This window comes from Plasmodium gonderi, assembly GCF_002157705.1.
Source record: "Plasmodium gonderi DNA, contig: Chr05, whole genome shotgun sequence".
In the NCBI taxonomy this organism is placed as follows: domain Eukaryota; phylum Apicomplexa; class Aconoidasida; order Haemosporida; family Plasmodiidae; genus Plasmodium; species Plasmodium gonderi.
In genome coordinates, this window is record NW_021628930.1 from 521,279 (window position 1) to 763,460 (window position 242,182).

Below are 242,182 nucleotides of genomic sequence, written 5' to 3' on the forward strand. Positions count from 1 at the left end.
AAACTCCATCGTCTGATTTGGAAAAACTATGATACTTACAACGAGTCACCAATAAAGTGAGATTGGCTCGATGAAAGTCCACATGGGTGGGTTAAAAAAAAAGAAAAAAATACATACATACATACATACATACATACTCACATACATATATACATACATATACACAATATCGAATATCACCACTGTAAGGAAAACACACAATTATTTAATCACGTACCATGGGAGAAAAATGTGCGAATTTTATTTTCTCATAATCTGCAAGAACGCGCAGGAGGTGTTACACAAAAGTACATTTATATTATTTGTTCAAAACGAACTTGTCCATTTTAGCAAATGTGTTACATCCATATTGATATATATTCTTGTATTTATATATTTGCACATATACCTGTGTAGAGAAAATTTTAAGAATTTTTTAAAACCCAATAATTATATCATAGGGAAGAAATTATCCTTTTTTTTTTTTGGGGTAATGGTAGATAAAAATTGAATATCATTCAGATTGACACGATTCGATTTTATCAAAACCGAAATGCTGAGATAGACAGTTGTGGAAAAAAAGGGAAAAAAAGAGTGACTTGCTTTTTTTTTTTTTTTTTTTTTTGGAACGCATTTATTACACTAACTGGAATAACATAAATGAAATTTAATTTATTTTCTCACTAAATATTCAATTCATTAGGTTGTCTTTTTCATCATCCTTCTCCAAACAAGGACAAATGTGCGTTTTAATTAAGACTAATTCAGTACCTTTTATTCACACTGTTTTATATTTTTCAGATAATGTACAAGGGAAAAAATAAAATGTGATGAGAAAAAAAAAAAAAAAATGCCACGAAAAAAAAAATAAAATGAAACCAAAACATGACACACATATTTATTATTTAAAACTTTCCCTTGCCATGTTTTACGGTGGGGAAGGTCCCTTATTAGTTTTATTTCATTACTTTTAAGTCACTATATATTTTTTTCTTCATATCTCATAAAGGGTTACTTGAAAGCATTTATTTAGACGGAAAATGCAAGTTGTATTTTTTTGTTCATATGAATTGAATGCTTATAAATTTTAAGCATAAAGTAACTTCAGTAACTCGGTTTTTATAGGCGTGCATATGTATATATTTATACACATATATATGCACATATATATGTACACTATTTAAGCATTTAACACCCCATTTGATTTCTTATGCGCTTTGCGTTAAACGCGCATAAATTTTGCATAATTTGGCATATTCACTCACATGTACATATATGCACATGTAACATAGTAACACTGTTTTCTTACACTGCCTGAAGCGTCCCCTTTAAGCATTTTTTAAAACATGTTAAAAGTGCGTGGAGAAAAAAAAAAAAAAAAAAAAAAAAAAAGAGAATAAGAAAATAGAGGACTAGGAGAAAATTATATATGAACGAATATCTGAATGGATTGAGAACAGATACATATTGAAATGGTTTGAAAAAGACCCGTTGTAGGGAAAATATATGCAGAAAAAAAAAAAAAAAAAAAAAAAAAAAACAAGACTTCATCATAGTGTACAAGTAACAAAATTTATAAAACCTCATTTATGCACATTATTTTTCTCTTCTTTTTTTTTTTTTTTTTTTCACTCGTTTATGCAAGTAAATAAGGGGATACAAAAATATATGCTCATATATGTGCGCATATATATGTGAACAGAACGAAAGAAGACTTTTTTTTATTTTCCCTGCCCCATCCGAGGTCTGAATTTTTAAATATCACTTTATTTTTATTCATCTTTATTCATTTTATTCATCTTTATTCATTTTATTCATCTTTATTCATTTTTATCCATTTTTGTTCTTTTTTATACATTTTTATTCTTTTTTATCCATTTTATTCTTTTTATTCATTTCCTTTTTTTTTTTTTTTCTTTTTTTCTTTTTTTCTTTTCCCCGTAGCATTTCTCCTTTTAACTATAAACGGCGATTCTTATCTTTTTGATTTTATTAATGTCTCATACTAATTTAAGCATATGCTTCATTATATTCCCAATCCACATGAATGATTGTAGATTAGAGTTTGTATACGTACGTACATATGTTTGTATACACATACGCATTATATGCCTTATACATGTGATTAGCATGCAACAAATAAAAATAATTTCCTAGTCCTTAATACTTCTCATCAGTGTTTCCTTTTTATGTTAGTTTGTAACCAAATGTGGTTTATCGAATGGTTCCCTAATTACACACACACACACAAAAAAAAAAATCACACTTCTGATTTTACCCTTATTTATAAATGCATTTATCATTTCATTTATTACTGCACATTTTTTAGTAAATAGTTTTTTTTTTTTTTTTTTTTTTTTTTTTTTCGGTTACATTTTTGATTTCACACTTTTCCCGTCTCCTTTTTAAATTTGGAATGTTTTATTTTATTTTTTTTTTTTGATGAAAAATTTCATCCTTTCTTTAATTTTGGCATTATACATTTTTTCGTATCCACATTTAAGTATTCCTTTTTTAAATGTTGAAAAAAAAAATAAAATAAAATAAAATAAGAAATAGGAAGAAATAAGAAGTAAGAAAAAATAAGAAGAAAAAATAAGAAGTAAGAAAAAATAAGAAGTAAGAAAAAATAAGAAGTAAGAAAAAATAAGAAGCAAGAAGAAATAAGAAGTTATAATACCAAATGATCCTTGCATTTTTTTTTTCCTTTTTTTATGCCAGATTAGAAAAATGATATAAATGATGTATTGTGTTTGGAATATTCGTTTTCGGCTTTTAACCCCCTTTTTTTTTTTTTTTTTTTTAATATTTTTTTTATTAAAATATTTTTACGTATACCCACTGTTTCTTTTTCTGTTTTTGTTTATTTATTTTTTTTTTATTTGTATGATATTATTATTCGCATATAAAATAAGCGTTGTAATGTGACTCCTGAGATATGCCATTACGCAAGCGATTGCTAAGAAAATTAGTACCCAGTTTATCGATATATATATATATTTATGCATGAACATTTTCCTTTTTTTTACGTGTAACAGTAACATGGAATAAGTAGTTTCCTCGTTTTGCTTTTTTCTTTTGAAACTGGAATCCCTTGGAAATGCCAGTAACATCGTCCATGCGAGTTGGCATGTATGTAGTACATATATGCAGTTTCAGCATAGTTTGCATATGCATTTCTATGAAGTTTGAATGTAATTTTCATAAAATTTTTATCTATTTTTGATATAGTTCTTTTTTTTTTTTTTTTTTTTTTTCCCCATTCTTTTGCTCTCGCGTGCAAATTTTTGATGCTTTCACATTTTGAATAAGAAGAACAATCGAGTAAGCCGAACTGGATAAGCGAATTCGATAAGATTATCGCATAAAGTGAGCTGATAAAACTGATCCAATAATATGCTTGGATGATACAATCCTAGACAGAAATTCTTCCAGACGTGTGACAATTTTGTAGCATTAACCAAGCTAGAGAGAGAGTTATCATCCCTGATCATCCACCCTCGGAGCTTGTCGCTCGTAAGGAGAAAGGAAACAAAAAGAAAAGAACATACAGGTATAGCTACCGATTTGTAAGGCTGCACATTTGTATTGCCACTCATCTGTATAGTTACACATCTGTCTAGCTACACATCTGTATGGTTACACATCATTATAGCTACAACTCGAAACCTTAAACCGAAGCAAACGCACCACATAGGCACACTGTCAAAGTAAGAAAAAGGGAGACCAAACGGGGGAAAGACAAAAATGGATGTGTTCGAATTTGTAGATCCATTAAGGAAGAGAAAAATCACAAACAATATATTTGACTTCGACAAGTATGTGTACAAAGAAAAGGTAGATGAATCAGAGGAAAAGAAAAGCGACGAATATGTCATAAAAAAGAAAAAGAAAAAAAAATTGAGAAGAGTGTTAGACAGCTCGAATAGTGAGGGAGAGGATAAAAACTCGAATGAAGAGAATTTTCAAAATAAGAAGGGTAATAATGAAACTAAAAAACGAGAAAAAAATGAATTTAGTGCAGGAGATGATGCAAGTCCAAAAAAGGAATATGAACAGGAATATGAACAAGAATATGAACAGAAACATGGACAGAAACAGAAACTCGAACCCGAAGATGAGAACGAAAATGGAAAGGAGGGAGATTACGCACATTCACCAGATGCTCACTCGGATAATAATAATTATATTAGCTACGATAGTAAATATAATTTATCAGAGGAAAGAGAGGAATATGAAAAGAATTTAAAGGACCTTTTCGAATGTCTACTAGTATCAATAAAAGTAAAAAATAAAATTATCGAATACTTCACTTCTGGTGTGAAAGAAAAGAGACATGAAATTATAAAAGAATTTGTGAAAGGTTCCTTTAGAGTAAGTGATTTTGATGCAAATTTTGAAAATTTTGAAAAGAATGTTGAAACTTTTTATAAATTAAAGAAGTATCAAAAATGTGGCGTGTTCTGGTTATATGTATTATACAAAGAAAGAAAAAATGGAATTCTAGCAGATGAAATGGGTTTAGGTAAAACAGCTCAAACTTGTGTTTTTCTAGATTACATGTATAAAACAAAAGAATTGCAAAATAAAACAATTATTGTTGCACCGACAAGTTTATTAAAAAATTGGGATAATGAAATTAATATGTGGTGTCCATACTTGAGAAATCATAAAATTATTTATTATGGAAATCAAAATGAGAGAAAATATTTGGCCTACGATATTTTTACAAATAAATCGAATAATATTCACTTAATTGTTACAAGTATTAATATGCTGATAGGAAAAAATGACGTATCATATTTTAGACAAATTAAAAAATATGATTATCTCATTTTTGATGAAGCACATTTTTTAAAAAATAAAAATTCATTGATATACAAAAAATTGCAAAAAAAAATCGTTTTTAATAATAAAATTTTATTAACAGGATCTCCAATACAAAACAAAACACAAGAACTCATGAACCTTCTTTTATTTCTAATGCCTGATATATTCACGGAAAAAAATGTTAATAATGCTATGAATGCATTTGTAAAAATGTATCAAGATGTTCTGAACAGCAAGGAAAACGATGAAAATTTTAATTTAGACAGCAATAATATCGATGGGAATTATAGCACTCCATTGAAGAGCACAAAAATGATGGAAATATATGACATAAAATCCGTGGAGAAGAAAGAGTCAAATAGGTTGAGCGGGTTGAGCGGTTCAAACGAAACAAACTTAATGAATAACCCGAATTTGATGGAAGAAACCAACAATATCATAAAAAATTATCTCATAGAAACGATAAAGAATGACGTAAAATACATAAAATTGAAGAATATGGAAATTATTTTATTGCAACTTATTATAGAACCATATATATTGAGGAGATCCAAAAAACATGTCTTTATTGATATGCCCAAAAAGCACAGTATTATAGTTAAGTTACCGCTGAACACGACTCAATTGAATCTTTATAAAGACGAAATATTATCTAAATTACAACACACGCATAAGCATTTGGAATTCTTACAAAAACATTCAAATGAAAAAGAGTTACAGAAATTAGCAAGTATCTTTGAAAAGAAGGATTTAAAACAGGACAAAAATTTCAAAGAATGTAATAACAGCAGAGACGAGGAGCAGGTAGAACCTTTAAGTGGTTTCAACCTCCATAGCTTCAGCAAAGAAGATGACATATGCAATGATGGAGATGTTTTAAAGAGTGGAGGTTGTTTAAAGATTAGTATCCAGGACAGTGGAAGTACCACGAATACAAGCGAAAGTCATGTAAATTCCATAAATATTCGAGACGAAGGAGTTGATTATGATGATGATGAAGATGATGATGATAAAATAGATGAAGAAACTATTAATATAGAAAAGGTAGAAGAGAATAAAGATAGTGACATAATAATAAACAAAAGAGATGATGATGTATTATTGGATAAGGAAAGCATAAGTAATAGTAGTAAAGAAGTTAGAGGAAGAATGATAAATGCATCTATCTTTATACTTCGAAGAATATGTAACCATCCATTGTTACATAAATATTATTATTCAGTTGAAGATATAAAAAAAATTTCTAAATATTTTTATGTCAACACAGATCAGTATCTTGATTTAGATTTAAAGACTGTAGAAAATGAATTTATGAAAATTTCTGATTTTGACATACACCTATCAATTAAGCATTTAATTTCACAAGGGGATGACAATCTAAATAAGTATTTAATTTCCAAAGATCACATACTTAACAGTAGTAAAATTCATCACATGATTTCTCTAATCAAAGAAATCAGAAAAAAAAAAGAAAAAGTTCTTATATTTTCACAATTTACTACCTTTCTTGATATTATCGAGGAGGCATTGTTATACGAGTTTGTGTACGAGCAGGAGAAGGAGCAGGAGAAGGAGCACTCGGATAGTCCGCACCGGGCTAGCCGCTCCCCTCCCAGGAGCAGCAGTGGGAATGCCCAATTGGATGAGGCGGTCGAAGTGGACGCAACAGTAGATGCAGACGGAACGGTAGAAGAAACAGAAGTGGGGGACGAATTGGGAGACAATTGTAATAGGGAGGACGAACCCAGTATCGATTTGAACAAAAATGAGAATGATTCTTACCACTCTTCATCGAGCACGTCGACAGCTTCATATACGAATGACAGCCAAGGGAATCATCAAATATATGTTAGATTAGATGGATCTACTAACACTATAGAGAGGCAGAAAATTATTAAAAGATTTTCTAAAAATGAAAATGTTTTTATATTTCTTTTGTCCACCAAAGCTGGAGGGGTTGGCTTAAATTTGATTGCAGCTAATCACGTCATTCTCATGGATCAGGTATGCACATGGGAGAAATGGAAAAGAAAATGCTGGTCTCCTTCCCTCCTGCAGATATATACATATACATGCACACTTCTAAACATACGAACTGCATATTTTGTTGCACACCTTCCTGTTCCATCTTCCCCTCCTTCCCACTACAAATCTATGTTAACATGTTCTCCCCTACAGGATTGGAACCCCCATAACGATCGACAAGCAGAGGATAGAGTGCACCGATTAGGTAAAGCACACGGGGAACACGTCGAAATTACCCGTTGCCACATTTTGCACTAGACCCCTGACCTGTGCATGTATCAACGCATATATGATGTCTGCTAATTATGCACCTCTCTAACATTACATCTTTTTTTTTTCGCCCCCTCTTTCCCTCAAATACAGGACAAAAGAATGAAGTGTACATTTACCGACTTTGCTGCAAAAACACTATTGAAGAGACTATACTAAGGGTAAGTTTGGAAGCCATCACGGTTATTAGTTCTGCCAACAAGCGTTACTAACGCAATGATTAGTGCTTTACTCTTGATTACGACATTTTGTAAACAGAATGGCCATTTCAGAGGATGGAAAATTTTATATTTAAGGTCCCACAATATTGTGTTGCGTTTACAAAATGTGTTATATTTTTTTATACATAGTGTTTCCTTCCAGTGAATAATTTATTGTCCTATAAATTTGCTCAATTCATTAAATGCCCATTGTTTTGACGTTACACAGTTTTGCCTCACACGCACTATGCGTACACTACATACATACACTGCATATATGTACACTATATATACTTGCACTACATATATGTATATATATATATATACTTGCACTACATATATGTACACTATATATACTTGCACTACATATATGTACACTATATATACTTGCACTACATATATATGTCTCTCTTATTCACGCTCCCCACCCCCGGTAGTGTTGTAAAGCGAAGCTGCATTTGGATCAGGCCTTCGGAGGCAACAGTGATTTGTTGCAAACGGCCCTTATAAAGGTATAGCACAAAGCAATCAGTGTCAATTTATTTTTTTATTTTTTTTCACAGCTATGAGTGTTTTTTTGTGCATTTTTTGAATTTTTTTTCTTTTATTTGTTACTTTCATATATGGAAAAAAATTCACGCACATATATATATATATATATATATATATATATATAAACATACTTACTTGGGCATATATTTTTTTCTCTTCATTTTAAAATTGTGAGTGATTAGCACAGATCCGACCTCTTTCCCTCCCCCTCTTCTATACATTTCGTGCACATGTTACACATAATAGTGACAGCAGTAGTAGGTGGTCGTCGTCCGAATCATCAATTCTGTTATTCCCCTTGTGTTTTTATTTATATTGAATATATATATGTACATGTACATATGTAATAATAGAGAATTAAAATCTAGTCCATATTATGCGAACATGTAAATATGTGAAAATATTCACGTATACATCATGAGAGAAAAAGCTGTGGATGATAAATATAAATTACAAACCCCAATCCCGAGAAAAAAAAAAATAGAACAAATCCAAGCCCAAAAGAGAAAGCCCGTTGCATTTTTACACCTAATTTGTTTATTTTTTATTTATCTACTTTTATTTTATCTTACCTATTTTTAATTTATTTTATCTTACCTATTTTTACTTTATCTACCTTATCTATTTTTACTTTATCTACCTTATCTATTTTTATTTTATTTATCAATTTTTACTTTATTTTATTTATCAATTTTTATTTTATTTCTCATTATTGTTATTATATTTTTCTCTCTACTTCAGGATGCACTGAGCGCAATTGAGATGAATTAAAATTGGCTTTTTTGAACACCCCCAATTTTCTTCTCATTTTCGCGATCATTTCGCGATCATTTTTTTTTTTTTTGAAGTCATAAAAATCTTTTAAATTATTTCTTTTTTCTCTCCCCTGCGTTTTTTTTTTTTATTTTAACTTTTGAAAAACATTAACATATGGTGTACCTATAGTTATACACAACCCATTATAAATATATATGTTGTGCTTACTATATATATATATATATATACATACCTGTACATGTAAATATATATAATTATTGTATGTACCATGTACTGCATATAAGACGTTCAAGCTGCACAAGATGTAATTATAAAAACAACTAATTTTTTCTTTTAAAACTTTTATCACCCCTTTTTAATTTTTTATGCTCTCGCAATATTTTTTACGGCTGTGTTTTCATAAAAGAAAATTTTCCTGTTTTTTTTTTTTTTTTTCAAACTGTTCACAAATCTTGCTACAAGATTTTCGTTGCGTATCGCATATAAAAGTATTCACTCCTGTATGTGGCCACTCCATGTACCACCTACTCGAGTATGTATACACCTCACCTGTGTTATGTGCGTGATAAATTCCTACCGGGGTTATATGGGAGTGCATGTTTATGATAGTGCAGCAAAAATATCAGCAGGCATGGGAAAATATAAGCGTGAGAAATAAATACCACTCATATGAAAACTTGCACATGTGAACTGCATATATTTCTTGTCGCCCCCTCTGTAAGTATTAACACCCAACACAGTTCGCGAAAACCCGAACGTTTTTTTATCACTAGGAATATTCTCACCAAGAACTTGATCTTCAACTTGATCTTTAACTTGATCTTCAACTTGATCTTCAACTTGGTCTTTAACTAGGTCCTTAACTTGGTCTTTAATTTGCTCTTCAACTTGATCTTTTTCTTCCTTTTTTGCCCTTTCTCCTTTTCTTCCTTTTCTGCTTTTTTTTTTTTTTTTTTTTTCCGAGTTAGTGAACTGAACTGATCTGAAAAAGCTGAAAAAAAAAAAAAAAAAAAAAAAAAAAATGACCACGCGCCAAATATGTACATATACAAATATATAATTTTTTTTGTGTTTATAATTTCCATTTGTTGTTTACTTGTAATTTTTTGTAAATTAATTTGTATGCCTTGCGACATCTCAGTTTTTTGTTCGTGTAAATATAAATACATATATATATATATATATATATATAAGCGCTTACATAAGTACGCATATAATTATTTGCACATACACAAATACGTATGAATGAATATATACTTATGAATATAAAAATATTTATGTAATCATTTGTACATATATAAGTACTTGAGAATATATAAATACTTGTGAATATATATAAATACTTATGAATATGTAAAAACTTGTACATATATATATATATATATATATATATATATATATAATACATATACAGTTATACATACCTACATAAGCGTTTATGCTATTGGAAAATATACATACTTAAAACGAATAACATGCTTAATATGCATGACACTCATAACATATTTTCTACATATGCATAAATTTACATTACCTCTCAAATTCATAAAAATTAATTCACGCTGTGCTTGCTCCTAATTAAGCGCAGGAAGGAAGGAAAATAACCTCCTCTTCCATTTTCATAAGTATACACCCATTTGTAAACATACTGCCCACACTCACAACCCCATAGAAGCCCTTATTTTTTCAAAATCATATCACTTTTTTTTTTTACACGCACAGAAGAACTATTTCTTCAAAATCGAAACATCTACAAAGAAGCAGCTATTCCATATCGACTCATATTTATACACCAATTTTTTTTTTCAAACTCCTGTGTCTTTGTTTTTGATAATAAAATGATGAGCTTCAAATTTATATGGATACCTGCGCTTATGGTTCTGCTTTTCCTGGTCATATTGAACAGTGAGTCTTTCTTGAGGAACGAAAATGGCAGAGAAAAAAAAAAAAAAAAAAAAAAAACCGAAAGTGCAAAAAGGAATAGAAGCAATAAAGCAATAGAACAAAAAAATAAAGAGTTTTTTCCAATTGACGAGTCACCCAACCGAACGAATAAACTGCTTTAATCCTACATGCAGCAAAAAAAGCTACACGCAGGAGAAGTAAACTCAAATCACGGTTCAACGTGAACGTACGAGAGTGCTGATAATGAATCCAGATTTCCAGCAGCATATTAATCAAAAATTGTGTCGACACATTTTTGCATTTTTTTTTTTTTTTTTTTTTTTTTCTTTTAATTTTTAGGCTATATATACATTAACCAAGATAATTTTATCTTTCTAAAACAAGGTAATACTAAAAAAAATGAAATAAAAAAATGAAATAAAAAAATGAAATAAAAAAAATGAAATAAAAAAATGAAATAAAAAAAATGAAATAAAAAAAATGAAATAAAAAAAATGAAATAAAAAAAATGAAATAAAAAAAATGAAATAGAACAAAAAATGAAATAGAAAAACAAAATGAAAGCAAAACGGCGTCGTCAGACTGTATGTTAACCTTTGAGAGTATGAGCTACCACATAAACAAATTTGTTAGCTATGCATCATTAGAACATATCAGGAAAAGGGAATTTTTCTCTGTTTTTTTTTTTTTTTTTTTTTTTTTTCTTATCACACATTTCCCGTTCCTATTTTTCTTCTTTTATTTACACTTCTCCACAGATATCAATCCCAATAAAATTCGTCCTCATGGTAAACACATTTTACCTGTCTTTTATCACAAGACTTTGCAAAGAATATGATTCAGAATTGTCGCATTCATGAATCCTCTTCGTTGAGTGCTATATATATTCATCATAAATCTGATTTTCTGTGATTTTTCCAATTTTTTTTTTTTTTTTTTTACTCTCTAGGCAGTAACTTCGAAGATGTATATCTAAATATGGATGATGGTAGTTTATTTAAATGGTACGTTGAGAAGAATACAAAAAAATGGAAAAGTGAAAAAGTGGAAAAGTGGAAAAATATGAACATACATGATTACACCCACTTCAGCATAATTGCGTTCCTCCATGTGAAGAAATATCTGTGGGTGTGTTTGTTGACTTATGTTTACCTCATTTTTACATTTGCAATTGGATAAAATTTTTCATTTTCACTTGATCACTTTAATCCCGTTTTTTAGTTGGTTTGTGAAAACAGAAGATTATAAAAATAAGCCAGTTCTGTTATACTATCTTGGAAAGGGTGGATGTAAGTATTTCCACATTTATGTTAAAAAAAAATTGTGAATTTTTACAAATCTTGCAAAATATATGCATTTCCAAAATGTTGCAATTCCAATGTTTTACATCTCCTCGATGCCTTAAAACCCTGTATTCTCTTAATAATGGATGAATTCTATTTCCTCAGTTCTGTTAAGTTATCCCATTTGTTCTTGATTTTATTTATCCCTTTTTTTTTTTTTTTTTTATTTTTTTTTAAAAAAATTTCCCTTTTTCTGCAGACATCGAGAAATATGTCACATTATTTAATACGATTGTGAAAAAAGTAGATGTGAGCATTTTTTCCTGTTCAAATAGAGGGTAAATAAAATAAAGCGAAAAAAATAAAATGATAAAATATTAAAATAATTCAACAAAACAATCTGCAGAGAACATGTACAATGGCCAATACCACACACCACATCATTGTCTTGCAAGAAAAATTTGTACCGACTATCACCACCACCCCCATTAGCGCACTATCCACATATATATGCAAACAATCATCGCGTTTGTTATTCTGCTTTTTTACACTTTATTTTTATATATATATATATATTTTTTTTTTTTTTTTTTTCCTCCCCTTTACAATTTATTTAGATGTGGTACGAATAAAGGAAACCCATCCGAAGAACAATTATACAAGGATGCTCTTGTCCCATTAAATTATTTGAAGAAAATACAGACAAAGCAGTTATTCATCTTTGGAAAGTAAAATTTCGATATGCAACTATATTTTAATTTTTGTATCCATTTGATTATGAGTATTACACGTTTTTATGTATGGAGGATATGTGTAGCAACATGTTATTTAAAGCTTTTTGATCCCATGTTTGCATTTCCTAACATTTAACTGCATTGTGAACAAATTCGCACCTTTCCTCCTCCCATCCTCCCCTCTTATTGTTCAGTTCTATGGGATGTGCCATTGCTCTCGAAACAGCTTCTAAGAACCAGGAAAACGTAAGTTTATTTCGTATGTGTATTTCTTCACCATTTAAGAAAAAATATAGCATAATATATTTGTCTGCTGTCTATTAATAAATGTAGTTCACTCGTACATATGTATATATTTTTATGGCCCTCCTCCCTTTTTAGATGTCTCTATTTTTTTTATGCTACTTATACAAATTACATTTACGTGAAAGAAATGTTTTTCTTTTCTTATTTTTTCCGTTTCCAATCGTACCCCTCGTGTACCTTTTTTTATAAGTATTGCTATAAATACATTATTTTTTTTTTTCCTTTTTTATTCATTTCATTTTTTCTTTTTCTCCTCTCTTCCCCTGTATCCACAGATACATGGAATAATCCTGGAAAATCCTTTTCTTAGTATTAAGGATATGTCAAATAAGAACCATCCGTTTCTGAACTTTTTTCTCATCAGCTTTGACATTCTAATAAGAACAAAAATGGAGAATAATAAAAAAATTAAAAAAATACATATCCCGATATTGTTCAACATTTCAGAAAAGGTTACTACCTCCACGGAAAAGCGAGAAAAAGAGAGAGGATAATGGAAAAATGAGAAATAAATGAGAGATAAATAAAATACTTCGCTTCAACATGAAGCAGATATGCAACATTTGCAAATACCACCATAAAAAAAAAAAAAAAAAAAAACACATATAATACTCAATAATAATGAGAGAGTAAAATCACAGCTTTTTAAATATAAATATATATATTATTGTGTTACATAAATTAAACAATATGTCGACAGGGAGGAGAATGATTTTTTTTTATAACGGATATTCAAAATTATATTAAACGCTACTTTTTATACACACTTTTATATATATATCCTGTCTCATTTTTTTTTTTTTTTCTCTATTTTTTCAGGATGAAGTTATCCCACCAGAACATTCGAAGATTTTGTTTGAGGTAATTTTTTTTTTTTTTTGTTGTTGTTATTAATATATAACTATGTTTTTTTTTTTTTTTTTTTTTATTTATTTCTTCTCTTTTTATTATACTATCTATGTGTAAGGGGAAGAATTTTCATTTTATTACTGACTTTAGGAATTTATTATTTATTTCTCTATTTCTGAGTTTTGTAAAACATATTATGTTTACATATGAGATCTATCATTTTGGATCTTGTCATTATGTTTTGTGAGATTCCCCTGTACACACTTATAATACCATTTACATATTCCACTTTTAACACTTGTTCCATTGCTCAGCTTTGTCCAAGCAAAAATAAATTCAGATATTTTTCAAAAAACGGAACACATAATAATATTATAAAAGATGATGATGGTTCATATCACAAGTTTATGAAATTATTTATAGAAACTGCAACTAGCCTCCACGATAATCAAAATAAGAAAAACATAGACGACCTACTACCTGAACCTCAAGTCTAACAACATCACGACAACAATAGTGAAAGTTACGACCAGCACAGAAGCTAACAAAAAAGGACAACCACAACTATAATCATAACCAAATGGATAACCACAGCAGTTACCTACCATCGAAGTCATCGAAGTTATGAAATCATCGAAGTCATTGCATCCATAAAATTAATTACAGAACAGTGTTAAAACACATATGTTTTTTTTCTGTTTGTTCCAAGTGAAATGCTATTAAAAAAAAAAAAAAAAAAAAAAAAAAAAAAAAAAATATCCATTTCTTTTGAGGTTAAGTTTTCCCCTCAGCAGAAAAACAGCCAAAATCATATAGACACATTTTTATAACATTGCAAAAAATGTATGTCATAAATTCCAAATGCACAGCTAAATATATACACGTTACAGTTTTATCATAATGACTTATCTCTATTCACATATCGAGAACATAATTTATATATATGGGGTTGTGTCTTTTATTCATTTATCACGAAATCCACGAGAAAAGGAAAAAAAAAAAAAAAAAAAAAAAAGAGAGAGAGAGAAAAAACGGAAAAATTCTAGTGAATAAAAATTATTTGTCTTAGATTTTTTCTTTTCCTTTTCTTATTCTCCTTTTTTTTTTTTTTTTTCTGAGTACTTCTCAATGTCATAGTTTATTTGTTTTATTATATATAACATACAGATAGACATTGTTTATGTTTGTGCATAATTTGAGGCATTCCTAAAAAGTGCGATTTTGTATAATATGTAAATATGTCTCATGTCATAAGGCAACTTCTTGAAGACATATACACGTTTATGCATATGATTGTTTCGGTATTTGTGTCTACATACTTTTTCCTCTATGGATATTTGTGTACCAAGTACTGTCTTCTCTCTGTGTATGCTTGTGTACATATAATAGGGCTACCTAAGTTTTGTATATATACATGTTAGTAGACCCAAATAAATGATATAACAAATGAGTAATTAAGTGAATTAATAATGCATTCACAATTTTAAAAGAGAGGATTATTTGTTTTTTTCCTTTTTTTTTTTTTTTTTTTTTTTTTATTTACATGCTTTTTCATTTGCCTTCTCATGTACATTTTTCGTGTACATTTTACTTGTTCATTTTCTTATTTTTTCACTTTTCATTTATACCACTCCCTCCCCCCACCCATGTCAATCATCATATGTTCCTTCATTAATAAAGTATGTCCTTTATTTTGTCATAGTTAATATGAATAAAAAAAAATATAATTTTATATTGTAATTAATCTTAATTTTTAATTATGAATGTTTTTGTTTAATTCTCTTAATTCGTTTAGTTATTTATCTCACAAAATGTTTTCGTTATTAATTTTTTCATTTTGCCTCATTTTGCTTCATTTTTCCCCATTTTCTCACGCGTCCCTTTTTTTTTTTTTTTTTTTAATTATTCATTTGGGGTACCCAATTTACACACCATTTCTAATGAACCCAATAAACCTAATGAAAGTTGTCTATCTGTCGTTTGGGCTTAATTTACACATATATATATATATATATATATATATAATCGACAATTCTGATACTTATATGTGCATGTTTTCTTACTGTCAAAAGTGGATATGGATAGGGATATGTTACGCTTCCACGAGGTGTTAACAACTGAATTGTTAAACGATAATATTACATTACCAGTTAAGGGAAACATTAATTTCTTTTTTTTTTTTCTTTTTACATACATTCCACAAGTAGGGAAAAATTAATATAAAATGAAAAAAATAATAAAGTGATAATTTTTCAGTTTGATTATGTGTACACAACATAAGTTTCTTTCTTGAGTTCTCTTCTTATTATTATACACACACACAAAAAAAAAAAAAAAAAAAAAGTTATTTGAGAAATCTCCTTCATATAGGGTGTAAAACAAATGAATACGTATAGACACATATATTATGTGTAGACAATAGGAATGTGTATCAACCTTTCTACAATACTTTAAGATCTCCGAACACATGTACATATATATATATATATATATATATACATATACATATGTGACAACACCCTGATATAACTATTTTTCTCTGTCTGCATATGAGAAGCTTGGCAGCAACATTGAAACCTTTAATAAAAACAAAAACAAAAAAAAAAAAAGTGGCGAAAAACAAAAATATTAACAAGTTCCTCATATTTCTTCAGTCGAAAGTTGCACTTAATACTTAAAAATTCCATCCAAGAAGGCCACGAACAATCGCGTATTATTTCCAATATGTAAGGAGATATGTATAGATATAGACACACTTATATATATATATATATATATATATATATATATATATATATATATACATATATATATGATATACTTATGTTGAAAAAATAAAAAGGTTAATAAAAATGACAGAAAGAGAGGGAGAAATGATATGCTATATGCTAGGAAGTGCTACCTTGTTATAATTATATTTTACATGGAACATTCTTTTCCCCTTTTTTATTTCCTCATTTCCTTTTATTTCAAAAATTAATTATCAAAAATGTGCTTAAATAGGTTATTACTTGTATATTCTTATACACATGGATATATAAATGTATATATACTATGTGCATGTGTGTATATGTTACGTATAAATATATATATATATGTATACGTAGTACGCATAAACATGTACACAAAATACTTCTCACTCACACGCACACATACACACATGTATATCTAACGAATAAGACCTATTGAGGAACAGCAAAAAGGCGTAAAATACAAAACCAAAATGGTAAAAAAAAAAAATAAATAAATAAATAAAAATTCATAAAATGTAAACATATATAGTTATGTCATCGAGGAGTTAACGTGAGCGAACTACACGTGGAGTAAATATATATAGAAACATAAACACACGTTATAAGCACAAAATATGACACTGAGTCGATATAAATATGGATCGATATACATATGTGAATAAAACAAATAATGTAAATTGTATTGGCACGAAATGGATAAGTTTTCTATGAAAATAATGCAAAAAAAAAAGGGCGAGGAGGCAGGGGGGTAAACATATTTATATGTGCATACATACATGTACATATATATATGCTAAACTGTGCAGGTAAGGGGGGTGAGGTAAAAATATATACACATATAATAGGTATGTGTGCAATTAGAGGCTATTTACTTTTAAAAAAATTAATTTTAATACGACCATCCATACGAGAGAGTGTGTGTGTGTGTGGGGGGGGGGTATACATGGAGCATACATGCCGTTCTAAGTTTTTTTTAAGGCACGTGCGCGTTTGTTTGCACAGGTTCTAAATATATATATATATATATATATATATATATAAATATATAAATATACGTGTTTCACACACGTATTTGCATATTTGTGAATACACATAAGGGAATATACATAAAGAATAAAATGCACGCATGCAAGCATGCATAGAGGAAGGGTAGTGGGGTGACATATTTGGTAGATGCAATGATATGAGACGGGGAATATAAACGAATCAGGCTGGGAATATAATGTAAGGGTATTCAAGCATGTGTGACATATTGTTTTTTTTTTTTTTTTTTTCCAACTTCTTGGGTTTCATATTTTTTTAACTTTATCAGCAACAACCTTCACATTGTTTTTTATTAACTGTTGTTTGTGATAGTTTTTATAATCAAATGTACAATTATGAGCATCAGCATATCTGTGAAGTGAACAGAAGTAATGATTGCATCTGCATTTTATTCCTAGAAGCCCTATTCGTTTGCAACAAAAGAAACATTTTTTTTTTTCTTCGGATTCGTTTGTATTAACACCAGAATTCTGGTCTGTGCTTGTGCTACAGGAAACATTGTTATTATTATTATTATTATTATTATTATCGCTTACGCTTTGATTGTTCTCATTATGATTATTATTATTATCATCATTTTCATTATCATCATTATTATTATTACTCGTAGTAGTAGCAGTATCCGTAGCTGTAGTAGTGGTATTATTATTATTTTCATTATTCTCTGTCTCCACATTAATGTTAGCGATGGATAACCCTTGGTTTAACAATGAATTCTCACTTCTTATAAAATGAGCTTTTTCATTTTCTTTCGCTTCCTCGTTTCTGTAACTTGGTTCCATTATATTACTTGTTGTATTATAATTGTGTAAACTATCAGACACATTTTTCTCATTTATTTTTTCGACATTTGAAATTTCCTTTTTTTTTTTTTCTTGAAATTCTCGAAAGCATTTGGAACACAAATTGTTATTCGCTGGGTTTCCGTAGAACCCACAATTGTTTTCGCACAACACGGGGCTGGGCTATAAAGGTCAAAATAAAATAATTAAAAATGTGTGATAAAGTAAATGAAACGTGAGAAAAATAAAAACTAGGGTTCGTTCATTGGGGATGGTGGGCTATATGGAACTAAACCCCACCGGATTTCTAACAGGTGTATTGGCATTGTGTGTATAGTGTGCATAATTTGGGCTCTCAACTCCTTATAGATTCACATGATCTTCAGATATACTCTAATATTCATATGTACTGAAATTAATACAAACGCTTCGAAGGACATCTTACCGGGGTTGCGTTCTTCTCCGAACTCATTGTGGAATCGTCTCCTTTTTTTTTGAGGAATAAATTCTAAGTGGGGAAGTTCCAAAAAGCAAAAAATTATTAAAAAAAAGATTAAATATAGTTAATGATTTAAAATTTTTAATAAATGTTTTAAAATTATTGAGATATAATTACAAAATTATTACAAAATGTTTACAAAATGGATAAAAGATGATTAAAGAATGACCAATGCACGATTAAATTATATGGTTGATAATGGATTGAAAAAAGAAAAAAATAATCTCTACAGTTAAATAATTTTCTTTTTTTACATTTTCAAAGGGGTTAAGAGTATGGAAGAAGTTGCAGCGTACAGGGCTTGGTTGGGGTAGAACTTTAAATTATTTTCTTATGAATACCTAATGTAGTCTCCTTTATGGTTTATTGCGTATTCTTCTCTTTTCATATAAAATTCCAGCAGTACAATGTTGGTAATGTTTTGCACGTATATAAATAAACTGTGATTTGTGCATAAATGCTTTTACTAACTCTTGCTTTTTCTTAACAAATTCGTTCGATCATTTTTTTTTTTTTCAAGTTTCCTTCACAGATGTTTGGAAGTTTTTACAATTTTATATAAACTGTAATCTTCATAAAGTTAAATCTTCATAAAGTTAAATCTTCATAAAGTGGAATCTTCATAAAGTGGAATCTTCATAAAGTGGAATCTTCATAAAGTGGAATCTTCATAAAGTGGAATCTTCATATAATGAAATCTTCATAAAGTGGAAACTTCATAAAGTGGAAACTTCATAAAGTGGAAACTTCATAAAGTGGAAACTTCATAAAGTGGAAACTTCATAAAGTGGAAACTTCATAAAGTGGAAACTTCATAAAGTGGAAACTTCATAAAGTGGAAACTTCATATATTGTGCTTATTTCATTGTTATAAGCAGTCGAATGATATACGGGTAGTAAGATGTATACAATGGGGGTAGAGGTATGCTTGATGTAGTGTGTTATGTCCAAAGGCATAATTTTGGGGCCCCATGAACTTCTGTTAAGTTAGTAGGTGGATATGACTTCTAAATCAGTATCTTCATAATATTCGAAACATTAAAAAAAAGCTCCCAGTGGTTACCCAATCACGGTATTGTTAAAGTACGTCCGTTGATATCACGTGCTATTCTTCGTAAAATCTCTTTTCTTAATTCAAACAATAAATCTTGTATGTGTGCAAATATATATACATGCATATGTATATGTCTGCAGAGCTAAAGGTATACAAAGATATACACATATACAATGTGTGTATTGATATATGAGCAATGAATGTGTGTATATATTTGCGCGAGCATAATGAGGTATACAAGCATATATATATATATGTGTATATGTGCATATCTTATTATGTGTGTTAATTTTTTTTTTTTTTTTCCAGTTTGGCTGTTTTGTTCATAAAAAAAAGCGAAGTTTTTTGACTTTTTTTTTTTTTTTTTTTTTTCCATCAAATTAGCTATTTCATATATACATAACATGATCAATTGTACTAACTTCTCCTTCTTCTTTTTTTTTTTTTTTTTTTTTTTTTTTTACATTATTCGTTATATTATAGAGAATAAAACTCCTACACTTTTGTTTCATCACGATGTCACAATGGTACCATTGTGATGCTATTTCGAAATGTTTTCAATACAGCCTTAAAAGGGAGATACGTAAGTATATATGTATATAATACAAATACTCTGAGGGTACAAGAGTGCCAGGAAAGTTATGTAAGCACTCAACGTAAATATCTAGGGCCTTTGAACTAGACTATAATATACATACCATTATAACTATGGCGTCTATCCTTGTTACTGCGACTATGCTATGGATATACTCTTCCGCTACTATGGAGGCGCGATAATATAAATTAGTGATAATAAAAGAGACTGAGATAATTAAGATAATTAAAGATAAATCAAACCGTGTTAAGATGTATACTACATGAAAAGTATGTGCATTTATATAAAGCACATACATTTGAGTAACAAAAAGCAGATATACGTTAAAAAAAAAAAAAAAAAAAAAAAAAAAAAAGAACCCAAAGCACGTTTGAGATCTAATAAAGATGAATTATATATATTCATAAAATAAGCAAGTTAGGAAATCGCTTGTCGTTTTATCCTAATGTCCCCTAGTTGTAAACGGGCAGGCGTCTGGGTGTATCATCACGAATAAAAATGTATTACATATGTATATATAAAATATATATATGTGAAATAATGATCACAAGAATATGGGTAAACATAAAAAGCTAAGAAAAAGGTTTAAAAAAATAAAATAAAATAAAAAATATATAAAACTTGCATAGCTTGAGAAAACGTCAGAAAAATATTATGAAATGTGGGTAAATATATATATATATATATATATATATATATATATATATATATATATATGGTAAAAATTGATGGGTGGTTAAAATAAAGAAATAGATTAAATAATTATCAAAGTTAATAGGGGGAAAAAATAATTCTTTAAATATGCATTTATATATAAATGCATGTGCATTTTAACCTATTTTTGTATTACTAAAAATCTGTTCACAAAATGTAATTAGTATTTTTGCCTTTTTGTTTTTATTTTTTTTTAATACATATATAACTTCGCAGTATTTACGGAAAAAAAAAAAAAAAAATAAAATAAGTCGGGTAAAATATTTTGGACGTTCTCTTTATCACTGATTCAGTGGAATGGTGGATTGAGCAAGTACACGTACATATTTATATGCATATATGGGCACGTACCGTATGTATATGCATATTGAGGGGGTACGTGTATATATATGCACATACATATATATACGGGTACAATTTGTATTCATATGCGGGTTCTTATATAATGTTCAAATACATGTACTCGTACATATATATATATATATGAACATATTCAAGTACACGTCCTACGAATAAGCGAAATCGTTGCTTCGCTCGAGTGGAGGTTAGTATTATGTTCAGGTACAATATTAGGTAAGCATATTAGTATAGATATTTTGTGTGTAAAAAAAAGGAGGGATAGGGTAAAATATTCGCACAATGGGGGAGGGGCATATTTACGCTTCCTTATGCAATTTGCTAGTGCGTATATATATATATATATATATATATACATTATAATGTGTACATATTTTCATGCAAATTTGTATAAAATATGCGTACAGTGTGCATAAAATATGTGTAAATTATGTATAAAATGCGTATAAAATATGTATAAAGTATGTATACATATTTGTGAATTTATGTGTGTACATTTATATACATGTACACATTCTGTGAAATTTTGAATTGTTAGTGAGAAAAATCTTAATCTGTGTTGAAACATTGGCACTGCATAAATGCCTTTATTTTATTTTTTTTCTTTTTTCGTTTGTTTGTTTTTTTTTTTTTTTTTTCTTATTTTTTGTTTTTTTTCCTTCTTTTTCCGTTTTTGACCTTTCTTTTTTTTTTTTTTTTTTTTTTTTTTTTTTTTTTTTTTTTTTTTTTTTTTTTTTTTTTTTTTTTTTTTTTTTTTTTTTTTTTTTTTTTTTTTTTTTTTTTTTTTTTTTTTTTTTTTTTTTTTTTTTTTTTTTTTTTTTTTTTTTTTTCGCTTCTTTTTCGCCTTCTTCTCATTGTTTTCGTTTATATTTTTAAATTTTTTTAGTTGTACCGCTAACCAGTGAATGTGAAATAATTTCTTATACATTACCTTTGTATGTTCAAAGCTTTCACAATATATAATATACACAATATACATATAATTGTGCTCAGCGAACGTAGGGATAGAACACCACTATTTTAACCTTGCTTTTTTCCTTTTCTCACGTTTTTGCACGTGCCAGAATTTGATTCTATATGACGCATAATTACACTGCTTAAGAATTTTAGCAAGTACCCATCTCCGTGTAAAACTGTTTCCTATGTGTAATTAGGTTCATCATATACATACGAAGAGTTAAATTATTTTTTATCATATGAGAAATAATGATCTATCCATTTGTTACATATGACAAAATGGGGAGATGGAGAGGACATATATATATATAAACATTATTATTAGTTTGTACCTGTGCTTTCTATTACACACACACAAACCACAATACGTGAAACAAAAATGCTTTTGACCTCGTTTGTCCGGTTCCCCATGATTAATACGACTCCTGATTCCACCCTCTCGCCCTTTATGTCCGCTGATACATTTATTTCTTCCCCCTCCCCACCCCTCATTGTGTGTGTTCATAAATTGCACGAACAACTTTAAGATAATAAACGTTAATGATGATTTAACAGATCTGCAAAACATTTGTAAACATGCACAACAGGCAAATATGTACGCATGCATATATATATATATATATATGGAGTAAAGGTAAACATAATTTCCCGTGTATACATATACATTCTCACCACCTAGTACACAATTGTGAATTTGTGAATGCGCCTCTGCGACTTCCTCTTGAAAATTTTTTAATTTGAACAATTTTAAACGGCAAACAAGTTGTGGTAATTGTGCAGAACTAAATAAAAAAAAAAAAAAAAAAGGACACGTGTTCCGATATCCTTCAAACCCTTTTGAAAGTAATACTATACGCGCATGAGTGTGAAGATTTTTTCATATATTGTATACCCTTCTCCTTGACTTGGTCGTACGGAGTTTTTTTTTTTTTTTTTTTTTTTTTATTAACCAAAGTGTTCATATGTGAATACTAGATTTGATTATCCTTCATATCACTTCTCACTGTGTTGCTTTTTTTGCATGTGAATGTAAGAAAATCTGTAGTTTTTCTCCTATTATTCTGTTCACAATTTCTCAATTAAAGAAATCAGGATTTGGAGAAAAAAAAAAAAAAAAAAATACATTACTAAAATGGGGTTCCCGAAAAAGTTAATTTCCAATTTGTTAAAAAATTGGTCCCAATTGTTTCACCGTTTTGTATCTTCTAAAACCATTTTTGCACACACACACAAAAGTACATGTAAAAATAAATTTTATGCTTATCATATAGTTTGAGTAGAATAAAAATAATGCGAAAATGAACGTAGACAAATACTAATCACCCACTCTTCTTTTAATAAACAAATATTCCTTAAAAAGCCAAGTCGGCTGACATTTTTTACACCCACCATCGATTCTCCATTTGCATATATTTCATAAAGGTGTGCATATATATATATATATATATATATATATATGTATATACATGTACATTTATGTGCCCCGTGTGTAAGCAAATATGTAAAAGCCCCGTTATGAACAAATTCGGCGTGTCTCTATTTCGCCATGCTTTTCTTAAAAAACGAAATTTTAATTTATAACGTTACTTTTGTTAATTATTTATATATAAGATTTATTTAAATATTCTTACCCGGTGATTTTTACAAAAAAGAAATTTCTTTTCCATATATCTCATCCCACATAAAGTGTAAAAAAGTATCCCTCTTTTTTTTTTTTTTTTTTTTTTTTTCCACTAATTAATGTAAAAATTTGTAATATGTTCTTCCTATCCATTTACAATGAGGAAATTCATTCCCATTCGATAAGAAGTCATCCAGTTGGTTGTTAAGTCTATCGGGCAATCGGATTGCTAATCAGATCTATACCTCCCCCTCTAAAGCATTTACTTCCCCATGTCCAATTTCAACGCTTAAAAGACGTATATATGTAGTATAACCCTATTTCCCATTAAATCCTGATGTTCGAACAATTATTCTTTTATTTCGTTTTGAAGCATTTATATTAGAATTTTATTTAAAACAAAACAGAATGAACATTATATATATATCCATCCACTCCCTCGTAATTGGATAGGAGGAGTAAAAAAAATGAATTACTGAAACGAAAATATTTGCTCTTTAAGGAACGTAGAAAAGATTAGCATGAACATGTAGGTCAAAAAAGAAAAAAAATAAATAAACTTAGCTATGCTGAACTTAATTTATTTTATTCTATATCTATAACAAAATCGAACAGAATGTACATATTACATAACACATGTAAAAAAAAAAAAAAAAAAAAAAAAAAGCGTCACAGAGAGAATGGAAAACCGAATTTTCTTGTGTCCCGTTTTTTTTTTTTTTTTTTTTGTGTAAATATGTAAACATTGATAAGGTTAAAAAAAAAAAAAAAAAAAAAAAAATTATCACCATTTTATATTAAAATGTTACATTTGATCTATCAAAACTGAATAGCTTTTTTCACCTTTTCCCATCTGCAAGCTTCTTAATTTGATGAAGCATGTTTTTTTTTTTTTTCGGTGTTCTTCTCTTTCCCTGTTTTGTCAAAAAGATTTGTTGCCCACGAGCTTTCAGAATATAAGAAAGTTCTGCAATTAGGACCAAATGAAAATAAAAGATAGTTAATAGAGACCACATTTCAATCAAAGAGAAAAAAAAAAAAAAAAAAAAAAAAATGTAGATATGGTAAGTGAGAAGCATCTGAAATGACGGAACTAGTAGAGAAAAATACGCCATTATATATGGCAATAAGAAATGGGAACTCCATATAAAATGCCCCATTGTAAAAACCATTATTTGAACACATTTTGTTTCATATTTTTGTTATGCATGTGGACGCTAGCAATAGCTTGATGTACCCAACCAAGGCAACTTTATCACAATAAATAACATTGCTGATCGCTTCACATGCTAACTAACCTTAACATATTTCCACCATTACAGGGAAAGTTCAAGAAAACTCAAAAGATACTAAAATTGAAAAGGATAATAAACCCAAATGACAACAGAGTGAAGCAAAGTAACGGAAATGGAGTAAAAAAAAATATTAAGAAAAATGAAGAAAAAATAAAACAAGTTACTCCAATAGATAGTAATTTATTTTTTAACTATAATGAGAATTTATGTCCACCATATAATATAATACTGGATACAAATTTTATTAACACAAGTATACAATATAAACTTGATATAATAAAAGGCTGTTCAGAATTGTTACTAGCCAAATGCAATATTTACGTAACAGACTGTGTTGTGGCAGAAATGGAAAAACTGGGGCAGCGATATTCCCTTGCCCTCAAATTATTAAAAGACCCTAGATATATTAGACTGACGTGTACCCACAAAGGAACATATGCAGATGACTGTATAGTCAATCGTGTTACTGAAAGTCGATGTTACATCATTGCAACAAATGATAGGGATTTAAAAATACGGTTAAGAAAAATACCAGGAGTTCCTATTTTATATGCCAAAAATTTCAAGTACAAAATTGAGAGACTCCCGGACAATATTTTGATATAAAGAAGAAGCGCCTAAAATTGGGATGGCACAGTATGGAAGAATGGAAGTATGGCAGTGTGGAAGAATGGAAGAATGGTAGTATGGAAGTATGGTAGTATGGAAGTATGGTAGTATGGAAGTATGGAAGTATGGTAGTATGGAAGTATGGAAGTATGGAAGTATGGAAGTATGGAAATAATTTTCGCATTCCAACATTAAAACTTTTTGTTCCCATTTTGTTTCCGTTTTTTTTTTTTTTTTTTTCTTTACTTATTTCTGAAGCGTGTTACATAAAGATTGTGTGTAGATATATATATTCCCCGTGCATACCATACTAATGATTATATCCAATTTTCGAGGAAAAGGAAACGGTGGAAAGTAGGAGGCTAGGAGGATGGAAAAAAGAGCTTCTTCACCCATCCTGCTGTTATGAAAAATATTTATATGTATATATATATATTTCTTTACTTTTTTGGTTAATATAAATAATTTTTAACATTCGTTTGACCATTCACGCTATCTGTTCCCCATACCATCATTACATATATAAAATAACTAATTTGCACCCTTTTAAACAATCAATGTAAATTTACAATTTCTTTTTGAAATAGAAAAATTTTTGATTCGTCTTTTTGGAATAATTATACATACAGTGGTTTAAGAAAATCACACTGTGTAAAATCATTTACTCTTCTTCTTCATCTTTTTTTTTTTTGGTGCACATTCTGGGGTTATAAACCTATATTCCTCGGATATGACATATATATATAAAGCTGGTGGATGAATGGGGGTGACGTTCATGTGCAAATCAGTTGCAAATAAGGATTATGAAGAGGAAGTTCTTTCAGAAAAATAAGATCTAAGAAGGTACTACATTATGAAACAAGAACATAATAGGAACTTTCTTAATGACATATCACAGCTAGCTAAAAAAAAAAAAAAAAAAAAAAAAATATGAATGATCATACAAAAAGGTGGATAACATAAACCTGTTTTGTCAGAATAAAAAAAAAAAAAAAAAAATTAAATAAAATAAAATAAAATTAAAGTGAATTCAATTAATGGCTAGCTAGCTATTTTGAGCAAATACTAGCATGTGACTACCTCAACAAAAAAGAGGAAAAAGTGTTATCCTAAACCTTGCAAAATCTTTAAATCTTCTGGTATCATTGGGTAAAAAACATAGGGGGGAAAACTCTATAGGAATGTTCAAGATCTTTGCAAATTTGCAAATTAAAAGTAACAGAACCTATTTCATGTTAGTCATATGACCATATCTTAGCTTTATTTCGTTTTCGTTTTCCTGAAAAAAAAAAAGTTAATTTTTTTTTTTTTTTTTTTTTTTTTTTTGAAGTTACAAAATTACGACTTGTAACATTGGGAATTATAAAGCATTCTCCAGCTTTTTCTCTATTTCTATTGCATATCTTTTTGTTACATCAAGAAATGTCTGGGGCATATCCGTTACAGTGTTATGAATTTTCCTGTAATGATGTCTTTTGTCGTTCATATTGCCCCTAAACAGATTGGCCCGAATGTATGAACAACAACCAATGTTACTATTGGATATGGTGCCTAACGAGGTAAAGAAATGAGGATTGTTGTAGTGCTATCCGATATGAGGGAAATTCTTCATTCCTTATCTCTCTTCATATGCATATGGGCTTGTGAATGACCATGCATAGTTGACGAGACAGAATGAAAAGGTTGAGGAAGGAGGGTATGTAGAATGCAAATGCACTACAATTAAACAGATGACTTCTAATAAAATCATACGAAAAAAAGGACTTACATCAAAATAATGTAAAAATAGTTTAAAAATAATGTAAGGATAAAATAAAGATCCCATATAGGACGCACAATGAATAACCACGAACAACACTTACATTTATAGTCAAAGTAATTTTGATCTCCTATCGTACGGACATTTGTTATGTAAGTTCCAGAACGGAATATATTGTAATTTCCAATGTACATGTTATCATATGTACAGTTAATGATTGTTACATTATCCTCAAAGAGATTGTTGTCACCAATGTGTATATGTCCGTGCTTAGAAATGATGCGGCATCCAGGAAATAAAATATTACCATTTCCTAAAATTATGTTATTGTCTTGGTTGGCTAGAAGAGACGAAAATTTTTTGACTTTTTGTTCCTCCCTTTTTTTTTCATTTTCCACAAGGAGATCTTTTTCAACAATGGCTTTTTTTTTTTCATCTTTTTTCCTTTCATCCTTTTTCCTTTCATCCTTTTTCCTTTCATCCTTTTTCCTTTCATTCTCCTTCTTTTCATTCTCCTTCTTTTCATTCTCTTTCTTTTCATTCTCATTCTTTTCATCCCTTTTCCTTTCATTATTTTTCTTTCCATATTCAAATGTATTTCTACATGCCAGAAACATTTTGTTCCTACAGCTACAGCTTAACACAAATTGTGTAATGTACCTGTCCACATGTCGCTGTAATAGTTTCCTTTTTGATTTGAATGAATTTATATCTACCTCTGAACAAGAAGAAATAATATAATCCAAAAAAAATCTGAAGAGACAGTTTTTATTTTTTTTATTATATATATAGTTTTTATTTTCTCTTAAATTTTTCATTAATTTTTTATTTTCTTTATATGTTAGTTCTTTCCATATTTTTTTATTTTTTAGTTTATTCATTTGAATACTTACACATATCTTTTTATTCTTGTAATATATTTTTCTCACTTTCTTTTTATCATTTTGTGTATTTCCATTAATCGTTTCGTTGTATTCTCTAGCACGCTTTAAGAAATTTTTTATTGCAGTTTTGTTAATCCAGCAGGTTCTTTTTAAGTGTCCACCTTCTTGTTCAGATTTTTTTGCATCTTTGTCTGAAGGAATAGGATAGTAATGAATTATGACGACTAAACGGGGTGATGATTAGGACAGCATGGGAATAATAAAAAATAAAATAAAATAAAAAGGAAAAATACATCCTGGTCTACCCTGTTTTTCGTTGTATACACATCATTTTGAGAATAAGTAGAAAAAATCTTAGCACCTTTTGATGTATTCACAGGGATATATGAACAACAACTAATTAGGGTTTATTTCCCCTTGAAGAAATTTTACACTTTCATATTAACCCCTTTTTGTGTACTTTTTTTTTTTTTTGGGCTTACCGGGTTTGTACCACTTTCCATCAGTTCTGAGAAAGGGTGGAATATCGTCTGAAAAATTGCTCGAGAAATTACTCATCGATTCATATGTCTCATTAAATGCATTCTCATTTAAATGACAAATGGTGTTCAAGTAAGAGCTCAAGGGGGATGAATTTATAGTCATATGTGATTTGAATTTCTTATAATAACATAGAAGTTGGGGCTTAGGTGAAATGGCATTATCAATTTCGTTATCTAATGAAGAATCATGATCATTTCTCGAATGTCCCTCTTCTTGACAAATCGAGTTGCATGTTGCATCGTTATCACTAGTTCCGCTTGGTATCGATTTGAATTCAAAATGAGAATTTGAGCCTTCACGTGAGTTTGTCGTCGAAGTTGCTAGCAAATTGGCGTACGAATTCGAGCATGAATTGATGCAGGATTGAAAACATGAAGCGATGCAAGAATGGGAACCAGAATGAACCCTCGAGTGGTCACTTGAATATTTGCAGAAACCCCAGTTGCTTAATTGTCGTTGATTCGTATTAAACTTCCTAAATATGTTGTTTCCCTCAAGTGCTGTATTTTTTCCAGACGCCAATTTTTTAAATTTATAGACATACTCACTTAGAGAATTTACCCTTTTATACGGATTTAGCTGCTGTGTCTTTATGGAACTATACGAGTCTGATGTTGATGTTATAATTGAAAGCGAACCTAAGATGCTATTAGATTGCTTCTCTTCATTGCTCGAACTGTGAGACACATCAGATGCATTTTTTTGATCTCCTTTAGGCAAAATTCTTTTTTTTTTCTTTAAATCACTCGTGTTCAAATTTAGGGAAAACAGCTTCACTAATTTGTCACTCATTTTTTCCAGTTGTGGCAAAGGGCTTTGGTGAAAAAAAAATAAAATAAAATTAATAGAATGTGACAAAATATGAAAAAACTGATAAAGCATGTCAAAAATGACAAAATGTGATAAAGCATGTCAAAAATGACAAAATGTGATAAAGCATGACAAAAAGGGATATAACAAGACAACAAGTGATGTATCATTATAGTAAATTCAAAACAGCTGTGAATAACCGCTATGTAGGTCAAAACAAGAAATTAGAAAAAAAAGAATGTATATTTCGGAGGTAAGTCAAGTTAAATACTCCCTATACCCCACTAGCGATTTCAATATAGACGTCTAGATTAAGGTGATCCTTATTATATGAATTAAATTTTGTTGTACTAAACAAGGGGAAGAAAGAAAATAAAAAAATTCGGCTTCATGTTACACACACGCAAAGGAGCACGTTTATGAGGAACAAATTTGTTAATCCCAATTTCTGTGTGAGGATTAATCGCAAGGCAGTAGACAATTGCTTGGAAATGAGGAAAACATATTTATAACAATTTTCTCACAAATACACTTATATAAGTACGTGTATAATATACATGTTTTCATAACGAACACAAATCTCATTGCATCCTTTTTTTTTTTTTTTTTTTTTTTTTTTTTTTTTTTTTTTCTTTTTTACAAAAAAAAGTTTTTTCTAAAAAAAATTGCATCTTTTTTTTTTTTTTTTTTTTTTTTTTTTTTTTTTTTTTTCCTGTCTACATAAAGAACTTCTATGCTAAAGAAAATGGAACAAACACACACCAATGAAAAACATTATATCCCTTTCACCACCTTTTAAGTTATACTCGTTTAATGTAACAGAAAAATTCTTAAAGTGTACGAAAACCTTTTAGTAAAGCTAGCTGTATTCTAGTAAAAATTTCATCCATACTTTTAAGACATTTGTGCAGTAAATAAGTCAATATCCATGTTGTACCTAATAAAGCAGTTTTGGCTTTTTTTTTTTTTTTTTATTTTTGCATTTTTCTTATATTTACCCATATTGTCCATTTTGTCTGAATGTTCATATCTTTTTTTTTTTTTTTTTTTTGCTTTTTTCTTATATTTATCCACATTGTCCATTTTTGCCTGATCATTCATAATTTTCTTTTTTATTTCCTTTTTGTTGTCCGGAAGCAGAAAAATGGGAGCATGTATGATATACCAGAGTCTATACAGCTGTTACTCACAAATGAGTTCTAATACTTTTTTTTCTTTTTCTTTTTTATTTTCCCTTTTTCTATTTTTTCTTTTTAATTATTTATTCGTCCTTGTGAAGGAAAAAATTTCTTGTATATAGAGGGTTGGAAGAAAAAAATTAGAAAAACAGATTTTTCGTTAAATGTATATATATTAAGTTCTAGTGCATAAAAAATTAACATGGAATATAAAAAAAATGTAATGAATAAAAGGGCGTGTAAAAAAAAAAAAAAATATATATGTATATATATATATATATATAAAACTGAATGGATAATATGATATAATGTAATGGATAAAATACAATATAATAGAATGTAAAGGATAAAATATATTATATAAAAATATATAATGAATGAAATAAAATAACAGTATAATTGAAAGTTGAAAGGAATGTAAATGGGAAGGGTTCATGGAAATTTTACGATTTAAAATTTCTCTTCCCAATTATTCGATTCATTTTTTTTTTTTTTTTGGCACGTCTTTTTTTTTAACATACGTATGTATATATATATATATATATATATATATGTATATAAATATACATATGTATGCGCGTGTATGTACATAAATGTGGATACGAGCATTAATATATGTTGGTACATATACTCACATGTATACATGTTATGCATACACGCCCTCACACACACATATACACGTAACACTTAAACATAAAAATAAGCCCGAGGAGTAAACATATAAATATGTGTATATATGTGAACGTGTATATATTATATATACTCATTCATACAATATGTTACACCTTCTCAAGCAGATATACATTCTTAAAATGAGTGCTTCCCCTCATGCAGTTTAATGGAAAAAAAAAAAATATATATATATATATACACGAACTTATGTATATACGTATGCATGTGTACACACGTGAGTACATGCATATATCTGAACTTCGACTTATGGAGATATACATATATATATTCTTTAAACGCATTTTCAACTTTTAAGATTTGCTAAAATCTCATACGGCCCCATAGTTTTCCTTATATCGAAAAATAGTGCATTTTTTTGTACGATATAAAACATAAATACACATAATCCATGTTATTCTATATGCCTACATAATATATATATGATTATGCACACACGCACTTCAAATGGGGATGACTATTTTTATTCTAGACCTTCATCCTTGGATTTTTCTGAACGAACCATAAGGGGGGTATAGAGAGGAGGAAGGGGGGGGGGGGGGGTAAATTAATCAAAATGGTCAACATTGTATAATATAAAATATTTCAAAAGAATCAAAATTGGCATGTCATGCAAAAATATACATATATGTCAAAGAAATTCCATTAATATTCATAAATAATTCAGACATAATGGACACATGGGATGAGCCAAGTGGGCCACATTGCTTATGTATACATTCATTGCATTTACAAAAAGGTCATAATATATATGCAATGTGTGTAATATACCTTCGGTCTGATCTCCTTGTAAGTCTGATGTCCATAAGGTTAAGTTGTCTCGTAATAATTGCATGATCAACGTGGAATCCTTATAAGAATCTTCACTTACATTGTCAAATTCAGTGATGGCATCGTCGAAAGCACGCTTAGCCATTTCACAAGCTTGATGTGGTTGGTTTAATATTTCATAAAAGAAAACAGAATAGTTCAATGCAAGACCTAAACGTATTGGATGTGTTGATGGTAGTTCATTCTCTGCAATATCAGTTGCCTTCTGATAAGCTTCTTGTGCAAAATTAGATGCTTCTTTTTTTCCTTCGTCACATGAAAATTCGCTAATATAACGATAATAATCTCCTTTCATCTTGTAATAAAATACTTTACTTTCGCTTTCTGATGTGTTTGGTATTAATTTCTTCGTCAAAAGATTTAAAATATCTTGGCATATATTGTTTAATTCTTCTTCTACTTTTTTTCTATATGTTGCAGCAATATTTTTGTTATGAACATTTGCTTTGCTCATTTCTTTCTGTTCAACACTTGAAATTATTCTCCACGAGGCTCTTCTCGCTCCAACAGCGTTTTTGTATGCAACGGACTGGAATGAGAAATTCACAAAAAAAAAAAAAAAAAAAAAAAAAAAAGGGGGGTGAGGGAGAAAATCGTTAGTCATAAATAAAGCGAGAAAATGGTTAGAAAAGATACATTCATTGATGGTGATTTATCTCTCAAATGCATACTACCAGAGTTACGTTTTCATTTCGATGCATAGGAACAAAAATGTAACATGTTCTACAATTGTTTATACAAATATGGTCAAAATAAAAATATACACACATATGGAGAAATATTGAGAGAGTTCCAGGTTTATGTATCCTCTCTTGACATACCAATAAATTTCTCTCCTCGACAGTTAATTCATCCTTGTCATTATTTACGCATTGTTCAACTAGGGTTCTCATCGCATCGGCCATTTCTGTAAATAAGGTGAATACAAATGAGGGAATAAAAAAAAAAAGGAAATAAAAAAAAAAAAAACAAAAAAAGGAAATAAAAAAAAAAAACAAAAAAAGGAAATAAAAACCTTTTTTATATACACTATTTATGCTTCCTTATTACACTTGGAAGAGTTCTAATTGTGTACAATTTTAATGCAAAAAATAAAATGTATTATGAACAAGGGGAAAACAACAGATCCTTTAAAATTCAAAAGTAAAAAAAAAAAAAAATATTCCTTTACACAAATATATCGTTCATCATATGGGCAAACAAGAATATTTTTTCGCTTAATACACACATGAACTGTTACACAGAATGGATAATAATGCAAGACATATACTTTACACCATTTCGATAGGTGCACATGTAATGAAGGGGTAAACGGATGTGTGGGAAAAAAAGAAAAAAAGAAAAAAAAAAAAATGGAAGAATAAACGTAATTCCCCTTAACACATTACACATATTATAAAAGAATAATACGTGCTACTTTGTCGATTCGTGCGAATATGAATAATCGCTTTCATTAAAATAGGCGTGCTTGCGTGTGTGTGTGTGTGTGTGCGTGTATATATATAGGGAACGTTAATTGCATTCGTTTTCCCTCATTTTCATTGGTTTTCACTTTTTCATTTTCCCTCCTATTTTTTTAAGAGTAGTCATACCATCATATCTTTCAGCTTGTTCAGCTAACTTAGAGCGATAGGTACAATCAGACCTCAACTGCTTTAAGTCATCGGATGTTGCCATTGTTTGATTAAATATAGGTTATGTGAATATCTTTTTCACTAGAAATTGGGTTGGCTCACACAGGGAAGAACGTATATTTTTGTTTTATTTTTGTTTTATTTTTGTTTTATTTTTGTTTTATTTTTGTTTTATTTTTGTTTTATTTTTGTTTGATCTCGTTTGATTTTCGTTTTATGTTTGTTTACGGAAGTTTGCTTATGCAAAAATATGTGTATAAATACTCGTGTTTTCGAAATTGCGCGCAAATATTTGAATTTACTAAATTTAGAAAAGCACAGTAAAAATTAAATTCAGGTATACGTTAAGCAATGTATATGCAAAAACATTCATGTATGTATTGTTTCTTTTGGGGGGTAAGAGGAGTGAAGGGAAGGGGTGGGGGGTTTTCCTTTTTGTTCATATATTGCAATGTATATAGTATGTATAAATATATGTTTGTGTATATATGTTTGTGTATATACGTTTGTGTATATACGTTTGTGTATATATGTTTGTGTATATATATGCTTGTGTATATATTATATATATGTATATATATATGCTTTTTTTTTTTTTTTTTAAGTTCCTTTTTAAGAGTCAAAAATAATATGTAAACACAGCATTCAAATTTTTAGGTTTGTGATTTCGATTCTCAAGTCTGCGTGAAAAAAAAAAAAAAAAAAGTGACATAAAATTGTACATAAAGTAAATTTTTCACAAAAACATAAATATAGCATATGTGGTACAATACGTGGTGTATGTTTTTTGAAAAAGTGGAAGAGGGAAAGAAAAAAGAAAAAAAAAAAAAAAAAAAAAAAAAATTCAATCATGACGAGAAGAAGCTTAAAATAAAAAAAAAAAAAAAAAAGGAATGAAATGTATACATATGTGCATGTATATATATATATATATATATATATATATATTTTTTTTTTTTTTTTTTTTGTAAGTGTTTATGCAAATGAATATAACATATATATTTGTTCATATTACATATTACATGTATATGTACATTTGTATGTGTATGCATATATGTACACAATTGGTGGGGTAATAAAAGGGTTTAAAAATATAATTACGATAAAGCAGGTGTGGTATGAAAGACTGTTAAAGGAGGGACTGATAAAAATGAGCGTGATGTGATGACATAAGTGGGTAAGGGGCAAAGTGCCACACAAAGTATAAAAATGTACGCAATAAAATGTGAGCGCAAATATTATATATATACACTTTAAGTGTACGCGTAAATAAACCTTGGTCGCATAAAAAGCACGAAACTGTTCGGGTGAAAAATGTACGTATAAAAAAAAAAAATGGTCACGAGAAATATGATCATGAAAAAAAAGTGCGTGTAAAAAAATATTCGCCTGGGGTGTACGCATATGATTGGAGTATGCACTCCTCACATATATGTGAAAAGATGGACTTGCGAAATTCAAGCTATGCAAATTAAAATTTTTATTCTTGTCATACATTTCAAAGTGCCTTTACCTTTCATTCCATTCCACGTACATCACTCTGTTCATATTCATTCTGTTTCACATTTTCTATTTTATGTCTTCTACTTTACATCGTCCTATTTCATTTCATTTTATTATCAATTTTGTTATTCATTTTGTTATTCATTTTGTTATTCATTTTGTTATTCATTTTGTTATTCATTTTGTTATTCATTTTATTATTCATTTTATTATCCATTTTGTTATTCATTTTATTATCCATTTTGTTATCCATTTTATTTATTTATTTTTTTTTTTTTTTATTCACCTCTTTGCCTTTACCGTTTTTACACCCTTATCCTTATGCACCGCATACTATAAAAAATGTAATAATTTTTTTTTTTTTTTTTACTATTTTTGCTCGTTGGGATTACTACACATATGGGAACTTGTTACCTCCAAAACATTTTTTTTTTTTTTTATCAATAAATGTAATGTGTGTGAAAATGTTATATAAGGTTTAAAAGCGCAACTATTTTAATTTTTACATAAACTTTTTCATATAGTCTCACCAAATCCAAACGTGTATTAGGTACATTTAATATATACGCTCTATTACACTGTTGCACACGTGTTGCATACATGCACATTTTTTTGTTACTTTTAAATGACCCTCAAGATGGAATTTATAAATATTGTACCACATTATAACAGCACTCTAATACCATTTTGATAGCACTACAACCACTCCTCAACCGCGTTCCAACCACGTCTCAACCATGTTTAAGGTTTAAAAACTGATATTACTTTAGTGCTCTCTTATTTCCTAGTATTTAATTTTTTAATTTACTATATCCCCTTCCTTTCCATGTCCGTGTGTAAAACTGGTCTCACGCTTTTTACATACCCTCGGGACAGCTTTCTTTTTTTTTTTTTTTTGCATACCTGCTCGATTTTTTCCACGAACGAAACTGCACATGGTACAGGTGTTTCATAAACAAACATATATATGTTACATGTGTATAATACTTTGCTCTTTTCTGGTCATCAGAGGTAGTTCCTTTTTTTTTTTTTTTTTTCTTTTTCCTCTTTTACTTCGATCATACATGTTTGCAAAATTTTGAATATAAAAATTATTATTTCAGCACCGAAATGAGCAATATATAAGATGTAGCACGAATCAACATGACATCACTACTGAACCAGGGTCCATCATTGGGAAGGACAACCTTTTCGGACACCTTACACGTTCATATATATGTACATGTACCTTTGTATATTCATTGGTATGTATTCATAACAGGTACTTTTTTTTTTTTTTTTTTTTTTTTTTTTCTCCCTTTTTTACATTTGTTAGCCGTTAAGAACTACATTTCAGCAAAGAAAAACGTATTTCAAAAGTGCTGCTACCATTAGGTTTGAATTTTATTTTTTTTTATTTCTTATGCAGTTAGAGCATAGTTTTTTTTTTTTTTTTTTTCCTCGTTTGTTCATACGATATAGAAGTTTTGCCTATAAATTTCTGACCGTTCAGGTGAAAATACCTAAACACGCTTAGTTCAAGTTTGTGGGTTGGTAGAACAAAGATATTAAACTCAAATGTACCATAACGCATATACATAGTTACTGTGGTTTCACATTTTACATATCATTGTGCATTCCTAAATTTATATGCAAAATAGGGTTTAAAAATATATATTAATTTCCCCAAATCCCTTTTTTTCCTCTATAAGTGTACATATTTAAGTAATTCACTGGATATTTCATGTGGAGCTACGTTAACGTATACACATCACTCGTACACATATATATATGCGCACCAAAAAGGTGAAAATATGAAAGTATGGAATATCTTTTCATAAAAAACACACATACACATATGTAATATATATATATATATATATATTATATATGTGTATATGTGAACCACTGTAAACATAACCTTTCGGATTGCAACATTTTAATGGCGTGTGCATTCCACTACCGGAGCTATGTGATTCTTTCCAAAAATAAAAAATCTACAGCTCATCAAAAAAAAGAAAAAAAAAAAAAAAAAACTGGCAAGACGAAATTATGAGTTTTTTAACCTTCTCCTTCCATCATCATGCCACTGATTTGTCACTATTTGAAGATATTCATGAGGTCTGGCATTTTTCCCCTACTCCCCTTTTGCTAGTTAATAAAATAGGCAAATATTCGTGTCAATGATGAAAGGGGATATTATATCTGTTTTAGTCAGTGTGAATATAAAAATACGTTTGCACATGTACGCACAGGGTATAACACACGAACGATATATTTAAAAAGGTACCTATTCAAAATGAAAGACGCAAATTTTAATTGCCGTTTTATTTGAAAACTAGGATTAACAAAAACACCAAATAGGATGTGATATTTTTTTTTTGGGAAAGGCTTTTTTTTTTTTTTTTTTTTTTTCAAGGTACTAAAATGATACACTAAACAGTTTTCTTCAAAATATGAATTGAATCAGAGTAACTACTACATTTTTTTTTTTTTTTTCACGCGTGCTAAAACAATTTAATATCTTTAAAAAAATTGTTAAATGTGATTTTTTGTTAACAATATTACGAATTATTTTTATTTTTTCAAAAATATAAAAAATCAAGTTTGAGAAATGGATGCAATATCAGAGTGTTCCCATTAAAAACAGCTATGAAAAAAAACTTGGAAATTTAATGCATTGTAAATAATCAATTTGATCCATTTGAACGTAGAAAATATACATAAAAAAAAAAAAAAAAAAAAAAAAAATGGAAAAAGATATACATGAAAAAGCAACACAAAAGTGTGACAAACCAACATAAATACAAATACAATTAAAAAAGTTTTTTCACAGACAAAAAAACATGCAGCTAATTAGCAATCCTATTCCATAGGTCGAAGTTAAAATATTCACGAGCATTTAGTGTCAAAACTTTTGCTAGCTTCATAAGAAATGTATACCCCACTCCAATCTTATGAAAAAATGTGCGCAATCAGTGGGAATTCTCCCTCACCGGAAAAAAAGAAAAATATACATGAACAGAGAGGAGACAAATGATTGCACACAGAAACAATAGATCATGCATACACAAGTAAAAATTTTCATAAAAATATGTTAACCCCAATAGAGGGTAATAAGATAGGGTGTGTGTGCGTGTGTGTGTGTGTGTGTGTGTGGGGGGGGGGGGATATATAAAAAGCGCGATTTAGAAAAAGTACTAATGAATTGAATTGCCTATAGGGTTTTTATTAAATGGTAAGGATAATATGTCTTGCATTTACCATTCAGACGTGTAGCTTCTTCTCTGAAGCACTCTAATGTTAAACAAACCGAATGACACAATTTACTTATTGTTCCATGCATACACGTGTAGACAACAGAAGGTGGATAGACAAAATGAGATATTATCATTAACACTGTAATGAAAGACTATTGCTTGTTTCTGTACAGACATGTTTCATATATATTTCCTTCACCTTTTACACCACCTAAGCTCTTCACAAGTTCTGTTATATCATTTCCTTTAAGCTATTGGTTAGGTACTTTTCCATGCTAATGTTCCTCATTTTTTTACTTTCACAGTGCAACTGAAAAATGGAAAAAAAGGAAAAAAAAAAAAAAAAAAAAAAAAAAAAAAGGTTATATGAATACAGCTAAATAGGAATAACTTGCCCCATGCAATTTTTTCTGCTGCTAAATTTGCAATGAATGCGAATATTATTTTGTTTCATCTGGTTATACTTGCATTTATGTATCTATGTATATTCATTTATTTATTCATTTATTCGTTCATTTATTCGTTCATTTATTCGTTCATTCATTCGTTCATTTATTCGTTCATTTATTCGTTCATTTATTCGTTCATTTATTCGTTCATTTATTCGTTCATTTATTCGTTCATTTATTCGTTCATTTATTCGTTTATTTATTCGTTTATTTATTCATTCATTTATTCATTCGCTTATTCATTTATTTATACACATTTTGTGGTAGTTACCCGTTTGGCCAATTCGTGCGTATACAAATCAAAGGACCAGTGCGCTCTAGAATCAGTTGTGAAGTAAAGTAAACATAAGACATGACTGAGTAAATTTAAAAAGCTTTCATACGTTTCGTTGTTTCCTGCAGTATTAGTTCCTTCCTGGGTTGTGTGATTTTTGAAGAATGTTACAGGAAGAGTGTTATTATTACTTGAACTGTTTTTTTGCAAATTATCTGTTAATTCCATTTCTGTTGACTCATTTTCCACCTTAATCTTATTTTTTGTAATTTCCAGATTTTTTTTAAAAATATGATTTAGAATATCACAGTACTTATTGTTAAGGAATATATAGTCCATTTTTTCTTCAGACGATTTGTGTTTCATTTCAACTGGTTCATTAGTAGTTGATAAATCTGAATGATCAGAATTTTTTTGAACATTTCCCATATCTTTTGTTGAGAGTGAGGGAACGTTGTTTTTTGTAAGCATGTAACCACAGCTATCAGTTGTTTTTGCACTTGCAAAGGTTTTATTTGCATCCAAAAAATGATCACATACGTCTAACTCTCCATGTGAAGAATTTAATGAGGCCTTCGAGTTTATATCAGAGATGTCTAAATCGAATAGATATAAAAATTTTTTTAGAATGCGTAGATACAAAGTATATTTATCATCGTAATTATTTAAATAGGTAAAAATGGAATTTTTTTTTTTTTTTTTTATTAATGAATTTTCATAAGTCATAAAATTTCTGTCACAACAACATGTGCTATGCCTTTGGTCATTATTTGTACAATATTGGAAAGATAATTTTTTTTCATGACATGGGATATTTATAGAGTTATGTTTCAAATCAATATGTTTGTGCATCTTCTTCCCAATGGAAACGGGGTCGATATTTTTAAGATTCTGAATCTGTATCTGATTCTGATTTTGATTCTTATTTGATGTGGAATTGAAATAAAATGAGCATGAGTTGTTGAATCCTTGTTGAAGGGAATTTGTCTTCTTTGTATTATTTCTTATCTGATTTTGACCTTTGAATGATCCATACTGAATTTTTTTAACTATAGTGACATTAGGATAAGGAGGAATATCTATTTTGCTTGAAAATGGTATAAAATATTCTTTGATTTTTCTCTGTTCTGCTAATCCATGTAAGTTTGGACAGTAGTATCTATTACAATTAGCATTTTTAAAATATTCACATCTTTTCGTTTTATAGACTAGTGGATGATAATCTATTTCTTCTTTTGTATGTGCTAATGGGCATTCAACACCTAAAGGACATTTATTTATATTTTTTTCTTCAATATATTTGTAAAAATTATTGTTTACACTCCCATCTTTATTTGTTAAATGTATGGAATTTCTAAAAATATTTTTTATTTTTTCTTTATCTTCTTCGCTTTCGTTCTTTTCTCTTTTACCAAAAGGGCATGATACTGGTATATATCTCAAGTAAGATGGAAGTGAAATGTAATATGGACACCTCCTAATCCATTCTGCACTATGGCTGTACTGACATCTGTCTTGGCCAAATTCGCATGAACCCTTAACTATCCTTAGACACTGTTTTGTTCGAAATCGATAAAGGTCATCCTCGCTCAAAAGGGGTGTGCACGCCATTGGGACAGCCCGAGCAATTGGAGTGCAAAATGTCGATGCAGATGTCGGAGCGGATGTCGGAGCGGATGTCGGAGCGGATGTCGGAGCAGATACTGGAACAGAGCACGAAGCAAGATGTTACTGTGTATGTGTATGTTACTGGGTATGTGTATGTGTGTTGAGGGAGCAGGGAGTTCATAAAAACGTACGCTTGCAGTGCGATGTATGAGTTTTTTTCCCGTGGTAAGCTCTTAATTGGGTAGAACAGGGAAATTTCTCAAAATGGAGAAAACTCAAAATGCTGAGGTCATAAAAAAAAAATTAGGGAACAATACGCGCACCCGCTGAATGCCTACAACGCCCATTATTATCTTGAACGGGAATGGGGAATGAAAGAAAAAATTAAGAGGCATCATAAAATGTCATCAAGTTTCTTATGCTCCAGGTGTGCTAACCAAAAAGAAAAAAAAATAAATTAAATAAAATAAAAAAATTATCACATGTGTGTAAAATAGAACATGAGTAAGAAAAAAACCCAAAAAAAAAATAAATAACAAACAAACAAAAAAAAAAAAAAAGATTTTCGACTTGTAAAAGGTAGAAAATAAAATACAGTTGAATCAAACATAAGTTTATCCCTATAACTCTTGTTTTGTGCACGAGAAAAACGCAAAAGATGAAAAAAAATATGAAACAATTTTAAAAGAAGAAAAAGATGGAGAAGTTGGAAATCCCATTTTTAAAACAGTGTGGAATAAAAAAGGTGTTTAAATTTAAAAATAGTCACTTTCTTTCCTGTTATTTCACCAGTAAATGTGTGCAACTGATGTGACAGTTTCTGCGAGGTTGCTTAAGAACGAAAAAAAGGGGTTGTTTTGTATGGGATCTTTTAAGGAGGTTTCAGGTGTGTGACTAATTCCAGGAGCAAATATTTTCCTTCTTATTCTCGTAAAATTTTAGTTTAAATTGTTCCTTTTTATCAAATTTTTTTAATTTAATTTTTTTTTTTTTTTGTTCTATTTTGTTATACTTTTTTTTTTTTTTTTGGGCTCTTTCTGGGTTTCGTTTTTTCTTTGTTAAATTTTTTTTCCGGCAAAATTTCCCTTTTACTGCATAATTTTTTTAATTTTTTATTTTTTCTTCTTAATTTTTTCTTAATTTTTTCTTAATTTCTTGTTTTTTTTTATTTTTTTCTTTATGCCACTTGACAGTTGAGGTACAGCGGGGAAATTAAAAGGAACAAAACAGAAAAAAAAAAAAAAAATTGATGCTCTACGCACGCGATGATCCACGACAGTTGTAAGAACGTAAGGAACTAGTAGATATAGAATGGGGGAAATTGTGTAATTCATATATTTTCCCTAAAAAGGGAAAAATATTTTGAAATTTTTTTTTAGATTTATGTAATATTTTGTTAAAAAGCAAAGAAAGAGAAAATTTCTCACTTTTACGACAACATTTTTTCTTTTTATTTTTCAAAATCATTCGCCCAAATATCATCACGCATGAGGGTTTAAAGTTAAACACGTCCCTCCTCTCCTCTTCGTTCGGGATAGTGCCATTCGTAAAATAAAAGGAAATTAAAATGGGCCAATTTGGCCAAATTGGCCAAATGGACCAAATAGGCTAAATGAGCGAAATGGGTTAAATAAACCATGTGAACAAAAAATTAACCGTGTTTACATAAAATATATATAATAACATTTCCCTCCATTTGGGTCATCCCCTATTTGCTTTATTAGAATTGCGAGAAATTTTCAACACACATCATCTGTGGAAAAGATACACACCTAGGGGTGTGCAAATTCTCTCCACCCACGCTAGCTATTTAAAAAAAAAAAAAAAAAAAAAAAAATCTGACTCGTACATACAAAAAATGCATAAAACTAGCTAATTTATCATAATTTGAGAATAAGAAAAAAAAAAAAATAAATAAAATAATAAAAAATAAAATAAATAGTTCACAAGTTTTACCTTGCTCGAGAATAATTTTTTATTATATGTAAAAATAGCCAAACTTTTCATGATAAGTATAAGGCTAAAGGAAAATGTAAAAATGTTGAAGTGGTAAAAAATGAAACTATTATAGAACTGGCAACTTAAGTTTCCTATTTGCTACCGAGAATTAACAATTTTGTATTATGTTACTAATCTTATAAATTCCGTTATATATTCATGTTTATTTTTGATGCATTGTGTGAATTAGGATTAGAAAAAATAACTTCACTCCTTTTCCTTTTTTTTTTTTTTTTTTTTTAAGAAAACCTTTTTTTAACATTTTATTCTACTGTGAAAGAGATACAAAAGAAAAAATTTATTTACCCGCAGGATTATTACTTATACATCATCCGAGATTTTGAAAAGTAGCAATTGTTTACACATGTGGTTTGGTGCCGCTTCTGTTTTTTTTTTTTTTTTTTTACTGTGTAATACCAATTTTAAAATATGGCCATTTTTTCAAAGTTATTTTCTATCCTTTTCTAAATTCCTTAATTTTGAAATAGTTTGGTAAAAAAGACATAAATATGAATGAAATTATGAGAATATGTGTAGAATGATATATAAAATAAATAACATTTTTTTTTTTTTCAATCTGGGAATATATTTCAAAATAAACAAAACTGGAAAAATTGTGAATTATCAAATCATCGAGGGAACGAATAATCACGTGTGAAGTCACTTGGCTTTATACAATATTGTCTGTCGTAAGAATATACGTAGAAATTTACAAATTTAAAAAAAAAAAAAAAAAAAAACATGTACATAATAAAAATAGTGGCATACAGTGCTCGTGTGCAGCTAATATCATAAGGTTTCTTCCATGTCAATAAAGAGGAGTTATAATGTCCGTATGAATTCAATTTCCATATGGATAAAACACAAGAAAACGAAAGAGAACACATGAATGCAAACATGTAAAAATGTCAAATCATTAATTGCAAATGAAACGAAGAGGAAATCATGTTGTGAAATACTAAAATGCGGGTGATAGGGGCCTGTTAAAGCCACCCCGTCTGTTCATATACTGTCTATATTTCCTTTTTGTTCTTCTATTAATTCCTGATAAATCCGTTTGATTATGACATTTATTATCTGTTGTGCTGAATTCAGTTATACCCATAACTCTTTTTAGCATTTCACTTTCAGATAATTCTTCCTTTTCACTTTCATCTGAGGCGTCACTGTAATTTTTATTTTCATTCTCTCGTAATGCCGTATTACTATTTTTGTCCTTTTCTCTTAAATAAAAATTATCTTCATTACTACTGTTTTTTGTGGATTTATTTTTGCTATCTATATTTCCATATTGGTTAAGTGCATTGTCAAAGTTAGGTTCTCCAGTTTTCATCTGACCATGTGCATATTTTCCATTACTTGTGCCATCGTTGTATATTCCTTCGCTACCTACAGAATCATATTTTCTTCCTCTCTTTTCATGATTTCCATATTCCATAGAACTCCCAATGCTCTTCCTGTCGTATCTTCCACTTGACAACCTCCTTATGCTCCCCTCTCTTTCTCTATGTCTCTTCCTGCTTCGACTTCGATGTCTGTGTCTGTCTCGATCTCTGTGTCTGTGTCTGTCTCGATCCCGATCTTTGTGTCTATGTCTGTGCCTATGTCTATCTCTGCCCCTGTTCTTATCGCTACTCCTATCGCTGCTTCTATCTCTGCTTCTGTCCCTACTTCTGTCCCTACTTCTTTCTCTGCTTCTGTGCTTGTGTCTGTCCCTACTTCTATGTCTTCGTCTGTGTCTACTCCTGCTTCTGCTACTTCCGTCACTACTACCACCCCTTCTTCTAACCTTGCGTCTATGCCCATCTGAAGCCCTTTGCCTTTTCCTATACGAATCTGAACTTTCATCAGTATTCATTATTTCGTTAATACCATCAATAAACATTTTTGACTTGTCGTTTTTCCCTTGGTCTTTTTTCGAGGCGTGCATGTCAAGAAATTTCAAGTCAGTACTATTACGTTGAGCATCAATTGATGTCTGATTTAACATTCCATCGTTTCTATTTTTAAATACATCGGTTAACTCGTTTTGGATATATTCCCTATCAATGCTATTGTCCATTAGGGTTTCATTTTTTCTCCTACCCTTGGTGAATTCATCCTGAATTTCAGATTGTGCTTTATTACCATGATCGTTGTTTATTTCTGTCGAATTTTTTTCATCTGAATTTTCATTTTCTCGATCTACAGTTGAAGGTTCATTTGTTTTGTTTCTACTTTTGAAAAAGGAATTGAACATGATTAGAACATTGTATAGTTTTTCATGCACATCATTTGGTATGCGTTATGATGTTAATTTGGGGAAAACGGAAAAAAAAAAGGGACAAAAGTAAGAAAAAAAAAAAAAAAAAAAAAAAAAAAAACTGCTTTCTTTTTTTCTCTAATTAAAATGCTATTATATTTCCACATACAAATTTTTTTTTTCTTCTTTTCTTTTCTTTTCCTTTCTCTTTTTTTTTTTTTTTTTTTTTTTTTTCTTTTTTATATTTTATTTATCTCCTTTGTACGCCATTCTGTATTCATTAAATTTGCAAACTTGTGACCTTCATTTTGGCATGCTGATGTGCATCTGTTCAACTAGTCAGAACATTTGTTTATGCACAAGTTAATTGGACTTGCATTTAGAGAAGTTCAGAGTGTTTACTTTCTATGATTTTTTGGCCCCTCCAGCGTTGAATGTGATAAATGCTTATGCACGTGTGTTGCATCTAGGTCAATTTGGGTACATATATATATATGTATACTTATACTTTTTTACGGAGCAATTGAACAATAGGCTGATGGCAAAACCACTGAGGCAAAAAAAAAAGAACAGGGTAGGTTTAAGCTTTACTTTTTCTCCTCCTTTAATGCGATAAGAATGAAACAAAAAGAGTTTTCTTATACCCAATTAAACATTATAATAAATATTATATACCTAGAAATTACACTCTTATCAATATTTTGAGAACATGGCGAAAGAAGAACGTAGTAATTTTTTTTTTTTTTTTTTTTTTTTTTTTTTTCTTTTGTGTAAACATCTACATAATGCTGCTTTAGCGTTTTTTTTTTTTTTTTTTTTTTTTTTTTTTCTATGTTAATAACCTTTACAGGATTGAAACGAAATTACAACTGAAAAAAAAATTAAAAACACTTTATACATGATAGGAGATATTAATAATACGATTAAGATTCCTTTAAAATAGTAATATTTTTTTTGTAAAGCCCTTATTATAATTATTCTAACACGTTAAAAAGTATACACATTTGTGCTTATATATATGTGCACTTTTTAACTAATTTTTTGCACCTTTTCCTGCTGAGAATTCATTTGGACGCTTTCTACATCTGGGAGATGTTTTGTATGATCGCGTTAACTGATACAAATTGGAGACATATGAATAAAAGATGCATGTGCATACATTGTTAATGTGGATGTACTAGCATGGAGCGAAGGACAAATATACATCCATTGGTTGCACAAATGGGCGAAGCTGGAAAAACACTTGTTTGGTTTAATTTTTTCTTTTTCCCCGCATCTCTGTTAAACTGCAAATTCGTTTGATAATTTGTTTATAACTGGGTCTGTATATCCCCTTTTTGTTAATCGAGTTGAGGTGCACATATGCAAAAAGTTCCCAGTACATTTATGATCTTTTTATTCATATTCACTTCACTACTTTGAAGGTAACGAATTATATTTTTCCTTATAAGGCTTGTATATATCATGTCACATATACATGTGTACATTTGTATGCAAAAAAACTTCTGTGCATTGACGCTGTTTATGTCAAATCAGTGTTGTAAAAAAAAAAAAAAAAAAAGGAAAAGTATTTAACATGTAACTTTTAATTCTTTTATGGACATGTTAAAATTTAATTTGGCATTATTTTATATTCTTTCTTTGAAATAGCGAATGAGTGGTGGTCATATGTATATATTTGATATCATTTTATTATATTTTATTCTTTTAAACATTCATGTCTGGTAAAGCAGGCACAATCGATTATATATTTGTATAAATGTTATAATAGAGAAGAAGACGCGATGATGTTGTCTCTATGGGTTGATTCATAAGTTGATAATATCCGCCCCCTTGTCATAAGCGTGCAAAATGTTAAGAATATATTATTGATATCAATGTTTTTTTATTTTTTTTTTTTTACCACACTAAGTATCATACAATAATTCAAAAATTTATGCATATGCATATGCATATATGTATGTATGTACATATATTTTTTTTCGGTATGCGTCCATTTTAATGTTCCTCGTAATGGCCCTTGTCGGGATTATTCAACCAACTGTAGTTTGCAAAAAAATGTAACTCGCAGGGGGATGAATCTATATCCCTTTTCGTCTTGCAATTGTTACCACAAGGGTTAAAAAAGAAATGAAAAAAAAAAAAAATTATAAAGTAATATATGTCTTGGTATACAGTTTATAATGGGGAAAAATGTATGATCTGTTCAGAATTTTTTTTGAGAACAATCTTAAAAATGGCTAGTTTGTTCAGGCGAAATATGGTGATAAAAAAAATAAAATAAATAAGTATATAAATAAATAAAACAATAATTGTAGTTCATAACAATAATAATAAAGCAAAAGATCCAAGGATATAAAAAAAAAAAAAAAAAAAAAAAAAAATTACATGGTTGGGGTTTTCTCCATTTATTGTCTTTAACAAATTTGATATATGTCATAATAATAGAATATATTTTATATACCTCTTATATCTTTTTCAAGTCCTTAATGAATAATAAGTACGTAACTATGGTTGCAAGAAGAGCTCAATTTAATCAATAATATACCAAATAGGAGAGGCGAACGAAAAGGGTCATTTAAATTAGGGGTTAATATAATACTTCCCATGTGCCCAAAGGACTTTTAAAATTGTACGTGGGATTTGAGTAAACGCTACTTGCGTGGGAACATATATGCCGAATAAAAAAAATAAAATAAATAAAATTATGCATATATAAGAGTGTGCAAATACGATTATTATGTATTTATATGTATCACATAAGTTTTGTGTATTATATATATATACATATTATGTACTATATATGTATATAAATGCGTGCAGCAACTTGCGCATGCGCACACGAGGGGGGGGGTGGGGGAAAAAAAAAATATATCACATGTATGTACGCACGGTATTTTCCAAATCACAGGAATGTATAGGTACCTACTGCTCCCATGTCGCATAATAAACACATTCACATCGGGAAAAATAAAAAATTAAGGCCTGCAAAATAATTACTTATTCGATATATATACACCTATGCGACGTAATATACATATATATATATATATATATGCCTGAATAGCGTAAAAATTCCATATACTGATATATATACATATATATATGTGTATGTTCATATATTGACAACAAAAAAAAAAAAAAAAAAAAAAAAATATGCATATAATCATTATGCACATGTAGAGATATGTCGGCAGTCCTTTCATATCCCATTCACGCATAAAACGTTTTTGATATGTAAAAGGACATGTTTCATTTACAAAGTTACGTGGGAAAATATATATGCACACAATATGTATATAAAAAAAACTCGTACATGCGAACGTACGTACATTAACATGTACATATATATATACAAACATGCATCCAAGAGTGTTATATATGTGCATCCTTGAGCCCATAAGTCATTACTATATAAGATTTAATAAGCACTAATTTTCCTCCTGTGCTGCAAAATAACAGCATGCATGGGTAAATAAGAAAAAGCTTGCGTTCTCATTAATCTTCACAAATTATCTTTTTCCCTATGTCATGTTAAATTAAATAAAATTAAGTTTAAAATTAATTTGCTTCATTCGCGTCATTTGTTCCTTTATGTTTGTTTAATTCATTTATTTATTTTTTAACCAATAGTGTGTTATATTTATATATATATATATATATATATACATATTATGTATACATTTTCTTCTCTCACATGTTTTAAGAAATTTCCAACAAAAAATTACATATATATTGCAGCATAATAGCCTTAGGCACGCATAAAATAATACTTTTTTATTATATCATCCTATTAATTTTCCTTTTCCATACTACAAATTTTTAAAAAATTCACTTTGTAAATCCAAAAGGCAAAGGAACAAAAATTGTAATAAACATAAATATAGTCCCAAAAGAAAAGGTATAACAAGAAGGGGAATAAATAAACAAATAAAAAAAATTCATTATACAAATTGTTTGCTTGAAGAGCATCCCCCCTGTTATTTATGTTCATTTGCCTTTCCCCTTATTTGTTGTGAAATTTGCTTCCTTCATTATTTTGATTCATTCTTGATGAGCCTTTATATATATATATATATATATGAGTGCCTGACTTCATATGCATAAAAAGTATACCTTGGGAGTATATTTTCTTATGTAAAACCTGTTTCATTATGAATTCCATATGGAAAATTATATACATATATAGTTCATCTATATATACATAGGGATTTACATCACACTCCATATACTGTGATTGTCTTCATTTAGCATGCCCTTTCCTGATTCCCACAATCTGCTTGTGTCCCCCTTGTTACATTTCCAAATAGTCCCCTTTATCCCTTTCTTATGTTTATGTTCGCTTCATTCATCTTCAGTGTTCACTTTGTTTTTATTTTTCCCATGACCACACCTTGCGCCGTTGCTATTACCGCTCTGAATGAATTAATCACAATCGATTTATTCATTACATTAATTTGTCTACTATATCCATTTTTGCTCTTAAATCTGCTCACTTGCTTACAATATGTATATGTCTGGCCTCCATTGTATCCCCTTTTTTCTTTACAACCATACATATTTACAATAAACGTGTTAATAAAAATAATTATATAAAAAAAAAAAAAAAAAAAAACTCATATCTATATATCGTGTGCACTCAAATGGTCTGTCTTTTGTCAAAATGTGCTCCTCATGAACATTTGACATCCCATTTTATCGTTCCAGCTACTCGTAATTCTTCTCAAAAAAGTTTCCATAAATATGCTTTCCCTGTTTACTTTGCTTATATAATATACATATATATATATATATATATACATTATCGTCACTTTGAATTCCCCTTATTTTATTTTATTATTTTTTTTTTTTTTCTCCTTTTTTTCCCACCTTGCTGTTCATACGTTTTACTTAGATTGTGTTATGGGTGTACTTCCATCAATGTTAAATTGAGTTCATAAGATTAAGAAATATTGTTCTCTCAAAAAATATACACATTTCCCATTTTTTTTTTTCTTTTTAAGAAACATAACCTACATACGTGTTGTCACATTTTGTATCACTACAGAATTTGTAGTGCAAAATTTTTCACTTCTCCCTATTGCTTAAGGTGTTTACTGTTCCGTCTTATCACATCTTTTTTTACATGCACGTTCAGGCGAAATAGTATCAATGTTATATACACATGGAATTATGTTTTTTTTCCTTTTTTTAACATGCAACGTTGCGTTAGTTTTATTTTATTTTTTTTTTTTTTATATTTATTCCATGTTATACATATATGTTATATATATATATATTGTATGCATGCAACATTGCGTCAGCTATATTTATTTTTTATATTTTACTCCATGTTAAGCATATATATATATATATATATATATGTACACATGCATTTATGTAAATATATATTTTCCCCCCTTAATTCATTTACTTCCGACAGATAAACAAGATGGCCACCAAAACTCAAAAGAAAGTTATAAAAAAACAAAATAAAAAAAAGAAGAAGGATCCCTTAGCTCCAAAGAGAGCCTTATCAGCCTATATGTTCTATGTTAAAGACAAAAGACTCGAGATAATCAAGGAGAAACCAGAGCTAGCGAAAGATGTTGCACAAGTCGGTAAATTAGTTGGGGAAGCATGGGGAAAGTTAAGCGCAGCTCAGAAAACTCCATATGAAAAAAAAGCGCAATTGGACAAAGTTCGATACTCAAAGGAGATAGAAGAATATAGAAAAAATAAAAAAGACTAAAAACTGTTATGCGAATTGTGACGTTTCTGTATGTTTACATATGTATGTATATATATATATATATATATACATCCATATATACATTCGTATGTGCATTAACATGCAGAACTCGTATATATATGCTTGTGTATATAAGAAAAGGAATTAACTTCTTTTTTCGCAATTAGCGAAAGGTTATGTATGAATATGCACATGAAAGAATGTACACCTACACGTGTTCATAACCACACTTATATCGAAAGGGACAAATTTTTTTTTTCTTTTTACTTTTTATCATTTACTACTACTTCGTGAACAAGAAGCATAATAGAATAATTTTTATTTATGGCTATATATGCATATATATGGGCATATGTATGTACATATATCAATATATATGTGTTATGCATGTATGCGAGAGTATGCAAGTTACAACCCCCACACAAGCGTACAGTCAGACACACATCACATATGCCGTTATGTATGTAAACTACATGCACATGTGTTCAGCGGTACGTATATAAACATTACAATATGTCTATTATTGCTTTTATGAAGTTTTTTTTTTTTTTTTTTTTATACCATAATACACAATTGTAATAATATTCGCAACTCTCTTTTTTTTTTTTTTTTTTTTTATCTTCGTGAATGAAAAAAAAAAAAAAAAAAAAAAAATTAATCCACTAAAAAGTTAAAGCACTAAAAAGTTAATCCACTAAAAGGTTAATCCACTAAAAGGTTAATCCACTAAAAGGTTAAAGCAGTGAAGTTTTTTTTTAAAAGTTACATTAGGACAAGTGAAACCACGCATATAATGCACACAATATAACGGCATTTTTTTCGCAGAAAAGGTTGGTTTTGCTCTTTTTGTAAAAGTTTGTGGATTTATTTGTGTGTTTCAAAGGACAGCCATGATGTGTAAGTAAGCATGTAAAATGCAAGCGGCTTGGGGGACGAGTTATATATGCAAGTGTGTCCCCAAACCTTTACTCCTATGCAACGCTCTTTGGGCCAATAGGCCTAAATGTACATCTTTGTTTATGCGCGCAAGTAAAGGTATTTGCAAAGTTTCACATAATGCACAAAAATGATACAGAAAAGTGTAAAACTGTGCTTAAGGAATAAAACGGTTGCATTAACGGGTAAAGAAAAAATAATGATAAAGTTAAAATGAAAATATTAAAAAAAAAAATAAAATAACGAAATATGTTTCAGTGAAGAAGCAGAAAAATGTGATGCAAAATCAAATCACAAAAAATCTGAATGATATCCGAATATGAACTAAAAAAAACTGAATAAAAACAGAATACGAACTAAATAAAAACTGAATATGAACTAAAACTGAAAAAAAAAAAAAAAAAAAAAAAATTGAAAAATAAGTTTTAGCATAAAAAATAACTTAACATTACGAATAATAAAATGGGGAAGTTAATTGAGCTAACGAATTTAAAAAAAAAAAAAAAAAAAAAAAAAAAAGTTATGAACCTAGTCATTTTTTTTTTTTTTTTTTTTTTTCATATTCTTATGAATGTTAATAATAATTGAAAGCTATAATTTTGATGTTCGCCCATTTCACTTTCCCATCTCAAGTACCTTAGAAAAAAAAAAAAAAAGAAAAACAAGCTGCATTATAAATAGAACTTCCAACAGTTTGCTTGTGAGAGGAGAGTAATAATATATAATTACCTTTGCCTTAACAAATGTATATATATAACACATACGAGCAATTAATGCGTTCATTATTTTCGATATATGTTCACACATGCATACAGAATGTAAACTGTATATATAACATAATTTACATATAACTTATATGTACACCATGAGCAATTCAAACTTTTTCTTCCTCTTTGACGTGTGAAACATTTTCACAACGTTGCAAAAAAAAAAAAAAAAAAAAATATTCACATAGAAATACTCTTTTATGATAAAATAAAACTATTTGTATTTCATTTTGTGAAATGGGAATTTAAAAAAAACAACAACAAAAAAAAAAAAAAAAAATTTGACCAACTTATATAACTTTTCGAGAGTAGAAAACATTGCATATAAAAAGGTAAAGTAACTGCACCGAGTCAGTTATTCGTGAAAACTTAGCTTGTCATATGTAAAATGTATTACACACGATTAAGTAAATTCGCACACGGGTGGTGTGTGTGGCTTAGTGGATTAGCGACTTCTTTTTTTTTTTTTTTTTTTCCATAATACGTATTTATGTTTTTATTCTTTTTTATTATCTTTGATTGTATTTCAGGTTGTTTCACTTCACTGTTTACAATTTTGTATTTTAGTTAACCATTAAGAAGAACCCCTCTCATGGGTAGACTGGAAAAGAATGGCTCCTTGGGTTATATTCTTGTTGTGTAGAATGAAAGAAGATCATAACCAATTCATTTTCGATAAGTACTATACAAAATACTATGCACTCTCGAATATGGCACAATATTTTCTGTTCATTTAAAAATAAGATCGTTTGTAGTTTCTCCTTAAGCAAATGTATCTAAACTCGTCGTACATATTCTTCTTCCTCCACAAGTTTGTAGTGGTGTGTTTTGTATGTGAATACATGTACCAAAAATTGTGTATACAAAATATATTTAAAAAAAAAAAAAAAAAAAAAAAACTTCATTTTTATGAAGTACACACGATTTAATAAAACTTGAGATATTTTATTCTCCAACAGGAAAAAAAAAAAAAAAAACCTAGAAACACGGGGTCATATTCATGTACAAATGTGTAGATGTTAATATATGTATATGTACATATATGAGCGTGTCTGCACTACATGGAAAGCATTCCCAAAAAAAAATTTCCGTATGTTTCTTTTCTATTTGACATAGAGAGGATATTGCTAATGGGCTATTTTACTGTGTTCGAAAAAAAAAAAAAAATGGACGTTTTTCCCCTGTTGGTCTGTCTGGGACTGATTTTCTGTTTTTTTTTTTTTTTTTTTACTTTTTTTTATTTTTATTCCTCGTCCTTTCAATTATAACGTGAGGATAACAAAGTTACGTAGTTTTTTTCTTCATACATATATACATGCAAGTCCAAACAAGCATATGTATAATATACAAGAAGGTTTCAAAAGGTTAATTTTGCTGTAATCATTGGTTGCATGTTCCGTTTAAACTGCGAGTGAAATTTCCTTCGATTCACTTCTTTTCCTTGTTCATCTGTGGAGTGATGGGAAAAAAAAAAAAAGAATAAGTGACAAATGAATACGTAACAAATGAATACGTGACAAATGAATACGTGACAAATGAATACGTGACAAATGAATACGTAACAAATGAATACGTGACAAATGAATACGTAACAAATGAATACGTGACAAATGAATACGTAACAAATGAATACGTGACAAATGAATACGTAACAAATGAATACGTGACAAATGAATATGTAACAAATGAATACGTAACAAATGAATACGTAACAAATGAATACGTAACAAATTTACACACAAAAAGTTCGTGTGTAAGAAGTTCTCGTGTATGTTCGCGCGTGATAAAAGAAAAAAGGACAGGTAAACGTTGCATGCTCTTGTGTGGATATGATACACATGCACTCATATAAAAAGAGGGATAAAAACTTACCATGTCATTTATTCGATAATACATGAAGATGGCCCCGGGCTTGAGAAAAAGTTCGTATGTGGAATATGTTGCTTCTACAGCCATGAAGGTCAATAGGGCTCTTCTTATAAAAGGAAGGCATATGGTTCCACATCCGTAAGACATTTTGACAAAGTTCCTTAATGGAAGTATACAAGTATGCGTATGAGATGGTCAAAGTGCCTTTTCCTATATGTGTATACCGTGTTGTGTGCAGGTGGGAGGGTAAAGCGTCTGTTTCTTTTTTTTTTTTTTTTTTTTTTTGCACTTTTGATACTTGTTGCCAAAAGAGGGTAAGGCAGATAGAGAGTGTGTGTGTGTGTGTGTGTGGTCGTACACTTTAATTGGTCGTTAGGCTTTTTCAGTTTGAATTTCTTATGAACGAAGGGTAAATATATATAAAATTGCGTACAAACTTTGTTAGTCAAACGGGTGGTATTTTCGAATGACTGATTTTTCTTATGATACATATATGCGTAGTTAATTGTCATGTAAAAAATTCTTACGTTATAATTACATGGTTTTTATATACCTGTTAATTTACTTTGGAAAGATGACCTGTTTACAGTTTCTCCCCTCCCCCCAACATATACACTCTATAGATTGCAATATTTAAATTCGTTTATTTGGCCAATTTGATTATCTTGTCAGTTTGGTTATTTCGTCATTCGACTTGTTTGTTTTTCTGATTTCATTATTTTACTCAATTTTACTTTGTGCACATATGTATGCATATGCAAATAAATATATTTTTTTTTTTTTTTTTTTTTTTTTTTTTTACTAATATAGCTATATTAACAGCATTGCCGCAGTGACTATTTTTTTTTTTTTTTTTTTTTTTTTTTTTTTTTTTTTTTTTTTTTTTTTTTTTTCTTTTTCGCTTGTTTTTTTTTTTTTTTTTTTTTTTTTTTTTTTTTTTTTCTGGTACGTTCATGCGCTAGCTCACGAGTTCCAGTTCTTTCACTTTTCGGAATACATGATAAAAAAATGAAGCTTCAAAATTTTTCACCAAATGGAGTATCGACGATTTAGGGGAAGAAACAAAACAGATATATGTACGTATATACGTGCATACATATGTACGAATGCATATGTACAAGTACTATATGTGCACATGTACACATACACATGGATAATGCATACATATCAATATATGATGATCAAAACCCTTTGATTTTCTTTTTTATTTTTTAAAAAAAGCATAATTGGAGTCTGATTTATACAATTTCCTAAATATTTCCCGCTGCTTTCTATTTTAGCATGTTAAGAATGGGGAAGAGAAAATAATTATGAACAGCAAGGTGTGAAACAGATCATCCGATATTTCATCCAATCGGGTTGTTTATTTTTTAAGTTGAATGTACTCGTGTGTGAATTTTCATATCAAAAGAGGATAGTAGGATATAACCCCCCACCACCACCACCCCTCGTGGGAAATGTGGAGAACTCTGTAACCTCACAACACACAAACAGAAACACATTCTACCATGTCATGATGACGAAAAATATGCGATAAATTAGGATAGCATTTAGACCTTTTTGCGACCATATTGAGAATTTTGTTTTTTTTTTTTAAAAACAATTTCTTCACCATCTTAATGTGTGTTTATTAATGTTTATGTATGTTTATGTGTGTTTATTAATGTTTATGTGTGTTTATTAATGTTTATGTATGTTTATGTATGTTTATGTGTGTTTATTAATGTTTATGTATGTTTATGTATGTTTATGTATGTGTGTGGGTATCGTGTGAGTAGCAAACCATTTGAAGGGAAATAGTGGATACCTGTCTGACACATTCTCAGTGGAGAATACAACATATTCACTTTGCAATAAAAATTTCCTTGTACATGAAAGGCAAGGATTAATAATGTTTCTTTTCTTTACAAAAAAATGGGAAGTTTAGGTGCCCCCCAATGCATACCATTTTGGGCGATCTTTTTGGGTAATATTTTTGGGTAATATTTTTGGGTAATATTTTTGGGTAATATTTTTGGTAATATTTTTGGTAATATTTTTGGGTAATATTTTTGGGTAATATTTTTGGTAATATTTTTGGGTAATATTTTTGGGTAATATTTTTGGGTAATATTTTTGGGTAATTTTTTTATATTTTGTCATGGTTTCATCTATTTTGTTGTTACTTCATTTATTTGATTGTTCATTTTTTTTTTTTTTTTTTTTTTTTTTTTTGACTCCCATTTTTTTTAGTTAATATGTTAAAATAGAAAAAGAGTGAAAATGATTTGAAGGCATCCACTGCCATGTGTAGCATATACCATATACACTTATGTACACATTCAGTTCACATTATCAGACTATGAAATAAAAAGGTGACATGATCGGTTGTTCCATTTCTTTTGTTACTCTATCATTTGCACATTCTTTAGTTGCGAAAGTGTGTGCGTTTGTGTATATGTGTGCACCCTTGTCAGTGCAATAGTTGCAAATTTTTTGCAACCATATGTATTTAATTATTTCCATGCTGTTAAAATAGACAAATTCTGGGAGCACCAGGAAAAAGGAAAAAAAAAATAAAAAAATAAAAAAAAAAAAAAATACACATGTATGCCTATCATTTATCACTACTGAATAATTTCTCATCACATGGTAGTCGAACAAAGGGAAAAAAAAAAAAAAAAAAAAAAAAAGTCTGTCTTCTGTGCTATATGCACCTTTGTATAGAGAAAGGTGGAAAACATATATATTCAGAATTGAAAAGAAAAAAAAAAAAAAAGAGTCAAAAGAAAAGGGAAAAGTTTCAATGTATGAATAAATATACCAAAGTTTGCATATACATATGTGTATATGCGAATGAATAGCTACATAAGCATACATATTATATATACAAATGAACCAGTTCCACCTACAATTGTTCTTTAAACATATCACATAAACTGTCCTATCAATTTTATAAAAAGCTAAGTAATCATAAATCTGGCATATATATGCACATTCAGGTGTGCATATAATATCACGTGTAATCGTATGCACACTGAGCTAGCCAATATTTTACTTGCATGCCCATCATGCTGAAGTATATTTTTTTGTTCTTTTATGCAATTTTTGCATACGCCCCCTTGGAGGTAGAAAGTAAGCGATTAGATTACACGTCGTGTGGTTTGTCGTGGTGTGACATGGTGTTGTGTCTCTTAGGCTTCATATACACATGTGTAACTACTTAGATGCTCAGATTCTTTTTTGCAAAAAAAAAAAAAAAAAAAAAAAAAAAAAAAAAGTCTTAACAACGATGCATTTTCACAACACACATACATACCTACCTACATATATATACATGTATATACATTTATCGAATCGAGAAATGCCAATTCTATTCCGTGTTGCCAAATCAGAAATAAGGAAAAATAGCTGCCCAAATAATCATGCTAATGTGTCTCCATGTTTCTATCCATTTTTCATGAATATTTTCTAAGACTTTTCTCCCTCATTCTGACATATTTTGGTCATATGAAAAAAAACTGCTTTTAAAATCACATGCGTTATAAACACATATATAATTTTTCCTTCTTTTAATTTCCCTTTTCAGGTAAATTTTTCGAGAATCTTACCAGGCCAAAATTGAAAATTGGGAAACATCCGATAAAAAATAATTTAAAAAATGGAAAGAGCAACATAAGTAAGTTGTGTGCATGCGTAGGGAAGACAAACCGGTGTCACTTTCCCCATGTCTATTCAGTAGTGTCCTCTCAGTAGTGGCATTTCAGCAATCTACGCGATTCCCTTCTTTGCAGGCCTTGACAACATAGAGAAAAACATAATGAAAAATGTGGATTCAATCAATGTCATGTTCGACCCCAAGTATAAGAAATTCGTCCCATCCAAATCCACGAAGGCACATATAGTTGGTACGTTCAAAATGAAACAGACAAAAAAGGCAAATGTTGCCGACGCGGGCACGGACACCACACATGTGTGTAAAAATAAATTTATCATGTTGCATCTCTATTACTGTTTTGTTGAAAACTTCAAGTTTTTGAACTCTATCATAAGGTGATATTAAATGGGAATTGTATTAACACACACCCTTTTTTTATTTCTTCCCTTTTCAGGAGGTTTCAGTCAAAATACGTCTGACCCGTCAGGTAAGCAAAAAATAAAAAAAATAAAAATAAAAATAAAAAAGACTTAAACTAACGAAATATCCAAAATAGCAAAGTCAGACAAATGAATAAAGAAAACCATCAAGATGCAATTCAACCTATGCATATTTAAATCAAATGTGAAACCATTTCTCTCACTTGGGGTTTTATTTCTTTTTTTTTACCACCCTAACGACTTACACATGCACCCTGAATCACCACAGATGTTGAGAGAAGCAAATACGAAAAAGGTAAAACCAGATAGAAGCGGGAAAAGAATGAAACATAGAAGAAAAAAAATAAAATAATAATAAAAAAAAAAAAAAAAATATATATAAATAAACAAAACGGAGAGAAGCGAAACAGTACGCAGTGAAAAATGCATCACTTCAATCTGTAACATCCCACAAACTTAGCACAAACGTGTGCAAAAACAGAAGCAGAAGCAGATGCTTTTTTTGCATCTGTGTACATGCAAATCAAATACATCTTCCATGGATACATATACATTAATTGATATCTCCTCACGACACAACTTTCCACACGTAGCACTTCGATTTCTGGAAAAATTAAACAGTGAAATGAAAGTGTATTCAACAAAAATTATAAGAGAATTAGGAATGCAAGAGCACAGCACTTTAAGAAATTTTCGAAGAGCCTCAGATTTACTGAAGGAAAGTTTAGTTACTATGCACGCACTTGATGTTATAAAGAATGACAAAACTGTGGATTTTTCTAGTAAGTCATAGATTTCTGGTAGACAGAAAAGAAAAAAAAAGAGGTGATGTTTTGGTGACGTGGTGGAGAAGTGGAGGAGAAGTGGAGGTGAACTAGTGAAGAACTGGTGAAGAACTGGTGAAGAACTGGTGAAGAACTGGTGAAGAAGCATAAAGAAGCATTTCTGGAAGCGTTATAATCACAGGCCACCCAAAACCATCACCTCAAGCATACGTGTAGTCTACTTAATGTAAAGACAAATGTTCACATATTTCTGCACACGTCTGCGAGCCGAAATTTATAGAATGTATATGTATACATATATATTACCCCTCCTTAGAGTACAACCTCGAATGGTATGCCAAGGCATCCCTGCAGGAGAAGTACAAGACAGAAAAATGTAATCAAGAAGAACAAAATATATATATATATATACATACATATGTATGTACACTTCTGCATACACATGGATATGTATAATATAAGAAGCAAGATCCCTAATATGTTGTATGACACACCATGCAATGTGTGCCAAATGATGAGTCGAATTTTCCTGCACACGTCGTTCAATTATTTCTAAACCCCATGCCTTCAGACATCCAGAGAATTATGAATAAGATCTTTAAGACCACCTCGAAGAAGAAAAAAAATATAGAAAAGAAGAAAATAGGTACTTGATATATTTATTTTTATATATGTGTTTTTATTTTTGTCAATTGATTATTCGGTTATTTTTCTACATATTCACCTTGCAAGTCATATTATTTCATGAAATATATAACCACGCTTCTTTTACCCTATTAACAGATGAAAATATAGAACAACTGGAAAATGATCTATTAATGCAAAGATTCGTGAGCGAAAGCATGAACGGTATGTGCATCCAGGAAATTGCACAATCGGCAAAAGTGAAAGAAAAAAAAAAAAAAAAAAAAAAAAAAAAAAGCGCGATAATCTATGAGTGTATGTTGGGACTCCATATTAGGACTACATGCACTGATAGCAAAATGTAACTTTTTTTTTTTTTTTTTTTTTTTCCAACTCATATTCTCCTATCAGTGAGCAAATTACTAAAGGAACATGAAGGAACATCACCCAATTATATGTCTCCCTTACACTCGGATGTCTGTGGTCAATTAGGTTTGTAGGAATGTGGGAACTGAACATAGAAAGAACAACCTGATTGGTTATTCTCACCTTAACATGATCACAATGCATGGCATACCATTTGGTCAAGAAGAAGAAAAAAAATCATTGCAGCATCAGTCGACCCAATACTTCTTCCATTTATGTGTCTACTGTTACTACTACCAATGTTGATACTATTATTTCTATTTCTATTCCTATTATTTTTTCTTTTTTCAGGAAGCATATTCCTAAGTTTCATGTTTGAAAAGTCGTTCAAGAGCTCCATAAACAAAGAAATACCCTACTTCAAGAAGTATCTACCACGCCTCAAATACAGAATTCAAAATATGGTTCACAATGGTACGTTCATATTTTCCACCTTTTCCTCTTTCCATACATATATGAATATTTTCCAAGCGTGGAAAAGAAAAAAAAAAATATATATTATTTATTTCCCTGTGCATACACATAAAAGATAATCAAAATTCATGCGCTCTGCATTTCATGCAGCATAGAGTTCACCAAGTCTACGCTTCATTTGCATAAGCTTTACATGAAGAAAAAAAAAGAAAAATAAAAGTTGCTAGCTGAAAAAGAAATGTTATTTCCTTTTTTTTTTTTTTTTTTTTTTTTTTTTCATATCTCAGGAACGCTCATTCTGGTCGAGAAAGGTCTTGATGATGCACTATATACCTTCAAGCTCAAAGTTGCAGAGATTATGGAAAAAAGTAAGTAGACAAATTTGAACATTGAGAAAAATAGAATAAAATAGAAAAAAAAAGGAAAAAGACAGAAATGATGGATGTGAGAACTATAAAATGGAAAAGGGTGAATAACTGGAGAGCTCCAATTTTTACAACGTGCGACCTTCGTCATGAAAAAAAAAAAAAAAAAAAAAAAAAAAAAAAAAAAAAAAAAAACATGTACGCACAACTTCTTGTCTCCATTGCAGAATTCGGGTTCGTGGACATGTGTTCGGGAAAATGCATAGCTGAAACCATTAACGCTAATTATGATTTAGAAGATTACAAGAACGAGTTTAAGCCTACCAACACAGCTCAAAGGAGAGCGGACAGTAAGAAGCGGACTTAGAGATCCGACTTTTCAATAGCGTTCTTCTTCCTGCATTCGTAAAATATAATGATAGACATGGTGAAATTTTTTCTGTATGTGACACCTTTTTTACATACATTCGGGCTTATACATCTCCCCATCATCTCCTTTTCCTATCACAGTGCTTAAGATGCTGATGTACTACTATAGACACAATCTGAACAACATTGAAACGACAGCAGATTTCATCCTTATTATGTTACTTTATTTGAATTCGGCTACTGAACACACTGAAAAGGGGTTCATAGATGTGAGTTCAATCGGGACCAACGATAAGTTCAACTTACTTAACACGACCATTGATAAGAGGAAGAAGGTACGCGCGTTTGCATGTCACTTGTGGTGAAATTCTAGAAATTTTTGCATACGTATTTTTGCTCGAGGGAGGGGGCCCAAGCGTGTCCACAGCTACTGCACCTCCTTCCCCTACCTCTACTTCTAACAAAGCCACCACTTCTAACAAAGCCACCACTTCTAACACTTCTAACACCTCCACCACTTCTAACACTTCTAACACCTCCACCACTTCTAACACTTCTAACACCTCCACCACTTCTAACTCCATCTGTGTGGTCTTGACTGTGCTTGTGCAGGGGCCCCTCCCAGAACCATCAGCATCGATACAAACTATCCTGGTCCAACCCACAAACACATCATGCAGGTAAAGAAGAATAAAAAAAAAAGCTTTTTGAAGATAGCCCCATTCAATTTTTTCCGTGAAGAAGCAGATGAAAAATATGGAAACGAATCCATATTTGCAATTGATGATATTATCAAAACATGCTTACTGACAAAAAAATCTGAACATTTTAATTCTCTATATGAAACGACAAAAGATTTATGGAATAATATTCAGAGTATTTATTCAGCATCATACGGATTTGTTGTGTCTAAGAAACTGAAAACGAAAAGTTTTGTAACATCTAGGATTAGGAATGTTGGTTTCATTTTCAACTGGTTCAATTATAACAAGAATATCACTCCTCATGTGAATTTCCTGGTGCACAATTTCTCTCCCTTAATTTCCGTTAGTCTTCAACTTAGTAAGTTCAGGAGGGAAATCCGTGCCTGAATATGTACGAGCATACTTTTCAGCTTCTGACACTTGCTCATTTGGAACCATGCGTTCATAGTTTTTGCTTCTCCACTTGTTCACTTTGTCACCTTTCCACTTGTTCACTTTTTCACCTCTCCACTTCTTCACTTTTTCACCTCTCCACTTCTTCACTTTTTCACCTCTCCACTTCTTCACTTTTTCACCTCTCCACTTCTTCACTTTTTATTTATTTTTTCAACACCGTGTTGCAGCCTTTTTCATAAGCACCATGATCGAACAGTATGAGTCGACTTTTCTGAGCAACTTCTCTGCAGCCTTGAAAAAAATATTCACTCTCGGTGCAAGTTCAGCGCACCCAAAGAATTATGCAGATTTAGTGAATTTTTCAGAAATGGATTATTTATTGCGATATTCTAAAGCAGATAAGACACAAAGGATAATAACCCAAACTGTGAAAATGTTGAAAAAGAAATTTCTGTCTTTGCCATATACACCTACTCTTCTAGCACAGTATATTTCTCTTTTCCTTTCCTTATGGGTATTCGAAAATGAAAAAAACATTACTCTAGACAATCCAAATGTCAGTAGATTTAAGAAGTTGTTTTTCCTTTCTTATTTTGTTCACAGTAAGGAAGCTATTAATTAGAAACCCCATTAGTTTTTTTTTTTTTTTTTTTTCCTCCTCGAGAACTCTTGCATGTGTTCATTTTGAGTGTGTATTTTTTTTTTTTTTTTTTTTTTTTTCCCTGCTTATCCATTGTTAAGATGCCAAATGAATCGTTTATTTGTCTAATCAATATGATTCATTAAGTGGTTTCAAAAATGGAAAATATCATTTAATCTAATTTTGATTTCTTCATTTTATACACTGTATTCTTTATTCTCTCCACAATTTTGTAGACTCTGGACCAGTGGAAAAAGCAGTTGAAATTATCTATGACAGATGTAGAGGCAAAACGGACAAAATTGTTTTAGGTTGTATATATGACTATGGAGGTGCAAAAGAAAAGAAAATATTAGGGTTTATAAGTAAGAAATGTAAACCTACAAGAATACCTATAAGAAAAAGAAATATTAGAAAAATTCTAAAAACAGTTATGTCCTCTTTGGCTGATCCTCTGGATATTTTAAAAATCGCTGTCGACACGGCCACCAGATGTGATCATTTCGGACGTAGTTCTTCTATGGATAAGAATAAAAAGAGCAAAAACAAAATAAATTATGACCTTTTTGTGAAGTCAGAGTTGTCTCTCCGTTACATTTGTGCCGATGTCACAAGTAAGTTTCACCCATGAATTATGTTCCCTGCGCGTTTAAATGGGTTCAAGTGGGCTGAAGTAGGCTGAAGTGGGTTCAAGTGGGCTCAAGTGGGTTCAAGTGGGCTCAAGTAGACATCCCTGAATGGACCCCCCCGAATGGACCCCCCCGAATGACATATACGTCCATTTACCCATCCACCTACCCCCCTCCCCGTAGGAAAACTTGTAAAAAATACTATAAGAGACGTTTCAAGACTTAAAAATATCAGTGAGGCCCAAAGTATAATAGATCGCTCATTCAACAGTGTGCAATATCTGAAAATAAGAAATTATAGAGACAAGGAAAGTAGCATCAGTATTTTCTGTCCTTTTATGGAAGAAAATGATAAGCATATAAAGGATTTGGAAAGGAGTCAAATTTCGACCTTCGTCCACAGTAAGAGAACAGGAGAAAAAAAAAAAAAAAAAAAAAAAGAAGGAATACTTGATATATGTTAATGTGTATCATTGAAAGTGTATAACAGAAATGAGAACATAATAAATATGTCATCTATTGCACCTAATTTTCATCATATTCATGTATATATCAGAAGATGAAAAAAAAAAAAAATGTGTATTATGCTTTCTGATATGTAAAACGCAAGTCTAAATATGCACTTTCTCACAAATTCTCTTTCTCAGAAAATGTGGGATTGTTGAAAATTCTCAAAGGAAAAATTATCAATTTGTTCAAGAAATCAATTAACATTCGTGAAGGTAAGTTTCAAGACGTTTGTGCAGGAAAATACATGTGTCTATGCGTTTGTAGAACATAGCAAATATAAACACGCATATATGTGTGTACATGTATATACATATGTGTATTTGATATCCATTTGTATGAGCAAAAATACTGGCAGATGATTGTTTAAATCTTGGTAAATATATACATATATATGCAGTTTCATACCATTGCAAAAGTATAAATTATTACTCACCCCTACACCACTTCTTTCTTCCGTTATTCAACCTGCAGGAATTAAAACAGATAGTCCCATTTCCATAAAAGTTGGAAGTAATTTTTCCAAAAGGGAAAAAATGAACACATGCACAGTTAGATTTTTTTGTATACCATACTAATATCTTTTTTTTTTTTTTTTTTTTTTTTTTTTTTTTTTTTTTTCCCCTCTCCCATCGTCTCCCCTACGTTTAGCTCGAAAATTCAATGGATTTCTATTCACAGGAGGTAATACAATAGTGGACATATTTGGGAAACCGTTTAAGTTTGCATAGAGACATATAGACGCATAAACATAGAGACATATAGACACATAAACATATATACATCTTTTTTCCATTTTGTCATTTAATCGTTTTTTCCATATTTTTTTCTTTTCATTTCACTGCTCTGCAGGATACCATCTAAATATGGATAATTTTGAACGTATGGACAAAACATAACAATTTTGGAATTTCGTTAAATGAATCATTGTACTTGTGTGTAAAATTTAGGTGTGGATTTACCTGCACATGTTCATATTTTTTTTTTTTTTTTTTTTTTTTTTTTTACCCTTCTGTATCGCCCTCTATTCGAAGAAAATACACTTCATATTGGATTATCAAAATCAAGTAATTTTAAGGACACACATGAATATAATTTCCCTGCGTTGATAAATTTTTTACAACAGAACATTTTTCTTTTCACTCCTTGTTCCCTTATGCACAATAAATACACACGCATGTGTACGCGTGCACATGTATATATACATGGACATGTACATATGCGTGGATTTTGTTTTTTAAACGTCCGTAGGGAAAGTATATGATGGAGAACGATTTGTAGACGAGTTAGAGATACTGAAAATAGATGGTACGTATTTATTTCTTAGTGCAAAAAATCGATGGGATTGCCTTAATACAACAACACACGTTTTTCATTCGTTTTGCATACATAATGCGTTCATGTTATGCTTATGTTTGCGTTCATTTTTCTTCTTTTTTTTTGTTCACTCTGTCAGGCGTGAAGAAGATCGAAATGAAGGGAGTTGATGAAGACAATGAAAGTAATTGGGCGAATGCTGTCCTTTTTGACATAAACCATGAATGAGTCCCCTATTTGTGCATTTGCTCATTTGTTGATTTGCACACTTGCCCATTTGCTGATTTGTTCATTTGCTGATTTGCTGATTTGCTCATTTGCTCATTTTTTCCTCGTCTTGTAGGATTTTACGTGCTCGAGAATAACTCTAAAGTTTCCGAATTTGAATATGCCATCTTATATCCAAGCGGTAACCTTCCAACAATGCATATGTACTTTCGCAGAATTTTTTGACCAAACCCGGATGAGCTTTTTTTTTTTTTCTTTCCTGCAAATTTGCTGACACATGCGCATGTCTATAATTATATATATGCTGCTTATGTGTGTACATTTTTATTCTTTCGCTTTTTTTTTTTTTTTTTTTTTTTTCTTTCCGCAGCTAACATAATAATTTTCGATGGAAATAATTATATCTCTTCTTCCGCCCTTCGAAGCATGGGCCTGGAATATGAAAGTATAACATTCTACGAGAGTATTTTACTATTTAAGCCGTTTCAAAGGATTATATTTTCGCTATTGGTGTTTTTTTTTTTTTTTTTTTTACATTTTGTTTTTATTTTATTTTCCCGGTTGCTAACATTTCCCTGTTTTACATGATTATTCTCTTATTTCTCAATTATAGGAATTGTATGGGCAGGACATGCAGTGGGATGGACTGCAGAATTTGCCTTGGCCACCGTTTCAGAAAATCCACGTAAGATATATCGGACACTGTGATTAAATAAAACGTGAATAATGTACAGAGTGCACAAATTATAAAAACAATCATCAATCAATTCGCACTTTTAAAAAAAAAAATTTTTATTATTTTATTATTTTATTTTATTTTTTTTTTTTTTGGCAGTCCCCATTTTTGATGGGCATGCATGGGTACTTCTTGACAAATTAAGCGTCAAAAGTATTTTAGGTAAGAAAGGAAGCTCAGTTTACGAAAACTTTCGTTTTCATGTTCTCATTTTTGCATTCCCGTTGCTCATTCCATATTATATTTTTCTTCTTTCCTGCGGAACACATGTGCAACATGTACCACATGTATGTTTTATTTTGTCAGGCGAGTTCTTACCGAGGGATGTGCGTGGAAGTCTACTAGCCAGTACCGTCAATTTTGTTATTTTAAACAAGGATGGAAAACAGATACTGAAAAATACAACACGTAAGGAAGGAGGAAATATGCCATCTTTTGAGTGCCTCCTTCAATAAGCACAAAGTTGTGTTGTAACACAGTTGAGCTGTAAGACATGTAAACACACCTGGCTTTTTCCCCCTTCATAGCGGTTGTGAGTCTAAAGCACGCCACATTCACACTGAGTGGTATATTAAATTTCGTCATAAAGGCTGAAAAGGGAAAAGGAAATGAAATAATTGTTCACACGAGAATACCTTAAGGAGAAGAAAGTTTTTATTCCCCTTGATCTCAAGAATCCCACTATTTATGTATGTGTGATATATGTACTGTGCATGTATGCACAGAAGGGACATATATATATCCACAATTGATGATGGGAAAAAGTGTTTTACGTCCCAGCTACTAGACCATGAAATTCGAAAGAGACATAAGATTATTTTATCTATTTTTCGCAATTTACACTTGATAGAAACATTTGCCATATGTCCATGTAATAACATTCACACATATGCATATTGGTATTGTTAGTGTATATATGTAAACAGTTCTATGAACATGGGCACACGTTCAGACATTAGCCGAAGGTTTTATATCGTACTATCGTGGATCTGCTCTGCAGCGCATTTTTATTTTCCCATTTCTTCGTTTATTTTATTTTCCCGTTTCTTCGTTTATTTTATTTTCCCCCTTTTTTCTACATTTTCACCTTTTTCTTATTATTTTTTAATTTTTAGTTTTTGAACTTTGTTAGGGGATATATATTATCCCACTATTTTTTTTTTTTTTTAACCTCTCCCCTATAGTATCGCATTTTTGTTTGCTCATTCATTTTAATATTCTTTTTTTGTTTCTTTTTTTGTTTCTTTTTTTGCGTAAAGTATGTTCCTTATTTAATTTTTTGCGCAATTGGCATTTTTTTTTTTTTTTTTTTTTTTTTTTTTTACGTAAACATAACCTAACCCTCTGCCACTATCCGTCTTATTCGTTATAAAGCTACTTTTAATTTGCCCTACTTCTCCTATCACTACTTCTTTTACTTATCCTAGTTTTGTTTTTTCTGATCAAATTGATAAAAATGAAATTTCCCTTGTTTTATATCTTTTTCAGTTATGCGAATGTACATAAACATTTATTATATGTGTACACATACGTAAACTGGTTTATGTCATAGGAATTTTTATGAACACTCCAGAACAGAACAATTTGTGTTTTAAGTCTACCCTTTTTTGCTTTGTGTGTTGTAATTAGTTGTATAAGAACAGAAAAAGGAGAATTTACGACATCACATGCATGTTAGTTGGATTCCACATATCATTATATATACATGTGTACACTTACCTTTTTTTTTTTTTTTTTTAAGCATTGCATACACATATATTTATACTTATTTTATTCCGTATAACTTTTTTTATCTTATGCACTGTTCATAATTTTTTTTTTTTAAAGTCACTTGATGCATTTTTTTTTTTTTTTTTTCCCCCACATGTAATTATATTTAGCTAGCTCGTGCTACATTTTTTTGGTTTTATTTTATGAACAGTTCATAATTTATTTCATTTAGACATCGGCACTCCGAAGTGTATTGCACATTGAATTTTATTATTATTTTTTTTTTTTTTTTTCCACTTGTACTATGCTTTTATGTGCACATTTGGAAAACATGAAAAAAAAAAAATAAATAAAATAATAACACAGAATGAAGTACAAAAATATTGATAAAGTATAAAAAAAACGAGTAAAGTACAAAAAAACTGATAAAGTACAAAAAAACTGAGTAACGTACTACAAAACTGAGTAACGTACTACAAAACTGAGTAACGTACTACAAAACTGAGTAACGTACTACAAAACTGAGTAACGTACTACAAAACTGAGTAACGTACTACAAAACTGAGTAAAGCACTACAAAACTGAGTAAAGCACTACAAAGCAAAATAATCAGCAGGTTCAAAAAATTGCAAAATGTGCAACATGTATTAATTTTGTGAAAAGAGTTGTAAATCGCTTTTATCTACGCATGAATGAATGGGAACCATTCGGCCTGATTGTTTCCAACTTTGGTGACATACGCATGGACAAGTGCATGTGTATGTAGAACTGGCATGAAAAAGTGCTTTTATTTTATTATTATTTATTTATTTATTTTATTTTATGTTTTATCGTCTACCCGTCTATCCGTCTATCCTTCTATTCTTCCATTCTTCCATTCTTCCATTCTTCCATTCTTCCATTCTTCTATTCTTCTATTTTGTTATTTATGTTTCTTTCTCATTTACACTTTTTCACCCTCCTTGGTTGCGCTTAATTGTGAATTTCGCAAAGCCATCCCTTCCCTACGTGCTGGAATAGTCTATATTTCCCTTCCTCTTCAGACATTTCGCTTGTCAGAAGAACAGTGTTTCATTTGTGAAATTTTTTCTAATTTTGTCTTTTTTTTAACCCCCCACACCCCCGCTCCAGCTGTTCGAAAAACTAAGCACTTGGGAAAAAAAGACAAAATCAGAACGAAGGAAAGGTAAGCTGCAAAAACAAACCTATATGGCATCTGTGTGTACATGTTATCAAGCCGCGTGCTACCCAAAATGAGCGCGAAATTACCAGAACAGATTAATAAAAAGGGATGGCCTCTTCCCAAATCGACTAAACAATTTGTAAAACCTCCCATTCTTCTGAAAAGTAAAGGGAACTTACCAGGTATAAAACGTGTTCATAAATATGGATTAATCTGGTGCAGATAACATTGATCCAGAACCTCTTTTTTTTTTTTCATCCTTTTTCTTGCTTTTTTCAATAAATTGTGTCCATGAGAGTGCATTCCTTGTGTTGAATAATCCTGTTTGTTTCCGTTTGGGAAGCGCATTTATTTTGTTACATCTATTATCGTTACACATTTCATTTTAACGCATCGAAGGGGTGTTGCAAAAGAACAAAAGCGAGGAAAGGGCAGACAGTGATAAGAACAGCGAGTCCAATCTAGCCATTCCCCAAATGAAATCTGCAGAACCCAAAATTAAGGGGATGAAACCAAAAATAAAAATACCGGAGTCGAAGTTTAACTCATTCGGAGGGAAAGTACTAAAGGAACTACCTCCACTGAAAATTAAACCTCTGAGTCCTAAAATGAAATCGATGGGAGGGAAAGAATTGGTACATGAAAAAACAGAATCAAAAGGGGTAGAACCCAAACTGAAAGCTATAAAATCTCTTAAAGGGATAAAATTTGCAAAAGGGATGAAAGTACCAAAACCGAACATAAAAATACCCGAAACGAAATTGAAAAGCATGGGAATAAAGGAAAGGATAGAAGTAAAAGAGACACAAGAACAGAAATCTAAAAGGGAATCAGTACGAGAACCATCTTTGTATACATCAAATGGAAGTATGCAAATGGTTACTTTACAAAAAACTGAATCGAAGGATGTCTTTTCTCTAAGAGGGGGAGGACAAGACGAATTGAAGAGAAAACATTCATTATTAAATAAAAGTAAATATTTTGAAAAAATTAGCATCCTTGATAAATTAAAAAACCAATCAGTAAAACCAAAAGGTATAGGATCAGAAACAAATTCATTGCCTTCTCTACCTGGAAATTGGAAACTCTCCTCTGCTCCCCTTGGGAAGGAAAAGGTAAAACATTTCTCTTCTCCAAATAGTACAGTAGAAAAATATGGAGTGATAAAAACGAACGGTATATCCATATCAACTGAATTGACTAAAAGTGTAGTAAGCACGAAGAAGGAAATTTTGAAAAAGGGCATTTCCAAAAAAATGCCTCCCTCCCTTAATAACAGTGTTGTGAGAGGAAAAGAAAATAACGTGAAGGCAACAATAAATATACAAAGTCGGAAGGAAGAAGAGGACGAAAATGGGGAAGCAAAAAGGGAAGCGAAAGGGGAAGCAAAAAGGGAAGCGAAAGGGGAAGCAAAAAGGGAAGAAAAAGAGGAAACAAAAAGCAATAACATAATGGTTGGTGTACCAGATAGAAGTAACAGAGAAATGGTGGGTCCTTTATCCACTTTTATAAAAAGTAGCATAGTTAAAAATATGAATTATATAAATGCATTTTCCAGATGTAGTGGTAATTACATGGGGAAAGTTACAGGACCTGCAAATCCTATAGGAAATTTTGATAAAAAGCCACAACATCAAGGTGGAAAAAAGAATAATGAATACAATATACAACAATGTTTACATAACGGAGGAATGAATTCCAATGTAACATTGTCTCCATCAGTACCATTTAATGAATGTCCTTACATGTCAAATTATTCACCATATTACAGTTTTCATAATAGCATTTTTCAAAGCGCAACTGAAAAGGGAAGACCAATTTGTTTCCCACCTGGATGGTATTACTTGCCTATGTGTGAACACATCGATCCGTATGGAAAGATCGATCCGTTTGGAAACATCGACAAGCGTGGGCACAACTGCTCTGCATTTTTGAACCCCACAAAGGGATTGAAATTTATGGGTCAAGGGAACCAGCTGAGTGAAGAAATTACCACGAATGAGAGAAAAGTTAGAGGAAAAGGTAAAAAGGAAGAAATGGTAATGTCGAAGGGGGCAGATAAAGGAAAAATGAGTAGAGAGGAGGGGAGAAATGGAAAAGACATAATGGTAGGTGCTGGATATCTAAAACCTCTACAATTTAGAAACGGAGTTGAATGGACAAGTGAAGATGAAAAATATTTAAATGCAGATGTAAGTATGGAAGAGGAGAGACGGAAAAGGAAAAAGGAGAAGCAGGAGAAGCAGAAGGAGAGGACTGATAAATGTGGAAGTAAATACATTGGTGACACAAGGTGGTATGAGATTGAACAAAAGTTGAACAACTGCAGAGGGGTAGTGGTTGTGGATGAGGAAAGAACAGAATGTAGTGAGTCTCACCATAATATTAGAAGCGAAGATAGTGGAAACGAAGATGATAATGAGGAAGATACCTGGGGAAACTACATAGATGAAAGTGACGATGGGCAGATGTATGAATATAAGAGGGAAAGTGATTATGCAAGAGGTCCAATGTGTAAGGATCTGTGCTCAGAGAAACATATAGATGATAACTATGAGGAAGAGACAAAACACATAGATGAAGAAGCACGAAATGAATTCGATTATTATGATGATACTGAATGTGATGAGAGTGAAGGAGAGTGTATGACAAATAGGAGAAAACACATACTTGGAAAGATTAAATCAAAGGGGAAGAAAGAATTCAAAATGGAAAGAAAAAAAAGGGAAAATACACAAAACAGGTTAGAAGATAAGTACAATTTCGATTTTGACAATATATACAAGAATTACAAAATAGAATATTTAAAAGAAAGGTTGAAGTGGGCAAATGAATATTTACAAAAGCAAGAGAAAGCAGAAAATGGTAGTAATTGTAATGGGAATAAGAAGAAAAAGCATATGGAACGTCTAGATGATATTGCACATTTATTTTTACCAAAAAAGAAAAAACATGAAAACCTTTTTGATTTATCAATGAACTTTTGTAAAATTTCAGATAACGATAAAAATGACATAATAAATATGCTATTCTCATGTAGAGAATTGGAAAAATTAATTGAAGAACAACATTGTGTTTTGGATATGTTAGATAATGATTTGCGTCAAGTTAATGCATCCCTAAAATTACCAAGTACATGGAATAATTTCAATAACTTTGAAATATTACAAGAAGCTATATTAAATGCAGATGAAAATGAGCCATTGCCTCTAAACAATACGCCTCTTTTCATAAAAGGAAAAGTTGCTTTAATTCCTAAAAATTTAGACACCTTTTTTGACAAACCTGTTAATCTTCTAAAACAAGATGAAGAGAAAATAACTGATGATGTATCATCACATAATGTCTATTCGAAGCCAGTAGATACACCAACCAATCTTAAGTACATGCCAAAATTTGCAAAGGCTACTGTAAAACCGAAGGTATCCCTACTGTTGAAGGGTGGGATAACCACTTCTGATAAGAAGTAGAAAAGGTTGTAACACGTTTACAAAAAAGAGGAAAAAAAAAAAAAAAAAAAAAAAAAAAATCAAATATAGAGGGGAAATTATAACCATGCACGGTGTGTGTCTCCTCCTCCTCCTTTTTTTTTTTTTTTTTTTTTTTTTTTTTTTTTTTTTTTTTTTTTACAGTTTGGAAATGCCTTTTACGAGTGTAACATCGTTCATGTTGGTGCGCTCGGAGGTGTTTGCATTTTGTTAGATGGAAGAAAAAATGAAGACATGAAGATATGAAGAAATGAAGAAATGATGAAAAAACGCAATCGCTCTGATAATCATTTATTATTTGGTACATACACACGCGTGTGCAAAATGTGTAAATAAATTTTTAAACCCTCGTCATCACAGTTCGGGTCCATGCATGCTTTGATCTGCATCATAACGTGGGTAGCAATTTTTTTTTTTTTTTTTTTTTTTTTTTTTTTACACTTTTTCATGTTTGCAGTTAAAACTTGGGATAGTAATAGCTTTTCCCTACATACCTGTTTGTGTGAAAAAAAATAAAAAAATAAAATAAAATAAATAACAAAACGAAACAGTTAAAAATGTGTGCAGCCAGGTGAAAACGGGTTGTACTAGGTTGTGTTGAAATGAGATTTGTACAAGTGTATATGAATGTGTGTATGTGTGTGTTTACATTTTTTTCTCGAGGGATGATAGAACAGACGCGTGAGTACAAAACAGGTTACACGTTTGTTTTGTGGTTTGACTTAACTCTCCAAGGGACCTTTCGATCTTCACTTCAAGCGGCATTTACATTTTCTCACACACTTCCTGTTTCTAGCAAGGTCTTTTTTCTTCCTTTCCAGATCTCATCCTGGGGGCCATTTCATTTGTCTCTTCGCTAAGATATGCAAATGGAGATAATAGACAGATTGGCAAGCCTCGGGTCCATTGTTCACTACCAGACGAAAGTCACCCAATTCATTTTTCCTCACAATTTCAGAAACCTTTGGAAATGGGAAGGAGGAGAATGGAACATAAAGACATGTGATCTCTTGCATGCACAGTTTTGCATATACACGTAAAATATTGTGGTACTGTCGATATGGATGCTTGGAGGAAGAAATGCATCTCTTCTTAAGACTCGCACGAGTGTGTTCATGAATATATATGTGCAAAATTGTTTACCGCCCACATCATATGACCTAGAATATCTTTGTGTCTCTCCTCTGCTTTGCTCAGTCTAGTTAATCCATCTCTCATTTTTGGAATCACAAGGATGTGAACTGGGGCTTGTGGGTTAATGTCGTTAAAGGCAAGAACCTGATGAAGTGGGAAAAGTGAAAGAAAAAGAGGGAAACGTGAAAGAAAAAGAGGGAAAAATGAAAGAAAAAGAGGGAAACGTGAAAAAAAATGAAGGAAAAAAACACCTTATCGTCTTCGTACACAAGGTCTACTTTGACTTCCTTCCTTGCAATTTTTCCTGCAACAAGAATGGAGGGGAGTGTTACACTTTGGAGTAGCCACTAGTTTTATCTCTTCTCTTTTGTGTGAACTATGTATGGCTTTCAAGTGTTAGTTTAGGATGGGTTTTTTTGTTTCAATCGATTATATTTTTTTTTTTTTTTTTTTTCATCTCCTTCTCTTATGCATTCTTACTCTCCTCTTTTTTCTTTTTTTTTTTTTTTTTTTTTTTTCTGTCTCTCCCTTTACATGTTTACCAAAAATCGAATCACCATTCTCATCTTTTCCTGCAGCAGCAAGGGCTTTTTCTTCTTCATCCGACATTTTGGAAAAGTGTCTGTTTATTGCTCTTCTTCAAGGTAGTAACATAAATGTTGTATACAAAAAAAAAAAAAGGAATGCTGTCATTATATGCACTTCTTAGATTTTTTTTTTTTTTTTTTCTGTGTAACCTCATAGACGTTCGATTGGCTCTATACAGTTGTTACATTTTGCATACACACACATACACTGTTGTTTTTTATGTGTGTTGAAAAAAAAAAAAAGAAAAAAAAGTGAAAGTTCACTCTCACTTTGTATGCCTTACGTTAAGTACTTGTTGCTGTAAGCAAATTTTGTAAAACAATTAAATGCAAAATTCCTTATATTCTTCCCGATAATTGCTCCGGTTGATGACATCAAAAATAGGAATACTACACAATGTGAATGTGTGAGTGTATGTGTTTATGTGTGTATGTTTTGTGAAAGATTTTTTTTTTTTTTTTTTTGTATTCGGGTTGGGAGGAAATTATGTGAATGCAGTGTGAGAATTTTTAAAAAATTGCTTGTAGTAACATTTTTTTTTTGGAAGTTTTTTGCTAGCAGAATGGGAGATCTTTATAGGTTACAGTGGGAGTGGGCAGTTCTTTCATTTTTATTTTTCATTTTACGTTTTTTTTTTTTTTTTTTAAATCTCTCTCCACCTAAGGAATAAACTTATAGGGACTTACAAGAACATGCAAGTAGGAATCTGACCTTCATGTAGCTTGAGGATATCAAGGTTGGGTGCTTATTCTCATGTGTGTACCTTAATGTAGGGGATGCATAATGTTGCATATACACTATTGGTTACCAATCATTGCTTAGGGGTGGGGTGGAGAGTGTTACATTATGTTGTGCTTTTCTTAAAACTGCTATAGTCGTTCACATGCTCGTTGGGATAATTTTCACCTGTTAATATCTATTATTTTTTTATTTTTTTTTTTTTTTTTTTTGTAGAAAGATCTTACATTTCTGTATTTTTTTACCCTTGTTTTATGTCAACCCCAGGTACAATATTGCACAATAGAAAATATTCATCTCATATGAGCACAGGAGGGGTAAAGTAGTATGAAACTTTTTTTTTTTTTTTTTTTTTTTTATTTAAAGATGATAAGTGGAAGAAGTTATACATGAATGTATATGTATATGTACATATATAACCACGTCACACCACGCGTGGCATACACACATAAGATACATATTTTTATTTACCAAATTTAGTGCCTTTCTTCTCTAACCTACTTTGCATTCATTGAGTAGTAGCAAAGAGGAAGAAAGTGTTTTCTCATTTTTTTTTTTTTTTTTTTTTTTTACATTCGAGTGGGATTTTATTACTACAGGAGAAAAAGAGGTGTAACTAATTAGGGGGTTCAAAAAAAAAACAATGCTCTGTTTCGTGAGTGTAGGGTGGTAATAAGAACGACCATCTACCTATACCTCGCTACTTCTCTTCTTCGTTACTTCACCATTGTTCTATTTTTCTCCTTTTTCACATGCAGTAGGAAAGGCGGACGCGCGGAGAGGGATGAGACTTAAAGAGCACACGCAAGCACAAACGTTTGAATACATATGTACGCATCTACTAACTTAAACAGACATACATCTGCGAGGTTAGAGCGATCCTGTGCAAGAATTGGTTGTGACTCTGAATTAACCTGACCCCGGGGAGAAATGCCATTGACCATCACCCATCCTCTTACTTCTCAAGCCGTGTTATTGTACACGCTTGGGGTGGTGAGATAGGGGTTCAGGGTTATTTTGTTATACTTTATTTTGTTATACTATATTATGTTACACTTTATTTTGTTACACTTTATTTTGTTACACTTTATTTTGTTACACTTTATTATGTTATACTTTATTTTATTTTACTCTATTTTGTTATACTTTATTTTATTTCACTCTATTTTGTTTCACTCTATTTTGTTTCACTCTATTTTGTTTTACCCTATTTTGTTTTTCTCCTTTTTTTGCCCCTTTTTTTGCGCTTTTTTTTTTTTCATTTTCAACATGTCATCAGTAGTATCAGCGAGACATGTGCATCAGGACGTTCGCATTAAACGCTCCCTGTGCATAAAATATATAAATTTTTTAAGTTATTTGAAAAAGTGTAAATTAAAAAGACCATGGCATAGGTACTACTGTTGTGTGTTTCAGATGGCAGGGGTAGAAATGACAAGTGTGAAAGGGTTGACTTGTAAAAGCTTACAGAATTCAACAAAAGTGAGTAGAAATAAAGACACATTTTTCATAAAATGCATGAATCATTTGATTTCAAAACCAATAAACATAGCATCGTTCGATTTGGATGGGACACTAATGAACATACATGGATGTAAACACACCAACACTTTACTTTTCAGTAAGGAAGTCTTATTCAACATTTTTAATTTTAAGGAAAAACAAAAGTTCCAAATTGTTATTTTTTCAAATCAAACCAGTGTCTCTTCTCCCGTTCATGATTATCACTATCTCAAGCGATGCAAGTTGCCAATCCTCTTCAGAAAGCTCGTAAATTTAAGACGTGCCCTCTCTTATTTCTACGCACTCTACAGGCATCAGAACGGGGGAAAATTCAAAGCGGTTCCAACTAGCCAAAATCTGCAGAAATGCCAAGCGGTTCCAACTAGCCAAAATCTGCAGAAATGCCAAGCCCTTCCAACTAGCCAAAATCTGCAGAAATGCCAAGCCCTTCCAACTAGCCAGGCGTGTGAAAAGTGGAACTACCGCGTGCATGGTAAACATTGTGTTGTTGTTGTTCCAAATCAGAAATGCCATGGTGAACGTTGTTTCCAGAAGTTGAACTACAGACGGAGTGCAATGGGCTCTTCCAAAATGAGACGATCTAATGAGAATAGTGACAAAATCAAAAGTATAGAAAAAAGAGGAGGTAATGTTGTGAATACATTTTATGCAATTGGGAAAGGAAATATGGAACCAATTGACATTTATCCAAAACCATGTGGAGGACAATACTATTTATACATGTGTTTAGAAGGGATAAAATATATTATAATTTTGATTCGATATTTTGGAAATTTACATAAAGAATTATTAGAAAAAGAAATAAACAAGGGAGTAAATAAACCGTTGGAAGATTTTCTTCGACTCACAATTGAAATTTGTAACAATGAAGAAATATACAATATAGTAAAAAAAAATAGGAGGTGTTATTTTCATCTGAACACAATGAGCTTACAAATGATAGAGATTTATATAAACTCCTTGTTGAAGAAATCAAAATTTTATATATTTTTAAAAAATGGGTATCCACAGTACGTGGGATATGTGAACTATTTTTTAAATGATTTCGTGGAAGAATCACCACCGTGGGATGAAGAAGATTTGAAGCAACTACTCAAGGATGAATGTTTCCTAAAGCATCTAACTCTTTGTTTGGTGTACAAAAATAAAATTATGAAAAATCTTTCAGCTATCTTTTCCAATTTGTTATTTAATTTTGATCACAGTTTTTATGTAGGTGATAATATTGGCAGAGATTTTGACAAATCGAACATTGACTTGAAGGTAAGTATTTTTGTGCACATATATTCTCACACATTACTGTTTATATTTTCTCTTAATAAAGGTTTAATATCTCTTGTACTCCTAATATTTCCTTCTAATCATATTCACTTGAGTGTACGTCTTTTTTTTTTTTTTTTTTTTTTAAGCGAATCATTTTTGTTTATACTCTCTTAAATATCAGGAGACAAAAACAGAGAGAAAATATATATACAATGCGTGCCTCACCCCCACCCCTAACTGTACACTTGTGTTATGCTTGAATTTAGCTCATCTATTGACGTGCCATTCTACACCTGATTTGCAAATCTGATTCCATACCTGAGTATTTTGTCACTATTGTGGATTCACCCCTCAACCATTGGTGTCTTTGCATATTTTCATGACTCAACTGAATTGTAGAAAATTACATCCCCATGTGACGTGTACACAAAAATTTGTGTACACTTTCTCCAGCTGACGATCTCGTCTTCACATATGATTAACCATAAATATGCATATATGTAGAAAAATATGCGCACACATGCACGTTTTCTTTTCATTTTTTCTAATTTTTTTATCCCTTTCCATAGTTTGCACAGCGGGTTGGAATGAGAATATTCGATGATTCTTGGTTACACCAAATGAACGATTCCTAAATGTGAAACAAGAGAAGCAGATGAAATGTACAGATGTACACAAATATGAATTATGTGTATTTATTTATTTTTTCCCCTTTTTATTATAACTTTTAAATTATTATTTTTATCAGTTATGAAATACTTAATTTTGAACCTGCATCTTTGAACCTGCATCTTTGAACTTGCATCTTTGAACCTGCATCTTTGAACCTGCATCTTTGAACCTGCATCTTTGAACCTGCATCTTTGAACCTGCATCTTTGAACCTGCATCTTTGAACCTGCATCTTTGAAACTTCAATTTTGAAACTCCATTTTTGAATCCTCAATTTTGAATCCTCAATTTTGAATCCGCAGTTTTGAATCTTCAGTTTTTAATCCGCAGTTTTGAATCTTCAGTTTTTAATCCGCAGTTTTGAATACTCAACTTTGAAGTTCTTAAAATTCTCCACTTTTTTTCATCCATCATACATCCCAGATATATTTCCATAAAAAAAAAAAAAAAAAAAAAAAAAAACAGCATGTAAAAAAAGAAGAAACAACTTCTAAAACACTTTAAAACTTGCTTTTATTAACCTTTTGAAGAACAGTAAAAGAAGAATGCATTTAAAAAAAAAAAAAAAAAAAAAAAATCGTGACACATCACACACCTCTTGTTCAACTGTTTAGAATTTTTTTTTTTTTTTTTTTTTGTTTTTTTTACCTTGCCGTTAATGCACATCCTTGCTTATTTTTACTTCGCCATTTTTTTTTTTTTTTTTTTAATCTCTTACTACAATAATCGTTTATTACTGGTGTAGAAGGTCTCCAAGAGATTGCGCGTGATTTGTATGCACATGTTTCACTAACGAAGTATTCAAAGACAATTCGTTCTACTTGTCGATTCCACATTAACAGAACGACAAAAGTTCAATTGTAATAACGTTGCATCTTGTTACAACACCATCCATTTATATATATCATAATTACACACAGTTGTGCCTGGGCACACACACAAAACATATATATAAAAGGGTGCTTGTGAAGCCGACATTTTTACGCATGGAAAATTGAGAATTAGGAGTGAGACATAGATATAAACATAGAGAGAGTGCTTGTGCAGTGTTTTGTTCTTTTTTGCAATTCAACCCCCATCGTACCGTGGTGGTGTGAGCCGTGCATGTGAGCGGTGAATGTAACACGTCTTAACCAAGTAGTATCGTTTGCAGAATTCAAATGTATTACTTACCAGATCACTTTCGTGTAATTGTTTTTTTATTTAGTGAAAGTATTCCATGAATGCATGCAGCACATGTACACAAATTCACTTTTCCACATGTGATTCATCCAGAAGTTGATTCATTCCAAGCGTGCATGCGTGAGAATGTGAAAGATAGACAAATGTTCATAATTCTAACCTCCAAAAAGTTTTTTTTTTTTTCTTTCTTTTTTTTCTTTTTATGATAACATCCACATGTGTGCCATAAATTTCCCATTTGCGTATGATTTTATTTTTCACTAATCTGGAAGTAAAAACAAGTGCACGTACTTTTCCACTATAACATATTTCTTCTTTCTCGTGGAAAAAGCGTAGGTTGAATTTTTTCACCACGTAGAGAGTACATCCTCTTGTACCTTTTCCACACACAAGAGTTAGCTCGCAACCTGTATTTTTCTTTCACATGAGGAAGTGGTGATTTTGAAAACCATCGCCAGTTGCAAAAACTTTTTTCTTTTCATTGTTTATTTGTTTTTTTACTTTTTTATCTTTTTACATTTTTACTTCTTGTTTTTTTACTTATTTGTATATTTACTTATTTGTATTTTTACTTTATATTTTTACATTTTTTTATTTTTTGCCTAATTCTGCTCGTGTGTCGAGAAAGAGAACTAGCAAGAGAGACAAAAAAAAAAAAAAAAAAAAAAGTGCTCCAAGAGGTAGCAACCAGTAAAAGGGTGCATATATAAGTATTCTTTCAGAGATTTTTCAAGGCGTGAATGTGAAAAACGTGAGAGAAAAAGGGGAGTTTGTCCCTTCAAGTGCTCAACCTTCCGACACATATTTTCTCGAACCTCGCAAAGTTAGATCAATCTGTTACGCCCTGATTACATGTACTTGTTGTGCATTTACATATCTCGTCCGAGTGTGCACTTGACACTTGCACGAACAAGCTGAACCTCATGTGTGTGACGCAAAAGAAAAATAAATTTTGCGCTGCGTGAAAAGCAATTTCGTTCTTTCGTTCTTTTGTTCTTATTTCTTTCGTTCTTTTGTTTTTACTTCGTTCTGATTTTGTTTTGCTTCTCCTGATTTTGTTTTGCTTCTCCTGATTTTGTTTTTCTTCTCCTGATTTTGTTTTTCTTCTCCTGATTTTGTTTTTCTTCTCCTGATTTTGTTTTTCTTCTCCTGATTTTGTTTTGCTTCTTCTTATTTTTCCCTTGATTTCAGCCTTCTCACCATTCGTCTGCCACCCCTTTGTGGTAATCTGATCGATGCTTATTTCGTCACTATTTAACGAAATTTGCCACAAAGCAGAACCTTTGTGTTTTATGTGATTTCATTTTGAAATGATAATTTTTATCTCATAAAGTATCAACCTTCTTTCCATTCTTCTCCCTCTTTTTCTTTCAATTTTTTTTTCTTTTTTTTTAGTTTCATAAATTATTTTCATTTTTATGTTTTTTTTTTTTTTTTCCTTTGGTGTGTGGAATTCAGCTTTGTGAAAGTAGACCATGTAAGTGTGAACTTATGAACTGTGCTTCATTCGTTTGCATTTACAAACATATGCACTTACACACACACACACACACATAAACGCAGGGACTCATCTCCCAGCTCTTTGTCGAATTTGTTCCTTTTTTGATTATACACATATACATAAAAAAAACACACGAGTTTCATCTTCATGCAGCACAATCATACATGATATTGTCCACAAGATTGTGTGCTTAACTTTTATTTCACGTTCTGCTTACTTTTCGTGATTTTTTTTTTTTTTTTTTCTTTTAAACATTTCTTGTTCCCTTAGCTTTTTTTTTTTTTTCAACATCAATTTGATTCTTTTTTTTTATTATTTTATTTTATTATTTTTTTTTTTTTTTGTTGCACGAGTTGAATTAGAACTTCGTGGGAAATACTTTTTCTTTTTTTATTGTTCATTAACGTGTTGTATACATTTCGTATGAATTCACTTTCCAAGAGCAGACAAGAGAGAATAGACACGACCCAATGTGTGTCTTTTCTCAGACTTCAGCTTTCACCCATCTACCTTTACATCTGCATCGTCACTCTAGATACATGTACAAAGAACAACTGATTGAGTGCACATGCCCGTAGTAAATTTTGATGTCTTATGAAGTTTTGCCTTGAGGAAAAACACACGCCTTAGTGTGCATAAAAAAGTATTGATCTGATGAAAAAAATACCAAAAAAAATACCAAAAAAATAACAATAAAAATAATAATAAAAATAAAAGATAAATTCCATCCCCTCAAAATTATAAACATACCTGGAGGCGTGGTTTTATGTCCACCCTATAATCTTCCCCTTACTTTTTCGCCCTTTTATAGCTCATTATTTTTTTTCATTTCATTTATTTCATTTCATTTACTTCATTTATTTCATTTCATTTACTTCATTTCACTTCATTTCATTTACTTCATTTCACTTACTTCATTTCATTTACTTCATTTCACTTATTTCATTTCACTTACTTCATTTATTTCATTTCACTTACTTCATTTCACTTATTTCATTTCATTTACTTCATTTCACTTATTTCATTTCACTTACTTCATTTCATTTACTTCATTTCATTTATTTCATTTCACTTATTTCATTTCACTTCATTTCATTTATTTCATTTCACTTATTTCATTTCACTTCATTTCATTTATTTCATTTCACTTACTCCCTCCTTGTTGCATGCTTGATTTCGCTGCAACTTTTTAAACAATAATTAAATACAAAGACATAGAATGTCGTATGATTCTTCTAAATTCTTTTTCAGATGCATGATTCTATATATTTTTTTAGATATGTAATTCGACTTATATATGACATCGTCGCTAGCACTTACGCAAGTACGTGCATACAACTTTAAATTTTCGTGCTTTCTTTTTTGCACCCTCTACTCATTGTTCATGCAGTTTTTGCGAATTGAGTTATTCTGCATACTGCATCGACGTAGTTTATTTTGCATACTGCACCGACGTAGTTTATTTTGCATACTGCACCGACGTAGTTTATTTTGCATACTGCACCGGCGTAGTTTATTCTTCATACTGCACCGGCGTAGTTTATTCTTCATACTGCGCCGACGTAGTTTATTCTTCATACTGCACCGACGTAGTTTATTCTTCATACTGCACCGGCGTAGTTTATTTTTTAAAAAAGGCTAGTCTTCATAGGGGAAAACAATGTACCCGGCATCACAAGCCCATCGAAGTTACCCCTCCTTGTGCATGCTTTTTCGATATATTTTTTTTTTTTTTTTTTTTTTGTCTTTCACTAGTTCCATCTTTTGAATAATAATAATAATAACAGACTCAAGAGAAGGAAGAGTAGCGCAAAAATTCTCTCACAGAACATTATCTGTCGAAAACACTCGACTTCTCGTCTGAATAAATGTGCACATCCAATAACTTTCCCTTCTTGGCTAATGTTACAATCTTTTTACAAAAATTTTGTGCAGAAGGTGAATATCTAGACAGCTGATGTTAGCACCGTTAGCTATTTCAGTTTACTTTTGCTAATTCAATTCTGCGTATTAATTTTTTTTCTTTTTAAAGTATCTTTCTCTACCTTGTTTTAAACAACATCAGGCAGAGTCCCTTTAAATTTGTAGATAGAAAAGTAGTTGTCACGTTATTTTTTTTTTCTTTTTTTTCTTTTTTACACCCATTTCATGTTTTTCCTCTTATGAGGAATACATACGCATAGAATGTTCGTCTATACATATTATAAACACATCTTAATATATGCATATTTTACACATACCGATTGATACACACATTGAGATGCTCCATTCCATATTAGTTTTATTTTTTCTCATTTGAGGAATGTTTATCATATAGTGTAATTCTATCAAGTGTCTCTTTTTTTTTTTTTTTAAATTTCTCAATTTAGATGCAGTTTGTACATAGCCATTGATAGTACTCATCATTTTAGAAAATAAAAAAATAAAAAAAAAGAAAAGAAAAATACATAGTATAGAATAATAGCGAGTAACGTAGAAGTATAGCAGCTTAGAAGTGGACTAAGTAAAAGCATAGCAAGTAGACGCATAGCACTGTTTCATTTTTCCCTCAAGTGCTCCTACTACCTCATCCATCTCTCTTTGAAGTCTCTAAGTTACTGTTCTCCCCCCACCCCATCCCCTCTAGAGAAACAAAATTCTTGTCTTTGAATCCATTGCTTTGCATCTAAATTTGATTTTTCCATTTTGTTCATCTCTACCCAGTAGTTTGTAAAACCTCAAGGAAAGAAAAAAGAAAAACTCGTTCAGGTAATTGGCAAAACAAAAATGGATGACCACTTGGGGGATAGTCTCTTTAACAGTTACATTTTGAATACAAGTAGAAGCATAGATGGAATTAGAAATGTAAGAAGTGAAATAGATATGAGAAGTGTAGGAAGTGTAAGTAATGGATCCATAGAACTAAATAGAAGCAGCAGCTCGTGTACGAGCTACAGCAGTGGTAGTATGAGAAGCATGCTCTGTAGTGAATCTGGAGGGGAAATGAACGACAAACAGAATCACACGGTTAAAAGCGTAAATGAAATGGACAGCAAAAGTGCTACAGGAATTGAACCCGTACGCGAAAAGGATTCCTTAGATGTAGCAGGGGTTATGGGTAAAGAAGTTGTCAAAAAAATGGCATCTAAAGAGGGGAAAGTTGGAGGAGCAGCAGTTGGAGGAAGGGGTGCCGTGCAGAATGACACACCTGCCAAGAGACGCACCAATCTGTTGTGCTCAATCAATCCAGTGTTGGAAAACACAAGCGATATAGAGAGGTTTGTGAGGGAACAAAAAGAGTTTATGGCTTTTTTAAATTCAATGGATGCAGTTGCTCTTCGAGATTCTAAGAGTTGGTGTATGAACAAGAGCTTGAATGGCAATGATAGTGAAAAGGATACAACTGTCGATGAGGATAACAAAACGGACGATGAGTTGGAAGAAACGGGTTCTAAGTTGGAAGAAGAGGGTTCTAAGTTGGAAGAAGCGGGTTCTAAGTTGGAAGAAGCGGGTTCTAAGTTGGAAGAAGCGGGTTCTAAGTTGGAAGAAACGGGTTCTAAGTTGGAAGATACGGGTTCTAAGTTGGAAGAAGCGAGTGCTAAATTGGAAGAAGCATGTGCTGAGAAGGCTAGTCATACAGGAGATGCATTAAATGATGATAAGCATTTCGAAGTAGAATCATTTGATGGAATTAACTGGGAATATGAATCAATGGAAAAAATGGTTACTGCTAAGGATGAAGGGGTGAGTGTGATGGGTGACGGGGTGAGTGCGATGGGTGATCGGGTATGTGATAAAAAGGGAGAGAAAGACATGAACAATTTAGAGGTTACATCCAATCTGAACAGCAACATATTATTTTCGTGCAATGTGGATGAAAGCAAAATAGACGGAAAAAACGGAAAAAACGGAAAAAACGGAAAAAACGGCAAAAATAGCAAAAATAGCAAAAACAGCGAAAACAGCAAGAACAGCAAGAACAGCCACTGCAATGACAGTAATGAATTCAGTTCATGTGATGAATTCGGGGAAGTGTTCTCAAAGGAAGATGAGATAGAATTAAAAGAACTGTGTAATGGATCAGAACAGAAAGATTTGTTAAGCAGATTAGTGAATATGAAAAGAGCAGTTGATGAATTTGTATTAAAAAATCAAATAAGAAAATTCCCGGCAAATTGGGCTAGCATAAGGAGAAGAAAAAGAAAAGTAAAATACAGATTTGAAAAAGATAAAGCAGGAATTTTTGATTTCGTCATGGCATGTACTTCAGAGTATAATGGTTTTAAAAGATGCTGGAACGTTGGATTGACATTTATAAATATAACTGTGTTGGATATGAAGATGAGTTACCATTTTAAATGTGCAAAACATGATGAATGTGTAGGAGATGCGTATGTTGTTTTGGAAAAGGATACAGGTAATGTAGAAATAAGAATTAAAGGAGATATATGCATAGATTTTCACGAATTAATTGAAGAAAGAGAAAAAAGTAAATTGAATAGATATAAATGGGAGTTTTTAGATTTATGTAATAATGTAGACGCTGGTAAAGAGAGAGTTGTTGCAATGGGATACAAATATTTGAATAGTAGTATTACTGGTAGAAGATATGTACGAAATTTTATCTGCATCTTAAACTCGCATTGTAATAGTAGAATTCGTGTTGTTCGAGATCGGGATACAGGAAAAACTTGGCTAGAATTAACGGGTTCTAATCATGAAGAACATTGCCCATACTATGTCACAGCAGGTAATGGAAATCCTTTTAAAAATGATAAAACAAGAAGTCTTTATGATTGTATACAAATAGAAGCAAATGATAATGTTATGTCTAATGATCAAAATACTGTCAGCATTTATGATAATGCAAATTTAAAAAATAGCTATTTTGAAAATTTTGGAAAAAAATTGCGCAATCATGATCCATTTAGTGGTGTCAACTATGGCTTAGAAGATAATGACAAGAACGATGATAACAAGACGAATGCGAGAGAAGTTAGCATTTCTAATTCCTCCAAGGGAGATTCTTCCAGAGCCCCAAATGGAACTAATGGTGCAATCCAAAATAGAAAAGGTGATACAGACAAGAAAAATGCTACAATCAGTGGAAATCCATACGGAAGCATTGTGAAATACACACGCTCAAGAAGAGAGATAGCTAAGAAGATGCTAGAAGATAAAAAAAAAACTGAAATGGATCAGCGTTGTCAAAATATGCATATACTCACTGAAATAGGGAAATATAAAAATTCAGCTTATGCATCTGCACACGTTACTTTGAGGAGGGCCATGTGGTACAACAAAGAAAACATGACAGGGGAATACAGTGGAAAAGTTATTGCTGGTGATAGCGAGTTAGACTACACAGGAACTAGTTCACATCCGTTACCGCTGTCCGAAAGGGAGAGTATTAAGGATGATTTTTCTGTCACGAGCGATATGTTTCCCACTCGTCAGTACTCGAAGGCTGAGGAAGTGTCAGAAGATGAGTGGGGAAAGAAGAAAAAGAGATGTAACGATGGAGGTAGTGGTGGTTGTAGTGGTGGTTGTAGCGGTGGACGTAGCGATGGAGGAAATGACAGAGATCGTAAGAAAACAAGAGTAATTAATATAGGCCAAATCCCAGAAGAAGAAGCCGTAAATCTGTGTAAAGGAGTAGAAGGTTACAAGCACCCAGATGGTGCACCGACAAAGCTAATAAATGCTAATAATGCACCAAAAAAAGAGGAAAAAATGATGAACCAAGCTTTTGAAGGGTTAATACATAATGGAAATATGGAAGAGAAAGAAAATAAATTCGATAGACAGACAAGAGATGTACCTATTGGTGCACAGATGCATATGGATGGAGGCATGAGAATGCATATGAACAAAGGGATAGGAAATGTATCCCCTTTATATTTAGGACAAGATCATTCTGCCCATAATGAAGATCTGATAAGTATTCTTTCAAATTTACACAACAATTTAATAAGAAATGCATTGATCCCCAAAAATTCATGTGTTGATCAGAATATAAGAAGCATGAATAACTCGATCGGGGTTCCTGGTAAAGTAACTGTTGGTGGTACAGTTGGAATTGGAAATATGAATAATTATCAGTGGATGAATAATAAGGAGAAAAACAATCCCTCGTTTGGAACTAAGCAAGATAACTTGGATATTAACAGAATGGATGGATCTGCTGGATCTAATATGAATGTAGGAGACATCAACAGAGGAAATTTGGTAAACACTTCAAATTTGAACATGGTACCTTCTCACCATATGAATGAAATAAGCATGTATCAAAACGAGAATCAAAATGTCATGTACAATTTGGAGAGGAACGAACTGGTGACAAATCCGAATACACAAATGGGAATGTTCAATAATTTCAGCAATGTGAAAAACGTAGACATAGGTGCAGTGTTCCAAGGTGACACAAGTGCACCTCATACAGGTATACCTCATACAGGTACACATCATGCAGGCACACATCATGCAGGAACAGATCATAGTGGAATCATAAATAACAGAATGATCCAACCATGCAACATAGACATGCAAAAAAATCAATTTCAAAGCAGAACAAATGAAATGATATTTCAGAACACATTTTCTAAAAACGCACTTGCTTCTATGAATTATCTGAATAAACAAAATACAAATTTTAAAGAATTTCCACAAAGGAATGTAGTAAATGATTATTTCAGGAATAATTGTGGGTCTACAACTATGAGCAGAAGTAACACATGCGCAACTATATTGAATGGGTCTAATGCTGGAGAACGGATGAGCTATGTAGGTAGAAAATCCATAAGACATAATAGTACTTGTATTCCAGGGGAAAATTCCGTTTCCATTACTGCATCTCGTGAAAGATTGTACAGAAACAATTGCTTCCCCGTGAGCAGATGCAATGAAATTGGAAATGACTCTAACGCAGGTAGAAACATACCATGGAATGTGCACCGTTTAAGCAATTTACCCGCTGCATCTATTCAGGTTAAGGGGAGCGGGAGAATCAGCAAAAAGGGCAGCAACGATGAAAGAAATGAAGATAGAAACGGTGTCAGAAATGAAGATAGCAAAAAGGACAGCAACGTCAACAAGCATGATGGTCTCAACCATGCTGAGCAATCCAGGGATAACTACATTAACTCCAAGGAGTACAACAATATGATGCCCAAATATGAAAGAGAAAATTACCATCGACATGTGAACAATGCTAATATTAATGAAATGTATGAAAGGAATGATTCATGTACTGATTTGAGCGAACAAAAGGATGAAAACATGCATGATGATGAGGTGGTATATCAAAAGGGGCTAGAAAGGAAAAGAAAATACATCAATAATTACAATACACAAGGGGAAAATAATTTGATAAATACATTCTCTCATGATTATATAAGCATATCCAGTTTTTCGAGAAACAATGAAAATAATACAACATTCCCTTCTTCACCAGCTGTGAAATGTGCAAAGATGCATCATCCATTCAATAATGATGGTGATACTTCTTTAAATGTAGGTAATGTGGTAGCGAATGGAATGGGAATTGTACCAGAGATCAACATTTCCAATATGTCTGAAAATCCCATCAACTTTGCAGATTGTGAATCATATGAAAAACAGACCAATTTGTTAAACAGCTTCAACAATACGAGTATGCAAAATGTGAATGGTAACAATTGTCTCAACAACTTTATCCCTATTCCTCAGCACGACACAAATACATCGAGAGACCCGATATATAACAGTAGTTCAAATGATGCATTTGGAATGAGTCACAACGTGTCAAGTTCACAACAGGAGATGGGAGAGTATGAAATGAGCACTAATCAAATCATGGAAGACGGGAAATTTATGAACAACTTAAATATGATTCCGCACGAAGATCCCCCGTTGAATTGTATGGCAGTTCCCAACCGGGTAGAATTTCCCAACCGAGTGGAATTTCCCAACCGAGTGGAATTTCCCAACCGAGTGGAATTTCCCAACCGAATGGAATTTCCCAACCGAATGGAATTTCCCAACTTGATGATGGAACAGCAGGAAAATGCAAACAGAGAGACAAATGTATCAAACGAGTCTAACACCGATCAGATGAATTACTACAACTATGACTTCGAAACTGATGAATACACACAACAAACTGGTGGAATAGAATTTATGATGAGGAATTATAATGCACCTTTAAATAACAGTAGTGGAAATATGAATGTAAATAATGTTTCTAATGATATGAACAATTTTTACGTGGGAAATAATTGTACATATAATTATTCAAATGCAGTAGACAATAGGAATAATTGCACACAAAACAAATCATTTAACATGCCCATGCAGATTTTTAATGTAGAAAATCCCATGTCACAACAAAACAATATACTGAATAATCATCACAATTTAAACCCCAATGAAAATGATATTAACCCTAACAACACTGTCAACAGTGGCTTATGCAATAATGGAATAATCTTCCATGGAGATATGCGTAATGATTTTCAAAATGACATGACCTTTTCATACAATAATGCAAACAATAATAATCATTACTATGAGAACAATTATCACAGCAATGGTTTTCCTGTAAATGCGGCCAATGGCAATGTCATCCCATATGAAATGAACGATGGTATCAATGAGGATCAAAACGACCAAGGAGATTTTTACAATCAAAATTGTTAGATCGTTCTGCTTGTCTCATCGAGCTATTTTTTAGAACATACCTCGTTCGAAATGCAAAAAAGAAAAGAAAGCGCATGAAAGGAAATAAAGAACGAAGGAAAATACTGGAGCGGCAATAAAGAACGAAGGAAAACACTGGAGCGGCAATAAAGAACGAAGGAAAACACTGGAGCGGCAATAAAGAACGAAGGAAAACACTGGAGCGGCAATAAAGAACGAAGGAAAACACTGGAGCGGCAATAAAGAAAGAAGGAAAACACTGGAGTGGCAATAAAGAAAGAAGAAAAACACTTGAACGGCAATAAAGAAAGAAGGAAAAAGTGCAGAACATAACAATACACCTATGTATCAATTCTTAAGACATATATACATGTCCATAATTCGTGTAAACTTATTGCTATACCACATCATTTGCGTTTCTAAATATATACACATGAATATACACACGTATGCATAAAGGTACACCAAATTAACACGTCCCAGTTAGTGCACATAGCGCACAAATTGATATTCCCCCCAAATTAAAACCCTGAGTTCTTGACATTTTTGAAAAGGCGCTCTTAGGTGCGTGTGCACGTCCTTGATTACATCACGTTTGATTGTGTCACGTTTGATTACGTCACGTTTGATTACGTCACGTTTGATTGCGTCACGTTTGATTGTGTCACGTTTGATTGCGTCACGTTTGATTGCGTCACGTTTGATTGTGTCACGTTTTATTATATCATCTTTTATTACACTGAAGTTTCGCATGCACCTACATAAGACATTTACAATAATTCGATACATAAACGTGCATGTTTTTTTTTTTTTTTTTTTTTTTTTATATACCTCATTGTATACTGATGAAAACATTAATTAAATGTGTCTGATGATTTTAACTCGATTATGCCTTAAGATATATTTTATATTGCTAAGCAATTTTTCTCGTTTCATAATTTTTCTCATTTTGTAGTCTTTCTCACTTGGTAGCTTTTCTCCTTATCCGGATAAGCTCTCAGCACGCAACATTCCGCCTTGTTTACTTTTCCTTTTGTTCTTTTATGCGTAGCTTTTTGATTTCATACGTACATATGGTTTCGTCCCTTTACTTAAACATTGATGTTTTCATGTTTATAACTATTGCTGTGGAGAGAGTACATAACATAAATATAAACCCCTCAGTTGTAGTTAATACATTTCATTTTTTTATCGTCGTACACCTTTGCCAAGACACAGTTGAACCAAAATAAATATATGTACAAGTAGGTTTCACTTAGGAAAGCTTTGATTCATATCAAAACATCGCTTGCATTTAGCAAAGAAGTTTAAAGTGATCATTTTATTTTCCTCTTTTTTTTTTTTTTTTTTATATTTTTTTTTATAGAAGAAGGCTACCTTCATGCATGTATTTCTACTTGCCGTGTTCATATTGCTACACATTTAATTCATGTATTTATATAACACTTGTAAGCGCAGGATATGGAAGAAAATTTCCCACAATTGTTTCGACGTTGTTAGTACATAAGCAACCGATTTGGATCATTCTACTTGATAGTAGTTTTTTTTTTTTTTTTTTTTTTTTTTCAAGATTAGTACAAACCATATAACACCTTGCCGTTCAGGTAAAATACTATTTTCCATTAAAATAAGAAAAGATCGCTCGATGAAATACAATAACACGCCTGTACGTACATGTGTGCATTGTGTAAAATTACAAGATAGTAATATATGTCTACGTTTTAAATAAAACTTCTTTGAGGAACACATGAAGAAATTGTTCTTTGCATCATATCCTATAACAGGGAAACAAAATAAAATGAAATAAAATAATATAAAGAAAAATAGTTAATGGTCGTAGGTGGCACATTTGCAGCTGGGGCTGTGTGTGAAATGGCAAATGAAATACATGTCACACATTTACCAGTGCATTTTGGGGTAGCTCATGGATGATAGGACATATGAGTTGATTGACTGGGTTTGGGCAAAGTTTCATTTCATTCGTAATTGAAAGGGTGTTAATTTTTTTTGGTTCAGTAAAATATGATGTATTTTCTCTCAGTGCTTTTTTTTTTTTTTTTTTTTTTTTTTTTTTTCTTTTTCGCTATTTTCTCCTTATCTCGATTTCCACTAGTCGGTGCACGACCACGTGGTCATCACGTATGCTGTCATGGATATGTAAATATATTCACCTATGTATACACATGTATGTATGTATGTATATATATGTGTTAGTGTGTACTATGGTTATTACCATTGTTATGTGGTGAGTTTTATATAAATTTGGGATGACGAACCTCTTTTGATAAAGTACAGTGATTCGCAGAATATAAATTTTTTTTTTTTTTTTTTTTTTTTTTATGTACTTCTCCATATGAGGTAAGAGAAGTCTTGGGATCTAAGCATAACCACACGAAACAGATATATAATTTGTTCATTAAGAGAAAAAGCAGAATGATTGACTTTTAAGAAAAAAAAAAGAAAAAAAAAAAAAAAGAACATGATATAAATAAGCCTTGTTAAAATGATGACCTCATCATAGTAACAAGTTCTAGTCGTTCTGGTACCAAGAGAAAGGGAAAAAAAAAAAAAAAAAAAAAAAAAAAATTCGTTCCTTGTGTGAACAGCATAATATAAATTCTACTTTGTTACAACAATGAAGACGAAATAATGTTCGTCAATTTAGTGAAGTAAAACGTTTGAAAATTTTGAAAAAAAATAAAGAACCTTGGGTGCATATGTCATATGGAAGAGAAAAGTGGGCTGTTATTTTGACACCATAGGGTGGGTGGTAAGAACTCTCTCTCTCTCTCTCTCTCTCTCTATATATATATATATATATATATATATATATACATATACATGTACAGATGTAAATATATATCTATAAATGTAAGTATAAGTATGAGCATAATTATAAGCACATATATAAGCATAATTATAATAATAAGGAACTTTTTTTTTAGCTTTTCCCTTTCACGAGTTAATGCTTCTTATTCTTTTATATGTGGTGAGGCACAACACTTAAATCTATACATGCCGTTGTGGAATTTTTAGTGCCTTCTCGTCAAGTTGAAAAAAGAAAAAAAAAAAAAAAATCGAAATTGACTTTTCTTTCTCTTTTACCCAAAATAATTGCGATTTAATAAGAACAGAACACTTTTTTTTTTTTTTTTTTTTCATTCTTTTGCACTGGTTTTTCTGAACTCGTTCTCCTACATTGGTTCTTCTACTTTTCTACATTCGTTCTACTACATTGGTTCTTCTATATTCGTCCCTTTTTTTTTTTTTTTTTTTTTTTTTTATTTTGCCATGCGCATACCGCTCGTTTGATTACACCCATTTTATATGTATATTTATGTTTATTTTTTATACTTATTCCGTCCTCATGCTTCACGGGCTTTATTTTATTTTTTTTTATTTTTTTTTTTTTTTTTGGGCTTCTTCATTTTTTAGTTTTTAAAAATTTATGATTTTGTAGTAATGTAGCCCTTTTGTGGTAAAAATGGTAGGTACCATATTTTTTATGAAGCCACTTTTTTGTTTTTTTTTTTTAATACATATATATATATATATTTTCTCCCCTTTCCCTGGTGAGAGGTATTATTTATGGCCTTATATGAATATGGCACAGAAGGAACTTTTTAAAAAGTTTTGAAGTATAAGAAATAATAATAAGTCTTTGAACTTCTTTCTTTTTTTATCATGTAACGTGGAATATAATTGGCAGTGATATGTTTTCTCAATTTTTAAAAGTTTTAATTTTTTGCTATCCTTCCCAAGCATATACTTTTCTTCATATATATGTATATTCACGTATATATACATTTTTAAGACGTCTATGCGAAAAAAGAAAAAAAAAAAGAGGGATAATTTTAAGTAAATTTCTTTACCCTTTTTTTTACCCTTTTTTTTAAGCTTTTTTTTTTTTTTTTTTATAAAAGACCAGAAGATCATAATAGAATTTTGGGTAGGGGAGGAAAAAAAAAAAAAAAAAAAAAAAAAAAAAACAATCACACACATATTCATCCCTTCCATTTATGAAGAAATTTTAAGGGAGATTCAGCGAAAGAAAATAAAAACTTGCCATTTAGAGAATAGTTCTTAATGACTGTTAAATGAAAAAGTGTGTCATTACAACATCGTCTCGTGGAAGCATGCACAGACATGGTTGAAAAATTTGCACAAATTTTTGTAGCATTTTTGGAAGAATATTATATTCGCATGAAACCTTTGAAGAGAATGGGTTTGTCTTCCTGATTAACTACCTTTTATATGCATACTCCCGTGCACACTTTTCATACATGCATAAACAAACACACACACATAAACGAACACAAACCTCGTGTATGCATACACAACACATACACAAACACAAACCTCGTGCATGCATACACAACACATAAGCGTGGTGGAAAATAATCAAACGTAGGAGAAACACGGCTCATCCCCTGGGTAAGTACTTATTGAACATAAAATAATGAAACATGAATTTTTAAAAGTAAATTGGTACAGAAGGGGGAGGGATCTGCACACATTTCCATTGGAAAAATATAAAAGCATTGACATGAATGGATTAATATCAAAATCAATGTTCAGAAAAAAATTGGTTACGATATGCAGACCTTTGAAGACTCAACAAAAGAATGAAAATTCAACGACGACCATACCGAATGAAAGGAATTCATGTAGTGGGCCTCCATCCAACAGTAATCATATGCAAAGCATGTTTATGTATATGGAGAAAGTAGGAAAAGAGATAGATGAGCACATTCGTAGAAGGAAATACAAAAGTGCAGTTGGAGGGTTGAATATTCCAACAAAGGAGAATATTTATAATAAGAAAGAATTTATGGGAAGAGAGTATATATCTCAAAGAGGTATATATACACGGAATGGAATGAAATATGGATATAGAAGAAGACCATTTATCATACATTCACGAAATAGAAACAGGGAATCACAAATAAATGACATAATGTTTTTAGTACAAAAGAATGAAAGAGATATAATTTTTTTCAAATATCTATTTTTAATTAAGTTGATAATTTTATTAAGTGTAGTTTTTGGTTTTATGCATCTATTTTCAGGAGATTCCATAAATAAGTACATATCCAAAAGAATTGAAAAGGTACTAGATGAAATTAAGAATTCATCGAAGGCACAAAATAATATGAAAGATATTATAAATGAGTTGTTATACACTGTAGTTAATGAAGAAAAAAATAAAATGATAACTTCAAAATTTTTCATTGATGTAATGCAAAACTCAAAAAATGAAATGGGAAAGATATTCACAGAAATGTTAGAAACAGAATATGTAAAAAACAATTTAAGAAAAAATTTCGTAGATATAGCTAATTACTTATGTAATAATAAAGATGTACAAAAAAAAGTTTATCATCTCTTATCAGAATCCATACATTTACCTATAGCAATTAACACATCAGAAAAATGGATCAATGCTTTATTTAAATCTGAAAGTGTAACAAAGAATGTTAGAGATGTCATATACAAAGAAATTTTCAGCAATGATGAAATGATAAATAATTCCATTATATACATGCAGAATGTTCTTTTCAACACTTTGCAAGATAAAAATACAAAAGAATTGACAAAACTTTTTTTTGCGTCCGTCTTTTCAAATCCAGAATTTCAGCAACAAATTTCTGGAAATGTATGGAAAATTTTTAAATTAGCTCTATCTCCAAAATGGATGTCATATGAGGATGGTGATCAGCAGGAAGGGGTAAGAAAGGACAGACACCCTATCCACATCAAAATAGACAATAACGAGTCATGCAACTTAACACACACGAACACGGGTGACAAAAATTCCATTGAACATCTGCAGAACTTATCAGTAGACAATCCTTTAGATGTCAACAAAAAGCAGATCACCACTATTAGTTGTGATGTGTGTACAAGTGCTGGGCCGGCAGGAGGCATCCATCACCACGTGAGCGGTTACGATGTGAGCGGTTACGATGTGAGCGGTTACGATGTGAGCGGTTACGATGTGAGCGGTTATGACATGAACAGTTATGATGTGAGCAGTAATGACAGCTGTGATCTCGTGGAATCATCCAAACTGTACGAACATAAGGAACTAGATGGGGAAGTGGATGAGCAGGGATTCCTGCCTCTCAGGGTTAACAGGAAAAATGAGCAAAATGGAAGAAAATCTCGAATGCTGCAGATGGAGCTAACGATGCAAGGGGAGACTAGTGCAAGACCCCAGACGAGAGACCTTCCTGTAGAGAGAAACACAAATCAGACATATAGATCTCATGATGAAATGCAGAAAGAAATGAAACACGTTATTAATATGTTTGAGTGCATAGGCGAGGAAGAGAAAAAAAATGATTTTGCTTTAAATGAAAAGGGACAGCTTGGAACTGAACACTACTTTAGCATAAGTTCATATTCAAAAAAAAAGGAGAACGGTAATGACTATGATGATTCTTATGACATGGAAAAGTTGAAAAGTTTACTTTTCTATTATCATCCATACATTTGTGAAAGGGCAAGAACTAAGTTTATCATTCCTATGATTAAACTTCAAAATGTTAAAGATATGGCAAATAATATGGGAAGTTTTTATTTTATAAATATATTCCTACGGAACATTAACAATGATTTTGATAAAATTGCATCTCCCACGTCGATAGCACAGGAAAAACACAATGTACCAATCCAGAGGAAGAAATCATCACCATCATCACATCAACGTGGTATTGCTGTAAGATTAAAATTGTTCTTTATTGATGCTTATGTTTTTTATTATCAAAAATATTACTTTTACTATTATTATGTGGAAAAATTTAAGGACGTCCTTCGAAGGGCCTTGGGTGTCAAGTTCTTTTGATTCGCATCTGCCTTGCCCCCTCCACATGCCTGCGTACATGAGCAAAATACATGCATGTACCTACGTAAGTATCCACATAAGTATCCACATAAGTGTCCACATAAGTATCCACATAAGTGTCCACATAAGTACCCGCGTCACGTACCCATGTATGTTTTTTTTTTTTTTTTTTTTTTTGTTTTTCCCATGCTTACATCACGTGCACATGCAGAACGAACCTATTTCCCCACGCAAAAAGAATCCAAAATTTCGTTTAAAATTTGAGTCTTGTTGAACCCACCAATGATACCATTGAGCGATTTTACAGCTAGTTTTATTTCCTCCGCAATAATGTCAAAAGTTAAGAGACGTCTATTCTTTTTTATATAAAGCAAATGTTTCAGTGCCCGCTTCAAATATGTCTTATGTCGTTCAAATGGAAAAAACTGAGAATAGGTATTTTCTCCTCCTTCGCACTGATTCTCATCATAAATTCCACGTTCATTTCTGCATTTTGCATTTTCCACTGGATTTTCTCCCCCATGTGATGTCAGCACCACTTTGTTAACATATCTCAAAAGATTATCAATGTTATGTCCTTCCTTAGATGATATGAAAAAATATTTTGGACAAATATTTTCATGAATCTTTCTCAAACTGGGTTCTTCTTTCATATTCATGTAAAGTATCTTCCTAATTTTACTACTTATTTTTGGATATGTATAATCAGAGGTTAGATCGCACTTGTTAATGCATACGATAAAATGAGGTTCTGTCTTTTGCTTCCTCTTGTGATGTTTTTTTTCTCGCATTGTTTTATTCAAAATGGAGATAACACTTCGCAATTCGTCTTGGTATTTTCTTATATTCAGGATGATTAACACACATTTGCATTTCTTCAAATATTTGAGGGTTTTTTTTATGCCAATTCGTTCCAATTTTTTATGTGTGTTTTTATGATGCTTTGAATTTCGTTTTCCTTCGCGTCCCCCGGGGTCACGCTCCTCCATTTTCTGCCCTCTCTCACCACGTCTAATATCACGTCCTATATCACGTCCTATATCACTTCTGATGTCACGTCCTATATCACTTCCGACCCCACTTCCGACCCCACTTCCGACCCCACTTCCGACCCCACTTCCGACCCCACTTCCGACCCCACTTCCGACCCCACTTCCGACCCCACTTCCGATCCCACTTCCGATCCCACTTGTGAGCATCCCCGCTGAATCGCAGAAATTGTAGGCATTGCCCTCCACGTTCACGGTCTTCTGCACAACGTCGATAGTACTTCCTCTAATTTTTGTTACAATGGAAACATCCGTACCACAAATGTAATTCATAAGAGTACTTTTCCCAGAATTTACATGCCCAAAGAGAAGAATATTCACAGGGTTGTCTATATCTTCAACATTTGGTTTCTTTAGAATTGTCTTAATATTTGAAATTGATTGATTTACATTTTCTTTGATAAATCTGTTGATATCAGTTCTTTCCTCCTTTGACGTTATATGTTCATCTTCCAAATCAATCTTCACTTGTGTATATAATAAAAGTTTCCTTATATTATTTCGTAGTGTCAAGTAAACATTCTTTGCATATCCATTTAAATAATTCAATGCAATTTTTTTTTGTGTTTTTTTTTTGCACAAAAGTAATTCTTTTAGTCCTTCTATTTGTAATAAATTCATTTTATTATTTAGAAAGGCTCGTCTTGTAAATTCTCCTTTCTTACTCATTCTTATTTTAAAAAAATTATTTCTATCATGCAATTGGTCAAAAATTTCTTCTGAACGTGTGCAGGCAAATTTTTCCTTCTTATTCATTTCAGAGTAACATTTTTCTTTTTCTTTTTTTACTATATTGTTAAAAAGCTCATTTAAATTCTCAATTTCTTTCATAATTTCATTAACTATTAGAGGTGACCCATGGCAATAAATTTCCACAACATCTTCACCTGTGTATGATTTGGGACCTTTAAAAAATGTATACATAATCTTGTCAATCAATTCGTTACAACTGTTGTATAACTCCCCGTTATATAATTTCCTTTCCTCGAAATTTTTCCTTACCTTTATGACTTCACTTAAGCTATATTCTGTTTTTTTTTTTTTTTTTTTTTTTTTTTTTCTCTCCCTTTTTTTATTTGCTTCGCTTTCTTCTGACAGGGTGTATGATGTGCAGGTTCCTCTATTCTTTTCTGTCTTTCGGTGCTCATCTAAATTTATGTCTCCCTCGTCACACAAATTTATGTCGCCCTTCCATAAGAGAACCTCTAAAATTATTCTGCTCAGAGGACCTGACATTCTGATTACTGCTATCGCGCTGACATCTCTTCCAGAACTAAGTGCATAAATAGTTTCTCCTTCGCTAAGTATTTTTTTCAGATATTCCTCCTCCTCCTCCTCTTCCCTCATAGGGATAATTCCATTAACAGAGTCATGAGCCCGATGAATCATTTGGACCTGAACGTTGCCACAGGATTGACAATTATTGTTCTTATCATGATTTCCTCCTGCATTTTCTATAGTCCATTGTGAAGGAGAGTTCAAAAATATATTATCATTCCTTCCATGATGAGAAAAGTCTGTCAAATTATTAAAGAACAAATTTTTTATTTTTCTATAAACATGCTGATATTTTCTTTTTTCCCCTAGCCCAAGGTTGCCATTTTGATAACTGAAAAAATCCTTCTTCGAGATAATATAAAGAACAATTTTGTTTCGTTTTCTTTTTTTTACACTTTTATAACAAATGAAAAGATAAGCCATAAATATGCATTTTATGAGTATGGGGAGAATTTTACGCATGGGGATTTAGCTAGCACACATACATATACACATTCACAAAAAAAAAAAAAAAAAAAAAAAAGGAGAAAGAGGTCGTGGGGGAGGTTTCCCCGAGGTATTTTCTCTCTCACATCTCAGTGAGCTCTAGTGTCCCTATAGATCTTGTTGTTGTTGATTTGTTACAATGCTGAAACGTTCGTATATTGAAATGACTATGCAAGGGCTTAGGATAAGTTTTCTTCCCATACCTTTTTCCCGCTGTAAAACGTTGGTAAAAAGAGTCACAAAAAAAAAAAAAAAAAAAAAAAATTCAAAAATAGAATATATCGGTAAATAAAAAAAATTATTGCCGCTCAGGTGAAAAATGTTCCAAATTGGGAGAAAAAAAAAAAAAAAAATTCAAGATAAAATAAATGAGTGAACAAAATGAGTGAACAAAATGAGTGAACAAAATGAGTGAACAAAATGAGTGAACAAAATGAGTGAACAAAATGAATGAACAAAATGAATGAACAAAATAAATGAGTGAATAAAAAAAATTATTACCTACTGTTCAGGTGAAAAATATTCCAAATTGGGAAAAAAAAAAAAAATATATATATATACATATATATATTCTCACGCAGGCTATTAAAAAGTATCAACCCATTTCGGATAAAAAAAAAAAAAATTGCCTGCAAGGCTGAAACCATTTTCTATTTATACCATGCCACGATCTATCGCCATCGGCCCCAACACCTTGGTCGTTCTTAAATTAAGTCACTACAATCTGACAGAAAGTACATATGCATATGCAGACGTAGGAGTAGTGATGAGATGGAACTCAACTTAGTTGACATAAATTTATGAACGTGTAGCATGCTCTTATGGAATGGAGAGACTGTTGTTCTACTTGCACACCCCTAACTGGTTGCTGTTGTTGTGTTTTCCACAGATGCATATTTTTTTTTTTTTTTCACTGCAATTGAAGAAACAAGACAAAATTTTGATTCTCCATTTGGAGATTCAAGTAATCATGTTGCTTTACTTTCCCCATGTCCAGTAACTGCTGAAATGTTAAATTCAGTTTTTGTTCACAATTTGTTTTCTTAAGGCATTTGGATGAAGTAAAAAGAATCGAGGTGTCAGAAGATATGTTTATTCTTTCAAAATGGTAAATGTTTTTTATACATTTAATGAAATCACCTAATGTGCGTTTTTTGTCAAATGTAAAATGTATACGTTTTTTGCTACATATGATGCATCGTGGGTTTTTATAAACCTTGTAATGAAAAAAATAGAACCCGTTTTCTCCTGCATATAGAATATCACTATAATCGTTTAAATCGTTAGATGCACAATGTGTAAGTCTTCTACACGTTTTTGTAACATTATTGTGTACTTCATTTGTCATCAGTGAAGCTATTATCATTAATGTGCTGACTGTGGTTGGAATTGAATTTTGAATAACCTGTTTCGTTAAGGTGTACGACTCATTTTCGATATGAAATTGGCTAGCTCTTTCTTTTGCTTCTTCATATATCCATCTTATATGATTCTCATCGTTAAGATTGAATTTTTCTTTTCTCTTTCGTTCGAAGGAAATGTGCATAGCATAAAAAACACAATCTGTAAAATTTTGGGGTTTTCCAGAAATGGTACATAGAGGGATTGTCTCACTGTTGTGTCTACCTCTCTCGGTATGCATCCCCATGGCATAATTCGCGATGGTGCATTGAAAACAAGCGAAATTTTTATCACGGTTTACTATTTTTATGCTACCATGAAACCCTTCAACACCCCCATCTATGTATATAACTTTTTTTTTCAATGTGAAAATCAAGTTGTTCAGGTAAATTCTACTGCTTATATTATCAAGGCAGCCCATAACAAAATCGAAGTTTTCAAAAAAGGAGGTTTCAAAATATTCGATATGTTGCACAAAACTTGTAATGGAAACATTGCTATACTTTTCTTTTATTTTTTCTTGGATCACACTTGCTTTATTTCTTCCAATATCATAAACTGAAAAAAAAAATTGTCTATTTAAATTACTCATTTCAACTGTGTCGTAATCTACAATTGCTATGTTCTTTATATTTTCATAAATTAAATTTTTTATAACTTCATTTCCAAGGCCCCCGCAACCCACAACTAGTACTTTTGCTTTTTCAGGATCCATTCGAGAGAGTCTCTCCACACATCTACCTTTCTTCTCTGAATGTGGCACCAGTGAGATGTTCTTTTGAAAGCCTCTACCGATTTGGCTAGCCTACCGAATTGGCTGACTTTACCAATTTGGATCACTTGAATCGTTTTTCCCAACCTCTCCCCACATTCTTTCCAATTTTCCCTCTATTTTGACTTTGAAGATGGGTAAAATTGCGCAAAAAATTGTCACTTTTTGTTCTTTGATTTGAAGATGCGTAAAATTGCGCAAAAAATTGTCACTTTTTGTTCTTTACTTTGATTTGAAGATGCGTAAAATTGCGCAAAAAATTGTCACTTTTTGTTCTTTACTTTGATTTGAAGATGGGTAAAATTGCGCAAAAAATTGTCACTTTTTGTTCTTTACTTTGATTTGAAGATGCGTAAAATTGCGCACAAAATTGTCGCTTTTTTCTTCTCTACTTTGGCTTTTTTTTTGACAGCACATCTAACCCCTCATCAGCAGAATTGACAAACTAAGTTTCATAGCAGAACAGATGTAGGTACCTTATCTACATGTTCATTTCTCCTGGGACAATTAAAAAGTGTATATTTTATGATGATACAAAGTTATTTTCGTCTGATTAAAAAAAGATACTATATATGTTATATTTAGCTCCTTTTCGATATGTGAAATAAAAAAAAAACAAAAAAAAAAAAAAATTCTCCTTTTTTTTTTTTTTTTTTTTGCCAATTCAGTAGGTTCGTATAAATTCATACACAAACATTGTCATATGCCATTGGGGGAGAAATGTGTCAAAATGGAAAGTGTGTGCAAAAAGTGTATGAAACATAGAATGGTTGTTGGGAAAGGAAGGAATGATAAATCATTTTATTATATATCAACAGAGAGAAAGACAAAATTTACGGATTAAAACCGAGCAAAAAGAGGGGGAAAATGAAGAAGAAAAAGGAAACTTTTTTCTTTTTACAATTTACGGGTTCAAAGTGGGTATTGGTTCAGCGCTTAGTTTAGTGTTTGATATGTTAACCATTTTGCCATATCAAAAAGGACGAGCACTGATATGTTGGATTCCCGATTGTGATGTTTTTTTTTTTTTTTTTTTTTTTTTATGCACAAGCTTTGATTGGAAGGGAATCCCAACACGGAAAAGAAAAGAAAATGCAATACAGATGCAAATCCAAATTGAAGAAAGTGTGGGTAGGCAACATTTTTCATCGTGATGGTTAATAAGGCATTTTCAAAAAGGAGAAAATAAAAACGATCGAACGGATGAAATAGTAGGACATCGGGCATGCGAGTAACCTCTTTCTTTAATTTTAATCGAGGGATCTTCTCCCTGTTAGAAATTCTTATCACAATGCAAGGGGTCTTAGTCTATTGGCACTTTGGTAGTATACACCCCTTCCCTGAGGGATATAGTACACATTGTGCAGAATTGCTAAGTATGTTGCCAGCATTGATTCATCTTAACTTGGTAGATTTCCATACGACAGGCCAGGGCAGCGGTGTGCATATACAAGCACACACAAATGCATCGTATGCATGTATGAATGTACGTATGTATGCATGTACCTATGTATGTATATTTGCTCCTTATGTGGGAGGGTCTTGGGGTGCTGGTCCTATGATGGCACATATCTGTGCAAAGGTTTGGTCGATAGATCCATTCCCATCAACATCTCTGCACGCATTGAGAAAAAGCGACTCAATCTTGTGTTTATTTTTTTCATATACATCGAATCTCTTATTAAAGGTAGCCTCCTTGTCATCTGCTCGCCTTACCAACCTGTCTATAATTTCATCATTTAAATTTTGAAATTCTTTTCCTTGAGAAATTAGTAAGGATTCTTCTTCTGAAGTTAAAATTGCACCTTTTTTTTTCTTTAAAAAGAGTTCTATCCCTTCTGCACTATAATTTATGTTAGTTATCGGATCAGCCATTCGATTATTTATTCTTTTCAATAAAGTATCTTTTTTTACCTGTATGTTAATAAAATTTGTAATTTCAATGTCATTCTTTGCAAATAGTAAGGCCTGTTCGTATGTCCTTGGAAATCCATTAATTAATATACCAGAACACGTTTCCTTATTATTTAAATATTTTTCCAAACGATTCAAAAATATTCTCATAACTACATCGTCTGAAACTAGCGATCCATCATTCATGCATTTTTTTATATTTTCTAAATCTTCCTTTTTTCTTTTTTTTTTTTCATTTTCTTTTTCCCCTAAATCATAAGCATATTTGTCACACATGTTTGTATTTTCCTCTATCTGTTCATTTTCTTTAATATACTCTTTTAACAATGTACTTATTGTAATTATTGGAAAATAGTACTTTTCTGACACTAGTTTACATTGAGTATCTTTTCCCGATCCTGCTGCGCCGTTCAGAATGTAAATTTTCTTTTTTCTTTTATCATTCGATATCCTTCCTTTTTCCACTGTTTTTTCGCTATAACTGTGCATGTTTGGTCTGCTTTAAATGTTAATTTATATGTGGACATTCCTTACTTTTCCTCAAACAAGAAGGGGAAATGATTCCTCTCTATTAATCAAAAGGAAAAGAAAAAGAAAGAAGAAAAGAAAGAAGAAAAGAAAGAAGAAAAGAAAGAAGAAAAGAAAGAAGAAAAAAAAGAAGAAAAAAAAATAATTATCCCAAACCGCTCACACTTCTTACTCTCATAATTACCAACCTGTGACATTCCTCTGATGAGGTGAATAATCAGGTATGTCGTTTAGTGTTTCCTATTGTACTTTTTTTTTTTTTTTTTTTTTTTTTTTTTCCCGAATGTGCTCCTTTTTTTATTCGGACAAAATAGCACATTTCTAAAAAGAGAGGAGTAGGTTTCAATTGTTTCTTTCTTTTTTTTTTTTTTTAGCAGCGTTTCTCATTTCTTATTTGTGACAGCTTTTCTCAATTTTTTATTTTATTTTTTAATTGCTCACATTTCTTGCGGCCTCATTTTTTCCCGTCTCTAGTCTTCGACACTTTGACACTTCTGCATTTCTGTATTAATATAAGAACTTATATATTTGACGAATAAGGAATGAAGTTTCCTTTCGAAGAACTGCACAATTGACACATTCGTCACTGTAAATATAGCGTGTATCTTTTTTTTTTTTTTTTTTTTTTTTCTTGTAGATTGTAGATAGAAAGACGACTGATTATAGAGAGAGAGGACGATAAGGAATAGCACACGTATAAATAATTCTGCGTGACTTTTTTTTTTTTTTTTTTTGTTAAATTACTTTAGGTTCGAACAAGAGTAATTATTTTATTACTTTAATTTTATTTTTTTTAATGATTCACTTTGCATGTGTTGTGACATTTTTTACTTAGCTATTTTTTTTTTTTTTTTTGGATGTCTCTTTTTAAACACTTTTTTCATTTTTTTTTTTTTTTTTTTTTTTTTTTTTTTAAATTTTTTTAGTTTTGAACAAGAGTAATTTTTTTTTTTTTTTAATTTTTTTTTTTTTAATTTTTTTTTTTTTTTGTTTTTTGATTTTTTTTTTTTTTTTTTTTTTTTTTTTTTTTTGGATGTCTCTTTTTAAACACTTTTTTCATTTTTTTTTTTTTTTTGAATTTTCTTTTAATAAAATTTTTCTGAATTTAGCTTAGGAATAATCTTTCAACTTCTAAAAAAAAAAAAAAAAGAAACAAAATAATGGAGAGATACATAACTAAACCCATGTTATTTATATTCGTTGACAGATAACTATGATAAATTCATAGAACAGTGTGATTTGCTCCCCTTTGTAATGGTGTCTAATCGGTTAAGTCTATTCACACGATACTCACAAAAATGGCACAGCTCTTTCCACACCACACTTGTGTAAAATCTATATAAGAAAAACGAAAAAAAAAAAAAAAGAAAAAGAAGAAAAAAGAGAGAAAAAAAAAAAAGAAAAAAAAGAAATACAATATCTCACCCAATTTGTGGAAAAATTTCCTAGACATATATGTATCATTCCATTCGACACAGAGCAAGTGATCTGATGTCACTGTAAAATGAGGAAAAAAAAAAAAAAATCATCCTCCTTCCTTTTGTAATTCTTCTCGTTTGTTTCAAAAGTCCCAATTATACATAACATCAGTATGCTAATAAAAAGGTAGATCACAGCCTCGGAGTGCTACACACGAATGTGCCATTTATGACTCGTAATGCGTCAGATTTTTTTTTTTTTTTTTTTTTTTTTTTTTTTTTTTCGATCCTCTAGTGAACATACACTCTACTATTGCTCATACGTCAAAACAAAGGAAAAAAATATTTTACGAAAAGGTAAAGGATTTGCAAAAGTAATTACTTCATCCATCAAAATGATAAAAATGTGCAATTTTGTAGCGTTTATCTACTATTTTAGTGCGCTACCACACACATGCAAATGGACTTGCAGATATACATGCAAATACACTTGCAGATACACACACATGCAAATGCACTTGCAGATATACATACAAATCCACTTGCAGATACACACACATGCAAATGCACTTGCAGATATACATACAAATCCACTTGCAGATATACATACAAATCCACTTGCAGATATACATACAAATCCACTTGCAGATATACATACAAATCCACTTGCAGATACGCAGACACACACAATGCTGAGACACTAAATCAACTCCGTGACGATTCACTAATATAACTTTTTCAAAACCCATGAAACAGTTAAGTGAAAAGTTTTAGTTTGGCTTTGTTTTTCCATTTGTCTTTCCTGAGTTTGTATAAACATTTCGAAATTGCCACACTTATTCTCGAATAATTTGTACAGATACATATATGTGCATACTTATGTGTACGTAATCTTTATACATTTGTGGATATAGATTTACTCCCCCTCTTTATCATTTTTGTGTGTTTTTTTTTTTTTTTTTTGTTTAAGTTTTTAAAATGATACTTGCTTGTCTAGCCGCTTTTTGTTCGATCTCCTTTTGATTTTAACTAACACGAGAATTTTTCATTTGTGTGTTCAAAAGTACACATCCTTTGTTTTCACCTGACTTTTCTATAGCAAGTTCATTTTTACCTTGCCTGTTCAGAATTTTTTCCCCTTTTTTGGGAATCTTTTTTTTTTTTTTTTTTTTTTTTTTTTCATGCTTGGAGCAAAGATGGCTACTACACTACCGTCGAGCAAATCAACCAGCAAGGTTGCCATGACAAATGAAGTGGAGAAAGAAATCACAAAAGATCAGCAGTTTCAGGAAATTGTAACGAAGAATCTATCTCGTTTACTTATTCAATGTTTCCTTGTTTACTTATTCAATGCTTACTCGTTTACTTATTCAGTGTTTACTTGTTTACTTATTCAGTGTTTACTTGTTTACTTATTCAGTGTTTACTTGTTTACTTATTCAGTGTTTACTTGTTTACTTATTCAATGTTTCCTTTTTTAAGAGATTACATATGGAGCTAGCTGCTTATCTGCTGCACCAAATTTGTTCTGCTTTTTTAGGAGAAATTGCAGGACTCGGGCATTAATGCAGCAGATATAAATAAACTAAAGGGAAGTGGTTACTGCACCATATTATCTTTAATTCAGGCGACAAAAAAAGAATTGTGTAATGTTAAGGGAATATCCGAAGCAAAGGTTGATAAAATATTGGAGGTGGCATCAAAAATAGAAAACTGTTCAAGTTTCATTACTGCTAATCAGTTAGTTCAGAAAAGAAGTAAATTGTTAAAAATAACAACTGGAAGTACTACACTCGATCGAACTCTGGGTGGAGGAATTGAAAGTATGTCTATCACAGAACTTTTTGGCGAAAATCGATGTGGGAAAACTCAAATTTGTCATACATTAGCAGTTACTGCGCAGCTTCCTAAAGATGTTAGTGGTGGAAATGGAAAGGTACGCACACGTTCACTCTTGCACATGTTCACATGTGCACCTCTCTACATTCCTAGTTAGGTATACTTTTTTAATTCAAATGATTGCTTCCTTTTCTCGAACCGCTTAATCTTTGTCAAAAAAAAAACATTTGTAAACACGTAGCGTCTGCATTTATATTTACATACCATCCTTATCGATATATTATAATGTCCACAAAAAAAAAAAAAAAAGTATTCATTTTTTACATTCCCATCTCCATAGGTATGTTATATAGACACCGAAGGCACATTTAGACCAGAAAAAATTTGCAAAATAGCACAAAGGTATGGTATTAATGGAGAGGACGTCTTAGATAACATTTTATATGCAAGAGCATTTACCCATGAGCATTTGTTTCAGTTACTTGCAATATCAGCTGCAAAGGTAAAACTAGTGTTTGTATGATACATATATACACCCTTTTGCTGTATTTCGTGTATGTTGTGTATGTCTGTCCAAAGAGGAGAAAAAGAAGCACAACAAAATACACCAAAAAAAAAAACAGTCCATTTTGTGGGCAATATTTGTCAAAAAAATAATAATAAAATAAAGTAATCTCTTTCAGTCTCTCCCTTAGATGTATAAAAAAAATGTAATTATTCCATGATACATTCGAAAAAGTATAACAAAGTTCATTATTCTTATCACCATGGATTTGTACCTTTTTTTTTTTTTTTTTTTTTCTGTATATATCTTTCTATTGTCTGCTCTATTTTGAAGATGTGTGAAGAGCCCTTCGCATTGTTGGTGGTGGATTCCATCATTTCTCTTTTTCGTGTTGATTTCAGTGGACGAGGTAACTTCCTCATCATTTTGAGTGAAAAGTTTCGACACAAAAAAAAAAAAAAAAAAAAAAAAAAAAAAAAAAAAAAACATTAGACTCCCACTTCTACTTTATGAATATAGATTTTCATGCTTACATATTCCCTCCATTTATGCTAATTTATGAAAAACAACTTGTGTTAACATCTGAGCATGATATAATTTTCCTTAATCAGTTTATTTGTCGTGACATATTTTCCGTCCCGTATTTTCCATCCCATATTTTCCATCCCATATTTTCCGTCCCATATTTTCCGTCCCATATTTTCCGTCCCGTATTTTCCATCCCATATTTTCCGTCCCATATTTTCCGTCCCATATTTTCCGTCCGATGCTAGGTGAACTTTCTGAACGCCAACAAAAGTTAAACAAAACCATGTCCATTTTATCGAAACTTGGAGAACAGTTTAACATAGCAATCGTGATAACTAACCAAGTGATGTCTGATCCAGGAGCAACAATGACATTCATAGCCAACCCGATGAAACCAGGTTTTCTTGCTTCTAGAGAAGTGCACAAAAAATGATGGAGTGGTATCTCAAATGAGGGAAAACCATAAAAAAAAAGAGGGGTGGGGGGCTCTGGTGTAACATTGAAATGAAGTACCTTGATGATCCTGCTCTTTTCAGCACAGAAGATATTTCTCCCGTTTTGTTAATGCACTTGTTTATGTGTTTATTTGGACATATATATATATATATATATATATATATATATATATATTCTCTTCTACCTCTTGCCATACCATGGAATATCATACCCTTTTTTTTTTTTTTTTTTTTTTTTTTTCCCCCAGTGGGTGGGCACGTCATTGGTCATGCATCCACCACAAGACTTTCTCTGAGAAAAGGAAAAGGAGACCAAAGGGTTTGCAAAGTTTATGATGCCCCAAATCTGCCCGAAGTGGAGTGCATTTTTCAACTGTTAGCAAAGGGGGAAAAAAAAAAAAAAAAAAAAAAAAAAAAGAAAACCGAACCGAAGCGAAGCAAGAAAAAGGCAAAGAAAGAAGGGATCTAAAATAATGCTCGATGAACAATAAAAAAGCTGCAAAAAATTGACTGAGCCAAGAAGAAAAAGAAAGCAAGAGCGTTTATATGAACGTTAAGTGTGTTTCCCTCGTTTGTGACGTCCACAAAAGAATGCTTTTTTACTGCATCTTTACTGCATCTTTACTGCATCTTTACTGCATCTTTACTGCATCTTTACTGCATCTTTTTTACTGCTTTAATTTTTATTTTTTTCTGAACCGTGCAGGTCCGACGGAGGAGTTATCGACGCAACTGAGTAGAGTTCATGTTTTCGGGGGGGCGAGGAAAAAAGGATTCAAAAAAAAACAGGAAAAAGGGTAAGACAATAAAACGATAGGAAAGTAAAACGATAGGAAAGTAAAGCGATAGGAAAGCGACTCAAAAGTAAAGCTATTGTAAAGCGATAAATTTATAAGGACAAATTTAAAACGAGGAAAAACAAAGAAGAATATAAAATCAGAGGGGTACGTAAGCGCCACCAATCATGATGAATCCAACAAATGAATGACCATTAGATTGCCTCATGATGTCTCTATTAACTTTTCTGAAAAAAAAAAAAAAAAAAAACTTATAATGTATCACAACATTACACACACCATATGGTGTGGTGCCTTAACAGTTCTACTCCCGTAGGCACAATTTTGTTGGTAAGAATTATATTCACAAATAGAAACTTCACAATTTTTTTTTTTTTTTTCTTTTTTTAATAAAAATGGATGAATTACTAATTTTTTTTTCCAATGAATCCTTTTCTAAACGATCTGTGTAAAATGGGTTACAAACAGCATCCGCATATATTTTGTGTAGCTTTATGAAAATCTAAGAAGGGTTATTGATGCAGAAAGTGAGTGAGTGCGTGAGTAAGCAAGTAAGTATGTGAATGAATGGTTGACTCACTTAAGGGGTAGACACATGTCTATGTAATTACTTTTGTGTTATCACATTAGACGTATACGTAAATATATGTCCAATTTCACATATGGGAATAATAATCCACAAGGCGTTCATATAGCAATTGATTAAAATGGAAAATTGTATACACATATCTGTGCATATATATATATATATATATATATATATATATATACATGTTCGTGCATGTGCATGTACATATGCACACGCAGATGCATGCACGAATGCTCGTGGCACGTCTAAATGGCACTAACAGATCTAATGATATCATCCGTATATTTATTTCTGCTGTCGTCAATGGTGAGAATAATTTTCAAGTTTATTAATTTAATTACATATGCATAATTTTTGTTTGCGCTGAAAAGGGAGAGATTCACGCCAACATATCCGAGGTAAGGGTCCTGTTTCTTTTCACTGGATTCGACTAAGAGAAGTGGTTATGCATTTCATACGAGTAGGAGAGTGAATGATCGAGAGAGTGCGAAGATGGGGACACAGAATCTGACGATCTCATGGTGCACATCTTCATGATCATGTTTTTTTTTTTTTTTTTTTTGCAGCGAGCTGGTGGGGAGAAGAGGTGTAGAAAAGTAACAAAGATTTTTTCCGCTTCAAAAACATGAACACTCTTATATTTCATTTTATGCTTTTTGCTTCATTATATGTTATTCATCTCACTTCACTTCATCTGATACGGTACAAATATTTCACAATGTAGTATAATCTAAAATCACCTCATTTTAGCTCGTTTCACTTGTTTATTTTGTTCACTTACCTAATTTGTTTACATTGTTCAAAGCAGCAAATATAGAAAATCGGGAACTTATTTCATCACTTTCTTCCGTTGAATAGAAAAATAAAATTTCATCCTCTTTTCCCAAGTAGCATATACTTTTTATGGCCATTTTTTTTTTTTTTTTTTTTCTTCTGAGTTTGAACTGCTAATTGTGCACAATGATGTATACTTTTGTCTACAAAAGTATAACTTGGGGATAAGGTAAGAGACTAAAAGGAATATTCATCTGAAACATGAATTTTTTTCATAGGGATGCATGGAGGTTCATATAAAATGGTTCGACCCAGGAAATAAACAGAATTGGCTTCTAGGAATATGGTGTGTCTTAGCACACGAATACATGAAAGTGATTCGGTTTTTGCTTGTTTCGTGCGTTCCAAGGGAAGTTTAAGGATTCTTGATCTTAGAGGGGAAGGGGGAGGGGAAAAAACTGAAGGCACGATTAGAAGTTGCATCGGCAATCACATTGCAATCGCATTAATAGTCGTGGAATAACCACATAGACGTAAACACATACAAATTTTTGGAACATAGGAATACACACACGTGTACATAAAGATTTAACATATATCCCAATTGCACACGAATTTATTTTTCAAATGGATTGGGATCTCTTCGAAAGGAGGTCAAGGTAAGCGGGAAGAAAAAAAAAAAAAAAAAAAGAAAAAATGATAAAAAAAACGTGTGGCACATAAAGAGGAGAAAATAAATAAAAAAATAAAATAAAGTAATAATAATGGAGAGAATAACGAGAATGTGCTGTAGGGGCTTTTGTGTAGAAAAATATGTAAAAATTTACAGATTAGAAAAAGTGTAATAATTCCACTCTCCCAACTACCACACTGTAATGAAAAAAAAAAATATATATATCACCTTTGTGTATAGATACCTAAAATTATGACACATTTAAGAAAATATCAAAAAATAAAATCCTTTTGTGTAAAAAAAAAAAAGAGGGATGAAAATGAAGCAGATTTGTTAATATGCGGACAATGGTAAAGAGGAGAAAACAACAACAACAAAAAAAAAAAAAAAAAAAAAAAAAAAAAAAAAAAAAAAAAAAAACAAATATTTTTTTTTTTTTTTTTTTTTTTTTTTTTTTTTTTTTTTTTTTTTAAAATTAGTGCATCATTTTTAAGTGCTTTTTTTTTTTTTTTTTTTTTTTTTTCATGTCGTAGATGAAAAGAAGAAAAAGGCAAATTACATTAGGAAGAGAACTATATGTATGTATATATAAGTGTCCATAAATAAAGATGTTTTTTTTCTCACATTTTATTATGTGGCTTGGGTAAGCTTTTTAAAAAAGGGGAAAAAAAAAAAAAAAAAAAAGAAAAGCGTGCGGTTGCGCCCCTACTTGTGCAGAACAGCAAGGAAGAACACATGTACTTACATACGAGTTCATACATATGTACATGTACAAATACATATGCTCATACATACACTTGTACATGTCCCCATACATACACTTGTATATATGTACCCGTGTAAAAATAAATACAAAAAGGAATAACCGAAGCAATATGGCTGAATTTCACCATTTCTCCATTTAGAGTGAACCATAAGTGAAAAGAGGGGAAAAAATAAAAAAAAAATAAAAATTCACAAGCAGAGCTATTTGTGCCTGTAGATTCACACTCTCGCTAGGAAAGTGGGGGATGTAACCATAACTTTTTTTCTTTTCTTTTTTTCCATATTTTTGTGAGTAAGTGGTAGAAGAAGTGACAGCAAACGTGGCAGCAGAAGTGGAAGCAGAAGTGGAAGCAGACGTGGCAGCAGACGTGACAACAGACGTGGAAGCAGACGTGGCAGCAGACGTGACAACAGACGTGGAAGCAGACGTGGAAGCAGAAGTGGAAGCAGAAGGTGGCAACAGAAGCTTAACGTTTCATATGCACATACTTATGCATAGTCACGCCTGTGCATGTGCAAGAGTCGTGCATCCCGGATAAGGAAAACAAAAATGGGCCGAGAGAGGAAGAAAGCTAACATTTTTTTCCTTTTTCTGTGTCTGCTGAAGAGTTTTTTTTTATGGGACACGTTAAGTGGAAAACGAATAAACTCGTTCTTGAATGGACGTTCGATTGGAGGTAGGAGGAATGCGACTGTGCCTCAGGAGCTTGGATGGAAAAGTGCATTCATCGGAGTGAATCCAAAAAGGGGGGATCAAACGGGTTCTAAGGTTGGAACCCGACGCTACACAGATGTAAGCCGTGGCTGCACAGATGTAAGCATAGGATACACTCAGAAAAATAAAAGTAACTACAAAGTTGCTGCAGAGGAGGAGACAAAACAAAGACGAATGACTAATGATAGATTGTATTACCAACACAGAAGTGATGTTGTTGATGTTGAGTCGAACAGGGACTTGTTGGAAAGAAGCAATGGGAGAGATTGGAACAGAAAAGGAAAAGAATTATCGAAATTGAAAGATAGATTCACACTCAGAATGAGTGATGAAGAATATACCATAAACTCAGATGATTATACAGAAAAAGCTTGGGATGCCATCAGTACACTGAACAAAATAGGAGAGAAATATGAATCTGCATATGTAGAAGCAGAAATGCTATTGTTAGCATTATTAAATGATTCCCCAGATGGTTTGGCACAAAGAATATTGAAAGAAAGTGGAATCGATACAGATTTGTTAATTCAAGAAATAGATGAATATTTGAAAAAGCAGCCAAAGATGCCAAGTGGTTTTGGAGAACAGAAAATTTTAGGAAGAACATTACAAGCAGTGTTAAGCACGAGTAAAAGATTAAAAAAAGAATTTCATGATGAATATATATCAATAGAACATTTACTTTTGGGTATAATTTCTGAGGATTCAAAGTTCACTAGACCTTGGTTATTAAAATATAATGTAAATTATGAAAAGGTTAAAAAAGCAGTTGAAAAAATAAGAGGAAAAAAAAAAGTTACTTCTAAAACACCTGAAATGACATATCAAGCTTTAGAAAAATACAGCCGTGATTTGACAGCTTTGGCAAGAGCAGGGAAATTAGATCCAGTTATTGGAAGAGACACAGAAATTAGAAGAGCCATACAAATACTTTCTAGAAGAACAAAGAATAATCCAATATTGTTAGGAGATCCAGGGGTTGGAAAAACAGCCATTGCTGAAGGATTAGCTATAAAAATTGTGCAGGGAGATGTACCAGATTCTTTGAAAGGAAGAAAATTAGTTTCATTAGATTTATCATCTCTAATTGCTGGTGCAAAATATAGAGGAGATTTTGAAGAAAGATTAAAATCTATATTAAAAGAAGTTCAAGATGCAGAGGGTCAGGTAGTTATGTTTATTGATGAAATTCATACAGTTGTAGGTGCTGGTGCAGTTGCTGAAGGAGCTTTAGATGCAGGAAATATATTAAAACCAATGTTAGCAAGAGGTGAATTAAGATGTATAGGTGCAACCACAGTTAGTGAATATAGACAATTTATAGAAAAGGATAAAGCATTAGAAAGAAGATTTCAACAAATCTTAGTGGAACAACCAAGTGTTGATGAAACAATTAGTATATTGAGAGGACTGAAAGAAAGGTATGAAGTACATCATGGAGTACGTATATTAGATTCAGCTTTAGTACAGGCAGCTTGTTTATCAGATAGATATATCAGTTATAGATTTTTACCAGATAAAGCTATAGATCTTATAGATGAAGCTGCTGCCAATTTGAAAATTCAGTTATCAAGTAAGCCAATTCAATTAGATAATATAGAAAAACAATTGGTTCAGTTAGAAATGGAAAAAATATCTATTCTTGGTGATAAGAACCATGCAGGAGGGGGTGGAGCATTATTATCACGCACAAATAATTCATCCAACATGGGAGGAGGAAGTGTGGACAATGGAAAAATCGAATCAGGAGAAGATCACATAATTGATTACACAAAAAGTTCTAACTTTCTAAAAAAAAGAATTAACGAAAAGGAAATAAATAGATTAAAAATGATTGATCATATAATGAATGAATTGAGAAAAGAACAGAAAAGGATCCTAGAGTCATGGAGTTCTGAAAAAAGCTATGTAGATAATATAAGAGCCATTAAAGAAAGAATAGATGTTGTAAAAATCGAAATTGAAAAAGCAGAAAGGTATTTTGATCTAAACAGAGCAGCAGAATTAAGATTTGAAACATTACCTGATCTAGAAAAACAATTAAAAAAAGCAGAAGACAATTATCTAAACGATATACCAGAAAAAAACAGAATGTTAAAGGATGAAGTAACAAGTGAAGATATCATGAATATTGTCAGTTTATCTACAGGGATACGACTAAATAAATTACTGAAATCTGAAAAAGAAAAAATTTTGAATTTAGAAAATGAACTACATAAACAAATTATAGGACAAGATGATGCTGTGCGAATTGTTTCTAAGGCAGTTCAACGATCGAGAGTTGGTATGAACAATCCCAAAAGACCAATTGCTTCTCTTATGTTCTTAGGACCAACTGGAGTTGGAAAAACAGAATTATCTAAAGTGTTAGCAGATGTTTTATTTGATACACCAGATGCAGTAATTCATTTTGATATGTCAGAATATATGGAAAAACATTCAATAAGTAAATTAATAGGTGCTGCACCTGGTTATGTTGGATATGAACAAGGGGGTCTACTAACAGATGCGGTTAGAAAAAAACCGTACTCAATTATCTTATTTGATGAAATTGAAAAGGCACATCCAGATGTATACAATTTATTGTTACGAGTTATAGATGAAGGAAAGTTATCGGATACAAAAGGAAATGTTGCAAATTTTAGAAACACCATTATCATTTTCACATCTAACTTGGGTAGCCAAAGTATTTTAGATCTTGCTAATGATCCTAATAAAAAAGAAAAAATTAAACAACAAGTTATGAAATCAGTTAGAGAAACATTTAGACCAGAATTTTATAACCGAATTGATGATCATGTTATATTTGATAGCTTATCCAAAAAGGAACTAAAAGAAATAGCCAATATTGAAATTCAAAAAGTTGCTAATAGATTATTTGATAAAAATTTTAGAATTACAATTGATGATGCTGTCTTTTCTTACATTGTAGATAAAGCTTATGATCCCTCTTTTGGTGCTAGGCCTCTAAAAAGGGTTATACAATCTGAAATAGAAACAGAAATTGCCGTTCGAATTTTGAACGAAACGTTTGTCGAGAATGATACCATTCGAGTTTCTCTCAAAGATGGTGCATTGCATTTTTCCAAGGGTTAACACATGTGTATAGTATCAGAAGAAAAATGTACCAAAGAAAAAAAAAAATATATATATATATATATATATATATATATATTAACCTATCTTTCACGACTTTCTCTCTCCCCTTCTACACTTTTGAACATTCCTCATTTGTTACTTTCATATATTCAGAGTTCTTCAAACAAACTCTTAAAATTTTATTACCTATAATTATGCTCCTTTTGAGACAATTTCGACAAGGGTATATAAGCAGGACACACAGGTATGATCTTAAAAAAGAATATTTTTTCCCCTCTTTTTTTTTTTTTTCATTTTATACCACTTAAGAGATATTCAAAAGAGATGCACATTGGAAAGATGGTTTTTATGAATATTTGACCTTTATCCCACCCCTCGTCTCCACCCACTATTGGGCCGTGAATTTTTCCTACATTGAATTGCTGATCTTTTCGTTGTACCCAAGGCAATTAGTGCTTGTGTGCGTATGCGTGTGTGTGAGAGCAGGGGAGCTGGTATGAAAAAAAAAAACAACAACATACAACATGCAACATACAACATGCAACATGCAACATACAACATGCAACATGCAACATGCAACATACAACATGCAACATATAACATGTAACATACAACATACAACATACAACAGCGGGTTGACAAGAGTTCACCCTCCTCCTCAGACGATATGTTGGACCCCATTGGCGAAGGATCACTCCTGTTTATATAATCCATAGAATAAATTACCATTTTGAATTTTCAGTGAATGCAAATTTCTTTTTTGCATGACACTATCTTTTTTTTTTTTTTTTTTTTTTTTTTTCTTGCCTCTTTTTTATAAGAAATTACCTTAATTATGAATTCCTTATTATTTTATGCTACTATTTTACTTTGTGTTATAACTCTATTTATGCATTATTCTATTTATGCATTGTTCTATTTATGTATTTTTATTCTATTTTTATTTTATTTTTATTCTATTTTTATTTTATTTTTATTTTATTTTTATTTTATTTTCAAATTTAAGAACTCCCACACACACCCAAAAAAGAAAAAAAAAAAAAAAAACGACATGATCTTCTCATCAGCATCCATGTCTGTCTGAATATTCACACAAAAAACGGGTTTCTCCCCTCACTTGTGCGTTAATGTATTTTCTCAGTTTTACACGAATTTTACGCATTCGTGTATGAACATGTTCAGGTCAGAAGGAAAAAAAGGTGCTATAAATAAATGGGAGTGCACGAATGAGCAAGTAAAGTAATAGGAACATTTTCCAACAAGCGCAATGCAAAAGGATTTTTTCGAGGTAGCTACTGCCCAAAACCACGTCAAAATGACATAAAAAAAAAAAAAAAAAAAATATACTAAATAAGACAATTTTAAAGACATGAAATGGGTTCATAAAAAATGAAAAAAAATAATAAAAGCGTATAATTTGATTGTCTATCAAAAGAGAGAGAAAAAAAAAAAAAAAAAAAAAAAAAAAAACTGTTCATAAGCATATTCATATACAAAAAAATAAAATAAATAAATCTTGGAATTAATCTGTCATTCCCGGATTTGATGAATGGAAACATATTAAAATCTGCTTCTTCATCCTCTGAAATATCAATATGATTATGTCTTTAATAGTGCATTTAATCTAAGAATTGGTTAAACTGTTTTTTTTTTTTTTGCATACGAATTATTTTCTTGGTAAAAGAAAACGAATTTATTTATCCTTCTTGTATTTCAACTTTGTGCATATACGAGAATTGTTTACATTCCATTTTTATTTCCAGGATTCCTGTGAGAATGTGAGGAAAAGAGGATTCATAGGTTGTGTGTGTTCATTCACCAAAAATATACTGACTCTTGTATGTAGACACTCTTTAAAGAGGGTCTTCACCTCTTCTTTTAACACAGGTTCACATAACACAGTTGCAGTTGCGAATACACGAACAAGCAAACGCACAAGCAAACGCGCAGGTGTTGTTCTTTTCAAGATTAATTACCATTTTTATAAGCGGCCTGAGCTGTGTCATCAAGAATATTGTGTGGAAGCTTAAAGATTCTCTTGAAGTATCCTACTTCTCTTTCCTTTGCGTGCAAAATTAAATTATCACCATAAGTTTCAAATAACTCTGTTTGAGATCTGGGTCCTGAGACAGTTAGTATTCCTTCTCCTATTTCTACATCTATATCTTCAATTTTAAATCCTGGAATATCTAGCACTAAAATGGCATGACACTTTTCCGAATCATACATGATGTCTACTTTTGGTCTGAAAGTAATTTGCTTTTTCAAGTTCTTATCTGGTTCTATTTCCAAAATGGTGTTTGGACTGACTAGCGTACTTTTCTTCTTGGGGATCGAGGGCTTCTCCTTCTGGGAAGGGTGCATAGGGTGTCGGATCCATGATAATGTGTGCAGATAAACTCATGGGAGGGAGGGGGACTCAAAATAAATGCATGCATGTGTAAGTATAGACTGAGGTGGACGCAAATAGATGCATGCATGTACAGATAGATAAAGGAAGGTAGACACAGAGGTGACGAGCTAAACGGTTCTCTTTCGAAGTTGTATGCATAAATCATTATGGTATCAAATAATTTTGACACGGCATACGAAATAATTTATGTGTACATGAAAAAAACAAAAAAACGAGAAACATGAAAAAATTTTCACTATCTGAACGTATGTGCTCATATCACAGGAGAGAGAGGCAAGAAAATCCTCTCATAGATTCATAGTCTTTAACTCTAGTAGGGGTAATCACATACACATGAAATGCAGCTATACGAAGTCACACTATGTGAAAAGCATAGTGAAAATAAGTCATGTAAATATGACAACACATCCAGATGCTTACAATGTCCATTCTATGGTCTGGGACTAATTTAATTTCTCCTTTATCGGAACAGCCCGCACATAAACAACTCATTTTTACAAAATGGAAAGAAGGAAATAAGGCGGTGAAGGGGAAAAAAGGAAGAAAAAAAAAAAAAGGTGTGAATCTCTATAATCTTAAACGTGAGCACAGGTTACTTTTTTTTTTTTTTTTTTTTTTTTTTTTCCCTTTTTTTTTTTTTTTTTTTTTTTTTTTTTTTTTATGACCTGTTCATAATTTTTCTTTTATTATTGTTGTAGCATTTGAAAATTCTAAGTAATGATAAGTAGAAAAGCAAACGTTCTGCGAGGTTTGAGATGGGAAGAATCACTTATTTTTCAAGTTGCATCGGTTTAAGTCTGCACAAAATGGGAAATTTTCATGTGTATAAATGCTGTATTAACAAGGGAAATGATGGTGAGATACTTACAGTAAAGCTATTTTTTTTTTTTTTTTTTTTTGCACACCATTTTAAATTATCCAAAAAAAAAAAAAAAAAAAAAAAAAAAGCATGAACAGAAATACCAAATCAGTTGTCTGCTTACAACCACCTTGGCAAAAGGTTACATCCTTACTACTTGTATATACATTTAGACATAAAACATCATGTATGATCCCTCGTTATCCTTCATGGAGGTGGAAGGGATAATTTGTTACATATTTTTTACACTTTTGTTACATATTTATTACGCGTTTGTTATGCGTTTGTTACACGCCATCCGATCAGAACGTGGAACATGAAATTTTTTTATTTCAAGCAATAGTTAGCAGTATAGAACTTCCTGAACAGCAATAATTTTTTTTTCAAATAGCTACAAATTGTTGCAATAGGAAAAAATGTCATGTTACCTTTCGTGGTCATAATTTTTTTTTTTCTTTTTCTTCAAGATGAAAATAACTTAAATAAAAGAGCTACTTTTATACACTATAAAAAGAAATGGTACAGAGGAAATTTTTAAGTCTACAAAACTGTAACACTTCAGATAGCACAAATGAGTTTAGAATTAATTTTTTCTTGAATTACGTCTTTTCACATTCCGAAAAAAAAAGAAAAAAAAAAAAAAAAAGACGGACGATAATACATATATATATATATATATATATATATATATATATGTATGTATGTCTATATGTATATGTCAAATGAAGGAAATAGTACACATAAAATGTAAACATATATGTAGAAAAAAAAAAAAAAAAAAAAAAGGAAATACTAGTAATTCCATTATTTTTTAAATTCCCCTTGTGAGCTTATTTTATCAAAAAGATTTCCTGTACATGTGCATGTAAAAAAGAAGACATTCTATACATATCTGCCCCAAACTTCTTCTTTTCTTTTCCTAAATTTGGAGGTGTTACTTTTTCCCAAGCCACTGAAGAAGGGGAGACCGTGTGTGTGTGTATGAGAGAGAGAATTAAGTGCATTGTCTGTTGGACGTAGAACAATGGCGCAAAAATAAGTTATCACTTTATGAAAGCTGTTATGATGCATCATTTTATTTTATTTCTTTTCATTTTATTTCTTTTCATTTTATTTCTTTTCATTTTATTTCTTTTCATTTTATTTCTTTTCTTTTTATTTCTTTTCTTTTTATTTCTTTTCTTTTCATTTTATTATTTTATTTTTTTTTTTGTGCCCTCCCAGCGCTGATACAACAAGGTGGCGAAGACGAGAAAGTGGAGGGTGGGAGTTTTTTTCCCAACAACAAAACGGGGAGAGATATTTTTTTATATGTGAATTTATAAAATTAGTTGGAATGTTATTTCCAAAAGGTACGTCTTTTCTGTTTTTTCCTTTTTTTGTGCATACCCCAAGAAAATCTTCAAAGTCCAGTGCGCCATCTTTGTTTAAATCCATTGCGTTGAACAACTTCAATGAATCCGTTTCAGTTACGCATGTGAATTCCTTATCCTTCAACATTTGCATTAATTTCGTTAAGGGGATGACTTTTTTGTTTTCCTCTTTTTCGGTTACTGAGAAGTGAAGTGGTGAAGGGGAGCGCACGTGCGTGTGTGTATGTATGTGTGTGTGTATTATGCACACGGTTCATCGTTGGGGTAGTGTGTGACACCAAGTACAATCAGACAAAGATAGCATATAGAAAAGACAAATGTAAAAGGATTGGATAGAACAGTCCCCTTTTGGCATGGGAAAAAAAAAAAAAAAAAGCACTGATGGAGATATCTCACACACACATACACCCTTTATTAATAATGTAGATCTTACTGGCATATTTCTGGAACTCCAATTCAATGTCTATTTTGCTAAAGCCTTGAAAAAAATTTTTAAAATATTGAGTATCAATGTCAATGATTGCTTGTATATACTCACCAAAGTCAATCAAATTATTCTTATCCATATCATAATTTTGGAACAAATTATATTTTTCCAAACTCCAATCGCTTTTTTGTAAATCTGCATGTGAAATAAAATTGTCTTTATCTTTATCCATTTTGTTAAAAGCTTCTCTCCATATTGTCAAATCTTTATCATCATATTCATTCAAAATTGGGAATTGTTCTCTCCATTCATTAATTTTCGAATCGTGAATTTTCTTCTTTGTACTTTCCGCCCAATATCTCGTTATATATTTCCTGTCACACACAATGAAACCACTATTAAGCCAATTACACTGGATACCAATACTCTTCTTATTATACTCATTTGTGCAAAAGAATAAATTTCTACTGTTTGCATATTCCCTTATATCAACGTATGAAATCTTTTTCCTAACCTGCTGTTCGAGCAAAACTTTCCGTAAACCTCTACACATCATCCTACATAAAGAATTTTCACCAAAAAGGGAAAAAAAGGGGGTGTGAATTCTTTCGTGAGTTCTTCTGAGCGAAGATGAAAAAAATGTATATACTTATATATATATATATAAATATTTCTGCTTGGGGAGAGAAAATCTCAAGAGGACAAAGAGACGAAGGAAATCTACGTGGTGCTCAGAGTGTAATGGAAATTCCCTTATATTTCAAAATAGGAAAAAGTTGCTGACCCTGTTGCACATACTTGGTGGACAACACTGCTTTGCTTTCAAAGGTTTTTTGGCTGCTGTGTCCACTCAACTTGGTTTTCTTCCTTTGGCACTTTTCAGTTCTCCCAACGTTTGTTCAACTTTTGTGTGGCTTAGCTTCTTCACAGTCAAACCCCTCATGTGTGTGCACTCATATGTATCGTACGTTAAGTCTCCTTCACGGGGATATTTTTTTTTGTTTTTTTTTCAGGAGAAATTTACGAAGAGCTCAGATGACTGACTAACTCATTTGGCCAAGGATTTGACCAGGTAGGGAAAATAATCGGTATGTCATAAAACACATTCAAAAAAAAAAAAATTAATTTCCATTAAAAGGGACACATATTGATATTTCACCCATACTTAATGCATGTAAATTTAAGGGAAAAAAAAAAAAAAAAAAAAAAAAAAAAAACATTTTTGTTTTATTTTTCCAAAATGTTGAGTGACGTCGATTTGTTTTTGCCTTTTTGATTGAGCTACAATATACCTTTTTCGTTTCCCCCCTAGTGCTACTACATTGTGCTGGCGCAGTACGTATTTTTGCACTTTTTCCCCTCAACTTTTAACAAAAAAAAAAAAAAAAAAGTATCGGTACTATGTTGGGTTCATTACCTCACGACAGAACATAAAATGGAAGTGTAAATTCAGGAACGAAGAAAAGACTTCCTCTGCGCTCTTTTTAAATTTTAAAAGGTTTGTAATTTATTTTATTTTATTTTTTTTTTTTCTTTATTTTATTTATTTTATTTTTTTTTTTCTTTCTTTCTTTTTTTTTTTTTTTCTTATGATTGCTAAAGTTGTCATACCTATAATTGTAACGTTTATGAGGGAAAATACAAGAAAAAGAGTAAAATATATTGAACTTCTTTACACATATAGATATACATATTCTCTTGTGAAAAGTTTCACATACAAAAGGTGACACTGCTTCCAACCACCATTTAACACATTTCGTTGTACTTCCTCATCATCATTCAGGATAAGAGGGAAATGATGACAGAATGGGATATGTGTTCGTGAGGGTGGTAACTATTAATTCTGCATGCATTCCTGCAATTTCCGCTTTATTTTATTATTATTATATCCAGTTTATGACAAAAGTGAATGTATATAGGGCAGAAGAGTGGTCGTTGTTCCACCCCACTGCCTCCTTCCTTGGCGTTTGCATTCGGAGAGATTCTAAATAAGACTTCCACCCTACTTCCACACCACTTGTACACCATTGCATAATATAGGACGATAAGTGTTTCATTTTTTTTCAATGGCGTTAATGTAGCAAGGGGGCGTGCAAAATGAAAAGACAAGTTCTTTGGTGATTGAATCCGTACACTGATTCAAAAGTGAAAGAAAAAAAAAGGAATACTATATTTATTTTTATTCATGTTATTTTTTTTTTTTCTCTTTGTTTTACGTTTCTTCTTCTTTTTCTGCTCCATTCTGTGTTATTCTATCAACGGTTACATGCATTTATCTAGCGTTCAGGCAAAAATGGGAAAAAGGTATATGTCTGGTTTATGTCGCAAATGCGAAAATGTGTGAAAAACAAATATATGCTCGGATACTTATGAGAAAAAGTAAGGAGTCTTAATTATTTATCTCTGAAGAGTAATTCAATGCACATAGATAAATGGGATATGAATGGGTGATGGACATATGTCAGTATTCAATCGTAGTCACATGTACACTCATATGTGTGCAAAAGTGTAAAAAATACAAACAAGCCAAAAAAAAAAAAAAAAAAAAAAAAAAAATGGGAAATTTTATGAACAGTGCATAATTTTTTTTTTTTTTTTTTTTTTTTTTTTTATTCAAATTTTCTCCCCTTTTTTGGCTGTTTCTGGGAATTTTTTTTTTTCTTCTTTTTTTTTCGGATTCAAACGTGTTATAAAGAATGAGAAGATGATCCCATGGTTGACTCTTTTGACAAATAGTCACTTCTCTATGAGAGAAAAGAAGCTGAAAAAAAAAAAAAAAAAAATACCATTGAGCATGACAAGTTAAGGTTTATATGCTGTTTGGATTGCATCTTTAACTACTCTGTTATATGCATTTTGTTACATTTTCCTTTTTTTGCTTGCATGTGTGTAGGGAGGGTTCCCGTTTTAATATTAATTACAGAGGGGACTGAAAAGAAAAAGAGAGAAAAAAAAAAAAAAAAAAAAAAAAATGAAAAGTTAACAAATCACCTAAACTAAAGGAAACTAAAATAAAGGAAACTATTTATTATTATTATTTTTTTTTTTTTAACAAGAATATACGTACACATGGAAAGACTAAACATACCCATCCTTGTCTTTTTTTTTTTTTTTCTGCACCTGGGAATTTATCGAGCTACTAACAATTCCAAGTCAAATGGCAGAGATAATACTTACTCTTTATATTTTAAAAATGTCTCCAAAGAAAAAATTAACAAAAAATGAGCAAAGATGAGCAAAAACGAGCAAAAACGAGCAAGATGGAACAAAAATGAAAGCAAAAGCGATACAACAAAATGCAGTGCTTTTGCTGTGTGTAGCATAGGTTACTTTTAAGTTGAAACTTCCAATCTTCTACCAACACTTCACAACTCCCTTTCTTTTTCTCTCCCACATGACAGAAACAAAGATATGTAATTCGAAGGGATGATGAATCAGCATATAAAAGTTTCTTTTTATACGTTGAAGAGATTTACAAAACCACTGTCATTTATCCCATAAAATATGTTTACGTTAGTTCTAAGGATAACCAATTTAAAAAAAAAAAAAAAAAATTACGACTCGTCAGATAGACGAAGAATGATTTTTACAAAGTTACACATTCACATGTTCAAAAGGCATATGCATTTGTATAGAAAAAGATAATTCCTCAAAATGTCACAAAAAAAAAAAAAAAAAAATTATACTCTATATACATGCGAAGAAATCTCATCATTGTTACATCACCCACCCATTTTTTAAAGGAAACCCCCTTGAAATATTTTGAGAAAATTATATCATATAAGAAAAAGGAAATAAAAAATGAAAATTTAAACGAATTCTGTTTAAAAAAAAAAAAACTCTATGAACATGAGGAAAGTCAACAGATTTGTTTCTGTTGCTATTGTAGCCCCCACCATGTCTTTCCATTATATTCGCACTTGAAGTACAAAATGGAAAAGATTCTTTGTCGTAAGAGGAGTTAGTGTTTTTCGACTCGGGTGATACTACTCTCTTTAGTCTTAAAAAAGTTGTCAAGGATTAGTCACATGATCATGTAGATGTATCCACTCAGACGAAATTATAATAATGGGAGGAATGTTTCCACCTCACCTTACTAGTACCCATTTGTTCCCTCGTTTTCTTGCCGCTATCCTTCCTTTCTCTCTATTTTTTTTTTTTTTTTTTCTCTTTTTTTTTTTTTTTAGCTACAGACGGAGAAGAGAGAATTCTTCTCACTCTGACTTGCTTAAGAAAAAAAAAAAAAAAATACCACGGATTTTTCGTACAACATAATTCCAACTTCTTCATGTTAAATGTCACTTTTCAACAATTCGGTGAGGACATTAATCATTTTGTAGCATTGTGGAGATAGCCACCGTTTGGCAGTTTAGCAGTTCAGCAATTCAGCAGTTTAGCAGTTCAGCAATTCAGCAGTTCAGCAATTCAGCAATTCAGCAGTTCAGCAGTTCAGCAGTTCAGCAGTTCAGCAGTTCAGCAGTTCAGCAGTTCAGCAGTTCAGCAGTTCAACAATTTAACAATTCAACAATTCAACAATTCAACAATTCAACAATTCAACAATTCAACAATTCAACATTTTTTTTTTTTTTTTTTGTAAAGACCTGAATGATGAATTTTTCATAAAGAGAAACGTAAGCTCGGAGAAGTATAGAAAATGTTGCTTGTAGAGGCCAAATATGGAATCCGAGTGAGACATAGGAAATAAAAAAAAAATAAATAAATAAAAGTAAAAACAAAAACAAAAAAAATAAATAATAAATAATAATAATAATAATAAATAATGAATAAAAAAGACATATCAGTTAAAAGACTCTTGTCTTTTTTCTTTTCACTTACTCAGGATAAGTCAGCACTGGAGCGAAAAACTTATCTCCTGGATCCCTCGAAGAGCCAAGTGGATGATGGTTTGAAACTGAGGGAAAAATAATAATAAAGAGTTGCAACAATTATTGGAAAAAAAAAAAAAAAAAAAAAAAACCTTTAGTTGCGCTCGGACGACAAAAAAAACCACACCAAATTGAAACCAAACTGAAACCAAATTTTCAGAAATATTTAACGTGCATTTGAAATTTCACGCGGAGAGGACTCTTAGAGTAAGTGTCCCCAATTTTAAGGAAAAAAAAAAAAAAAAAGTTCTATCATCGATTTGATAAAGATAATCAAAGAAGACATATAGAAGTATTTCTGCACCCACGTGAAAAAATAAAAATAAAAATTTCTCTTCAATATCATCTTAGGGAGATTCCATTGAAGGCAACTATCTTTTTCTTGATTCTGATGTTTTCAAAAGAAAAGTAATAATAAGGAATAAAAATAACACATCAAAAAAAAAAAAAAAAAATATTTGAACCTATTTGCAAAGGCAGAACACGTTGTTATGTTGACAACTGTTGTTTCACTTGGTTATCACCTTTTATTATTAATTTATAAAACTTTTATATATTTTTCATGGTACACGCTCCATTTGTAGGTGCTGCTGGAGGATTCATTCATAGGTTTTCGCTTTTTTTTTTTTTTTTTTTTGAATTTTCCAAATAATTGCAAAAAAAAAAATAAAAAAAGTTGTAGATGTGTTTGTTGGGGCAGGCACTCTTCTTCCCATTTCTTCCCACTTCTTCCCATTTCTTCCCACTTCTTCCCACTTCTTCCCATTTCTTCCCACTTCGTTCCACTTCTTCCCACTTCTTTCCACTTCTTTCCACTTCTTCTCACTTCTTTCCATTTCTTCCCACCTCAGACGATGGAATACTGGAAAATGCTGTTATCGTGAAACCGGATGACGTAGACGAAAAAGGAAAAAAATGTAACAAGATAACTGGATATCCTTTGATATGGGAAATGAAAAGGGTGTTCTGTCAATATGGAAAAAACCATTGCTTAAATAAACAACTTTCTCACTTTGTGAACTTGGAGAGACACTTAGAGAGGGAGAAGCTGCTACTTCACAACTATTTTTTTTTCATGGTTAAGAGGTCTTATTTAATGGATCCAAGAGGCCAATCCAAGCAAAAGGACTCAAACGATGCACAACATGCTATCGCACACAGTGGACTACACAATGAAGTAGCAGCTGAGGCAACTGTGGAAAAGTTGGAAGGGGAGTACTACATGGGTCTAGAAAAGCGAACGCACAATTTTGTAGTAATAAGATCACACAATGGTGAAGGCTTAAAAATAACACAAGCAGGAGAAGCAGGTGAAGCAGGAGAAGTAGAAGGAGAATCTGTATCGTTTATTCACATGCTGAGAAATTGCTACGACTTTAAAAATGAGTTAGACCCCTATTGCACTGTGTATATAAGTATATGGAATGCAGAAGATGTTAATAAAAAGGTAACCGTTTCGATTAATTGTGAAAAGAAGATTGTTAAAGATGCATCAAGGGTAAAAAAATCTTTTTTATTACACGCCAAGGAAGAAAAGACAGCTCTGATAAAGTTTAAACCTGTTGTAGATCTTCTTGTGACCCCATGTAGAGTTGTCGTGAGTCGTGACAGAGAACTCTTAGAATCAGAACAAAGTGATGAGGTGCGACAAAACCAGAATGCAAACATCCGGAGGGAAATTTCATCGGATCTCTCAGGACAGAGAAAAGAAAAAGAACAATATTTTCAATTCTTAATACAAAATAATGATAAAGTGGAGGGTAAAAGTCATGGGAAAATAATTTTTGATGCACCTCTCTCGTTTGATGATGTCCCAAAGAGAATTTTCCAAGAACATATGAAGCGACTTGAACTTCTCCAACATTTTGAACTCTCCAAAAATGTTGAACATTTTGAAGGAGAGGGGTGGGGATACCGGGGGTGCATGCATAATCCAAAGCTCTTGAATTATCTAGAGAATTCAAAAATGACCGTAAATTTTATTTTCCTCTTACTTTTCCTTATCCTTTGTATCATTTTTGTAATTCCAAGTATGCATATGTTTAATGGATTCATAATTAAAAGACAGTGGTTCCACAAACTGAGAACAATAAGGATGTTAATCATCTGGAAAATTCAGGACGCTGGTCGATTTTTCAAACAAATGACAAAACGAATGATTAAAATGTGTGTATATGTTTGTCGAAAGATTTACAGAATTTTTCGCAAAATAAAGGCGATTTTTCTCAAGGATCATCAGTTAATTGATCAGCTGTACATTGAAAAAAAGAAAAAAAAGAGAAAAAATCAAAAGAACAAAAAAATTAGAAAAGCAAAACGGGACATGCTTCACAGGCAGAAGGAAGAGCTTCGACGCAGGAGGTACAAGAAGTTGATACGCCACCAGAAAAAGTATGAGAGGGAGATGGAGAGGAAGGAAAAGACACACGATAAGGAAATTCAGCATGAAAGAAACCATAAACTCGAGGGGTGCATAAACCATAAAAAAAAGAGAGATATCCACATTGGACGAGGTAAACCAACCGATGCAAGTAGAAGCAGAAAGGAGGGCCCACGGAAGGTGGAGCGTCGCCCAAGGGACGAAGAAAAGGAAGAAGCAGATTCAGATGCAGAAGCGGAAGAGGCAGATGCAGAAGTGGAAGAATCAGAAGCAGAAGGGGAAATTTCAGCTTCTACCTGTTCCTCCTCCGCATCTGCACCATCCAGCAGTGAAAGGAGCTATCAAAATAGACCCCACAACACCCACTAAAAGACGCGCCCAAAATAGATGTGCGCCTGCAGAGAGGAGCTGCCAATATAGTTCTACCACGCCCGAGTGGAAATCAAACCGAGGAAGAAGAAGAAGAAGATGAAGAAGATGAAGAAGATGAAGAAGACGAAAAACAAAACCGCACACAGACACTACGCACCCCCGACGACTTGCTTGATCTTTAATGGGTATTGACATGTGCAGAGAATACGTGTGTGTGGTGACATATGCCTGCATCGCCAAAGAGGTGGAAACATGTCTCATCCGGTTTGGTCCCTTGTGGTTTCACATCCTCTTCCTTCACCAACAGAATAATAAACGAGAATCTTGAGTAATTAGAAACCCAGGGGTGAATACGGGCTATATATGTGTCTATCTGCGCAGCTGTATCCCCCCTCGTCAGCTAGACAACCAAAGAAGCAGACAACTAGCCAAACAGACAAGCAGACAACTAGCCAAACAGATAAGCAGACAACTAGCCAAACAGACAAGCAGACAACTAGCCAAACAGATAAGCAGACAACTAGCCAAACAGACAAGCAGACAACCAGCTAATGGCCTTTTAAACGGCTGAACCTTTTTTTTCTTTTTTTAAAAAGTAGCAACCTTTGTAAACACTACTTTGAAGGTGCCACCTGCTTATTCGCCAATCGGTCCGATCACCTAACTGCGTACTCAATCTATGGATTGTTTTTTTTTTTTTTTTTTTTCCTCGATATGGAACTATATATCTGTGCGGTCTTTTTCCCCACAACAATTTCACCCTAAAGGAGAGAAAACACATTTTTGCAATGTCTACACAGGGAGAGGCACGTGGGGGGAGAGACATTCTTCTCATCTTATGATCCACAAAAAAGAGGGAAGCATCGTGACGGAAGCATCGTGACAACGACGCCATATCATCAATGTGAAGGAACCTCCTCCAGCGTCACATCAATAGCAATTGTGACATTTCTCTCTCAAGCCAAGTCTGGAAAGGTTTGGCTCACGCTTTAGTTCTTCTGTTTTTACACCGAATGTGGTATAGGGGTGCAAGAAAGGAAAAATTAAATTGCCATTTTTTTTTTTATTTTTTTTTTAAAAAAAAAAAAAAAAAAACTATAGTACAAGATAGCAGAGAACACGAATGGAGTGTTTCTACTCGAATGTACAAAGTTCCACAAAAATTTATATTTAATCTTTTACAATACAAACAAAGGTATGTTTTTTTCAATAAAAAAGGCTTCAAACATAATTTTAGTTAATATCTGATTAAAAATAAAAAAAAAAAAAAAAAAAAAATTTAGTAAGCAAGCGAGTAATTACTCTAGAAAATGCTCGGACAAATATGTTTACTTTTGATTTTTTTTAAAAACCGAAAAAAGAAAAAAAAAAAAAAAAAAAAAAAAAAAAAAAAAAAAAAAAAAAAAAAAAAGAAAAAAAAATATTAATTTTTTTTAAAAACCGAAAAAAGAAAAAAAAAAAAAAAAAAAGGAAAAAAAAGAAAAGAAATGAAGAAAAAGAAGAAGAAAAGAAAAGAAAAAAAGTATGCTTCTCATATATCCTCCCTCCAGAATAGACCTTTTCGCGCTTCACTGGAAAAAACAAGTTGGTGGAAATTTCCACAATAAATGGAAAATCAATAAGTCGATAAGGGAAAGAAAAAAAAAAAAAAAAGGAAAAAAAAAAAAGGAAAAAAAAAAAAGGAAAAAAAAAAAAGGAAAAAAAAAAAAAGGAAAAAATCAGGAAAGGTATTAATATATTTTCCCCCTTACGTCTTCTCCTTTTATGTCTTCCACAACACGGAAGCGAAATGCTTGTCACTAAATGCCAGATTCATTGTTGACTTTGACCAAACTGGGATACAAAAAGTGAATTACAAAATTTTATCAGCCTATGTTCATACATTCCTGAGAGGAGGGGAGGGGTAACCCATATCTAATTGAAATAACGCAACGGAACGAAGCAGCAAAATAAAGTGAACGAAGCAGCACAAGTCCCATCGACTCATACAGCCTGTTAACACATAGTTGTCCAACTTGAATTTCCAATCAGAGGTGATACAATTTTGAATGAACTTACGTATGTGCCTAAGTTGATCTTGTACCGCTTGTAGAATTAAAAAAGTTGGAGAGGAAAAGAATCTCACTCGTGTTTGTACGTGTGCTTGCGCCTTTGCTTGTGCTTTTGTGTAGGATACACATGAAGAAGTGGCTCTTGCACATGTAACACAACTCTCAACGTTTCTCAACATTTCTCAACATTTCCTTGGGAATTCAACACCAAGAGGAGGGAAAATCTTGTTAAACCCTCAATTGGGACGAAAAAAAAAAAAAAAATCATGGGTGGCTATTTTTCTAAGAATCTAGAAGAATGCCTAAGAGAAGAAAAGAGAAATCTTAATAGATCAGTTCGAGAACTAGAAAGAGAGATATTTAAACTGAATAATGAAAAGAATAAAATAGAAAAGAATATAAAAATAAATGCAAAAAAAAATGATCTTGCATTAGTAAGGACATTAGCAAAAGATTATGTAAATATAAAAAAGACGATAACAAAATATAATAAAATAAAATCACATTTATTTTCTATGAAGATCAAATTACAAAGTGTTAAGTCGTCTGAACAGCTTGGACATAGTCTCAAAGAAATAAATAGAATTATTAAAAGAGTTAATGGTTATATTAAATTAACAAATCTTAATAATTCCATACAAGAATTTCAGAAAGAAAATGATCAAGTATCCCTAAAGGAAGATATGTTAGATGATTTATTTGAAACCTTCGATTATGATTCAGAAATGGTTGCAGAAGAAGATGAGATTGTTATGAAAGTTCTTGAGGGACTTGGAGTTCAAATGAATAACAAATTAGACGACATTCCCACTGTTGTAGATGGTATTCCCAAAGTGGAATCAGAAAATGTTGCCATATCAGACTTGGAAACACGCATTAACAATTTGAGGAAAACGTGAACATAGAAGAAAACAATTAAATGGACAAATGGGACAAGAAAAAAAAAAAAAAAAAAAACCCAAAAGTTTTACAACTTGGAAAGTATTTCTCTGGCACACATTCATTGGAAAATTGATTTTTTTTTTTTTTTTTTTTTTTTTTTTTTACTCATTAATAAAATGCTAGACATACAATTAAATGAATATCACTACAATATATTATCCTTGTTTTATTATTTTTATTTTTTTTTTTTTTTTTCAAAGTTTCAACAAAGGAATAATGCAAAAGAAGCGAAATCCAAGTTGGATAAATTTTGTCCCTTTTTTCTTTCTTTTTTTTTTTTTTTTATTTTGCGAACGATAGAGAAAAAAGTGATAAGTTATACTTAGCAGCAGCTTTTATGAATAATTTTTGAAAAGTTGTATTTATGCATTTATTGCCAATTCCACGTCAGGTTGTGATTTGGTCTTCCGTCCCCCTCAGACAAAAAAAAAAAAACACACAATAAAGCAACAGTGCAATAAAGTAACAGTGCAATAAATCAATAAAGCAACGGTGCAATAAATCAATAAAGCAACGGTGCAATAAATCAATAAAGCAACGGTGCAATAAATCAATAAAGCAACGGTGCAATAAATCAATAAAGCAACAGTGCAATAAATCAATAAAGCAACAGTGCAATAAATCAATAAAGCAACAGTGCAATAAATCAATAAAGCAACAGTGCAATAAATCAATAAAGCAACAGTGCAATAAAGTAACAGTACAACTCTGCAACAACGTGTGAACAATTTTTAGACACAGGAAGTGATATTTTGCTATGAAGTTAGAGCGAGAATTTCTCCAAAATGAAAATGTGCATTTTTAATGATCTCCTATATCTTAGCAAAGTCTGTTTGTATTAATAAACATTATGTAACATATCACGTGTTTTTCATTCTACTCATTTGTTTGCTTCCGTGTTTGTTTTTTTTATCTTGCCTTGTTCATAAATTTTTACATATTTTATTATCTCTTTAACTACTGTCTCTATATCGGGAAGAGCTCCAATTCCTTGAAAAAAAAGGAAAAAAAAAAAAAAAAAAAAAAAAAAAATGAAGACCTCGTGTTGTAAACCTTTTGCATAACTGGGAATACATTTAAGATAGGAGATAATGTTTTTTTTTTTTTTTTTTTTTTTTTTTTTTTTTTTTTTTTTTTTTTTTTTTTTTTTTTTTTAAGTAGGATATATTTTTTTTTTTTTTTTTTTTTTTTTTTTTTTTTTTTTTTTTTTTTTTTTTTTTATTCCTTTTTTAAGTATAGAAGTAACGAACTACTGATGTGTAAAATGTGACAAGTGTGTTTTCTTTCTTAAATAAAAGAGTGATATGTACAAAAGTCCTTTTACCATAATCTCCACAAGCGAGAAGTTTTTCAAATGGTTCTACAATCTGCAGGAAAATGTTGGATACAGTTTCGTTGCTACATGAAGTGCTATGTGTAGAGTTCTTACTATATACATATATATACATACATATATGGTATCAAAAGTAGTGCAAAGCATGAACGGGTAAACCAGGGATGACAGATCTGAAGAGATCCTTTTTAATGCCAAGTTTGTGTAGTTTTTTTTTTTTTTTTTTTCTTTTTCTCCCTCCATCTCTATCTTCCGTTTTTTTATATATTTTAAGATATCGCACCTGCACACCCCAAGATGAAATTTTTTCCAAGTGGGTTCTCGTTATGGGATGGTTATACATGTATGTGTTCATGCATGGAAAAACCAAAAGGATCTTACTGAAGTCCCAGCATCGACAAATACACGTCTGTGGAGGTGAAGAAAAAAATAGGACACTTTAAAATGTATGATGAGTGGTTTGGCTACCGTGTTTGTCTGGACGTTTGTCTGTGTGACGCTGTCCATAATATTCTGTGCCTGTGTTTTCTCTCTCGTTCTGTTGATAATTTTGGCGATTTTTTTTTTCTTTTTTGCACTAACCAACAGATTGGGACACGCCCCCGAAGCCATAGAAGCCAATGTATTTGCATCTAACGGACAGATGATAAACATGTCAGCCCATTTCCTCAACTGAACATGTAAAATATCGTCTCCTTTTTTCTCCCACATCCATTCATGTTTATCAAGAAGAACATTTTCCTTGAAGTCAACCTTTTTTAAAAAATTCTCAAATGCCAAATTCGTTGCCACAAATTTTATTTCAAAATGTATGTTATTCTCAGCACAGCTTTCTTTTAATCTGTTAATAACTTCTCCAATTTTTATCGCTGCCACACTTGCACTGATACCCAAGAGGATGTTCATCATGTTTCCTCTGCATCACCCAGTGTTAGTGCTGCTTCTACTACTGTTTCATAGAATCACACGTGGTGAGAAAAAGTAGGGTGCTTTTTGTAGTGTATATATTCGAGTGTGGTATACTTGTGCACAGGGAGGGTATAGTATGATACCGATTTAATATTCACATGTTTGTATCTTCTTAGAGAAAAAATCTGGGAGAGATGTCGCTTCAGAGGAATTTGGGAATGTTACACAAAAGTGTTAAATTGGAAGAGATATAAAATGAAGTGATACCCGAAAAAAGAAAAAAGAAAAACGATACACGTTCTTGTTCTTATATTCAACTGTTCATCGTTTTTTATGCAAAGGTTAATACATGCACGTTTGAATATGTAAAAATGTTACATTATATGTATTTCTTTTTTTTTTTTTTTTTTTTGATATCACTTTATTTTATATCTCATCCTCCTAACCAATCAATCCGCTTCTTCTTCCGTATGGGGTATAAAATTTTATGTTGCAATGCACGATGGCAGTAGTGAGGTTATAGATTCCAATCCTCTCCCTCACAAGTAGCGACAACGGAAGAGAAGGAGAAAGGCGCCCCGATATATGAGCAGCAATAATTTCTCCATAAAAAAAAAAAAACAAAACAAAACAGAAGTATTGGAGAGAAGAACATGTTCCAAGTTTTGGGACAAGTAATTTTGTGCCATGTCAAAAGGTAAAAAGTGGGGAAAATCTATAATGCCTTTTTTTTTTTTTTTTTTTTTTTTTTTTTTTTTTTAGGAGAATAAAAAAAAAAAAAATTCTCCACTTTTTTTTTTACCTCTGTATGATATGCTTTCCTCCTTTGCAATGCGATAAAAAAAAATATATATATTATCTGTTTTTACCAATTCTGAGTTTTGACTAAATGTTGGGTGATGATATATTCCTATGTTACATATGCACAAAAGGTAATAAATGTTCCATTAAAAAAAAAAAAAAAACGTGGTAGGAAAATATTCATCCTTCCAGAACTCTCTCAATAGATCATTTTATTTTTTTTTGATAAGACAATATATCTAACTTAGAAGTAGAAAAAAAAGGGTGGGGAGGGGGTTCCATTTTTTTGTGATAACTTCGGTAGATATAGTCACACGTTGCCTGACGTGTAGCAAAACTGCACTTTGTTTTTTTTTTCATTCCATTGCAATAGTTGTCACAAAATGGCAGAACTAGATATTGAAGAAAAAGCATATGATATGTTCTTCAGCCCAGTTACTCCATGGCCTTGTTTATCATTTGATTTTATTCATTCCAAATCAGATCATAATCATAACATTTTAGAAAAACCTAGAAATAGTAATAATGAAAAGAAAGGAAGCCATAGAACAACTTTGACCTACCCTCTACAAATTAATTGCATCGCAGGGACACAAGCTGCACAAGCAAACTTAAATGAAATTTATGTTATAAGATGGGATAACTTGAATACACTGAAGGAAAATAATGGTTATGCAACAGATAGCTCCGTTGAATCTGACTCAGATGAGAATGAGAAAGGGAGAGATGCAGAAAAGTTGAGAAAAGAATCCGCAAGTGGAATGTCAGATGCAGAAAAGTTGAGAAAAGAATCCGCAAGTGGAATGTCTGATGCAGAAAAACAAAGAGATCCTCCTCTAATCCAAGTTGGCAAAAACAAAGAACGTGTGATATGTAAAGCCATAAGACATAAATATGGTGGTATAAATAGAATAAAGACTTGCAAAAAAATTAATTCTCTCATCGCTTCCTGGTGTGATGATAGTAATGTTTACATCTACGAAATTTCAGATGAAATGAGAAATCTGGAGGAACAACCTTACAATGAAGAAGTAACCAAACCTCCTGTGCACATATTTCAGAAGCATACAAATGAAGGGTTCAGTCTGGACTGGAACCCTATTCATGCTGCAAAACTGTTAACGGGAGATAATGATGGAAATTTATTTTTATGGATTCCAGACAACTGTGAGAAGTGGATCTATGAACACATAAACTTCGAGGGGACACACGTCTCTAGCCACCACAACGAGGGCCCCATAGGGAGTAGCAAGGACGGAATCGATAATGATAGATGCAGGGACGGAATCGATAATGATAGATGCAGGGACGGAATCGATAATGATAGAAGCAAGGACAGAATAGATAATGATAGATGCAGGGATGGAATCGATAATGATAGATGCAGGGACGGAATCGATAATGATAAATGCAGGGACGGAATCGATAATGATAGATGCAGGGACGGAATCGATAATGATAAATGCAGGGACGGAATCGATAATGATAGATGCAGGGACGGAATCGAAAAGGGCAGCAACAGCAGCAGCAGGGGCAAGAGCAAGGGCGACAAACGAGAGAAGGCAAAAAAATACAGCATCGAAGATGTGCAATGGAACAAGAAGGGGAATGGGCTGGGAAACGTGTTCGCCATGTGTTCATCTGACAAGAGTGTTAGAATCTTAGATGTAAGGAATCTAAAAAGTTATGGCAACAAAAAGCACGTAAACAATAACTCCTGTGAAATCTACATACCAGATGCACATGAAAGTGACGTTAATGTCATTGCGTGGAATGAAAATTTAGAGTTCCTACTAGCTTCAGGAGGCGATGATTCCATAGTTAAAATTTGGGACATTAGAAATTTTGCAAATTCTGTAGCCCAGTTGAAATTTCACAAACAACCGATTTCTTCCGTTTCTTGGCATTTCAATGATCCCTATGTATTACTAGCCAGTAGTGCTGATAATTCCATTTCCATTTGGGATCTCTCAGTGGAAACAGAGTCGTTAGAACATTCACTTTCCAAATATCCAGATCAACTCCTATTTGAACACTTAAACCAAAATTTTATCACAGATGCCAAGTTCCACCCCCACTACCCAGGGGTTGTTGTTTCCACGTCAAGTGACAATTTCAACATTTTCAAGCCGTGCAACATTTCATGATTCCGTACGAGGCAACGGGAGGAGAAGCGTGCAGCATCCCTCCAATTTGTTAGCTGAAGCTTACTTTTTTGCTGAATATTTGGAACCCAACTTTCTACGACTATGATTTGTGCCACCTTCAAACATTTTCTGCGTAGGAATATTTTATCCTGTCCTAGAACCCATACAAATGTACTTTTAAGGAGAAGGGATTTTCCGTGTAGTTCAGAAACCACGGAATGTGTTTTCTAGTCTTGCTGTTGTTCAGATGTGCATTCGGAAGTTATACACGCAGCGTAAAAATCAAACATAATCAAGCAAGATCAAACAAGATCAAACAGAATCAAGCAAGATCAAACAAGATCAAACAAGATCAAACAAGATCAAACAAGATCAAACAAGATCAAACAAGATCAAACAAAATAAAACAAGATCAAACAAGATCAAACAAAATAAAACAAAATAAAACAAGATCAAATAAAATGCAGCTTGGACGAAGCATACGTAAAATAAGGCAGATAACGCACGTGCATGCACGTACATATGTATACGACCGAGGGGAACGAACAAATTTAGTGGGTGCACAAATTTGAAGATGGGATGGAAAAGGCTGTTTTTTGGTTTGCATGCTATACAGTTCAATCATTATTGAGTTTGGGTACTATCAAAGGGTGCACCCCATCGCTGCCACTACCAACAACACAACTGCAAACCACTAATGAGTACGAACCTGAGCGATAGACTTGAAAGCTGTGTCGAGAACCTCACTAACGGTAGGGTGAGAATGTACCATGTAAGCCAAGTCATACACAGAGAGGCCCATGTTTATAGCAAGTACTCCTTCGTGAATAATAATGGAGGCATAATTACCAACTATGAAGACACCAAGAATTTCTTTTGTATCGTTTTTATAAATAATTTTTACCATTCCACTTGTGTTATCTATAGTGTTATACTTTCCTTTGTTATATAAATTATTTTTATGAACATTGATAGATTCGATACTATTATTTTCACAAAGTATTTTTGAATTTGCCTTGTAGTATGTTATTTCTGTTCCTATGTTGTCAGGGTGGTATAACTGTTTTGCTTCTTTTTCTGTTAATCCGACAAATGCCAATTCTGGATTTGTGTAACACACGGATGGGATGTTTTTATATATAATTGGTTTATTCATCCATTTGTTTTGAGAATCTATTATGCTTTTGTTTTTTTCTTTTTCCTCTTCGTTCCTATTTTCTTTTATATAATCGATAACCCTTAACGCTTGATGCGCTGCTGTGTGTGCTAACATCTGCATACCGTTTGCATCCCCTATGCAAAATATATTATTGTAAACTTCTTCATTTTCTTTTTTCGCTCGTAGATGTGTATCTACCTGTACATAACCTCTATTCGTTTGAATTTTCATTTTTTCTAGTCCAATATTTTCTGTGTTTGCTTTTCTGCCCGTGGCAATTAGGCAGCTATCTACATAAGTTTCTTTAATAGGGATCCCCTTTACACTGTTCTCGGGGCTGTAATCGACACCTGTATTTGCACCGTTGTCAGCAACTTTTTTCGTGTCCCCTTCAGTGTACCCGATTACTACAGGTTTGTTGGGTCGAGATGACTTCACATATTGAATACGTGCATTTAAGTGCATTTGCATAGGTTTGGTCTTGATAAAAACCTTATCAAAATACGTAGCCACGTCATTATCGAGCATTGGAAGGAACTGTGCAGAGTGTTCAAATGAGATTATTTCTGAACCAAGGGCTGTATATATATCTGAAAATTCAAGACCTATTATACCCATTCCGATTATGCCCATATAATTCTGTAACCCTTCCAATTTAACTGCTTGATCACTGGTAAAAACACTTTTTTGATCTATTTCTACATTGTGAGAAACATTTGGGACTGATCCCGTTGCTATGATTATATTTCTAACTTTGTATTCATTTCTGCTTTTTTCTGCTTTTATAGTATTTTTATCAATTATATACCCATTTTCATGAATTACCTGAACATGTTCAGAATTTTTAGAAAATTTGAAAGTTTTCAATCCGTGCATAATTCCGCCTCTTAATTTGTTAATAACACTTTGTGTGTATTCTTTTAATTTTCCTATATCAATCTGAACACTATCAGCTACTAACTGGTTGCTTTCAGATGGTGAATTATTTTTCTTCCCTTTTTGGGAAAACAAATTACTGTAAATGCCATAATTATACAATTTTGCCATATTTTTTAATTCTCTATATTTATTCGTTGCGTATAGAAGTGATTTACTTGGTATGCATCCAACATTAACACATGTACCTCCAATGTCATTTTCCTCTCCTGTGAAAAGTAAAACTTTTAATCCGCTTTCCATTGCATTTATGGCAGCAGCATGCCCTCCTACACCACATCCCAAAATTCCAACATCATATGGTCTTCTCTCTAATGTCATCATAGTTTCCCCTTGTGCATTCTCTCTTACTTGGAATATTTTTCGATTAATTCTTACTTCACTTGGGGAAACTGATCTAGGTGTATTCTTTGATTTGATGAATAGATTATTTTTTCTATTTCCAAATGGAGAATATGTAATCATCATCCATCTTGGATGTAAGTCATGAAATGTCTCGTTATTATTTGAAATTCCTACTAGTCGTATAACTTCCTTTCTACCGTGGGAATGATGCTTTACTCCTCGATTTCGATTAACCAGGATGAGGAAGTAGCTTAGCCACACGAAAATACCTGCACATGTGCAGAAAGATTTTTGCTTCACTGATGTATGTGGGCTCATTTGGTGCAGAGTAGTTCTGTGGTGCTGAAATTGAGAAGAGGATGAGACACACAAGGAAAAAGGGACAGGAGTGGGAGAGAAGCAGAACGAAACGAGAATGTTGTGCAAAAATTACGATGTTCCAACCAACCAAAAATGTGAAAAAGGGAGATAACCACAAATAACCTAACTTAACAAAAAAAAAAAAAAAAAAAAAATATATATATATATATGCTTCACACAAAGGGACATGCCACACATTTGACCATGCAACTTGTATCATTTCACATGAGCATGCAGAACTTCAAGAGGATACAGAGGCACACACTCCACAGAAAAAAAAAAAAAAAAAAAAAAAAAAAATTAACCTTATGAAGAAAGTGTGTTGCTGATTAAATAATTCCGCAAAAAGTATGAAATAAACCAACTTCTCTGTAATGATTTGTTCATTTTCTCAAAATTTATGATGAAAAGGAGAAGTCAAACTTTGGGTTACAAATAGGGGAGCAAGTAGAACAGAGAAGATGGGATGCGAGGATGTTCTCTATCAAACGTGGTGTACATATATGTGCATGTTTAACAGATGAACCACTACGTATGTTCATCTCATTCGATTCGTTTGTGTGATATTTCGCATATTTATTTATTCATTCGTGTATTTATTCATTCGTGTATTTATTCATTCGCGTATTTATTCATTTGTGTATTTATTCATTCGTGTATTTATTCAGTCATTTATTTTTCAGTCATTTATTTTATTTTTAATTTAAAACAAAAAAGGAAAAACGGAAACAAGGTCCCAATCGACAGTGACAATTGTAACTATGATCACCTGTACACAGTTACATTCACATGTCCGTTAGACTCCCAGTTCATAAATTTCCCGCATGCAACACTTGTCCTTAGGTTTTTCGGTGTAACTTTGATCAGCTATTTACAGTTACAGTTGCTGCTATCGCAAGGGACATTGTTTCTGCTTTTCCGTTTTTCTGTTTTTTTTTTTTTTTTTTTTTTTTTTTTTTTTTTTTTTTTTTTTTTTTTTTTTTTTTTTGGCTTAACCTTCTTGACGTGAAGATTCCGTATATGGGCATATTTCCTGAAATAGAATTGATCCACTACAACACAATAATTGAAATTTTTTACGAACGAAACTTGTCCCATTTTCACCATTTCAAAAAGGAATGACAATTGCGAATTAGCAAGTATCAACCTGTGTGGATGTTTAGGAGGAAATGAAGTTTGGATTTTGAGGATGGGAGAAATAATGACCAAAGTGTTTATTCAAAATGATTGAAAAAAAAAAAAATGCCAAAGTTTTTGGCGAGCTCAGGAGCCAACCATTTTGTTATAAAATTGTTATGCACGAATTTAATATTTTCGCAAAAAAAAAAAAAAAAAAAAAAACCTAAAAGAATGAAAAGATTAAAAATTAAGGGGATCATAAAGACCGAAATATCATATATCTAATGATACACATGATGAGAAAATTACTTTTTCTATTCGTTCTCACTGCAAATGGGTAAAAATTTGTTTAACTTTTTTTTTTTTTTTTATAGTTTTTTTTGCTTTTCCACCTGAACGTGTTCAGAAATTTATTTAGAAAAAAAAAAAAAAAAAAATGCACACCGGTGAAACATACATGGATATATTTAATGGGGTGTATTCATACAATTTATCCTAAATGGACACAAAGGTATTTATGGTAAGATTTAATAGAATGTGTAACATAGTTCTTGTCTTGTCTGTTTTTAGTCCTATGTCAACACGAGGTTTTTTTTTTTTTTTTCTTTTTTGCTTTTCTTTTTCGTTTTTTTTCCTCAAAGTATTTTCCGACCATCGCCCGAGTGAATGCATAAATATGTAAATGTGCGAATTTGTGGCAATCAAGCTTTGTCAGTTATATTACATCACGCCATTTGGTTAATGAAAAAAAAAAAAAAAAAAAAAAAAAAAAAAAAAAAAAATTCGAATTTATTACTTCACACCTTTTGATAATCTTTTGCCAAACGTGTGAATAATTTATCTTCATATGTTTATTCCTTTATATATCTTAATATCTTTATATATTTATTTTGTTTGTTTGTTTTTTTCTTATATCTTTCATGCCAAAAAAAAAAAAAAAAAAGCGAAATAAAAAAAAAGAAAAAAAAACTCACATATGGTGTAAAAATCACAAATGGCACAATTTGGCCAATCAGTACACTTGACCGAAAGGGGGAATTTGTGTGTACATCATTGCATGGTTTAAATAGATGACTATAACGTATTATAGGAATCATATGTACACAAGTATTTATTTTGTATGCTACCCCTCACTTGTGCTTTACTACCCCTTAGTGCTGTGTCCTTGTGTTTAGATTGTTTCATTAGCAGGACTCTTTTTTTCTTCTTTTTTTTCTTCTTTCTTTTCTTCTTTTTCTTTTTCTTTTCCTCTGCCCCTGTGTGTGCTAGCAGAACTTTTTGCGTCCCAATGGGCGTAGTCCGCACTTCACGTATCTGTAGGAGCTGCAAATTTGCAAACTCCATTTTGTCATTCTTAAGAACTCATCGTTTTGCTTAAACCCTCATTCAGCTAGGCACATATGCATCAATACATCAGTACATCAATATATATATAATATACATATATACATATACGGTACCTCGGTGCACGTGTGCTTGTCGACACTTAGTTCAATGAATACATGTGAACAATCATCCTTTGAGGTGAGCGGTAGCACTGAGCATTTGTCAAAAAAAAAAAAAAAATAAGATAAATAAAACTCAGCTAGTAGAAGCATCGAGGCAGCATCGAGGCAGCATCGAAGCGTTGACGTGTTAATGTAAAAACGTTGCAACGAATTCCGTAACACCATCGCGACCTACACGTGACGCTGAACCTGAGTGGCAAAAAATTAGGATCCGATAGAAACTGCAAAGGACGACAGAAAAATTAGGAAGCGAAGCGTGCGAAAAGGGGTAGGATTTTATATGACTTCTGTGGGATTAGAAGGTTAAAAACAAAAGTAGATATTTTACAAACATGTCAAATATGAAATTATGAAAACGAAGAAAAAGCATATGACCAATGTATATGAGAAAGTATTTGTATGAAGATATTGAATGGGATGGAGGTGATGATGAACAGTTACCTTATCATAACACAAATGGGCATAAGGAGGAGGAGGTGAAAACAAAAAAAAAAAAAAAAAAAAATTTGCGACATGATGAAAGTAATGAACTAATAGCTGATGAAACAAATGAAACAGATTTTTTTTCTTCCAATTTTGAAAGTATTAATCGAAAAGTTCCACAGTTTTCCCCTGATCATGATAATGTAGTACTCCCTGAGGGAAAAACCAAGTTCTTAAGCACCACTAAGCAGAGGCATGCAATGGAAAGTAGAAGTGCCTCTTGCAAAGAGCATGGGCGAAAGGATCGTACGGATTATTGTGAAGGTCAATCAGGTGAGGGTTCTAACCCGTGTGCATCAAATGATTCGTTATGGAAAAACCAGAGTCGGAGAGATGTCCATGGCAGCACCCGTAGCAGCAACCGAAGCGACATTCACAAGGACATTCACAAGGACATTCACAAGGACATTCACAAGGACATTCATAATGACATTCAGAGCGACATCCATAGAGGCAAGCGAAGCAGCAAGTCCTCCCTGGGCCTGAGCAATAGTGAATATGTGCACAAAGCAACTGGTGACATAGTGGATGTGCCAGATAAAGACTTTGAGGCCGAACTGAGTCAGATGAAAACGAAAATTAACTCTACGTTTGATTTATGGGAGAAGAACAATAACAAGTTGGATCATTCAGAACGAGATTTGCAGCAACATAGAAATAGTTCTGTTCACAGAAGAAAAACAAATCTTTACAATTACAAATTTGATTCTTATGAAAATGCCTTGAATGGTGGCACATCAAGTGATAGCTATCACAAAGTGAATGTTCTGAACGATGCAGCAATATGGGGTCCCAACATGTGTGATCAAAGTATAGATAATGAAAACAGATCAGTGTCGAAAGGTGTTTCAAGATGTAAAAATGGATTGGTAGCAAAAACTGAATTACGTGACATGACCAACGGAAACAGAAATGAAGGATGCAATAAGCTGATAAAAATGAATAGAGAACTTTCGCAGCCCTGCATGAAACAACATAAAGAGAAAGAGATTAAAAAGAAAGGAGTAGATGAGAGAAGTAATACTCCAATTATAAACAAGAACACGTTGAAGAAATCCTCATCGAATATTTGTCTTCCTAATAAGGCATCACAAAGTTGTCCAAATAGCAACCAAAACAGCAGTGTGCGAGGATCAGTAAGTACTATAAAAAGCCACGAAACTGAAGAAAACAAGGTAGAAGAGTTAAAAAAAAGAGAGTTAAAAAAGAAGAACATGAATATGAATGGTAGTGTCAATCGTTTAACAAGATCATTGACTACTTTATCTGAGTGTTCAGATAAATTAAATAAGCAAAATAATAATATTCCCCATGAAATAGAGGCTAGCCATAATAGTGCAAAAAAACAGACACAAAGGGATAAAAGATGTGATGAACCCACTGGGACCCATGATTCTTTTGCGAGCGTTGATTTTAACCTGGTTAGAAAAATCAAAAAAAATAAAAATGTGAAACAGAGGCATATGATGTCATCATCGGATGATGATGATGTGCCCATTCTAGACTCCACAGCTCTCAGCGATGAAAACAAATTCTTCAACGAAATTAAGGAATACCTGAATTATAAAAATGTCAGAGGTGGGGAAGAGGCGGCAGAGGAGGAAGAAGTTGGAGAAATGGCTGAAGTGGAAGAAGTTGGAGAAGTGGCTGAAGTGGAAAAAGTTGGAGAAGTGGCTGAAGTGGAAGAAGTTGGAGAAGTGGCTGAAGTGGAAGAAGTTGGAGAAGTGGCTGAAGTGGAAGAAGTTGGAGAGGAGGCTGAAACGCTGGAGGTGATTCCCGAAGGTTTGATGAAAGCTGTTCCCAGGAATGACAACCAACAGAAGTGGGACATCCCTGAGTTGAAGCAGAATGAAAACATAGATGATAGATGGAGAAGTGCATCTAAAAGAAAGAAATTCAAGCAGGTTCCACCATTGGAGGAGGGAGGGGAACCATCTTTCAAAGGAAAAAAATTACCCTTAAGGGGTCAAAGAGCTGATATCGGTATTGGCACTATTGTCAGTATTGGAAGTAACGAAAGTAGTGAGAGCGTGCCAAAATCGAATGCTCAAGATGGAGAGGCGATCCACCTCAGTCACCAACGTACAAGCAGAAGGAGGCATGTATCTACAATGGCATCGAAGGAGAGTCTAAGAGGAAAGGAAGTAGAGGGAGCGAACGAGCTAGAAGAAGCGAAAGAAGTGGAGGAAGCGAAAGAAGTAGAGGAAGCGAAAGAAGTAGAGGAAGCGAAAGAAGTAGAGGAAGCGAACGAAGCAGATGAGGAAGAAGGAAAAGGCGTAAACATCCTAGGACCTCGTCCCCTTCGGGTGCACCAGCCGCTTCTTAACCCAAAGGGAGACAAAAAAAAATTAGTTTCAAAAAAGAAAAATAACGAACATGTGGTGGGCAATCTGGGAAGGGGTAATGGAAGCTTTCAAGACTCAGATGAAGCAAAAATGTTACCGTCAAATATTTTTGAGGAAATCAGAGAAGGAAAAAAAGAGACACATTTCTTTCGTAGAGGCAGTAAGAGTAATTCCATTTTGATTGACCTCACCACGTGTGGTGATGAAGTAAATCCAAGTGAATTACCAGATGTAGTTTTGCGAAAAGATAAGATGTTTTTAATGACACAGTCCCTTGAGGAAGAGAGTAAAGAGAGGAATATTATTAACACAACCAATAAACGGTATATAGAAGAATCTGTTCTTAAGGTGGGGTCATCCAAATGTGAAACGTCCAAGTGTGAAACGTCCAAGTATGAAACATCCAAGTATGAAACGTCCAAGTATGAAACATCGAAACTGCATGAACGAGGTGAAGAATCACATGCACAGAAAGAAAATTTGACAAAGTGGGAAGAACGAGAAAATATGGCTGTAAGGAAAAAGACTGTGGAAGAACACAGAAAGAGGAGCGGTACCACAGGGATCCTCGATGTACAACAAATGTGGAGACGGTATGGAAATAGCACCGGATTTTTCAACTCAAATCATGTGAATAGACGGATAGAAGAGAAAACAAAGGGATCTAACGATTCTAATGAGGAAAGGTCGAACAGCCAAGAAAATGAAGAAAGCGCTCCGAGGGGTCGATTCCTCTTGCAGCAGAGAGGAAAGAAAATCAAGGATATTTTTATTTCGTTCATCAAGGGGGGAGAAGCCATAGGAAAAGCGGTAGAAGCAGAAGAAGCAGAAGAAGTGGTAGAAGCAGAAGAAGTGGTAGAAGCAGAAGAAGCGGTAGAAGCAGAAGAAACGGTAGAAGCAGAAGAAGCGGTAGAAGCAGAAGAAACGGTAGAAGCAGAAGAAACGGTAGAAGCAGAAGAAACGGTAGAAGCAGATGTAGCTGAAGAGGTAGGCGTGGAAGAAGGAAACGTAGGCAGGGCAAGGGAAACCCGTAAGCAGACCCTCGGAGCAGGAGAAAAAGAGAAAAAAAAAAAAAAAAAAAACGAAAATGCCGACATTTCATCTGAAACCAATTCTGGTAAAAAGAAACCAAACACAGTGTACAATAATTTTCTGGAAAGCCTGAAACATCCGTCGTGTAAACATGTAATAGAAAAGGTAAAAACATTCGTTTTGAGATTCCCGAAAAATATGAACAGAGAAATGGCAGCAAATAAAATTCATATGTTCATAAATGAAACACAACCAATTTTATTAAATTCTGAAATTTATAAGAATATTAATAGTTATCAAGCAAATGTTATAATTGAAGGATATGAGAAGTTTCTTTTGCAGAAATTGTATCCCTTTTTATATAGAATGGATTCGAAAGATAAAGATGAAGACGAAAAGATTTACACAAAAATTAATTGTTTACAATGGGTTGAATTGAAGCATTTGGAAATTTCAGAAGAAATTCATCTAGATCGTTTGAAACCTGCTCAAGTTGAACTTTTGAGAATCCAAAGAATGCGTGCACCAAATGATAAGCTAATTATGATTCTCAATTGTTGTCGTATAGTCACATCTGTTCTTTACAGAGTTAAGAAACTTTTAAAACATCAAAAGGAGAAAAGATTGAGAAAGTTGAAGACATTGGAAGCATCCATAAATAACCATCCACGCATTAGTTCACAAAGCAGACGAAAACAATTAGAGGATGTTAAAGATAAATACATCACTGAATTGGATGAACCCACATATATGGGATCAAATAAATCTAGCCAAACAAGAGGTAGTTACCACAGCCTTCAGGCCAAAGTTCCAGAACAAAACATGTTTCCAAGAAAAGAGGGAAAGAAGCAAAGATATTCTGCTGACAATTGTGAAATTGTGGACTCAACTGTTGAGAGTGATTGTGGAGGTAGGCATGGAGTGGACGAAGCGGACGAAGCGGATGGATCAGACGAAGGAGATGTCCAAAATGATGATGAATTACTACCCTGTGCTGATGAAGTTCTTCCACTACTTATATATGTTATTATCAAGACAAATCCACCAGAACTCATTTCAAACATCTCATTTATTCAAAGCTTTCGACACCCAAATCATCTGGTTTCAGAAGAAGCTTATTCCTTTACGCAGTTTTGTAGTGGTGTAGAATTCATTAAAGAACTAGGAAAGACAACTTTCTTGAATATGCCTGAACAGGAATATAGAGAAAAAGTATCTAAAGCAGAAAAATTTTATTTAAATGAAGTGAAAGAAAGTAATAAAAAATTACAAGAAGCTGCAGGGAAATTAAATGATTTTATTAAATTATCCAATGAAAAAAAATTGTGCACAAATATTATTAGCAAAATCGAATCTTTAAAATTAAATTTTGAAAATATAGAAAATTTTAACTCTCTTACCATTTCGAATCTATCCCATATTTTTGAAGAATACAAGTTACTTGTAAATCTGAAAAATGACATTTTGAAGGATATTCAAGAACATGCCGGAGAAAATTTCACGACTCAGAGGTAAAATCTGAAACGTGCATATTTAGATGTGGAGAGAGAGAGAACTGAACTTCATACGAATACGAGCTGCATGACGAGACATGAACAAAAAGTTTACTTTGTTCCTCCGTTTTCATTTTGCATAAGTTTTTGTATGTGTTGAATTGGGTTGAGTCATATATTTTTTTCCCGTTTTTGTCAATTGCGTAGTTTTCCAATTCAACCATTTATCCATTCTTCTATTTTTTTTTTTTTTTTTTTTTTTTACATGTCTTCCATGCGACCTTTATTTGTCCACAAGTATGCGAAGTGATATGCTTCTTTTTTATGTACCTTTTTTATGTACCCTTTTTATGTACCTTTTTTATGTACCCTTTTTATGTACCTTTTTTATGTACCCTTTTTATGTACCTTTTTTATGTACCTTTTTTTTTTTTTTTTTTTTTTTTGTGTGTATGTGTGTGTGTGCTTATTTGTGTGTTCGTTCACAATTCGTAACACAACCCTTTTGATAAAAACATAATTACCCACTCGAACATGATGAAAAATTTAGAAAAACTTGTGATATTAGTCCATCTCAACTTTTTATCGTACTTGTATTCCACGTTTCTGAGTTTAGCACGATACGTAAAAATGAGATAATATATAACACTACACAGGGAAAAGCTTAAGTGAAACAATAATAAAAATTTAAGCATAGCATAACATGATTTGGTTAAGTATGGTCAGGTGAAACCTTGGAGAAAACACACATTACAAAATGTTGCAACAATTACACAGACACAGGGTGTTAATTTTGATTAGAAAAAATTTTAATCAATTATCCACTGTGTTAGACTTTTTTTTTTTTGCTAAATAATTGTGTATTCCTTTTATATCAACAAAAAGGTTTTTTTTTTTTTTTTTTTTTTTTTTTTTTTTAAAAGGTATATGCATATTTCAAAGGGGGATGGTAAGTTTACGTGAAGATGAATATAATGTATAACATGTCTCCTTTCCAAATGATATTCTTCAAAAAAAAAAGTAATATGAAATAAAAAAAAAATATATATATAAAACAAGAATTCGATTTAATGAACCTACCCTCCATATATGCATACATATACACCTGCATCTATTTTGTAACTATATTTTCTTCCAATGTTTAGCTCATTTCAACGTGGGAACTCCAAGTGCAGTTTGCTTTCCTGTTGAAGGCAAGAATACCTAGGGCAACATGCTAACTCGTTTTTTTTAAATATTGAATTTATTATTTTGGTTTACTTGGCTTTTATTTTGGTTTACTTTTATTTTTCTCTATTTTTTTCCGTCGCAACATTCGGGTTAGAATTGGTGCCACATAACAAATTGGTTTATACACTGGGTCCATTAGGAAGAAGGCATAGCTGGGATGATGTGATGAAATCAGTTCCAAATAGGTCCATTTTGGCTATTTTTTTTTTTTTTTTTTTTATCGCCTGCACAGGTCAGCAAAAAAAAAAAAAAAAAAAATTTCCAGGTGTGATGCAACTCCTTTAAGTTTTACCACTTTCCCAGACTATATTCATTATTTTGATGTTTTTTTTTTTTTTTTTTTTTTTTTTTTTGTTAACTCTTTTTCTTCACGTCTCAACGATGACTACTGTTGGCTGTTAAACCTCTACTCGCACGCTATATACACCACAACTAAGAGTCACCTACAGTGAGGATATTTTTTTTTACCTGAAAAGCAAAAACGTTTACCAGTAATGCAAAAAAAAAAAAAAAAAAAAAAAAAAAAAAGAAAGAAAGAAAGAGATCAAGAAAGAGAAAAAGATCGAGAGAGACATATAGGAGAGGAAAACGACAAGATAATAAGTACATAATACCGAACAGGACGTAAAAGGGAAATGTTGCAGCGAGAGGGGGTTATTAGCTATGTATTAATGTCAAGGCGTGGAGCGTAACATGCTGTTCAGCGAATATGCAAGATCACACGTAAATCATGTGTATATATATACACACATATACACGTGTACATATATATGTGCAGTATAATATATATTATACATCGGGACTGGAGTGCAAAACGGATTATTGCCGTACCTGCTCGTGTACACATGCTGGTGTACCATTCCCCCGTCCCCCGTCATTGTCAGAACTAGTCATTGAGAGAGAGGAAGCTTTTAAAATGGTTATGAAGACAAAGCAATGGAACATCACTACGTGTTTGTGGTATATCTCTTTGTAGTATACATATGCAGTAGTATAAAATTGAATAAATATCACAATGGTAGAGTTTCAAGAATAAATAATCTAATGAACATTTCAAGCAATATAATCTCACAGAGGGTAAAGAAAGACAAGATTGAGCCAATAAAAGGGTATAATAATGTGGGAATGGAGAATACTATTGAGAAAGGCGAGATAAATGGTAAATGCAATATTATGATAAGGTACTATGATAAATCAGATATTTTCCGTAACAGTTTTTTTTTAAGCATGGATGATAAAAACAATGTAAAAGATATTAAAGAACAAATTGAGAATTTACACGGAATACCAACATCCTTTCAACAAATTATATATGAAAACAAATCACTAAATGATGACATAGTGATACAAAATTTAATAAAGGATAAGAAAATAAAATTGTTAAATTTAAATCTTGTTACCATTCTTCCACATATCTTTATATTTGGTGAAGAGAAATTAGTTAATGGATATAAAAAAGAAAATAATAAAAAAGTTCAAAAATTGCAAAAAAAAATAAAATATTGGGGTTATTTGACATTACTTAATGAGTATAAAAAATTATTACACCATTTGGAAGAAAAAAATTATGTCATTTGTCAAAATGATATTATACAGTCCTTCAAAACATTCGATAAAGAATTCGAAAAAATGTTACATGATAACAGAATAAATTTAGACAAGATAAAAAAAGAAATAGATCAACTCCAAAATTTGAGTCGGAAAAAATTGATGCTACGCTTAGGTGTTGACTATCCACTCATGAGCAATTTGCTCATAAACAGAATTCACGAATTAATCAATTTTTACTACCTAGGAGATATAAAATCGGTTCTTAAATTTTCCCTTTTTTTTTATATTCTCTATAAATATGCCAACTACCCTCCCAATGTCAAAAGGCTTTTTCTCTATTTAACGTTTTCTTTCTTACTAGCGCCCTGCAAAGCTGTGTACATGCTTTTCCACTTTTGTTTTTTTTTCGTTCCTCGGGGTCTCCTTTTTCGGGGTTAGTGCACAAGCGTGAATATCTCTCCCTAGACACAGGGCGAAGTCAAGTGACCTTCTCATCTCTCGCTCAACCCCTTGTTGTCAATTCAAATTATTTGCTAGGGCTTCAACACACACTTGACACGTCCATATTTAATATCTCCATATTTAATATCTCCATATTTCATCCCCTCCCCTCCCTCAACCCCTTTGCAGGTTTCACAAATATTATGTCCGCACCATACCAACAAATACTTAAGTGTCAGTAGAACTGTCCCAAATCTCCAATTCGGTAGTAAAACCTCCCAGTATTTCCGTTCCCCAAAAATTTTTGGTTGAAATGTATGCGGAGAGTATTGTGGATATTGTGAAACTGATGATGAACGCTTTTTTGTTTTTTCACTTTTTCACATATGAAATGTTACACTAGGGGAAAAAGGTGTCCTCCTACCCTTCACAAAAAATGAATATAACAATTCAGAGAAAAAATTCTTCCCCCTTCGAAATTTTTTTTTTTTTTTTTTTTTTTTTTTAATGTATGCCTTTGCAAGTTGTCCATTTATGAATTTACCTTATTTATTTTTATATTTTTTTTAATTATTTTTTTTTTTTTTTTTTTTTTTTTCGCGTGACAATAAGTTTATGAAAATCAGTTCAGTTATGTTGTATGTGTTTGACATTTTTTCCCTGTATGCTTCTTCATACCTAGATATATATATATATATATGTATGTATCTACATGCATCCCATCACATGATCTATTTATGAGACAATTTATTAGCATAGCTTTTTTATTTGTCACATTTTTGCAACTCGGAAAAATAACACATATATTACACCATATGATATGGTTTTTATTTGGTATGTTGTTGATATATATATATACCACATATGCAGTTGCATTCAGCAAAAAAACTATATCTATAACATAGATCTCGCTCTACAGTTAGTAATTTTTTACACACATTTTCACTTTTTTGAAAAATTTAATTCTTATTCATCCTTTTTTTTTTTTTTTTTTTCCACATGATCGATCATGTGATGAGTTGGTAGTGTAAATATACAACACCACACTTTTTTTTTTTTTTTTTTTTTTTTTTTTCACTTGCAAAGCAGATCAACATGAATAACACATAAATTATGGGATTTATAACTGGTTCTTTGCTCTGTATCGTTATTTAAAATAATATGGTATGATGATACGATCGAAATTATTATCATTCTTATCAATGTTCTCCTCTCATTGTGATGACAGGGTCTGGTGCAAATGATGAAAACATTGAAAAGGATGAGAAGTTGGATGATAAAATTTATGAATTTACCACCTTTTCATGGTAATAACGATGAGAAAAAAAAATAAAATAAAAATGAACATATAAATATAAATACAAAATTATAAATAAACAAATAGAATATGTGAGAGTTCTTTTTTTTTTTTTTTTTTTTTTTTGTGATTTTATATTTTATAACTTGGCGCACCGTGGTTGCCGGTTCCAAGATACAAATCTCACTGTATAGTTTTTTTCTTCCCATTTTTCTTTTTCTTTTCTTTTCATTTTTTTTTTTTTTTTTTTTTTTTTTTTTTCCCTTTAAACGCAAAAATGAGAGCTCACTTAATGATGCCTGAAAAAAAAAAAAAAAAAAAAAAAAGCAAAAAATGAAAAGAAAAGAAAAGCAGAGAAAAGCAGAGAAAAGAAAAAGGGTTAAGCAAATTGAAATTTAGCAGATGACAGGGAAGAAAAAATAAAAATAAATAAATAAAAATAAGATAACCATAAAGAGGAAAAGCTAAACACAGAAAATTAAGCATACTTGTGGTTATACGTTACATATTTTTTATATCTGCATTTACACTACACCATTTTGAAAAAAAAAAATAAAAGGTTATCACATCTCCCCACAAAAAGCTATATTGTTGCCATTTCACTACTACAGTACTATTAAGCACTTCTAGTAACTATACTCGTTTCATTGTACTCATGCCAAGATGATACAAACAGGTATATAACTTTCCATAATTATGTTTAAACACACGATAAATAAAACTGGCAGGAAAAAAAGAGTGACAAAATAAAGTAGTTTCCAAAAAAACACGTTAACTATTCTCCTCTGTTGAAGGCCATTTTTGCCTCTCCATTTTTGCATCCCCATTTTTGCATCCCCATTTTTGCATCCCCATTTTTGCCGCTCCATTTTTGCCGCTCCATTTTTGCCGCTCCATTTTTGCATCCCCATTTTTGCCGCTCCATTTTTGCTGCTCCATTTTTTCATTTTACCCCTTACGATTCTTCGAAAACCATTTGCACATTTTTAGAAAGGAAAAACTGGGTTGATATCGATGTAGAAGATGATGAATCACAGAATGAAAATGATAATAGTAAGTTGAAATGGAATAAAGAATAAAATAGATGATGCACGAGTTTAGTTGCACAGTTCTCTATAATGAAAACCAGTTCATTTGAGATAGACTCAAAATTGAGCATGTAATAACCACCACGATGGCACCATCATCACGATAGCACCATCACCATGAACAGCTCTCTTTAACTCGAAGCATATTCAAAAATAATACATATATTTTCACCACCCCACCACCATTCCTCTTTTGCAGAAAAAAAGTGGGAAGACATAGATGCAGATGATGATTTAGAGAATAATAAGAAGCTTTCATACTTTACCAATTATGAAAATGGTGTTAAAGTCGTGACAAAGTATTCTGAAAATTTGAAAAAACAAACAGTTAAGGTTGGATTTATACCACCCATCCCCCGAGGCGTGACTTACCATCCTCGCATGGGTGATTCTTCCCTTTTGTGTGTTTCTCTCTGGCATTCGAATTTGGCACATTCGAATTTGGCGCATTCGAATTTGGCACATTCGAATTTGGCGCATTCGAATTTGGCTCATTCAAATTTGGCGCATTCAAATTTGGCTCATTCAAATTTGGCGCATTCAAATTTGGCGCATTCGAATTTGGCGCATTCGAATTTGGCACATTCAAATTTGGCTCATTCAAATTTGTGACATCCCCATTTGTGACGTCCCCATTTGTGACGTCCCCATTTGTGACGTCCCCATTTGTGATGAGCATATCTTGTATTGTGTCTCGACCCTGTCGCCTATGCTTCTCCATAAATTACATACACACTGCACAACACATATGCCACACCTCATTTGTCGTGCAGGTAACCAAGAAAATCAAAGAAGTAGTTATAAAGAAGAAGCTAAATAAGGAAATTAACAATCGACTTAATTTAAAAAATTTTAACATTGACACTGTAATGCATTCATTTATGAGTGCGTGAAAAAGATTAAGACACTCGTTTTTGTATGAACATTTAATCCTTTTGATTTGTTTTATTTTGCTTATTTCTGTATATTAGATGACGTGATAATAGTATACGCTATATAGGGAGAGAGAGAGCAGCGTTTATTTTATTATTTTTATCCATATTTTTATCCTTATTTTTATCCATATTTTTATCCTTATTTTTATTTCCCTATTTTTCTTTATTTTTATCCTTATTTTTATCCTTATTTTTATCCGTATTTTTATTTCCTTATTTTTATCCGTATTTTTATTTCCTTATTTTTATCCGTATTTTTATTTCCTTATTTTTACTTCTTTATTTTTATATCTTCTTCCCCCCACTGCAGTGCAGTTCTGTCATAGTCGAACCAACTGATGTTGTAAATATAGAAGTGCCAAAAAACAATTTACTGGATTTTCTCAAGGGAACAGAATATGATTACTTGTTCTCAGAACAAGCAGACAAGACAGCTAAAGATTTGAAAAATAGATTCAAAATATTTAAGGATGAAGATGTGGAGGTATGTTTAACTATATTTTTTTTTTTTTTTTTTTCCATTTGCTATGTTCAAATGTAACATATGACAATGTATGATAATCACATTTGAAGTGTATTCCAATCTGTATTTGACTCATTTTAGATGTATAGTTACTAATTGTTACCTTTTTTTTTTTTTTTTTTTTTCTGACTTCTCAGGAAACAAAACCAGACGACCCAAACAAATTGAATGCAAAAAGAGATATGTTGTACTATCGATCACACGTAAGTATTTACATTTCAACATGTGTGTTTTTTTATGAGAGATACACCTTTCCCATTTTTGCAGACAAAAAAATGTCAAATGAGAATGTATAAAAGTATATAACTGCATGTTCTATTCAATGATTTCACAATCACATTAGAATTTTTGTTTATCACCCTCCCTCATTTGCATATCTCACAGGATACCCAAAATAAGGAGTGTACTGTTCGCGTGACGAATTTAAGTGAAGATGTGAATGTAAGGAGAGAAACACGATACAGGTGTATGCACCTGTACATGCACGAGTGGGTATATGCACCTGTACATGCACGAGTGGGTATATGCACCTGTACATGCACAAGTGGGTATATATACCTATACATACGTGAGTGCTTATTTTTTTTTTTTTTTTTTTTCCCTACTGCAGGAAAGCGAGTTATCCAACTTATTTGGACGAGTTGGACAAATATCCAGAATGTTCTTAGCCAAGCACAAGTAAAACAAAACCAAAACATGCATATATATATATATATGTACACGATTTGATGAATAAACGAAAAAAAAAAAAAAGGAAAATCACATGTGCATATAGTGACCCGTTTTGTTCACTATGCTTGTCGTGCAAAGATATATTTTTTTTTATGCAAAAATGTACATGTATTTTTACTATTCAGGAACATAATTAAATTTTTCTCTTTTTTTTTTTTTCTTTTTGCTTGTTTCATTTATTTCAGGGAAACACAAAATTCCAAAGGATTTGCCTTTATTACTTATTCCAATAGGGAAGAAGCAAAGAGAGCTATCGAAAAACTGAATAGACATGGATTTGAGAATTTGTTATTAAGTGTAAGCAAAGAAAAAAAAAATTGGTACAACATTGAATGATGAGTATAAAACAGTGTTATCTTTGCTTATTTATTTATCCAGGTATATATTATGTCCATTTAACATTTTTTTTTTTTTTTTTTTTTTTTTTTTCTTCCCATTTGACAGGTGGAATGGGCTAAACCATCCAACAGATGAAGGAAAAGACCCTTTTGCGTGTTTCCCCAATTTTGCGTTTCCATTTCTGCTTCGCTTTTTTTACTTCTCCATTTTTTGGACCATTTTATTCCATTTCCCGCCACCTTTATTTCAAAAGATCAACGCAATTTAACTTATACTGATTATTATTTTCAATTAAGTTATAATTTATGCCAAGGCAATACCTGAAAGAGAAAAGGAAGAAACATCATCCCAGAGAAAAAAAAAAAAAAAAAAAAAACGGAGGCATATAAAAAATTAATAGATGAATAGATTGAAGTTGGGAAAAAATACGGATGCGGGTGGGGTGGGGAAAAGGGGTTACTGTGTAAGCTTTTTTTTTCTCGTTCCCTCTTTTTTAAAAAAAAAAAAAAAAAAAAAAATCATTTGGATTAACCATTCAAGGAGGTGTATTTCCTCAGCATGAACTATCTTAAATTTCTGTTTTATTTCTTCCCAATATTCTTTCAAGTCACGAAATGAATTTCTATATTGCATATCATAAATGGCAATCAACAAATCCACAAAGTTGTTGTCTACAAAGGTGCGTGTGGGGGAGTGGAGGAGAAGGGGTTGAAACGGGACATATTTATGTATGCACAGAGGAGGTAGAACAGTAAAATCTACTTTTGATGCATGTGAATGAACATTAGACTTAAGAGGTAAGAAGGACGGCTTGCTCATATATAGAAATATGAACGAAGGCACAAGGGAGGAGGGGAGGAGGAGGACCTTTTATTTTTTTTTGTGGGATGAAAACAGAGCTACGTTTCTTCCTCATTTTGTTTGCCTCCCCTTTCATCTATCCATCCTTTCTTCTTCCTCATCTCCTTCCTTTTTTTTTTTTTTTTTTTTTTTTTTTTTCAATTTCATTCTTACCATAATAATCATACATGTAAATAATTTTTTTCTTGGGAGATTTTCCATGGTCGCTAAAATGAGAACCGGAATTATATTCATTGTCATGTTGAATATGTTGATCAACTTTTGCATTTCCATTCTTCAGATACCTTTTTGCACTTTCTATAGTTGTCGAAATAATATCTGTCGCTTTGTTAATCACACCATTACTCTTCTCTCCTTCTGTAATTTGAGATGTTACTTGAGTGGCGACATTTCCTTCTTCACTCAAGATTCTACTCCCTTCAACTGTCTTTTCATTTTTCAGGGAGTTTAAATACGAAGTTATGTAGCAAATCTTGTTTTGGCTTTCGCTTTTTTTCATGAAGTTTGCAACTTCCGCGTGCAGCTGCGGTGAGGAGGAGAGAGGGGGTATATAGGGGTGCAGGTGAAATTGTGAAAAAAAGTGATATTTGCCTGACCGTTCAGGTAGTTTCGGGCAAAAGCCACATACGCACACGTGTACATATATAAATATATATACATACATACATACACACACAAGAACATATATATACATACACACACAAGAACATATATATACATACACACACGAGAACATATATGTATATACACCCAGGTATGCATGCACGTATGCGCGCGCTTCTCCATTCTCCTCACCCGGCCCTCGGGGACATTGTACGGATTTGTTATAAAATTGTAATTCACTTCATTGACTACAAAGTCCAACTGTCCTAAGTTCACGTCCGTTGATTTTAAGTAAAAAGGCATGTACAAATCGAAGATCTTTTTCTCACATTTCATTTTGTTATTATATTTCATAAAAGACATTATTTGTATTTCATGATCATCTAATGTTTGAATTTTCTCAAAATTTTCCTTTTCCTTGTTTTCTTTGTTGTACTTTTCTATCTCTTCGTTCATGCTGTTTTTTAGCAGCTCCTTACGCAGTTTCTGTGTTATCACGTCGAAGGGAAATTTTCCTAAGTGAGGATGATGCAGTGATGATGCAATGACGATGCAGTGACGATGCAATGACGATGCAGTGACGATGCAATGACGATGCAGTGATGATGTAATGACGATGCAGTGATGAAGTATAAGCCGCTAAACAGTACGTGGACGATGGGGAAGTGCAAGAAGAATGGCGAAGTGTTACGATTTTATAGCAGCATAGTTGAGCAATTCTGCAAAAGTTTGCACACACAACTTCTAAAACATGTAGGGAGACACATTTTGACATAAGCACATCATGTATGCATGGTAAAAAAATATGATATGAGGAGCATCATCATACCGGTAAAAACATAATGCTTAGCGTTGCTGACAGTAGAAATGAAGCGAACTTCATTTTGATATTTATAATTATACATATCCAAATATCCACATATATGTGTTTGTTTGATGTAATTATTATATATATAAATGAAAGCAAAGTAAGACGTAAGAAAGAATAAAATAATTAGAAAAAAAGTTTTAAATAATTCTAAAATAGCATATTTTTTGTTTATTTTTAATTCAGTTAATGAATTTATACTAGAATCATCAGTTAATGTTTGTGTGAAGAATTGGCTGCTAAACATTTTTTTTAAATTTTTTCTATCAATTTTTATTGTTCTTATATTCCTATCTTGTTGTTTTTCATCCTGTTTAGCATCCTTTTCTTGTGTTTTGTAATTCATTCGATCGTTTCCTTGGTTCTTCATGTCATTTGATGTTTTCCTAGCATCTTCAACTTGTTCATTATTATCTCCCTCTCCGTTAACTTCCACATCTCCAATATCAAAATTAAATTCATTGTCCAAACTCCTATACACATTTTTTATGTCTCCCCTCGACTTTTTATATTTTCCATCCACAATTTCAAAGTTTTCCATTTTGTTCAGAAATGGAGAATTGTCAATTTTTTTTTCGGACATTTTGTTCTTGACTAGATTTTTCCTTTAGATTGAGACGCGAGCATAAAAAGTAGGAACACACTATTCCAAGTCTGTTCAGCCTTAGGGAAAATACCTGTCTGGGTTTTGATATGTGTATATTTTCCAGTTGGGTGTAAAACAGAGAAAACACACGCTTTTTCTCTTTCCTTCTTTTTTGTCTGCTTCAAAATTTGGAGATGCGAAAAGTCTGCATAAGTGTAATAGTTAACATAAGTGTAAGTGTGCGAAAATGGAAGTATTTGTGCCATAAAGTTTGGCTTAACCATGAACCTTAAACCCTCTTATTAATATTTTTTTTAAAAAAAAAAAAAAAAAAAAAAAAAAAAAAAAAAAAACACTGTAAGGGTTTTTCCCTTTGTGATAAATTTACAGTATGTGTGTGTGTGTTTGGAATTCGAATAGTTACAAGATTGTAATGTTTAATTTTGTTTAGTTCTGTTTAGTTCTGTTTGGTACCTCTTTGCTTATTTGGAGAATTTTTTTTCTTTTTTTTTTTTCTTCTTTTTCTCGGTTCCGCTTTGATACCCCTTTTTACCCACTTTGGATTTTGAGTGTGGCCCACTTCGAGCCTCACTCGGGGCTACCACCTACCCAAGTGGTGCATCTAAATTCAAGTGCAAAAGAAAGGAGTGAGTGAGTGAGTGAGTGAGTGGGGGTGGGTGGGTTATGCTAAAGAGACAAGTCTCTCACCTCTTCTCCACCCTAAAAAGGTGGCATAAAAAAAAAAAAAAAAAAAAAAAAAAAAAAAAAGCTCGTTTCTTTGCAAGTCTGGCTTTATTTTTAAAAAATCATTTCTCATTTTTTAACACAGCTAGAAATGTGCTGAAAAGGAAGAAAAAAAGACGAAGAAAAGAAGAGGAAAAAAAGGAACGGAAGAGGAAAAGAAGAAAAGAAGAAGGAAAGAAGAATAGAAGAAGGAAAGAAGAATAGAAGAAGGAAAGAAGAATAGAAGAAGGAAAGAAGAACAGAAGAAGAAGAAAAAAAATGAGCTCATAATTCCTGGTGCTAAATGTGCATAACTGTGTGAGTGTTCCTTACTGGAGCATAATATACATACATACTGTTTGTCATAATTTTTATGCATGCATGTGTAACGTTTCTCTTTTTTTTTTTTTTTTTTTTTTTTTTTTTTTACAAAGTCCCGTGCAGTGTGTTGAATGAGGAATTGCGTCCCCCTTTATTGGAGGGCTATACATGCAACAGTATTCTTGTATATGTTTAAAAAAAAAAAAAAAAAAGAAAAAAAAAGAAATGACAACTCTCTAAAAATTACGGCTTCCTAAAAATTACGGCTTCCTAAAAATTGCAGCTTCCCAAAATTGCAGCTTCCCAAAATTGCAGCTTCCCAAAATTGCAGCTTCCCAAAATTACGACTTCCTAAACGAGAATTACATTATTAGCATTCTCAACATTGCAAAAATGGGGAGGGGCCTCTATTTTACCAGAATATAAAAAAATAAAATAAAAAAACGAGAGAGAAAGAGAAAGAGAAATAAAAAAAAAAAAAAAAAAAAAAAAGGAGTAATAAACGCCTTTTACCTTTCCTATTTTTATTTATTCATCTATTCGTTCATTTTTCTGAATTGGTCAGAACTTGACTTGTGTATATACATAAACTTATTTCCAACTTTAGCATAGACCCACAACACTGTACTATTTAACTTATAAAAAGGTGGCTCAAAACCTCAGTCTCGTTATCTCCAACACCTTTACATTGTGCCCGGAAAAAAAAAAAAAAAAAAAAAAAATGAAAAGGAAAGACAAACAATTGATTTCTATGGGAAAGGAGGAGATAGATGAACTGATTGGGAACTCATTAAAGTCAGGAGATACAGAAGAACATCCGTATTTTTTGCAGCAGAATAATATATACTGGGAAACTGGGCATAGGACATACATTCCCTTTTTTCACTTTTTAATTCACAAGTACACGAACAAGATAATAGACGACCAGGTGAGTTATAACACACACACACACGCACACCCTGGTTTATTTTTCTCCTTTATGCATTTCTCCATTTTTACTGTGCTTTGTGCATCCACCGTTACACACATCGATATGTAAGTACACACATCGATATGTCACTACACACATCTATATGTCACTGCACACATCTATATGTCACCACACACATCGATATGTCACCACCCATAATGCCACACCGACTACAGATCAGGAAATTCACAAAAAGTGTGCAAAGTGTACATCATACCCCATTTGTATTCCACAAAGATGGTTATTTTAGAAGTTACTATGCTGATCCAGATGTAAACATGATTTTTCACTTAAAGAAGAACACAAATTTTGTTTTTAATTCAACGGGAACTCTTAGTTCATATAACTTACTGGAGAATAATTCTTCCTTTGATAAACCAACACACATATTTAATCAAGTGCTCATGAGTGCTTTTAAAATGGATTTGAAAAATGCCATAGAAGGAGAAGAAGGAGTGTCTGTGTAAATTGGGTAATAAAATGAAGGTGCTTTTTTCCTTATTGTCCAAACTTTTGTCTTAAGCTTACTGTGTGTATCTTTTTTGTGCAGTTCATATTTTAGACAAAGGAATCAAATTGTGTGAAGCATAGGACGCGTTGAAGAAAGAAAAGAAAAATAATAACGTAAAAAAAAAAAAAAAAAAAAAAAAAAAAGGGGAATGTCAAACCATCCACACCTCTATATTTACCACGCACCAAGAGAAGAAAAAACTATTCATTCACCTCACAAATGTCGAATCGGCTTTGCTTTGCCCGGTTTTTCTTTGCCCATCTCTGCCTTACCCACAGCTTTTCTTTTCTTTTACTACCTCCTTTTTTGTGGCCTCGTTTTTGATTCATCCTTTTTTCCTTCTTCCGTTTTATCGTGCCTGCCCTCCCCCCCTTTTTTTTTTGGAGGCTAAAAACAAAATGGTTATCTTTCTTTTCGTACTGAATTTTTTTTTTTTTTTTTTTTATTTGTTAGATCATCTTTCTTATTCGTTTTGACGAAATAAGAGAACCATACACTAACTCAAAAATAAATAAATTTATAAAAAAAGAAAAAAAAGGGATTAAAGAAATAAAAGAAATACCATTTCGCTAGCTTGAAGGGTAAAGAAATGTCAACAGCGAGGGTGCGTTAGCGAAGAGGCAAATACCCCTGACTCGCCCCATATATCGCTACACACATAAATGTATACATGCCAGTTGAATATCTTCTCATTTGTGTGACATTGCACACACACACCTCCTCCCTTAAGATCCGAGTGGGTATGGGTTCGTAGAATTTTCCATTTATTTTTTTGCCATTTCTTTGTATAGTGTGTTTGAAAAGGGATTGAAGTAGATAAATAAATATGAATGATCAGATGGTGGCGTGGCGAGAGAGAAAGAAAGGTAAAGACTCCAAAATTTGTATAGTTTTTTCTCTTACTATACTGTGATTCCTTAAAATTGTGAAAGCATTTTTTTTTTTTTTTTTTTTTTTCTCCCACCTGGATTTTACATTCTTCGTGTGCGTGTAAGGGAAATTGCAACTAGGACTTAGGATATTCTTTTTGTTAGCTTTAGAGGGTTTTTTTTTTTGTTCTCGGGGTGCCGGGGGGGTTGGCATATATACATATATATAAAGATATATACACACATATACATATATATATATATATATATATGTATATTTATTCTTTTCCTCCCTCTTTTTCAAATTGTAAAGAGAGAGGGTAGGAGAAGAGATCACAGTACACTTTCAAAGTTCAAAAGTGAGGAACAATCAAAGTGGTAAAGGAATGAGGACAGTGGCAAAACGACCTGCAAAATAACTTAAGGTACTGCACAAAAATGTAAGAGTCTTTTTTTTTTTTTTTTTTTTTTTTCCATTCTTTTGTTTCATTTTTTTTTTCATTTATTTTTTCCCCTTTTTTTTTCCCATTTTTTTTTCCCCTTTTTTTTTCCCCTTTTTTTTCCCCTTTTTTTTCCCCTTTTTTTTTCCCATTTTTTTTCCCCTTTTTTTTTCCCTTTTTTTTTCCCCTTTTTTTTTCCCTTTTTTTTCCCCTTTTTTTTTCCCCTTTTTTTTCCCCTTTTTTTTCCCCTTTTTTTTTCCCATTTTTTTTCCCCTTTTTTTTTCCCATTTTTTTTCCCCATTTTTTTTCCCCTTTTTTTCCCCATTTTTTTTCCCCTTTTTTTTCCCCTTTTTTTTCCCCTTTTTTTTTCCCATTTTTTTTCCCCTTTTTTTTTCCCATTTTTTTTCCCCATTTTTTTTCCCCTTTTTTTCCCCATTTTTTTTCCCCTTTTTTTCCCCATTTTTTTTCCCCTTTTTTTCCCCATTTTTTTTCCCCTTTTTTTCCATTTTTCCCTCCAACTTCTTGACCCGGTGGCAATCACACATAAAGGAATACATGCTGGAATGCAGAAACGCAACTTGGCTTCACACACACGTTAAAACACTACACGATACTATTACTACACAACTTGGCATAGTACAAAGTGACATAACTTAGGTTAATTCACGAAAGAAGCTCCTGGCATGCACACAAAAAGGAGAGATTAACAAATTCAAAGGAAAAGAAGAAGAGGAAGAAAAGGGGGAAAAATGCGATATCAGGATTTGCTAAAGAAAATAAAATTAAGCAATCGGTTCAAAGGAAATATTTACATGAATCGTGCGTTTAGCCATGGAGGAGGAGGAGGGAGTACTGAACAAGTGAAATATGTGAAAGAAGGAAAAGGAAAATATATATTTTACACAGCAGTAACATCAGTAGCATTGTCACTTGGGATTACCTACGCATATGAAAATTATATCCTATACAAATGGAATAATAAATATGATTATTCATACAACCCAGATATAAGCACAATTGAAAATAAGTTAAAAGAAAGAAAAGAAGCAAAGGAGGGGAAGAGAGAAAAAAGGCACGTCTCTAAAAACATAATTTTAGTTAGACATGGGCAATATGAAAGAAAAAATAGAAATGATGAAAATTCAAAGAAATTGACAAAAGAAGGATGCAAACAAGCAGAAATTACTGGAAAGAAATTAAAAGATATATTAAATAACAAAAAAATTAATGTCATTTATCACTCTGATTTGATAAGAGCTAAAGAAACGGCACAAATAATTAGCAAATATTTTCCAAATGCAACATTAGTAAATGATCCAAACTTAAATGAAGGGACACCATACTTACCTGACCCAATTCCTAAAAGTTCAAAATTTGATACAAACAAAATTAGGCTTGATAATAAGAGAATAAATAAAGCTTATGAAACTTATTTTTATCAACCACCAGGTGATGAAGATGAGTATCAATTAATTATATGTCATGGTAATGTCATACGATATTTTCTATGTAGGGCTTTGCAGTTACCCCTGTTTTCCTGGTTACGCTTTTCCAGCTATAATTGTGGAATTACATGGATTGTTTTGGACGACGAGGGTTCTGTAGTCCTCAGGGAGTTTGGATCAGTATCACATCTCCCATTCGAAAGCGTGACATACTTTTGATCCTCCTTCTTCACATCCATCACACCTTTAACATCTAACAGTATATAAAATTTAGTGAAAATCAAAGCTTCCACATGAGGAAAATATATACATTGCACATCGTCTTCTTCTAACCCTTACATGACATATAAAAAAGAACAAAGTATGGTATATGCACTTACCACTATTCAAAATGCATACACATACATATGTACAATACATTTCCCCCCCCCCCCCTTATTCTTTTGTGTATAACGTCGAAAAAGTTTTTTTTTTTTTTTTTTTTTTTTTTTTTTTTTTGTACCAATTTTTTTATTCACAGCACATTTTTCAAAATATCAATAAAGATAACGTTGGCTACATGCATGTGTTTATGCGTTCCCAAAAACTTTTATTTTAAAATAAAAATTATTTAGAATAGCGGTTGATTTGGAGAGAGGATACACCTCTTAACGGGAAAAAATGGGTTCGAAAATGGGGGCATAAAAATGGGTTCGAAAATGGGGGCATAAAAATGGGTCCAAAAATGGGCATAAAAATGGGTCCAAAAATGGGCATAAAAATGGGTTCGAAAATGGGCATAAAAATGGGTCCAAAAATGGGCATAAAAATGGGTCCAAATTTTATCGAAAACGACGCAAAGTGGCCCCCCAAACACGCACACCTATATGTTGTAAAACTCGTAATCGCGAAGCTGCTTCCGGACGTGCGTGCGATAACCCTGCTCAAAGTCATTTGCAGTAATTATATATCTGTTTTTTCTTATGGCCTGCATGCCGGCCTCCTGTGCTATTGCAGCAATATCAGCTGCACTTATTTTATCAGTTCGAACGACAAAATTTTCAATGTTTACATCACTGCTTACGTTCATTTTGCTAATTATGGTTTGAAAGATTAATCTTTTTTGCTTTCTGTCAGGTAATGGAAATTCAATTTTTCTATCCAATCTCCCAGGTCTTAACAATGCAGGGTCTAGAGTATCAGCCCTGTTTGTAGCCATTATAACTTTTACATTTGTAGATTTGTCAAATCCATCCATTTGGTTTAGTAGCTCTAAAAGAATTCTTTGTACTTCTCTATCTGCCCCAGTTTGTGCATCAAATCTTTTTGTTGCTATTGCATCTACTTCATCAATAAAAATAATGGATGGAGAATTTTCTCTAGCTAGTCTGAACACATCTCGTACCATTCTAGGACCTTCCCCTAAATACTTCTGTACAAATTCAGAACCCACAACACCAATAAATGTAACTTGTGTTTCATTCGCTACTGCTTTAACAAGCATAGTCTTACCTGTACCTGGAGGCCCATATATTAAAATGCCCATAGGAGGTTCAATTCCAATTTTTTCATACAACTCTGGACTTTTTAAAGGTAATTCAACAGCTTCTCTCATTTCTTGTTTTTGCATATCTAATCCTCCTAAATCTGTGTATTTAACATTTGGTCTTTCACTCACTTGCAACAGTTGTATACTACTATCTGATTCAGATGGTAAGATGTTTACAATCGAATGACTATGTCTATGTAATGCCACGCTAACAGATGGTTTCAAGTCTTCCTTGTTTAAAGTGGAAAGAATTCTGACATAATAATTTGATCCTGCTGTGCTGCTAACAATACCATAATTATTATCAATGATATCCAGAAACTGACCTATGATTAGAGGTACGCTTTGTATTCTCTTTATTTCATTTTTTGACCGGATCAATTCTCTCTTTAAATTTTTATGTTCCTCCTTGATGTACTCCTCCTAAGATGGATGTGTGTTTGCAGATCAATGGTGAAACGTGAAAGTAAGTATGTGTGCAGATCAGTAGTAAAATGTGCAAGTGGATGTGCACAGCTCATAATGTGTATAGATGGAGCCGGAATTTCATTCAGCATTCATCTATTCATGTAAAGAAGTTACTACTGGAACACTCGAATCATGCACATGTGCAAATAGTATGTGTGTTCCAACAAGCACAAATGGCTATTCACAAGTTGCGCAACGAAGAAAAAGTCATTCGCGAAAAGTGAGTCTATTGGGGTGTGTTGTTATATGCATAACCATCTCTCTCACTCTCATTCTCACTCTCTTGTTTTGTTAATTAGGAACTTGTCAGAGTACCCACCTGAATATTTAAAACATCAATTTGCTTCTTCAAGATTTTCAATTTTATGTAATAGTCCTCCTCCTTCAAGTATTTACTAATATTATCCATTTTCTCATACTCTTTTTTTTTTTTTTTTCTGAATTCTTCAACTTTTGAATTCTCTTTTTTTTGTATTTTTTTTTTTTTTTTCTTGGTTTAATTTTCGAAAACTTCCTTCCAGGACATTATTTATTGGTAGGAAAATCCTAAAATCATCAATAACAATGTTTTTTTTTTTCTTCCTGTACTTTAAACGGGAAAAGAGAAGAGAAAAATACTTCCAATAATGATTACCTTTTTTTTTTTTTTTTTTTTGTATATTAATTATCTTCTCTTGTACACCTCAAAAATGATGTAAATATAAAGAGATACACACAAATTACATTCGTAAAATAATAAATTCTAAAAATAAATTGGTGGAAAGTATGGCAAAGTAAAATGTACTCCTTAGAAGAGTGTTCCTCCTTCAGAGTTTCGTTTGATTAGCAGGGAAAGAAGTCGAAAAAATTCAAAAAAATTCAAAAAAAAGTGAAAAAAGGTGAAAAAAGGTGAAAACAGGTAAACAAATCGTTATTTAAAAAAATAAATTAAGATAAAATAAGAAAAAATAGGATAAAATAAAGCAAAGTAAGATTGGATAAAATAAAACAAAGTAAGATTGGATAAAATAAAACAAAGTAAAATTGGATAAAATGAAACGAAGATTGGATAAAATCGCACAAGGGGAATGACTTAAATGAAACACACACAAACGAGAATATTTTTATGTATACATGCAACAGTCTATGTCACATCCAGTGAATGAAAAAAATTCAAGTATCACTAGCGGGGGTACTACTTCCACGTGCTTGTCAAATTTAACCAAAAGGTAGTGAAAAAAAAAAAAAAAAAAAAAAACCTACATAGATTTTACAATTTTCGACACACACATAAATCTCATTTCAAATTGTAGCATCACTTCCATCCTTTGTCTTCCTTAAACTGAATACAAGTCCGTACGTAAAAACATTTCCGTAAATGTGGAAAGCCTGTCCACAACTACTGCTACAACTACTAACATCAACTTTAAAAAGAGAAATGAAAAAATGCTATTGTCTGATTCTATCTCAAATTGAATTCTAGGGGGGAGAAAAAAGGCAAGCAAAAAAAAAAAAAAAAAAAAAAAAAAAAAGCAGTTTTCCCTGTGTGGATACCATCCATGTAAAATATAAATGAACATACCAAACTATGCAAGACATTACACCTTTTCTTTTAATGTTTCCACAAGCATATATTATTAAGCAACGGAAATTATGCACACTTGGCAGGTACTACTGGGTGACTGATTTCCTCACCTGTGTGTAATCATTTGAAATTTCCTAATAAATCTTATTACCGCATTTAAAAAAAAATTTAAGGTGAAACATGAAAAGGACTAGAAACACAAACATTATTACGTTTTCTTTTTCCCCCTTTTTTTTTTTTTTTTTTTTTTTGTTCACGCCACCAAATAAACACATATAAGAGGAGGGGACTCACAAGTGACAAGTTCTCATATGATCAAACCTTTTATACACACATGCACATGTTTATCTGTATATCCCAATGTAGCATCCACTAATTTTGGATCATATAAACATAAGCATATTTATGGAGGTAGTTGACTTTTATGCATCCTGACAAACTTTTCAAGCACAGTATTATGCATAACTAAAGTAGCATGCATAACGAACCAAGTGCACATAACACAATTAGCTCTAACAATTCGTCACAAGCCCTTTTTCCCTGAAGAAACAAATAGAATGCTGTTTTCCCACCAAATGAGGAGACTCGCAAAAAAAAAAAAAAAAAAAAAAAAAAAGATGACTAGTTCGCTCCTAAACAATTTCGCCAAAATGTCATAAGGCCTTGTCCGATAAACAGGAGGTATTTTTTAAATGATTGATAACGTATGTATATGCCTCATCCACAGAATCTGTGAGAAAAATGGAATCTAGATCCTGTTGTGATATAAGTCCATAGTCAGCTAGCTTTTTAAAATTGACAATAGTTGTCCAGAAATCTTTTCCAAATAAAACTATGGGAACATCTCTTTTAAATTTTTTACACTGTTTTAATGTGAGAATTTCCAATAATTCATCTAATGTTCCAAAACCTCCAGGTAAAATAATAAAAGCTAAAGATAAATAGACTAACCAAAATTTTCTTGTAAAAAAATAATGAAATTTAAAAGATAAATTTTCATCTACATATTTATTTGCACCTTTTTCAAATGGTAAAGAAATCATAAAACCTAAGGATTTCCCATTTTCTTCTCTACTTCCTTTATTTGCTGCTTCCATAAAACCTGGACCACCACCTGTACATATAGCAACAGTAAAATTGTTTGGATTTTTTTCTCCTTTTTTATTTGGTAAAAAATTATGAACTTTTGGCAAATGGGTCGATATATTATTCACTGCTTTTTGCCCTTCATCGGTAGCAAAAAATAAAGTTAACATTTTTGAAAGTTCATATATTTTTGTGTAATATGATGTAGTCCATTTTAATTTATGTAATTTTTCTAACTCTTTTTTTATTCTTTCATGCTCTGCCACTTCTGCACTTGTTAATGTTACATTATTTTTTATTTTATCATTAAATTGGGTTAGTTTCTTTTCATGTTTTCTTTTTCGTGATTCGTATTGTTCATTACTTAATGCTCTTGATGAACCAAAAACTACAACCGTAAAAAATATTCCTTCATCTCGTAATGCCTCTTGGACTCCCACAAATTCAGACAATATTCGAACCAGCCTCCCTCCTTTACCATTTATAAATTTACTTTTATTGTAAATCTCTTTTACTTCCACTTGATCATCCTCACTTTCGTTTTCATTTCCTTTTAAAATTTCATCCTTTTCCCTTCCCTTTTCTTCCACCGCGTCCATCGTTTGCTCTGTTTGCTCTGTTTGCTCTGTTTGCCTTGTTTACTCCCTTTGCTCTGTTTGCCTTGTTTGCTTCCTTTGTTTTATTTATTTTTTTCCTGTTTGCATTTTTTTCCCTAAGTTGCACGCTCAAAATTTAGTTTCACCAGCTGGTAAAACGAATCTTTTGCTATTGTGAAAAAATTGTAGGTTACGACCTGTTTGTTGTGCAAGGTGCTCGATCGATGTATAGCTGCATGCGTGGTTGTTAAAATGAACATTCAGATAAAATATATAATGTGTAATTACGTGTATATTTTGTTTTTTATTTTGTTTTATTTATTTATTTATTTTATTTATTTATTTTTTTTTTTTTTTTTTTGTCCCAAATGTGAAAACTTTTTTTTTAACCCATTTCTCACCTGACTTGTTCAGACGCGAAAAAATATATTATTTCAAGGAGATAATTCTGCTGATCGAATGTTAAACCGGTCATAAGCATAAGCACATGTACAACCATGTATGTGACACGTTGCTGCTAATCTGGGTTAAATAAATTGTGGACAGAAATGTCGATTGTTGCACTTACTGAAATTTATGTAATATGGTAGCGTATATATGGGTATAAAAAAAAAAAAAAAAAAAAAAAAAAAAAAGGGAATATAATAGAATAGAATGGAATGGAAAGAAATACAGAGACGCAAAACTCTGTGGTGGCATTTTTTACTTTTTCGAAATTTTTTGCCTGAGCAACATTTCCCCTTTTCTCAAATATGTATAATAACTTCATGTGTTTTGTGCATAAAAACACGTGCATTATCGCCTGAACATTCCTTTCGCGGTAAAAAAGGAAAAAAAAAAAAATTACATATATATATACATAAATAAAATATACACAAATTTACTAAATTTACATAAATTAAATGCGCATAAATATGCAAATGTATGCATATGTACGCATGTGTATGCAATAAATACATGACTTGTTCAGGCAAACATTTTTTTTTTTTTTTTTTTTTAAGTTAATTTTGATGAAATGGCTAGTTATACTCCAATTGAAAATTCCGTCGTTTTGCTGAGAATTTGCTTTTTTAGTTTGTGAGTTCTCCTCCACATGTAAATATTATTTTTATGTACTTTTTTTCGTTTACTATTACGGGTTGCGAGAATAATTTTTTACTATAGCAAAGAAGTAAAAGAAGTGAAAGAATTAAACAGGCAAAAGGAGTAAAAGTACGCGAAATCTCCGATTGGCTGCGAATTTTTCCATTTAATGAATGTACAAGTGAATTACCTTGCCTGTTTGTTACCCAACTGGTTAGCCATTTTCGTTTTCTTTCAATTCTCCACTGGCCCGTTTTTGCTACGTGCCAGAAAAATGCTATATATTTTAGTGCAATTTCGCTTGTATCTAATGTATGTACCAGTTTACGAATAAGTACAGGTACTATATGTACAAAATGACACATAAGTAAGCAGTGTGCATATATGAATGTTCATAGGTATATATTTATTTTTGGACATCCCCAGAGGATGGAACATTATTAGACATAACAATATGTAAATAAAAGCGAAAAAAGGAAAAACAAAACAAATATAGCGAAAATTAACTTCAAATATATTTTGGCTTTTTCAAGAAAATGCTCCCATATATATATATATATATATATATATATATGTAGAAAAGAAAATGAATAGAAGAGAAGAAAGTTTACCTTTTGTGGCATAAACGATGGAAACATGCTGATTGTTGTCTCTCTATGCATTATTCCAGAAAAAAAATAATAAAAGAAAACTAAAAAAAAAAAAAAAAAAAAAAAAAAAAAAAAAAAAAAAGTATATATCAACATATAAAGGCAATAAAGTTAAGTAACAAGTAGGGATCTATACATAACTCAATGATGTGGAAAATGAATAGCCAAATGAAAATTCCTCAACTGCAAATACGCAAGGAAGAATAATTCAATGAATAATACAGTGATGAGTTTTCCATTCTTTTTTTTAAACAAATCGTGCTTGTGTTAATTCCTCTTTGGGAATACACATTTCCTCGCATTGTAATATAAAATGTGGGCTTCCAGAAATATGAGATAAATAAAAATGCACTTTTCATTAAGCTTCAAAAGAGATATCCTAGTGTGTGTAAGAACATACAACACATTTCCCACATGCATTCTCCATATGCACCCAATATAACATGTGCGAAACGAGGAAGCATTAAATGCTTGTCCCTCGCACTACTGATGTATTTTCTTTATACGACATTTATGTGTATAAACTATATAGATAAAAACTTCGAATGGAATTATAAATCCGATGAAGCAAAAGTAGTACCATTTATATTGTCGGCTCGTGCAGCACTTATAAAAGCAAAGGGTGAAGGAACATTTTGGAGTAGAAAATATGCTTATCCTTATTTTTTGAACAATAGAAGTGTATATTACAAGAAAAATGGAAGGGATACTTGTTTACATAGCAGAAAATGTAGTGGTTATCGAAATACAAGAGAAGGAAAAGATGAAACAATTAGAAAAATAAAAAGAATTTTAAAAGTTACTAAGTTATTAATTCAATTAAACAGTTTTAAATTAACTCCAAATATGAGGATGGATTTACTAATAAATTTACCGAGACCACATGTACGTGTACATATGGTTAAGAACACTTTAATGAAATTAGCTGTACAAAAAACGCCCTTTGAAGCCATTATACCTTACTTAAAAGAAAGTAACATGTACATGTTTATAATGAACGAGAATTACATATCCTTTACGCTGTACGGGAATAAAATGTTCAGTTCTTTATATAAAGAATACAAAACTAACAACTTTATAAAGCTATCGGTATTTGAAAATACAATTTTAAACAAAACAGAAACAGAAAATTTGATAAACCTAAAATCATACAGTTATTACTTTGGTCATGTAGTAAACAGAATTAATAAAATCATAAGTGATATACCCACTTCTATTATGCAAATTCCGGCCTCCATAGCTCGGGGAATTTATTTACACACTCAGAAGGAAAAAGACACTTGAGTGAGTGTGGAGACGTGGCTACAGAATTGGGAGAGCTTTGCACCTTAATCTTTCCGTTTTGCCTCTAGCCAGTTTTGTCTCTAACCAGTTTTGCCTCTAACCAGTTTTGCCTCTAGCCAGTTTTGCCTCTAACCAGTTTTGTCTCGAACCCATTTTGCCTGTCCATTTAACACCTCACGTGTGGTATTATGCTTCCCTACCCCACTTTGTAAAACCGTTCACCCATGAAATAATAATTCTTCGAAAAATATACAAGCATGCAGAAATTACCCCACCACCACCACCACTTCTTCTATCTCCTAACATACCTTCATATATATGTACCATGTAATATGCATGACGTGCACAAAATGGAGGTTGTAAAAAAAGAAAAAGGGAAGTGAAAGGAGACACAAGTAAACATGGACATCCCATTTGTGCTATCTTGAATAAATTTTTATGTAGCGAATTTGTAAAAAAAAAAAAAAAAGAAAAAAATCTTCTTAGATCCTCTTGTACAAATGAATATATGCCTTGTCCTTTCCCTTATTTGTTTCACACAAACCAATCTTGTTGTCATTGCATACGTACCATCTTTAGGAAAAAAAAAAAAAAAAAAAAAAAAAAAAAAAAAAATTAACTTGAATTTGGATTTCAATTTTAACTTGAATTTTAATTTGAACCTTTTTGGCATGAAAAAACATGTTGCATATAAATATGCACATTTCACATTTTCTGGTAATTGCAAATCCTTACTGAGAATTGTCCTTTATGTAGCAGACGTAATGTCCAGAGTTAGCATTATTTCCTATATGTACGATGGACGCAATTAATTCGTAATTAGCTACAAAGGGGGTGGAATATATAGAGGGTAAGAAATGAGAGCATGAAATATTAGTGTGATATGTCTTAAAGAGAGAGAGCATGTTAGAAACACATTCAGCTAATAAGAGGTATACATTCGGAAAATATGTCACATAATATGCAGCAATGTGCTTACCCAAGCCATCGTCGCACTTGTTCCTGTTGAGAATGGAAGCACACTTGCTCTCAGTGAGCTCGTCCAGATTGGAGAAAATATAATCGATGGATTTCTGCAGATCATTTTTATTAATGCATAGGGAAGCCATAGCCACGTCCTTGTTAACACCCATGCTGAGAATGGAATTCAACTTTTCTGAGTTGACCTCCGTTCCGTGATTAATTTCTTGGAGGTCAAGTTCTACTGAATCCTCTCCGTAAATATACGAAATGCAATTGTTAACATTTTTCACTTTAACTTTTTTAATAGCTTCGATAACCTTTTCCTTTTGAAATCCTAAGTCTAGAAGGGATTCTAAAAGATCTTTGTGTTGATTCATAATGTGTGCATCATTGTTTAAATTATTTTTTGATACAAAATTGGTGTCCTTTTCACTTTGACACAAGTTGTCTTCTGATAGTAGCGAACTTTTTTCTGATCGCATAAATTCCAAGTTTATATATTCATCTGTTTCTACAGGGATATTAATTTTCTTTGCATTCCAATTTTCATCAGCATAGAATCTTTTTAAATGAATAAAAAGATATGGAGGGAATGTTTTAAATTTAATATCCTTCTGTGCAAAAACTTTTGTTTTTTTTTGTTCGCAATAATATTCATCAATTGTGTCTTTTTTAATAAAGTTTTTCAAACAATCCAATAGTGTTATACGGATATTGGTTACTTGTTCTTCCCAATTTTTTAAAACAGAATTATCAATCGGAATATCTAATGAGAGAATATTATTTTGAAAAGAACTTCGACTTATGTTATGTTCATTACTAACAATAGTTTGATCCATTTCGAATGTAAAAAAATTAAAAAGAGATTTTTCATTTTTCTTCATAGTGTGATGATCTGATGATCCATCCAATGTGGACACGTTATTATTTTTTTTACTTTGTTGTTCCGTTTCAATTATTCCATGTTCGATATTATCTACCTGATTTAATTTTCTCTTGTTGGAACTGTTTCCATTTAGAATTCTATGAAATATATTATTATTTTCATTTTCAATCAATTCATTCAAAAGATAAGATAAGTATTCAAAAATATCTTGTTGGTTATTATTACAAAAAGAGTTACTTTTTTGATTTACACATGTTCTAAACATATATGGATTGATACTTACGCAATTTTCTTCATCTACGTCACTATCATAATTTACATCTACATTTCTTTTTATACATTCTTGTTTAAAATGTTTTATATAATTCTTTTTATTATTAATATAATCATTTTGAAAAATCATATAACATAGTTTTGAATATTGAATAAATAAATCATGATGTGTTTTCATCTTACAGTCTAGAGTTAATAAAAAATCAAATATATTATTTATATACCTATCACTAATATCTCTAATGGAGAGTAAAACTTGCAATGCAGAATTCATGTAACATGTGTTTCCTAAGTTTAGGAAGCCAACTTTTCCTTGCTTACATATAAGTTGTATATCTTGATCTAGTATTGATGAGAAGTTTATATTTTGATTTTCTTGAATTTCTTTTTCTAAAGTTGTAATTTCTGTTTTATTTAAATTCATTATATTAATTCCTAAATTTTTTAAATGTGTTTCTATATAGGGATCGATTACACTATCATTTTCATCATCTGCATAGGAAAATACATCTGCTTCCCCTTCTTTTGTAATAGTTCCTATTTTTACAACTAATGGATATTTTTTACCACTTTCATAGTAATGTTTTAATGCTGCTCCTTCTTCATTATTTAAACACCCACCTCCGTAATTAAATATTTTCCTTCCACATCCAATATAACCATCAGATAAATTTAGCCATATATTTTTCTTAGCTTTACACACTGCACATTCAATATTTTCATTTTTTATTTTAATATTTGGTAATTGTATTAAATCCTTTGCATATTTACTCTCCTTTATTTCGTTCACCCATTTATTCAATTTTTCTTTTTTTATTTCATTTCTGTGATTTATTATACTATTGCATACATTCTTCACATGTTCATCATCTACTTCTTCTAACTCTATATACATCTTTGTTTCAAAATCATATATAAAATACTCACATTTGTATTCATACATCTTTTTCTCTTTGAACCCACCTTCGGAATTAATGCTCAAAGTTGTTATATCACTCTTTTCAATCTTGTCTAGTAAGTTTTTCTTCTTCTTAATATTCAGGTAAAATCTACCCCCCAAGCGAATTTCCTGATTCTTTCCTTGGTTCATCATCCTGCTATAGTTATACTTCAGGCATTTCAAACTAAAGCTCTCGAAAGAAATCAAATCGATGAACACACCTTCCTCAAAGGTGTCTTTGTGTCCCCTGCATGGGTTAGGAGAGGCGATGCATGGTGAGACAGTGTCTGTATCGATGTTAGCATGTCTGCATCGATGTTAACACATGAGAACACGTATCGGAATATTTCCATATGTTCAGTGAGGTAAAAAAGTATACACATTTATCTGTGCATATTCATCCCCATCTGCATATACATGTCTCATATGCAATTTCTGTGGAGATGCAATGTTAGCTGAGTGATCCTCTGGAATATGAAACAAACAGTGGAACCCACTTTGTGAATTTGTGAATGGTACGTGTGAGTAAGGAGGCATGTATGATGGCATGTGTGAAGAGACAGTCATGGGATTTTTATTAGGTGTTGTTTCTGTGTTACTCTGCATGTGTGTGAATATAAATATGTGCAGAAAATTGTACACGAAAATGTTTCCCGCGAATGGATGAAAAAAATAAAATAAAATAAAAAAATACTTACCACACACAAGGAGCAAAATAACAATACACAAATATTTCTCTAACACAGAATGTATCCCCCCTCTCCCCTCTTGTTTTATTTTAAAATATACATTCTTACTTACGTTACACTGCACTCATCCAAATATATTATGTCATCATTCGATGGTTCGCGTAGGCTAGAAGAAATTGAAGCTATTATATTTTTAATATCTGCCATAGTTGACTTCTGGGATCAGTTGTCAAATCCTTCGAGTGGAATATGAAAAATAAAATTTTTCCTTTCTTGTAAGGATTAATGAGTTGAGTAGTATTGTTTCGTTTACAAAATAAACTTGGAATATTTTTTTTTTTTTTTTTCACAATTCACAACAAGGAAGAGGTACTTACGTTTAGGAAAAAAAAAAAAAAAAAAAAAAAAAAAAAAAAAAAAAAAAAAAAAAAAAAAAAAAAAAAAAAAAAGGGACACATAAAAACGTTCTTGGAAAAATAAAAAGTTAAGAAAAAAGAACAAGGGGAAGAGAGAGTAGGGGTAAAGCTTTTCCGATTCGCATAAAAGAGTTCCCTAATTTTCTATGGCATTCTTTTCTTCCTGAACAAAATAAAATAACATAAAAAGGAATATAATAAAATACAGCAGAATGCAGTATACAACACAATAAATAAGTAAAAGCATTGTACATAAAATGTGACAGGAATGCTTGTTTGGAATTTCACAGTCCATGTACTCTTTCTTAAAACGTTTCAATTTAGAAGAACAGGGAAGGAGAATAAATTAGGAAATGCCATGTGTTTGCTGTTTTTTGTTGTATAGCATTTATTTTGTTATAGTATGGCAATCAGCATCACCATCATCAAGTTTTTTTTTTTTTTTTTTTTTTTTTTAAATTTACTCTCCCCATTTTAATTATTTTATTTTTTAAACTACGTCATTACTATGCTAATTATTTCATAGGCCTCTTTCTTCGTTCCCTTCGTTATATAACTCTCGCGATCCACTATTTTGACAATGTACATATTTTCGCAGTACTCCAGGAGTTCCTTTCTATATTTTGAAAAAGAATAATAAATATTATGAATAATGAGTCAAATGTTTTTTTTTTTTTTTTACTTCTCCATGTGTTTGTTATTATAACTGTGTGTTATAGTTTTGTCCCCGTCGTTTGTTGATTCTACTTGAATTTTCATTCTGTCTATTCCATTTTTACCCACCTGAATGTTGTGATTATGAACTGGGTACCCCTTTGAGCTAGTTCTCGCAGACTGTTACAAAAATGGAATGAATAATATGAAACGAAATGAAGTAAAGCATAAAAACATTAAGCACGCAATCGCAATCACAATCACAATCATGTGGTGTAATGAATAAAAAAAAAGAAGAAATACTCATGTGGAGATAATCACAAAATTTTCTTTCTTTTTTTTTGAGTAATACAGAATTGAGAGGTTGTCCCTATGAATTGTGTCCAGAGCTGCGTCAATTTCGTCGAAAAAGAAAAAAGAAAAATTGTCAATTTTGTTTAGGCACAAAAATAGACATATAGCCACAATGCTCCGTTCTCCTCCTGAAAGGGTGATCAAAATGGGCATAAGGGTTGGAAAATATACATATATATATATATGTAAAAATGTACGTGGGAAGGTAGGTACGTAGGCAGGTGAGAAAGCAAGTGGGTAAGCAGGTGGACAGACCCAACGTACGTTACATTTCTGCTCTCTTTAACCTGATAACTCTTGAATTGTGTAACTCATCTTCTCATCCTCATTTGAAGTAATATTTATCGATATTCCTGTAATCTTGTCAACATACACTGTTAAGGTGAAAAGGTGCAAATGGTAACATCCATATGTTTTTCCAGTCATGATAAAATGGTGCATCAAAGTATCACTTTTGTAACCGTACGTGAGAAAATAAATATGCATATATATGTGTATTTATTTTTATATTTTTGTGTTTCCCAAATACACACGGCTTAAAAATTGTGCTCACCGTCATCATCAATAATTCTTTTCCTAGCCTTTTTCTCGTTCGTTTCTTGTAGGGTCTCCTTATACTCCTTTTCACTCATTTTTTTTAGAACCTGTCAAGGTGTAGCATTCAAAACATATTATTTATGTCGTGTCGCACAGTACTAGGTAAGCAGAATTATAGCATCGTCTACGCAAGGCAAAAAATGTGGTCTACATTCACATGAAGAGAGAAAAAAAAGAAAAAAAAAAAAAAAAAAAACATGCACCGTTTTGTATATCCTACCAGAGTAGCCTTCCGATTCTTAAAAAGCAATGAAAAATATTCGGAAAAATATTTACTTATTTTTATATATGTAGCCTCCAATGCTTCATCCTTCTTTTTTCCTATGTGCTGAAAAAAGGGTATATGTACACAGTTATATTATAGAAATTATATAAAACAGAATAAATGGATTATCGTAACCCTGCACAAATGAGAAAGCGAATCAGACAAGCCAAAGAAGCTAAAATGATACCTGTATCATCTCTTTAATGTTCTTGTAAGATTCTCCTATTTCCTCATTTCTCTTTTTTAACTCATTGAAATCGCCTTAAAAAAAAAAAAAAAAAAAAAAAACAATCAAATGAAATGAAAAAAAGACGGGTAAAAATGAACGTGGTGTAAATCAAAGCAGGCATATCGAGGGGAACACTGTTAAATTAACAAAGGAGACATGACATCTACGAAAAATTGTAAATTTTGAAAATATTTCTGCATTCGGTAAAAACTTACTCATCAGCATATTTAGTCTGTCTCCCGCCTTTTCATTTACGTTCGAGTATTTTTTTAGTTCCTACGATGGTGGATATGTGGAGTAGATGAAAATAAAGAAGAATTACGAGGGAAGTGAAAAAAACATATATATATATATAAACATATAAACATATATACATATAAACATATAAACATATATACAGATAAACATATAAACATATATACATATAAACATATATACATATATAAATATAAACATATATACATATAAACATATATACATATATAAATATAAACATATATACATATAAACATATATACATATATAAATATAAACATATATATATATATAAACATATATACATATAAACATATATACATATAAACATATATACATATATATATATATAAATATTTATGTAAAAGGTGTTCTGACACGCTGTAACAAAACAAACGCAAAACACATATGTACGCATATCCATCGTTAAGCAATCTGTTTACTAGTGTTATGGATTTTAGCTTCGAAGACAATTCTTGTTTATTATAATTTTTGTATTCCTGTAAATCTTTTATGCCTTGTGGTAAAAGTACTTTTTTTTTTCTTATATTTTCTTCCTTTTCTCTGTAAATATGAAAGCGTAAATAAATTAGACAAAGTTTTTTTTTTTTTTTTTTTTTTTATTCAGAAAAAAAGGGTTTCTCTTTTGGTTGGCGTACACGAACATGTGTTTTCTGTTCGAATGTAATTTTACTCCAAAATTCGAAGCTCCTCATTTATTTGATTCATCCGATGACATAAATCCAAAATTCTCTTTTTATGTTTCTTTTCATTTATATAAATTTTGTCTAAATTGGATTTTACACTTTCAATATCTTTCTGTAAAAAGGGGAGAAGGGAAGAAAATAATAGCATCAACAAGGGAAAATAATAATGTATATAATTATGTTATTAATTAGATTCATATTTATGGGATTTTTTTTTTTTTTTTTTTTCTTGTTTTTTGATAGTTACATTGACTTGCTTTAATTTTTGTTCGTATGCAATTTTCTCCTTTTCAATCTAAAAATAGAGGAAAATATAAAATAAGTTAAAATATGATAAAGTGTGTTATATGTAGGCATTTGTCCTTTTACATCTATAAGTATTTATGTGTGTGTGTGTGTGTATAAACAGAAAAAGAGTTTGGATTGTTTACTATCCTCCACTCTTTTGCCCCCACTCCCCCCTCTCCTCCTGATGTAAGAATTTATGTTCTATATTTTTCTTACCTGTTCGATATTATTTTTTTTGGCCCTCAGCTCTTTGTTATACTCATCGATATCTAAATCTTCGTATTCTTCCATGTATATGTTAGAATCACTCTAATGTAAAAAAGATGGAATGTTGGGGAAAATAAAAATAGTAAAAGACAAAAAAGTGGCACCAAGCATGGAAAAATAAAGTACGCAGGTCACAATAACGAGGGGATAGAAGATATGTAGAAATAAAACGATTCTGGGTTCTGAATACAAAAACAATGTAAGCACAAAATGAATGCAAAAAAGTTACAGTGAAGTATACCTCGTTCCTCTTCTGGTATAATAGCTCCAATTTGTTTTTAAAATCATCGTACTCGTTCCTAACTTTGGTAAGTTCTTCCTTCAATTTTTTGACGTGCTCATTCAAGGAATTAATATCTACTGTACCTTTGGGAGATTCATCTGGGTTTACATTATTATTTCGCAACTGTAATATTTGTACTTTTAATTTGTCTTTATAATCCTCTAGGCTTTGTTTTTTCTCTTGTAACTGTTTTATTTTTTCATTCGTTATTCTTATGTTTTCATCATTTGTGTGTACATTATTAGTAATTGAGTTAAGTGTCGTTAGACATCCATTTTTTTGAGCCACAGTGTTTGATTTTTTATCATAAATTATTCTTAGCTCTTCGTCTATTTTTTCAATATGATTTGACATTTCCTCAATGCTGTTTTTTTCCTTCTTTTCCTTTTCTTTAAGATCTTTCAGTTTGCTGTATATTGTGTACACGCCGTATTTTTTTTTGTTATAACCCCCGTGCATAAAACCTTGCTTGCTCAGCTGAAAAGGGGTGCATGTGGGAAGGAATTCATAAACGATAAAGTGTGTGCATTTGTGTGTGAACAAGAGCATTTCAGTGAGTGTGCATCTGTGCGTGAGCATGTACATTCCAGTGAATACACGTATATCTGCATTTCAGAAGGTACATGTGCAATTGTGCTTGTACATATATTTACACATTCGCAAAAGGGAGTTTCTGCGACTTACGTAATCCCCATCGATGTTTACGCAATTGTAATTGTCCTGCAGATAATTTTGACAAGACTCCAAAGATTTTACAATAATGGTTTTAAATAAAATACTTTTCAAGAATTCGTATATTTTACTATTATAATTTACACAGTTTATCAGTGGAACCATATTTTTATCGTTAGGGTATGTAAATTCATTAAATTTTCTTATATTCAATAAAGGAACAATAGTTAATTTCCCGAAAAAAAAATCCTTAAAATCAAATTCCTTTTTTTTTTTTTCCTCTCGTTTTTTTTCTATAAATTCTACTATTTTTTTCGCTGTTTCCATGTCTTTAACAATTAGAGTAAAATAGTGATTTTCCAGGACACTGTCCACGGCCTTAACATAGGTTTTATCCACCTGAACAATGGGAAAGCAATCGGAAGAAGAAGAAGAAAAAGGAGAAGATCATTGAGAGTCAAGGCAAGGAAAAAGCATGAATGTAAATGTGTACATATTTATATACACACGTGGTGTATTCATATATATATCGACAAATGTACACATGCACAGGTAGCAAATCTAAGAGAAAACGAAACTACCAACATTACACGTGTGTAACATTTTGTGAAAGCACATTTTTTTTTTTTTTTTTCTCTTTTTTTTTTTTTTTTTACGTTTATATTATCTATTAGAAACCCTAAAATGTTTTCTTTCTGTATGCTAGAGTCCTCTAAGATAAGTTCCAACATCTTAACAATTTCTTTGTTTGAACTTTTTATCATTTCCTCGTATTTATCTAAGCAATGGATGAAAAAATCGGCATATGTAATATATGCGTGTGTGTACATATACATATATATATACATATATATAAATACATATACATGCATATGTACCATACATGCCTGTATACGCACGCAGGAGTGTTATTCTTAATATTCGCCCTCACCATTTACTTCAATCAATTGACTTTTTATGGAATTCAAATTTGCTGTTCCTTCTGATATTTTCTGTTGGTACTGTCTCTTTTGTTCGATGCAATCCTCAGATTTCTACAAAAGTTTGCATGAAACGTTAGACACCATAAATACAGGTACGTGCATATGCGTGTGTATTAATAAACAAGAAAAAGTCTTTGTCTATTATGAGGCAATGATATTTACATTTTGGTGCATTTTTTTTTTTTTTTTTTCAGTGATAAATAATGTTTACATTGTTTAATTCGTTTATTTCATCCATGTGTTTTTCCGAAAGTGTCTTATTTGTTTTAATATTATCATTTAAAACCTTGGATTCCTCTTCTAGCTCCTTTAAGTATTTTTCATTTTTTATTGCCTAAAGGTGTGAAACGGAGGGTAAAGGGTTGTTTTTTTTTTTTTTTTTTTTTCTACTTTTGACTATTTTTGACTATGTTTTACTATTTTTTTCAGCTACTTCCTTCTCCAAGAAAGACAACTCTGTGTTGATATCGCTTATCATTTTCTCAATTTTTTTCACATTATGTGAATAATTCCCATCCTTGGAGTTTTTTGACTTATTCGCTGATAATAACTAAAGGAAAAAAAAAAAAAAAAAAAAAAAAAAAGTGAAACAGAAAGTGGAAGAGAAGTCTACATTTAGTGACCCGTTCTGCGTTTTCCTTAAAGGTGTGCATGAGGTGAAGAGTTCTTCATCTCATACACATTGTGTGTATGAACACATGATATGTATTTATAAAAATTCTTCATTTTGGAATTGCATGTATACCATATTAATCTCGTTGTTCTTGTCCTCTATTTCCCTTTCTTTTAAATTGATGACCGTTTTGAGGCTTTGTAACTTTTCATTAACCCGCAAGATAAATTCATTAATTTGGTTCATGCTTTCAATTTTGCATTTATTTTGTGACTCCTTCAACCTTTTTTCTTTCCTTTTTTCGTCAATTAGGATTTCTAAGTGTACAATGTTTCTTTTGTTTTGTATTTCTTCTGATAGGGCTTTTTCTAACTCATTTTTATAAGAAACAATTTCTAATTTCATTTTATTCAGCTGTTCAGTATATTCCGACTTTGTGTTGTTGCTTTGGCTTAAATTGTTGTCTTCATCTTGTGTTTTATTTTTTAATTCTTGTAATGTAGATTTTAATATTTGTGTTTCTTCATACACATTTTTATAATTTATTTCATTTAAAAAATATTCTAAATGAACTTTTTCTTTTTCTAATTTTTTATATGCTAAGAATTTTTCAAATTCTTCTTGTAGACTACCTAGTTTTGTGTTCATTTCATGAAATTCTTTTTCAATCGTTGTTTTTTTTGTATCACATTCTTTTAACATTGATAAAGCATCTTTTTTTTTTTCTTCAAATATTCTAGCACCTAGTATACTCTTTAAATAATTTAAAATTTCTTCATCTTTCATATTACTTAATTTAATTATTTGTCCTTGTTTAATTATGTTATATAAGTTATTAACACACAATCCACAACTTTCTAACAATTCTACATATTGATTTTTGCTCACATTTTTTTCATTAACGTAAATTTCACATTTCATATTTTCCATAACTTTTTTTATTTTAATTTCATTTTCTTTAAACATACTAAAATATTTTTCAGAATTATCAAAAATTATTTCTACATAACAATTTCTAACTGCGTTTCCTATTCCCTCATGTAAAAATACCTGTTTATATTCGCACATGTCACTTAGTATGAACTCAATAGCTAGTAGGATGTTGCTTTTCCCGGATCCATTAAACCCGACTGTGTAAAAGGGGGGGGGGGGGGATAAAAAAAAAAAAAAAAAGAAGAAAAAATGGAAAAGGGAAAAGGAGAACATATGCAAGGTCTATCCAAAATGGGAATCACACATATGCATGCACGTGTTCATGTCGTAAATGTATTATGCCGTGATGCGTGGCACACTAAAGAGGTTAGCAGAAAAAATGAAATATAGCGAAATATAGTGAAACAATAAATACAGGTGATCAAACATACCTATGCAGTTAATTCCCTTCGTAAAATCAATGGTTGTTTCATTTTTGTAAGTCCGAAACCCTTTTAACTTTATCTGCTTTATATGCATCGTTGTACGTGGGGACTTAGGAAAACTTTACGTTGTCTTGTTCTTTTCTTTAACGTGCTCCAAAATGTAACAACGCGGGTGGATTGCAGGGGAGGGGGGGGGAGTTACTAATTTGTGTTTTCCTTATTTAAAAAAGTGTTCATGAAGTGTGCAAAAATGAAAAAATGAAAAAATGGAAAAATGCACATGGAAATATGGAAAAAATGTTGCCCCATGCTCTTTGAATTGTTCCCTAGCTTCTCATCCTTGTAAATTACGAAAAGAAAAATAAAATATGCTTAATGCATTTTTTATTTTATCCAAAATATGCTACACGATACTTTGTACATTTCTCACACAAGTGCTTTTATGTATGCACAAAAAGGTCTTTTGCAAAGAAGGGGAGGAGCTTGTAACATAAGTGAATATATACATTTTACAAGGGAATAAAAAAATATTACATTCTTTGCCTCTTCGCTCCTTATGCTGCATTTGGTTCCCCTTTTGTGACGCTAATTTATTCATTTTTTTTAACCCATTGCATCTTATTCTTTATTACACTTCAAAATATATGGTTACATTTTAAAGAGCTTATTTATAGTATATTAAAAAAGAACGCCCTTTTTTTTTTTTTTTTTCTTTTTTTTTTCCTTCTGCAAAGTCTGATTTTTTTTTTTTTTTTTTTCATGTGCATAGTATGCATACACATCGCGATTGTGTTTATTTTTACACAAAAATACTTGAAACCAAATACAACAAGCTTAAAAACAAACAAAATGTATATAGTTCATATGACATGTATTTTTGAACAAAAATTTTCAAAGAGTTACACATTAAAAGAAATGTGTGGAAATGACAAATTAAAAAAAAAAAAAAAAAAAAAAAAAAAAAAAAAAGCAAAATAAGGCAAAAAAAAAAAAAAAAAAAAAGTGTACAAAGCTACAGGTATATAAAACTCGCTTAATTTTCCCTTAAAAGTGCTTTTCTGCTTTGCACTTTTGTAAAATACTTTTTATATCTTCTGTCAATTTTTCCAAATTAGAAAACTCCTTATTCTTTTCAAATTTTATTAGCTCCCTATGTAATCTATCAATTGATTGATATAAATCTTTGTGTTTCCCTTTTTTTTTCAAAATTAATAAAATGCATTCAAAGAAATTCAATGGAATTCGTTTTATGTCAAGTGAATTTAGCACAGTGTTGAAAACCTTCAGGGCTACTCTAGTGTTTACTATGAACAAAAGACACATAAAAAGGGATGTGAATATTTATGTTTAGGGGTGCGAATGTTTAGGTTTAGGGGAGTGAAGAAATGGGGTGTGAAATGATGTGGGGTAGGAGTTAAGAAATTTATGCATATGTAGAGAACTCTGGTAACGCAGATATTGTTGTAGACATGTACGTAATACACTCCGTATGTAGACTTGTAATTCCAATTGCAGAAGCTTATGGGCAACCCATTTTCTGCACTTTCACTTACCCTCAAAAAATGCTGCCTTCATTACGGTGTAATATAATTTGAAATTAGTTGTCTCCTCTGATAAGGAAAATACTTCGAATTCTTTAAATATTAAATTGTTCTGAAAAAAAAAAAAAAATAAATTAATGTAAATACTATAGAAACACAATGAAAACAAACACCATGTACGTACAATGAAAATGTATTTCCTAATGTAATTCAGGAATGCAAATTTTCTCTCTTACCAGTCTTTTTTCGAAATAAAGGGAAAAAACGTCTATCAGCGTTTCTGTGCTTACGAGAATGTCACACTGAAAAGGAGGAATGATAAAAAATATACATTAATCTGTTTATAAAGCTACCCAGTATATATATATATATATATATATATATATATATATATATATATATATATAGCACTATGCCACACCATGGAGACTATCTGTTTTTCAGTAGAAGCAGATACTGTGGTAGAATCCACTAATTTACGTGTTTTCATACCTTCCTTGACATTTCCAACAGAGCTATAACGTTGTCTACTTTTTTTTTATTTAAATCAAAATATAAACACATATGAATAAAAGTTTCGTACTTCTTTAAAAGTTTACGCACAGCAGGAATATTTAGGATGTCCTTAAAATATGTCTTATCCATGGACCTCAACATGTTAATATATTCATGAATGTTTATTTCGTTCTTGTCACCCCCTGGGGTTTGCTCACCTTTTAATGCAGAAGTAGTAGTACTTGTAGTAGCAGTAGTAGTAGTAGAACCAGCATTAGGCCCTTTGACATTTTTCTTATTTTCGATGAAAAATACAATGCTTATGGCAGATAGCGTACTGTCATAAATCCAACTAAGGTTTTCATAAATATAAAGAAAATCCCTCGAATTTAAATATATGATATTGCTATACGTAAAAAATATATCCCTCAATGTGTTAATTAAGGAATCTATATTTTTGTTATTTACATACATTTTCAGCTTCTTGAATAAAAACTCTTTTAAGGAATCTTCATTTATTTTATCTGAACCAATTGTATATTTTAGCTTCACAAATATATTAGCAATATTCTTAGACGTCGAATCAGATGTGAAATTTTCTTCAGTGTTTTGGTTTTCATCATTGTAATGTTTTTCAATTACATCCTTATAAAAGTAGTTTCTTCTTTTCGTAGGAACACTCACACTTTGCATACCTTTCTTATCATTACTTTTTTGTTTATCATATAGATCTTTCTCCATAGACACATTACACAAAATTAAATTGTTCTTCAAAAGTAAAAATATAGATATTATTTTTTTGCAATTCACTTCTGGAGTAGTAATGACATTTATGTTAAAATCATTTAAATCATATGGTAATTCCATTGAAACAATTTCTTTCAAATTATGAGCATTCTTTAAGTGATTTACAGACATTGATGTAATATGTAATATGAAGTTTGGTATATAGGAATATATGATATCTTTATTTATTTTAATCACTTCATAATTATTGGACAAAAAAAAATTTAAGGTGTTCTTTTTTAAAAAAGTAGAATATCTTAAATCCTTTTTTGCATACCTTGTTACATAATAATTTAAAAATAACAGCAAAAAAAAATATATATTCACAGTTATTCTATAGTTCTCTTTGTAAAAAAATAGGTTTATTGCCTCAAAAAATATGTTTAGTATGTTATTTATGTTTGTCAATTCACTCTCTAGTATATCATCTGAACCATAATCCATAAAAATATATTCCGTGATAAAATTACTTAAGATGAATAAACTAATTTCATATTTATCTTTCTTTGCAATATTGTAAATTGTATTAAATAAATTAAAATTCTCTTCCCAATCTTTTCCATGGAAAATGTAATAGGACAACTGATTCTTTCTTAAGTTTATTATATCTTTATAAAGTTTGACGTTCTTCTGAAATGGATCTTTCGCATCATTTGCTTCATTTTCGTCTTCTTTCAATCTTTCTATCCAGGAACACTCCGCCATACCCTCTACTGCTTTTCCCTCTTTCTGATCTATTCTATTATCAGATTCATAATTTATATTGTTGAAAAATCTTATTAAGATTAAATACGTTTTGTACGTTTTAATATACGAATATTTGAGTAGGAGGAAATATAATTTTTTTATATTAATAAAACTTTTAAATTTTATGAAATATTTTAAAAGTTCATTAAAGTTAAAAATATCAATAAACAATTTCATATCACATTTTTTTTTTAAAAAATCACACATATGTTTGTACATCAACGTTTTCGTTAGTACGAAATAGGCGTCTTTCGAGAAATATAAATTTAAATAAGATTTATTAATTAGATTTAATTCATTCAACACGTCACCTTTGTCTACATCACAATTTTTAAAACTGTGTATCAAATTTTTGACGTTTAAATATTTTATAGGAATACTTTTCTTTGCTTTCATTTTCTTGTAAACCTTATATACTCTGTCATATTTATGATTACTTAAAAATGATTTAATAAACAAACTATATGTTTTGTTATTTACATACAAATTATCTCTTTTTTCTAAGCGTTCAATTTTATCATATGCTTTGTTTTTTAGAAGACGTAATAGATATTTATTAAACATGTCTGTCATACTATTCGAATCCTTTGAGGTTACATCATCTTTGCTTTCTTCGTTGTGAACTCCTGATTTTCCATTTTCCTCAGTAATCCCTTCAAAGTTGCATTCGATGGCTTCTTCCTTATTGCCCTTTTCCAAAATTAGATTATTCGTGTGTACATATTGACAAGAATTTTTGTTCTCGTTAAAATTATTTGTACTATTTTTATCCACACTACCCCTTTCATTCTCCACGTTTTTAATCGATTCACTAATTTCTAAAAGTAATTTAGACATACCACCAGAAATTTCTTTCTGTGTATTGTCATTTGTAACTGAATTAAAATTTTTCTTCATGTCACCTAAATCTTTATCTTGAAGACTGTTAAAATTCCTTTTATATAAACTTAAAAGCAAGATTATATTAAAATAATCTCGAACTGGGTATAAACTGTCTAACAATAGAAAAAATAAATAATTGGTAATTTGGGTTAAGCGATTGTCCTTCTTCATGTCCTTTATTGAATTCGTAAAATTTAATAAAATAATAATACAAAAATAGTAATCACTGAAAAAAAAGAAAATATAAAATAATAAAATTTTGATATATGTATTTTCATACAGCTCTTTAAATTGTGCTCTTTTACACCCCTTGACTAACGACTCCTTATTATTCAGGGTAATGTCTTTTACTTCCTTCTCATTGCTTTGGTTTTTACTTAAGTTCTCATTACACGCTTTATTTCCCTTTTCCATATCATCATTACTACCCTTTTTGTTATTTATAATAATTCCTTTAATAAATTCATACTCCCTTTTTTCTTTCTCAAAAATGGTGTCAAATATATAACTCTTATATTCATTGTAATTTAAGTTATCATCATATTTTGCACCTCTCTCTTTAAAGTTCTCCAAATTTATTTGATTATGGATTAACAACATTAAATAGTAAAAACGAGCTTTACTTATATTGTAAGAATATAATGAAAAAATTGTTATAAAGAAGAAATGGGAATTTAATATATGTTCATAATAATGAATCAAATCTGGGCTATCTCTCACCAATAAATTGAACGTGGAGAATATTTCTGTTAGGAAACAAAATATATAATTGTTATTCAAAAGTGCATTAGTATTTAGAACAGAGAAGAAATTTTTAACATTTACGTTTATTGCATCATTCTTTTTTATGTCTTTAATGAGTTCGTAAGTAAGGACAAATTCGTTTTTCATCTTGTCACATAAGTGTTTGTCATGTAAATAATTCTGAGAATGCTTTATGATTGCGTTCATTATATTCCCTATTTCATTTTTAATAAAACTAAAAGAGACGTAGTTATCTTTACAGTATTTTAATAAAATAGAATAACTTTCTATATACTTAAAGAATTCATCTATATTCATGCTATCAACTGTAATTGACCCCAAGGAAAGAAACAACGATTTTATTTTTTCTGAATTAAAAGTATTCTCTGCATTCTTTCTTTTTTCATCAATGAGTACAAATGCTCTTTTATATTCTGCATACAAAAAATTTATTAGGTGTGTAACATCTTTATTATTCATGTCATTAATAGGTACTTCATCCCAAACATCCGGGCTTGAAGCAAAGTTAGGAAAGAGCTTATCCAGGCTCCTGTTATTATTATTATTTTCATTTCTGTTGGAAAAAGGATTATTTAAAACAAAATTTTTTATATTTTCATACACATCGCTTTTATCTACACTTGACCTTTTTAAGGATTTTCCATTGAGTGATAACGATTTTTCTAACCTAGGTATTGCCCTTTTATTGCCGCACTTATGTACGCGTGATGTAAATTTTTGGTTATTAAGAAAAAAGGGTGTAGTATTTAATTGAAAGCATGATGCCATATTACATTGTATTATGAAAAACAAAAGAAGAAAAAAAGTTAGAAGGGGAGGATGTTTCATGTTATGTCATTTTGTCTCTTTAATGTAAGATTCTCTTAAAATAATAAGCTTATTCTTTTTTTTGTTCTGTGATTCGTGTGTTTCAACAAATATATATATATATGTATGTACGTTGGTATGCACGCTTTTATATGTATAAATTAAAGTTAATTTCACTTTTTAAAGATTTTATAATTAATGATAAAAGAAAAAATTATAAAGCACATACAAAATTTTTTTTTTTTGAATATTATGTATATGTAACAAATTCATCAAAACAAAAACTCCGTTATTCACAAAATAATGGTATAGGAAGAATCCAAAAAAATGCAGAAAAAATACGCGTACGAAAAAACAGCTTTTAACGATTTTAAGAAAAGTATAAAGTTCCTTACAAAAATAGAAAAAGGAATTTTAGATATAAAACTATATTTTTAAATGAAAATGTTTATATTATTTTACTTTTTTTGAAAAAGTGAAGAATTTATATTTTTTAATTCAGTCATCAATTTTACAACACCAAAATTTCTAAGCGAAATGTACGTTCTAAAAAGTAAATTACGATTTTGTGCTATAGCCGTTTATGAATCATGGGTTAATATTTTTTACGGCTTTAACCTACAAACGAAATATAAAATGAAAATGTTAGTTAAGCGTAGTAGTAAAGATACCATTAATAATTTGTAAAAAACGAAAATCAGCATTGAAATCTTCTCAGAAAATTGGTCTAATTTCTCGATGGAACAAACTTAAAAAACTGAAAATAAATATATAGAAGCACAATTTTGCCAAATGTGTAAATGTTTTTTAGTTTATAAAGTTTGATTATATATTTTTTCGTTATTTTCTACAAAAAGATATAAAAGAACCTAACAGAGCGCTCAAATAATAGTGAAAACTGCTAGAATAACAACGCATAGCTAGATTTAAAATATACTGAGCCATTTAGGGATTTTACAACATTCCTTTCAGCACGCAAACTACACTATATAGAAGAAATGACATTTTTTATGCCTATTTTTTTTTTTCTTTATAAATGTGTAAAAATTTCTTTCTTCATTTTCATCCATAAAACAGATAGGTGAATCCAGGTCTTTCTATGAAATTATTTTTGTGATATATTTAAAAATGCGCAAGCATGATTAAGATAAAAAATAACCACATTCCTTATGCTCATATAATAAAAAGTATATTTTAAAGGTGCATGTGTCACTATACACATATTTTTTATATTTTAATCTATTTAATTTTTAATTACACTGTTTGTAGAAGTCATTCAAGTTGCTGGATAAAATCAAAAGAAATGTTCATAGAACAGGGATGAATGCTTTAATCTACACCTTAAAAAACGTAGCAGGACTACACAAGTACAATTTTTTCGTGTACTATTTCTTCAGTTGGTGTATACTCAAATTTTGCTATCTTAGAAAAGAGCAATACATTTAAATTATGCATAATGGAAACTCCAAATAAAAAGTCCCTTTCTTTTGGAATATATGAATCGCATGATTTTTTAATTATTTTTATAAAGTATTTAAAAGTTCCCAGGGTGTGCGTTTCATGCAAAAATATAAAAAAAAATTGTTTTAACAAATCACAAGGGTAAATAAAAAATTTTAAGCACTTATGTCTTATTATGGTCGTAATAAAACATATTAGTTATTTGCACTTGTATTTACACATTCTACATTCTATATAAATAAGTATGTGCATATTTATACATTATTTATCATTTACATTTGCTCGAATGTTTAAATTGATATATAAGGACATATTAAGAAATATGCACCTATTTTAATAAGTTTTTTGGTTTCAAAAAAAAAAAAAAAAGGAATGAGAAAAATAATAAGCTAAAATGTCTTGTAGAAATTATATTGCAAACAAATTTTGAAGCAGGGCATTGGTTTTTTTTTTAACTGTTGCAAATTCACATTTTTTAGCATACAAGCTACATTTGTCTTATTTAGCACGTTTGGGTGCCAAATACCAGGCGAAGCATAATTAGCGTAATTTGCTACAATCCTTAATTTTAAAATATTCACTTCACAAGTTTTTTAAGGGTTATGAATTAGAATAAATAATATATATTTTCAAAGATATAATATATGTAGCAAAGTTCGAAACACATGTATTTTCTCATTTCGGCATATATATTTATGTTCCAAACAAGTACACAAGAAAAATTCTCTGCTGTTTTTTTTTCGATATATTGTTTATTATCATTTGAATGAAAAAGTGAATTTCCTTAAATGGAAAAACGTATACTGAAATATACAATTTTGTTATTACACTAAGAGCATTAATACATGCAATTAATTTAAAGTGTAATATAATATATTTTGTGCTAAGATTCTTTCACTTCATATAACCACTACAGCAAAAAACAATATTTGATAAAACAGACAATATTATTATTATAATAGCTTTTATCACATGATAATATGTGTGTAAAAGATCTTGATTTTATATATGTTAAATAATCCTTTTATTAATTTATTTACCATGCATAACACTTAAAGTAACGTTTTTTAATAATTTCTCCAAGAAACATTTACTTTGGCATACATGTTTTGTTCGCTATTTTAATAATGATATTATTAATCACAGAGATATATGCAACTAGTTAAATATATATATTAAAAATTTTATATTCGTTAAAAACTTCTCATATAATAGCATATAATAATAAAAGACTTAATAAAATTAATCAAAAAAAAAAAAAAAAAAAAAAATTAATAATATATTTATCGTATATCGTGAATTCAAAATATATTAAAATAAAATTACAAAAAAAATTAATATTAATGTATAAAATAAATTAAATAAATAATTTAATTAAATTTAAATATTTAAATAATATAAATGTCTAACTAATTAATTAATATAATAATTAAAACAAAACAAATTAATTAAATATATAACATCCAAAATTATTAAATTGTATAAAATAAATTAATTAATAATAAAAATAATATAAATATATTATATATATAAAATATATATTAAATTAATATTTAATAAATAAAATAATATAAATATATTAAATAAAAAAAGTAAATATTAAAAAAATAATATATAATTAAATTAAATTAAAAAAAAATATATATAATAAATATAATGAATAAAAATAATATAATAATTATATTAAACTATAAAATATATATTTTAAATGAGTATATAACGAACAAATTAAATAAATATAAATAAATGTGTTAGAAATATTTAAATATAATAAATGAATATATATAATAAAAATATAAATATAACAATGTTAATATTAAAATTAATAAAATAATTAATTAATAATTAAACTAAATATTATATATATAAGTGTATAATTTTTTTATTAATAAATTAATTAATGCATTAGATTAAACAAATAACAAAAAAATGATAAAAATAAAATATATATCAATTTATATAATAAATTAAAATATAAATATATTATTATAACATTAAAAAGTAAATAAAAATGTTCAAATAATAGCAACAATATATATATATTAACACATTAAATTAAATTAAAAAAAAAATAATTATATTATTACATATAATAATTTAATTGATATAAAATAATTAATTTATATATTACATATAATATTTAGTAAATTATATAAAATAAATATATATATATATATATATTTTATAATATTAATTAAAATAATATTTTATTATAATTACAATTGTTTTTATTTACTTATTTATTTTATTAATAAATTTTAATAATAATATAAATTTTATGAGTATATTTAATAAAATATATTATTATAAAAATAAATTTTAAATTATTAAAATTTAATTATATATAAAATAAATAAGTAAAAAAGAAAAAAAAATTAATTTAATTATATTTATTAAATAAAAAATAAATAATCATTTTTAAGTAAGAATATTAAATAAAAGAATAATTAATAATTATTTAATTTGTTAAATATACAAATGAATATAATATTAAATAATTAATTAATTAAAAATAATTTTTAATGTGTAATTAAAAATGGTATATATATATATATATAATATAACGTAATTAAATTAATATGATTATATAAAATTTAGCAATATATATTATTTTAATTTTATTTTATTAGATGTAATTATAAAAAAATACTTAATATTAAGAAATTTGTTACATAAAAATAAAAATTATATATTTAAAATTAAAAATAAGCGACCTAATTAATAATTTATTAATTAATTTTAATAAAATAAATAATTAAATAATATATTTTTTAATTTTAAACAATTATTTTTAATAAAATAAGTAATTAAATTATATATTTTTAATTTTAAATGGTTAATTTTAATAATTACAAATAATTAATTATAATAAATCAAATAAATAGTTAGTTATTTAACAGTTATATATAATTATTAATTAAAATAATGTTTTTATAAGCTAAATTAATAATTTATTAATTAAATAAAAATTAAATAATTTATTATTTAATTAAAAATATGTTAGCTAATAATTAATTTAAAAGAAATATATTTTATGTTTTTATAAATAAAATTAACATTATAATATAACAAAATTAAAATGGAGAAATTAAAATTAATTAAATAATAATTTTAGAATTAAATTAATATATTTATTACTTAAATATAAATTAATGTGTTATAATATAAATTTTACTTATATTATAAAAAAAAAATTGAAACATTTATAAGACTTTATTTTTTATATTTTGTTACATTATAGATATTTGTGTTCTGTTTTTTCCGAATTAATTTTAATTTAGTTATATTAATTTATTTTACTTACCAAAATACAATATATAATTTTTAATACATTACTCTATATAATTTTTTAAGTAGATTATAGCTTGCCAATATTTATAAAGTGAAATATATTTTATAGAAGTTTATTAAAAGATCAATTTTATCATTTTTTTTTATTATATAATTTCCTCTTTTAATTAAAATCGAATAAATTATTTATGTCCTTAAAATATTATCTATAATTTCATTGAAAAACTTGTATTAAAATGATATTGGACAACAAGCTTTATGATCAGTGTGCGTGCAATAAACGATAAAGTTTATGATTATTTGAAAACATAGGCTTAAAAATATATATATATATTTTTTTTTGATATACTGTCGAATAACCCATGTCCGTTTTACGGAAGAATGGGCATTTTAAGCATATTATTTTAAAACAAGTTCTTGTGTGTGTGTGTTATCAAATTTATTAATAGAAATAACTAGTTTTTATGTAAATTAAAGGTAAAGAAAAGAAACATATAATTTGGAAAAAACAGTATGTTGCTTTGCATGTAACGTACATAGGGTAAAACTGAAAAAACATTTTGATTGTAGGCATGGTTCTTTTATGCATTTTTGCAATAATTTATGTGTTAAAAAGATAGTGATTGTTTTTAGAATATTAATATTTATTGTTTTTTGCTTAGTCTTATATAAAATTCATTTAGCCTCATATAGGAGTTTGCAAAACAACAAAAAGTAACTTCAGAAAAGGCAAATGAATCACGTGTACTTGTAATTTTACATTTATTCTCTATGATAACAAACATTTTTCTGTTGTAGTTTGAAACTTTACTATTGTCCATGTAGAAAACAAAAAAAAAAAATTTCTGAAAGGTTTTTACATAGTGAAACGGACTTTAAAAATATTATATGAAATCTAAATTGAACCATAGAAATGAATATACGAGTATAAAAGATATGTATTCCTATCAGAGGAACTCAATTATGAAAGACAACCATATTGTTTGGTAAACTCTATATTTACATACTCAGAACTCAGTTGTCGCCGCAGTGATATAGATGTGTCACGAGAATACATTCATTTACTTATAAACATATGAATTCTTTAAAAAAAAGTAAAAATTTAGTTTTTTAAAAAAAGAAAGGAGTTATGAAAATAATATCATGCATAAGCGTGCAAAAGTAGCATGAATAAAGAATTACCTGTAAATATTGTGCTTTTAAATAACCACTTATAATTATGAAGTAACAGCTGTACATAGGGGCAATTGTTTTGCCGTTACAGTATTTATGCAATATTTGCTTAATGTTTTTTGGGCTAATTTTTTTTTTTTACTATTACTGTCTATTTTAACCCATGTAAAAAAAGTGAATGTATAAATAAAAAAGGCTATAGAGTTCATTTATCACATTCGCTAAAAATCCTTGAAATAAATTTGATTGAAGAGTTACTTTAAGCGTAACTGTAGATTATTGTTGCTTTATGCTTAAATTATAATATGAGTGTGCGCTTCTTTAGAACTAGCACAAATTTTTTACTCTAAGGAAGCAATACTAAATATTCTATAAAATCCCTTTTATGCTCAAAATTCTATTTTCATAATTTACATTAATTTTTGTTATGTTATATCATCCTATGAATAACTATTGCAGTCTTGAGATTTTTATATGGTGACCCCTGTTACATGATCTTAGCAAGTAGCGTTTTTATAAATTTGAGGTATTGATAAATATGCATAGGCAGAAAAACATATAGCATGTGTTTATGTGGACAATTTTTCGTTTCTTGAAGGACATTGTTATAAGCCCCATAAAAAAACAAGGGTTGGAAATATTATAGCTCTTTTATTAAGCATATTCTTGTTATTCATTAAAAATGAAAAACTTTTAGGCTTCACAGCACATGGAAGTATTTATGGGTAACTTTTACCAAAGTTTAATCTATAATAATTATGAAAATATAATATACAATTCATTTTAAATTCAACAAAGAGAAGTATAAATTACACAATAGTAATTTTCGTTTCACCCTTAAAATTTAAAAATGTATTTATGTGATTTCATGATTAAAAATGTTGTGTTCTTTAATTTTCCATATTATTTATGGATGGAAATCATTAATACTTGTGTGCAAGATTGAACGTGAATAATGGCTTCATCTATATTTTTCTACTTTGTCTTTTAATAATGCTTATATTTTATTTAATAGATGAGTGCTGTTGTTAACGTGCTATAACGCCGCCTAAAAATATGCCTTTTCATTTAACTTACAATTAATGAAATTTTACATATCACACTTTTAAATTTATTTAAAGTATGAATGAAAAGAAGTAAAGGGAAAAAGGAAATTTATAAGTGGTACCAGTAACCTTAAATAACGATATCTTGCATTCTAAGTGACAGAACATATGTTTAAGACTTTTTAAATTGAAATAAATATATAGTAGACAAATTATATCACACGAGTTTTTCTGCGCAATTAGATTTTAAAAACTTTAGACCCGAATAAAAAATTTACGCATATAAGTGAAAAATGAAAAAACGAATGATAAAACTAATCAATAACATAATTTTAATCCTATTTTGAAGTTGCGGAATGAAATTTTTCATTTGTCAAAGACACCGTATATTTTTAAGATGTTTGTTTAATATTACCAAAATTAGTATACACATTTCCAGTCTTTTTAAAAAGTTTATGCTGGTATGAAGTAAAAAACATAAATTATAATTTTATTTTCATTGCTACTTTGAGAAATTTGCATTATGAAAAAATAAAGATGAATTTGAATTACGTTATCTTTATTACTTATATATGTAAATATTTATTGAAAAAAAGAAAAAAACATGCATGTAAAAATATGGTAAAAATATATTTTCAACATATATTTCAATTCTATGAGGTTGGATTTATCTTAATAAGTGTAACTTTTTAAAAAAATAATGTTAAAAAAAACATATTGCATGTTATCTATTTTCACCTGTTGAATACATATTTTTGCAGTTCTTATAGTTTAACCACACTTCTGAAAGGCAGAAAAATAAATACTTATTCTCAAAAGTATTCAGCAGGTTTACAAATTTTATAAAGTATAATTTTTTTTATTATTCATTTACCTCTAGGAATATATTTCAATATATTTGGCCCCCAAAGTAATTATATACCAATTAAAAATATGTGTAAAAGGGCCCATTTCCCCGCTTTGACCCGTGACATCACTCTTTTAACACCCTAAATTATTAAACAAAAGCATTCCGTCTATGTTTATATGAAATGGAATATCACAAACATGTTCATATACGAAACAAATATATATGTTCTGAAATTGCATTTCCGTTTACTTGTATATAAAATCATTAAATGAGATGTCTTTGTTTTTATTTGCATTGAATTCTACATTTAAAAAGGCGTCTACCTCATCTTCCGTCAGTTTCACACCAGTGCCTGCATTGAAATGAATTTTTTTTTTTTCATTTTTCTTTAATTAAAATATAATGCATAAAATGCTTATAAGCAATGAAATGTAGCAATATGTATTTATATATATATAGGTACATAAATAGAATTCTTTAGCTCCTACCCAATGTCAATAATAAGCTTTTGAGCTTTGCAGTGGTAATCGTTTTGGCACTTTCTCTCGTGTGAGCTTGTAGTGACGTTAATAGTAGTTTTCCAATGTTTTCATCATAGTAAAATTCTTGCATAATAGCATAAAAGTTGTTTAAATTTACATTACCATTTATCCTGCATTCTATATTTTGTAAGAAATTACATATTAATACAATGTTAAAAACGTCATAATATAAAAGGACTATTATAAGGTATTTACAAATTAAGAAGTTTACATAAAAAAAGAGAAAAATTGACATAATAAAAATGAATGAAAATTTGATTTCACCATCTAATAAAGCAGCGGTTTCATCTTTGTTCAGATATATGCCAATAGATTTTAATAAATGTATTAGATGTTTCCCATCTAACCCATTTTTGCCCTTATCAAATTCTTTAAATATTGACTTTATTTCCGATCTCTTAAAGGTAAGGTTAAGAACGTACGTAAAAATTGTGTGGAAGTAGCATGGTAGATTAGGAGATAGTCGTTATTAAGATAACAAAATGTATTTGTGCGTTCATGCGTATATATATGCACACATATATATGTACATTTTTTAAAGTTACCCTTTCTTTAGACAAAATGTACTTATTCATTTGTGGCAGTTAAAGGTAAAAATTTAAACTTTAATAAAAAATGTTTATACAACATAGCTATATTTCTTAAAAAGTAGCGTAAAAATAAGCGATATTATCGTAAAAAATAAATACCCTTTTAAAGAAAAAAATGAATAGACAATGCAACTTCTTAAATAGAGATTTTGTACTTTTTAGCAATGGATGATACTAAAAATGCTTTGAAAAGCTGCTTTTCCTTTTCTGAATTTTCTTGAAATGAACGTATTTGGGAGAAAATTGTAATAATTGTGTATGGTGACAACTTTAAAGGGAACAATGTTAAAATGGTAAAAAAAAAATCTTTTAAGTTTTGGTTTTGTGTATATACAATTTTGCATACATATGTAATCGAACACGTAATAGCATAGCTATTTGTGTGTTTATGGTGTGGATAATTCCATTTAGGAAATGTGATCATAATTTGATATACCTGCTTTTGTGAACTGCGTATGTATGCATATAAATTCAAGGGACTTTGATAGATTATTATCTTTTGCAAATATGAAATTTAGTATGCACATGCTTCGGTATGTAATTAAATGGTGTGCGTACCATGTGTATATGCACATGACGTATGCTGCAAGGAGGCAAAAATATATTTACTTGTAGCATAAATTTACGTTTTCAAGAGAGTTAAATTGTGTACGTGCACATTTTACTCACTTTGACATTTAATTCAGTGTATTTTTATGAATGTTCGGAAGGGGTACAACTCGAAAAAGTGTTAATTTTTTTAATTAATTTTTAAATGTGAATACTTTTGTGTTATTATTTAAACGTGAAAAAAAAAAATATATATATATATTTAAATTAACTTTTTAGATATGTTAACAGAGGCGTTTCGCATGCAGAGATAACTTTGAGGAAAATTAGTTCGTTAACGTTACACATTATGAATTTTAAGCATAAGAAAAAAATTATTCTATTGCTTGTATATATTATCCACTAGTTAAATAATGATTTGATAATCATACACAAAACTTTTTGAAAGATAAACATATTTGTGTTTACGCTTTTAGTTTATATTGTTTTTGCGTAAATGCAAAATTTCTGATTTGTCTGTGGTTCATAAAATAGCATGTATGAATTTAAAATGTGAAAAATGGGGAGAACAAATGACTTTCTTAAAAATTTTAAATACGTTTTTTTGTTTTTTTGAAAACGCTAAATTTTGTAGCTTTACCATTGAAAAAATTGTAAATTAAAATTATTCTCAATTTTTGTTTTTTGATATAAAATATATGTAAAATAATTTATCTTTTCAACAGGATAAACTTGGATTTACGAACATCCTGTCTTCATTTCACTTTTCCAGTTTTATTAGAAACGTTTCCATTCATAATTAGAACATATCAACAACTTCGGTTAGCATATGGTGTTGCTTAACATGCATTTTTTCTTATTCTGCTTCTTAAAATATTGTGTCTATGTGTGTTAAATGTATAAAAGTAATGTTTTAAGATGTGAGTTGCTTTAAGCTTTCACATCGTTGTATTGTTTATTTTTAAGAGATCGAATTTTCTACAACTAAAACTGTATTTATGGATTAAAATGAAGTTACACATGGTGTTGTCTCACTGTGTTAAATTGTTTGTAAATAAACTGGATGAAATTTTATTTTCTGTTTAAATAAAAGACTCTCCTTTGCCGTCTTTATTCTGTAAGCATTTATAAATTTGTATTTCCTTTAAAATTTATATTAAAGGTGTGACAAAAAAAATAAAGGAGATTTTGTGCCCCATTTATAGTACAAAAATTTGCATTTCAAATATGGTAATTTTTTGTAGAACAAAAGTGTAATTAATAATTTTCCTGTTCACACGCGTATACAAAAAAACATAATGTTATGTTCTTAAAGGCAATATACTATTTCGTAGAAACAAATAACGATAATATGTTCAGAGAAATCATTTTATTTGTCATTTACACAAGATAGTTGGAAGTTAAATTGAAAATTTCACTTAAAAAAAAGTAATTCTCTATTTTTAATTTTTACGTGCTAGGCTATATAATTATAAGTTTACTTTTGATAATATAATATTCCTCGTTATTTACCAGAAGTGCCTGTACGTTTTTACATTCATGTCTAGAAATGTGTGCTCTTATCCATCATTTAAAATGAGACTATTTCATGAAAGTGTGCTCGTTATTCCCTTCTACTCTTACGAAAAGCTTTCACACAATGTGTCAACTGTACTAAAAGTGTTAATTATGTTCTTTTCATTTTGTATGCTTTGTATGTCTTTTTTTTTTTTTTTTTTACACAATTTTATTTGCCCCTTCTCCTATTTCTCTTCATTTTTTTGTTTCTCTTATCATGGAATATACCTAAATTAACAATGTATAAATTGTTATCCATGATACCTTAGATAAAAAAAGAAAAAAAATGTAACCAACATAGTATGTCGTTTATCTACCATTTCATACGAGGGATGTCTTTATTTGACCCGTGAAAAAAAGAACATTTCAGTTTTGCCACATTTCTGTAATACTCATACACATATATTTTCATGGCATATGCAAAAGTTTATATATACATATGTACAAATTTGCGTCTTTTTTTTAAGTACCAGAAATGCAGAAAGCCCAATAAATACATTGCTCGTTGCGATGTTATAGTTGTCCATAAAATGATTTTCATCTATTTTTTTGTTGTACAATACGAAGGATAAAAGAAACTGCAGAATGAAAAAAAAGAGAAACCCCAAAATTCCTTTAATGCGTAAAATTCCAGATATTATACCTCCTACAATACCTACGTTGTTAAAAATATGGCCGAACAGGTATATGATTAAGGTGTATATGTATATAAAAACATTTACACTTGAGATTATGTGTTTCCACTTTGTATTTCTATGCATGTTGCAAATTCTTCATTTACCTATCACTTGCTTGCAATAAAAAAAAGCATCATCCATTTCATTCTGTGGAAGAAAATACAAAATTGGAGTTTATGTGAAAAAGGTTTTCTTTGTCAAATGTGTGTGCACAGGAGTATTGGCTAAAAAATGAAATGTGCTTATTGTAAGTTTTGTGGTGTATATATGTACATGCATATATTTGTATAGTGCATAAATAAATGTGCTCAATAAGCTTGCATAATGTGAAAATGTCTTATGCTCATTTTTGTCAACCTTTGTTAATTTCTCATGTAGCAACTTCCTAAATAACCCGCTTCCATTAATTTCTCTTGTTTTTTTCATTCTTAAATAAGTGTAATCTTAAATAAGTGTAATCTTTAAAATGTATATCTTCAATGGTGTTTTATTCAGTTCCTTGAGAAGTTTCTTATTATTTAAAAAAAAAAAAAAAAAAAAAAAATGCGTATGATTTAATGCCCGTCATCTATTATAATTTCGTAACAACAGGAATATGGTTTAAAAGATATAACTCATATTGACAAGGAATAATAGGGGAAAAGAAGCAACAAAAGTAAAAAAAATAAAAAAAAAGAAAGAAATATGGAGAAGGGATGATAACAAGGTGGTAATAATATTACATGGTACATATTTTATTTGGTACACTAGTTCTCCTACGTATAACAAGAAAAACAACGTAAAAGAAAAAATACCTGAAACAATTTATTTTATTTTTTTTTTTGAAAGTAGTAAAAATCTTTGTTAATGTTATTATCAAATAAACAAAGTTACTTTGTTTTAAGGATTCTTAAACATAAGGCCTTCATGTTACCATTGTTGTAAAATTTATAAACAAGAAACACAAAGTTATAAGTGTTATTATAACTGTGCCGTAAAGGGGAAAATTTTCCCCGAGTTCTTATTTCTGTGCAAAGAAAAATGTAATTCTAATGAGAAGTGTAGTTCTGCACCTTGCTAATAATAACGAAGAAAAATAAAAAATTTTGTGTTTGTATACTAGAATTAGAGAAAGAATTTTAAGTCGTTTTTGAAAGATTTTCAATACATCATAACTTTTAAATATGATATCAACATAATTATGTTTTTTAAAAAAATGGAAATGAAAAAGGAAACCCTGAAGGCTGCAAGTAAAAAGAACTGTTTTGTTCATTGTCCTACCTATCTAACAACTAGCACCTGGACAACACACTTAAAAGAAAAAAAAAAAAAATTATATAAAGGGGAAAAGTGCTTTTATTTAAAATCTCCAAATTTCCATAAAATGGGAAAATGCTTAATCTTCGTTGTTAACTGCTAACAGGAGAAATATGCTTTACAATATTTTTTACACACAAAAGTTCCTCATTTGTAGTGGGAAAATGAATTTTTTTTTTTTTTTTTTTTTTTTTTTTTTTTTTTTTTTTATACCCCTTTGACAAGTGCTTTGCAGTAAATTTACATACAAAATTAAAGCATGAAAGGAAGTTATCTATTCCTTATTTTCCACATTTTCAAAAAGAAAGGAAATGCGTGTTACATTAAGATTTAGGTATTTGTACATATGTGTAAGCACAATGTTACTATCATGCTCTTTGTACACAAAAAGGAAACATCCTTTTTAGTAATTTGTAGAATTAAGGACATTTTACATTACATTTGTCTATTCCTTCACATTTGTTTCGTTATCATACTAGTTCTATTCTTTAAAATGTTATAAAAGAAAAAAAAAAAAAAAATGGGGGAATTTTTATGACCAACCATAACTTTTAAAAACTGGAAATAATTCTTCAATACATGCGTTTTTGCGTAAGTTTAATGCGTTTATTTTATAATCCCCCATAAGTTCCACATATTCATGGATTTATACCTTTTTTGGTTACATTTGTTACATTTCGTTTTTTATGTGAAAAGAAAAAAATATAAAAACAAGCCAATAATGATTCACCATTTTCACGAAATAACCTAAAGTATCGAATTTACATTAAGAATTAACGAATAAACGCATGTACAACAAACTTGCAACCATGGATAATAAAAAAATAAATTATGGAAAGAGTTATCCAACACAAAAATCTCCGTACATGGGTATATAAAATATTTTACAACATTCATGCACGCACATTTTTCATACTATTCCAATAAACTCATCTTTTCTTTTTTGTTTTTTTTCGTTACAAAAAAAAAATAATAATTATTATTATTATAAGCCGCTACCCTCCCGGTGTTTACAAAGATTCACGAACTTTACATATTTTGTAATGTCTAATGAACACTTGTTCCATTATCATAGTCTCTTTTGGATGATTAATGTGCATCCTTTCCTTTTTCCTAAAAAAAAAAAAAAAAAAAATTTTTTTTTACAATTTTTCAGGATTTACTGATGAATCTGCTATTAGAGAAAACCCCTGGGTCCACGAGTCCATAAAACAAAAACAGCTAAGTAAAGGGAAAAATTCTTATTCGTATATGTTAACCAGATTTTAATCGCTATCTACGTGATGTTCACAACATTTTTTTGCATAAAATGTATATACACGTGAAAACACGCTTGAGCAGAAGCATTAACACACCTATATGTGCATGTTTATGTAAACACCCAAACATGTCCATATTATATTTACATGAGTGATGAAAATAAAAAAATTCAACCAATCTATATAGAACTCCTAAAAAAAAAATTTACTTCATTTTTTCTGAGTTGCTCCCCACCTCCCCCCTTCTACAGAAATTGCCGAACTAATGCTTAACAAGAAAACAGACAATGAGTTAAAAAAAAATGTTAACTTCTCTACAACAGAAAAGGAAGAAGAGTCCAAAATAAAGGAAGATTTGGATAAAAAAAATCTAACCAGCATATCCAATGCATCGATAGCCGAAGTCCTGAACAAAAAATTATTTGGGAATAATCAGTCCTGGAAAAATAAGAATGTTTCTTATAGCCATAAAAACATAGATGAAGAAAAAGTGTCTATATTAAGTAAATATAAAGATTCATATGGGAATAAAGAAAATTCGAACACAGTTAATAAACTAAATGAAAGCAATAAAACCGATCTTAATAATTTTCTACTAACGAAAAGTACTGCATATTCCTCAAAAGATAAATTTTTTATTCAAAAAAGGCTCAGTGACATAACCAAGAAAGGGAATTCTACAGACAGAATAACCACCTTAAACTCTCAAAAATCAAATGAAAAAGAATATGTCAGCAAGAGGGGGAAGAGCTCATTAATGAAAGGGCTAAGCAGGAGTCCCACAAACGCGGATGCTCTTGATGAAAGTTGTCAAAATTTTGGCGATGAAAGTGATTTTGATCTTCCTGAAGATAGTAACAACTGCCAAGTTGGAGACATCGAAAACGTTATTCATAACTCCTACCTTGCAACTAACAGGGGAAACACGTTCAAAAGGGGTGAATTAAAGAACAGCAAAAATGGACCTCTTACTAATAAGAACTCCCATTCTTACGAATTTTTTAAAAGCCCTCATAACTCTAAATCATTACCGTGTGACAAGAAAAAAAGGAAAGACAAAAATAGAAAAGTCAATTTTTTTTTTAATTTTTTAAACTTTAAAAAAAAGTGTAATAAAAGAAAAAATGACAAAAAAAAAAAATGTATTGCCAAGGAAGAGGAAGAAAAGAATTACCCTAGTTCAGACAAAGAGAATTCTTCAAGTTTTAATACAAATAAAAAAAACATAAGATCTTTTTTTTGTGTTAAATGAAACATTTTTCGGTCATACTTAGGAGATTTAAAATATAATGTGAGAATAAATTTGTACATTAAATTCGTGGTTAAGTTGGTGTTTTATTTTTGTCTTTTCCGTGGGTTTTCAGCGTACATTTTGATGCAGACACCCGATCACGTTTTTATTTTTTGTTCCTCCTTTTACTTCCATTTTGTTAATAAGAAACTTTTAACACCATTTTGGTGTCATTTTTTTTTTTTTTTTTTTTTTTCATTTAAATGAAATATTAAGATACTTTGCAAAGTACAATGCATCACCAACAATCTGTATTAATGAAGTATCAGTTTTTTGAAAAAAAAAAAAAAAAAAAGATCATCATCACAATGGATACTAACGCAAAATTAGGGAAGCATCAAAAATACATTACAATTATCACTAAAGATGTACAAAAAAGTAGAATTATGCAAACATCAAAATACCATTACAATATTACACAAGTTAGTTGTTAAATTCTGGTGGGTGTGAATTTTTCATTGAATTCGGATAATAGCCATAGTTGGAATAAAAATCAGGAACATTTTGAAATCTTTGATTAAATAAAAAGGGCATTCCACATGCATTATACATAAAATTAGCCCAATGCACCATCGTTTCTTTGTTGCATGGAAAAGGGTCCATGAATGGAGGGGGATGACTAAACTTGGGGTGGCTGTGCATGGGTAAAGAAAATAGGAGCACACGAAAGTGTTCCATGTGTTATACACATAAATGTACATGAAGAAATACAGATAATTTTCTCCTGTACATATTATCATCTTGTGAATGAGAAAAGTGAATTATGAATTTTATTCCTTGCCTTTTGCTGTTTTGTCGTTTCATAGCCATTTTAGGCTTTTTAGGCTCTGCTTTTCTAACTTCGACCATCTTGTCCTAAAAAAAAAGGGAAACAAGAAAAGTGCTTGTTAGGGTAGCGTTTTGGCAGAAAAGATGAAAAGTGGATAAGGGACCACTTAACAAAAGGACACATGTACATGTATTTTTGTCTCTTCAATATATTTTATTTTGATTTTCTCTCGTACGTATATTTTGTGCCTTCTGTGCTTCAAAACTTTGGCCACGGAAGATTCATTTGCGAAAACCACAAATCCAAAACATCTGGATCTACCAGAAGAATCCAGTACAATTTGAACTACATCAATTTCCCCAAAGGCAGAAAAGTAGCTGAGCAAAGATGAAAAAAAAAAAAAAAAAAAATATAATAAAATAAAAAAAGAAAGGATAATGTGGAATATATATATATATATATATTGCTTTTATTCGCATAATTTGCTATTGAATTCACCAACACATGTGTAGTTGTACGAATGCACACAATAAACATTACACGTAACAAGATAAATCTTCAGAAAAATTACTCATTCTCTTCTTATTATCATAGTTCATACCTCTCTAGTGTATCTTTAGTCCAATAATAGTGCAGTCCACCTACGAATATTTTTCTCTGGATATCTGAGGGAGTTGTATTATGCTCCTCACGAACATCAACTCTTTTTCCATTAAGTTCATGAGAATCCTAAAAAAAAAAAAGAAAGTTAAAAGTGGAAAAAAAAAAAAAAATATTTACATACATGTATAAATACATAAATCTGTGAAAAAAGAAGTATCAGCTATGCTTTGTAATTTGCGTCTATATATTTCATAAACTGGTCTATATTCTTATATACTATTAGGATTTTATCTTTATTTATTTGAGATGACATTGTAACGAACGCAAATCCTCTGTTTCTTTTCGTTTCATGATCTTGTGCTATAACAACATTTTGTACAGATCCATATTTTTCGAAGTATTCTGTTATGTACTTTGAAGGGGAAGAAAAGAGAAAAATATATACATACATAAGTGTTAATATATATACAGCGGTAAAAAAAAAAAAAAAAAAAAAAAAAAAAGAGAAAAGAGATAAGCAACTGATAGAAATATACATAGACAATCAAATAAAGGTGAATTTTATCTAAACAAAAGGAGAGTGGAAATAAAAAAGACAGAATAAAACTTGTCAAAATAATGAGTTCATTACTTTATTTGTTATATTTTGTGGGATACCACCGATAAAAAATTTAAAGGGTTCATTTACATTTTTTGAACTATTCGCATATTCGTTAATTCCTGTGGAGGCTGTGTTAATGTGTGGGAAGGATGAATAAATTTGTATAAGTTTATGTGCAGATATGGTGGGGTGTAGTATATATAAGCAGGTTCATAAACACAAACACATTCACTGCCACTGCTACTTCCTGATATTGATTATAAAGAAGATAATTCTTGTTATCCCTACCTGTGCTTAGTGTATCACCATTTCTGGACTTAGGTGTTAGGCTACTCTTTTCAGATTTTGCAGAACACTTGGAAACACTATTTTCGTGGCAGCAGCATACTTTTTTTTTTTCTAAAAAGATTCGAATTTTTTTTTTTTTTTTGATGAAAAAGTGAATATTGATTTAAGGGGGGGAGAGATAGCAAAATAAATTTTATGTGGATACATGAAAAAGGAAAAACAAGTAAATGTATTCACAAAACTGATGAATTATCAAAACACTACAACTGTAATAATTTTTAAGAGAAAATGATGTGTCTAATATTGCTGTATGTAGGGCCATGACGAATATATATATTTTATAAGCACATATATATATGCATGCGTAAACTCCAACATGGATTCATACAAAGCTGTATAAGAAATTCATTAGAGCTCCTAACCTGGACTATAAGATTCACAAGAGGAGCTTCTATCCCTTTTTTCTCTGAGCTCACAATTATAACTCATCTCATTGTTTTTGGAAATGCTGTCTATCTTCTTTTTATCAATTTCGTCATTTTTGAATTGCCTCGCTTTTAAGGAAGTATCAGCATCACTTGATTCACTAGCAATATCATTTAATGTCATTTTTCTAATTTTTTTAACCTTTTTAATTTTCTTTTATTTATTAAAGATGATTTGTAATATTTGCATATATATGTATACGTATATAATTTTTTATTTGCAAAATTTATTTTCTATAAGTGTTCTTATACAATACTAATCCTCAGATATATATGTAGAATGTGATCAATTTTGTGAGTGTGTTATGGGAAAATAAAATATGCACACAGAAATTGTTTCTATTACTAATTTTTTTTTTTTTTTTAAATTATTTTTTATTTCCATTCAGCACCTTTCGCTTAACGTCTATCGATTAGCCTCTGTCGATTAGCATCTATCGATTAGCATTTATCGATTAGTATCTATCGCTTAGAATGTTTTCTCCTTTATTTTCCTTTTTCATTGAATTATTCAAGACGGAAATTTTAACACACTTTCTACATTCCGATGAGCATAAAAAAGAAAAAAAAAAGAAGCATATACTAATACATTCGTCAATGCAAAATAGACATGGCGGGTCAATATTTGCTCTTATTTTTACGGTAGGAGAAAAAAAAAAAAAAAAAATACTACATGATTTTATGCCATTACCTATAACTTAGGTATAAAACTATTACTTTTAAATCATTTCTTTCTATTTTATTAGTAATTTGAGAAAAAACACCTTTAATTTAAATTCTAAAAAATGTGTACAAAAACATAGGGGGGGGTAAAATTATAGAGTAGCGATTTCTCTATTTTTTTAATATGTTTATAACCTATCATGTAAAAAAATTTGGAAGTCGGGCTGAAAAGAGCATGTATGCAAGCTATGGGAAAGCCGTTTCAGTATATACATGTATATATATGCATATGTGTACGTGTGTGTATAAGTACATGTGTATATATACGTAAAAACATACATACACATATATGCGTGTATATCCATAGAAAAGTAACCATGCATATATACCCCATGGGAGTGAAAATTCGTGTATATTTTGGAATGCGGAAAAATTACATCAACATGAAGACTTTTTGGACTAAAAAATTATAATGCCTTGAGAACAAAAAAAAAAGATGGGGGAAAAAAATTAAATAAATTATAATACAGTGCGGGTGCAATTTTTTATTTATAAAAAAAAAAAAAAAAAAAAGAGAATAGGAGAATTCTCCATAAGACCTTTTTTATTTCATAGTGTATCTCTTTTTTCTTTCTTTCCTTTTTATTTTATTATTATTTTATTTTATTTATTTTTTTTTTTGTTGTTGTGTGTGTGCATTGTATGAAAGCAAAATTACATTTATTAAAATGAAAAAAGTAGTTAAAATCGAATTCGTTCATTTGAATCATGTGAATTTATTTATTATTATTATTTTTTTTAGAATGCTTCACTTGATGATAGGATTTGTTTTAGATCGTTTCATCTAATTATTTCTAATCATTTCACCTCGACATAGCAACATGCTGATAACGAGCTTGCAAAAATATAGCAGAGGTCATCATTGCGCAAGCACTACTTCATGCTCATAATTTTTCTAAATGATTCCAAGTTATTTTGCCAACTTTCCCTCTCTTCACGCGTCTTGAAAATAAACAAATAGGTACTTATATTAATACTACTTACGGCTATTTCTAGCGATTTGAGATTGTCTACTTTGGTTCTTATTGAAGTTATTTTATTTAAAGAAAATGAGCCAATAGGTTTTTTTTTTTCGTTTCCTTCAGATTTTCCTTTATACCACTCCAGCATCTTCCCGTCTTTCGAACAAGTAACTTTAACAGTTTCATGGAAAATAGCTGTTTTTATTTTTACAACTTTTGTTAATGTTTTTCTATATTGTTTTATTTTTTCATCCCTTATATCTCTAGCTGAAATATTCTCACCTGAATCATCGGTTGATTGTTTTTCTTCCTCTTCCTCTTCTTCTTCTTCCTCTTCTGTTTCAACGTTTATTTTTCTTGCTGTGGGTGAGTAAGTTGGTCTCCTTCTTGCATTTCTCACAGCTTTCGGGTTCATATGATTTGTGCTGTTATAGTTCGTGGTATTGTTTCCATTATTGATGTTGTTGCAGTTGTTGCTGTTGTTGCTGTAGTTCCTGTTAGCGTTATGATTGGAACTACCTCCCGGATACCCCTGGTTTGATGTGTAACCCTTTTTGGAACCCTCCTTGTGTGTCTCTTCGGCAGATTCGTAGTTAAAATTTTCAAGTAACGTTGCTAGTGATCCGTTATTCAGCTAGCGGAAAAAAAAAAAAAAAAAAAGAAAAAAAAAGGGAGAAATGACAATACAAATGATAACAATACTCCGAATAACGCAAAACAATTGAAGAAATGCACACAGACATATGTCCACCCAATGGTCACACTTTTTTTTTGGATGGTGGTATTTGCTTACTTTCTGTGGATTGTAATTTAAAAGTGGCCCGTCAGGTGTTCTCTTCCCCCACCGTTCGTAGCAGCTGTACTGAACGGTATTTCCCATATTATTTTGAGTAAAATCGAAAATTCTGTTGGTGTCCTTTGTTTTGTTTTTGTTTATTTTTGCTTATTTTTGTTTATTTTGTTTTCCCCTATTTTCCTCTGCGTCGCTTTGTTTTACTTGTGTTTTTTTGTTTCAAGTTCAATATTTTCATGCCCAAGGATGGTGGACAATTAGGAAAATAATTTAAATCAATATAATGAGCGTGTAAACTATATACAAAGTGTAGCGGATGTACTCATGTACAAAATTAATCCCTGAAACATATGCAAAATTGCAAATCCATTTTATTTTTTTTTTTTTTCCCTATTTTTTTCTTCATCTTCAAGGTTGTAATTAAAATTGGTGTCCATATGTATAATTGGGTGTTTGCTTTTTTACGCAGTTTTTTTGTGCCCATAAAGAGGCAACAAAAAAAAGGGGAAAGGAAAAAAAAAAAAAAAAAAAAAAAAAAAAGTGAAGAAAATAAATAAACAAATAAACAAACTAACGGTGGAACAAAAATATTCAACAAAAGCAAAATTTAATTTCCATTTTTCAGATCACATGGAATGCTTAAAAAAAAAAAAAATAATAAAAATAATAAATAAAATAAAAGAAAATTTGCGAGGAAAAATTGATATGTACATACCCCCCACATTAGTATGCACTTTTTTTCCATTAGCCCAAGAAAGCATGAAATTACAAAATTTCAAATTGCCCTTTTCAAATGACGAATGGGGATTTATTCAAAAATTACAACGTACGGGAAAATATATAGATGAAAACCATATCCATGGAAATAAGAAGAGTTCAAGGCCTAATTAATTAGATCCATCAACGCGCTTCACTTGTGAAAATGTGTATTTTAGTTGAACAAAGCAACTCCAAGAGTATTTTGCAGTACAGATATATATATATATATATATGTATGTACACTTTTATTGCAGTTTCACAGTATAGCACATGAAGCAACAGGGTAAGGGTGGAGCGAAAAAAATGGGAGTTTTAAGAGGTGCTCCTTAAGACTGCATATATATAACGTCATGCTTACCGCAACATATAATAATACACATATACTTGTGTGTAAACGCACATGCATATGAGAAATATTCACCTGCGCATGAACCGACAGATGCATTTATAAATGTGTGATTATGGGAATGACTGAACAGAAAGGGGAAGAGAGAGAAGCCAATACTAAATTATTGCATTACAAATTGTTGATGAATAGGTAAAAAAAAAAAAAAAATAGTATAGTAGAGGGTAATGGAAGGAGAAAAAAAAAAAAAAAAAAAAAAAAAACGCAAAAAAGGGATAACAAATTAAAAAAAAAAAAAAATGAGTTTAGTATGTAAAGCCATCCTAGTAGTAACACTTTTTTATCGCTCAGTCTTCTGTCTTCTCAGAAAGAATAGAACCAATATAGATACCCTGCTTTATATTAAGGAAAATTTTCATCCATGTATTTTTAATTTCCCAAAAAGTAAACGTATGAAAAATGTAAAAGGAATAGGGATGAGAAAAAAATGGAATGCCTGTTTGTGCATGACGGATGATAGGGAAAATGACAAAATGAGCAAATGTAACCCTGTGGAAAGTGTAAAATTTTACGACTTTTCACGTATTTATGAACATTTCAAATTCAATAGAAATGATTCAGAGAGTGAGAAATCAGGACAACCGGGGGGAAATGGTGACGAAAGTTGTTACAACATGTGCACTGAAAAGGGTGTACTCACGAACCCGTCTAAGGAGGGTACTTCAGTTGAAGAGGACATGCCCACAAAATATTCCATTAAAATTGTAAATAACCTTGTCAACAATGCTGTAGATAACTCTGTTAATAACAAGACAGATACGCAACCAAGCAGTGATTCCATGAACAACCAAAATAACAACCTGTTAGTTAAAGATGACCCCAATAGAATCCAAAGAATGAAGTTCGAAAATACGCAGGAGTATAGCAACATATTTAGGGAGAAAGAAAAAAAAAAGCATGTGAAGACATATGTTGCAAATATTTTTCAGAAAATCCCGAAATTTAAGGATAACATTAAAGTAATTAAAGATGCTTTATTGTATCTAAAATTTATAGAAAAAGGGAATCTGTATTTAATTAAAAATGTGGACAGCAAAAGTGTGAACGCAGAACCGTACGTTGATTTTACAAAAGGAAAAGGATCAAAAAAAAAAGGCACGAAAAAAGACAAAATTAAACTAGAATTAACAAGTATATACAATAATATAAATAAAGAAAAACACACAAAAAAAAGAATATGCAAAGAATGTTGTATTAAGATAGATTTATACACAAAATTACTCTCCCGTCCACTGAACAATATATACAATTTGCATAAAAATTTAAAGAAATTTTTACACCCATTTCAGTATAGTTTATACGAAAATGCTATAACAAATTTTTATAAAGAGGGAGAAATATCCAACTCGTTAAGTGATGTCTTAAGCAACATTTTACAAGTCAGAAAGTTGATAACTCTTACAGGAAAAACGTATGCAGGGCAAATGAAATATTTAAAAACATGCAGAGAATTATTTAAAAAATTAAATGAAGCAATAGTAGATCTAAATATTATTTTACAATCTGGTAGAAAATGGCTAGACTTATACAATTCATATATTAAAAAAATTAGAAAAATTAAATATATAGATATAACAAAACCAGCAATATCTATTATTGGATGTACAAATGTAGGAAAAAGTAGCATCCTCAATTCAATTACGAATTCGAAATCGAAAATAGCTGATTATAATTTTACAACCAAAGAATTTAATCTAGGTCATTATTCTTTTACAAATGAAAATGATATATTTACAACACAAATTATGGATCTACCAGGATTAATTAATCGACCAGAACAAAAAAGAAATCTTATGGAAAAATTATCCTTATCATCATTAAAAAATATTCCATCAGCAGTTATTTACGTTTTTGATCCTTCAAAAAAGGACGACCATAAATTCTCTTCTATGAAGGCACAATTAGATATTCGCTACTACCTAAGGGGATTATTTCCTTTCAGACCTTGGATTGATGTTATAACAAAATCAGATTTAATTAGCTGGGATCAAATTAACATACCTAAAGATATTAAAGAAAACGCTCTTTTTATTTCAACAGAAGATACAAATTCTTTATTACCCCTACGGGAAAGAATAAATGAAGTGACATTTAAGTTAACCAACTTTTTAGCGAAACATACGATGGAATCATAGACCCTTATGTAGGCTTTTCATGAATAGACACATTTACAAAAAATAATCTTTTCCCCTATAACTTATTTGTTTATCCGTTTCGAAGGTGAAAACAGTGCAAAGGGGGGCCTCTCACATTTATAGGCACCAAGCACATGTATGTATACATCTATATGTACATATATACATGTGCATATGAAAATCCAGGAATATGTTATAATATATGACCCATTTCTAAAAATGAAAAAATATTAAGAGTGTTTGCAGGCACAAAGGATGTGCGTAATTTTGCCAGAAGGAGACTCCCTTTCTTTTTTCTTTTTTCTTTTTTTTTTTTTTTTTTTATATTCATCCATTCAGGAACAATTCTTAATTCCTTTTAAATTTACTTGATGCTTTCATTTTTAACGCTCTTCAATAATGCCTAAAACGCAAGTTTGATATATTATTCTTTTGTCTTCACATTTGCTTGAATACTTGTTTATGTTATTTTTTATTTATGTTTTTTTTTTTTTTTTTTTTTTGTATGTGTGTGCCTGAAAAAATAGGAATTAAAAATGGTGATGAGAGGTGGGTGGGGGATTGTGTGTATTTAACTTTTTCTTTTCATTTTTAAATAATTTTGCAGCGCCTCCCTCTTTTTAGGTGTTAAATTTTCCGTTTAATTTTTGCATATAGATGTATATATGTGCACAAGGTAAGTGCAAATATGTGTATGTGTATTTTTAAACTCGATTGTATTAATACAGTACCTTGTGTACACCTATGTGTGTAACTATTTCCCATCTCCATGAAGAAATATTATTTTCATTTAATTAAAACATGGTTTCATTGTGTAGAAAACTATGCAATTGAAGGTATACTAAATTAACATTTACTTGAATGTTTTTTACTTGCCAAATCAGATATAGGCACATATGTGTTCTGCATCTCCAGATCTAAGGAAGACGAGAAAATATCTTCATTAATGCTAAATGCCCATCAAAAACATGTCAATTTTTCTTTACATGTTTGATAATTTGTCAGTTTTTTTTTTTTTCGCGCATGGGCAATGCAATTTTTCAATACATGAGAATAATTCTCCCTGCAAATATGGTTTAAAAATTTAAATGTTGCACCTATGTAGGATTATTAATTCTTCTTGATTATGTATACTATTAATATCTAGTTTTGGTATTTTATGGGTTATTTCTATTTCTCTGTTGCTCTGGATATATTTTATTTTTTTGTTGTAATTATGTGGGTTCATGACTCCATTGGATTTATAGATAGCTCCGTAGGACAGACCATAAACAGGTTTGTGTGATAAACTATTTTTATGAGTCATGTCATCTTCGATTTCGCCACCATCCTCGTAAATGCACCTCTGTAATTCTGTTGCTTCCATGGATATGGTAGGGTTCATTATTTCTTCATTTTCATCATATGGAAGTAACTCTTCATTGGGTTCATTTTCAATTTTTTTACAAACTGCACTTTTAATCATTTTATCCCTAAAGCAAAAGGGGTCTTTTAAGAAATTAATGCTTACACCGTTTACCTGAACATTGTACCCGACGTCAATTTCGGGGATAAAGGGGCCGTTGAACAGGACAGTTCGCATGATGAAAAATGAGAAGGATAAAAAGGGTCAGAAAAAATGGATGAGATAAAATGAGGGAGCGAAAATGAGAGGGAAAATATGTGAAGAAAAATATGTGAGGGAAAAAATGAGAGAGACAAAATTGGAGAGACAAAATTGGAGAGACAAAATTGGAGAGACAAAATTGGAGAGACAAAATTGGAGAGACAAAATTGGAGAGACAAAATTGGAGTGACAAAATTGGAGTGACAAAATAGGAAAAATGAAATGCAGAATATCAAGCTTCAAGCTAGAATAACACCCATTAGGTGAGGTGTACTTATATTAAACCTTATATGCACATGCACAATTTAAAGGTCAAGGAGAATACTTATTTAAAATTATCGTTAAACGTCAATGTTTTGTCTTAATTCCTTTCATGAAATAAATGCAAAGATTTCGCATTTTAAAAGAACTTTTTTTTTTCGTATGTAAAGAAAAAAAAGTTCATGTGGAAATTATTTAAAGAACTGTTTTAATCATCCAGAATAGTTTTATTAAAACATGAAAAAGAATATTTTGCATGTGGATGAATTAGACATTGAAACTGAATTAATTAATTTTTTTAATTTTTTTTTTTAACACAAATCTTAAATAAATTAAAAAAAAAAAAAAAAATAGCTGAAGTGTATGTTTATCGTTGTGCACACGGGGTTTGTGTTTTTTTTGGGAATAGCTAGATTTTTTTTTTTTTTTTTTTTTTTTTTTTTTTATGAACAGTCAGCACTTCAACTACTTCTATACGGAGAGAAATCTTGTTCATTTTCACTCACACAATTTTTGTAAATTCGAAGTTAACCATTAGTAATTTTGCATTATTTTTTGTTATCTAACAAGATCAAACCTTAGATTCTTTGAATTGTTCTACTTTAGGTTCACATCACTATTGGGATGCATTCCAAAAGTCTACAAAATTGAGTTTGTTGCATTACAGCTAAGGGAGGGAAAGTTATATTTTTACCATTGTTGTTTTTATTTTTCTAGCGATTTTAATTTATTTCATAAAATATAGCTGCGGTTTAATTTTAAAGGTGATTGTACGAATCTGTCAAATAACCAAATCAAATGTGTGTCTCATCTTGGCATTTCTATTTGCAAAAAAAAGTGTTATGTTAGCAAGACAGGTTGAGTGTGAAAGAAAAAAAATTATTTCAATAAGTTAGCTAAATATATCAGGTTTGCCTCATGGCCAAAGTATTTGCATAAAATTTGGAAATTTACACCACCCTTGGAAAAGATATGCCTTCATATTTGAGTTTATACGTATATGTTTACGCGATAGAACGAATTTTAGAAATTTTTTACTTTTCCTTTGATTAAAATATTCGACAAATAGCTTTTTTGCAACATCATACACGCAAAAAGGAGGAAGAAAGGAAACATTTTTTTTTAAATAATTTGATGATGCACGCTAAGTGGAAAAACTGTGTAGTTTATAAACATCACATAATCGAAAAGAAAAAGAAAAAATCTCTAAGTTCGTTATATTATACACAGTGATGTTTTTACACATATCCGTAAGTTCCCATACTTACATATGTACATAACATATATACACCCCATATGTACTGTGATAAAATTTTTATTTTTAATTGAGAGCATAAGGGTGTGCAAATGATTCACACACGCTCCACCCAAGGAAAATTGGATTGTTTTGCGAAACTTAATTTTTTGTTATGGCACTCGATTACTTTGAAAAAACATGTATTAAGAGCAGATAATCTTTAAACAAATTGCATTACATGAGCGGTAAAAAAAAAAAAAAAAATGTGTTCGCAATATGGGAAAATTTATCAAAAAAATTGCAGAAAGATTGTAATGAAAATTGAACAAGAGTTGCAAAAAAACTGCACAAAAATAGGGGAAAAGTTGCAAAAGAGAACATAAAATTTTGCGAAAAAGAAAAAGTCAAAAGCACATAAAATATTAGAGGTGTGCAAACTTGGTTATGCTTTTTTAATGGTTCAAAAATAAATTAATAAAATAAATACTCATGTGCCAATCGTTTGGGAATTTTATTTAATTAATATGGGGACTTGGGGGAAAGTATAAAAGGAAAAAAAAAAAAAAAAAAAAAAAAAATAGTTGCTGTCACATGAAGGGATGTTGTTTAAACATCTGTAATAATGCACGTTACTAAACCACATAAAAAGAAAGAATGAAAAAAACGTTGTGTGTATATGTATGCGTAAAGGCGTAAGCGTTCATAATTAGGATGTACAATGTTCTTATGTTTTCGCTTAAATAATGAAATTACCTATCAAACCATAGTTAAATGTAAAAAAGTTTTTAATTCGAGTTTTTTTTTTAATTAATTTTCTTATCCAAGGGAAAGCAGATACTTCCCACCAACCAAAAAAAAAAAAAAAGAAGAAATATATACACCAGGTTGCAACACCACATGTGATTATGCTTTAGGTTTAATTAAAATAATAATTTACCTTTTAACAAACCCAAAGAAATTATGGGAAATCAGTGCTGTGCAGGAAGAGATGTAAGAAAAATAGAAATAAAAAACTTCAATTAAAATTGTAGAAAAGATTATGAAACCTTTACTTCATAAGTGTGTTAAAAATCCGTGCATCAGGGAAGTCATTTTGGAACATTGCTAGCAACACACGACACACATACATATATATACACACATACATATATATACACACATACATATATGTACACACATACATTTATATACACACATACATTTATATACACACATACATTTATATACACACATACATTTATATACACACATACATTTATATACACATATACATATATATAAACACATACATTTATATACACACATACATTTATATACACATATAATATATACATTTCTCTCACACGCTCTAGTTGCTTTACAAAAATAAACTGCAAGAATTTGGAATAGAGGGTTCAAAGACAATAAGAAAATTGTTATCCTTTACAAGTAGGTTTTCTCTTTTGAGTTTTTCATGGATACAAGATTTGTTCTATTTCTATTCTCCAATTTGCGAGTTCAGTTTGTGCTTTTTATTTGCACGCCTTTATGAATAATTAAAAAAAGAGAAAATAGGAGAAAACAGGAGAAAAAAAGCAAAACAAAGCAGACGAGGCAAACGAAGCAAACGAAACGCACAGAGCGAGCGAAATAAAAGAGACAAAATAACATTGCTCATTTTTTAGGTAATGATATTCTAAGGTTCGACAAGGCATATGACGAGAATGATGTTCAGGAGTTTGTGAATTTGTGTTCATCCACTTGTGAGGTAAAGACATGACAAAATAAAAGAAATTACATGCATGTATACACATGGTTTTATTTCACACAAACATACACCTCTTGAACGTATATATGTATGCATGTGGGTACATATATTTCCTTCTTTTTGTAGATTGAAAAGCTAGAGGATAGAATGCACCCATGGGCTGCGGACCCGAAAACGATTGGTGCATTATCGGCGACTCAGTTGGCCATATTGGCCAGTAAAGAAAGTACGAAGAAAAAAAAAAAAAAAAAAAAAAAAAAAAGACGAGCGAAACACATTTACAGAGTATCCTACTTTTTTTCTTTTTTTTCCATTACCAAATAGTTTTATATGTGAGTGATAAGAATCTTGTACAGTAGTGACGAGGACTTTTGTTTCAATTTTACATATTTAAAACACATGCGCTTTATTAATTTTGTATCTTTTGCCAGATGAACCACATTACAAAGATGCCATTCGTGAAGCCGATGGAATACCTGTTTTCATAAATCTGCTAAAATCACATGTAATAATATTTCAAGGGGGGGGGGAAGAATGCTTTCTTTTAAATGTTCAGAAGTTACTATGCTTTTTTTTTTTTTTTACATTATATATATGTACATGTATATGTATATATATTTTTTTTTTTTGGACAAACAGGAATTGGACAGAGTGCACGCGTCGGTCGTGGCGTTATCCTTTTTGTCTGTGGATAGTAAGAATCAAAGGAAAAGCAGAAAAAAAGCGCAATCATATATATATATATATATATATTGAGAGAAGAGGAAAAATAAAACTAAGTGATCAATGAACATATTGTACGAATCGGGTTGGATAAGCGCTATGCCAATGAACTTTCTGTAAATTATAATTTTCATTTAACTTATTCTCTTATTCCTCTCTCATCTTACACTTGTAGATGTGAAAAACTGCATAACCATGTTTGAAAATGGAGTTATGCCTTACCTAATCAGCGGGATGAAGTCAAATATAGACGGGATGAAAGCTGCTTGTGCCCAAACATGCAGAAATATCTTTGTATTAGGTGAGAGAAAATGAGTAATGGGGTATACGCATTCAAGGGAGGACAACGAGGCACGTTGCCATTGTACATTACCGTGCATATATTTTCATGTGTACATGTTTGTATTTTCCTATGGTATATCATTAATCATTTTTGCAATTTTTTTCTACACTTTAATTTTTACAGATAAAAAATATAAAAAGGAATTTTTAAAATTAGGGGGAATTTCCCAACTAGTGAATTTGCTCGAGATGTAATAATTAAAAGGAACGGGACTCGAAGTTGTATATAGAAATGAGTTCCCTGTTATGTCTTCGTTTACAAATTTGATTGCCAATTTGTTTTTCGGATTTGTTTGTCTACCCATTTACCCACTTTTTTTCTTTTTTACATTTCATGTACATAGGCCACCGAACTATGACGATAGTCAACCCCTGTACACACAACTAGAGGCCATTTATCACTTGGAGGATTTTATACTGGTATGAAGAAAACTACGCTTTATGGGGATAATTAAAGACACATACATTTTTTTTTATTTACTTCATTTTTGCGTCAGTTAAATTTATTGGTAAAGAGTTTGGTGCAGATGAAACCAATGGGGTTTAATCAGCATTCTGCATGTATAAAAAAAAAAAAAAAAAAAAAAAAAAAAAAATGCACATGGAAATTATAGGATGAACAAATATACACAGAAAGTAGACGCCAAAAAAAAAAAAAAAAAAAAAATGTTCGTGAAATGTACCGACTATGCACATGCATTTGAAAAAAAAAAAAAAAAAATACCAAAACATCACACTCATTTTTATTTTGCCTTTTTTATTTTTTTATTTCCCCTGTTGGTACAGAATGATGGAGACGAAGTCCCCGAGTTTTTGGAAGCGGTTAAAAAATCCAACGCAATTAAAAATTTGAAAAGTCTTCAGCAGGTATGGGCAGAAGAATCTTTCTATTATTTTTTCCCTCCTATTTGATGCGATTACGCATGTTTGTATTTATATATGTATGTATATATGTATGTATATATGTATGTATATATGTATGTATATATGTATGTATATATGTATGTATATATGTATGTATATATGTATGTATATATGTATGTATATATGTATGTATATATGTATATATGTATGTATATATGTATGTATGCATATATATATATATATATATATATATATATATATATATGTGCACACACCCATAAATCCTCATGACGTGCATGTATTAATTATTATCCCCCTTTTTAGTGCCCAGAGCAAGACGTAGCTGAAGCTTCAAATGTTCTCCTATTGAGACTTACGGATTAAATTATATTCATTTAGTTTATTTACATACATGTGAAAGTATATGTATGTAAGTATAAGCACATTCGTGGCATGCCGTATACACACACACGGTCGTCTGCCCTCGATATTATATTACGTTATATTGTATATATATATTTTTCCATTTTTTTTGTGTTTGTAAGAATGTGATACTTACATTAATTGTTCATGTGTGTAGTAATTAAAATTTTTTTTGTACCTTCTCCATCATGATCACCCAAAAAAAAAAAAAAACCTACACACATATATGTATATGTATATATATATATATATATCCAAACAATCAAGTGTTCACGCAACCCTTTGGCCATTTAGATGTGCCTTAAAGTAAGACCCATCTCTTATTTTCCAACATTTGTTTCTTGTAAATTTTGTCCCCATCTGTTATCCCATGCGTATAAGTATATATATAAAGCTTCCTTGATTGTAGAAGATTTATAAATTTTCATCATTATGTAATAATTACAATAAAGTGTAAAATATTTAATTTTTTAAGTCAAAAGAATGGCCCTTTTTTTTTTTTTTTTTTGCACATTTTGCACATTTTTTCGTGAACCTGCATTTGTGTGTATAATATACATGATACTTTCTCCAAATTCACTACCTTTATGTTCATATAAAAAGTGGATTTTTCGGAGAGTTTACTTTTTTTTTTGACATCACGCAATTCATCTCTTGCGTGTGTCAGAATTATGTGCTGCGGATGGATGGTTGCTGATTACCTCCACCACCCATACTCATTTGTATATTGGGATTTCCTTCGATTCCAAAAGCATTTCTGAAAAATTGGATATGTTTTCTAATCCCCGTATTTCACTCTTTAACTGTGGCATACAAACGATGTGAAAATCGTTCCCATATAAATTTTTGATCTGCGTGAGATATTTGGACTGTAATTTCCTTCTGGATATATATACATCTTCCAATTCTTTTGTCTTCTGAATTAGACTATTAAAAGATTCTTGAACATTTTTGTCTTTAATTTGTTTCAATAAACTTTCACAATGATCTACATTTACTGTGGTAGAATCTAGGGGAAAAACGACCTGATTTACAACTATATTATAGCATGAAATGTTCTTTTTTGTAAGTTCTTGTATTAATCTTTCGGTTTCATATACACTTAAAAATTCAGGGATACAAACACATACAAATGTTGTTTTTAAAGGATTCTGAAAATTGGATTGAATACTAATTGACATTGCATTGAGATGATTGATCTTTTCGTATAATCCTTCTAATTCCATTTCATTGTTTGTAAAACTTTTTAACATGTTTAAAGTTCCTTTCAGCTTTTCTCGTAAATTAATTAAATATCCCAGTGCCTTTTTTAGTAATTCAGGAAAAGCTAGTAATCTTAATGTATGCCCTGTCGGTGCTGTATCAAAAACGATAACTGAATATTTCATGTTTTTTATTGATTGCATTAATTCAGCAAAACATAGGGCTTCATCAATTCCTGGAAAACTTTGTAAAAGTTCTGGAATTATATTATCAAAAAATTCGGTTTTATTTAATTTAAATGCAGTGTTTTCTGAAAAAGTGGTGTCTATTTCCATGCAGTATAAATTGTTAAATGAATTGATTAGGGTTGGTTTATTTGTGAATTTTTGATTAAATGCATCACTTGTGTTGTGTGCTGGATCGGTAGATAACAGTAAAACGGATTCTCTTTTTTTGGCTAGCTGGACAGCTATGGAGCAAGATGTGGTGGTTTTACCCACTCCACCCTTTCCTCCTACAAATATCCAATTTAATGTCTTATTTTCAAGTAGCTTGTTCAAATTCGTATCGTATTCTTCGTCATCATAATCGTCACTCTCTAAGGTTAGGGAGCATGAAAGGGATTCAGAGTCACTCATTTTGGTGCTGTTCGAAGTGTTAATCAAATTAGAAAAGTTTTTTTACGTTTCTGGGTTTTCTTTTTTATAGACTCTTATAGTATATATACTTCTATGGATTATTTTTACCTTTTTTTTATTTGGTCCGTCTTTTCTGATCCGCTTTAAACACTTTCGAACTTTTTTTCCAACCCTGAGAAAAATCATAAAACCGTTTTTACATTCCTTGGGTTATCAATTCTGCTGCATGGGTTCTTTTTCTTATTCCAACGAGCAAGTTCATACCTACGTAAATAAGCACAGTGTCTTGTAGAGTATTATACATACGAGATATAATTTTCATCAAATAAAACTAACTTTCACCTTGAAATGAGAAAAGGGGTTTTGTATTTCTCTTTTTTTTTTTTTTTTTTTTTTTTTTTTAACATGCACGATTACATATAAACCGGGGAAGAAGCACAGGAAAAGTAAACTTTTAATGGCCTATTTTTTTTTTTATCTTGTACAGATCTGATAAAATGTAAATTACCGTTTTAAATAACATATATTTTTGTTTAAAACGTTACCTGCGCGCCCAGTTGGGTGATCTTTTTTTTTTTTTTTTTTTTTTTCTTTGTATGTAATTAATGAATGCATTTGATAAGTTTGATAAGTTTAATATGTTTAACATGTTTAATGCCGTTTATGCAATGTATTTTTATGAACATATTTTCGTGCAGATGTGATCGATCATAGATATGCAGCCTTCATGAGGTCATCAAAAACTCTTTAAAACTGCATGTGAACGTGAAAAAAAAATTCATTATTCAAAGTTGTACTCCTAAAAATTAATATCTTATTTTTAGATTCATTTAGAGGAATTTTTTTCTTTTTTTCTTTTTTTATTTTTTTTTTCTCTTTGTGCACAAGTTGGAGATGAAAAGTTCGGGGGTAGTAAAAATAAATCGGGCAAGAAAAAGCGTATACGACATGAGTATATAAAACTACATACATATATAACATTTGAACATAATTCTCTTCTAAATTATGCATTCACTTTTGTGTTCGCGTATTTCTCTCTCCCCAGTGCACTTTGGCTTTTATTAAAAGGGAAAAAATGGGAAGGATAGAAAAAAAAAAAAAAAAAAAAAATCATAAACAGCTTTTTTTAATTTTATAATTTGTCATGGAGTTTACTTGTTTGCACTTTCCTGGAAGACAAGCAAGCTGTTAAACTTGTCATTCGGATGTAATTTTTCGCCAAGCTCGAGAACTTCAATCGCTTGAATCGATTCCCCTTTACCCCGACCATCTCCCAAAATAAAATAAATAGAATAGAATATATAGAATAGAATAAATAGAGTAGCGTACATAGAACAGCATAACATAGATAGAAAAGAATAAATAGAATATATGTAATAATGCAAAAAGAGAAAGAGAAATGAAAATCTGGTGGTGGGTCCAAATGTGTGCCGGAAGAGGCACATGCAAACCTGTACTCAAAGGGAGCAGGTTTCATTTCAGTTTAATGACAAACAGAATATGTGAAATGCAAAAGGATCGAGGAATATTTGAAAAATTAGTACAAGTAGGAAAGTACAATGTTGAAAAGAATGGAGATGATGAAAAAGACTGCATAAATGGTAGTGCAATGAACAAAGAGAATTTTAAAAAATACAGTGAATATATAAAAAAGGATTATGACATGTTAAAAAAAAAGTTACGAGATGCAAAAGAAAATTATTTTAAAGGAAGTTACGAAGAGCACCTATTCGATTGTATACAAAATAATGATTATAAAGATTTAATTATAGCAGATGTAATTTATGAAAAAGAGAAAAATGTTTTATGTATAGGAGAAGGAAATCTATCATTCAGTACACTGATCCAAAAAAATTTAAGTTCATGTAAAGTAGTTGCTACTTCAATGGAAAATGAAAAGACACTAAAAAAAAATTTTGGAAATGTCTTTTCCAAAAATTTAAAAATCTTAGAATCACATGGGGGTATTTATGTTCCTGAAATAAATGTGGAAACAATTTATGAACAGTTCCCAGAAAATACATTTGATGTTATTATTTTTAATTTTCCGTTCGTCCTACCATCAAATGATTTTATACAATCCAAGTGGAAGATACAAATTGATAAATTGATGGATGACAAGACCAGTTACATGAAATATTATAAAAAGTCAGAATATTTTTTACTGAATAAATTATTTTATTGGCTATTTAAAAATTCTTCTATTTTGCTAAAACATAATGGATTCTTACATGTGCGTGTTAATGACAAATATTTAACATGTGATTTTTCCAACACCTTTTCTTTATCTCTTGTTCAGAAAATTGATTTTTCAAATTCTTACATGGTTTATAAATCTTTGCGCTATATCCCAAGTATGATGTACAATTCTTCTTCTTTTCGAAATGATAGTTCCAGTTCCAGTTCCAATTCCAATTCCAAAAAAAATGTTATGTTTACATCTCACGGGAAGATTTTTAAAACTTTTAAAATGGCTCACACGTCAACATTAATTTTTCAGAAGGGGACACCTCCCCCCAAGGACGACCATCGCTAGTAGCCACTCCCTGCATATCGAGACACTTCTCTCCCATTTTTGCTACTCATCAGGGCCATTCGTCACGGGTACCAAAAAGAACTATTCACCATGGTTACCAAGCAGAACTACTCATCTCATTGTCATCACCTGTGCTTCCGAAGAGCGAAATTCACCACTTTATTGTTCTGTAAAATATCATAAACGATGCTGGCAGAGGAAAAGTTAAAGGGACAGCCGAAATGCAGCATGAGGGATTTATACTTTTTGACCTTGTCGGAAAATATTTTGTTACATTTGTCCATTTTTCCCTTAAAATGATCCTTCAGTTTTACCTCGTTTATGAAGTCATTATTATTACTGCTTATCAAAGTAGTAACCTCTGTCCCATTTTGGTACATATACAAATTTTTTTTTTTTTTTTTTTTTTTTTTTTTTTTTTTCCCTATTTTTTTTCTGTTTGTGGTATTGCACCATTTAACTGTGTAGGATGGGTTCATAAAAAGATATTTTCTCCAGTAAACTGCCATATCCACTGCAATTAAATTTATGTTAATGTCATTTGATTTAATTAAAATGGAAGAACATAAAAACAATTCAAGAACTTTAATTAAAATATGTGCTCTATCTCTTCTTGATTTATCATCCATATACAAATAGTCATTTCCCTCATCCATTATATTGTTATTTTTTTTTATAGATAAATCGAAAGTTAAGTTCCCATTTTCTATGTACATCTTATCGTACCAATCATACACAACAAACCTTATGTCTTCCTCGTCAAATCCCCTAAAAAAATAATATTCATCATTTAATTGTTTTAATGTATTGGACTTTCTCCCTTGTGTTTCCATAGTTTCTCTCTCTTGTTTGACATTTGTGTTATCATCATTTTTTTCATTCTTATCCCAATATTTTATTATCTCTCTGCTTAATACGCTGTTATCAGTTCCATGATTTGGCCCATCGGTTAATCTATCAGCTAGTCCATAACTCAGATGCATATCCCGCTGAATCTCATCATAGTTCCTCATAAAGAATCGATTCATAAGATGATTCGACATGTATGCTTGTATAACATTGTTTGGAAATGTCAAGACATCTGTGAGAGATTGTCCTGGTTTTGTTGTTCCTTTGGCTTGTATGATACCCCGACTACAGGTTCGATTTGCATCCGCAGAGATGCAGGAGTCACCAGAACCTATTTCACTAGAACCCATTCCATCTCCCCTCTCATGGACATAATTCACATACGCAGACATTAGATGCATCTTACTGTAAACATTCTCAATGGAATAAGAAAAGTCCTTTAATCGACAGGTCTCAAAAAGTGTCTTGAACAATTTTTTATTTATATTTTTTATGAGACAAGAAGAAACAGCAAAACATCGATAGAATAGAGATTTTCTAGAAGGGTAACAAAACTTTATAAGGATATGATTTATATTGTCCAATAGAGATAAAGGTAAATTAGACATATTATTGATCACATAATTTTTATCTTCATACATACATATACTAACATCATTTCTTAAATTTAATTCTTTCATAGAAGTTTTGTCTAATTTGTTTGCGTTATATATTGATATTGGTTTTAATCCATGTGTGTATTTAAAAAAGTAGTTTATGTTCTTATACTTTTGAACTTTATTTTCATAGATAGGGCACAAGTCACATGCATAGCATATTAACTCTACTAATCTCTTGACACCACAATTTGGAGGATACACAAGAAAAATAATGTTGTTTTTGTCTTGATGAATATTTGATTTGTATTTCAATTGTTTAAGTTCCTTACTAGTATGTTTACCACATGATTGATTAGTAGCTTCATCTGACTCTGGGAAAAATTTCTTCAAAATTTTGTATAATTTAAAGATTTCATTTTTATGGCCTGCAATTTCGTAAAGGCTGTTGGGTCTAAAAAAAACGCTCCACAAACTCGTTACAATTTTTAGCTTTTCGCTTTTCTTCATATTCTGTGTTATTTTTTTCTCGAAAGAATTCAAAACCTCACTCTTCGCTTCTTTTTCTTCATTGGGTGTTAATCCTGATACGTTTGTCTCTTTGAAATATTCATCTGGTGATATATATTCCAGGGATGAATCCTCTTCTGAGGATGGGAAATTTTCTCTCTCGATCACACGCTTGCTTTCTTTTTCTTCTATCGCTGATTCTTTTCCTTTTCCATATACAACAGATGTGCATGTGTGCGTTTTTGTTCTTCTCGTTACTACATCCTCTTCGAATTGTGCTTTCAGAGAATATATATCTGTTGGATACAGAGTACCACTTTGAATTGTATTCATATGATTGTCCATATGATCCTCTGCCAAAGCAGATCCTCCATGGGCTAATCCAACGGGCGTAGTCATCAGCAGATCATCACTAATACTGCATGTTGAGAGATCATTACACAATTTCTGAGCTAAAAGAACAAATTCAAAAGACTTTTCTTCATTCAGAACAGAGTGCACTAACTGGTAGTACCTAGTTCTGTAGACATTCATCATGGAGTTCATGTTGGAATGAAATTTCTCCCTTGCCATGTGTAAGAAGATGAAAAAATTATTTAATCTTCTGGTAAAATGGGAAAGAAGCATTTTTTTATCTCCAGAATTAGTAGCATCTGAAATTTCAACTATATTTTTCTTTATCATTTTGCAAAAGTGTTGTATTTTTTTCTCTATTACAGAATTAGATGCATTGTTTATATTCGTTTCATTAAGCATGAATTTGTATCTCTTTGCGTTATTTTTATTTATGGGCGTAAAAAGATTAATGCGTTTTTTTATATCTATATTTAAGTGGCACAAAATTCCTTTTTCGTCAAAGATAGGACCATTATAATTTGACATTTTTTTTATAAAATCTTCATTTAAATCTTGCCCAATGATTAAAGAATTACTTCTCCGTAAGTTGTTTGTGATTCCATAACCAAAATCTTTTAATTTTCTGACTAATGCAAAGTTACTGAATAGTGTGAATTTTCCCGCGATGAAGAAGGTGAAGGGTTTGTTTGAGTTGTCCCTCAAAAGTTCCCGTGGGGTGGTATCCATCAATTTGGATTCCTCCCAAATTATACTCTTCTCACCGTGTCCTTGAGAATTTCCTGTCTTCAACTCTGCATAATCATTATACTCTCTGTCAAAGTAGTACTTATTTAAAATTCTTAGAATTTTTATTTTTTTTTTCTCATTCAATATATCATTTACATTATCATTTAATCTAAAATTGTTTTTAATGGATGTTAATTTTTCCTGTACGTTATTTTGTAGTTCATACAACTTGCTTTTGTAATTATTTCTAATCGTGCTATCTTTTTTTTTTCTCTCTTTCTTTTTTGCCTTTCCCCCCAATTTATCGCCTGTTTCTACATGTTTAGCTAAAACAGCTTTTCCAGTCTCACGTGAATCGCTATGTTGATCATGGTGATTCTGATTATCGTCTTCGCTGCCATCTTCGTCATCGTCATTATCATCATCATCATCGTCATTATCATCCTCATCATCGTCATTATCATCCTCATCATCGTCATTATCATCCTCATCATCGTCATTATCATCCTCATCATCGTCATTATCATCCCCATCATCGTCATTATCATCCCCATCATCGTCATAATGTTCAGTACTGACAGCGCTTCCCATATAAGCATTACTCTCTGACCACTCCATTTCTTCTTTCTTATTAAAGTTGTTAATAAATCCTATGTTTAGACAAGTTTTTCTACCAGATTTATTCGATAAGCTCTTTCTTCCATTGTCATCATTCGCGTCCGTTTTCATTTCTCTACCAATACCTTTATGTGCACCTACAACAGTGCACCTAATTCTTCCAATTCTTAATCTCTTCGTTTTGGCACGCTCCAACTCGAACTCATTATCTGATTTTAAAATTCTTTTGTTTTCTTTTAGATAATCTTTCCTATCTTCAGATGGGGGACTATTATCTAGTTGTTCATTTTCAGATTGCTCATCATTTGTGTGTAGTTTTTTTTCTCCCTTTATCTCACCGGAGCTATTTGTTTTGTTTTGTTTTTTATTCCCACTTTTTTCACACTTGGCATAAATTAAACAGTTCTTTTGCTTATAACTTTCTCCATCTGAAATGGAATTCCTTTTGTAGGATGCGTTTTGTTTTCTGTACGGTTCAGCTTTGTCCACGCATTCCTCTGCATGTCTCACCTTGCGTCCTATCCTATTTCCCCTAACTGTGCTCTCTATACCACTTTGAGTGCTACTTCTCACACCGTTTCGTGTGCATCCCAGACTAGTATCACTTTCATCACTATCTGCACTACTCAAACCATCCTTAGAAATATCATCCCCCTCATTCACATTAACAGTAATTTGAATATCATCACCAAAAAAATTTACTAGAGAAATTTTTCTCGCTTTCACAACTTTTGTGCAATTTTGAAAAGACGGGGAAGGAGAGGAACACTCACTGTTTTCATTTCTGATATCTCTTTTACTGGGTTCTACATTACAAGTTTCACTGTTATTATTTCTCTCTTCAAATAAATTGGGAAAACAATATAATTCAGGGTTATTTGAAGAATCTGCAACGGAAGCACTATTTAAATCATCTTTTTCTGCAATGTTCATATTCAGTGATACATTGATTTCATCCGAGTCTTTTTTTTTCCTCTTGAATCCCCTTTTTGTTTTATTCACACTGTCTTGAGATTGGTTCTGGAAGTTTTTCAGTGGAGCCTCCATTTTGTCACACATGTGTTTTTGGCATTCTTCCATTTTTGCTTCTACTTTTCTATGAATCTCTTCTACATTTTCTTCATCATATTCGAGCTTCCACACTTCATCTTCTTTCCATTTTAAGGGTGACTCAACAGTAGTAACTCTGTTCGCATCTCTCGATAAAATGGATTTAATATTTGTAATTCCACAACTGAGTTCACGTGAATTAATGCTGATGCGATTTTTTTTATTTTTCAATTCATTTTCTGTACTTGGTGGTGCAGAAAAGGGGTTCTGCTTTTTTGTGATATGTTCGATTTTTCTTGTCTCCCCTTCTGCATTTACATCATTGTGTAAATTTTCATCACATGTTGGGTAAATTATTTGTTTCAAAACAGCGTCTTTTGGATGTGGGTTAAAATTTATCATAGTACTTACATCAGATGAATGTTCATTAGCAGGTCGTGCGTCCTGACAGGTGAAGATGCTAGATGACTCGATGCTTTTGTTGATTCTGGCACTTTTGTTCACTTCAATACCATTGTTGATTCTGGCACTTTTGTTCACTTCAATACCATTGTTGATTCTGGCACTTTTGTTCACTTCAATACCATTGTTGATTCTGGTACTTTTCTTCATTTCAACACCATTATTGATTTCGATACCTTCGTTGATTTGGACACTTTTATTGACTTCGCTACTTTTTACAATTTTGAAAAAATTGGTAATTTTGCTTGTGCATTTTTCCTCTTTTTTTTTTTTTTTCCTCCTATCGTTGTTTGTCCTTGTGGGGATTTCTCCCCTATGGCTATCTACTCTCTCATCTTCACATCTAGGATCCTTCATAACCTTTCTGTGGCCGTAGGTGTTGGAGATGTGTAAGTGCTAAAAGAATATTTTCTCTTGGCTTATTTCCCACCTAATCTCCCTTTGGATGAAAACCTTATTTAGGGATGTCAAATGAGTTAAGCTTCACGGGGTTGTTAAAATTTTTTTTTTGCATTTTCAATAAATAAACTAACGAATAAACATTTCACCTTGCTTGGCTGCCTAGGACTTAGTGCATTCCCCCTTTTTTGCTTATTTTATGCACACACATGTACATATAAATACATGTATATATGCATATCTTTTTTTAGGAGAAAATTTCAAAAGGTGCATGAGAGAAAAAAAAAAAAAAAAAAAAAAAAAAAAAGATAAAAAAGATAAAAAATAAAAAATAAATCGCACATCATATATATATATATATATACATATATATTTTTTTTTTCACAAATTAAACCCTCATTTGTGTAACAAATGAATATTTACACATGCAATGTGCTGTACACTTATTTTACACGCATTATATGTATGCTGCATTTTTTTGGTCACTCGCTTTTCCCTTTAGAAGACAGTTAAAAAAATGGGGATATAAAAAAGCCCTCAATTTGGGAAAGATGATTTTTACCCATCCAATATAAGGGGTTATCCCAAATTGTGCTTAAAAAAAAAAAAAAAAAAAAAAAATGAATTATGCATCAGAATGTTAGGAGGGACGATGTGGAAGTAGTGCAGTGTGGAAATGGTGCTGTGTGGAAATGGTGCTGTGTGGAAATGGTGCTGTGTGGAAATGGTGCTGTGTGGAAATGGTACTGTATGGATGTAGTGCTGTGTGGAAATAGTATGAATGGAAAGAATGCTATTGTTGACTCGCAGATGATCATGTGAGTACTTCCGCGTGCTGAATGCAGCAGCATTAACACACTCGTGGGATAGAACACATAAAACATAAGACAAAAAAATAGTTCCATAGAGGAGAAAAAGCATACTACGTGTTTAAAATATATATGACGAAATTTTCATTATATTGTGTTATATTGTATGTATTAATATATATATATATATATTTTCCAAATTTTACACTAAAAATCCCCAGTGTGTAATGTTAGTTCGACGATCATTTACACTGCTTCCTCTTGTATATTTTATGAATCCTAAACTCTGCGGATGGAGGGAAAAAATGAAGAACGAAACCTCGTAAGAGATATAACACTCTTAAAAATAAGTTGACCAGCTTAAATTTCATTACAAATTAACATCCCCTATAAAGGACACTAAAGCATACGTTATGTACATGCTTGGTATTTCTTGCGCATGTAGATGCATTTCATGGTTTTTTTTTTTTTTTTTTTTCTTTCGTACATAATTTATTTCATATATAAACATATTAAAATTTCTTTTTACAAGTCCTCTATGGATGTGCTACCACCAATATCACTATATTATCACTATTTTTTCTGGGTCAGATCTCTTCCCTGTAATTTTCAATATTTTATTTTCTTTGCATTTTTTAATTTGAAAAGCATTTTCAGGTGGAGAACCGGCCCTAGGTGGGGGTAAGACATATATATATAATGACACATATGTTTATAAGGGCATATTTTCACCTTATGGGTCATACACGTTGATGGACTTATCTAATATATCAAAAGGTCAGAAAAATAGGTGAAAAGGGGAAAAAAAAAAAAAAAAAAAAAAATGGCTAGCTAAGTGCAATTTGCCTAAAGGATAATTATTTCGAAGTGCTTATATAATCTCAATTTCGAAGCATCACCCCAAAATTATTATCACTCAATAATAGGGACTCTCACATTTGTGAATTCTTTTGGGAGGTATATAGAAAATTGTCACAGATAAATGTGTGTACAATGTTTTAAGATATGGGATTGAACCTCACAAAATAAAACATAATCATTTAATGTGGTTTTGAAGATTTTTCCTCAACTTTTCTCTATATTTTGTCATATTTTTGGTCTTTTTTTTTTTTTTTTTTTTTCATTTCTGAGAGGAATAATTCCCGTACAACTTTTAACAGCTGTGGCGGTAACATTGTGTGTGTTTTATTCGTGTCATTTTATTTCCCCTATGTATCAATACACATGTTAACAAAAAAAAAAAAAAAAAAAAAAAAAAAAAAGGATTGCGTGTTTCTTCAGTTTTGATGATTTCTTTTGTAGAATGATATTACTGTAACACAACATTTTCCCCCTGTTAGTAACGAACAATGGAAGTAATTGCATTAATTATTGTAGAATCAATGAATGATGTTTTGGTATTGGTGATGAGGTTTGCCTGTTTAAGTATTTCCATAAAGTTATACTTATCGATACATACGCGTCTTTTATTTATAATTGTATACAGATGCAATCTTGGATGTTCTTCTGATTCGACGTAAAATAAATAAATGGATTAATATATATGTTTATAGCTACATCTATTGGGATTGTACTGAAAATGAGCACCTACCTTAACAGAGGGGTTATGTTGAAATGTAAATGTTTTATGTAAATATGTTTTCTCCCATGAATTAATGACAAATATATAACCGTGTATTTTATATATGTATAAAAAGTGCATGAAAAAATACCTCTTAAAATTCTCAGTGATCAAGAGGAGGCATTATTATTTTTTTCTTTTTTTTTTTTATTATAGTGCAACGTCACCTCTTTGAAGTGTGCCCCGATTTTTACATTACATGAAATGTGATCCTCTTTCTGTGTTTTTTTTTTTTTTTTTTTTTTTCTTTTTTTTTTTGTTTGGTGTTGATTAGTATGTTTCACTGACAGGTAAACGTACAGGTAGTAAAATAACACATTTGAAATATAATTATTATTAGCCCTTTTTTGTTTCTACATATTAGCCTTTTTTCATTTCTATTTATCAGCATTCTTGCGTTTTTAATTGTCATCAATTTTTCGTTTTTAATTGTGAGCTATTTTTTTTTTTTTATTTTTCAGTATTTTTACTTTTTTTACACTATTAGTAATTTTATTTTTTACTTTTTTATTGCATCTGTATATGACCAACACAGGCACAAATGCCTGTGGGGAGAGAGAGAGAGCTTATCATTCATTCTTGCTCATCAGTTGTAACTGTTTAACCTCCTTTTATTCCTCATTATTTTTTCATGTGTTACCTAGGGATTATGAATCCTGTGGAAACGTTATATATATATGTACGTACATGTATATATATATGTATATGTATACACACATATATAATCTTGTGCTTGGCGTTTATTTTTATCATGCTTATGGGCCTGTAGATAAGGGCTGTTATTGTACTCCCAATTCTCGAATCACATAAATAAAAACACGGGAAAGAAAAGAATCAAATTCACACCAGTGCAGTTGGCAATTCTGAGAAAAGAAGAGAAGTTCTAATTGACATTTCTTCGACTACTACACAACTGTTTGTTTGTATTTTTTTTTTTTTTTTTTTTTTTTTCCTCATTTTTTAATTTTTTTTTTTTTTTGACTTTCCACTTGTTCGAGCTTTGAAGAAATTGGTAAAGGATTGGGAAGCAGGGAAGTAGTAGCGAAAAAAAATTTTCAGCTTATTTCAAACCCAGTTGACAATTCATATGTGCAGACGAGTACACTCAATTTGGCTAAGTGTTTATGTATCTACTTAAGACTCGGAGGAGTTATATATGCATATATATATATATATATATATATATATATATATATGTGCAGTTACAAGGGGAGCGAAGGCAAATAACCAAGCGGTCACTAGTTTGAGTTTTTTCTTGAAAGGAAGAGCTATATAAATATGAAATATGTGAATATATGTACGGCATGGATGCATGTATGTGTTCCCAAATAATCATTTACACTTGCTCCCAAATGAATGTTTCAACATTTTTCAACGTGAAATTTTCACGTGAATTTTCTTTTCCTTTTACACCATTATAACAATGGATGCTAGACAGGGATAAACCCCCTTTTTTTTTCACAGTGCACTGTGCATACATGTGGAATTCTTTGAATCATTTACAAATTCACCACTTCTCAAAATTGCATATATGGAGTGACCATCACACCTCCCGAATGTGTTCCTATAAATACATCATCACCACAACCACCACCCAAAAAAAAAGAAAAAAAATTTATCACTTTTTTCACAACTGATAGAAAACATTTAACATTAAAATGTGTATGATATTCTTATGTCCATGTGGTGATATGTGGTTCTTATATTAACAGCAATGCAAACCAGATCCTCTTCACTCCTCGTTCATTTACAAAATAGAATAGAGCGCATCATCTTTTTAAAAAGAAAAAAAAAAAAAAATGAATAAATATAGTGATAAAAACAGAATGGGTCGAAACAGAAAACACAAAAACAGAGATCGAAGGAAAGATCTGTTTCTCGAAATTTTTAGAGGGGGACCTGGAATGCATTTCTGTTCAGGTAGAGAAAATTTCTTTTTAGAAAGTAACACGCTAGAGTTAGATATTAAAAAGGAATTTTTAAAAAAATTGGACATCTCATCATCCTTTTTATCTAAATTTTCCTTATTCAAAAAAAATTTATTTGATGATTTTTTTGCTTTAAAAAAGGAAGAAATAAAAAAAAGGATATGGCAAGGATACGAATCAGTGATAGACAATTTACGTGACGAAGATGTAAGAGAAGTTTTTCAAAATTTAAAGAAATTCAGATTAAGAGAAAAAGAGGAGGAAAAATTATTCTTGTCTTATTTACACGGTTTCGACAAGTTCAAACGAGTAGACCAAAGAAAGGGAAAAAAAAAATATTCATTTCTTCCACAAAAATCGGAACAAGCGGTAGGACTATCCAAGTCACACTGCACAAAATGTGATTGTGAAGAGAAAAAAATATGGAAACGTAGTTCTTTAAATCAAGATAAATTAACTCAACATAGTTTAACAACATGGGAAGAAGTACCCCCGAATGTAGATCCACAAAACATTCTCTTCAAAAGCATACACTCGAACAAATACAAACAAAATGGTTATTATCGTATCAAAAAAAATATGAACACCTTATGGGAAATGTACATAACTAGCGATTTACATAACATGAACAAGTGTAAATATGGAGATATAATAAAAGAAATTTTGCAAAAAATTATTCAAAAAGGACATGAACAAATAGAATACATAGAAGGTGCCAAGAGAGTAAACACATTTAATACAGTAAATATGTTGAAAAAAAAAAAAAAAAAAAAAAGGAACGAAATTGATAATCTAAGGGGGTGGGCGAATGATCAAGCCAATTATGGTAGTGAAGCAGAAATTAGTACATTCCATTGTAAAGGGAAAAACGCTGCAGAGGTTAATCAAAGTGAGAACATTAATCGTTATAATTCCATAGAAGCAAATATAGAAACAAATATAGAAGCAAACGTAACCAATTTGACCAACTTGCCCAATGTCTTGGAATGTGAAAGTACAGTCCACATCAATGAAATGAATAATTGCGAAAATATTGATGACAACCTGGACATGTCAAATAGTAGAAGTGATATTGTTATAAAGGGAATTGTTGGCATTAAGGACAGCCAAGGGGATAGTACAAGTATTGTTCTAGAAAAGTCAAGCAAAAAGCGATGCTTGAAAAAAGAAGTTACATTCTTAAGTTTAAACGGGAAGGAGGATGGAACCATGCCCGTGGGTATCCAAGCCCCCGACACAGTAAGATTCAACGGTGCAGCAAAATCCACCGGTGCAGCAAACTCTACCGGTGCAGTAAACCCCATCGGTGCAGCCAAACCCATCGGTGCAGCAAACTCTACCGGTGCAGTAAACCCCATCGGTGCAGCCAAACCCATCGGTGCAGCCAAACCCACCGGTGCAATCGGGGGAACCAATTTAAAGAAGGCTATTCGTAGCAATGTGACAAAAAGAAAACTCCGTGTATTGAATACCACTCATACGAGGAATACCCTACTTGCACCATACATGTTGAACGTGCAGAATTTGACAGAAACAAATGGCTTAGATAAGGTGGATCATGCGAACTGTATTATTGATAATGTGGACAGTCTGAACAATTTGAATAGTCTGAACAGTATGAACAGTATGAGCAGCATGTACAGCATTGGAAACGTTTGTAATATGGAAAACGTGGTTGATGCAAGGGGTTCATGGGAGGGGTCCACAGATGATGTCATGCGAATAAAAAAAGAAATTTTGAGAAAGGTAAAATCAAGAAGTGTTAGAAACGAGATAAGAAAGGATAACCAAGGTATACATGAAATTTTAATAAATTCAGTTAAAGGAGAAATAAAAATGAAGGTGAAAAATTTTGTTAAAATTCATCAGGTGGGTCAAGGGGCATATGGAGATGTCTGGATGGCTGAGGACATTACAAATAACAAGAGAGTGGCTTTAAAAAAATTGAAAATAAGCGGAAGTAAAGAAGGTTTAGCTAAGACATATATAAGAGAAATATCTATTTTAAATTCATTGAAGCATGAAAATATTGTTGAATTGATAGGTGTCGTTTACACAAAATTGCCCGTTAGTGATGATTTCCCCATGTCACATTGTGCCTTTAGCACGCCACCCCTACAGCAGCTTGAGAAGCAGCAACCGAATCAACAGCAAAAAGGGTTAAAGAGAAAAAAAGATAGGATTTTTTCGAGACTTTGTCACAGCATGTTAAGGAGATCATCTTCTCGCACGTCATTTGCAAAATCAGTATCCCCAGCTGTGTCTCCTGAGGAACCTAGATTCTCTGTAGCTTGTGCCGATATTGCTTCATCGGCAGGCGAAGAATCCACCTCATCCAGTGGTAGCAGCTCCTCCTCTTCTGATTCTGAATCGGATTCTGATTCTGGGTCGTCATCCCAGCCCTCTTTCCACAAGAAAGGTGAAACAGTCGCTTCCATTTGGATGGTGTTCGAGTATGTGCCGTTTGATTTATCAGGGTACAGTGAACTTCTGAGAGATGAGAGAATCCAGAGGGAGAGATACAAAAACGGGAATTTATTCACCATAGGGGAAGTGAAGCACATTTTTTTGCAGTTGTTGAAAGCGTTAGATTATTGTCATAAGAATAGCATAATACATCGAGATGTGAAAATAGCCAATTTGTTAATAGATAAAAATGGTATTTTAAAGCTAGCTGATTTTGGACTAGCGAGATTCCATTCTAATATAATCCCGTCGAATATGACGAACCGAGTTATTACACTGTGGTATAGACCACCAGAACTTTTACTGGGTTCAAATTATTACTCCTCTTCTGTGGATATGTGGAGTTGCGGATGTGTATTAGCAGAATTAATAACAAGTAACCCTATTTTTTCAGCTGATAATGAAACAGATATTTTAAAAATAATAGTAAATAAAATTGGTGTCCCAAATAATAAGGAAATAAAATTTTTAAAAAATTTACCTTTCTGGAATGTATTGACAGTGAATCCAGTACATCCAAATAATGTAAATAAAATAAACCAGAATAAAAAAATAGAAGTAGAAAATACAATTCGAAGCATACCAGGAGTAGGAGATTTGGGTTTAGATCTTTTAAAAAAGTTTCTCAAATGGGAACCTTTTGAAAGAATTTCAGCTTTTGAGGCTCTCCATCATCCATGGTTTAAAACAAATCCAATGCCAGAAAAAATACATGAGCGAAATAATATAAAAGCTGCTCATAGTTTTATGACAAAAAATTACAAAAAGAGAGATATACCCAAATTGAACTATAGAAAAATTCAAGAAAATTTTAGATTTTTAAATGTAGGAAATTATAGAAGAGCTCTTATTTATAGCAAATATGGAGAGATCCTCATGAGATCCGTTCTTCCCGTAGATGGAAATCAAGAACTTCATCTACCTGACCAATCGGTGGCAGGTAATTTTTATGCTATGCGTAGAAGTACACATTATATGTTTTCTTTTTTGTTTGTGTGCATTAATAAGAGTACATATATATACACATACCGAGTGCACTTGGCCCTTTTTTTATCTTCCCATTTAACTTCCCATTTTTTTAACTTTCCATTTTTTTATCTTCTTATTTTTTTATTTCCCCATTTTTTTATCTTCCTATTTTTTCCGCACACACACAGAAGAGAGAACCAAAATCAAAGAGAAAAAGAACCCAAGGGAAGAAGTAATTCCCCTGAAAGAGAATACAGAAAATTTTCAAACCATAAAGGAGACTGAAAGAGAAAGAGAACATTTGACTAACGACAAAGAGAAGAGAAAAACAAATGAGCACCCATTTAGAGATAATCGAAATATATTAACACATAGAAATAGGATAGAGATTAGTGATTGTGGACAACTGGGAGATGTTTTGAAAAAGTCTGAAAATTTATATCCATTTGATGAAAAAGAGAAACCTACTTTAAATGACACTGGAAAAGTAGTAGATGCAAAGGAAAAAAAAAAAAAAAATAATTCTAAATACAAGGAATATCATAAGGATGATGGAGAAGGGGAAGGAGGGCATGGTCAAAGTCAAGAACATCGCGATGATAGACATGGAAGTGATAATCGATTGAAGGGAGAGGAAGATTCAAAAAAGAACAAGCGTTCGTCAATCCGACGAAATGATTATCCAGCTCATAATTACAGTATGGGGGTGGATAGAAGTAGAGGGGGCGCTAGTAGATACGAGAGAAGCAGAGGTGGAGGTAACAGATACGAGAGAAGTAGGGAAAGGGAACGGTATAAGAGAGACTATAGAGATATGGAAAGAGAAATGGAAAGAGAGAGAGAAAGAGAGAGAGAAAGAAAAAGAGATAAAGAACGGGAAAAAGAATGGGAGCGAGTTAAGAGAAGAGAAACAGAGCGTGAAGTGGAAAGGTTTAGGAGTAGGGATTGGTATAGGGAGAGAGATTGGGACAGGGAAAGGGGCAGAGACTGGGATAGGGACAGGGACAGGGACAGGGACAGGGAAAGAGGCAGAGACTGGGACAGAGACAGGGACAGAGACAGGGAAAGAGAAAGGGACAGAGACAGGGAAAGAGAAAGGGACAGAGAAAGGGACAGAGAAAAGGGAAAAGAAAAAGGAAAAGAAAAGGAGACGGAACAAGATAAGAAAAGAACCAAAGACAACACAAACAAAAACTCTGAACACCCTGTGAAGGAACAGAAAAAACACAAATTAGATACAGAAAATATTAAAGAGGGAAAGAAAAAGAAAACATAAGCATATAAGGTGATTTTTTTTTTTTTTTTTTTTTTCTACAAAAAAAAGAAATTTGCATTACTCTTAAACTGGTTTGACAGATTTCATATGTTTTATGAGATTTGTCCATAAATATAAATTCTTTATTTTGAAGAAATAAGCTGTAATCCCACTAATAACCAAGAGAAAAAGGACAAATATAACCTTTATGAGGTGGAGGGGGATAAGTCAATACGATGAAATTTGGCTTGTTATATAAACAAGGAATATCGATATCAGGAGTTAAATAAACTATTTTTAAAAAATGTTTTTTTAAAACGTTTTTAAAATTTCCATTGAGAGGGGGGAGCTTGTTAATTAAAAGGGACTGTACATAACTACACATGCAGTTTCGCAATTTCGCAGTTTCGCAATTTCGCAGTTTCGCAGTTTCGCAGATATATTTTGGAGAAGGAATGAGGATTGTATTTCATCAGTTTTGTATGATTAAGTATCTTTACGTCGGCTGCATGTGCATGGTCACATGTGTGCACTTCTTTAGCTCAGCTACTTGTTAGGGTAGAGATGAAAATTTTTCATCCTTTTGTTTTTGCCTCGTCCTGTTTTTGCCGCGTCCTGTTTTTGCCTCGTCCTGTTTTTGCCGCGTCCTGTTTTTGCCTCGTCCTGTTTTTGCCTCGTCC

At 30.9% G+C, this 242,182-nt stretch overlaps 53 protein-coding genes across 53 annotated transcripts; 25 read left to right on the forward strand and 28 right to left on the reverse strand.

Moving 5' to 3' along the window:
* Positions 1-3,726: 3,726 nt before the first annotated feature.
* On the forward strand, positions 3,727-8,627 carry PGO_051300 (hypothetical protein, conserved; the record flags this gene model as incomplete). Its single annotated transcript, XM_028686508.1, has 5 exons — positions 3,727-6,813; positions 6,988-7,039; positions 7,198-7,265; positions 7,742-7,816; positions 8,598-8,627. 5 exons carry the CDS (start codon positions 3,727-3,729, stop codon positions 8,625-8,627), a joined length of 3,312 nt encoding a protein of 1,103 aa, XP_028542309.1.
* Positions 8,628-10,471: 1,844 nt separating this feature from the next.
* On the forward strand, positions 10,472-14,207 carry PGO_051310 (hypothetical protein, conserved; the record flags this gene model as incomplete). The annotated part of the gene is made up of 11 exons (XM_028686509.1): positions 10,472-10,538; positions 10,878-10,922; positions 11,297-11,326; positions 11,488-11,542; positions 11,760-11,827; positions 12,081-12,159; positions 12,439-12,549; positions 12,750-12,801; positions 13,137-13,313; positions 13,681-13,722; positions 14,025-14,207. 11 exons carry the CDS (start codon positions 10,472-10,474, stop codon positions 14,205-14,207), a joined length of 909 nt encoding a protein of 302 aa, XP_028542310.1.
* Positions 14,208-17,752: 3,545 nt separating this feature from the next.
* On the reverse strand, positions 17,753-18,761 carry PGO_051320 (hypothetical protein, conserved; the record flags this gene model as incomplete). The annotated part of the gene is made up of 2 exons (XM_028686510.1): positions 17,753-18,472; positions 18,735-18,761. The coding sequence occupies 2 exons, from the start codon at positions 18,759-18,761 to the stop codon at positions 17,753-17,755; spliced, it is 747 nt and encodes a 248-aa protein (XP_028542311.1).
* A 6,386-nt stretch (positions 18,762-25,147) lies between these two features.
* Positions 25,148-25,987, forward strand: PGO_051330 (hypothetical protein, conserved; the record flags this gene model as incomplete). Its single annotated transcript, XM_028686511.1, has 2 exons — positions 25,148-25,150; positions 25,409-25,987. 2 exons carry the CDS (start codon positions 25,148-25,150, stop codon positions 25,985-25,987), a joined length of 582 nt encoding a protein of 193 aa, XP_028542312.1.
* A 1,363-nt stretch (positions 25,988-27,350) lies between these two features.
* PGO_051340 (dynactin subunit 6) lies at positions 27,351-29,968 on the reverse strand (the record flags this gene model as incomplete). Its single annotated transcript, XM_028686512.1, has 3 exons — positions 27,351-27,541; positions 27,847-28,794; positions 29,116-29,968. 3 exons carry the CDS (start codon positions 29,966-29,968, stop codon positions 27,351-27,353), a joined length of 1,992 nt encoding a protein of 663 aa, XP_028542313.1.
* Positions 29,969-32,317: 2,349 nt separating this feature from the next.
* On the reverse strand, positions 32,318-34,362 carry PGO_051350 (14-3-3 protein; the record flags this gene model as incomplete). Its single annotated transcript, XM_028686513.1, has 4 exons — positions 32,318-32,346; positions 32,626-33,214; positions 33,507-33,592; positions 34,278-34,362. 4 exons carry the CDS (start codon positions 34,360-34,362, stop codon positions 32,318-32,320), a joined length of 789 nt encoding a protein of 262 aa, XP_028542314.1.
* A 4,931-nt stretch (positions 34,363-39,293) lies between these two features.
* Positions 39,294-41,395, reverse strand: PGO_051360 (D13 protein; the record flags this gene model as incomplete). Its single annotated transcript, XM_028686514.1, has 2 exons — positions 39,294-39,371; positions 39,782-41,395. 2 exons carry the CDS (start codon positions 41,393-41,395, stop codon positions 39,294-39,296), a joined length of 1,692 nt encoding a protein of 563 aa, XP_028542315.1.
* A 2,953-nt stretch (positions 41,396-44,348) lies between these two features.
* PGO_051370 (conserved protein, unknown function) lies at positions 44,349-45,629 on the reverse strand (the record flags this gene model as incomplete). Its single annotated transcript, XM_028686515.1, has 1 exon — positions 44,349-45,629. One exon carries the CDS (start codon positions 45,627-45,629, stop codon positions 44,349-44,351), a length of 1,281 nt encoding a protein of 426 aa, XP_028542316.1.
* Positions 45,630-51,063: 5,434 nt separating this feature from the next.
* On the forward strand, positions 51,064-51,363 carry PGO_051380 (high mobility group protein B2; the record flags this gene model as incomplete). Its single annotated transcript, XM_028686516.1, has 1 exon — positions 51,064-51,363. The coding sequence occupies one exon, from the start codon at positions 51,064-51,066 to the stop codon at positions 51,361-51,363; it is 300 nt and encodes a 99-aa protein (XP_028542317.1).
* Positions 51,364-54,494: 3,131 nt separating this feature from the next.
* PGO_051390 (hypothetical protein, conserved) lies at positions 54,495-55,082 on the reverse strand (the record flags this gene model as incomplete). The annotated part of the gene is made up of 2 exons (XM_028686517.1): positions 54,495-54,515; positions 54,939-55,082. 2 exons carry the CDS (start codon positions 55,080-55,082, stop codon positions 54,495-54,497), a joined length of 165 nt encoding a protein of 54 aa, XP_028542318.1.
* Positions 55,083-57,985: 2,903 nt separating this feature from the next.
* On the forward strand, positions 57,986-67,792 carry PGO_051400 (rhoptry neck protein 5; the record flags this gene model as incomplete). The annotated part of the gene is made up of 31 exons (XM_028686518.1): positions 57,986-58,049; positions 58,504-58,593; positions 58,709-58,822; positions 59,027-59,059; positions 59,281-59,307; positions 59,606-59,794; positions 60,114-60,173; positions 60,369-60,443; positions 60,581-60,646; positions 60,833-60,913; positions 61,139-61,261; positions 61,549-61,629; positions 61,854-61,976; positions 62,137-62,330; positions 62,676-63,057; positions 63,323-63,697; positions 63,972-64,349; positions 64,548-64,766; positions 65,012-65,086; positions 65,346-65,384; positions 65,523-65,555; positions 65,724-65,753; positions 65,906-65,938; positions 66,123-66,179; positions 66,328-66,372; positions 66,532-66,597; positions 66,787-66,861; positions 67,030-67,101; positions 67,252-67,314; positions 67,459-67,560; positions 67,680-67,792. 31 exons carry the CDS (start codon positions 57,986-57,988, stop codon positions 67,790-67,792), a joined length of 3,477 nt encoding a protein of 1,158 aa, XP_028542319.1.
* Positions 67,793-70,115: 2,323 nt separating this feature from the next.
* Positions 70,116-73,515, forward strand: PGO_051410 (hypothetical protein, conserved; the record flags this gene model as incomplete). The annotated part of the gene is made up of 2 exons (XM_028686519.1): positions 70,116-70,227; positions 70,445-73,515. The coding sequence occupies 2 exons, from the start codon at positions 70,116-70,118 to the stop codon at positions 73,513-73,515; spliced, it is 3,183 nt and encodes a 1,060-aa protein (XP_028542320.1).
* Positions 73,516-74,357: 842 nt separating this feature from the next.
* PGO_051420 (protein kinase c inhibitor-like protein) lies at positions 74,358-75,876 on the reverse strand (the record flags this gene model as incomplete). Its single annotated transcript, XM_028686520.1, has 6 exons — positions 74,358-74,495; positions 74,677-74,811; positions 74,919-74,971; positions 75,210-75,304; positions 75,539-75,644; positions 75,840-75,876. The coding sequence occupies 6 exons, from the start codon at positions 75,874-75,876 to the stop codon at positions 74,358-74,360; spliced, it is 564 nt and encodes a 187-aa protein (XP_028542321.1).
* A 1,386-nt stretch (positions 75,877-77,262) lies between these two features.
* PGO_051430 (conserved Plasmodium protein, unknown function) lies at positions 77,263-78,954 on the forward strand (the record flags this gene model as incomplete). Its single annotated transcript, XM_028686521.1, has 1 exon — positions 77,263-78,954. The coding sequence occupies one exon, from the start codon at positions 77,263-77,265 to the stop codon at positions 78,952-78,954; it is 1,692 nt and encodes a 563-aa protein (XP_028542322.1).
* Positions 78,955-84,900: 5,946 nt separating this feature from the next.
* Positions 84,901-90,789, forward strand: PGO_051440 (hypothetical protein; the record flags this gene model as incomplete). Its single annotated transcript, XM_028686522.1, has 1 exon — positions 84,901-90,789. The coding sequence occupies one exon, from the start codon at positions 84,901-84,903 to the stop codon at positions 90,787-90,789; it is 5,889 nt and encodes a 1,962-aa protein (XP_028542323.1).
* Positions 90,790-95,248: 4,459 nt separating this feature from the next.
* PGO_051450 (hypothetical protein, conserved) lies at positions 95,249-97,636 on the forward strand (the record flags this gene model as incomplete). The annotated part of the gene is made up of 1 exon (XM_028686523.1): positions 95,249-97,636. One exon carries the CDS (start codon positions 95,249-95,251, stop codon positions 97,634-97,636), a length of 2,388 nt encoding a protein of 795 aa, XP_028542324.1.
* A 218-nt stretch (positions 97,637-97,854) lies between these two features.
* PGO_051460 (tRNA modification GTPase trmE) lies at positions 97,855-100,425 on the reverse strand (the record flags this gene model as incomplete). Its single annotated transcript, XM_028686524.1, has 1 exon — positions 97,855-100,425. One exon carries the CDS (start codon positions 100,423-100,425, stop codon positions 97,855-97,857), a length of 2,571 nt encoding a protein of 856 aa, XP_028542325.1.
* A 934-nt stretch (positions 100,426-101,359) lies between these two features.
* Positions 101,360-102,565, reverse strand: PGO_051470 (ubiquitin-activating enzyme E1C; the record flags this gene model as incomplete). The annotated part of the gene is made up of 1 exon (XM_028686525.1): positions 101,360-102,565. One exon carries the CDS (start codon positions 102,563-102,565, stop codon positions 101,360-101,362), a length of 1,206 nt encoding a protein of 401 aa, XP_028542326.1.
* Positions 102,566-104,149: 1,584 nt separating this feature from the next.
* PGO_051480 (adenylate kinase 2) lies at positions 104,150-105,025 on the reverse strand (the record flags this gene model as incomplete). The annotated part of the gene is made up of 1 exon (XM_028686526.1): positions 104,150-105,025. The coding sequence occupies one exon, from the start codon at positions 105,023-105,025 to the stop codon at positions 104,150-104,152; it is 876 nt and encodes a 291-aa protein (XP_028542327.1).
* A 2,653-nt stretch (positions 105,026-107,678) lies between these two features.
* PGO_051490 (meiotic recombination protein DMC1) lies at positions 107,679-110,549 on the forward strand (the record flags this gene model as incomplete). Its single annotated transcript, XM_028686527.1, has 7 exons — positions 107,679-107,777; positions 108,023-108,418; positions 108,662-108,823; positions 109,160-109,235; positions 109,600-109,752; positions 110,058-110,184; positions 110,516-110,549. The coding sequence occupies 7 exons, from the start codon at positions 107,679-107,681 to the stop codon at positions 110,547-110,549; spliced, it is 1,047 nt and encodes a 348-aa protein (XP_028542328.1).
* Positions 110,550-110,810: 261 nt separating this feature from the next.
* PGO_051500 (trafficking protein particle complex subunit 2-like protein) lies at positions 110,811-112,106 on the reverse strand (the record flags this gene model as incomplete). Its single annotated transcript, XM_028686528.1, has 4 exons — positions 110,811-110,833; positions 111,015-111,108; positions 111,456-111,625; positions 111,977-112,106. The coding sequence occupies 4 exons, from the start codon at positions 112,104-112,106 to the stop codon at positions 110,811-110,813; spliced, it is 417 nt and encodes a 138-aa protein (XP_028542329.1).
* A 1,812-nt stretch (positions 112,107-113,918) lies between these two features.
* Positions 113,919-117,218, forward strand: PGO_051510 (chaperone protein ClpB1; the record flags this gene model as incomplete). Its single annotated transcript, XM_028686529.1, has 1 exon — positions 113,919-117,218. The coding sequence occupies one exon, from the start codon at positions 113,919-113,921 to the stop codon at positions 117,216-117,218; it is 3,300 nt and encodes a 1,099-aa protein (XP_028542330.1).
* Positions 117,219-118,918: 1,700 nt separating this feature from the next.
* On the reverse strand, positions 118,919-120,126 carry PGO_051520 (heat shock protein; the record flags this gene model as incomplete). Its single annotated transcript, XM_028686530.1, has 3 exons — positions 118,919-118,989; positions 119,198-119,570; positions 120,055-120,126. 3 exons carry the CDS (start codon positions 120,124-120,126, stop codon positions 118,919-118,921), a joined length of 516 nt encoding a protein of 171 aa, XP_028542331.1.
* Positions 120,127-121,427: 1,301 nt separating this feature from the next.
* PGO_051530 (hypothetical protein, conserved) lies at positions 121,428-122,846 on the reverse strand (the record flags this gene model as incomplete). The annotated part of the gene is made up of 3 exons (XM_028686531.1): positions 121,428-121,445; positions 121,883-122,046; positions 122,300-122,846. 3 exons carry the CDS (start codon positions 122,844-122,846, stop codon positions 121,428-121,430), a joined length of 729 nt encoding a protein of 242 aa, XP_028542332.1.
* A 2,516-nt stretch (positions 122,847-125,362) lies between these two features.
* Positions 125,363-129,928, forward strand: PGO_051540 (hypothetical protein, conserved; the record flags this gene model as incomplete). Its single annotated transcript, XM_028686532.1, has 10 exons — positions 125,363-125,488; positions 125,695-125,805; positions 126,037-126,253; positions 126,481-126,609; positions 126,893-126,924; positions 127,134-127,197; positions 127,340-127,386; positions 127,531-127,587; positions 127,764-127,788; positions 128,031-129,928. The coding sequence occupies 10 exons, from the start codon at positions 125,363-125,365 to the stop codon at positions 129,926-129,928; spliced, it is 2,706 nt and encodes a 901-aa protein (XP_028542333.1).
* Positions 129,929-132,248: 2,320 nt separating this feature from the next.
* On the forward strand, positions 132,249-132,881 carry PGO_051550 (vacuolar protein sorting-associated protein 2; the record flags this gene model as incomplete). Its single annotated transcript, XM_028686533.1, has 1 exon — positions 132,249-132,881. One exon carries the CDS (start codon positions 132,249-132,251, stop codon positions 132,879-132,881), a length of 633 nt encoding a protein of 210 aa, XP_028542334.1.
* A 923-nt stretch (positions 132,882-133,804) lies between these two features.
* Positions 133,805-135,163, reverse strand: PGO_051560 (phosphopantothenoylcysteine decarboxylase; the record flags this gene model as incomplete). The annotated part of the gene is made up of 4 exons (XM_028686534.1): positions 133,805-133,914; positions 134,249-134,291; positions 134,541-134,666; positions 134,840-135,163. The coding sequence occupies 4 exons, from the start codon at positions 135,161-135,163 to the stop codon at positions 133,805-133,807; spliced, it is 603 nt and encodes a 200-aa protein (XP_028542335.1).
* A 1,187-nt stretch (positions 135,164-136,350) lies between these two features.
* PGO_051570 (WD domain, G-beta repeat domain containing protein) lies at positions 136,351-138,114 on the forward strand (the record flags this gene model as incomplete). The annotated part of the gene is made up of 1 exon (XM_028686535.1): positions 136,351-138,114. The coding sequence occupies one exon, from the start codon at positions 136,351-136,353 to the stop codon at positions 138,112-138,114; it is 1,764 nt and encodes a 587-aa protein (XP_028542336.1).
* A 694-nt stretch (positions 138,115-138,808) lies between these two features.
* PGO_051580 (dihydrolipoamide dehydrogenase) lies at positions 138,809-140,872 on the reverse strand (the record flags this gene model as incomplete). Its single annotated transcript, XM_028686536.1, has 1 exon — positions 138,809-140,872. The coding sequence occupies one exon, from the start codon at positions 140,870-140,872 to the stop codon at positions 138,809-138,811; it is 2,064 nt and encodes a 687-aa protein (XP_028542337.1).
* Positions 140,873-143,918: 3,046 nt separating this feature from the next.
* On the forward strand, positions 143,919-148,916 carry PGO_051590 (vacuolar protein sorting-associated protein 9; the record flags this gene model as incomplete). Its single annotated transcript, XM_028686537.1, has 1 exon — positions 143,919-148,916. The coding sequence occupies one exon, from the start codon at positions 143,919-143,921 to the stop codon at positions 148,914-148,916; it is 4,998 nt and encodes a 1,665-aa protein (XP_028542338.1).
* A 2,144-nt stretch (positions 148,917-151,060) lies between these two features.
* PGO_051600 (ubiquitin) lies at positions 151,061-152,358 on the forward strand (the record flags this gene model as incomplete). Its single annotated transcript, XM_028686538.1, has 2 exons — positions 151,061-152,108; positions 152,306-152,358. 2 exons carry the CDS (start codon positions 151,061-151,063, stop codon positions 152,356-152,358), a joined length of 1,101 nt encoding a protein of 366 aa, XP_028542339.1.
* A 1,718-nt stretch (positions 152,359-154,076) lies between these two features.
* Positions 154,077-157,165, forward strand: PGO_051610 (eukaryotic translation initiation factor 3 subunit 4; the record flags this gene model as incomplete). The annotated part of the gene is made up of 10 exons (XM_028686539.1): positions 154,077-154,089; positions 154,404-154,466; positions 154,701-154,834; positions 155,275-155,367; positions 155,747-155,920; positions 156,097-156,162; positions 156,344-156,394; positions 156,570-156,637; positions 156,877-156,988; positions 157,136-157,165. 10 exons carry the CDS (start codon positions 154,077-154,079, stop codon positions 157,163-157,165), a joined length of 804 nt encoding a protein of 267 aa, XP_028542340.1.
* Positions 157,166-157,271: 106 nt separating this feature from the next.
* Positions 157,272-159,945, reverse strand: PGO_051620 (hypothetical protein, conserved; the record flags this gene model as incomplete). The annotated part of the gene is made up of 5 exons (XM_028686540.1): positions 157,272-157,350; positions 157,563-157,701; positions 158,045-158,414; positions 158,687-159,009; positions 159,324-159,945. 5 exons carry the CDS (start codon positions 159,943-159,945, stop codon positions 157,272-157,274), a joined length of 1,533 nt encoding a protein of 510 aa, XP_028542341.1.
* A 1,768-nt stretch (positions 159,946-161,713) lies between these two features.
* Positions 161,714-162,429, forward strand: PGO_051630 (conserved Plasmodium protein, unknown function; the record flags this gene model as incomplete). Its single annotated transcript, XM_028686541.1, has 2 exons — positions 161,714-161,920; positions 162,139-162,429. The coding sequence occupies 2 exons, from the start codon at positions 161,714-161,716 to the stop codon at positions 162,427-162,429; spliced, it is 498 nt and encodes a 165-aa protein (XP_028542342.1).
* A 2,102-nt stretch (positions 162,430-164,531) lies between these two features.
* Positions 164,532-165,446, forward strand: PGO_051640 (phosphoglycerate mutase; the record flags this gene model as incomplete). The annotated part of the gene is made up of 1 exon (XM_028686542.1): positions 164,532-165,446. The coding sequence occupies one exon, from the start codon at positions 164,532-164,534 to the stop codon at positions 165,444-165,446; it is 915 nt and encodes a 304-aa protein (XP_028542343.1).
* Positions 165,447-166,089: 643 nt separating this feature from the next.
* On the reverse strand, positions 166,090-167,632 carry PGO_051650 (26S proteasome AAA-ATPase subunit RPT3; the record flags this gene model as incomplete). Its single annotated transcript, XM_028686543.1, has 2 exons — positions 166,090-167,178; positions 167,543-167,632. The coding sequence occupies 2 exons, from the start codon at positions 167,630-167,632 to the stop codon at positions 166,090-166,092; spliced, it is 1,179 nt and encodes a 392-aa protein (XP_028542344.1).
* Positions 167,633-169,440: 1,808 nt separating this feature from the next.
* Positions 169,441-170,472, reverse strand: PGO_051660 (hypothetical protein, conserved; the record flags this gene model as incomplete). Its single annotated transcript, XM_028686544.1, has 1 exon — positions 169,441-170,472. One exon carries the CDS (start codon positions 170,470-170,472, stop codon positions 169,441-169,443), a length of 1,032 nt encoding a protein of 343 aa, XP_028542345.1.
* A 2,144-nt stretch (positions 170,473-172,616) lies between these two features.
* Positions 172,617-173,486, forward strand: PGO_051670 (50S ribosomal protein L10; the record flags this gene model as incomplete). The annotated part of the gene is made up of 1 exon (XM_028686545.1): positions 172,617-173,486. One exon carries the CDS (start codon positions 172,617-172,619, stop codon positions 173,484-173,486), a length of 870 nt encoding a protein of 289 aa, XP_028542346.1.
* A 482-nt stretch (positions 173,487-173,968) lies between these two features.
* On the reverse strand, positions 173,969-177,444 carry PGO_051680 (ubiquitin carboxyl-terminal hydrolase 13; the record flags this gene model as incomplete). Its single annotated transcript, XM_028686546.1, has 4 exons — positions 173,969-174,059; positions 174,222-174,309; positions 174,466-176,795; positions 177,350-177,444. 4 exons carry the CDS (start codon positions 177,442-177,444, stop codon positions 173,969-173,971), a joined length of 2,604 nt encoding a protein of 867 aa, XP_028542347.1.
* Positions 177,445-178,148: 704 nt separating this feature from the next.
* Positions 178,149-185,272, reverse strand: PGO_051690 (chromosome associated protein; the record flags this gene model as incomplete). The annotated part of the gene is made up of 20 exons (XM_028686547.1): positions 178,149-178,269; positions 178,437-178,487; positions 178,660-178,789; positions 178,949-179,035; positions 179,215-179,305; positions 179,479-179,586; positions 179,711-179,784; positions 179,968-180,028; positions 180,451-180,571; positions 180,702-180,826; positions 180,962-181,009; positions 181,219-181,311; positions 181,511-182,029; positions 182,237-182,623; positions 182,881-183,002; positions 183,156-183,258; positions 183,419-183,541; positions 183,641-183,757; positions 183,953-184,950; positions 185,185-185,272. The coding sequence occupies 20 exons, from the start codon at positions 185,270-185,272 to the stop codon at positions 178,149-178,151; spliced, it is 3,567 nt and encodes a 1,188-aa protein (XP_028542348.1).
* A 950-nt stretch (positions 185,273-186,222) lies between these two features.
* Positions 186,223-191,222, reverse strand: PGO_051700 (hypothetical protein, conserved; the record flags this gene model as incomplete). Its single annotated transcript, XM_028686548.1, has 4 exons — positions 186,223-186,482; positions 186,732-186,831; positions 186,956-187,021; positions 187,212-191,222. 4 exons carry the CDS (start codon positions 191,220-191,222, stop codon positions 186,223-186,225), a joined length of 4,437 nt encoding a protein of 1,478 aa, XP_028542349.1.
* Positions 191,223-199,145: 7,923 nt separating this feature from the next.
* PGO_051710 (calmodulin-like protein) lies at positions 199,146-200,139 on the reverse strand (the record flags this gene model as incomplete). The annotated part of the gene is made up of 5 exons (XM_028686549.1): positions 199,146-199,161; positions 199,272-199,374; positions 199,511-199,681; positions 199,829-199,961; positions 200,110-200,139. 5 exons carry the CDS (start codon positions 200,137-200,139, stop codon positions 199,146-199,148), a joined length of 453 nt encoding a protein of 150 aa, XP_028542350.1.
* Positions 200,140-202,488: 2,349 nt separating this feature from the next.
* On the reverse strand, positions 202,489-203,363 carry PGO_051720 (Rab5-interacting protein; the record flags this gene model as incomplete). Its single annotated transcript, XM_028686550.1, has 4 exons — positions 202,489-202,524; positions 202,731-202,915; positions 203,042-203,084; positions 203,295-203,363. The coding sequence occupies 4 exons, from the start codon at positions 203,361-203,363 to the stop codon at positions 202,489-202,491; spliced, it is 333 nt and encodes a 110-aa protein (XP_028542351.1).
* Positions 203,364-205,021: 1,658 nt separating this feature from the next.
* Positions 205,022-206,744, forward strand: PGO_051730 (hypothetical protein, conserved; the record flags this gene model as incomplete). The annotated part of the gene is made up of 3 exons (XM_028686551.1): positions 205,022-205,103; positions 205,390-205,458; positions 205,744-206,744. The coding sequence occupies 3 exons, from the start codon at positions 205,022-205,024 to the stop codon at positions 206,742-206,744; spliced, it is 1,152 nt and encodes a 383-aa protein (XP_028542352.1).
* Positions 206,745-207,206: 462 nt separating this feature from the next.
* Positions 207,207-209,653, reverse strand: PGO_051740 (RNA-binding protein; the record flags this gene model as incomplete). Its single annotated transcript, XM_028686552.1, has 8 exons — positions 207,207-207,417; positions 207,565-207,638; positions 207,788-207,929; positions 208,154-208,281; positions 208,433-208,567; positions 208,787-208,884; positions 209,045-209,155; positions 209,467-209,653. 8 exons carry the CDS (start codon positions 209,651-209,653, stop codon positions 207,207-207,209), a joined length of 1,086 nt encoding a protein of 361 aa, XP_028542353.1.
* A 1,472-nt stretch (positions 209,654-211,125) lies between these two features.
* On the reverse strand, positions 211,126-212,094 carry PGO_051750 (hypothetical protein, conserved; the record flags this gene model as incomplete). Its single annotated transcript, XM_028686553.1, has 2 exons — positions 211,126-211,848; positions 212,008-212,094. The coding sequence occupies 2 exons, from the start codon at positions 212,092-212,094 to the stop codon at positions 211,126-211,128; spliced, it is 810 nt and encodes a 269-aa protein (XP_028542354.1).
* A 1,317-nt stretch (positions 212,095-213,411) lies between these two features.
* Positions 213,412-215,307, forward strand: PGO_051760 (GTP-binding protein; the record flags this gene model as incomplete). Its single annotated transcript, XM_028686554.1, has 1 exon — positions 213,412-215,307. One exon carries the CDS (start codon positions 213,412-213,414, stop codon positions 215,305-215,307), a length of 1,896 nt encoding a protein of 631 aa, XP_028542355.1.
* Positions 215,308-216,391: 1,084 nt separating this feature from the next.
* PGO_051770 (hypothetical protein, conserved) lies at positions 216,392-216,889 on the reverse strand (the record flags this gene model as incomplete). The annotated part of the gene is made up of 1 exon (XM_028686555.1): positions 216,392-216,889. One exon carries the CDS (start codon positions 216,887-216,889, stop codon positions 216,392-216,394), a length of 498 nt encoding a protein of 165 aa, XP_028542356.1.
* A 2,482-nt stretch (positions 216,890-219,371) lies between these two features.
* PGO_051780 (armadillo-domain containing rhoptry protein) lies at positions 219,372-222,471 on the forward strand (the record flags this gene model as incomplete). Its single annotated transcript, XM_028686556.1, has 11 exons — positions 219,372-219,401; positions 219,764-219,839; positions 220,076-220,158; positions 220,285-220,384; positions 220,590-220,663; positions 220,798-220,852; positions 221,057-221,182; positions 221,348-221,414; positions 221,568-221,643; positions 222,010-222,090; positions 222,412-222,471. 11 exons carry the CDS (start codon positions 219,372-219,374, stop codon positions 222,469-222,471), a joined length of 828 nt encoding a protein of 275 aa, XP_028542357.1.
* Positions 222,472-223,226: 755 nt separating this feature from the next.
* PGO_051790 (arsenical pump-driving ATPase) lies at positions 223,227-224,351 on the reverse strand (the record flags this gene model as incomplete). Its single annotated transcript, XM_028686557.1, has 1 exon — positions 223,227-224,351. One exon carries the CDS (start codon positions 224,349-224,351, stop codon positions 223,227-223,229), a length of 1,125 nt encoding a protein of 374 aa, XP_028542358.1.
* A 1,399-nt stretch (positions 224,352-225,750) lies between these two features.
* Positions 225,751-226,887, forward strand: PGO_051800 (hypothetical protein, conserved; the record flags this gene model as incomplete). Its single annotated transcript, XM_028686558.1, has 1 exon — positions 225,751-226,887. One exon carries the CDS (start codon positions 225,751-225,753, stop codon positions 226,885-226,887), a length of 1,137 nt encoding a protein of 378 aa, XP_028542359.1.
* A 125-nt stretch (positions 226,888-227,012) lies between these two features.
* PGO_051810 (hypothetical protein, conserved) lies at positions 227,013-232,412 on the reverse strand (the record flags this gene model as incomplete). Its single annotated transcript, XM_028686559.1, has 1 exon — positions 227,013-232,412. One exon carries the CDS (start codon positions 232,410-232,412, stop codon positions 227,013-227,015), a length of 5,400 nt encoding a protein of 1,799 aa, XP_028542360.1.
* Positions 232,413-236,683: 4,271 nt separating this feature from the next.
* PGO_051820 (protein kinase domain containing protein) lies at positions 236,684-241,523 on the forward strand (the record flags this gene model as incomplete). The annotated part of the gene is made up of 2 exons (XM_028686560.1): positions 236,684-240,310; positions 240,441-241,523. 2 exons carry the CDS (start codon positions 236,684-236,686, stop codon positions 241,521-241,523), a joined length of 4,710 nt encoding a protein of 1,569 aa, XP_028542361.1.
* Positions 241,524-242,182: the final 659 nt, after the last annotated feature.